Raw genomic sequence first — 288,358 nt, forward strand, 5'->3', positions numbered from 1 at the left:
ACCCTAATCTTAAAAATTTTCACTTTAACATCTGCTTTTTGCTGCATCTTATGGGATGGGATTCCATCCTTTGGAATATTATATTTCCTTTTTCTCTTGTTTTGAGACGTATTTTGATTTACCATTTGATTTCTTATTTGGCCCATTGTTTTTGCAGTAGTATATTGTTTAATATTTACATTGTAGGTTTTCTAGCTTTGTTTTATTGTTTATCTTTAGTTTTGTACCATTGTGGTTGGAAAATATACTTTGTATGTTTTCAGTCTTCTTAAATTTGTCATATTTTCTATGTCTCTTTTTATGTGATTTAACCAGAGGATTCTTCTCTTCTGTGTGTACTTGGAGGAAATATGCATTCTATTTTTCTTGGATAGAATGTTTTACACATATCTTTTAGAACAATGTATTCTGAAGTATGCTTCAAGTAAAAAATATTCTTTTTGAAAAACAAATAACTTTAACCTGAGAGTACTTGTTTAATATTTATTTATTTTTGAGAGAGAGAGAGAGAGAGAGAGAGAGAGAGAGAAAGCGAGCATGAGTCGGGGAAGGGCAGAGAGAGAGGGACACAAAGAATCTGGGAGCAGTCTCCAGATTCCAAGCTGTCAGCACAAAGCTAGACACAGGGCTCAAACCCACAAACCATGAGATTATGACCTGAGCTAAAGTCTGACGCTTAACCGTTTGAACCACCTAGGCACCCCTGAGAGGCCTAGTTGAAAATAAAGCATACTAGAGTGGAGGTGAGAGGGAATGGGTGAAATAGGTGAAGGGAATTAAGAGTACACTTATCATGATGAGCACTAAGTAACGTACAGAATTGTTGAATCACTATATTGAACACCTGAAATGAATATAATGCTATATGTCAACTCTACTGAAATTAAAACAAAAAATCTTAATAAAAAAAGGGAGGAAGAATTATCTAGAAGCATATTCTCAGATGAAAAAATACAAATTCTTAAGATTAATTTAAATTATGAGATCATGTCTATAAGAAATGACCTAAATAAAAAAACCAGAAACTTATTATTACTCATAGCTGTAAATTTTACATCATGTGATAAATGTCAACCATTGTCAATTACTGTGCTGTATTATTATGAGGGAAAACTCTCTATTTTTTTGACTGTTTGACCACGGGAAAATCAATTGTAATATACCTTTAAATAACATTCATAGGTTGTTACATGACAATGTTACTTTTAAGAGCTGCAAGCATCCCATAAAAACAGGACTAATATACATACTATGTGCCATGGGCACCTCCTAACCTTGATGTCATTAAAAAAAATAAATAAGTAAAAAGCTACTGCCATGGTTCCAGAAATACTTTGGTATTTTGCTACAATTACAAGTTTTCTCTTTGGTTTATCTTAAATATAGTTGACAACTTGGATTTTTCTCTAAAGAGAAAGTCTGTTCCTTATAAAGCTGTAAATATATTTTTGAAGCTTGAAAGTAAAACCAGAACATGAGCAAAATGTGAAAATGTACTTAAAAGTTGGTAAAGGTTAAGTGTGCTACTTTGATTACAGCTTGGAATGCTTAGTAAAGCAAGAGAGAAATTACAGATTCTTGACGAGGGCATATTTGAAGGGTATCTTGTTTTGTCAGTTTAAAATTTATTTATTAAAAAAATGAGAGAAAATTCAAATAAAAATGAAATTATAAAACAAAATGATAGGCATCCACAATAATGCCAGTAATAATCATGTTTATAATCTAGAAGTGAATTGTGACAAATAGTTTTGGATCAATATTAAAAGTAGTAGTTGAAAAGGAAAAATATAAATAGTTGATAGGCTCTTTGATTATATGATGTTCAGTTACTGAAATGAATTATAATAATTCATTTGAAAAACTGATAATAAAAATAATATAAAACTTACATTATGCTACTATTGTGAGAGTATGGAATATTTAAAAAATCCATCATGTGTACTATAAGATTATACCTTATAAAGGTAGAAACTTTATAGATGTTTTCCCAATTTGACAGTGATCATAAAAATTTACCAGACAGCAACTAATGTTAAAAGAATCCTTTTCTGCTTTTCATGATGTTGTTAACTCTGTGTAATATAAAAATATGCAAAAACCTTTCTAACCAAAGATTCTAGAATAATGTTGGTTTTTTTCAGGTCAATGTTTTCCAATCTGTTCAGAAATGTTACTGAGATACTGATCAGAATGTTTATTAAGCCAGTAGACACACGCCTCATAGGACCCTTTAAAACTGATTTTATCCTTCCATAGGCAAAGAGTATTATTTTTACATTTCTTATGCCATAAAATGTATTTACAAAACACTAATCTATACAATTGCCCATGTTATATCAAAGAATATATGCTTTCTCTACCTAGATACTAAAAAATGTTTACTTCCAAATGTTTCACAACTACTTTTTTGTGAACATTTGTTGACTACATGTTTTTTATAGATAAAAATACAGGACTAGTTATCTTCTGTATTAGTTTCCTGTTGACATGGCAACAAATTACCAAAAATGTGGTAAAATCTTTAAAAGAGCATCCACATATTATCACTCAATTTCAATGGTTTGAAAGTCCAGGGAACATGTGACTCAGCTGGTTCTTTGTACTGGGTTTCACAAGGTCATAGCAAAGTGTCGGTAAGACTGTGTTCCTTCATGGAAGGTTAAGTAATAAACCCACTTCCGAACTCACTCAGGTTTGGCAGATTCAGTTTCCATTGGTGATGTCATACTTTTTGCCAAAATTCCATAATGTCTGACAGTAGAAAATAGCTGGATTCTCCTCCCTGCTTCTAAAAAACTCTATTATACACTTAGGAACTAACTAGCAAGAAGAGGCAAATAACACATTGATATTATTAATATACTTTTGATCTTATAGATCCCTTGTATGGGGCCCTAGGTTCCCCAAGAGTCCAAAGAAAATACTTTGAGAATCATGATTCTAGTGGGACAATGGGGGGGAAAAAGTTTATTTAATAGAGTGACAAGTAAGGAAGAGGCTCATACAAAGTGTCCACTTTTAACTAAGTACCCAGATTATCATGTTATGGAGGGCATCATTCTCAATATAAAATTGTCCTTCCCAAATCTGGGCAAGAGAAGAAAGGACAATAATAAACTCAGGCACATATTTTAATTTATGCTAGAGTAAACCTAATGAATTCTAATTTCTTAAGTATTTGTATGAGAAAATGTATCAAGGTCTTATTTCCTTGAATTGGTAAGTTATTCTGAGGGGTCTGACTGGTACTTTGGAGATGTTGATCGTCTTAGGCTTTCAAACTTATTTAAAACTCCTGTCTCTCACTAAAATTCATTATGGCAGGAGTGAGATTTTCCATTAGTGGCTGGTGTAAGCTGCCACCTACCTTCTATTTGTAATAAGTTGTCCATGATTTTCTCTGAGGAAGCTTAAGAAAATTTGTCTTCAAAAACAGAGGAAAATTATTGAGCAGCTGGACATGATATTTTAGTGGATGTGTACTTAAAATAATTTTCTTCATGATTACTGATAAACTGTTCCCTGCCTTCAGCTCAATTAGTTAAAGTTATGTTAGAGTATTTAGTTTCTAAATATGGTTACCTAAATCTTGAGTGGGGGGAAACAAATAAAGAATATAATGCCCATATATATTTCTTTCCAATGTTTTTCCATTCATATCACTAGTACTTCACAATTTCTTTTATTTTTACCTATAATAGAGTGTCTTGTGAATTTTTTATTTACCTGACCTACCATCAGTATTCCATGCTCTGTTGAATGCTTTATAAGCTAGAAAATTAGGAACTGCCTAGCATCCTTTGTGAATTATTAAAAAAATTTTTTTGGTCTCATTCAGAGCAGATGGGGAAAAAGCAACTCATTAGGAAATGTGCACAGATATAGCACATGGTGTTGGACAAAATATGTTCCAGAAAGTAAAGACAATCAACTACTCATTTGATGTTACATTGAACTCCTTCTCCATTCATTTTCATTGATTCATCAGTCATTTACTTATTTATTAATAGCTCTTATATCTTAACAGCTCCAGGTCAGGCACTAGGCTGGGCACTGAGATTGTATTTGTGAGGAGACATAACATTAGGTCTTGCTAACTTTCCCTCAAAGAGAGAATTCCAAGCTGGTTGTGTACAACCTAAATCTAGTCTAAAGACCTCCTAAGACAGAGTATTTTATTTTTGTTTATTAGCTTTTTAAATATTTTTTTAAAGCAGTTTTACTTTTATATCAATATTGAGAGAAAGGTCAAGAGATTTCCCATATATCTCCTGCCACGGAACATGCATGGCCTCCACCATTATTACATTTCTCACCAGAGTGACACCTATGCTACAAACGATGAATCTACATCGACACATCATTGCACCCAAAGTCCATAGTTTACATTACTATTAAGTCATAAAATGGTGCATTCTATGGGTTTGGACTAATGTATAATTTCGTATATCCACTGTTACAGTATCATAGAGAGTAGTTTCACTAGTCTAAAGATTCTCTGTGCTCTGCCTATTCATCCCTCCCTCTCTCCACACCCTAATCTTGGCGATCAGTGTTCTTTTTACTGTCCTTTCCAAAATATCATACAGTTGTAATCACATAGCATATATGATTGGCTTCTCAGATTGGTTTCTTTTACTTACTAATATACATTTAGACTTCTCCCATTTTTTTTTTCAGGGCTTGATTGCTCATTTCTATTTAGCACTGAAAAATACTCCATTGTTTGAATACACTTTATTCATTGTTTAAATGAATAAAGCTACCTATTAACATCTATGTACAGGCTTTTGTGTGGACATAAGTCTTCAACTCTTTTAAAATAAATACCAAGTAACACAACTGCTGAATTGTATGGTAGGAGTATGTTAAAACATCACTAAACTGTCTTCCAAAGTGGTTGTGCCATTTTACACTCCCACCAAAAGTAAATAAGAGTCCTGTTGTTCCACATCCGTGCCGTGATCTGGTGTTGTCAGTGTTGCAGATTTTAGCTATTTTAAGAGGAGTGTAGTGGCTTTTCATTATAGTTTTAATTTGATTTTTCCTGATGATACATGATGTACAGCATCTTTTCTTGTTTAGATGCATATGAACATCTCTGTTGCTGAGGTGTGTGTTAAGGCCTTTGGCCTATTATTTAATTGGCTTTTTGATTTTTTATTGTCAAGTTTTTTGAGTTCTTTATATTTGGAGAAAGTCCTTTATCAGATAGATGTCTTTTGCAAATATTTTCTTCCAGTAAGTAGTGTGTCTTTTTATTCTCTTGACATTGTCTTTCCAAAAGCAGAAGCCTTTAATTTTAAGGAATTCTAGCTTATCAGTCTTCTTTCAAGGACTGTACTTTTGCTATTGTATCAAAAGTCATCAAGAAGCCCAAAGTCAAGCAGATACTCTCTTACAGTTTTACATTTAGGTATGTGATCCATTTTAAGTTAATTTTTGTGAAGAGTGTAAGGTTATGTCCAGATAGGTTTTTTTCTTTTCTTTCTTTTTTTTTTTTATGCATTCCATTTGTGTCAGAACCATTTATCAAAAATACTTATCTTTGCTCCATTATACTGCCTTTGCTTTTTTGTCAAAAATAAGCTGATTGTACTTAGATGGGACTACTTTCGGGTCTCTATTCCATTCCATTGATCTATTTGTTTATTTTTCATCAAAACCACATAGTCTTGATTACTGAAACTTCATTGTAGTCTTGAAGTAGGGTAGTTTTAATCTTGCAACTTCATTCTTCTTCAAAATTATGTTGGCTAATCTATGAGAAGCCTTCAGATAACATCATCCTCCACGGGGAAAAACTGAGAGCTTTCCCCCTGAGATCAGGAACACGACAGGGATGTCCACTCTCACCACAGATGTTTAACATAGTGCTGGAAGTCCTAGCATCAGCCATCAGACAACAAAAGGAAATCAAAGGCATCAGAATTGGCAAAGAGGAAGTCAAACTTTCCCTCTTCGCAGATGACATGATACTCTACATCGAAAACCCGACAGACTCCACCAGAAGCCTACTAGAACTGATCCAAGAATTCAGCCAAGTTGCAGGGTACAAAATCAACGTATAGAAATCGGTTGCATTTTTATACACCAACAATGAAGCAACAGAAAGAGAAATCAAGAAACTGATCCCATTCACAAGTGCACAAAAAACCATAAAATACCTCGGAATAAACCTAAACAAGGATACAAGAGATCTGTATGATGAAAACTATAGAAAACTTATGAAGGAAATTGAAGAAGACACAAAGAAATGGAAAAACATTCCATGCTCATGGATAGGAAGAATAAATATAGTTAAGATGTCATTACTACCCAAAGCACTCTACACATTCAATGCAATTCCAATCAAAATTGCACCAGCATACTTCTCAAAACTAGAACAAACTATCCTAAAATGTGTATGGAACCACAAAAGAGCCCGAATAGCCAAAGTAATACTGAAAAATAAAACCAAAACAGGAGGTATCACCATCCCAGACTTTAGCCTCTCCTACAAAGCTGTCATCATCAAGACAGTATGGTATTGGCACAAAAACAGACACATAGACCAATGGAACAGAATTGAGAACTCAGAAGTGGACCCAAAAGTATACAGCCAACTCATCTTTGACAAAGCAGGAAAGACTATCCAATGGAAAAAAGACAGCCTTTTTAACAGATGGTGTTGGGAGAATTGGACAGCAACATGCAGAAGAATGAAACTAGATCATTTTCTCACACCATGCACAAAAATAAACTCAAAATGGATCAAGGACCTGAACGTGAGACAGGAAACTATCAACACCCTAGAGGACAAAGCAGGAAACAACCTCCTTGACCTCCACCGCAGCAACTTCTTACTTGACACATCCCCAAAAGCAAGGGAATCAAGAGCAAAAATAAACTGTTGGGACCTCATCAAGATTAAAAGCTTCTGCACAGCCAAGGAAACAACCCAGAAAATTAATAGGCAACCAACGGAATGGGAAAAGATAGTTGCAAATGACATATCAGATAAAGGGTTAATATCCAGAATCTATAAGGAACTCACCAAACTACACGCCCGAAAAACAAACAACCCAGTGAAGAAATGGGCAGAAGACATGAACAGACACTTCTCCAAAGAGGACATCCAGATGGCCAACAGACACGTGAAACGATGCTCAGCATCCCTCCTCATCAGGGAAATACAAATCAAAACCACACTGAGATACCACCTCACGCCAGTCAGAGTGGCGAAAATGAGCAAATCAGAGAACTCTAGATGCTGGCGAGGATGTGGAGAAACGGGCACCCTCCTGCACTGTTGGTGGGAATGTAAACTGGTACAGCCCCTCTGGAAAACAGTGTGGAGGTTCCTCAGGAAACTAACAATAGAACTCCCCTAGGACCCAGCAATAGCACTGCTAGGAATTTACCCAAGGGATACAGAAATGCTGAGGCATAGGAGCTCATGTACCCCAATGTTCATAGCAGCACTCTCCACAATAGCTAAAACATGGAAAGAGCCTAAGTGTCCATCAACAGATGAATGGATCAAGAAGATGTGGTTTATCTATACCATGGAATACTACATGGCAATGAGAAACAATGAAATCTGGCCATGTGTAGCAACATGGATGGACCTTGAGGGTGTTATGCTGAGCGAAATAAGTCGGGCAGAGAAGGACAAATATCGTATGTTTGTACGTATAAGAGGACTAGGAGGAACTTGACGGAGGCACAAGGGGGAGAAGAAGGGCGGAAATGATGGGGGAAAGGGAGAGAGGCAAACCATGAGAGACTCTTGAATGCTGACAAAAACTGAGGACGGAGGGAGGGGGGGGGGGGGGGGATGGGCATGGAGGAGGGCACTTGTGGGGATGAGCACTGAGTGTTATGTGGAAACTAATTTGACAATAAACTATTTGTAAAAAAAAAAAAGAAAAGAAAAAAAATGAAAAAAATAAAAAATGAAAAAAAAATTATGTTGGCTATTCTGGGTATTCTGCCTCTTCATATAAAATGTAGAATCAGTTTGTTGATATCCAAAACAATACCTTGCTAGGATTTTGGATTCTGATTGAGAATGCATTGACTCTATAGATCAAATAGATCAAAGTAAGGACTAACATCTTGACAATACTTAGTCTTCCCTACCCAGGGTTTTTTGATTTTTGTTTGTTTTGAATAAGTACTTATATATGGGGATACACATTTTCTTTCACTTAAAGTGTGTCCTCTTCAGTTTGTGAGTTCGAGTCCCTCATCAGGCTCTGTGCTGACAACGTGGAGCCTGCTTGGGATTTTCTCTTTTTTCTCTCTCTCTCTCTCTGCCTCTCCTCCTTCTCTCAAAAATACATAAATAAATAAATATTCTTTTAAAAAAGTGTGTTCTCTGGATTAGTGGCATTGGTATCATCTAAGAGCTAGTTAGAAATGCAGAATCTTATACCCCACAACACATCTACTGAATTTCAAGAATCTGAATTTCAAAAAGTTCCCCCAAATCATTTGTATATTAAATTTGAGGGGCCCCTGGGTGGCTCAGTCAGTTAAGCGTCCAACTTTGGCTCAGGTCATGTGGTTCGTGGGTTCGAGCCCTGGGTCGGGCTCTGTGCTGACAGCTAGCTCAAAGCCTGGAGCCTGTTTCAGATTCTGTGTCTCGCTCTCTCCCTCAGACCCTCCCTTGCTCATGCTGTTTCTCTCTCAGAAATAAATAAAACATTAAAAAAATAAATTTGAGAAGCACTAGGTTAAGTTAGCAGAAGTTTATAACCCTTTTGTCACTGGCCCACATATGTTTCTGACTCCCAAACCAGACAGTGCTTTAGTTGGTGAAGTAAGCACCTTTTAGAAAGGGGTCTTTACTGTTTTCATTGTGTGGGGGCAGGTGTGCAAACAAAAAATGCAAAAGGAAAGACTATAATTTTGTGGGAGCATTGTCTAGGGAGACACCAATTCTTTAGTGAGAGAAACAGTTGGAGAAGGTTTCATAGATGTGGCATTTGAGCTAGAATTATAAGAATAGAAAGAAACATAAAAGCATTTTCTGGTCAAGGGCCGAGAAACATGACAGATCATGGTGTATTTGGAGGACACCAGTCACTTTAATAAAAGTGGGTCTTAGCCTAAACAGCAGGCTGAATAGGATGGAGTAGCCAAAAATAAAAGTGAGGCATATAGCTTAGGATCATATCATAGTTCGCTAGGCTAATGAGAATGTTATAGGAAAAGTTTGTAAACAGACCATGAGGATCATAATGGAACTCTCAATCAAATGAACAGAAAGAAGAATGTTAACTTTGTGGGTGATTAATATTATGCAGTGTATAAACCAATATTCTGAATACTTTGACAACACTGAAAACACTTACTTAGAGAAGAGACACAAGAAGGTATAGAGCTTAGTTTAGATTATACGATGTGTTAGTTTACAGCTTCAGCTCCCTAGTACAATACCCTTGCTGTCAGGCATTAAACGTTAGGGAGGACCCAGGACTCTCCACATCCAGTTTCAATACTATAGCATAAATGATCATTTCTCTACATATTTCCTTCTTCTTGAGAAAAGCACACACCCTATTTAGATGTATTTTAAAAAATTTAAAAAAAATTTTTTTTTATTTATTTCTAGGAGAGAGAGAGAGAGAGAGAGAGACAGCATGAGCAGGGGAGGGTCAGAGAGAGAGGGAGTCACAGACTCTGAAACAGGCTCCAGGCTCTGAGCTGGCAGTCAACACAGAGCCCGACGCGGGGCTCGAACCCACGAACCGCGAGATCATGACCTAAGCGAAAGTCGGACGCTTAACCGACTAAGCCACCCAGGTGCCCCATTAGATGTAGTTTTTAAACTACTATCCCATTTTGGCTTGACTTTACTTGTGGAGTTGTCAAGGTCAGGGTCAGTATTCTCCATTAAGCTATGTCTGTAAAATCTACTAAAATTAGAAATGTGATACAACAGAGGGATGACACAATCTTATCAGGTAATATTCCCTACAATTAGTTATGTAGCCATTTAGGAAGGTTTTCAGGGTTTATGATACTCTGGGAATACATATATTTTTAAAAATTCAAAACGTGAGGCACCTGTGTGGCTCAGTTGCCTGAGAGTCCATCTTCGGCTGAGTTTACGATCTCATGGTTCATGAGTTCGAGCCCCCTAGCTGGCTTGCTGCTGCTGTCAGCCAGCTGGTGCAGAGCCTGCTTTGGATCCTCTGTCCCCCTCTGTTTGTCCCTCCCCTACTTGTGTTCTCCCTGCCCCCACCCCCCAAATTCAAAACCTGAGCACCTATTGGAGGCCTAACACTGAGTTAGTCCTTTTTACATAAATTATTTTTATGAACCTTAAAATTCTGTTGCATAAATCAAAACAACAAGGAGATACCACATTATACTGTCAGAATGGCAAAAGTAAAAAAAGACAAGAAATAACAGTGTTGATGAGGATATAAAGAAAAAGGAACACTCATGCACTGTTGGTAGGAATGTAAATGGCACAGACACCGTGAAAAACAGTATGGAGGTCCGTCAAAACGTTAAAAATTGAAATACCATCTGACTCAACAATTTCACTATTGTATATTTACACCCTCCGCCCAGGAAGTACACTATTTCAAAAATATATGTTTACCCCTATGTTTATTGCAGCATTATTTACAATAGGCAAGATATGGAAACAATATAAGGGTCTACTGATAGGTGAATGGAAGATATGGTATGTACACACACACACACACACACACACACACAGACACACATGCACACACAGGAATATTATGCAGTCATTAAAAGGATGAGATTGTGTCATTTGTGACAATATGGATGGACCTAGAGGGTATTATGCTAAAGGAAATACGTCTGACTGAGAAAGACAAATACCATATGATTTCACCCATACTTTTAATCTAAAACCAAAACAAACAAATGAATAAACAAACAAACAGCAGAATCAGACCTGTAAATACAGAGAAACTGATGGGAAGCGTGGGTTAAAAGGATGGGAAAAATGGATAAAGGGGAGTAGAAGATAGGGGCTTCCAGTTATGGAATGAATAAACCATGAGAATAAAAGGCGCAGCACAGGGAAACATAGGCCACGAGATTGTAATAGCATTGTGTGGTGACACAGAGTAGCCTCACCTCTGGGGAGCACGGCATAATTATTGAGGATCCGAATCACTCTGCTGTACACCTGAAACGACTATAACATTGTGTGTCGACTATATTCCAGTCAAACAGTTCTGAAGAAAAAAAGACTTTGCTGTAAAGAAGATTCTGTCAAATCCATTTTCATGTTTCAGGAAAATGAGACTCAGAGCTAGTTTGTTTCTGCTCACAAGTAAACTCATGGCTGATATGTCTGAAATGTTATGACAATGAAGTAGAGCTAGCCTCCAGTCCTATTTCTCTCTCCAACTGGAAGTAATATAGCACTAAATTCCTTAGACTCTATTGCAGTAAAGGGTGTCATATGAACGGCTTCTCATCACCGAATGGCGGTATAAATGACACATATAACCTCTAAAGGCAGCTTTTAAATCCTGGAATCTCCATTTATATTTCCCTTCCACTAGGTGATTTTTGACTCCCAAGTTGACTTTAGACAGCATCAGTTGAAGCTGATCACACTTCCATGACCTGCAACCCTGTTGGACTTGCATGGAAATATACTCTCTCGTCCCTTTCTTCATCAGCAACATCATACTGGATTTTATATGAACGAAAGTAAACACCACACGTTCATAATAGATGACAAGACTTCTCTCTTATGGCAAAGATCATCACCCTGCCTTGAACTACTTCTACGAAGGCCTGAACCATGGAGGTGTGGTTGGGAAACTAAAGTTGTCAGGAAACAATTCGTGAGATTTGTTTCTACAAATGTTACTACAGTGAGAGGAAGGTTCTGAATTACTACAAATTTGTGAATCTCTCTTACTGGTAATATAATGAGTTTCCTCTTACTTCTTTGTTATTTTGCAAAAATGCAAAATCACTATACAAAATTTTAGGTGTTGTGTATGTGAATTAGTATTTCAGGACGTCTGAAGACAATGATTTAGCTCTGAATCCTCTGTCAGATTTAAGATTCTAGTTTCATACACTCACATGTCTCAAATGTTTAAAGCAAAGTAGCAGCAAAACAAAACAAAGCAACCATCCTTAGTCCACAAAATATAAATGAGGAGACTGAAGTTTCCTAGAAATAAAGACGTGAGTAATATTTAATAATTAAGTAAGTTCTCCTTTGCTGTTCTCATTTTCAGAATCCTCTTTGTTCCCCCTGATTTTTTCACTGAATACATGCTATTATTTTCTTTTTAAAATTTGTCTCTCTCCCTAGAATGAACATTGGAAGAGGTTTTGTACTCTGTTTTATTCATAATTGTGTCTGGGGCCTAGCGTAATACCTAATGCTCAGTAGACACTTAACAACTATGGTATTGGGTTTACGGTTTCAAAAAACCCTGCTTATTTTAATAATATTTACCACTAGAGGGCATTTTCCTTCCATCTAAAAATCTTCATCCTTTTTGTTTTTTAAACTGGATGTAATGAGTATACTTCATTAACTTGCAAAGATAAAACATTTTAGATCAATAAGTTAACTCAAATTATGAAGAACATATATTCTTTATGGTACCTATTTTAAGCATCCCGATTCTATAGTTAAACTAGCTAGAATTTAAAACACTGATCCAACAAACTGTTCATGGTTTCCAATTTAGATCATGTATCAGTATATCAATACGCTTGCATACATACACATATAGGGTTTTGTAAATGATTTCAATGATATAAATAAACATAGAGGCCCCAAACTATGCCTCTTATTATATTTTAGTTATCTAAATGTATATTTGAAAAGATTTGTCAAGAGAAAGATGATTTTTAGTTAAGTTAAAAAATAGTCTTTTTCCATCGAAGAGGACAAAGTAAGTGGCCACAGCCAAGCTGTCCTATGGCTTGAGTTACTGTTTGCATTCTTCCTGAAGCCCACTCGGAGCTGGGGTCACCCTGCAAGATGTTCACTAGCGAACGCCATTGCGGTTAACACCCATGGAAGGGAGGGTGAGGAAGCGGGATTGGGCAAAGACTAAATTCAAATCCTTCACAGGATGACAGAAATCAGTCCTGTCTGTTGCTCTGGAGCTGAGAATGGTCTATTAGATTTGCCCAAAGTGAGGCTGAGATGCCTGGCCTTTACATTCCCGTATCTACCAGTCATTGGATGCGGGCCACAGGGGACTGGCGTGGTTAAAGAGTCAGTATGTGCAGCTGAGGTATTCCTAAAGGGATTGAAGTTCAAATATGGGACATGTCCTTCTGGGAGGGGAGCTCTGGGAAGTGCTTGGCTGTGTCTATCGCAGTTTAGTTCTATGGAGAATTCATATTCTGAGTAGGTGGGGGCTCTGGAAACGGTGAGTGTAGCTAGGGACAAAATGCATTTTGTAGACCAGCTAGTACTGTTTCAATGTAGTGATTAAAAAATAATAACATATCAGTGTTTAGAGCATGTTGTTAAAATTACAAGTCAGAAATTGGGAGAAAAATGTAAAGTTCTTTTGCGTACGTGAATGGTGTTTTACTTGGAACAGAGACTTTATTTGAATAATTCAACATTAGGAATGTCTGGGTGCCTCAGTTGGTTAAGCATGTGAGTTCAGCTCGGGTCATGATCTCATGGGTTTGTGAGTTCAAGCCCTGCGTTGGGGTTTGGGATTCTCTCTCTTCTTCCATCTCTGCCCCTCCCCTACTCACACTCTCTTTCTCAAAATAAATAAATAAACTTAAAAAAAGAAACAATTCAACATTAATAAAGCTATTATGCTTGCTTTAATCGAAAATACTGACATTAATGTCCTTGAGTCGAGGAAATAATGTTTGACTTATCAAGAATTTCCAGATTATTTAACAGAGAACTACTTGAAGGCATTTACAAGAAAATACAAATAATAAGTTAGGAAAAGAAAACTTAACTGTAAAATTAGAACTTCTCAGTCAAAAGACATCTCTGCATCCTTTTCCACCTCTTATATACCCTTTACTTTTTAGAGTGCATTTTTCCTTCATTTTATGCATTTGAGACTGGAATGAAATCCTGAGGAAGAAATGATATTTTCACGAATTCTGTAATTCAGCTTCAAATAACTGAATATTCTTTGTTGACTTTCTTTCTTCACCAGGAAAGCCTTGTGTAGGTTCACAATCTCTTCTACCAGAAGATGGCACTCTTGTTCCTCAGCAGCGAACCTGGAGGCTCTGACGCTGTCAGGAGTATCAGTCACCTATCTCTCCATGAAAGAAATATAATAAAGGCGCCTTCGCCCTGTTTATCTGAACGGATTGAGATTCTTTATGTGCAGGTGCAACTAATCCTTTCAAGATGTAATGAAGCTCAATAAATCCTCCTTCTGCAATACCTTCACTAGTCTTTGGGGCTGATTTCGCTTTTTGTGAGAGGCCAAGTGCAGAATGACTTCTCACAATGCCGTGTGTTTAAGCAATAAGGAGACTGCCCCATTGTCTCGTGTCAAGCTGCCTGGGACGCAATTTCCTTTTTCCTGTTCTCAAAATTAGCTGATGAGAGCAAGTTCCCCAGGTGAGCATAAGTTCTCCAGGTTTCTTTCTTTCTTTTTTTTTTTTCTTTTTCCTTCTGAAAAGTAGGTGACCAAAGAATCATGCCTTCACTAGCTGTTATTCTCAACTTTATGTGCTAGCAAATTCACATGGTCACAGTATATGATCCTATATCTCTATCACTGCTTCTTATTATTAGAACAAAGCACTTACCTGCTGTTTATTTTCCTGTTAGTGATTTATAAATACCGAAGCTATACTTTGGAAATGTTCAGAATTATTATAAACATTAGGATCACTAGCATGCAAATGTATACACGTGTATGTATATATATACATACATTTTATACATATGCGTGTATATATAAGTAGTTTCTTTATTTATGTAATACACAATAACTCACCCTTTGGATTTGATAGCCAGTAACTATCATTTCAAGGTAGGATTTTTTTTGGTCATTTTGTAAGAAATTCCAGATTCTCAGGTGTGGTCAGTGAGAAACACTACTGCTATTTAGCTATGTGCTTCTGTGAGAAATGGTATAGATAACAAACAGGATTTTTTTGAGTTATTCCTAGCTTAAGAGAATTACAGTAATATCATCAGATAAGCTATGGGTCTTAGTCCTTCACTCTTGGTTTTGAAAACCAGTAGCTAGCAATTAGAGTTAATAAAAGGCCAATGCAGAGGAGGCCTGCTACTCAGGACAATTATTTCGTGTTGATATTTCCCTCCTTCTGTATTCTCCAGCTTTTCCACTGCCGTTTCACTGCTACTCAGACCTGCTACTGTGACAGGGCTGAGTGAGACATTGGTATGACATGGTGTGCCCACCCCAAGTTCTGCTCGCTATGACCACGTGCCAGTTGTTGAAGAGCTAACCAAACAAAATACATTTCTCCAAAAAAAACAAACAAACAAACAAAAAAACCCAAACAGACAGGTCTTTTAAAATCCTCAGTCAGATTGAGTCAATTTCCTGTTTAAGATTTTTCAACATTTTCAAGTTGCGTTTAAACTTAAAATCCACATAAATCCTTATGTTACCTGCATTTTGAATTCCTCATTAATCGGTCTCCTTCTAGGCTCAGCCCGTTAAACTCCAGGTGCACCAGCCTTATTTTGTTTCCTGGAATACAGCGTGCTTGTTACAGCCTTAGTATCTCTGCCGTCGCCATTTCTTCTATCCGAGCATTCTTAGTGTGCACTTTTTTATCGTTTTGTGGCTACCTCTGTATTTTCATTCAAATCCCAGAATCAATGTCATTCATTGGCTTTCTATCATTCCACCCTTTTTTTAATTCTTTATCACTGCTGTATTAGTCTCTTAGGACCACCATTTTAAACAAATTATTGCAAACTAGATATTCTGCTCTGGAGACCAGAAGCCCAAAGCTGAGCTGCTACGGGGGCTACTTTTCTACAAAGGTTCTGGTGGGAGCCTCCTTCCCTTCCTCTTCTAGCATCTGGTGCTCCTCACATTCTTTGTCTTATGGAAGCATCACCGAATCCTGGCCTCTTTCCATCTTCACCTGGACTTGACCTTGCGTCTCTCTGTATCTCCTCTTCTTGTAGGGATGATAGTCATTTGATTCAGGGCCATCCCAAGCCAGTATGACCTCTGCAAAAATCCAATCCAAACAAGTTCTCATTCTGAGGTTCTGGTTAGACACGAATTTGGAGGGACATTGTTAAACCCACTATGCTTACTGTTTGATACTTTTCTTGATTATGTATTGATTTCTTTATTGTTTTCTTCATCCCACCCACCACTAGAACATCAGCTTCCTGACACAAGAAACATTGTCTATATATGTTTATGTGCTATACTGACACATAATGAGATTTTACTAAATTTTTAATATGGAAATGAAGAAGTGATGCTTCCAATCTTCACAGCTGAGGCTCTCAAACATATGCCATTTGAGGCATATCACTAATTCTTCTCATTCTAACTCCATGCAAAATAAAAAGCCTCCCTCTAAATGCTTTTCTTTCTCATTCACAGTTTCTGATTGTAAATTACTAAGTTGTCCATCTGCTCTCCATATTGTATTTTGCAGTCTGGAGTCAGTATCCCTGAGTATATCAGTTCTTGAAATGTGGCAGATCACGTTTCTGAGTATGTAAGGCCAGACATTGGAACTTGCCAAATACAAGAAGGGAATTCTATTTTATTTGGTCTTTGTTTGGTTAATCTTTAGGATATCCCTAGAGATCCTCTAACCCAACACAGCTTGTCTTTATTCAAACCTCTTTCTCTCCCAATAAAAGTCAGTGGTAACAGAAGAAAACTGGCAGAAGATAAAGATAATATCAGAAATTCTATAAAAAAACCTTTGAATATCAAAATAGGCACCAAAGATGCAATCTGTCCTTTGCCTGTATGAGAGTATATAGGTGTTTTAAATTCCTATTATTATTAATACCCTATCATGGAAGATTTCATTTTTAGGAGCACATTAATAACACATGGGAACTTTTAAAACTCCTGATCCCCAGGTAGACTCCTGGGCCAAATACATGATAATATCTGACACTCAGGTACTGAGGTCTCAACATTCTTTGAAGAGATTCCAGTGCAACAGTGGTTGAAAATGATTGCTCTCTTTGATCTGTTTTCTCTGATTGCTGTTTCTCTTTCATGAAGGTGATTCTTCTAAGGTGTCCTGTGGTCTATCAAAGTGTTCTTATCTGTAGTTCAGCTTCTCTTTCAGGTGTTTGGCTCCTTTAGATTCTGAAGTCTATCTGAGGGAAGAATGCTCAAACTACACCTGGTCTTTTTACTACTCACAGTTTTCAGTGATTCTGGGCGAGGGGCAAAATTAACCTTAGAAAGAGAGGTTTCTGCTCTTTTGTTCTAGGCTTTCTGTCCCCCTCCTCTTTTTCTCTAGCATTGCCAGCCACCTAGAACGTTGTATTTTGTCTCCAACCCTGGAAGTCTACCCTGAGACAAACACCAATACTATAACTTATCTTGGTGGAAAGGGATGTGTCCTGTGGGATGGGACAGAGGGGTGGGAAATGGACTTAGGCTGGCAGACAGACTATTCCTTTTGTGGAACCTCAATTAATCCTACTACTGTTACTAGCTTTTGTCCCAGCATACCAGAGATATATATTTTTATTATATAGCTAACTGAAATGTATAACTGGCTAATTATCAGAGTTGATTTAGTTAGCAGTGAATAAGACACACACTATTTTTAAATGAAACAAGTGTTAAAAGCTTTGGAGAAAAAAAAAATCACTGTATTTAAAGCAGAATTTTGTTGTATCCTAATGGGAAAGTCTTATTTTAAGTTTGATTTTACTTTTAAAATATTAGGTGCTATAATAATAAGTAATTAAGATTAATAGTCTTCTCGTTACAAAAGTAGAGGAATTAAAGTTCTTTTATAAATGTACCTCTCATGTGAAACCACAGTCATTTGGAGAATTTATATAATATCAGCTTTCTCAATTAAGAAAGAATTTAGGAAATCAATCCGAAGAAGAAAATGTAAATATCCAACTCTACCGAGTTTTCAGAGTTAAGAGATAGTGGCAGAAAAGAGTTGCTGTTATGAAAACTTTCCTGAATAAGTAGATTGTCCCCATTTCTCCACATTAAGCTATACCATTTATTCATTGGATTCTATATGACTTCCTTTCCCGCATCCAACAGGGTTTTATTCTCTAATAGCTCATAAGAAAGTTTAGAAAGAAAAGCATACTTTCTCATATTGTAGTTTCTAACAAGTATGACCTTGTATGAGGCTAAAGAAATAGATTTTGGGTGCTGGTTCAATTAATAAGTATTTGCAAGTACACTTACTCACTTGTTTATTTTGGTTCTCCAACGGTTTATTTTGTTCTCCACTACAGGGAAGGATTATAATTCTGTGATTTATGACACCTACCATCTTTTAATAAAATAGGTGAATTTAGTAAATGAACTAAATTCATGTATGGAATCTACACATGTCAAACACTTTGACTCCATGTAATTACAACATGGAATAGCATTAGTTAAGTTCTACCAACTGACACTGATTGAAACTATCACAGATTTACAATGTGTCATTTTCCCCCCTGGAGGATTTTAATTCAGAGAAGAACACATGTTGAGATTCAAACTGAATGGGGCCAGTTCTTCATTAAATGGTTTTCACTTGATTCTATGCTCATTGGAACCAAATTTGTGAGTGAAAGCTCTCACATGGTTGGACAACAGGAATCAATTTAAAAGAAGGATGTGAAGGGTCGGTTAGCTGAGAATTTACATTATGATAGCATATGGTACAGTTTGTCCCATATTAAAGGATTTCTTTGTGATATTCCAGTTTTAAGTATACACATATTTGAGGTACTCAAAAGTTGTTGAATTAATGAATTAGGGTGCATATTATAATCAAAATTTAATTATTAATAATAATAAAAAGTAAGGGATATAGTGCAAAGAGGGGAGCTATCAAATAACGTAACTACCAGTTTTCATATGTGTGATGCATTTTATTCCACCACTTGGTACATCTGCCATTCCCAGTACTTTCACCACCTTAGTCTGTATATTAAAGCCACATGGAAGAGACTAATTTTCAGCCACAGCTGTGGAAGTGCCTGGTTAGCCATTATGGCCTTCATACCAGTACAGACCTATTTTGTATTTTGTGAAGCTATCACCGTCTCTTGTCAGGCTGATTCAAATCATTAGCTGAAATCGCCTTTGCTCCTCTATGTATCTTTGTTTCCAGCTATGAATTGTTCCCATCCTTGAAGATGAAGAAGTAACAAGTTTTTATTTTGTTCTTCATGTGCATTTAGGGCCACCCAATCCCACTTAGCTGTATCTAACCACCAACTTCTTGCCTTCAATTTCCATAACATTTACAATGTATAATGTATCAGTTTGTGCTGACATAAATAAGCACTTTGCATCATTTACAATAGGCAAGGCACTGTTCCTTATATATTAAACACATTACATTTGTAAATCTTTATAAAAACCCAGGAGACACCTATTGTTATTTTCAGTTATCAAAGACGATAAGTAGTTTGCTATTAAATAGCAAAGCCAGGCTGTATCTTTCATTCGGCGAACAGTTAATAAACACTATCTACAAAACACTGCTTGGTGCTAATGAAAATTGTGGGCTACTAGATATTAGTTTTGTACTCGTTTAATGTTTTATTGTCTGTTTCACACACTGAAATGGAAGAATGCTTACTGTAGGAATTCTGTCTTCTTGTTTTATCAACTAAATAATCTGTAGCTAGAACCATGCTTGGTTTGATGAGTAGTGTCCATCAAACCTTTATTGAATAAATGAATGAATGAATGAATGAATGAACGAGTGAATGAAATATGGCCTCCTGGAGTGATGATATATGGAACAGAGGTACAGAAAGAAATATCATCTGCAGAAACAAATCTTTGTCCACCAATGCAAGCCTAATGTAAAAAGGGAAAGTAATAATTACTTGAGAATCTCCTTTTTATGCTCATTATCTAATTTCACCACAGTTTTTTTTAAGTATTAGATTAAATTAAAATTCCTTCAAAGTTTTCCAAACTGCTAGAGGTGGAGTGTAAAAACCAAACAACGAACGGGTTTCACAACTCTCTAACTGTTGGGAATCACTGTAGGATGATCTGTAAAAAGATTTTACTTCATGTAAAGAAATCACACAGGAGTGGGTCTCCGGGGAAGAAGGCAGGTGCAGTTTGGCTAAAATTATGGAGTTTTTGTTACTCATGTGGATTCATGTAATGTTGCATTCTTCAAGATAATGACACATTGAGATGTCTTTGAATTGGAAAATAAAATGTCAAAAACAAAAGTTGCCAAGAAATTCAGACTGAGACATTTTACGATGTGAAAATAGCCTTTGCAAAATCCCTGGATACTCATATCCTGAGAGGCCTTTACTTGCAAAGTTGACAGCCTATTGATGCTTTCCACTAGTACAAACCCATTCTCAAGATTGAACTCTTCCTGAAATAGAGTTTTAAAAGCTGAACACATGCAGCTAAATATAAATTGTGCATGGCATCAGTTATGTGAAGGAAATGAGTAATCTAAACTGCTAGGGTCTGTCTACATAAAAACAAAACAAGTATTAAAGAGGGATTAATAGGTATGAAATCATAAAAGCTACTAGTAGGCAAAGTGAGAAACAGAAAGTTACCAAGCTGAAATATTTATTCCTGCGATTTCAAAAATATTTACACAAACCATTTTATATGAGTGAATTTGTATAAGTATTTCGATTACCATGGAGAAATATTTATATTAACTTCATACATCCTAGAGACAGTGATAATTGGTATGAAAAGCACCCTATAATCAATGGCTTCCACTACTTGTCCATTTTTCTGTGTAATGGGGCTAAGAAGACTGAATCTCCCTGAAAGAAGGGAGTTGTTCCAGAATTACTTTTGAGATTCTTTTTAGACAGTGTGATCTATCAATTGCTATAGTATGTACTCGTGTTCTCTTAAAATGTTCATTGCTTTCTATTACATGTTCAGCATCAATTCCTATCTCAATTTAAAGATTTTAATTGCCTAGAAGTCAGATTTATATCTCTTTCGTCCAGAACAAAGTAGGGAAATGATTAATAATTTCTGAATGAATTAATGAACTGTATCAATCTCTGCTGGTCTTCCTGAATCTAGGGTCAAAATGACTAATTTTTACATATTCTAAGCATGTGATAGATGATTGTCTGTCACACGTATTTGTTTCTGATTGATAAAGCTTAAGTTAACGTAGAGTATGGTGATGGTATGAATGTATTATAGTAGATAGGATGATTATTTTTAAGTGGGTTCAGATTATAACCATAGTACAAGAGCCTGAGAATCCACAATTGTATGCAGAGAAGAAAAGTTCTCTCCTGGAGAGAGTGAAGGTAAAGTGAACTTCACAGACAGGCAAAAGAGGCAGTAATCTGGATGATACAATTTGGAGCAGACCCTTTCAGCCCCCCAGATTCTTCTCATTTAATATTTGATGATATTAATCACTTAGATTTTTAAAATTCTCTCAGTTATAGCAATTATTTTCTTTATGTTCATCTGCACAAACTGGGAGGTCATTAAAGACACATTTTTTCCAGTCTTTTTGGAACAGTCCTATAATATTTGTAGCAGATCCTATGAGACTTACTTGGTTTACCTTCTTTCCTCTGGAATCCCTGTATGAGTTTGAAGAAAGACTTGGAGGCCTATTTTTGTATTCTCCTTTAAAAAATGTACTCTATGAAGTAAATGAGAGTAACGTATTTGAATACTCTCACAGTAGACAGAAGAAAGGCCTTTGCTCACACCTTCACCTTGTTTGAAGCTGTCAGGGTTTAAATGAACTCTTAGAAGGGATTAAGGGAATCTAAAATATCAGTGTAGATGTATTGCTTCCGTTGTTCAGTAATAGTGGAACATACCAGGAACTGGACTATGTCAGGCGTAGCAAGGCAGGGGTACTGGAGAAATTGGGAGGGCAGCACCAGTGGTACCAGGGACCGTTGTGATTTCCTAGAGCACGTGTCTAGTGTTGGAGATGTGAATGTCAGCAGAGGTGGAGTCAAAAGAGTCTAGACAACAGTGTCGCAGGCAGCGTGAAGTGGGTGCAGACGTGTAGTCATCGAGGCCTGGAGGGGGGCTGGATGTGGAAGAGCAGAGGGCCTGGAAATGGATTGCAGCAGGGTCTCTGGACAGAACTCGGAAGGCCAGGCTTTCCAGGAGGACTCTACAACCGGGAGATGCCATACTGCATTTTATGTTTGCAAATTAGTTGCCTGTGACTTTTGTGATAAAGGTACGGCTGCTGGGTTTCTTCCCACTGAACTGTATATTCCTAGTGAAATAAAAGCTATACTCCATTCTATTGGCAAATGATGTATGGAGTGCAAAGATGAGGAAGGTGGTTAGGTGCTTGAGATGTAAAGACTAGACTCTCCACAAGTAGTTTTAGCTTTGAAAATAAAGTTTCTAAATGTTAGTTGCTTTAAAATTTGAATAAATGGAGAGAGGGCTTTCATGTTTGAAATAAAAGACGCACACACACATATACACACAATTACACACAAACACACAAGCACATGCACGCAGCTCTTTAAGAAAGCAGAAAAGACAATCCAAGATTGGAGAAACTGCACTCCCAGCTAAAGAAGAAGCTTCCTGAACCAATCCGTTCATGGTATTTTTGAGATGAACTCAAACAAAAATTCTCTTCCTTCTAGAATTACTGTAACTCTCCGTTTGAAAATACAGATTTCCTAAAGGAAGGAAGGAAGAGTTAGTTGCCCTCCCAGTTTCCTCCCCACTTCTCTCCCGACTTCCACTTTGAGGTATCTCCTCTGACAGCTCTTTTGCTTCGTCCTGGGGAGACATCCTTCCTGTCTGAAAGTCGTCAGAGTTCTCGTCCTCCATGGCCCTCTCTTCAGCCCCAGAATGGAAAGGATGAAGAGCCTAAAGGAAAGTGTCATTCTTCTGCCATGATGAACAATTGTCTCACACTTCTGACTAATTAAAACCTTAGCCACTTTACATAACAAGTATAACTCATAAGCCACTGGCCACTACTCTGGAGGTCGGCACAGGAACTTCCCCGGAAAGAAGTAGGATTCTCCACTGTACCTGGTCACCAAAACAGCTCTCAAAGGCCCGTTGCTACTTAAAGAAACTGTCACAAATATATACCAAGACAACACATTGGTCACTGCAGATCCAAGAATGGAGTGGATTATACACTATCAATAAAGTTTTGGATTTTTAAAATATCTTTAGCACTGGGTTTTGGCTAATGACATGGCTGTTAACTATATGAGCCAGGGTTGCCCTTTTGTGTTAATAATATAAAAATATAACTTGATATTAAGTCATATCAAGAAGCTGACACTCAAATGGCACAAAAGCAATTGTTTTATGACTCAGGACAGTAAACCAGCACCTCTTTGGTAGTGACTTTACTCTGTCCTTACAACTTCTCAGTTAGTGTAGTCTATCTGCTTAGGAAACATTCTTGTACCTCAAATTGCCGCCAGACTCTCATTCCCAGTGCTCCCAATTTATTCTTTTTCCCCAACAAAAATTTAGGAGTCTGTGTTACACATTAGCAAATCAGCAGTATTTTAAAATGATTTACAGAGAGCTTAAGAGAAAACTCACTTTTCAAATGCCATGGCTGGAAACTCCCCTGAGTTTTAATTTAAAGTCCTCGCTTCCTGAAATCTCATTGACAGAAAACATCCAGTATTTCAGTTATAAATGTTTTTTTTGGAAGCGACTTTTAATAGGCCCACATTCTACTGCTAATCAATCAACTATTTGCATAGAGACAATAGCATAGAGACACTTTCTTTCTTTTTATTTTCTTAAGGACACATATTCTGGTTGATAAGAATGTATAGATCTGTGACAATGGGGAGTCTAACAAGAAGTTCATGGGCTGCTTTAAAACAGATAGTATCTGTTGCTTTGACATGCAACAGTGAGCGCAACATAAATAATTCCTATACAGTCAGACTTGAATTTGCCAGGAAAGATTCTTGGGGTGAATTTAACATTATAAAAACATTTGTATTGTACAACTAATGGTAGATACTGGTAATTTTTGCTGGCAGTGAACTGGTAAAGCTGCTGAAACCTTTGTAAATATCATCTGGTACTTAAACAACGCACACGTGGATTTTATTTATGATACTTTTCAATAACCCTGAACTTAGGGATCAGTTGGTTGTAGTGTAAAAAGCAGTAGTAGACCACCCAGGATGAAGTAAAAAATAAATCTTAGAAATATATGGCATGTACACATGAATACATTGTTAATGTTGATTGTGCTTTTAAGTGGTAGCTCTACATATTATTAGGATTTAATGGCACTGAAATATTGCAAGGAAATAGCTTTTGATGACTGTTTTTGCTAAATTGCATGTTTAATTTAAAAAAAGTCTTTCTGTTGGTAATCTGAGTTGTTCTCCTTACAGGACATATTTACATGGCTACCTTCTCTGCATAGAAGTGAAATACTATAAAATTACTGGAAAACAAATGGCTGAGAAATTCAAGCAGTCAGTCTCATACTGCTGCCACACTTCAGGAAGCCTGAATGTTCCAGGAAAATTAGTGCCTTCACTGCCGCAGAAAACTTAGAGGAAATGGGAGGACAATAATACCTACAGAGTATACTCTGTCATTGCACTGGACTCCCTCTCCTAAGAATGTTATCTAAAACTAGAAAAAAACTATACAGTTGATATTTTACGTATTCTTTTTTTATCCAAGAACAAACAAATGAACAGAGGAAGCACCACTTTTTAAAATCTGAATAACAGAAATATCCTCTAAGTGAAATTCTCCCACCACCAATCCAGCCAGTATCATTGTTGGGTACGTGTTACTTAAAACTCAACTTTCAATTTCCATCACAATCATTCTCAAGATACATAAGAGTTTGTCTTCATCAACCAGCTAAGTAATTTTTATCTGATATTTCAAGGCCCACGTGTGTTAGTGTCTCATCTCAACCCCTTGTGCCAACAGACCCTGGAAACAGGTAAGCCTTCTTAGGATTTGGACAGGAGGAAGCCAATGTGAACCAGTGAAGTCTTGAGAAATTAGCCACGAAATACAGTAAGGATGATCAAAAGTTGTGCCCTTAATGAAAATGCGATCCAAATCTTTAGGAACGAGTTACTTAGAGCACTGCTGTTCAGACATTAATGTAGGCACGAATCATCTGGAGACCGAGCTAAAATGCCTGTTCTAATTCCATATGTCTGTGATAGGTCCTAGGGATCTGTAAGCTCCCAGGTGCTGCTGCTCTCAGTAGTCAACCACATATTTTGAGTAGCATGGACTTAGTGCATGGTTGACTAAACCAGAGAAGACAAACAGAGATCAATTGGACACAAAGTTGGGCTCTCCAGAAGGATGAAAAGAGGAAGAAGACAAGGACACAAGCATTTGCACTGTTAATAAAAGATGATCACTGTTTTCCTTTATGCTTCTCCTTCCTTTGAAGATCAAAGCACTTTCTTCCCTTGTCTCTCCCAGCCACTATTATCTTTTTCTTCGTACTCTCACCGTATTTGAGGTTTTTCTGCTCTTGTGTTCTCAAAATTTCTAATTTTTAAGCACTTTCTTCCAATCCCTTCATATGTTCAATATGTCATCAGGTGGCCAAAAAATTAAAATCGTGTACAAGGTGAATTGTGTTGTATTCCGTGAAAGATATTTAAACATAGCAGGACTGAGAAACCCAGAGCCTAGAGGATACCCAGACAACACATTTAGACTTAAGGCATAAAAGAAGGCCCAGTTCAATTTTCTCTGAAAGTTCTTTTAAGGGCTCTCATAAATATATATACTGCTCATTGACTTTGACCTTCACGCTCTTTTCAGTTATGGACAATATAAAATACTTTTGTAGAGTTCTTATTCTTTTTCCTCCTTCCAGCTTGTATGATATATACAGTAGCCTTTGCTGGGGACCCCGCCTAAATGGTCTCTTAAAATTCCTATGAAAGGAATAATTTGACTTCAAAGCTGCATTATTCCATCTCTTTATGCTGCTTTTTATCAATTTCCAAGATAGTTATAGCTGAAAGATGACAATACTTCAAACAAAAAGCAATTATTTAAGAAGAATTACAAAATAATTGAAGCCAATCAGGGTTCACACTTTTGGAAATTTTTTCTTTCCTACTAGACCTTGAAGCCTGTCGGATTCTGCTGCGACCTTCGTATTAGGGAACATCTGGATCATGTCATAGTTTGGTCTTATTTTTGCCTAAGAGTTTCTTTGTGGATTTGCCTCCCACAACACATATGGTTTATTTCTTATGTTTATCCTTAGTTTGGCAGGGTTTTGAGGTGTCATGTCTCTTTTCATCTCTACTTTTTAAAGGGAGTGATTTTGCATAAATTATTATCTTTCTAGGTGTGAATTATGGTAGTGCTCTTTTTCATGTGTTCTTTAGAGACTATGAATAAATTCCTGTTCTTACAGCTTTTTCCTCTAAATTATATCTTACTTTAAGAAATGTACTTTCTTTCCACACTATTTTTAACTTTGATCCTATTTTAGAAAGTTCTTCATCAACACTTGCAATTGCTTAGACTATATCTTGAGATTTTTCATATATAAAAGCACACGTAATGTAATATACTTTATTTGAGATGATATGAGAAGAAATATTTTGTTTTCTGAAGACTGTTTATGAAATAACATAGAGTCTTCTTCTCTTTCTAATTTTTTTAATGTTTATTTATATTAAGAGAGAGAGAGAATGCAAGCAGGGCAAGGGCAGGGAAAGGGAGACATAGAATCCAAAGCAGGCTCCAGGCTCTGAGCTGCCAGCACACAACCCAACACTGGGCTTGAACTCACAAGCCATGAGATCATGCTCTAAGCTGAAGTCAGATGCTTAACTGACTGAGCCAACCCAGGAGCCCCAAGAAATGTCTTGGAAGTTTGGAAAAGATAACTTTGAAAATTGTCTGTTGTACACACACACACACACACACACACACACACACACACACACACGGTTATTTGGTACAGAACAATTGGTTAATTCACTTTTAGGATATATCCTGTGGGGTGATGATGGCAGACAGTAGTTCTAAAAATTAGAAAGTCAAAGTTGACCTAGCTGGAAATTAAGATAAATGTGTTGGCATATTAAATTAATGATGTTTTATGAGAGGATAAAATTCAAGCACATAAGTTCTTTATCTTTAATTGGGAGTCCCATAGCATTTCTTTTGAGAGTTTTTAGGGGAAAAGTCGAGTAGAAAAGTCCTCAAGTGAATGATGTGACTGAGGGAAATTACTGTTATGGTGACAATCACTACTTTAGAATGTAAAAACAGAGGAATTATAGATATAGAAACCAAGACAACAAGTGGAGGGATAAATGTCTAGACAGAGTGCCAGTAGATATAATCAAGAGTGTTTTTTAAACATGAAAGAACATCTTTTTTCGCTTCATTATTAAGACAGAAATGAATAAAAGTGAATATACAGCAGTATCAGTAGTGTTGTATATCAATGTTAATTATTTCCTCACCTCTTTGAAAAAGTTTTCTATCATCTTTCCTAGACAGATGAAAGAACTGAGGTTGTATCTATTCTACATAGAAGTGAAGCCCGGTGGGTAGGAGGTAAGTTCACCAAGTAAAGAAAGGAATAGAAATGGTATTCAAAACAGGTTTGTGTGCCTCTAAGGCCACCTATTTTTTTGCCTTATGAAAGAGGTGTTCCCTCCATCTGAAGTCAACCAATATTCCATTTGCTCCTTCGTCTTCTGAGACTTAAATCATATTTAGAGTAACATCCTATTTTTATTCCGTGAAACTGTGCTCTATTTTCTTTTATCTGTCCAGAGCTAAGGTCACCTACCCTTGAACTTTTATTTCTATGTACCATTAAAACCTACCTGGTCTCTGGTTGATGACTGAAGGTGACTTGGAGAAATAGGTCAATTAACTGTGGAATCAAGATGCTAGCCGGGTCACAGGAGAAGACACTGAATTTTGCAAGATGGATTGTTAATTGGAAGGAGAGATGTGCCAGATACTGTAGAAGGTGGAAGAGAATTGTGGAAATTATTTGTAACAGTATTAATTTTAAATTATATTATCTGGCTATATGCACCAAATAAAAACATAACTTATTTAAAAGATGATATACATTTAAGTTGAATATGTATATACATGGGATGATTATAATTACCACTATTGAAAATTGAGAATCTATATAGGATTTCTTCTGGCATTTACTGACATATGTATTGACAGCTGTTATATACCAAAAAGTAGCCAGTCAATGAACAGGTATTTATAAAGTTGACATAGGTATGTATCTTTATTAAAATGCCAATAATTTTTGAAGTTTGTTTGTGAGATATTATGCTTGACATGTTAAATTATTGTGTAAGGATACTGTTTCTCACAAAGGTATTTATTTAAAATTGTTATTTAAAAATTGAGGTATTGCTAACAAATATTTTTCATTTATAAAAGCAGATTTTATAAATGCCTATGTGATTCCAAAGTTATCTTCCTTCTTCTTTTGGTCACATAGTTAAATATGTGAAGAAAGCTCATCTTGTATCAATTAGAATATTCTCCCATTTTTGTCTCATTTCAAATATTTAAGAAAGATGCATGAAGAATCAGCATTTTTTCTTTGAAGGCTTTTTGTTAGAGAAAGTGAATTACAGGCATAAATTCCAGTGTTTTATAACTGAACATTTGGCCAACTTTTCATTGGTTCTTTCATTTTCCATGTTAATATCTTATGTTACCAAGTACTCAAGTCAATAAATGTTTTCTTCGGGGGTGCCTGGGTGGCTCAGTCGGCTAAGCGTCGGACTTCGACTCAGGTCGTGATCACACGGTTCGTAGGTTCGAGCCCCGCGTCGTGCTCTGTGTTGACAACTAGCTCAGAGCCTGGAGACTGCTTCTGATTCTGTGTCTCCCTCTCTCTCTACCCTCCCCTGCTCATGCTGCCTCTCTCTCTCTCTCTCTCTCTCTCTCAGAAATAAAAATAAAACGTTAAAAAAAATGTTTTCTTGGATGTACTTTGTTTTTGGATGATCTAAACTAACATTTATTTTAGGGACAATTCATTAAAAGTTTAATAGATTACTTGATGCAATGTAGTGATAAAAAGGTTCTGTTTTAATTGGAATAAGACTGTAATCAGAGGTTTACATTTTCTTTTTTTTTAAATATTTTTATTTATTTCTAGAGAGAGAGAGAAAGAGACAGCATGAGCAGGGGAAGATCAGAGAGAGGGAGATACAGACTCTGAAATAGGCTCCAGGCTCCCAGCTATAGCTGTCAGCACAGAACACGACACGGGGCTCGAACCCATGAACCACGAGATGATGACCTAAGCGACAGTCGGACGCTTAACCAACTAAGCCACACAGGCACCCCTGTAATCAGAGGTTTAAAGTTAGCTAAATGTTAAATCTAAGACAAACCACTCATATTTTTCTCTCCTACAAAGTTGGGATAATAAAGTCCTACTTCATATAGTGAGAATTGAATGAGATTACAATACCTTGGACATTATAAAGTGATATAAAAAATGTAATATTACTATCACCAAGCAGTAGCATTAGTAAGGCTTTATAATGCTCTATACTTCTGCTTATATTCATTTCATTAAATATTATATTAAATTATAATACAATTCAATATTTTATAGTCTGTACTCAAATTTAATATGTACTACTATAAATCAGTTAACTATAAAAATGTATAAACATTTCCTTTAAACAAGTTCAAAATGTTACTTACTTCTCAGTAATGAATACAGAGCTATTTGATATGACTAAATTTTAATAAATTTTGTCTGATGACAAAGGGAAGTTTAGGAAGAAACCAGTATGGAAACAATTATAAATTAAATTCCATTCTCCAGTGAGGAGAACAGGGTATGCTACATTTTGAATAATGAGAGATTTTGTAATCCAGGGAATTTGTTGTTGTTTGCTTTGTAAATTCTAGAGTGGTTAACAATAACATAAAAGAGAAACCTTAATCATGGCATGTTTCTCAAATAAATGACTAGACTATTATTTTGGTCAAAATATAATAATCTTGGATATTTACTCAAACTCTTCTGAATATATATTATCTTATAACTTTAAGAATTCAATATACTCTTTGACAATACACTTTTCCAAATGGATGCCAGTTTTTATTTCTGATACTGTATTAGTATTCACCAAGTAATAATTTAACCTGTTTCCTGAACCAAATAAAATATAACTAATTTCAACAACCAACCATTAGGGTCAAAAGTAATGTAAAGAAGAAAATGAGCACTATTTCTGAAATTGGTAGGTGGTAACATGTACATTTGAAACAGAAGATTTTTTTTAACCAGTTTTAGTCAGTGTATAAATTCAAGTAAAATTTATGGAATGGTATAGAGAGACCTATATTTGTTGACATTTATCAGCAATTTAAAACATTGAAAGAAAAAACAAAAATATTTGAGGACTAATGAAAGTGTCATTCTTTTACTGAAACCAAGGATCCAAACCTCCTACAAACTGAGACACAATAAAAATGTTCTGAAATGGAAATGCTCTCTGATTTTAGACACACAACTTTGTCTAAAACAGTGTAAGCCTTTCTGGAATTAGTCATCAACAAAACAATCGAAACATTAAAAACTGAGCTACACAGATGACAGGGATTTTTTTCTAGATGTATTTACTTGGGGTCTAATGCTTTAGTGAGATTTACACAGAGATGAAGTTGAGACTTCAAAACTACTCAAATTGGAAGGACTTAAACACATTTATGAAAACTTGTGCTTAGGTACTGTATAAATAAACCGTGTGTCTACAAGTATGATGTGTAGATTAAGAGAAATAAAATACCTTCTTTTGTTATGTGAGAAAAGACTTGACAGTTTAATATAATGGTGGTGTTCAGTTGACAATTTCAAGATGTAGCTAGGCCTCCTCCATTTTCTTTTCTTTTCACTTTTTTTCTTTTCTTTGTACATAGGAGTCTTTGCATGTCAACTATGCGCACTAATCTCACCTGTATCATTGTTTAGCCATGCAGCCCTCATTTAGGGTATCCATTGAATAAACAAAGACTTTACATTTTAATGCCATCCTCTACGATGTCTTGTCTACGGGCCACCTTGTTAATTCCAAAGCAATGTTGGAACCTGCATCTGAGTGGTCTCACGGTAGTGAATGGGGCTACGCTGAAGGCAGGTGACATACAAGGGAAGATTTCATTTGATCTGTGTTAGACCAGCGTGAGGAAGCTGTCTTCTCCCAGGCACTCATGTGTGGAACTCCAAATTCTACAAAAGCAAAATTGGTTGAACTCGAAAGATTAGTTTGAAAATACTGTGGAAACACTGCCCAGTAAAGACAAAAGAGGTGAACATTAAAGGGGAAGGTAGGGAGGGAGAACAAAAGGGAGGAGGGGTAGAAAGAAGCAGAGTGAATGACATCATGTGCCAGTGATGAGAACGTGGGGTACAAAGAGAGGGCAATAAACCAAAGTCTGGGAAAAAATAAACAAATCCACCATTTTGACTCACAGTAGGGGGGCATTTTATTTTTCTTCATGAACCCTATACTCCAATTTGGAATATCTCTTCCCATAATAAAAGCATTTATTTTCACACCTCTCTTCCATTCTCATTTTTTTCTGCACTTCTTTTGTTTCATTTGGGCAAATTTCTCATATATTTCAATTCCCAGACTGCATGTCACTTATTTTCTGAAGCTCTCCATGCTCTTTTGAAATTAATCCCTTCTTCTGTGATCCCAGACACTGTTACCTTCAGTTAGCATTTGGCACTTATCACATTGTAACCTGTTTCCTTCCAACAATGATTTATTGAGTTTCTTTTCTATGCCAGCCATCAGGATAGGTACTGGAATACTGGAGGCAGAGATAAATTAGATACAAATCCTGTCCTCAAGTAGCTTACAGTCCTGAAAGGGATGGGGGTGTAAACAAACAAATTACACTTTTGTGATAGGTGTGGCATAAAAAGTATACAAAAAGCACAGATTTGGTGCAGAGAAGGTGGCTAGTTTCATCTAGAGATGGAAGGATCAGGAAAGACTTCCAGATAGTATGAATAAGTATGTGCAGTTAAGTTGTAATACTATCCTCATCACCTACCAGTGTCTAGTACATAGTAGATAGAAAAGATCTACCAATATAATTTAATTGGACAATTAAAAATTTCACATCTTAATGCCTTTAGAACCAGGAGTCTGGAAAGTGTCTAGAAGCCTAATTCCTTTAAGTTCAAAATCATCTTTTTGTTTGGTTGGGTTCAATTTGGTCTGTGTGCTTGCATGTTTGAAATTAAAACCAAGCCGTTTTCTTTGGTTGGGTTGACTGTGAAAATGGCCATACCGTTTCTGTGGCTTCATTCGTTATAGGTCCTCTTAGTACATTAACTTTATTTTTTAGGTTAGTTTATTTTTGGGAGAGAGAGAGAGCGAGACAGCGAGAGAGGTAGAGAGAGAGGAAGATGCAGAATCTGAAGCAGGCTCCAGGCTCTGAGTTGTCAGTACAGACTGCAACGCAGGGTTCAAACTCATGAACCACAGGATCGTGACCTGATTTGAAGTTGGACGCTTAACCAACTGAGCCACTCAGGTGACCCAGTACGTTAACTTTACAAAGTATGTGTCTTTAACTAATTAGTGTAAGAAAAATGTTAGGAAGCAGATAAACTAATAGGCTTTTGCAGACTTTGTGAAAAAGAATGTTTTTTTTTTTAAGGAAACATGTATTTTGCAAACATTAACAATGAATTTGAATAATTATTACAACGTTAAAATAAAAAGCACGATGCCTTTGGCATTAGGCTAGTTTATATCTAACACATTATAACACAGTAAGATGATGTTGAATCCCGTTTGTTAAGACTGTCGTTGAAGACATCACACTGGATAATTTCCACTTAAGTTTGAATGCAAATTGTATTTTAAAAATGAACTCACAAAACAAAGCTTTTAAAATGTTATACTAATCACTTCATATTGATGAAATGCTTGCTTATGACCTTAAAGATAGGCAATTTCAGTAACAATTGTTGACCATCCTTGTTGATCCTGAATGAAACCAAACTGAGCACGATAATGACACATTATAGAATTTCATCCCTATATCTCCTCTTTTAGGCATGACATAAAAATAACAATATTTAACTTAAAGGGCATAAAAATGAACATCATCACCATAAATATAGAACTCAGTTTACAGATGACTAGAACGGAGAAATCTGCTAGCTGATTATGTAGCAACCTGACTCTGGTTCTCAGCATTTTCTAAACTTATGTTCCTTGACACCATATGCTACAGGGAAAAGTAAAGACATCTGAATTCAAATATTTTGAAGAAATGTGTATTTAGCAACTGAATACATGCTAAAAGGAATAATTTACAGCAGCAGTTTCATTACATTTTTCTCTCCAGTTTTCTAGTTCCCATCTGAAATGCACTGATAAATACGGATATGGAACATATTTACTACCTGGCAAAAAACATGCTTATTGAATGGGCACACACTCTCTGCCCTTAAAAAGCACATAAACCACCTTGTCGTCTGTGTGGGGAAATCTTGCGTTTTAGGATGATGTTGAACACACTGAAATGGAATCCCTATAGAAAGTTGCAGCTTACTGTCCTTCCTCTTCTTTTCAAAATTATTTACACCTCTTTTGCCTAATGTGTAGGTAGCAAAAATATTAAACACATACCATTGAAAATCACTAAATAATACATAAAAGTTGCATTAAGTGTGCATTTACATGCATTTACATTTTACATTTGATTTCAACTGGGCCATAATTTCTCTGCTGCTATGTACTTTTTTCCAATCCTAAGAGAGCTGTCATAACTTGTCACATGAGTCTTTTAACAAAGTTTCAACTCTGATGATACATGCATATGCCAAAAGTCTATTAAAATTAAGTGGGACGTTAGTTATTTTTCGTGCAAACTGTCCCCTCTCAATACACACTGGCAGACTATGACTTTAATAAGAGTTATCTACCTGCAAGTTAAATCAATAATTTTCTTTGAAAACAGACTTGATGGTTTATAAAGAAAGACATGCCAGTAGGTTTGTTTTGTTTCTTTTTCATTAAAGTCTAAACTTACTTTCTCTGGGTATTTCATAATGCTTACAAAATGCATTTGGATACTGGAAGGCATCCCTTCTATCCCTTTATATCCATTATTGCTGAGGACTACTAAGAAATAAGATACTTCTGTTACTGCAAATGTGTTTCAGCTGCAAACTTAGAAGGAAATGCAACACCAAATTTTAGCACAGTGAAGATACTCCATGGAAATAAAAGAATTACCTATTTTTGGAGCACTCTTTGTTCTTTGATTTGTATTTCAAACATTTATTTTTCTCTACAGAAATATGTCCTTCAAGTAATTTAACATTCAAATACCGTTTACAAATGTATTTCTAAAAGTAACACTGGATTAATCAATGGAGCCTAAAATTTAATGTAGAATATTTTTAGGCTTTCATTTGAAATAGGCATTAACAAATTGTTTATTCAGATCACTAAAACTGAAACATGAGCTTCCATCTGTGAAATATTTCAGCTGAGAATTTTTCTTTTAAAAAGATGCACTGTAGTCTGAGGTGAGAAATTAATGCTGAGTTAATTAGAATCCCAAGACAGCTAGAGTTAGAATTTCAAAGCTGCTTTCATTAATTAGCAAGAAGATGTTTCCTTTGCAGTTTTGTGCATGATGAAGAATCTACGGAAGGATTCCTGGAAAGGCGAGTGCAGTGCAAAACAAACTACCATAATGTGGAAGGTCTTAAACACCTGAAAGTCAATGATTCTCAAGGAATCATGTTAGGACGAGGGAAGAGGCAAGGCCTTTATTGACAGCTTTTACCTTATTTTATAAGTTGTTGCAGGAAACAAAAAGCTTTACATGTTTTAAGTGAGAGTTGTGTCCTGGGAAACAGTTTGTATCAAAGTTGCTCCCATCAACATGAAACGAATCGGAATGATCACTGTAAGACAGATCATTGTTTTAAACAAGGTGAGGTAAGAGACAGCTGATACAAATATAAACAGAGTTGGGAAATTTGCTTTTAAGATGTTCTTCTGAATATTACTGATCTCTCTTTTTCAAGAAAATTAAGTGACACATATGTAATTCCTAAAGGAATAATGAGAGTTTTTATGTCTCAAATATCATGCAGGTTTTCAAGCCCAGAACTGAGATTTTCTGTTAAAGCTATATTAAAACAATGCTTATTATTTTCATGGAATATGCAGTTCCTTTTCTCCTTATTGATCCATTAGATACAACACAATGCATTGAACAAATCGAATTGTTTCTTCTCTTTTTTTTTTGGTTACACGTTCTGGTTTTTCTAAGAACATTATGCAAGTTAAAATTAATTTCGATCATGCTTAAAGAAGGGGGTGTTATTTGTTTGAATTCCTCAGAGAAATAAAGCATAATTTAGGTCCAGGCTTTAGGAATCAACTGTTAATGACGTTTACGTGTTTCTTGAGCAATATCGGCTATCCCTCTTGCAGAACTAAAAACACAATGTCGGGGGAAAAAGCAGCACACAATTGGAATTTGTAAAACAAAAACTATAGAGCACAGTAAGTATAAGACAAAAACCTACTCTAGCTTAGAAAAGAGCTAATTTTTACTGCATATTTGTCATGGTACATTTAAATTATAGTTTTAATAAAATACATCTTTAGATCAAAGCTGAAAGAAGACATCAGTAGTAGATCAGTGTATTCCATTTTTCTTCTGGATGATGGATGGTTTATGTTTTTTATACTTCCACAGACCATTTCATTCAGTCTCATTTTACTCCTCCAGTACATATAAACACAAGTGCTGGTAGACAAAAAATATCCTTGAATCCAACTATATTTTGGAATATTCATCAGCTTCATAAATCCATGCAGTTTATTTTAAACTTTTAGTTCAATAAAATGGCTTTGCTGATGCAGTTTTTCTTCTTTAGATGGCAATATGGCAAATGACATTTTTATTTCTCAGGCAAAGAAGAAAGCGAAACCTGTACAATGAAATCTCATAGGAAACATTAAGTCTGCTAAAGTGAACATCTGCGTTCACCTGACCCCTATTCGGTGTTGGTATTAGGAGGAAAGCCTGTTAGGAAAATTACTCATGGACTTAATTTATAATTGGTGGAACTCAGTTGCAATTCCCACCATTGTAAACATCCACATAATGCCATGAAAAAGGTTCATGTATATTGCATTTTTTTTTCCAGTTATTGTCTAGGCAAGTTTCTATGTGTTTGAGGTTTCTAGAGGTAACGCAGCTCAGACACTCCTGGGTGCCCTCTCAAATTCGTGGGTCCGCCTGTTTCTACCTTTCTTATTTTCCTGCAAGTGCTTCCATTTGTTGCTGTTCCCTTGGGCATGTCCTGGCCTTTGCCGACGTTGTTTTCGGTCCCTTTTCCACACTTGTTCACAGAACTCATCCATTGTGTTCAGGTTGGGGTGGTTGATGAGCTGCATGAAGTCTCTGTACCAGACCTTTTGGCTAGGTGTCATGCTGTTGGACATTTCTTTGGTCTTAGAGCCATCTCCGTCATCATCTTTATGAAGAAGCTCTTCCAAATGCTCTGTGTCGATGACTTCCAGGGTCACTTTAAGAAGAGTTTGCATGAACCCGTGTTCCACGGCATGGCAGAGGTAAGTGCCCGAATCCTTCCGCTGTAGACTACGCAGTAGAAGGCCTTGTTCTGTCCTGATGATGTGATCATCCACTCTGATCTGGCAGAAGAAAACAGTAGTAAAAATATACATATTTAAAAGAAATAGAAGTTCTGAAACGTCTCACTAAAAATTTAGATTATGTGTTAAGGCACATTTTAAAGTTGATAACATTTCTAGCTGAAGAGAGATGATAGCATTTCCCCATCAGAAAAAAAGAGGAATTTCTATAAATTGTTTTTAAGATGCATTGGAAAATACTGGTTGTCTACTGCCTTAACAGAATTTTTCATTATAATAATTTAAAATATTCAAAATAAAAGGACACAGATACACTTTATTTTATAAACTCGAAAGAAGGTATATAAATAGAGGAGAAAGTTAACATTAAATCTTGGAAATACAGAACCATGGTATTAGAAAACAGCACAGCATTAGAATGAACTCAGAAGATTTGAAGACATTTAAGAATCAGCAGTCAAGCTAGCAGAAAAATGCATAGGAGTACATGCTTAATAATTATTTATTCCATTTTCTAAGTCTCAGTTTGACATAAATATGAAGATGTGTTCTTGAATATACCTAACCTTACTTTTATTTTGAATATGGTCTACAACAGACATCTCTGAAAGCCTAACCTGATAGTGTATAAAAACGTATAAAATCAACTTCAATATTTGTAGATGTGATTACATATTCAATGATGCTTCAAATGTCAAAAAAGATACGGGAGGGTTTTAAACTTTAAATTCAGATTATGTTTGTAAAATTATCTGCACAGAATACATTTACAAATCACCTACACATTATGGTTAATTAGCCTTATTTAATACTTTTTAAAAGCTTTTAAGGCTCAGAGGATCCAGATTTTCTGTGTACGATTCTTTAATTTCACACAGGAATAAATGAATCTAGTGATGAGGAAGATCTGTCTGATGCTACATGCATAGTTCATACTGGGATCTGAGACTCTTCATCCTAAATCTCCTAGCCCCGGTCCAAAACCTTCCCTCCTCATTTGAGAAGAAAGTCAAGGCGTGGAGGAGGGCGCTTGTGGGGATGAGCACTGGGTGTTATATGGAAACCAATTTGACAAGAAGCTATTTGTTAACAAAAAAAAAAAAAAAAAAAAAAAAGCCAATAGAGAAAATAAAACGTTTGGATAACAGAATTAACTGAACAAAAGTTAAAATTAGTAGAGGATTTTTTTTTTTTTGGGTACAAAAATACAGATAACATACTTTCTTTGTCGATAACTACATGGAAAAAGAAGACTCTCAAATATATCCCCAAATGGATCTGGGACAAAATTCTTAACAGCTCACCTTTGTTTCTCCAGCTCCTAGCACAAAGCCTGTCATATGATCAGCCTTCAGTGAATGCTTGTTAAATGAATGAACTATTGATGGGTTAAGAAAAAGATAAAGATTCACGGCATTTTTTTCACCCTCAAGTCAACCATGTTGGGGTCACTTAACAGTATATGTTAGATAGAAATAATCCAGTCAATTTCATTCCTATACCTCTTCTTTTCGCTCTTCATTTCTCCTCTGGAATTGCCAATAGACCAGAGCTCGCTGTGATTTTGGACTGCATTCCAGGAACGTGCTACTATTTTCTACTCCATAGATGATTCTTTCTTCAAAGCTGTGGCCATGGTGATTATCTGGCCGGTGATGAGGAAATGAAATGAGTAAATGTTAGAGAAGTAAATTCAACTTTCCAAAGTATTTATCTGGAAATTCAGAAGATAAATTTGTTGCCAAGTTGGAAGTCTTTTCCAAATCGATTTAGGATGGCAGAAATGTCACGGACGTAATGTTTCAGAACCCGAGTGGCTGCTTAAACAGACTAATTATTTTGGTATAGTTTATACAAAGCACATGCAGAGATTTGTCTACCAGAAAATAGCATTACATTAACAAAATCAGTCATGTGTGCAGTATAACTATATATCTTTATATGCCATGATAATACCTTCCAAGAAATTATTTCAACTATAAAACTCTATGCTCTGACTAATGAGGCTAGTTCATATTGTACTATTCGCTAGCAGAAAAGTTATTTGACTGAGGTTTTGGACACAAGAATCTGTTCCTAAGAAATTATTTTGCCTCTCTGTGTTTGCTTTTCATCTGTAAAATTAACTTCACCAGCCATTGATATTTATCTAGTATTTTACAGAAAGTAGAGTTCAGGAAGTTTATACTCCCCACCAATAACCCTTAAATAATCTACATGTTTTTTCTGAAGATCAATGGGTGTGAGATGTTTGGGATGGCTTAGAAAAAAGATGCACAATTATAAAGCAATGTGGTTTCAATTGTCCTTATTTTAAAACGATACATCTTTTATTATTTTCAAGAATGAGGCTAAAGAATATGGCAAGAGTATATAATAAAGTGTAGCAATAAGAAAACCTGTTTCCTGATTAAGTTTCTATTATTTTACCCTTTATGTAACCTCCTTCAATGTGGTAAAAGAAACACAGTTAAGATCAAAAGTGGGACACAGGGAGTCTAGGTAAAACTCATTTAGAGAGAAAAAAAAAAAAAAACCCGCTCCTTATTATCTTGTATAATCCTGTTTCCATTATGACATCCTGTACAATCTGGAACTCATTAAATTAATTCAGAAAATAATAAATATATTTTCACATGCATGGAGGGTTGACAGCATAGACAGATGAAAAATTTTTGCTCTCTACTTCAAACTCAACTAGGTTCTTAATTAAAAAAAATGTTTCCCCCTTTTTCTGGCATCACTTTGACAATTCTACTCTTGTTCTAATCAACTGAGTACTCTGGTTTGTCGCAGACAATATGATTTGCTCTCACTAGATTTACAGCTTTCCAAAATCCTGCTTCCACCCAATCCCTCTACATAGGTTGTATTCTCCATCTCCCATTCTCCCCCTGCCACGGTCGGCATTCTGCCTCTGTTTGCTTTCTCCAGGGAGGTCAATATCAGTGCTTGCTTTTCTATCCCCCTAAATTGTGAAATGAAACTCTTCTACACTTGGGAAGTAACTTCCCCCTTCTTATTTAACAGATCAACACACTGGAAAAAGAAAATGAAAGGAACAACTATATTTAACTGATTCTAAGTCACATTGTTTTTTATATTGGAGATATATCTTTGTATGTCGATATCTATAATGAATATGGCAGTGCTTTTATCCCCCCAAATTATTAGTACATTGCTGAATGAACAGATATGACACATGTTGCTATGCTAGTTTGCACGATATCTGCTTCCCTGGAGAGAGGCGAACTGAATCTATCTGCCTAACAGGGGTGGGCAATCTCTTGTGATGCCATATTTAGAACACCCTGTTACAGAAGTCAATACAGTTTAAGTGGACACATTTTTTTTCCCCTGATAATTGCTGTACAGTTTAACCTTTGATTTAGAAATACTTTCATTTGCAATATTATTCAGCCTTTAAAAAAGAAAGAAATCTGCAATCAGTAACATGGATGGACCTTGAGTGCTAAAAGGCCCATAAGCTAGTCACAGAAGAACAAGTACTGATGTAATGTAATGATGATGTAATGTAAGTAATGATGATCCCACTTATACAAAAGATCTAAAATAGTCAAACTCCTAAAAGCAGATGGTAGAATGGTGGGTGCCAGGGACCACGGCAAAAGGGAAATGGGTAGGTGTTAATCAATGGGTATAAAGTTTCAGTTAATGCAAGATGAGTATGGTCTTGAGATCTGCTGTACAAGTGTGCCTACAGTGAACAATATTGTACTGTGCACTTAAAAACTTCAGAGGGTGAATCGCGTGTTACGTGTTCTTATCCTAATAAAATAAAAAGTTAAAAAAAAGTCTTAAGTAAAAAAATCCTTTTAGATAGAGACTTTTTACTCACAAAATATATGACGGCTTGGTAACAGTAAAAAGTCCATTGTACTGGGGTGCCTGGGTGGCTTAGTCAGTTAAGCATCTTATTCTTGGCTTTGGCTCAGGTCAAGATCTCACAGTTTGTGGGTTCAAGCCCCACGTTGGGCCCTGAGCTGGAGCATGGAGCCTGCATGGGATATTCTTTCTCTTTCTGCCCCTCCTCCACTCATGCTGTCTCTTTTTCTCAAAAATCAATAAACTTAATTTTTTTTAAATCTACTGGATTTAGAAACAAAAAACATAGTGAACCACTAGTACCTTCTGGCTTACCCAGGGCTACTTTTCTTGTAGAACTTTAAGAAATAACTGACTTGTCTGTCACCTAACGCAAGTTACCACAGAGAGCTATAGAAGTCTTATGGAAGAAGTAAGTTCTTGCTTGCAAACATAAAATTCTGTTTAAATCCTTTAGCACATTAGTTGACATATAGTTAAGAAGAGAATGTAACTTATATAATAACAAATAAGAAAGCTTAATATAAGTGTAACATCAATTAGGTATATTTTCAAAATTCACAAAGTTGTCTTCTTCCCAATTAACTTAATCATTTTTATCTGTTCCATAAAGAGTTTTCTGTTAACCTTTCTTCCAACCCTGGGAGACGTGTTCAGTTTTTAGTGTCTCTTCAAGGTCTCCTCTCGTGACAACAAATGCTTCCCAATGAATAAAAGTGAAATGTAATAAGAGTTCTCTCAAGAGTAAAGGTTTCTTTATATTTAAAAAAATCTCATTTCACCTGCTACTTATATATAGTAGCATCTAATATAAGATGGCTTTTGATTTAATCAAGGTTTTATACCGAGTTGTTTGAGTTTAACTTAGCAGTGGTTCATGAACTTCTCTTCAAGAGACATGGCCTTCAGGTACGGAGACAACTTCTCCACTGTTGTAATTGACAAACCACAACCAGTGAACTGGTTCAGTGACTAGGTATCTTTAGTTTGCCTTGATAACTACTCTTGCCAATACCTTTAGGACTCATTCCTCCTTTAAACTGGCCTTCATTTCTTTCCTTTGTCCAAATAAAAAAGCAAAATGAAGTTCTAGTTAGTAAGCAATGAGGTTACAAGTTCTACCACACTAACCACCCAGCATAGTCAGTATGGAGAGACAACACCGTCTTTTTTGGGTTGACATTCTCTTATGTTTTGTTAGGTTCTGCTGCCATCAATAATGATTGCAAAAACTCAATTTCCACTGGGAACAGTTGTTTCTATTAATTTCTCTGCAGTAGAATATTTCTATCATCAGGAACTTATAACTTAGGGCCAGAACTTTTAGATAACGTGGCCTCAGGGGGGTCTTGGGTGGCTCAGTCGGTTGAGGGGCTCTTGATTTCAGCACAGGTCATGGTTTCACTGTGGGATCAAGTCTCACATGGGCTCTGCACTGACAGCATAGAGCCTGAATGGGATTCTCTCCCTCCCTCTCACTCTCTGCCTCTCCCCTACTCTCACTCTCTCAAAATGAATAAACTTAAAAAAAAAAAATACAGTGGCCTTAGGCAAACATTCATATATCTGGGTGCTCAAATGTAACAAGCTGTAAATATCTTTCTCTATTTATTTCCTCACATATGATACCTTATAAACAGATACCCAAGAAGTATTTCAGAATGACTGGAGGGCACCTAATAACTGTCCATTCCCTTTCCTGATCCTTCTACCCCAACTGCTTTTGAGTAAATGTTATACAACATAGGAGACAATAGAATCTCAATAATAATGTAATTCTTTCCTTTCTCCTTCCTTTTTTCCCTCTGTCCCCAATCTCTGTTTGTTTCTGTCTCTTTCTATTAAGAAATGTAAATAGGAAGAATATTTCAATTCTTATTTTTAGCATATTTTCAACTATTTTCTTAGGATGTCAAGTATACTATCATTTTGAGTTTATTAAAGCAAACAGTTCTGCACTGAAATGGTAGCATAATATAGCTGTATTCTAAGTTTTTTCAGAGCATACACTACTGAACTTAAAATTCTCCAATATAAATCCAAAGCTCAGCTGAGAAAACACTGTTGATTAAAGGTTTCCTGAAGGATATGAAATCTTGCATATTCAAGGTATCATCTAAAATCTCCCTCTGGATGAAACTAGTTGATCTGAGAGCAGTTTACATGGAACACATATAATAATATAATTGATTTTACTGAATTGTGTTGGGTTCAGTCCTTCTGACCTATGTTGAGGAATCCCATTGGCAATACTCTGGATTTGCTCACTGTGTTCATGTCACAGTGTTGTCCAGTATGGTGCCCACAGCCTTGCACTATTTTTTTGATGTTCATCTTGGGAGATTTTTTTTTCTGGTGTTAGGCTTCAGGAATTATTAAGATTCTCTTAAAAACTAATTTTTAAAAGTAGGCTCCACACCTAACACGGGGCTTGAACGCACAACCCTGAAATGAAGAGTCATAGTGTCCAGTGACTAAGCCAGCCAGGCATCCCCCCAAATTCATTTTTTTTATAAAGAATTAACTTTGTGACTCATCTGTTGATCATATTTCTCCCTCACCACTGAAAAAAACAGTATTAGACAAATTTATGTTTTATCCTTACAGTATAATGGTAAATATATTCTTCCTACATGCATGGTTTTGTTCTGTCAGTAAACATGTTTTCTCTCTGTGACATATTGCTATCGTTATCTTTGTTTTCAATAAAAAAATTACAAACTGTCTGAAATACATTAGGTAATCTAACAATTTTGGACAACGTGATTTTTTATAATGCTTCTTAAGTATCTTTTTGTTGTTTAAATGTATCTACATAAAAATAATAGTATAATGCCTAGACACAGAAACAGTCATAAAAATATGAGGTGCATTATTGTTACTGCTATTCTTGTGATAGTTTCAACTATTTAGTCAAAACTTAAATCCTTTACCGAGAATCCATAGTAAGACAAGTTATGAACTGCTTCCCAACATCAATCCTACTTCCTGACCACCATCAAATAAAGTATTTCCTCTTCTAGGCTTCCTAAAAATCTTTTTACATATATTTTTAGAGCACATGTAGTCTTGTTATGATTATTTATTAATCTTTTTTTGTTATCGTTATTTATTAATCTAGTTGTCTTGTTTCATACCATATGTGCTATAATCCTGGCACTAGGCAGTCATAAACCTTTAGCTAAAGTTTGCCAAAAGGAAAATCCAAGTAATTATTTACTTTACATTTAAAAGCTGAACCCTCATGCAACTTTGATATCCTCAAAGCACAGAGATATCATAATTACATAAAAGAAATTATTAAGAGACACCTGGGTGACTCAATTGGTTAGGCTTTCAGCTTTGACTCAGGTCATGATCTCATGGTTTGTGGGCTCACGCCCCGTGCTGAGCTCTGTGCAGACAGTGCGGAGCCTGCCTGGGATGCTCTCTCTCTATCTCTCTCTCTGCCCCTCCCCCGCTCATGCTTTCTCTAAATACATACATACATACATACATACTGAAAAAATTGGAAAAATAGAAATGATTAAAAGTTTAATCAGTTAAGAAGGGAATAGAGTTTATAACCCTGAGTTTGAAAGAATATGCTAATGACCATGGCGAATGTAAACATTTTAAATCTTCTCAATTTGTTAGTTTTATAATGTTAACGAGTTGATTTCAGATATGGTGGGGGAAGATGATGACTAATTAAGTATACTCCAAAATCAAAAATTCCAAATATGCAATAATATGAAAAGAAAGAGATTTCAGAAATCATATGATACATTCTCGTATCCCCAGGGGCAGCTGTAAGTCTAAAGGATGTCCGTGCTGATGGGAATCCTATAGATTTCCAGAAAGACAGCAATCATCTCATTTTAATCTATTTTAAAATACATTTTGCACTCAGAAAGCAACTGTTTAGAATATAAACTTTTGCCATGAAAATTACCAGTAGACAAGAAGGGTAGAGTCAGTTGTTGAATTGGCATAATGAATTCTCATGAATTGAATTGAATAGTTAGAGCAAAATAATTGGGAACAACAAACATTAAAATTATTTTAAAAGCATCACAGTATGTTTGAATAACACAATCTTACAATATGTCACAGTTGTTAATGACAAGAAAGAATGTTTTTAAGGAAGCAATCTTCAATTAATCATTTCCTCCTTTAGTAGGATAATTTATGGAAATGAAATGAGGCTAATAAACCAGAAAGAATGGGAGGAAAAAAGAAGTTAAATAAATTGCTTCCTTTTGTAACAACAAAAAGTCATGATATCCATCATTTGGCCAGAAATATCACATTGCTAAAGGCCTTATTTAGTATTTGATTCTCTTCCAATACAGCAGAAACAGAAGGCATCACATTTCAGCTTTCCATTTATTTCACTCTCCATTTTAACCCCATAAATGTCTCCCAGGATTGAAATGTTAATAATGTAAGAATCTTATAAAATCTGATGTCATGTAGAAAAGACAGAGATGAGTGGGGTAGTAAACCATATATTTATCAGTTAATTAACCTCGGTTATCATTTTTGATGTTCTCTCCCTGAAAGTTATTTAAAAGTTGAATTTCATAAATAATGAATATAAAGGTAAAAGTTAATTTAGATGAGCGGGAAATGGTTGCAAGTTGTTTTAACTATTTAACAAATAGTGTCAGTAGGTGAACTATATGAAGAGAAATTTAATACTAGTGGTTTTCATCACATTGTAATTTTAATATTTTACATTGTAAATTTTTTCCTGAATAACATTCAGTGTTAAAGGCCAAATGAAGGAAGAAAGGAAATGCTGCCCACAAGCTCTCAGTGACATAAGAAACTGCAAATATGCATTTCTTAGGTAAAAACATCATTACTTAGATTTTCCTTACTGGATTGTAGATGATTTCTTCCAGAAATACAAAAGGCAATTTGTCAATAGAAAAGAATCTAAATTGACTTCAAATGGAGGAATAATCTCTCCTTAAGTAGCAGTACCTAAAAAGGCATTTTATGAATGAATCAATGTCTTGAGAAGACATAAAATACCTAAATATAACTGAAGACAAAAATTTCATTCATCTCTAATGTTCATGTATATTTCTGGACTTATTAAGATGCCTAACAATTGATTTAATAATTTTATATAGGGGCGCCTGGGTGGCTCAGTTGGTTAAGTGTCCAACCTGTGCTCAGGTCATGATTTCAGTTTGTGGGTTATAGCCCTGCGTCAGGCTCTGCGCTGAACATCAGAGCCTAGAACCTGTTTCTGAGTCTGTGTCTCCCTCTCTCTGCCCCTCCCTGACTTGTGCTCTGTCTCTCTGCCACTCAAAAATAAATAAATGTTAAAAGAAAAAAATATTTTTAAATAAAACAAATCTTCTATATTATAGTAAAATGAAAACAAATTCTACAGTATATTCTATGCTATAGAACAGGGGTCTTGTTTATTGATACAATGCTTAGTACATTATTTCTCTAATGATTGGTATGATGCTTATACCTACAGTTACCAACTAGTTCAATGTGTGTTTTGCATGAATGCATCTACAAATACATGCATATGCATGTATTAAAATTATGTGCTTAATGCATTTGTCAAAAGTACCAAAAAGATTCAATTATGAAACCTTAGAGTAAATTGAAACTTAAAGTTTATCAACATGCTAAAATATTACATTTTAAACTACTTTGCTTTATTTCCTAAAATAAGATCTAACTCTGGTGTTAGTAAATAACTCCTAACCAGAATATAGCATTTAAAAGTTTATAATTCAGGTAGCTTCCTATCTTTCTTGAATCCACAGATTCCTGTGGATGTATCTTTAAAATGTTCTTTTTGGCATATAGATTGGCAGATGGATAAACAAATAGATATGACCAGAGTTTTTTAATACTACTGTTCATAGGTAATTATCAGATTAAAGGCAATCACTGGTATTTTAATTTTTTAGAGATTTATTAATTTAAAATATGAAAATGAGATTGATATGCTATGAAGGTAACAATGAAGCCATTTGAATAGTTATATTTAACAATATACTTGATATCTTTGTGCATGGGAAGCTGCAATGCTTCTTAATATAAGGCAGACTGAAATTCAATTACATAAAAGGCAATACCAATATGAAGATATCTATTACAATATTTATTTAGTCTATATTGAACATCTGATATGTTTCATTTTCATGATTTTATAGCAATGTTTTTAACAAGGAAGCACATATAATCTATATGCCAGAGCAAAATTACCATAGGACTTTTTATACTTAAATATCAGGAAACATGGGCTTTAATGTTTACTTTACTTCTTCCCAAGAGATATGATAGGAGATGATGGAAAACACCCATTTACTGAAGCAGAAACCTTCCATAACCAATAATGAAAATACCATCTTGTATTTTAATATGTTTCCATTATTTTTGGAATTTAAAAAACACAGCATGCTTTAAAAACTTCACCATTTACAATGGTAAAATTATGAGTGTATAAACAGTCAAGTGATCTCTTAATGCCATATTTGAAAACTTTAATAAGGAACAATAATAGCGCAAAATAGTTCAAACCTCTTCTTATTAAGGTATGTGTGTTTGTGTGAGCATGCCTTTGACACATATACTATGAATAAATGGATTTGCACAATCATAGAGAAGAACACTGCAATAATGTCACTGTAGAATGCATACTCTTTGGGGCACCTGGTGGCTCAGTCGGTTGAGCACCCGACTTCAGTTCAGGTCATGATTTTGCAGTCTGTGAGTGTGAGCCCTGCGCTGGGCTCTGGGCTGACAGCTCGGAGCCTGGAACCTGATTCAGATCCTGTGTCTCCCTCTCTCTGTGCCCCTCCCCTGCTCAAGCTCTCTCTCTCTCTGTCTCTCAAAAATAAATAAATGTTAAAAACAATGCATACTTTGTATATTTTAATATCTATGATAAAAGAATGTCTTACAGTTGTTCTTGACCTGAGTTGAAGTTCCTTTCTTCTAGAAAGAGTTTATTTTTACTTTTTGCCAGACACATGCAGCTCTCCTAACCTGACACCTCTTTAAATTAAAGTCTTGTCTGAAGGTTTTCTTCCACAATGTTGGTGAGACTCAGAAAGTAAACCATGAATACCATACTGGGGTTCAAAAAATGGTTTTCCCCCTTTTCTACTACCTGTGATTAGAGCTGAAACAGGCAAATGTCCTTGCAGTCTTCTGCATGGAAGTTTATTTCTCCTTTGCACTAATACTGAAACAGTGCAAACGGGCTTGATGCTGGCACCACTATCAGATTCTCCAAGTTGGGCAGTTTTTCTTTCTTAGCAGTCCTTAAAAAATGGTGCCTCAACATTCAGTGACATCTGAGACTTGATATAATTTGGTAATTTATTAAAGTCAGGTTTTTTTTTTCTCTCTCTCTCTCTCTTTTTTAAGGGCGGACATCATGTTCATCTATCAAATCTTGAGGCCTCTCTTGGGCCTAAATGCTCAGATTCAGTTGGAATTTCTATTCTATGTGTATAAAATAGGCTAATATTTCTATATTCTATGTGTATAAAATAGGCTAATATACAGACAAGATTAGCTTTGCTATGAAATACATTTATAGCAGTGTGGACCCTAAAGATGACACTAGCAAGAGCAGTGAAATGAAATTATGGAACAATGAAATTTATGAACACTTTATGAAATTTTGGAACAATGCTGATGCCAACCAAGACACAAGTTGAGATGAACCAGTTGCAGAGATAATTAAGAAGACTGAATTCTGTGGACATTGTACCACAGGATTGTAGAAGGGAAGTGAATGTGTGTAGTACGCCCCAGAGAACTATCACAAAGTGAAATTCAATGATGGCACTGAACTAAAGTTAGGATGTAAAGTATTTCAAAGATTCAAAAATCTAAGGTGAGAATAATTTTTTTTAAATGTTACTTATGGCTTGTTCCTTTCTGGCCATGTAGGTCACAGTATGGCTTATTCTTGTTTAGTAAACAAGGTGGAAAGATAAATTGACTCAGCCACTCATCTCACTCATGCTCTCGGATGTAAAGTCAGACAGCTCCAATTTTGTGCACAAGTTATTTTAGGGAAGGGAGCATACTAGAAACAACCTGCAGTTTCTCTTTAGCCTTCTGTATGAGGTGTGAGTGAGAAGACAAGATCTGACAGCATACTATGTTTAGGGTTTTATACTAAAAGTTCCCTAGATGAACAGCCACCAGTGATGGAAAAGAGTATACTAGATTACGGGGAAACGGAGCTGGATTTTTCTATGTTACACCTAGGCCAGCTCACGACTAGTGCTGACTTTACACAAGAGAGAGCAAAGAGCTGAGTGAGTGTTAAAGGTTTCATTGAGAGCAAAATTTCTTTCACCTTAATGTAGAGTTATTTTATACAGTCTCTCTATTAAAACCTCAGGATATGTAAAATATAGAGTGTTACAGAATGTTTACCATTACAGCTGGAACTGATTGTCCTGAAGTGTATAATTTGGCTTCAAGTTGCTTAGCAGCTTTCTGGGAAAACATCTCCTATCTTTATATGTTTCCATATGAGCACATATATTTTATTCAATGTGAGATGTGACACTAGCAAGACAACATACATGATTTAACAGGGCTGGGCTCTGGGTTTTCCCCATTTTACTTTCAAATGTTGACATCACCTATTCTAAGATAATGAATTGGTTTCTAATGGTCAGACTTGGTTTGGCCATATGGGAATGCCTGACTTAGTTTTCAAACATTTGAAATTTACTGTAATCTATGGTGTATAATTTTTATGTTTGGTTAATTAGTAATACAAGCAGACAAGAAATACAGAGGCCTTCAAAAAGGGAATGTTTTATTTCTGCAGAGCTTCTTGGACTATTTTACCATTTCCTCCCATATATCACAAACATCTACATAGTACTGTTTTTACACACACACACAAACACACACACACACACACACACACACACACACACACTAATACTGGTAACACTGAACGACAGTAATTCCCCTTCTTCCCTATGGTACTGATTTTGATTGAAGTATCAAGAGGGAAAAATGATTCACATTCACTTTACTTTCTATAGCTAAGCAACTCTATATTCCCAATTTTTATAAGCTTTCATCATTCTAATATCATCAAAACACAACTTTAAAATCAAAAGCACTTTCCAAAAGCCCATTCATTCAATAGTCAAGATTTATTTATTCACAGTATCACTTTTTAAAAAAAAAGTAAATATTCCTTTGGTCAGCTTTTCTTTATGTGTGTGTGTGTGTGTGTGTGTATGCTCATGACTCTGGCATATATTTTATTTTGAAGAAATATCAACTGGGTCTATGAAGAAATTGGATTATTAAACAAGTGGATGCATCAGTAATTCTCCAGCAAACTTCAAAACATAGCATACTATCCTACATGTAGTAGTGTATACTTATTATTTATTAGTTAATTGATAGGTTGATTATGGTTTCTAAAGAGAGATCTATTTTTAAGTATTATGTTGTTAAGAGCAATGTATACTAACAGCAATGTATTGTTAAGTCATATTAATGATAAACAACAGATGCAATTTAGTTCAAATCTTTACTGAAAACCAGAAACAGTAACTTTGCTATTGCTTCCAACATTTAGTTTAATTATTCAACAAGTTTATTAAATATCTACAACATTCATGAAATTGCATCTTCTTATAACCTTAGAAATCTAAGAATGAGCAAAATAACAAAGTCCATATTGATGTGGAGATTAAAGTCTGATTAGAAATGAACTCTATTACGTCGTCTTGTTTCTTTTACGTGCAGTTATCATTAGCTTCTCCATATCTAAGCAAAAAGATTCTTTAATGAATTAGTATTTTATAATACTTCATTACTTAAATGCTAATGACTATAATACAATATTTGTGCAAGAAATAGATTAATGGAAGACTAGTGAATGTTTTATTGCCCAACTGAAAAATGCTGTTTGAAAAATTTAAAAATATGTCAATAATGTACTCTAGCTGTATAAAGACAAAAAAAATTTTGCAACATTTTGTCCAATGCAGTGGCGTCTTTTTTCTTTATAATGAGAATAATAACAGATAGTAATATCCTTGGCAAGAAATTGTAAGCAAGCAAAATGGACCTTAAATATAGGCTCATTTTGTGGCTACTTGTCTCCTATTATTGGCATCCCCTAAAACCTTGTGAGCATTCATGAATCAGATACTAGCACATATAGGATACACAAAAGGGGATCTGACTTTCAGAAGGTATCTAGGTCTGAGAATGTCAGTTGGGGTGTTATTTGTGCAGTACGTTTTCTTTCTTAACATTCATGGAACATGAATATTGTATACACAGAATTAGTGGATCAAATCCAAGTTAACTGATAAAAATATGAGATCTTCCTTTAAGTTCTGTGTAAAATGGCAACAAAAAGGTGAACAGAATAATTATATTTAATTACATGTAAAATATTTCCATTTTACATTTCAGCTATTTGTAACTATGAACTATTTGTTAGCAGTGATGTCATGGATAAGTCTTCCCAGCAGAGGGAAGCACAGGCTCATTATTGTTTTTGTAAAGAGCTGAAGTTGGGGAAGTGAGGCATACTACAATTCTGCTGCATTTTAAAGGAAGTCTGGTTGATATTCCAGCATTAAATAAGCAACTTAACATTAAATTGGACTTGACGTGTTTTAGGAAGCATAAAATGAAACAGTCCAAAATCTCCAGTTCAAGGAAATATTCTATTGGTAAATTAGTATGAATGTACCTGAATTACCTTCTACTTGACTAGGATACCCAGTAACAATATAATGGATCTTTACCATCAGCATATTAATGAATGATTTTCATGGCTTATTTTAAGACTCTACTTTTTTCTTCAATATACTTAAATGAGTATATTTGTTACCTATTGCTCTCACGTTGCTATTATTATGAAAGCATGTACTTAAACCTGGCTTCTTTTTGCTAATATCAGAACATTGATATTTAATTTTTGTAAGGGTTTCAAACTTGAATTTGTCATAACTGCAATAATAAAATATAATTCACTACTTAGTATTCTTTAGAATTTTCTTTCTTCTGGATTTCCTTTCTCTTCAGTTGCATTTCCTGAATGCACAGGTATGTGGCCTGCATGCCCACGTGTGGGTATGCACTCTTGCTTATGATTTTAGCCTAATGTTAGCAGGTTGAAAAATAAAGTGTTGTAACTTACCATGGTGTTGTAGGTCTGAACAATGAGTCAACGGGTCTCCGTTTCTTATATCTTGTCGTCTTGTGCGTCTAAAACAATTACATTTAAAAGGTATTATGGCATTCTTATTCCTTCTTGGGAATTTGTCACAGGGATTAAAAAGAATCAAAACTCAAAGACTCCTGGAGTTTATAGGAAGAGATGAATCTATATCTGACTAAAGAGTTTTTTAAAAGCAAGTCATTACACCTGTAGGAGTAGGCCCCAAGGTGATCAAAATGGGAAACAGTACCCAAACGTGCTAACAATGCAGTAAAGACTTTCAAAGTAATAACAGAAGATTCATGGTTTTGTGCTACTGGGTGTCAGTCAATAAGAATCTAATATCTAGAAGCCCCAAAATTCTTAGCATCTTAAATTCTGAGGAAAATTGAATAGCAACCCATTTCTTCAATAACCTGGATTAACCTTTTTTTTTCTGATCACTAGAGAGTGAGCCTAAAAATTAAAATTCCCATGAGTGTTTTCTTTCTCTTAATACTTATATGTAATTCCTTAAATATGCTTTTGTTAAATTTGAAAGCATCAACTCTATGAATTCTATTTTTAAGTCAGTTTTCAATTTTCCTTTTTGGTTGGTTGTATCAATCATTTTTTATAAAACATTTCTTTTATGATCATAGGGCTATGACTGCAAGCCAATTTACCTGTGAAGTGAATAAAAGGAGAAGCACAGTAACAAATATGGTGGAGGAAGGCCATCTTTTGTCAGAGGAAGGTAAGAGGATGGACTCACTCTAAGATAAAAGCCAAATTTCCTATAAAAATCTAAATAAATTTCTCCTAATTACTGATGTTCAGATCATATTAGTTGCTACACATTCTAGGGGTCCTCTTTATCCTTTGCTAGTGGTTGACTGGGAAGAAGGAAGTTGTCTCCAGCCATTGTGGTGCACGCAGGATGTACAGTTCTGGAAAGAGGCTAATCATGGAGAGTGGCTACACACAGATAATGAAAAAGATTTGGGACACCTGCTCAACTGTTTTCTGTGTCGATTTTAATGATAATTATCCTGCTGCAAAGTTAGTTAGCATCCCTTAAAAGACTTCTCACAAAGGCCATTGAGAATTGCAAACATGGAAATTGTTACTGTATTCATAAATTTAGAAGACTAAAGTATTTATAGATTTCTATTTGTAGAATTGGTGAGACTATCAAACAGATGTTGTACATTTCAAAATTGAGCCAACAAGGGAACTTGTGAAATATGAACCACAAAGCATTTGGAAAGGCATTTTTTACTGCCATTTAAGTTTTTGAAAAATGCCATCACAAAGAATATATAAATTGTGAGGCCTCTAAACATCCTTTTCAAAGACACATGAAATTGGATTAAGTAAAATCTTCAAGGCACAACAAAAATGTGTTAATGATAATTCCTTCAATCTGGATTTGTAGGTATGCAGTAAACATATTTCAAATATATAATTTATATTTATTTATATTAATTTATAATATATATATAATATATATTTGTAACTTATTATAGATGTAGTTTTCTTATTTTTAACTTCTTTCTCATTAAAAAAGCTTAAAATTTGAATGAATTGTTACTAAATTAGGCAATGTTATATACACTTCCACATGGAGAGGAAATGATACTCATTTTTAATTAAATATGAATTCTTATGTTTTTCAACACTAAAAACATCTAGAGCTAACTGATTTTAAGAACCATAAAAGTTCAACTTTAAATATAATTTTAGTGCTATTAAAACTGAAAATTGCTACTTATTAATCTATCCATGGTTTCTTTATTTGATAACACAACATCTCCACATGACACTCTTGTTTTAAATTTCTAACAAAATCATTTGCTATATGCAAGAATGCAAACATGTTATTTCAATTCTGAATGTTGAAGGCTTGAGAAAATTGTATTTATTAAATGGCATAAGCTATTACCACATTTACATATAATATTAACAAGATAACGTTTAAATCTATATGGACTGATTATAGGACAGAATTAAACTGTAGATGATTTAATACTACAGCCAATGTTATTTGAAGTGTGTAATCAAAAGATTTAGGTAGGGGCACCTGGGAGGCTCAGTCAGTTACATGCCTGACTCTTAATTTTAGCTCATGTCATGATATCAAGGTTTGTGAGTTCAAAGCCCAAGCCGGGCTCCACTTTGACAGCATGGAGCCTGCTTCGGATTCTCTCTCTGCCTCTCCCCTGCTTGCATACACACACACACACTCTCTCTCTAAAAATAAATCAATAAACATTAAAAAAAAAAAAGATTTAGGTATGCATTAGGACTCTTCCTTTCCCCTAAAATTTTTTCAAAACATTGTAAAAGATGCAGATGCTGAGGAACACAGCTTACCAGCAGTGAAAACAATCCACGTCACAGCTTCTTGTAAAATCAGAACCATTGCAAAAAATTCAAACAAATTGTTTTGCTCCTAAAACGCACTGGCTTGGTAACTCTGACTTCTATTTTATGTTTCAATAGGTTGATGCATATACTGTTAAACTCTCACCTTTCATTGCTTGTTTCTTAAATACTGGTAAATATTAACAGAGAAAGGTATCCATGTGTGAGTAGTAGAGAATATGCTGAGAAAAATATTTTCTCAAATTAAGTAAGTGTTTTTATTTTTTCAAGCAGAAGTCAGTCAACTTTGTACAACATTTAGGATGTGTCTAAGAGTTTCCTGAGGGTTAACAGTGTTCCTATATGGTACTAGATCACACACCCTCAATGTCCTAGACAGCAACTTACATCTACATTTTTTCTAAACATATATTTTTAAATAAATTCTAGGCATGTCTTAGCAACTTCGATTTAAGCCAAAAAATGCTTTTAAGTATTAAGAGCATGTTTAAGATATTTGTGCAATACATGTACAAATATTAAGAAATAGCTACTTTATTATGTTGTTTTATACTTCAAGTTCAAACACTACAAATACAAGATGATACTATGATAATACAGTGGCCTTTAAATTTGGGGGGAGCCAAATAAAGATACAATTTGATGCTAATTAATCATCATTCTATAAAAATGTTATATCTTTAAAAGTTGGAAAATCTTCTCTTGGCTTTTTATAGTTGAGTCCCTGGGTACTAGGAATCTAAAAGTAAAAAATTATTTTCTTTGTAAATTTTCCATTCACTCAAGGACAAATATTGCCTTTTTAAAATTTAAAACCAGGATACAATATTGCTAGATAAAAAAAAGAAGAGCATTTTTGGAGAAAAGATCATTTTGGTCAAAAGGCACAAGGCCCAGTGTAGATTGTGATTCTGACTTTCTCTGTGGTTTTGGCCATCACTTTTCTTCTGTATAAAAGGAAGTTGCAAAACTTTCTCATTTCCAAGTGTCAACATTCAAGGATAGTATTGTAATGTTTTAGATTTCCCTCAGTAATTTATTAAAACCATTTGTTCCCTTACATTTAGTACTCAGCTATAATTATACACATTCTCCTGGTTGTTTTAACTATTTAAGGGAAAGAAACCCCCAAAACCCCTCTAAAATACTCTTCATTCATCAGAAAAATGTGATGTACTTATAAGCAGAAAGCTGTTAAAAATGGAATCAGGTAAAATAAATAACAAACATTTATATTTGTTTCTAATATTTCTCACCTCTTTGCAGTGGGAAAATAGCGAGAGCATGAAGAGCCATCCCAGGCACAGTAAGGGTCTCGGGCAAGGCAGCACTCCGCACATGCTTTCCCATAAATATCGCATCGGTGTAGAGGGAGCTGGGCAACCCCGGTGGTGGAACCAATATAAAGTTGTTGCTGTGGAAAGAGTTTATGGTGATGACAAAACTATCCTGTGTTTTTTTTAATTCTTTTTTTTTTAAATTTTAATGTTTTATTTATTTCTGAAGAGAGAGAGCGAGCAAGCGAGCGTGAGCGAGCAGGGGGAGGGTCAGAGAGAGAGGGAGACAGAATCTGAAGCAGGCTCCAGGCTCTGAGCCTTCAGCACAGAGCCCGACCGCGGGGCTCAAACCCACGAACTCTGAGATCATGACCTGGGCCGAAATCAGACACCCAACCGACTGAGCCACCCAGGCGTCCCAATACTATCCTGTTTTTAAAAATCTTCTTTCTTAAAAGAAAGCTTACTTATACATATCAAAAATAATTTTTTACTAGTGGGGTTTAAAAAATCCTATTATTGGCATTTTTGTCATTATTGGCCTAGCAGATAATTTTAAAAAGATTAGGACCAAAATCGTAATACTTGACTCAAACAGGTATATTTTAAAGTATAAAGCCAATGGAAGACAGTAATGGTTACATATCAATTATATCTCAATAAAAATAAAAATTTAAATAAAAGAAGACACTGAGTAATATAATTTTCAAACACTCAAGGTTTTTTCCTTAGAAAGTTGTTTTTATTTCTACTGTTTCTAATTTTGATTAATCAGTATATCTCTACTGACATGTGTTCTGGTTGGTGTTGACCAGGGATTGTTTGCTTTTCACTCCTGGATGCTCTATTCCATTGCTTGTGATGTAGTCTGCCCTCCTATAAGAAGGGGCAAGGCAAAGTTTTGGTGCTTGCATTTGTGAAGATTTTCACTGGTCAACTGTCTTGTCCTTGCACTATCTCCAGAAAGATTCTTTAAACAAAACTACTAAATTGCATCTCAGTGGAAAGACCATCATATGTGGAATATCAAGTACAAGCTGGCTGGTGCAGTAAACTTCCAACAGAAAGCTCAGGTGCAGTGGGAAAAAGTGCTATATTGGGCATCAAGGTACTTAGATTCTAGATCTTGTCCTATAATAATTCTCTGTGTAAATCTTGAGCCATTCCTTTAATTTATCTAAGACTTCCTTATTCACAAAATGGTAACTTTAACTAGATCTTTAAAGTATACATTCAGATTATTCTACAATGTCATTATACCCAGTGAATTTACAATTACTAAATGAAGTAAAATATGCAGAAAAATTTTCTAGTAGCAACTAATTCAGGATTTCAATACAATTTTAAAAATGCCTTTAACAAAGTTTAGCCGATGTAGCATTGAAATGATGTTGTAATATACGTAAATGCAAAATAAGATACAAATAAAATTGTTTTGTGATTTCTCCACATTTTACTGAAATTAGTATCATAGCTCCCTTTTCTTGTACTAAAGGACTGAATGATCGTAAGCCTTAAATGAAAGTGGTATAAATACTAAATCATGTATCAGAGAAAAGACTTCAAAAGTGTATTTTAATTTCCCCACTACATAAATGAAAAAGATGTTATAGAAAAGCTGGTCTCTGAAACATGGTGTGCTTTATTAATATTACAAATTTCCTGACAGTAATGGATATAATTAAAGTTGCATTTATAAATGATGTTTAACTATATATATATATATATATAAATTGAATAAGGATTGATGTATCTATTAAAATCTATGAAATTGTTGAAGTTATAAAAGTGCTTATATAGAAAATAATTCTGTGCTTAAAAGTAACTTATATTTTAATAAAAGAAAGGGGAATAAGTGGGGAAAATAATACAATTCCCTTCCAGGAGTGAAGACTATTTGTATCAATATTCTAGTACAGATAGCATATAGAATACAGTTTACACTATGGATGTTTGACTTCTTACTATATTTTTTATTATTGCACCAAGATCTTACACACCATGGCTAATTAAGAAGCAGTAGTTCAATTTCTTGGGAAGAAAAATGAAGTGATACATGGTAACAGTTGACCATGATTTGAAAAATATGAACAAAGAACTTAACTAATGTAAGGAATTTCTTTTCCCCTCCAGTCCTTTGTATCTCTCTTCCAAAATGATTTAAATACAAAACAAAACTTAGATTGTATTGAAGGCAAGTAATCTCAAATCAATAAAGAAATGAAATAAACTTGTCACGTTTCTGCAATTAGTTAAAATGGAGTGGCAATATCCACAAGCATGGTTGGCATTGGTGAGTATGGACTTGCTGACCCCTGTATTGTGATCAGAACTATTTGAAAAGCTACTGATTAAGCTGGGCATATGAAATCAAATGATCTCTATGTTTGGTCAATAACTCTTAAGAAGCATAAGCAAATTCATACTTGTAAAATTTTAAGAATATGACATTTGATTTGGAAAGGAGTTATTACCTAAATAAATAGTATCTAAATATGTCATATCCCTTTAGGAGAAAACCAGAGAAATAACACATGGGAAGAAGAGAACCAAAAATTACTGTAATGAAAACTTCAAGTGTGGTAAAATGCCCAAAATTAAATACAACTCAAGTTTAGTTTTCATTTTACAATTATTCTGCAGTACTATTAAAGAACTGTAAAATTAATCATGCTATCTAAGTGAAATATAGGGAAAGCCTGCAGGCACCACTGAGCATAATCCAGTCACTCGCAAGTAACCTGATGTGCTTTTTCTGCCCAATTTAACATCACCACAGGCTTTCTCACTATCCTCCTTAACAAGTTTCGGGTCAGAAGCAGGCGATGAATCCATTTATCCAGAAAATTAGTTGCAACACTGCTTGCCCCTCTTGAAACCATTGCCTCACTTTGAAAGTTTCTGTGAGCATGAGTAAAACTGATTCACATCTGAATGTAATCAAACTTCCACTAATCAAAAATCGAGGCTAGGAATACTCTTCTTGTATCATTGTATTTTAAACATGGTATTTTTGATGTTTTGGGTGTGTGTAGGTGTGTGTGTGAAATGTGTTGCATTTAATTGGCAATTCTTAAAGTACTTAAAAATATTTAAACAAAAATTATTTTATAAAACTATAAGCAATGTAATGAAGATTGGCAAGGAAGCCAAATAGAGAATAAATAAATAATTGAAAAAATCATTAAAGGAAAGAATATCCCAATCGCTTCCATTCTGGGAGTCCCCAGATTTCCTTGCCAACATTTGACAGTTTTTAGATTGCAAGAACAGGTGAACACATACTTATGAAGTGTAAGATAACAGGATCAGGTCAATAATATCTGCACTCTGAGTTTCTCTAAATATCTCAGAGATTATCAATCTATTTTGATATGTAAGTGTAGAAAGGATATACACTGAGTTTTAATGGCACAGTATTTTCGTCTTGTACAAGGGATAATGCACAGAGATAAAACATGTAAACAATTCAGGACTAAGATTAGCCGAATGATTTTCATATTTAACAATTTTGTACATAGGTATTCAGAACAATCAGTGAAGAACTTCCTACTCCAAGTTTTTTCTGCTAGGTTATTTAATAATTAATTTCAACTCAGTGTCCAACTCTCTCTTTGTTTTTTGTTTTTGTTTGTCTGTGTGTGTGTGTGTGTGTGTGTGTGTGTTTGAAGTTACCACTGATATACTGAGTAGAAAGACTATGCAACATCTATGGGGGAAAGATAATTTATTAGAAGTTAAAATTATATTTGTTTTGTACATATAATTTAGCATTAGAAGTCATTTGTGTTTCTGAAGTGTCTTGCCAAAGCATTAATTCAATGTGAATGCAAAGACTATTAACATGCTACCCTTAACTTCCGAATTCATGGAGTTTAATAACATCATTTGGCAGTGACTGTTTTGTTGTTTTCCTTTTATATGTAGCCAAACTAAATGTTTTCTCTAGCATACAATACTACTGAAAAAATAAAATGAAGTTTTGAGTTAAGATTCTACAAACATATACAGCCCAGTGCATAATTTTATTAGCTTATAAAATGTATTTGTTTATACATGCAGGTTTAATTATAAACTTGTTTACATCCTGAAATATCCACCAGTGCTTTTTTCAAGGAGAGATTAAAATAATTATGAAGCAAATTATATTACAATCACCCAAAAGTAAATGCTATATATGAACATTTGCAATGAATAATGATCCAAAGAAATATATTTATAGGAATGTTAAGATTGGTCAAAAACATGAGTCAATGAAAATTACCTTTAATTTTCACTCTACTAGCTTATTGTAAGCTTTCTTTTCTCTTTTTTGGAACTATTGTTAATAAATCTGTGAAATTTGATGAATCATGAATATGTTTATCTATTTGAAACACAAAATTAACAAAACATGGAATATTGATTGTAATACATAATGATCGATAGTACCTGCTTAGTGGAAAGCTCCATTGCTGAAATAGTAGTTGGCTCCTAAAGAAGAGAAAGAAAATGTGAACTACTTGGTCAATGAGAATAGTCATTCATTAATATTAATTAACATAGAACACCAACATAAGCTTTCAGAGAATTCACTTCAGTGCCTACAAGAAGCAATATAGTTGGGAAATAAGACACAAGAAGGGAACTGCAGAGATGAGTATTAAATGTGTGCAGCAGACAATATGGGCATCTTAATGTCCTGCAGTCAAAGAGCAGCAGGAACATACTCATAGTTGATCAAGCTGGGTTACTGCTCACTGCAGTCAGGGAAACTACAGGATAGCCCAGCAAGAGTGTTGGAAAGGACACCTATGTTTTGGGTATTTGTTAGTTGACTTGAGGGAGGGTTCAAGGAAGTGAGGTTTGCTCTGCACGGGATGCTGCAAAGAACACAGGTAACTGTATGACTAGGTCTCTTTGTGTATCGTATTTAGGAGGAAGGAAGAACAGAATGAGGCTAAAGCAGTACTTAATGAAGAAGTAGCAACTACTCATATAGGTAGGATAGGGGGATATTTGGTCATTTTTTGTGGTTTGGGCAATGTCTCCATTCTTATCTGTTTTCAGGCATGATTACAGAATAGTCTTGCTTTGTTCTTGATTCATATATGGTTTCAGCCCTGTATGTGCTGGTGCTCTGTGGGAATTTATATGCTCAAATGGAGAACACTGGCCTGTAGTGACAGGCCAGCTCCTAATAACACCACTGTATTTGGCATTTCTAGCTGTCAAGGACTTTGAGAGCTCAGGTACAATGAGATTATTTTATTATTATCAAAATGACCGCTTCTTGTGCAAGGACCTACACTACACATTTTTGTCAGAGAACAAGATCTCTTCAATTTCTATCAAAAGGCTCATCTAGAAAAATAATAACTAGGGAAGTATTAACCACTAATATATTTTGTTAAGTATTCTACTGAACCCAATCATAGAACACATATAGTTGCTATTAATAACTACCTGTTTTTGGTTAACTGAGACCACCAATGGGCTATTCACCTGAACATATTAGCTTATATTCTCTCAGATTTACTTTGGCTGAAGTGTACTCCATCATATCTTACATCAGTGACAAACTACACACTAAGAAGGATATTGCTTAGGGGTTTCAGAGGTGGCTGATGAAAAAGAGGCTTAGTAGGAAGGAAGAATAATCTTAAAAGGCCTCACTGTGTATGACCTTCAACAAAATGTAGAGTTAGATTCTGATACCAAACTGAATAGACTCAAATAGTAACGCATACCTGGTCAGAAGTGTAATAGTAGGGGAGGTATGTAACCTCTTTGTAATTCAGCTTTCTAATCTGAAAAATGAATATGATAGTATCTTTCTTGTAGGATTGATAGAAATGTTAAATGAGTTAATAATAAATGTAAAGGATTTTACAAATGTGCTTGACGCATGGTGTTTACTTAAATTTCTCTCTCACCCACGCCGCTTTTACACACGCTTTCCCCACTATATTCTGTTCCTTCCACTTAATTTGTCTGAAATAAAGGCAGCCATCTTTAAAAAAAGATCTTTCCTTAATCTTTTAAGTTAAGCTGAAAATCTTTGAAAATAATGTATTGTTTTGTTCATGTTCAATTCAGTGTTATTCATTTTTCAGCACACTAGGCTCTCCCCTCTCCTAGAGAAGAGCCCTATGAGTCTCAGAAGCAGAAATCACTAATGAACTGTATTGGTGAATGAACACTTTGAGTCTATATTATTATTACTGGACTCTTTTTGTTTTATATGGCACTACTGACCACTCATTTCTTTTTGACGGCTTCCTCTGTTAAATCTCATTATGCATTGGAAGTCTTTCTTTTTCTTTCTTTCTTTCTTTCTTTCTTTCTTTCTTTCAGAGAGAGAAAGAGACAGAGAGAGCAATGAGCACAAGCAGGGGGAGAGGGGCAGAGGGAAAGAGAAAGAATCTTAAGCAGGTTCCAGGCTCAGCCCAGAGCTGGATGGATGCAGGGCCTGACCACACTGACCTGGGATCATGACCTGAGATGAAATCCAGAGTTGGACATCCAACCCACTGAGCCGCCCAGGAGCCCAGAGCCTTGAATTCTTTACTATTTATTCTTAGCCCTTTTCAGAGTCTTCTCTTCCTTCAGCCATTCCTCATCTGTTTGCCTTCCCTTGCCTACTCCTTTCCACTCTCCTTTGGATGCTACATTCTTTTCCTGGTGAGCTCATTCACTCTTGTGGTTTTAATTACCCACTATATGCTGCAGAATTGCAGATTTTTACTTCAAACTCAGTTATCTAAGCTGAGTACAGGATATTCTTAACAAATTTAAGACAACTTGCCTGAGACACAAATGAAACAAATGACTTAGGATGTAAATCAATAAGATAATTTAGAGATTTCCCATTATTTCCCATTTTCATAGCATAAATTAATGAAATTAAAAATAAGAACTTTCTATAGGATTATCAATCAGAAAGGCAGTTATGATGAAGGCATACCTACCAATTTCCTTTTTGCAGAAATATCTTTAAAATTTAGTACCGTCAAATCACAAAAATCAAGGGGACAATTCATCACAGATTTTCAGCTTTAAAAGACAAAGCTGCCTATTGTGTTTAGGTTTGTCTAATATTGGAATCAATGAATCCAAACAGACAGTTTGAAGGAGTTAGAAAAATTTTCCACAGCAGCTTTTTCCATTCCGACAGCTTCACATGAGAAATGGTTATGTAGTTATGTAAGCAGCTAACTTCATATAGACTTTCATGAAATAAGTTTTATAGCCAATGTGTAAGGAAAGTGCTTTTTGGATAGAGAATCAATGCTAGTATAATTGAAGTGAAAGTTTGCTATGTCTAGTTTCTTTTAAAATCTAAGTGCAACTATGTAACAGTGAAGCTGATTAATATTTATACATTTCATGATCACTGACAATTCAAAAAATTAAATGTCTATGAAGTAGATGAAAATTATTATTTCATACATAAACTGTAAAACAAAACAAACACCAATACACAACCAAACTCCATTGTACCATATTATAATTTCAACATTCTTAAATTAAGATCCGAGAATTCCTTAATTAAAAGAACTTTATTTAGTTTTTAGACCAAGAAATTAATAACAGTTTGGAATAGAATGTGTTATTTGCTGTATGCAGTTGAGTTTTAATAGAGAATATATTAAGATGACATCCATTTAAATAAGTTATATTTCTTTTTCTGAGAAAGAGCTGGTGGTGAATATGACTTCCATTTAAAACAGATGTAGCCTCATAAGCATTTTTTCATGAAACTGGTCTCAATTGCAAAGTTAATTGGTGTTCAAGTAAAAATGAAATTAAAAACTTAGCATCTTTTCAAGATTTTCTATGACTCTAATTTACTGTATTTTTTTTTTTTTTTTTGCAGATATTTTAATCCAGTCCTTATTAAACTTTCGCACTTGCAGAGCTTTTCAACCTGCTGATCCCAGGAGAATCTGACATGACTCCCTGGATGCTAAGCATGCAAACACTCCTTTAGAATGAGTTAATAGATGAGGTTTTGGAAAGCATCAATTATGTTTTACATTTGAATGAAAATTTCATTTGTTAGCTCAGCTGTTCATGGAATATTGCATAAATTGAGTTTAAAATGCATGCACTATCAATGTAACTGCCTTGAAATCCTTTGCAGTCAATAAGACTATAAATAAAACCCCTTGTACTAAATGCACTGTCCCTTGATTTAACACTCCTTTGTCAAAAAGTAAATCCTTCCTTGGACAGGAAAGAAGATCCCACACTGAGTAAGTGAAAATCAGCATATATCTTGGTTGACAACTTTGAATATTTTTAAATGTTATAGATGTGGGCTTTTCAAGAATTTTAAAAGAGATTTTCATTTGTATAATTAGTTAACAATAGCTATTGTTAACATCTTACTAGTAATATTAACTTGGCAGTAAACTTAATTTTTAAAAAACTTTAAAAATTTAAGAACTTGAGGCTTGCTTGACTTTAATCAACTTGTTCAGAATCACATAGTAAATATGGTCCAAATACAGATTTGTGATTCTAAGTAATATGCGGAATTAAGTTTAGGTCTTAGTACTTTAATAACATTTTGAATATGTAATGGTAATTTAAAGTCATTTCTAGAGTCTTACACCAATGCCAATTTTATTTCACCTCTTATTACCTATTAAAATTTTATTCCAAAATGGAATTTTTTATTACTGAGGGATATTTTTCTTTCTATACTCTGATTGGGATTTGATTTCACCCTCAATAAAAAAAAGTATCTTGGATATAATTGAAACCACTGGAATGTTCTGTGATTAGCCAGGGTGTTTTCCTAAAAACCGACCTCAAGATGGCAAAGGACATAGTACTGGCTTTAATTCAGGCTTTTATATGACGTTTGGTTATTCAGCCTAGCAAGAGCACATAATGAACATGGTCTCCTGGAGATGATATTTTGGTAAAATTAACTTGTTGGTTGACATTAAAATCCAAGAGTATCAGATACTACCATGAGTCTAAATTTGTTCCTTGTCTATTTACTTTGTCAAAATACTGTTATGCTCAGGTTAACACTTTTAAATTTTATTTTATGTTAAATGGAATGACATGCCAGGCTTAAATAGAAATAAAGAAACTGTAACATATCTCTGCTTGCTTCACTGTATATAGCAATTGCTTTAATGTGTTGTGTTTTTTTTCCCTCCCACTACAAAATTAAACAAAGTTTGACAGTGAAATATTCCAATTGCTAGACCACAATATATATATGAACTCTGCCTGATAGAATAGAATGTTAAAAGTAAATATTTCTCTAAACTCTGCCCAAATATGTTTTGTCTACTTGAGTGCCAAAGAAATAATAATGACAATAATGCATAGCAGAGAATATGGGAGAGAACTGGAGCATTTATCTATGGAAGGAGATGTGTCCCAGGTTGCAAAGAATCTTTTTACAAAATCGTAAATTCAAAAAATCACTTGTGTACCAGCATAACATTACAAACTTATATGTGACAGTGACTGATCAATGATATCTTAAAAACCACAAAAATGTCATTCAATAGTTATCACAGGTTTAATTCAGTTGAGTATTTCTCTGGAAACTACAAAATATTAACAAAATCTAGTAGATATTAAATATTTGTGCTCGCAACACTGGTGGCTTTCAACCAGTCAAGATTTTGTTAAATCATTTAATAGATTAGCTTAAATTAATATCTTTTAAACTAGAATTTTAAAATAGAGCATAGCTGAGATATGAAATATAGCCTTAAGATCATAGAGACATGGGGAATAAACTATACAACAAATGAAGGGAAATTCACAAAGGAACCATGACAAATACAAAAGTAAGAGATTCTAGAAATAATAAACATATTTTAAGTTAACATAATATTTCAATATCTCCTGTAACTTCACTTGTAATATAAATTTCTAAATATATAGAGTTGGTACATTTTTTTTCTTTCCACTAAAGAATACTATGGGATATAACCAGTAGGATAACTTGTTGCTGTTCCCAGTTTCTTTTCCACATATTTGGGCACCTCACTTTAAGAATGGTCTCCCTGAGGAAGACCACTAACTCTTTACTTTCTCATATTGCATTTTTTCAACAATACTGATTACCGGAATATTACTCAGTGATCAAAAAGAATGAAATTCTGACATTTGCAACATGGATGGACCTAGAGGTATTATGCTAAGCAAAATAAGTCAGAGAAAGATAAATATCATATTATTTCATTCATAAGTGGAATTTAAGAAACAAAACAGATGAACAAGGGGAAGGGAAGAAAAATTAAGATAAAAACAGAGAGGGAGGCAAACCATTTAGAGGCTCTTAAATACAGAGAGCAAACTGAGGATTGCTGGAGGGGTATTGGGTGGGGTAATGGGCTAAATGGGTGATTGGCATTGAGGAGGGCACTTGTTGGGGTGAGCACTGGGTGCTATATATAAGTGATGAATCATTAAATTCTACTCTTGAAACCATTATTACACTATATGTTAACTAACTTGGATTTAAGTTAAAAAATATTGATTCCTTCATTCCTTTAATAGATGCTAGATGAAAACATATTTTAGGCACTGGAGACACAACAATGAACACAAGACAACACTTTCCTTATTCACCCCTTAGTGCCTTAGCAATTTGCTAAATCTAGATGGACTCTATATTATTAACACAGTCCATTTGGATAATTGTATTTTTGAATTCACAGACTAGTGAATCAATATATAAATACTGAAACTGAAATGGCACTTAGTGAACAAGAGTTATTATATTATTATAATTAATTAATTATATTATATTATATACAATTATATTATAATTAGTATAATTAATTATTACTCTATAAGAGACACAAAATAAGGCCAAAGTTTAAGACTTTAAAAGTCAGAATAGAATTATGATGATTTTTATTATTTTGAAAACTTAAACCAAAAATTAATAGCAAAGTGTACTGGAATGTGGCTTACTCTCAGTGCAGCTAAGCTAAAACAATTCAATTGTATGAATGAAATTCTGAGCATGGTACCTGGCACTATCCGGCATGCTTTATGTAAGTGTCTTTAATTCTTCTAGCTTACTTGTTTTATTTTGTTTTGTTGTTTGACAAAGAGAGACGGCACAAGTGAGTGAGGAGCAGAGACAGGGGGAGAGAAAGAGAGAATCTCACAAGGAACAAAGAGAGAAAGAGAGAAGTGGGCTCATCCGAAGCAGGCACACACTCACCTGAAAGAGGGCATGACCTCACCCTAAGTGATGCTCATGTTCACATGAAGCAGGCTCGAGCTCAACCAATAAGGGTCTTGAACTCACAAATCCAGAGATCATGATCTAAGCCAAAGGCAGATTCCTAGCTTCCTTGTGAAGTAGGTATTACACCTGCTGTTTCGCTGATGGGGAAGCTCAAAGAGACCATATAAGTGTTCCCCCAAAATGCTAAGGAGATATGACTGAAGCGCCTAAAGTCCTTCCACCAGAACACCGTTTAGTTGTTATTACAAGGTATCCATGTCATGATTTACCAGTTATTTGTTTCAGTGCTGATCATAATTTTAATTGTGTGAGTGTATATTAAGAACTTGCCATATTCTACTTTTTCTTCAAAATATTGCTGAATAGTGACCAAGAGCACTACTGGGTTAAACAAAATGATCTAGAACTATGGGGCTAAGAAAAGTCTTAGTAAGTCTTTGCTCACAATTAAAATATTTAATCAACTGAAAAACTTAAAGTATGTGGGACACCTGGAGACTAAATGAGATCATTTTAAGTTGTGAGACCAGAGTCAATGTTTTCTCATTTTTTGTCTTCTAATTCTAGTTCATTTTGCAGTTATGAGTGTCTTAAATGTTTGCATTATTCTTTTATTTAAAAATTGAAGTAATGCCTTTTATGAGCATTTATTTCCCTGTCATAGCTCATTAATAATTTATATCAAGGTATACTGTGATTTAAACTCTCCCCATTAGCAAGTTATCTGAAAGAAACAACAGACATTATGGTGTATGTTATTCTCTTCAGTTCTTGGCTCTCATTTCAACCCATATTCTACTGCCTCTACCCCGAATCCTATATAAATTTACCCAGGCCATCCATGATTCTGGACAAAGGAACAAATATCTATATATTCCTTAAGTGTGTAGACTAGGAACCCATAACAAATTTGACACCAGTGATTTAAAATCTCAAACATTTTTTTGCTAACAAATTATTTCTTTAAGAAAATATTATAAAACAATTCATGAATAAGCTAGACAAAATGAGAAATCTTCATTCTCCTGTCATTCTGAATGTATTTTTCTCTTAATACACTCATGGAAGTTACCTATCATTCTTTATATCATAAAGCATGAAAGAAGAGATGGGGGGAAGCAACATGAGTTTATTCATTGAGGTAAATTACATAAATAGTATAAAATGTAAATCATATACTTTGTTATTGAGAAAACAAAATATGAGCCAAGAATATATTTCCATACATTTTTAGATTTAACTAGCATTGAAAGTTTCAAGGTTTATTTTGACTAGTGTCTGGCTTTCTAATTGACAAGCTAATTAGAAGGGTATGCTAGACTACTTGTCCATACCAAGTTCAGTGTGCAGCTGTCCTGGGGGAAAGACATACAAGTGAACTTGTTGACACTTGAAATTAAGCAGCACTCACCCGAAAAACTGTCATTTCTTCCAGCAGAACTTCTTCTAAATCATGCCAAGTCTCCTTAGGAATTGAAACTACTTTAAGAACGGTCCCAACATCTTTGAAAGAAAGTGGAGGGGGAGAACACAGTTTAAATAGATCTGAACAAAAGTTAATGTCAATGAATGGAAACAGTATTTGACCAGAAATTACATTTTGACCTCAGTCTTGCTTTTATTTTTATTTTTTTGTTACAGCATTGGTAAAATATATATTCAAATGCATTTCATGAAACTAGATGAAGTATGAACATAGCTGTGCAATGAAAATAACTGAACTTTTAGAAATACATGAAGCTTTGAAAATGGTGTTATCCTGAACTTGAAAAATTATCAAAATATCTATATATATAGTAATAACTAGGTTGAATTATGTTTTTTTTTTAAATTTTTAACCTTTATTGTCAGGTGTCTCTGGAAAAATATAATAATGCCAGTTGATTTGGCAGGTTTTTCCACTTCTGTTGTGAAACTAGGACTACCTGTGAAGATTTAATGTAGATGGAAAATGCAAGGAATGCTGTCAAGCGACAGGAGTGGTCTGAGCCTGCTGCTCATCCTCTAGGCACCTGGAAGCCTGCAGTCCTCACAGGCCCCTAAGGACAGCTCAATGACCATTACGTGATGAATGACAATAACTTGATTTCTCAAAATGAACACCTAGGATTACCTGTTCCGGTAGTTTCTCAATATTGATTAATCAACTTTGGTTAACAAAATGGTTTGATTAACGTCTTCAATAATCAATTTTAGAGTACTCAAGGAATTTAAATTCCAGAGCATATATCATAAAAACTATTAAACTGAATACATGGTATAGAGATTTAAAGCACTGTTTATTCTAATTTTCGTTATGAAAAGAGACAAATTGTTTTAAGGAAAAGAGCTGTTGCTTTTACTCTAAATTGTGTTTAGAAGATTTTTTTTTCCGGTATGGACTCTTCAACATTCCAATTCTGATCAGTTGATCAATTATTTTTAGCCTCAGTTGGCTCATTTTAATCAAGTTCAACTGACTCATTATTTGTAAAGAGAACCATACCAGTAACGAATAAGTTACACCAGAAAAATAATTCACTGTATTCACTGAATAACCCATTGATAACCATTTTCCAGGCATCAATGTAATGTGCTATATGAGACAAGAAAAGTTGCTAGTGAGAAAAAAAAAAAAAAAACAAGAAAGAAAAGTTGATAGTGTATATCTTGTAAAGTGAAAAAAAAGTGCCCTTTGTTAAGAGGTTACTTCTCTGTTTATAGGATTTTAGACTACTCATAACACCAAAGATTAAAGGTAAATTAGGTTAATCTATTCAGTGCCTCTGATGGGTTTCTAGTATCCAAATAGAACTTTATCTGTGTTCCAGATCTAGTTTTACTGAGTAGTATTTCAAACAATTTCACACAAATTGAATCAAATTACTCAAGTAGGATCAATACACTATGATGTGCAACTCAGTTAAAAGATAAAATTACTGTAATCAATTTACTTTGCTGACAGATGACCCTGGTCTGTGCTGACCGATAGCCATCCGCATCTTCAGACATTCAACATGCTCATGAAATTGGTCCCTTTAAAGACAGCTTGGGTCCAAAATGAATTAAAAACTCATGATCGGATTTCTATGGTCAAATAGCCGGAAGCAAGCTTCTGTTTCATCGACAATGAGTGAGGGACTTCTCAACAGTTTAGGCCAGAGTGAAGAAAAACATTATTGAATAAACTACTCTGTAGATAGATCTAATTATACTTTGATATTAAATTGATAAACTAATATTTACTGAAGACAAACCCTATCATCTTACAGGTTCTAAAGATTTACATAACCAGAAGTTGATACTTGGAATTCACTGACTTTTATCAAGCTCGGAGTCTCTTTGGGACTCTTTGATTTGGTAAACGCTCTCACTCATAAAAGCAGACTGCACTCTTGCTCAGAACCTGACACTGTTCCACCCAATAACATATGCAGCTCACAATTTCATTACAAAACTTTACGTCTTTAAAGTTAAAGTTACCACACAGTTGCCATCCCACTGTATTAATTCAGCTTTTTTATCTCTGTTCCTCACCCAGGGAAAAGACATGCTATTACACAAAGTTTCAGTGGAGCGGTCACTCTGCTTCGCATTGATTTATGTCAGTTAACAATGCTAATGGAGATGAGGAATTTATTGCCTTGGAATCTGACCCTAAATAGCAAGTTTCGGGTTTGTAACTGGTGCTTTCAAAACAGTATTAATAAAGAGACTGGGGGAAAATATGTCATAATACAATGGGATTCATTCTGAAAATATATGTGCAAAAAGTTTGTTTCTAACCATGGAGTTAGTAAAAATATATTGTTAAATTTCTGTAGAAATGAACCTAAAATGTCCCTGATGATTCTTTAGGTCCATTTTGTTCTTCCACTGATGAAAGTCTTGTTTTGTTTTGTTTTCTCTCATTGTATGGCAAAAACACTAAACAAATTGTATTGCCAAAGTTGATTTGCTAGAAGATTTGCACACTATGATAATTTTAAAGTTAGCTAATTTTGCACCAATATAGCCCAGAAGCATTATCGAATGTCTTGGGAGTTTTAGGCATGGTTTAAGCAATATATCCTCATCTAAAAAGTCAATGGACAGAAAAGAGTTAGGATTTACTTCTAGACACTGAGTGTTTACTGAATAATTAGCCTTACCTAATTGCATGAAGCAACTTTGATTGTAAAGGAGATTTTGTTTAAATATACCTCAACTTATTACTTTTTAATAACACACTGTCATGGTAGATGTTCAGGTTTTTTGGTCATGTATTAGAGGTTAACTCTATGTGTCAGTGACTAGCAAAACTTCCTTCAGTTCTTTGTATACTCAGTAGGTTAAACAAAGGTCTGGAAGGAAATCCAGAGCTAAAATTAAAAACAATTACCTGTTCCAATAAACATAACATCATATTGGCCATCTTCTGCATCCACTCGATCTACCACAATTTGTGTAAATTGATAATTGACATCTGTTTTGATCATTATTGGCCGGTTATTAATAGGAAACACTGGATTGTACATAGCAGGATGACTTCTTGCAAATGTTATCACATCATCAGGAAGGTCTTTTGTAGAGTCAAACCCACCAAACGTTTTACTGGGACACTATTAAGATAAAGAGAAGAAGAGCTTTTGATTAAAATATAGTGAATAGAACTATAAATTATATAATAATTTATAACCTCAATAATCATAAACTAAATCTAACATGTCATTATTACTCTAAAGTTAAGTAACTGAAAAACTAAAAAATATTACTTAAATTAATAGATGTAATATAGAGTATATATTTCCTAAGCATAAAAGTCTCAATGGGATTTAGTTATGTCTCCATTTCTTACCTAAAATTACAAAGGCAGCTAATGAATGCAGTGTACAGGAGTCTGACGTTCTATCAGTGGCAACACAATACATTTTACTGATATGAGACAATATTTGAAATGAGAAATGGAATATGTTACAACTAAATTCAATTAATAATCAGATGAGAGAATCTCAGAATAACTCTCTTGGGTAAATTTATCCCCCCAGGGCATCATGCTTAAATGATTATATTTATAATCACTTATAATTCTTGATAAGCTAAGAGACAACATAAACTACTCTTTCTTTTTTGTAAGTTTATTTTTAGAGAGAGAGGGAGCATTTGCATGCATTGAGGAGGAGTGAGAGAAAGGGAGAGAGACAATCTCAAGCAGGCTCCACATTGTCACCACAGAGCCCAATGCAGAACTTGAACCCACAAGTCGTGAGATCATGACTTGAGCTGAAATCAAGAGTCAGACGCTTAAGTGACTGACCCACCCAGTCACCCCTCTAACATAATCCTGAAAAATAATCACAGAAAATATCAACAGTACCCTTTTTCATTAAAAATTTTCATTAAAAATTAATTTTAAGGAAAAGGAAATGTGTTATGTAAAGTGTTTAGCAATCTGGAGGTGTCTGAGTGGCTCAGTCAGTTAAATGTCCAACTCTTGTTTTGGCTCTGGTCATTATCTCCCGTTTCTTGAGTTTGAGTCGCACACAGGGCTCTGTGCTGACAGTGTGGAGCCTGGTTGGAATATCTCCCTCTTGCTCTTTCTCCTCCCCTCCCATGTTCATGGTCTCCCTCTCTCTCTCAAAATAAATAAATAAACTTAAAAAAGCATTTAACGATCTGCATGGCAGTGAAACTGACCAATTCGAGTAGACCGAGCTGAACAGATGATGGCTACAGAGAACCAGAAAGGAAACACTGTGGTACACTGGCATAACATCACCTCTGAATTATAAACACTCCATATAAGGCAATAAAACAAAAATGAAAAAAATTCAGATTTCACCATGTGTCTTTTCACTGCAGTTAATTATGTGATAGAAGCATTCAAAGTACAACATCTCCAGTCTCTGGCTTTTTGTCTTATACCTAAGTAATTTTTTCCATTTAATGTAAGAGCTTGAGAGCTGAACTTTAATTAAGAGAAGTTTTTGATCTTACAAGAGGCTTAGGAGAAATCAATGTTCTTTGCCATTACCTTGATACAGAACATAAATAATTCATGATAAGTGAAATAAATAAACTTGCTTTGAAATGGGAAGAGTATCTATCTCTGAATATATATGCATGTATATATATGTTGTATATATAGACACACACACTTAATATATTAATATAACAGTTAAAGGATTTAAGCGATTACTTTTTAAGTAAATTATAAAGCTACTTATTTAATGTAATATGTTTCACTTAGTATGTTTTTCTCCACTAGTGTTTGCAAAATGGTTATTCTCAGCTGCCACTTTTTAGAATTAATGAACTCATTCAAGTGAATTTTAGTCACAGAGTTAGAGTTTTGTCCTTCTGCTTGGCCACTTCCTAATTCCTAGATTTGGCAATGCTTTCTGCTTCTGTCTTTAACAGCTGATGCATACTGCTGACTTTTTATCTCACGTTTTAACAACTCTCTGTGAATGAGTGAGAACACAGCTCTAGAATCAAACTGCCTGAACTGAATCCTGGTTCCTCTCATTGCCTCAGAGTCCTCATCTGTGAAATGGGAGCAAGAGTTGCACTACTGAATATAATATATATAAACAAAAATTTCTTAGAAGAGGGTCTGGCACACAATAATTTCCAATGGCTATCCTTAATCACAAATATGTGGAGTACAAATTCAGATCAAAACCCTTGTATCTCCAAATAGTAGTACACTATCTAGCATGCTGAAGGAATTCCACCAAGGCTGCTGAAGTGAAACCTAGAGTCAGGTTATGTTTAGAATACACTGGCATTAATGAGCCATAGGGATATTAAACTCATCACTAACCAAGAAAAAGCAGTTTGCCATTAAGAAATGGAGTAAATATCTTGTGCTTTTTTATAAAACCCATTTGACTTTATATAGTCAATATTTCATCTTATTAGTTCATTATTCTAAAAGCCTCTGCAGGTATTTTATCCACAAGTACCATCAGCTAGAAGTAATATTTATAAAATTGGAACTTTTCAATTTGCTCATAAGGAAGTTTATAAATAGAAGAATATGAGATTACAATCCTCATATTTAATAAAATATATAAAACATAATTTACTTGAATTTAACAGAAGAAACAAAACTGAAGTAAAATTACAGCAGTGGCTAAACTTCAAATCTAAGTTTTTGCATCACGTGAAATCATTTCCTTAAAGACTCTGAGGATGAGAGCTGCACATCGGTGCAGGTACTAGGACACCACTTCTAAGGTCACTCACTTCCTACCATGTTTTCTTCTTCTTTTTTTTTTTTTTTTGCCCTACTTTAAATTGCAGATTCAAAGTTGGTTTTATTTTGACTTTTCTCCAATTTTCTTTAGGCCTGAATGTGCCCCGGGGTTGCTGGAGGGAAAAAAGAGGTCAGCGAGAGCAGACAGTGTCTGTTAAAGTATCTCAGCCCTGCTCTATGAGACTTGCCTGTATATTTCCTTTACCTATTTGAGGGGTGTGTCCCATTCCCATGGGAAAATAATACCAATTTAAAACATATCATCCTCCTATTTAATGGTCAATCCTTGAAGCTCTCATTCTAATTAGGGGCAACAAGTTGAGATGAATCCCAATTGTTTCAGTTCTCCATGAAACCTGCTTTTGGAAAAGAAAATAAATAAGTCTATCCGTTTAGTTTCTATTTCTCAAATTTTATGGTTATTAGTAACTGGTAAGCTCTGAGTTTAACCACTAATGTTGCTAAAGAACATGCTTTTAAATGTAGAATTCCACAATATCATAGAATATCCTTGCTTTCTGTTGTTTATAGTCTTGTCACCTTTGTTTTACATTATCTGTAGTTAATACGTTTGTACCAACATTTTTTAAACCTTTAGGAGAAATTTATACATCTGGTATTTTAAAAACCTAGACCACTTACAGTTCCTGGTCGTGGGTAAGGGACTCTTCCTTGGTAAGGCACCCACTGATAGTTGGGACCATCCCTGTGAGCATATGGACCAAGGAACACCCTTCTCACATCACTCATGCTATACATACACACAGCGGACCCCTTGAAGATGTTACTAAAAAAGAGAGACAGAAAAAAACAACAACAGATTTTCATCTTCATACAATGGCAAGACAAATGTTAAGTTGTTCTAGGTTCTTAAATATTAGATATCAATTATTAAAACTTGAACATAGATTCAATCTCAAATAGTGGTTGCAATATTTTTTAGTCATGCATATATATTTTGCCAATACACGAGAACAAATTATGACTGCTCAAAAATAGAAGACACAGATAAAACCATTATTAACACTCATAGTACACATATTTATATAATATATAGACAATATATGATATGAAGATGCACACATTAATATACATAAACGTCAGTGGGAAAACATGTAGACCTTTTAAAAAGCAATATTTAATTTTGATATCAAATAGAAATAAAGATATAAACTTTGGTAATATGTTAAACCTCCAGCATGAATACTGAAACCAGAGAATTTTTAAGCAAGCAAGAATGTTTAAGCTGAAACATTTGTGGAGCTGAAACTGCTGTAGAAAATGAATAGTTAATGTCAAATGATGTTTCACATTATATTATTTTTAACTCCCAAATGACCAAAAGCATTAGAGCAAGCAACAGAGTCTGATTTGTGTGAAGGCACTTAAAATAATCTCTTTTTAACTCAGAAAATTGTTTTAAGTTAGTAGCTGTTACATCCTACTCAAAGTGGAATATTAGAGCAATTATCCCCATCATTTTGCTTGACAAAAATCAGGTACTTGAAACAAACTGGAAGTTTGCCATGTGCTGCCACAATTTTCCATTTTATTGTACTTCTATAAATACAGCCTGAAAGATGTATTTATACAAAGATATACAACAGTTGTGCACACTTAAAATATGGAATGCTTATCTTTTAACCAATCTCTCACTATAGAAAATTATATATAAATCATATCAAGTGAAAAACATGCGCTTTTAACAGTCTATTACTGGAAACTGCTCCACATAGACAATGTCTGGTAGAACGCAAGCTTCATGAGGGAAGAAAGATGCCCTGCTGCTTTTCTGTAACATCAGTTACATACTTCATGGTACCTGACACACAGGAAATCTCAGTAAATATTTATAGAATTTATAACAGCATTTTCATAATAGAATAGAAAGTACTTAGGCCCCATTCTAATCTTAATGATTCAGAAACTGGCTGATTCTCATGGATGCTCAGAGGCTGTTTGAGAACCACTGACCTAAGTAATGAGAAAGCAGAAGAAATGGATTAATGTCTGTTTAAATTTAACAACTCCAGGTAATATAAATTTTATACTGAATATGACAGCCAAGAGATAATTACTGCTCGATTGACAGCAAGAGCCTTGGGAAGATGGGGAATGGAGAAGGGAGGAGAGTGAGGAAAAGGGGAAGGAGGAAGCGAGGGAGGGAGGGAGAGAATGAGGGAGGAAAAAGGGGAAGAGAAAGGAGAGGAAAGAGTGTTGCACTTGTAATTTATAGCACTACAAAGTCTGATCAGATTTCAGCTTTTTAGAATAGTCTACATTTCATTCAAATTTTAAAGTCAAAGCTATACTGAGGATATGATACATTTTTCATCATTCTATTTATAGTGATGATATTCTTTGCTAAAATTTATTTTTCTAAAAAAACTATTTTAGGTCATAACTTATATCAGCCATCTAAGAATCTACAACAGCTCAAAGGTTAAGCCAATGTTCTTTCAAAAATATATTTTCCAAACTACGGATACTTGAAAAGCACCTAAAGGACATGAGGTTTCTTTGATAGTAAGATAGTAAAAAGCTGTTTACCTGGAAGTTGTAAACACCCCATAGACAATTGGATTCTTAGGATCTTTAGAATTCATAAGGAATACATCCTCTGTTTAAAAACAAAATTAGGAAAAGTTGCACTTTGGTGGTTATGACAAAGTCCGAATAAATATCTGTCCCATATCATCAGCTACTTACGCAATTCATCAAAATGAGTGTCAATGCCATTTGGTCCTGGCACTGAGCAAATAAGTCGGGCTTTGAGGAATGTTGTCCACTTGTTCACCAGACTTCTGTGACCCCCAAAGTCATTCTGAAAGGAGACAACATTGATTTTAGGAAAGGTGCATGTGAATGATAATTTCAAATATTTCTCTTATCTTTGTATCTTGAAACAGAGATACAATTTCCTCATTTTTTCAAAATACAAACAATTATACCACAGATAAAAGTAACTATGCTTTATTATTATATTGTAGGGCAAGTCTATTCACTCAAACTTTTTTCACGGAATAACTTAAAACACTACATACTGACACATAATAGGCTCTTAATGAGTATTTATTGTAGGAAGAATAAATGCACACCTTATAACACATACTGCAGAGATTCCAAAGAAAAGCAAATCAGCATCGAATATTTTATAAGCTTAAACAGCTACAACAATTTCTAATTTACAAAAAGAAGAGTGAAAAAATATTTGCATAAACCTTAATAAAGAAAATTCATTCTAGAGAAAATATTTTTAAAAAATACCTCCTCACTGAAAAGGAAACTAAATTTTAACTTAAGTTAAATTTAGCAATAAGTTCTATTATGATCGTATGTATTTACTGGTAACTTAGGGTCTTTTAAAATAATATTTATGTGCATAAATTTGAAGGAACATATGTGTTCCTTCAAAAACATAACAATGATTTATATTTTGTTGATATAATTCTATATACTATAAAGATGTTTTTAACCCTATAAATAAGGCTTTTAAATGTGATTTATACTTTGTGGAGAACAGATTCTCATATATTGCTCATATTTTTGTATGTCTCCACATTGTTAAAACCTTTGATTTTTCCAGTAACTTAATATACTAGAGATAAATAATTACATTATGATTGAAGTAGAAAAGATGCTGACCAATCCCCCCAGTAGCGATTTTCAAAAATTTCATATTTTCTTAAAAAGAGAAAAGGCCACTGAAGATAATTATTGAATCTAGCTTTGTGATTTTCTTGAGATGAAAGGTGCGTGAATATATAATAGCAGTTAGTTTTATTCATACTGCATATATACTGCACTATACTCTGTAGAGGGAAAGAAGGGTACTGTTATCATATCTTCAGACTAATACTAATTAATCCATAAACATTAATTTTATTCTATATATCTGATATTATAATGTAATACCATATCCAATTTTTTGCTACACAGTAAATGAATTGTTCAAAGTTCAGAGCCTCAAAACTATATGTATGTGTTCCAAAAATGTATATAGGATGTTATAATTGATAAAATTAAGCTTTAACACTTTTCTCTCTTATATCAATGTTTTAGCTAATTCCAACAGCAAATATCCATTCACTCTTACATACTGTAGGAAACTGTGCTATGTGTGAAAATACAAAAAATATGTTCTCCTAGGTAACGTGAAAAAATTGTATTTCTTGGGGCACCTTGGTGGTTTAGTCAGTGAAGGATCTGAATTCTGCTCAGGTCATGATCTCTCTGTTCAAGAGTTCAAGCCCTGCCTTGGGCTATGTGTTGACAGCTCAGAGCCTAGGGCCTGCTCGGGATTCTGCATCTCCCTCTCTCTCTCTGGCCCTCCTCCACTGGAGGGCTCTCTCTCTTTCTCTCTCTCTCTCTCTCAAAGATAAATATTTAAAAAACTGTATTTCTTTAAAATTTCAAAGGAAGACTGTTTAACATAAATGTGAAATAATGTATCACAATTTCTACCTGTTTGTTTACCTGTGAAGAGTTACCAATTAACAAGTATGTTTTCAATCATTCATTACCATTTAAATATTTATAATGATCAGTCAAAATTTGCAGCTATAGTTTTCAGTATACTTGCATATAGGAAGAGAAGAAAAAGAAAACCATGATTAGACAATGATATCCTCCTTGAGTGTTTTTTTTTTTTTTTTACCTCACCTTGCATATCTGACCTATTCTAGCATGAGTGGCTTTTCCAGTGTGTTCTCCATCTATCGCATTTTCACGGAAGAAAAAATATACTTTGTCGTCTTCAGGGTTGTCACTTTCTGGGATGAGGTGGGCACTAATGAACCTTGGATCTGAGAGACAAATTACAGCATATATATTAATTCACAGATAAAATACCATTCATTACAGTTCACTTTCACTTTCTCTTCTCTTGCATTTGATGTATTTCAAGAACTAATTTTTCCTTAGGTCACAGTTTTCAGTACATATAAATTATTCTTTATGTACTTTGAAGTAAGTTACAAATCACCTTATATCTCAAAAAAAATCTTTATTTTTTCTCTTTTGGGAAGTTAGAAGTCAGTGTAGAAATCCTCAGTGTGACCACATAGTTAAAATGCATTACAGGATATTAAAATATTTTGCAAATTGGAAATGCTATCAAATATTGCTTATTGCCATCATCATTGTTATTCTTCCTTTGAAGCATAAGATACTTTTAAATCAAAGTACAAAATGGTCTGTTCTAGTGTCCAGCAAAGATTGGATGGGAGGAGAGAGATGTGATCCAAATAAAACAACAAAACACCACATCTGCTCATGTTCTTCTCCATCTCAGTAAATAGCAACATTATTTACCAGGTCCTCAAGTCACCTAGGTATTCTGGAGCCACCCTTGAGTCCTCTCTCTCACAGCCAACATTCTATCAGCACATCCATCATCTTTTCTTACCACATCCTCCATGACCAGCCTCTCCCATATCACCATGGCCAGCGATGGATTCCTAGCAGACTCCCTGTTTCTACCTTACCATCAAGTGTGTTCTATTTCTCCATGCTAGTCAGAGTGATCCTGTGGCATGTCACTTCCTTCTCTAACCCCTCATATATCTTTCCAAATTATTCACAATAAAATATACACTCTTCCCTGTGACCGGATGTCATTTATGATCCGGTCCCTACTACCTCACAAGTCTTTCTTCTACCTATTCTCCTTACCTAACTTGTTCCTAGCCTGCCATACCATCCCCATATCAGCCCCTTCCTGGTTTTCAAATAAGTCAAGTACTCTCATTCCTGCCTCAGATCTTCCTCCCTGTGTACTTTCTGAGCTCATGTATTATAATGAATCACTAAATTCCTACTTTTACTTAGGTCTTTGTTCAAATATTGCATTATCAGAGAGATCTCTGTTGACTACCTAATTTAAAGCACTTGAAATCCTCACTTTTAAGTTATTAATTTTCATGAATTATTTTTCTTCCTAACATTATTAAACACCTGTGATCTCTCAGTCTTTCTCTGTTTCTAATCTTCATTTGTTTATTGTCTGTTTCTCTCCCCACCCGAATGGAATATGAGTTCCAAGGACTTGGCATGTTTTGTTTGGTGCTATGATCCTAAAGGTTAAAACACAGCTGGCATTCAGTGAATATTTGTGTAAGAAGGGAAAGAGAGAAAAAAAGGGGGGCAGGGAGGAGAGACTGCCTAGATTACTCAGAACATATATTAGCAATGTTTAGAGCCTCATTAAAAAAAAACTTTTGTAAATACCTGGGATGATATGGTTGTGACTCATACAGACACATAAAAGTATGTAGCAGCCTCACTGATTTTAAGATGTAATATACTAAGAAGCTGAATTTATCTTACTGAAAGCACTGAGGACATTGCTGAGGTATTTAAATTCTCACGATAATCTACTTTTACTCCCATTGTGTATTATGTTATCAAGTCAGCAATGAAATATGCGCACATAGGTCAGTCAGTACCATACTTGAGATATCAGGGAAGAGGTCAGAACCCTGAAACTAGTTTTATCCATGTTATTGAGTCCTAATCATTACACCTGTGCATAATCATCATTATCATGTATTCTATGCTTGTACCCTTTGTTTAACATTTGCTCTCAGACCATGCACTTAGGGCTATACTCCACTATCCTTCTCAGGCAAATTATACAGACTCTGTAAGTAATGTTAATTGTACAATTTATTACCTATTCATATTTCAAGTTCAGTGTGCCACTGGAATAAGAGTAGGGAAATAACTTTTAAAAGTTGGACTCAGCACCAGAACTTTATAAGATACATAAAATAACACATTATTTTAATCTTAATACTTGCTACAAAACTTGTTTTTCTTCACGAATTTTTACCTGTTCATATATATGGGTATGTTTGTATTTTTTGTTTGTGTCTCATGAGGATTGGTGAGCAGAATAAGTAGTGTGACACAGTAGGAATTGGTATGTTAGAAATCAGAGAATTACTATCCTACTGATGAAGTTGGGCTCCTAGAAATGCAGTGTTCCGTGTGTGTGTTTGTGTGTGCACACACAGAACACAAACTTACATGTCAAACAATTCAGCTCAGTCACACTTGCACTTTTTGTGACTTTTTGGTAAGGCTCTTAATTACCAAATCTCAGATGACTAATTTTTACACTGGGTTTATTTCAAACTGTATTCTATTCACTTTTTCCATCATAAATAGTTCATAGAAAAACAAATACTTTAAATGTGAATAGTGCATTGAAGCAACTTAGCAAAATGCTAACAAATGAATTATATTATCATCATTATGATAATAGTTAAAGGGAGCCTCAATCACAGACTACATTTGGAGATCTCATTATAATCCAGCTACAGAATTAGAATGAAAAACCATACATTCTTCTGCTTTAAACTAGAGTAATGGAGAGAAGTTGTTCTAATATTACCTCCCAAATTAGAGTAATTGTTCACAGAAACACTTGTATAACTTAAAGAATTTCAGGTAATTAAATCCAGCTATTGTAATTGCTCACAAATACATGTAAGACACTATGTAGAAATCAAAATGAATAATATATATCCCTTGTTCTCAGAAAGCTATAATCAGGCAAAACTCATGTTAGAAGCACAAAATGACAATAAAGCAAACGATATCACAGATACTCTCTTAGCTTGATAGCACAACTGAAGGTGCTATCAAGAACATGTTTCCCTCTCTAAAATATGTCAAGAAAATTATCATTTCCAAATGTGGACTCTAGTGTGAAATTATTCAAGTAAGTTATCAAGCCCATTCATTCTTGAAAGAGCCTTCAATAATAATCTCTCCTCCAATATCTGATATTACAGGCACAGAGGCTTTGTAGGTGAGTAACAGTCTGACATAGCTTCAGATATAGTCAAGTATAAGCCACACATAGAAAATGAAGAGACAAATTTATTATAATAAAAAAGGTTCTCAAAGAAAAACAATGTCAGTATAATGTAGCTTGCCTCTAAGACCTTTAGGATACACTCAACTTGGAAAAACATTCATTTCTACTTCAAAATAAAATAGGTCTCCAGTTAAACTGTTAAATCAAAAATCAGTTAAATCAAAAAATTTAAAAGGAGTCATTCTCTTCTACTATGAAATTTAGAAAATCTTGTCTATGGTCAAAACCTTTTGTCATGATACATTCTCTACTTCTTCAATTGCTCAAATTTTGCCTTGCCCTTCCTTACTGCATTTGGCCCTTACTACTCCTCTTATTCTCTCAATCTAGTCCTCTCTTCCCTGGTGAGTTCCCCTCTTCAATCCAAACATTCTAATCAATCATTCTAATTGTCTTCCCTGCTATCTTAGAAACTCTTGGCCTCCTGAATCTCTACTGCACCTGCCTTACATAACCCCAGAACTTATTTCCTGTGCCCCTGTATCTAAGCAAGGATGATGAAAATAATAGAATCATAGTAAATAGAAGTGCTATTTATTAACTCAGGCTGTTTATCCTTAAAAAAAGAATCTTAGTGTTGCTATGGACATATTTTATTTACTTTTGGTGGCTTAGTATCGATTTATTAACAGAAAGTCTTTAAAATCATCTAATTATCTTCAAATCAACTAATGTAGCATGTCTCATTTTACTCCTTCAAAGATGGAATTATTTGCTATACTGATACAACCAAAACCATTTAATGTGAATTCCCTCTTTTTCCGTCCTCCACTCCCCCAATCTTTCTTTTCTTTCTTTCTGTGGAAAAGTGATCTCTCCTTATTTGTAAGTCTTAAGCTTCTATCTCTTTGCTTTCAATCCAATAATCTACAAAATATTTCTCTAATAGTAATCTCTATTCTTCATGCAATCACTTACCATCTATATTTTCCATTCATCATATCTTTCCTAGACATTTACTCTTTGCTCTGGATCGTGGAAAACTAGGGGATGTTATGATGAAATGTATTCTATCTGTGAGGGAATACCAACAATTAAACAGAAAAATTATTACACCACACAAAAAGAACAAAAGTAAGAGTTTGGGGGAAAATGCAGTTGGAAATAGAAGAAAAAATTAAGCTCGACTTAAAGGAATTAGGGAAAGTTTTTCTCAGAAGATATGACCTATAACAAGACCTAAAGAATAACCAGGAATGTCCCAAGTAGAAGTAACACTTGCAAGGTAAGAGAAATGACAATGTTGTTCACACAGAGAGGAGTCAATGAAGAGACAGATGGTCGAAGATGATGACAAGAAAGTTAAGCAGAGGTCAGAATAAGACGAAAGTGTAGTTTAGGAACACACTGTCCTAATGGAGATGAGGGAAACCAATCAAGTATTTTAAAATTAGTAATGACATTATCAGATTTCTGTCTTAAGATCACTGTGACTGTTATAGAAAAAAAAAACATATAATAAGGCAAGAATGATGGCAGGAAGACTACTCTGGAGGCTGGTGGGAAGTGCTTCTGATTTGGGCCAGTATGAAAGAGAAGGTGGGATATGCAAGGATTATGTGAAAGCAGAACTGCTAGATTATGTTCACTGATGAGATGTTGAAGGTAGGGAGTAGTGAGAAAAATCATGGAAATATTAAGGAAATGTCTGCTTTAAAATTGATTGGCAAGGAATTATTTACTGAGATAGGAACACTTGAGGAAGGATAGATATGGGAGTGGGGAGAGGCAGATGAGCTCAGTTTAGTGCATCTTTGAAGTGAGATGCTTGTGAATTTGACCCACAGGTCCAGGAATACACAAGCTGAGTAAAGAAATGGGGGCTGGAGTTGAAGTTATTTGAAACTGACAGTGGGGTATAGAGAACAAGGAGAAAAGGAGACAGAATCTAATACAAGGAGAAAAGTGATGAAACACAGGAAGAAATCTAGCAATTGGAGAGTTGCAAAATGAAGGGAAGAAGTCAATTCTTCCTTTGGTTCTTAGTCTTTCTTTTTACAATGATTCTGTATCAAATATTTATTTTTAAAATATTTTTATCCTACAAAAGAAAACAAAATGATTTCCACTGACACTCTACACTCTAGAATCTCCTGTATTTCTTGCACCCATTTAGCCATAGGACTTTTTGAGAGAGTGGGAGAGGACTCAGACTCAGACTCTCTGCCCTATTTACCAGTCATTTCCCAACTCTGTTACTACCTAGCTTTTGGTGTTTCACCTCAGAGAGTGTTCTTCTGATAAGCAACAGAAACTATCAAATCAACAGACAGATTTTGATGCTTGTGCTCTTTCAGTTGTCCGCTGTCACTGGCACAGTAAAATCTTCATGCCCTTCCTGTACTTCATTGTTTCTCTGGCATGTATCTTCTGTGACTCTGAACCTTAACTGTTAAGTATAGAGCCTTCACTACTTCCTTTATGACTTCCCTTTCCTAAATCCCTAAGTATAGATGCTTCCTAAATTTTCTTTTTGAGCACCTTTTATTTCCTCCCACACCTATAAATGAAGGCATCTCCTAACACTTCTTCCACGATTTCAGCATTCTAAACTTTTGTTATATTTTCAGAATTTTTTCTTTGGGAATTGATTCACTTTTAGACCGTCAGGTATTTCCAAACTATATTGCCTTTATTTTCCTTTTAGATCCAATCCTGCATTTTACACTTCTGGCTCAGATTTTCTACCCAAGTATCTCAATTAAATTTTAATTCATCATGACTAGAAAGCACCTCATCTACTTTTCTTCCAAAACTCTTTCTGCTCCTATCTTCCACTTTGGCTAAAGTCAATATCAACACCCTACCATAAACTGCTTCCATTTCCTGCAGGACTTCTGCTTTGCCCCCTAAATTTATTATCAATCTTATTCCTGCTATCCACTATCATTTCACCTCTTTCTCTGTCTTCTAGTCTTAATGTTGCTTGCACAATTCATGTTTTTTTTTACTTTACAGTTATATTTTCGAATCATCTAATTGGTCTTCTACATATATTATCTATTTCTTCTAAGCCACCCATACAGTGCTACAGAAAAAAGTGCTAATGCGTTTATGCCATATAATTTCCAGACCAGATTCCAGGTGTCATAAGATATGATAAAGTAGCATAAACCAAGATGTGGCATGCAGAAAGGACAGTAAGGCTGATGTCACTCTGAGCCAGTAACAACTCTAAAAGTAGATACTACATTCATCAACACATATACTTGAGATGAGCCATGGTTTTGGCTGGAAGCTTTCTAGTATAAGAGGAAAATGGGAAATCTTGTCAATTACACTATTTATAGTGGCCCTAATACCCCAAATAAATTCAGGGCAATCAGTGTCATCCACAAACTATGACTTACATTTCCAGCAGAACTGACCACTGTTCCTCTTCTTTAATCCCTTAGTAAATCTGCTTATCATTCAAGAAAACGCCCTATCTACTATCTTCAAACACATTTAGTTCACATAGCATGAAAGAAAGCTTGCTTTTATCTCTTTGTAACATTTAACCTTTTTCCTATTATCTTCATTTTCATATTTGTTATGACAGGCATTTGTCCTGTATCTCCCTCTCTCTTGCCTTCAGTTTCTATATATAACAAAGTATTTCCCTAAGCATATCTTGAATTTGTTTCACTGCAACTACGAAAATGTAGACTCTTATCTCTTCTCTCCTGGCAGCCACATTCAATCTGTTTTCCCTGCCTCTGGCCTCACCTTTTCCAAACCATCTTGTGCTGTCTATCGCCTTTTTAACACACAAACTATTCCCTGGCACCTGGTGCATATTTCTCAATTAGAATCCAGAAAACTCTACTTTTAATCACTTGTTTTCTTTCCCCTCTTTTCTGATAATCTGATTTCCCCATTTTTTCCCAATTATTTCTTCCAGGCTAAGCATAATTTCTGAAACAGAACATGGTTCCTAACTGGGTGAATAGATTAATAAGTGAATGAATTTCCTGAACTAAAATATGTAAGTTGGTGGGGTTTTTTCTCACAAGAGTCACATTTTATAGCTTTCTGACAGTTTGTTAAAGCTAATTGGATGAAGAGAACTCATCATAGCCCTGACAGTGTTTAGGTTCTCAGTTAAAGAAATGCTTAGACATGTTTCTTTAAATTGCAACTATTTCTAGGGGTTATCACAAAATAATGAGTTTTCAAAATGTTCTCCTAAAGTTTCATGAATGTTATTTTAATATGGAAAAAAATTCTTTTTTTGATCATATCCTTTTGTGTTAGATAATTAATAAAGTAAAATTAATGATCTGTTTGTAATTTTTAAAAATTAGATTCTATCAATAGGATTAAAATAACAGAAAACATGTCTCTCTACTTTATGAAGCTAAAAACAATGCATATGTTGGAGGTCAGAGATTACCACTATCCTGAAAAACTACAAGCAATTCAATAACTTTCCTTGTCATCAAAAATTCCCCGTGGAAAACTTTTACCCAAATTCATTCATATTGACCTACTTTATTACTTCTCCTTGATAACCAAAGAAAGTTCATGGTATTCACAAAGGAAGCTTTTCTAGTTCCAGTTACTACCATCGCATGGCAAACAAATGAAAAAACTGAAATCCACTAGTTAGTTTTGCTTTTTAAATTTGTGCTCTGTAACCCATTAAAGTAGAGGATGTCTATTTCTAGTCTCCAGATATAAATTTCTGATTTCAATGTGGCCAAGTTCATTGAACTAACAGACACACATATACAGATCTTTTAATAATGTCAACAATTACAATGTCCCTAGATACTTTTCCACATTGCAACGTTCTCTACAATGTAACGTTCACAGAATCCCAACTGACCATGATTTAACAAAATCTTTGAGCTTATACAAATGAAAATATTTCATACAATATGAAGCGGGAAATCAGTGTGGATGTGTATTAAAAGCTGAACATCAAAAGAAAGTGGTAAAATCCATTTAAGCAGGATCAAAGTGCATTAGTCTTGCCAGCACAGAGCTGCAATGTAAACACTATGAAAGGTAAATAGAGTTGGAAAGGATTCTCTCATCTGGAGAGTTCAAATGGTATGCCTTTGGGGAAGAAACTTTGTCTTTACAGGTACTGTGGTACTTTTGTGATGTCCTGTGCACATGGTAGAAGCTGAACAAATAATCATATTTAGTAATCTTGGGACAATGCTATCATGTGAAGCATGGAATCTTTAGTCACGATAATAGCAATAAATGCTGAGTAAATACACCTCTCTTTTCTTTCCCCCTTTATCTCCTTTACCACCCCCATGACATTCTTCCACACCTCATCCCACAGATGGCATTTCTTGCAAAATTCACGTTTGGGCACCACCTGCCACTTGTAACAGTATCACTCTGTCGAAATATTTTTAGCAGCTGCAAATTAAACTGTCCTTCAGGTGCAATCTCACACTTAATGAAAATGACACCTTGGCACAGGACACCGGCTGCCTTTATGATTCATTTGGCAGCTTGAGCTTATTTAAATAATGAACACATTTTGCTGCTCTCAGCATTAGGATCAATCTAAATCTCTAGTAGAGAAACATTTTGACCAGCCTTTGGCTGGACCTATCCTCTCCACCAATAACCCACCAAAGAACAAGAACACACAACTAAAATTGTAGAAATATATATATTTTTAAAAAGGAATTAAATTAATGGACTGACTAATTAAGATTTTGGGTTTTCTATAAATCTAAAAGTTATAACATATATAGGCTTTTTAGAACATAAATTACATATAGTTCATTTGGATGGAAGACAGAATAAATGACTACAAGCTTTCTCATGCAGGTGCCCCAAGGACTAGTTTCACACCATGATATAGTCAGTCTTCTGGTAAAGCATGATAGGAAGCTCCAGAGCAGAACAGGAGCATACACCCACCGTAGGAAGACAACCCATATTACCGCTCTCTCTCTCTCCGAATCAACTGTGACACCATCGATGAGAGGAAAAGGAAGACTTAAAAATTTACATATTTCACAAAATATACATACACACTCATATTTTCTTCATCCTTGAAAGGTAGTTCCACTGACACTCTGACTATTCATGAAAGAAAATCCTTGCTAAATACATACCTTTAATTACCAACATAAGAAGAAACAAAATCTCCCTTTACTTCATATATAAAAACTATTCTGTGACAGGGGTCAAAAAAGAAAACTGGGTAGGAGCCCGGCTTCTCCCACTCATTAGATTTGTACTTTCAAAACATTAATTAATGTCAACTAGCCTCAGTTTCCTTATCTGTTAAAAAGCACCTGTCTCTTACGTGCTACCTACATTCTTGCTACCTACCTACCTACCTACCTACCTACATTAGCATATCATAGGCCTTCTATATTGCTAGCTGTTATTGTTTTATAACACCATTTATAAAACTTTGTGAAATGTCCTATAAAAATGCATGTTTAAAAGCTAATGGTGGGGCGCCTGGGTGGCCCAGGTCACTATCTCAGGGTTTGTGGGTTCATGCCTTGCGGTGGGGCTGTGGGCTAACGTCTCAGAGCCTGGAGCTTGCTTCAGAATCGGTGTCTCCCTCCTTCTCTCCCTCCCTCCCTCCCTCCCTCTCTCTGTCTCTTTCTGTCCCTCCCATGCTGTGCTCTCTCTCTCAAAAGTAAATAAACATTAAAAAAAAAAAGCTAATGGTAACAAAAACTTAGATTGCTAATGAAAGCAAGCTGAATCAGAAGTCACCTGATAAACAAGCTATAAACCTGTTAAAGACCACTGAGAAGAACAAAGACAAACTGGAAATTATGTAAACTTTAAAACTGTATCTTTACAATTTAAAAAATATTTCCAAAGTCACAGCTTCAGGCTTCAAAATACTTACAAGCTAACTAGCAGGGCAAATGCTGATGGGGAAAAATCATCACCAGATGACAGCCAACACAGCCAGGTGGCAGTCACAGTGACTGGTTTCTTCCCACTTCAGCTTTGCTGCAACATAAAGGAGGAAAAAAGCCCCAAAGAATCAAAAGACTGTGAATGGGAACTTCCAGCACATCGGGAATGCAGGGAATGCAGCCTAAGGTCATCTCACATTCTTCACTAACAACCTAAGCAGAATGGATATATCATTTTTGGCTGTGGAATAGAAAAACCTCTAGCTGCCAAGGAACAGGCCTGGAAAAACTTTGATGCTTAGCTGGCTGGGAAACTCTGAACAGCCCTGGGGGGAGTTTAACTCGAAGAAAGGTTCAAGATGAGTCACGTGAAGATGGAGAGAAGGGCTGATGAGGATAGAAGATGAGCATGGGTAAGGGAAAATATGAATACTAATCACTGTGCCTTTCTTTGTGCTTTTTATACATTACTCTGATCCACACCCATCTCAGAAAGAAACCCTGGCATTAAGACTCAGCAACTGCCCAAAGTGCATACGTACTAGTAACTGGGAAAGGCAGGGCATGAACAAGATCTAAGTTCTTCCTAGTGCATCATGTGGCCACAAGCATTTACACCTGTGTATTTTGTAGTATGTCTCTAAGCTGATTATATCTATACACGAGTTAGTTATTTTCCTATTTGAATACAGAGATCAGCATTTTAATATCAATAAAAATTGGTGGAAAAGTGTGCTCTTTACCACTATAAAATAAGGCTAGTTAAACTAAATGGTCATACCCAAACAAACTCCACAATTTTTCTTAACTGAAACCAAATTAATGAAGACGAAGTAGAAATAATTTAGGAGACTGGACCTAGCAGAAGAAACCCATGAAGTGATCACAATCAGCACTGTGGAGCCTGGTACCTCTAGTCTGTATACTGAACCAAGTTAATTAATTTACAGTTTCCCTTATTCAGTCCTGCAAGGAGAATATATTTTTCATCTTTTCAGCTTCATCTCCTTTGTTTACTATGTTGGCATTTCTTTTCTTTTTTAAATTTTATTTTAGGGATACAGAGAGAGAGACAGAGTGGGTAGATGGGCAGAGGGAGAGAGAATCTTTTTAATTTCTTTTAAACATTTATTTATGGTTGAGAGACAGAAAGAGACAGAGGATGAGCAAGGGGAGGACAGAGAGAGAAGGAGACACAGAATCTGAAGCAGGTTCCAGGCTCTGAGCTGTCAACATAGAGCCCAATGAGGGGCTTGAACCCATGAACAACAAGATCATGACTTGTGCTGAAGCCATATGCTTAACTGACTGAGCCACCCAGATAGATGCCCCAAGGGTAAGAGAATCTTAAGCAGACTCCACATTTAGCGTAGAGCCTGGCACAGAGCTCAACCCCTCAACCATGGGATCATGACCTGTGGTGAAATCAAGAGTAAGTCACTCAACCAGTTTTGAGTGTATTTTTCCCTTACTTCTTTTGTCTTAATTTAAGCTCTCTCATCTCCCCCCTAAAGTGTTGCTCTTTCTTCTTAACAGACCCTCTGCTTCAAATCATTCTTTTCAATCAACACTTCACCTGCTCAATTTTATTGATGATTTCCCATTAACTAAACAATTAAATTCAGAATCCTTTAAAAGGCATTCAAGGTCTTTGCAACCTATCCCCCATATATAATTCTAGGCTCCTCCTGCACCCTCACTGCATTGTCCCCTGTACCTTTCTATCTCACTACTCTGGATTTCCAGAACATTTGTTTCTTTTTTTTTTTTTTTTTTAAGTTTATTGATTTATTTTTGAGAGACAGAGAGAACACAAGCAGGGGAAGGGCAGAAAGGGGAGGCATCTGGGTGGTTCAGTTGGTGGGCGTCTGACTTTGGGTCAGGTCATGATCTCATGGTTTGTGGGTTGGAGCCTTGCATCAGGCACAGTGCTGACAGCTCAGAACTTGAAGCCTGCTACTAACTTTGTCTCCTGCTGTCTCTGCCCCTCACCCACTTATACTCTTTCTCTCTCTCTCAAAAATAAATCAATAAACTTAAAAGAGAGAGAGAGAGAGAGAGAGAGAGAGAGAATTCCAATTCCTGACATGGGGCTCAAACATAAGAAGCAGAGATTACAACCTGAGCAGAAATCAAGAATCAGACACTTAACTGACTGAGCCACCCAGGCGTGCCAATCCAGAACTTTCATTATTAAATGACTTCACTTACACGAATTCTTCATGAGGAATCATGCCGATTTTTCAAGACTTTTTTCAAATACCTTCCAAAAATACTTTATTTAATTTTTTCAGGTGGAAATTTGTCTTCTGGGCTTCCATAATTTCTTGTTTAAATTTCAATTACAGTAGTTACACCTTCCCACCTGCTCTAGATTATTCCTTAGAGTGATACACCATTTTCTTCAGTAGGTTCTTTTTAGACAGGATTTTGTCATTCATCTTCAAATCCCCTCATGGGGTAGTGTATTACACTTTAAGATACTAACTTGAATTCAGCTGAACACTATTCTACTTATATAACTGTCCTGAAGTTTGTAACCTGCCTTCAAATGGAAGATGGCTCTGAAACTGTATAGCAGTGAAAGCGCTGTCAATATTGAACTTAGCTCTACTACTCACTCTCTGACTGTAAGAAAACTATTTGATACATCTGTGTCTCAAGTTTTCATCATAAGGTAAGAATACAGAGCTGTCAGAAAGACCAGTGACTTCAGAGAGTTAAGACACATACAAGCAGAACAACATGCCACTGTAAAATAGGAACGGTCCTTATTGTTACCCCAAGGTTGGCCACCTTTCCTTCACTGTTTAGCCATGTGCTGTTCACCAGAAAAAAGCGTATCATTGAAGTCAACAAAGAACAAGTCACTTAAAAAAAAATAGGAGCGGAAGCTACAGGGAAGAAACAAAGAGTAAATCAAGAATTCCCTTTTTCTCATTGGCCATAATGAAAGAGAAGATCAAAATCAGCCAGAAACTAACAAGAGCAGCAGTGACATTCTTGTCTATACTGACTTAGATAAAGACATATGGTTTTAAACAAAAGAAAGTTATACTCTCAATGCTGGGGCCTGAAGAGCTATACTTGAAACTACGCAAAGCTTGTGCTGTGGTATTTACTGGTGTTTCACTGTATTGTGTGTCAACAAATTAGTTTAGATCATGATGTATACTCATCATCTTTGCAAGAGTTAAATGATGACTGTTTTCAATTACAGTAAGTATAAATAAGAATATAGGGTTGTGTATAACCATTATGAGATCACTAAACATTATTTTGGCTATTAAATGAAATAACATTAAAAAAGTAAAAAAAAAATATTGAAAAATATACCAGTCGGTGGCTGTCTCTTACCCTTTCCCATAATTTTTTCGTTATCTTATTAATCAATTTGACTCCTCAAATCATAGATATTCTCTTGTGCCTGAACAACACTTTTTGGCTGACTTTTGATCAACTTTATATAGCATCGCTTATTTAGCTCTTCAAAATAACTATCTTCAACATTGCCACATTTTCTCCTCTTGGAACTTAATCTTCCTCAATGGTACCTTATTTGTTAGAGTCACTCAATCTAGAAGCCTGGGGTTAGTCCTGACTTCTTCCCCTACATTAGCATTTATCAATCATCAAGTTTTATTTCCATCTCTCTTTTAAATTTCTGTAATATCTATCTTTATCCTTCATATCTTAATTTACATCTTTAATTTATTTCCACCCTTTAAAATAGTTTTGAGTTTCTTGTTATTAGTCTTACTTTCTAACAATTGTTTCTTTCACATAATGCCAAGAGTGAGTTCACCAATATTCAATCTGTTTACACCAATCTATTGTTTAAAATCCTCCTTTCTACAGTTTTTGATGAGAGTTTAAAATGATCTGTAAAATGGCTATATACCATTTAACCATTTCATTTCATTCCTAGTTATAATTAAATTATTAATTAAATTAAATTAATTACAAATAAATTATAAAGTTATTAAAATATATCTAATTTTATAAAATCATAAAATAAATCAAAATTTCCCTCAATTAAGAGAGAAATGAAGGCATATATCCACAACAAAACTTAAACAAGAATGTCTATAGTAGCTTCATTAAGTCCAGGTGTCTATCACTAAGAAAACAAATACTGATCCACATAGGGACATGAACGGATTTTAAAAACATTACAATAAAAGAGTGCATACTGTATACTTTCACTTAGAAGAGTTTCTATTCTACTTTATTCTGGTTAAAAATAATCTGCTGTGGAAGATTCACAACAGTGGTTTTTCTGGGGGCAAAGGTATGGGACTCACTGGGAAAGTACATGAGAAAACTTTTGGAGTGTTCCCAAATGTTTTTGGGTTATAGACATTTATCATTTCTCAAAGTGTCACTGAATAGTACACTAAAGATTAGTGTACTTCAATGTGTGTAAGTTTATCTATGATGTATATCCTACAATTATTTCCTGATTTGGTGAATTTCTCAAATTATAGGAACATAGCACTGAGTACAAAGTAGGTTTAAAAAGTGATTAAATATGAATCTAAATTTACTTATGGATAAATATCCATTCATAATGGATATATCACAAGTCCATATGACTATTTTCTTATTATTTAACCAAAATATGGTCATGTTTCTACCCTGTTATTTTATAAGTATCTGGTATTCTTATTGATTAGTTGGTTATAAAAGGAGTAATTAATATTTCAATGTTTAAAGGATATAATCATCTACCTTATTCACTATATATTATAGTGACTTTTTCCACTGCAGATTTTGGGAGTTGCATATGGTGTTCTGTTATTTACAAGTACAAATTATACAATGATTTAGAGGTCTATGTTTTATCATGGTAAATATGGCTTAGAAATATTTTGATGTCTCTAAGATATAATCTAGTTACCTCAACTATAATGTTTTTAGGCATTTCTATAATTTTTGACTACTAAGTCCCTTTTAATGACAGGAAGTTGCAATATTTAGAGATGCTTTCTTTTATTAGATCCTAAATAAATAAATTCATACTATGAATGTACTCATCCATCATCATAAAATATCCTTTGAACATTTACATTTATTATGTTTTTAAATTATGTTAACTATAAATTACTGTATGATTAGATCAGATCACTTGTTATTTGAGAAGGTCAGATTTTCAAGGAGGAAATAAACTCCAGAAATTTCTTTTATTACCTCATAATGGCTATGCACACAAACACACACACACAAACACACACACACAATACATGTTCTTGCACATACATGTTCTTGCAGGTAATAATTTGGATATGAATTTTCACTACATTTAAAGACAGAATTAATGCAGATTTTTTTCTTTTTCTTGAATGTTTATTTATTTTGAGGGAGAGAGAGAAGAGCAAGGAAAGGGAAGAGAGAGAGGGAGAAACAGAATCCAAAGAAGGCTCCAGACTCCTAGCTGTCAGCATACCGCCTGATGCTGGGCCTGAACCCACGAACTGCAAGATCATGACCTGAGCTGAAGTCGGACGCTTAACTAACTGAGCAACCAAAGCACCTCCAGATATTTTTCCTAATACATTTCTATGAAAGTGAAAAGGTGTGGAAAAAAGACAATTATCCTTAAATATTTTTAAATTACAGGAGCTATCAGCATGAAGGGAGATTAAATGGAATATGCATTAATAAACTCTCTTATCTAAAAACAAAAACATGTTATCAATGGAGTCCATGTTCATAAAGCAATTACAATATTTTGCATATATTACGAATTAAAAATAAGTTTTGAACTCAGTTGAAGAAAATCCAGGCAGCAAACTTTCATTTTCTACATCCAAAGAAAAGAGAACTTTCTATTTAGAGAAGTCATTGCTCCATGATAGCAAGTAATTTATATGATCTTACTTAATAATGACTTCACACTAAAACTTTCTTAGAGAAAATTGGTAGCTGTTCAAGAAATGGTATTCCTGACTCACCTCATTCTAAATTAGAGCACGTTTCTCTTCTCTTTGCCAGAAAGTTCATCAAATTTTTTAGACAGTGTGCTTACTCTGCTTTATTAAATGAGATGAAACAAGTACATTTATGTGTATATGATTTATTTTTTTTAAATTTCAGTGCTCAAGCAAGAAACTAAAAAATATCACCACACTAAAGTGATACAGTACAGGCATGATATAAATCTCTCTGAGAAAGAAGAAAAACATAGTAGTATCTCCTTTCAGCTCTTTCTCCAATCCAGTCATATCTCACTCATTGGTAACATTTAAAATGAAATAAACCATAAACATTTAAGATGCATTTTACAGAAATAAATACACTTTCAAAAAACAATTACAGACAGGATGAGAACAGTCTCAGCCTATGAAAAAAATATTTGCAAAAGACCTATCTCATAAAGGACTGTTATACAGAATACATAAAGGACTCTTAAAACTCAATACTAAGAAAACCAACAACTCAATTTAAAAATGGACCAACGACCTTAACAGACATCTCACCAAAAGAGATAGGCAGATAGTAAATAAGCACAGAAAAAGATGCTCCACATCATCAGGAAACAATAAATGAAAACAACAAGATATCAGTATGTCCCTATTAGAATGTCCAAAATTCAGAATGCGGACAATACAAAAGGCTGACAAGGATGTAAAGCAACAGGATCTCTCGTTTGTCACTGGGAGGAATTCCAAATGGTACAGCCACCTCGGAGGATACTTTGGTAGTTTTTATTTTATTATTACTATTATTTTATAAAACTGAGCACACTATTACCATATGGCCTAGCAATCTTGCTCTTTCATATTTACATAAAGGAGCTGAAAAGTTACACCAACCCTAAAACCTCCATTTAGTAGTTTACAGCAGCTGTATTCAAAGTTGCCGAAACAATTGGTAGTCACCAAGATATGCTTCAGTAGACGAGTGGATAAACTCTGCTGCCTTCAGACAATGTAATATTATTCAAAGTTACAGAGAAATAAGGTGTAAAACCATTTCGAGACACAGAGGAAACTTCAATGCATATTAGCAAGGAAGGAAGCAAACCTGAGAATGCTGCATAGTGTATGGCTCCAACACCTTGACATTTTGGAAGGAACAAATCTGTGAGGACAGTAAGATCAGTGGCTGCCAGGACGTAGGGAATAGAGAGAACAAACAGGTTGAGTACAGAGGCTTTTCAAGTCAGTGAAACTGCTCTGTATGGTACTATGAGGATGGATGCATGTCATTACTTATTTCTCCAAATCCACAGAATGTATAATACCCAGAGTGAACCTAATGGAAACCGTAGACTTTGGGTGATAATGATGTGTCAGTGTAGGTTTACCAAGTGTTAACATATGTACCACTCTGGTAGGGGAAGGTGGATATCAACGGAGGCTGTGCATGTGTGGAAGTAGGGTTAAATGGGAATCTCTGTACCTCCCACTCAATTTTCCTGTGAACCTAACTAAAACTGCTCTAAAAATAAAGTCTATTATTAAAAAATTATTATAATAACATAGTATCTAAATTAACAGTGTTTCTCTGCATTAAGAACTTTAATTGGGGTCCAACCCTTTCTTATTTATTATTTTAAGAACATTTTCTTTTACTCCTAGCTAATATATTTTAATTCATCAGAAAAAGTCATTTGATTTACCTTATTTTTCAACATTAAACAAGATAAGGCATATATTTTATTATTAAAATATTAAGGTGGGGGCACCTGGGTGGCTTAGTTGCTTAAGTGTCCACCTCTTGATTTTGGTTCAGGTCATGATCTCACAGTTGTGGGATTGAGTCCCTTGTCAGGCTCCACACTGACAACAGCATGGAGTCTACTTGAGATGCTCTCTCTCTCTGACACTTCCTAGCTATTCCCTCTCTATCTCAAAATAAATAAATAAACTTAAAAAAATTAAGGTAATGACTTAAGAAATTTCCTATTATTAAATCATCCTTATAATACTAGAATTGATTTCTTGCATTTATTTGGACACTCATAACTGTATTTATTCATAGTTTTCCTTTTTGTTCAATATTGCTATTAGCAACACTATAGGTGGAATATGACTTGAATGACTTGAATATCTTTGTCTATGTTCTGAGACATTTTAAAGGTTTTATACTTTCCCACCCACATATTTTATACATGATTCAACTGACACATTGAAATTTAGGTCCAAAAGAAACAAAACCTCTAAGCAATACATAAAATCCCACAAATCTATAATACCCAATTTAATGTTTTCTAGTAAATTACCTTTATCTTTCAGTGTATACTCAAATTCTGCTTTTTTTCCCTGAAAAGTACCTCAGAAGCTACAGATGATAGAAGTGGAATTTTTGAATTCAGTAATAGTTTTATTCAGAAAAAAAGCCAATTTTCATATAATCATACAAATACTTTGTCAAAATGTTTCTTAATAATTGATCTCACAAAAACATTTTTTTTACTCTCTGAAATAAAAAGTTCATTTTATAAGTGAAACGGAAAATGTCCTTTTTGATATCCTGCCCATTTCCTGGGACATGGTAATAATTCAAGCCCTCATTCAAGAAATGCATTGACAAGGGGACTTTTGCGGGAAGTTGCCTCTGATTAGGCCCATGGGGTTTAGGGAAAAAAAATTCTATAAGAATGTGGCCTCATTCTTGAAATAAAATAATGATTTAGGGACCAAGGAAGATTTAGGTCAATTTTTATTTGACACAGACCTTCACAACTTTTTAATAACATGAATGCTATTATAGACAGAAACTAATTATCCTGTTTCCAACACTAGCAGACCTTCACATCTCTATCATCCACTGGTCAGAAACTGTTCTCAAAAAAACGCCAGAAATTCAGGATCTCTGAATTCAAAGAAGAAAAACATGTTCAACTGTTATATAATTAGCAGTTTCTATGGCTTTTGTTCTTAAGAGACAATGATAGTTTTGATTCTTGAAAATGTCTAATTATATGGGAAAGGAATTCAAGGCAGAAAAGAAGATAATTTATAGTATATTTCAAAGTAATCAGAATTCGAAAAAACAATTCTTACTACACACCCGGTTTAATCTACAAGATCTTATCCCTTAAGAAATAACAATTCAAATTTTATATTAGCTACTATTTTTTTGTAAGCTCCTAATCATACGCTATTGAAAACAATTACTGTTATTTTAACAAAACAATTTCCATTATTTTTAGTTTTAGTTTTGTTTTTATGATTGCGTCTATGTGAACTAAACCAGTGAGAAAGTTGTCAGTTATATTTACATGAAATTTAGAAGGTTGTTTTTTAATCAGAAAAGTTCTATAATATATATTTAAAATCATATATTTTATGATAAATCATATGTAATATAATCATATCACACACCTATAACTTAAAATTTAAGATTATAATACAAAATTTAAAGTTGTAACAAAATATATAATTTTTGGTTTTACAGTTGGGTTTTGTTTCTTTGCATAAAAATCTACCTAGTTTTTTGATTAACTGGATGTTTTTGGCAAAAAGGTGTTTAGAATAAAATAACCCTGATTACATATTTTAAATTCCACATTGCTATTTTCCCATCAAATTTATTATTTAAAATATTATTAGTACCAGTCTAACTGTAGTGAAAGACAGTTAATTTATAATGTGTTTTGAAAACTTATTTTTTTAGTGCTGAGGCTTCTTTGAACTCCACAAGTCTCCACCTCTACCACAATTTTTTTTTTTTTTGTAATTCTTAACATTTAGCACGACATGTAGTGGTGGGAGATTTTATGGGCTATCATAAACATGCTAGTAGCTGTATTAATTTGACACTGTCTCAGCAGAATGGATTCAATCAAGCAGGATAAGGTAGGCTAGCTAAACACAGGGGTTTTATCAGTGACCATTGCTTGAAATTCTAACCAACCTGTTCAAGGAACACACTTGGCTAGTGCTTATATCTCCCCAGTTTAAACGGAAGCAAAAGCCACTAATATAAAAAGACTGATTAGAAGAATTGGAGAGTTTGGATTAGACCACATCAGGAGCAGTAATTTAATGTAACTAATGAACACACACACACACACACACACACACACACACACGTGTGCGCGCGCACACACACACTTGTGTGCTATTAATTTCAGCTGAGATGTAAGATAATCTACACAGGGTAGACTGGAACATACCTATTATGTCTCTATGTCTCTTCTTAAACTATCACAGATATAATATATATTTTTAATATATTTCAGTCTAGTCCTCAAATTTTAATGTAGGATCTCAATTGAATGCAGATTCTGATTTAATAGGTCTAGGTAGACTCTGAGATTCTGCATTTCTAACATGCTCCCAGAGATGTACATGCTGTTCATCCAAGGAGCAAACTCTTAGCAGGAAAGGTTTATATCAAGTTTTCAGTAATTTAAGCTATGCATATACAGCACAATTCTGTGAACCATTTCAGGATAAAATCCTTTAACTTTGGCAAATCATCTTTTTTAAACAAATGCACATGTATTTTCCAAATCTCTAACTTGATAAACATTTTCTATGTGTTAAATCTTCAGCAAAGTCCAGAAATACACAAATTTTAAAAATGGCAAATACTATAATGAACATGTTAAAAGTTACGAAGACACGGGTTTAGTCTCAGTTTTCACTCAACAACAGGTAGTTACTATCCTCTTAAAAGTTGCTCAAATTTTATTACTGCAGTTTTCTATTTTATAGGGATTTTGTGAGGATGAAGTGATCTTACAGGAAGCAGTATGAACAGTATAAAATCCTATACAAGCATAGGATTTCAATTGTAAATGATTACATCAATTATTTCCTTAGGTAAGGACATCAATTTTCCAAACCATTGCTTTATTTATTATTAAACCTTCCAATATACAGTATAATAACCTCACAGCATTTACAGTATGGTTGATCCAATTTAAAATGACTTCTGATGTTTAAATCAATTTTCAATTTTTGTTCAGTGTAGGCAATCCATTAACACTATTATCCTTTTTTTCTTTGTCAACTCTTTTCAATTGTTTCTGCTTTAAGAATGATCATGTATTTTGAGTGTTATTATAAGGTTGTTTCCATAGATACCTAATCAAGACTATTAAAGGGACTTTCTAAATCAATTTGAGACTCCAAACCTAGTTTTTAAAAGTACAGGGTTTGTCATAACACTAAGAAATGGTTTCAATGTCTTCAATATGGATTAAATTTAAGTCAGTTCTACTTTCTAGTGGAACTACTATTTTTACATTTTATATTTCTACATGAAATAACTATTAAAATATACATAGAACCACACTCAGCATGGAGCCTGATGCGAGCTTGATCCCACGACCCTGGGACCATGACCTGAGCCCAAATCAAGAGTCAGATGCTCAACCCACTGAGCCACCCAGGCACTCCCCTATTTTTAACTTTTTGTGGAACCTCCATACTGTTTTTCAGAGTAGCTGCACCAGTTTGCATTCCCATCAGCAGCGCAAGAGGGTTCCCCTTTCTCCACATCCTCATCAACACCTGTTGTTTCTTGTGTTGATTTTAGCCATTTTGACAGGTGTGGATGATATCTCACTGTAGTTTTGATTTGTATTTCCCAAATGATCAGTGATGTTGAGCACCTTTTCATGTATCTGTTGGCCATCTGGATGTCTTTTATAATTAGGAATATGACATTATGACTTTACATTAGCACTCAAAAAATACATAATCATTTTTAAAGCAGAAACAGTTGGAAAGAGTTGCCAAAGGGGAAAAAAAAAGATAATAGTGTTAATGGACTGCCTATGTTATACATGACATTAAAATAACAGGGTATAAAAACCAATGCTGTATTATCTACATTTTTTCTGATTTCAACAGATTTGCATTTTTTCCTTAAAACTCAAAAGGGTTTCTGATTTCTTATTTTTTTAACTCTCTTACACACACATTCTCTAAGAAAAGACTAGATGTACCGACAAAAGATAATATTCTTAATTGTTCCACCATGCTATCATTTCATAGTAAAAGTTTCAGTCAGTGGTTCTGATACTGAATCAAAGTCTGAAAATCAACTGAATAAAACATTTCACGTTTCATTAAAATAAAAATGGGAAGTGGGGCGCCTGAGTGGCTCAGTCGGTTGAGCGTCCGACTTCGGCTCAGGTAATGATCTCACGGTTCGTGGGTTCGAGCCCCGCACTGGGCTCTGTGCGGACAGCTAGCTCAGAGCCTGGAGCCTGTTTCGGATTCTGTGCCTCCCTCTCTCTCTGATCCTCCCCTGCTCATGCTGTCTCTATCTCTCTCTCAAAAATAAATAAAATATTAAAAAAATAAAAATAAAAAAATAAAAATGGGAAGCATCTCCTCCACTTAAACAATGGTTTTAAGATATTTAAGACATCTTGGAAATACATACATATGAACCAATAGATATGCTATGACTTTTATGGTTTTTCACTTATAAAAAGTTCTGTAAGTATTAGCCCGAGGGCAGGGATTGCTCTTACTCAGCTCTATTTCTTATAATAGCTCTTGGTACCCAGAGAGTGCTTAATGCATGTAGAAAATGGAAGTTGCCCAGAGAAATATGTTGGTAGCTAGCAATTCACTGTGCTATTAGCAGTAATCTAGGAGGACTTACAAGAGAACTGCAGGGGAAAAGGAGAGAATGGCATTCTATGTTAGTAACTGAGGTGAGTGATAAACTTTTAATTTACGTGCAGAGAAAGAGAAATATTGTTGAATGAGATGAAAAGGACTAGACTTAGGGAAACTAAAAATACTCATTAAAAAACAAAATGAATACACTGACAAACAGCAATTAAATCAGACAGTTTAATCTCTGCCTAAAAGTGATCTGTTCTTAACTTTCCATTAAAATGTAACTTTTTTAACTCTTGTATTACATAGCATCTTAGTTGTTTTTGCTGACAATTATATATAAGATATGAAATGGCAATCTGAGTATTTTCAGGAATATATGTTCCAATAACATAATGTAATTCTATGAAAATGTAAAAAGGATCCTTAATATGTATCACATCTTAGACTACAAACTTTGGGGTTAGGCCTTGGTTAGATAGAAGACATTATGGTGTAGTTTGGAGACTTTTATTTTGGTTTCTGTATTATAAATTTTATTATCATGATAGATGTGTTTATTATGGTTGGAGGATGAAAACACAATCTAATCGGGAAGTTATTATTTACTAACTGAATTACTCTTTTCTTTTCTCCCTTTATTCCTCCTTCCCTTTTAGCTTTCTTTGAAGACGCTTTCCAATTGACAGATTTGCTTTTAAAAAATGTATTTCTCTTCTTTATTATGACCTATGATTTTCTTATCCTAGAAAATATGCAATAGTTCCAAGTAATCAATTATGATAGCAATGGTTGGCTCAGCTTCCTCAGTTATATTAAAGTATATAAGAGGAGGTTTTACTTTGCTATTATCACGAGGGCATTCTATACTAAAATACCAGTATCATCTATTGATAACTTTGATCCCTGTGAGGATGAAGAGTTTGGGAATTCGTGAGTAGGTTAAGGCAATATTGCTAAGTGGAGCTGCAGCACATTTTTTACAAAAACAACATGGCAAAATTAATCAAAATTATAATGATTTTAGTAAAGATTCTGCAAATCTTCATTCCACGGCTACATTTTTCTTTGGTGCTGTCTCTGCGGTATCACTACCAAATGACTTGTGCATTGCACAGCAACAAAGTTGGACCTATTAACTGTTTGCCATTGTTTTTCTACTTCATGCTACCATGTTCCTAGCTCCAGTGTCTTTTCAATTGCTTTCTACAAGTTGCTCTCATTCAGGAATTAGAAACGAAGGAGGAATGAAATAAAAATAGTTTCAGCTCAGAAAAAAAAAGAAACATGGAAAATTAGTTCACAATTTAAGATTCATTAGCACACAATTATCTCAAGGTCTTTCAAAGGCAATTTCACTATAATTTTCTTAATTTGAGCACTGAGTTATAACTATAAAGGAATGTGCTTTTTCTCCCTTTTTTTATTTAAAGGAAACCAATAGCAATAACATAACAGGAAGGACAGTCATTAGTTTTCTTATGGCAAACAGCATTATCCCACTACTTCAATAATTTCTCTTCAAAATATTTAATATGACTACTGCAAACACATGAAAAGGTAATTGATCAAAGGTATCCTATACCCTGTCTGCTCCACCTAGCTCTATAAGCCCAAATTCGCTGTGAATTGTTAGTATAACTTGGTTTCTTTCCCCTGAATTCATCCAAAAATGTTACGTTTTATGATAATCCACGTATTATTCTTTCCTACCTTCAGAATTCATTATTTTCATTTGACTTACAAGATTGTTTTCTCGTTCTGCAAAACATCTGTATAATCCATTCATTTATTTTTGAATGTGTTTAGAAAACATATTTGATAAAACAGTGACTCTAGGATACTAAGCAATTAAGTGGTAAGTCAGCCCTCTGATATCAGCCTTGGCATGGCTCAGCTTTAAGGATCAGAGATATTAAAGTTCACTAAATTATAAGTGGGTCATAAGACAATGTATAAACTGAAAACACAATTCTGTACTAGCTAGAAGTTAAATTCCATTGTATGCTAACCAGAAAAGGCAGTGTGGATCCCAAAGGAAAAGCTCAATCGGCTGTCACCTATTTCCATAAATATTCCTGTTAGGATTTCATAAATTTACAACTGGTTTTGCTCTCTTTGATACTGAAACCCTGATAGCTTTTTTTTTTTATCAGCAATTAAATGAACAAAAGAGATTATTTGGACTTATAAGAATTTAGACAATTTATAAACATATTGAAGAGACACATTTTTGATGAGTCTCTTACGCTATCAGCTTATATTAAATCCAAAAACAGTTTTTATTTAGCAAATCATCAAGCAAAATACTAAAAACTACACTTCTAACAAATAAAACTTTTATACTTACATTAATAAATTACTATTACTAGCAAATTGTAATTGGTTTTCAAGTATGTATCTTTGTGTATTTTTATTTATTTATTTATTTATTTATTTATGTATTTTTGTTTATTGTTTTTCTTTTTTTTTTGAGAGAGAGAGAGAGAGAGTGCCCACAAACAGAACAGAGGCAGAGAAAGGGGGATGGAGGATCCAAAGCAGGCCGTGCACTGACAGCAGTAAGCCCGATGTGGGACTCTAACTCTGGAACTGCGAAGATTATTTACCTGAGTTGAAGTCAGGCGCTCAACTGACTAAGCCACCAAGATGCCCCTGTATCTTTAGTTTTGAATCAAAATTTATATAGTACCTTATGTACAGTGGTATACAGTTAAAAATATAGAATTTACGGGATGATCCAAAGTGCTATAGGAAACTGAGAGACTGATTAGTGCAGGGTGTGGGAGGTAGGGACGGAAGGAGAAGGGGCTTTGATTTTCCCGTTTCATTTCTTAAATCATATAGTGACACAAACAATTCTAACTTGAAATGTTCTTTTAAACGGTAAAAAACATACTTAAATCTTCTTACTAATGTTATTGGGAAAATATTTTTAAGATCCTTTTACTGGATAACATTTTGTAATTTTTATTTAGTTGATATGTGAAATTTAGACCATTTTAATGACTCTTTGTCATGTGTAAGTAACTATGTGTGATTAAGCTTAAAAAATACTTTTTTCCATGGAAGCAAAGGAGTGGTAGATATATTTTCATCAAAATGTACACACATTATTAGGTAAGAAATAGTGCATGTATAGACTCCATCTAATGAAGGGATTGTATCACCCTCACTTCACCTCGTCGCTTCATTCTCATCTTGTAGTCACTTTCACTGCTTTCCTAGAAAAATACTGGCTGCTCAGTTAAGTGAGATTGTGCACTCTACTACGTTTTTAGTGACGTGGCATAATTAGGTATTTTATGGTTCCCTTCCTTAAAATTCCTGCATAACATCAACTGTTTTGTTTTGATAGGAGTAGTCACTTTTGCAAATGCTTTATATGAACTTACTCATATGTAATCTTCTTAACAGAAAGGGGAGGAAATATTATTATTTACACTAGAAAAAAGGAGACATGAAGCACAGAAATCTTGTATCTGCCATCTACAGTTGCTCAGCTCATGCCCAACTCAAGGAGTCAGGCTCCACAGTCTCCACACTTTCAACCGCTATCCCAAAGGTTAACAACAATGTCTGTCCACACATAAAAAACAAAAACAAAAACAAAAACAAAAACACAAAACAAAACAAAACGAAACAAAAAACCTAAAGCTGAGCTGTGACAGAGCAGAATAAATGATTTTCCTAGAGTCCTGAAAGCGATGTCTTCTTAATACTGGTAAAACTGTTAACAAAGAATTAACTTAATGATTTCTTTTCATAAGTGACAAATACTGTACTTGCTAGAGCTAAATTAACACTTGGAAAAACTGGGTTCATCATTTCATTATTTCTTCTGCTAATTTTGTTACACTTAATTTGGTTAAAATTTTATTTGCTATCTTAATACTAAAGCTAAATATTTTATATATTCTTGATGCACTAAGTGCCCCATGTCAATGATCAACTAAAACAAAACAGCCTGAGAACAGTTTAAAAACAGGCAAGCATAACCTTCAGACAGGTTTAGGGTATTAATCTGCTAAATGTGCATTAGGTGCTATGTTGGGAGCCTCTGTGCAAATGACAGCAGAAGCAACTGCAGCTGTCGTGAGCATTTACCGTATTATCAGATACTATTCTTATTAACCTGTGTGGACTCTCATGCATTCTCAGCACAATGGTATATTAATATTAACCCTGTTTTACAAATCATAACTGGGTGATGGAAATAAGTAAACTGCCTCCAATTCCATACAGGTGGAGTACTTGGGATTCAAACACAGTCAATTCAACTCCAGAGCCTTCAAAGCAGATTCATTCAAGAATTTCTTACTTGGTATTTCTTAGAGTGTAAGGCAAAGTGGTAGTTCCCATGATAAATACAAGTGAGCACCTATGTGCTCTTGAGAGTTAAAGCTGGAAAGATTAAAATCGATCAGTAGAGTGGTGTGGTTAAATAAAAGAGAATAAATTTGAGGACAACCAACTCTATTTGATTTGAGTATGTTAGTGTTTAATACTGGAAAAGTCATTTAGGATGAGAAGATAAAGGACTTGACAGGCAGCAAAATCTGGATTCAATTCACTTGTAAACTGAGACATAAATGATTTTCAAACGGGAAAGTATTGTGATACGCATCAGAGCTGTTATTAGGTAGCCATCTGACAATGGTATCTAAAAAGAAAAAGTATACAAGGCTTAATGTGTTAGGTAATCTTACAAAATTAAGTGTAAACAATAATTTATTGACTAAGCAAATTTTAATCATCAAGAACTACATGCAGAATTGCTTTTTGTCCTAAGCTTGAGGACTTCCTTTCTTGGCATGTTTATGTGATTTGGTACTTATAAAAATAAACAGCATAATACCTATTCTCAGGAGTCAACATTACCTCTTAATTCAGGATTAATTTTATTGAGCATGTGAAGATAACACCTCATAAGATAGAGTATATAAACAAGTAAATATTTCACCTACATGAAAAGACAGTTACTTTATAATTTTTTACCAATTTGATATTTTTTGAGGCATTATAATTAAAAACTGAGAGTCTGAAAGCCTCTGAAATCTATCACTAGGGAAGTATTTGTGTCAAGCTGACATCTAATAATATGGCAACTTACTCTTCCCACTCAGAGTGATTAGAAGGTAACAAGTGTTTTGTGTTTTTTCCCCCTCAAAACTATCCATGCCATTAAAATTCAATGGCATCACTTGCTGTCATTCAGCTTTATCTGGCTAAAATCCTTTAATTCCCCAGCCCCTGCTGTTGGGGAGCTCTAGGCTCATCACACTTAACCTCTGCCTAGGCTTCTCAGAAAAGAATTTGTTTCAGTCCATTCATAGTTTCAATGGTTGAGCAAGCCACACGCAACTGCACACTGGTCTTTTACCCTGAGCACACTAATCTGATTGTTTTTCCACTCTACAAACTCTGGGTCAACAATCAAGCTGCCGCCAGAAACTAATTAATTTGCAAACAGGCTTCTGTTTTCACAGAGGGAAAGCTTTTGAGAGCCATGTCAGAGAGGCCGGTCACACCATGGTTACACGCATTGTCATGGCATCCACTTCTTTGGGTAAATCTCTTGCTTGATGTCACTGCACACATGAACCCAGATTACCCAGTCAGCAGTAAATCCCTATTGAAGCCCACTGAGCTCTGAATGTAGTGAGTCTAGAAGAGGAAATTGGTATAGACAGGCTCTGTATTCATTAAACTGATGGTAAGACTAGAGAGAATAATGTTGAAAACCAAGAAAAACTTGGAGCTGCCTTCAATTTAAAGAATTTTCCAAGATATTGTCTCCTTTTTCTACATTTTCATCGATTCTAATTTAAAAAGTAGGATTCCCTTAAATAAATGTAATGATACCTTGAAATGTTACTTTTCTACTCTCATCAATAAATGATAAATTCTGAAATAAGTGGTTCAAAGTGTGTGTCTAATATACCCTACTGGAGAGTTGTACCAGTTTAAAGTGATTATGTTCTTTAGACAAAATGTGACAGAGAAATGGGTCCTCAGAAAAGGAGACCAAATAAAGTAATATTTGCTAACTTTTGCTCTTTATGAAAAGAAAAATTTAGTGAGTTTATTAAATTTATCATCATCTGGAGAGTAGAACAGTTTCATGCTGTGTATTTATTTTTTAAAAAGATTATACTTCTGGGAGGTATGCATTATGTATCAGGATTAAAAATTTCCTTGGTAGCAGATTCAGGAGACAAAACCTCAGGCGACTACTATGTTGTATTTAGGTACAGACTGTTTTGAAATATTATGTTTCTATACTTCAGCATAATTTCAGCAAAAATAACCAATAATATTATAATTTTGACTTGTGACTCCTTACATTGATACCTGAGAATGTTTAATAAATACAGAACAGAATTCATAGGATATGTGATTCAGAAGTTAAAAAAAAGACCATAACCCTGTTGCTTTTTTACAGGCTATGAAAACCAAGAGGACATTGTGGTTGTTTTAACTGAATGGTCACTCAACTTCTATGAAACTCATCTGACCATATAACCATAAAATAAGGCATCCAGAGGGCTTTTTCCTCCAAGGCCAGTCAAATAATACTGACTTACATAAGCCAGAGAAATAATTCAGAATGGCATCATTAAGAAGTCTGACATTATGCAGAGCTAGAGAATTCGCTTTATTATAAAAAAAAATCCAATTGGATACTTTGACAGTTTATGCCTTTGAAAGCGGTAGAATTAAAACAGAGCATTGAAATAGTTGTACAAGTGATTTGAGAGTAGGTATCTGGTACTATGTAATATTAATTTGTCTTCTCATAGTTTATTTGCGGTCACATTTCTTGGTTCTATTTTCACAAAAATGTCTTGTGGAGAAACTTGAATCTTGAGAGAACACGAAAAATCCTAGTACACGACCGCAGAGGAAGCTATGCTGATTCCAATAAGGGCAGACCATCCTGGTACAAGTGTTACAAGTGAAAGGAAGTGGAATGATGACTTGCATACCATTTCAATTACAGAAAAAAGCAAGTGGGTTTGTCTATCCACAGGCACGATCCTTTTAGGAAATTCCACTAAAAGAAAACAGGTCTTCCTGAAATGAGTGGGAAGGCCTCACACTCTGGGCACTGTAATTAGGTCTGTTTGTGTTCACTGGGCCTTGGCTCTCTCAAGGATGCATGTGGTTTCATATATTAAACCTCACTCGGACTGCCCTTTCACCCTGACTCAAATATAATCACTCACAGAATGGGTCTGACGAAGCTTCTTAAGTATGCTCCACCCAATGGAAGTGGGGTAAAGGATACAGAGAAAACTCACATTTATTGAGTGCTTACTATACGCCAGTTGTTTGCTTAGTACTTTTTACACATTATCATATCATCAGTTTTTTACAACTGTAAGAGGTAAGTAGTATTATAATCCCATTAAAAGTAAAGACAAGGTGAAGCTCACTTTAAGTGACTATAGTCTAAAGTCTAAAGACAATAGTCTTTCCCCCATTTCATATTGCATCCTACCATCAGTCCAAGACAAAAACAATATTGGAAACAGTGTCCATCAAAAAGAAAAATAAATGTGGGCTAGCAACCATTTGCTCTAATGAATGGTTAATACATGTAAGAAGTAGGCAGTAGAATTTACATACCATATGGTTAAGAAGTTATGACTCTAACATCACCATAAACTTAGTTTCTTTACTATGAAAATGTAAAGAACAACTGTACCTAATTTTCACATTCTTAGCTGAAATTGGAAGTGAAGTTTAAATGAAGTTAAAATGATATAAGATGGAGAGAGTTTATAATGTACAAGGAAAAACAGTGAATTTACGCACATCACGTCAAACTAAAACCAATACATTTTCTGAAATCAAAAGTTGTTCTAACATCTAGTAACCTAAACTAGGGGCTAATTTAAAAGATAGTTTTTAAAACACAGTTATATAAAAATCAATAGATTCCTTCTCTCATGTTTCTTCATCAAAAATTGTTACTCATTCCTAATTTTTCCTATTAAAAGAAAGTAGTATCTAAACCTTCATTGATGCTATAATAGAAGAGTAAATTTTAGTTATCAAAATAGTGGAATTACATTAAAAATAGCAAGATATTTTAAGATCTAACTGTAGGCAACCATTTTTGTTTATTATTTTTCTTCGGCAGGAGTAAAAATTAAAAGTCACCTAAAATAGGCCAACTGGTACGTCCAAAATAATCGAACAGGCCTGGATTGATGTGAGAAAAGAAAAGTAAATCCTGTGCCAAAATTAATTTTAATAGCTCCAAAGAACTTCCAAAAAGTACCTTGCAAGTATTTATTACTTCTGGCAGCACAAATGATTGTGTAGTCTACGCTGATGCCTCAAACTCATTTATTTTATGCATGAATATGTAAACATTATGTTTCCAATTTTATTCTGGAATGGCATTTAATTTCACAAGGCTTGTGATTCACACAGTCCCTTGGTTCTATCTCAAATGTGTCCGCATCCTCCATCTTGCAGCAGTTCTGGTTTCTGCACCCTGTCAAGTGTAACCTTTGTGCTAATATGGTAAAATCAGTTCTCACGTTTAGTGCTGAGAGACTGATAACCGAATTCTCAAATGAACTACACATTTGCAAGATGAAGTACAGAGCTGTGGACAATGACTGCTTTCCCACAGTGTAAATTCTTCAGACTCAGCTGTCAACATGTAAGTGTACAACACAAAAGCAGCTTTAACTTGATGACTTTTTTCCTGCAAAGCCATAAAAATGAAATGGATACTATAGTCTCCTTTATGTTATTCCATCTTCTTGGATTTTCTTTCACATGGACAGTGAAAGCCTGTATACCCTTTAGAGTTCTTAGTAGATCAAAGACTCCTTGCTGAATAAAAAACAAACATTTTTCCCCTCCTACATAACTATTTCAATTTGAGAACAGAGCAGATAGCAATGTTGAAAGAGGTTTTTTTTTTTTTTTTCACCCACTAATTTTGCCTCCATACAAAGGCCAGGCATAATAATTGACAGTGAATACTTCAAAATTATTCCCTGGGATTTTAGAGTTTGGTTCTTTTATAGTTTTACACAGATAGTTTTATGGTGATCTTAGCATCTTTTCCTTTCCTTGGGGAGGCTACTAATTTCTCATGTGGTCACCCACTATTTCTCCTGTACCCCTGCCCCAGGGTAAATATTTGACTATATGTCCAAACCCTTTTGAACACCACAGTGTTTGCACTCAGTTATGAATGTTCAATTATGAACGATATGAGGCATCATCTTCATTGAAGAGAACAAACAAAGGGGAAGTGATGTCAAACTTAACTGGAAACTTGGGAGAGCAGGAAACAAGGGAAGCTAAGAGAACTGACTTTTTAAAGAGAAAGGGCTACTTAACAATAAGAAATACTACAAAAGATATTGTCCAAATGAAGAGACTGGTTTAAAGAAAGGGTATATAAAGTTATCAGTTACTTTTAGAGAAGCAGTTTCATGGGCTCAAACTCAGGTTTAAAGTTGGCTAAAGGCAACTCCGTAAATGGACTTAGATGCATAGGGACTTCATTTTACACCATGATTAAAGGAAGGGTTTGGATAGAAGAGACAAGTCTTCAGGTCAGGGGAGGAAATCAGGGATAGAGAGATAAAAACAACAAAAGAAATGGACACTGGGTAAAGTTATGAAAAAATATCAATACAATTTAGTGGAAAGGCAGAGAGGTCAAACATGGAAGAGGCACACCATTTACTTTAACACATAAAAAAATAATAGGATAATCAGAAATGTTGCAAGAAGGCAAAGATGCTCACTGAAGTAATAAGAGGTGTGTTTTATGTTTTCAGTAGTCACTTTAAAATATGAGATATTTCAGGACAGATTATCACACACAACTCAGGGTCTCTGGAAGCTTCAGTGAAGCTCAAAAGCAGAACTGTGATTTTCTTCTAACAAACCAATGAAAGAAGTGATAAATGGAATTTTGGGTTCCAGGAAGGGCAGGAAAAATGTGAAGAATGAGATATTCAAGCATCTTACTGAGAACTTAGATAGACTATAAACCATGAGCTCCATCCTTATTATGAGGAAGTAAAACCAGGAAAATTGTATTTATTTACTTTAGGCATATAAATTTTGCACATTTTCTCCTATACTAAATTTATTTATATACTGAAAAGAGAAAGAGAGTAAAAAAGGAAGGGATCTCCTTGATCAAAGTGAAGCCAGTGCCTGAAGTTCATGAAACTGGGTTCTTCTTCCAAAAATTCTACTACTGAATTAGACAGGATCTTAGATAAAATAGTAGTCTTAATATCCTCACCTATAAAAACTCAAAGAGGATTTAAGGAAGATGAAAAGAGAATAAAATGAAATAATATAAAAGTCTTTTGAGATTTTGAAAGTGTTTTCAATGTAATGTTATTAGCATTACAATTTTTTAATACGTTCAGTAATATATGATACTCTCAGGGCACCATGAGAGACGCGGAGGAAAAATGTACTACATGACGATTATGTGTTGTGGTATCCATGTGAGACAAGACTGGTAAGTCCTCTTATCTTTTTCCATTGCCTCCCTTCCGCAGCTCCAGCCCAGATCTATTTCTCTCCACAGTTAACTGCTGAGAAACTTCAATTTTGGCATGAAGCAAAGATTTCCCTCAATCTTTTAATCTCGTTTTGCTCTTTTTCCCCTATTTTCTCACACCCACAGTCATGAGGTCACCACCACAAGTTCAATGGCATACAAAATCTCAAGTCACTCCACTGATACTGTACAAGGCAAGCTCTCTACTGACTACTCCAGTTAACACGTGTTACGTAACATGCTTGTGTTTTTGCACACACAACCTACCGTTGAGCCACCTGGAATCATGCTGCTCCGTTCTGATTGGGTGGTGGTGTCCAAGAGTTCTGAAGATAGCAAAATCTCGCCCCATAAAGTCAGCTGCAGTCCCAGAGTATAGTTCTCCATCTGCGTTGTGACAGAATGAAACCACATACACATACTTTAATTCAATTAAGGAAAGAAAAACAAAACAAATCAAACAGAAGATAAGTTACATGTTCTGACCCTACTAGAAAGTACACAGATATGCTATCTGCATCATTATACAGTTACTCGTTTTTATCCTTTCTCTTTGTTGAAAAGAGTATTTTATTATGCAATCACTCACTGATTAAGAATCTACTCCGTAAGTGCCAACTTCAAATAACTGACTAAAATACAGTTTGGTGGACAGTACTAAGACCTAACATTTATTCTTTTCTATTATAACATGAGACAAAGTGCAAAATACCTAGTATACTCATCACATTTTTAAAGGTGCAAAGCTACTGTAGTTCTAATATCCTTATTTATTAGGTTAAGATATCACTGTAAAATCTTCTGTAGTTTTTATTTTAATGGAAATTAATTTTCAATATATTTCCTTTTTAGTGGTACCTGAATTAGTAAGATTCTGGAATACTTTAGAAAGAAAAGTCATTTTCCTCACCAAAATTTTTTTCTTGCTTTTTAATTTTTGAATGTAGGAGGTGGGAGAAGTGCTCTTAGTAAAAGTTATTAACATAGTCTAAAGCAAGTCCATCATGTAGTTTCAGCTATAAAAGAAATGTGTCTTATTCACATGGTTTCAGATATAAAAGAAATGGGACAAATACAGGTCATAAGCTCCACAGTTTAAGATTATACTGTGTTTTTTACTCATTTTTACTTAAATTAACTCTAGGTCAGAGTTATAATGGAGGAATCATAATCACAAGGTTAAAAGAAAAAGGAAAAGGTAAAAGGGAGGAGAAAGAGCAGTTAATATTTACTGAATACCATTCTGTGTTTGCTGGGCAGTCAGGCACTGGTTTGACACTCAAATTATCTCATTTAGTTCTGTCAACAACAGCATGATGTAAATGGTATCCCTGCTTAACAGTTCAAGAAACCCAAGGTTGCTCAGCTGATGACTAGTAGAGTAAGGGTAAAAGTTCAAACTCAGGCCTGTTTAATCCCTAGCCTCTTGCACTAAATTGTACAAGCTTTTAATAAGCTGAAGGTTGTACAAATTACTTTTTCTTTCCTTTAAACAAAAAATACCTCATGTTATTTCATCCAGGAAACACATAATTGCTTACTAACTTATAATGAATTATCAGCAAAATGAAAAACAAAAAAGTGTGAAATCGTCTTGAAGTAAAATTACCAGTAAACTCAGTATTATCTTGTTGATCATTCGGGTAAGTTCATGTTTCTGAATTCAGTGACTTGAAAAATAATCAGAAAATAAAATAGGCATAGATAAATTATAAATTAAACATTTGTATAACACTATTATTTCCAAAGGATTTTCATATTTATATTGAATTTCATATTTATATTGAATATTTGTTAGATAAAGCAGAAACCTTCTGTGTATCTTTAATTATAAATGCCTTTGGGAAAGTCTTACGGATCTGATTTCTCCTGTGATATTCTTTGGTCACACACTCAATTCTCACCTATACATGAAGCCTTTATAATGAAAATAGACAGTCTCAGTGGTCTAACTCAAATCAGTTCCTTTGGTAGAGCCTATGGTTCTCTGAAGTGTCTCGATGCACCAAATTTTAGATGATGTCCAAGGCGGTGGAGAAGAGTGAAGCAGAACAATGGATAACTCCAGGTTATAACTTGAAATATTAATAAAAAGATACCTTATCTTACAGACTTTAAGGATACTGATCAGTATTTTGGACTGTTGTGAATCAAAACAAAATGATGATTTGATAATATATTCAAATGAATGGTACTCATAGAACATCCTAAGTTGTCATAATATGGTATCTTTGGAATTTAAAGGCATCTTGTGCTCTCTTCCCTTAATTAAATATCAAGTTCAAATCTGCCCTCTTCTCACTGTAGTAGCTGCAATAATATTTTACCTACACACAAGGTAAAAAAAAAAAAAAAACCTTTTTTTAAAGTTTACTTATTTATTTTGAGAAGACCGGGGGGGGGGGGGGAGAGGGAGAAAGAGACTCCCAAGTAGGCTCCATGCTCTCAGGACAGTCTGATATGGGGCTCAGTCCCACAAGCTGTGAGATCATGACCTCACCTGAAATCAAGAGTTGGACGATTAACTGAGTCACCTGTGTGCCCCCAAAATAAACCTTTCCTAAGCAAAATTCTATGAAAGAGCTACCTATGAGTTTCAAAGATAAGTGCTTACTGTCTCCTTAATTGTAACTTACATTTAATCACTAAAATACTTTCATTAGGGTTACTATTTTATCTTTTTACAAATAATTGATAAATGGATGTAACAGATTTTTAAACTTCAGGCGTATTATTCTTCTTGATCTGTGTGAATAAGAAAGTATTACTTAAAAATGTGTTATAATAGCAACCTAAAATGTTCATGTTAATTTCAAATTTTCATGTTGCAACAGCTGTCATAGGATGCCTTGTGTCTTCTTTACCTTGAAAAATCAAAAGTATTAAATTATTAGTTGAACCTCATTGCCCTCTCAAACACGTGCTACGTGATAAAAATCAGGAAAGGTGAAAACAGAATCACCAAAAGTGAAAACTGAACAATTTCATATCAGAGTATAGTCAGACACAACATGTCCAACAGAAGGTTTAATCATAAATGGAAGAGTAAAGAATGTCAGTAATTATTCTTTTTAAGTATCTCTGTGACTTATTTTATTATATAACTGGAAATCAGTAGATTTAATTCCTTTCCTTTAATCTTTTTTTTTGGCCTGTATTAGTGTAAGTAAAATCAGTGTGAGTTGCTATTATGTGTAAACTCCATGCACAGTAGAAGTGAAAAAACACCATCAAAAGTGGTAGATATATAGAAGTATTTGTTTCTCTTACTAATTTATGTACTTGTTTTATAACTTACACTTTTATTTATGGAAAGCAAAAATCAATACAAATGAAGGCAAAGGCAGAAAGACTGATTTTGTTTCCCTTTTGACAAGAGGTAAGTAGGTTATTTAGAGAAAGCAGAGAATTCTTCAGTAGGAGAGCTACTGATCAATTTAATATTAAAAGCAGAGTTAAAGAGTGGACTCAGAAACCAAAGGAAGTTTGCAGTTTAGGCACCAGTTGCCTCCAGTCATAGGAAATGCCCTCCCACCTGAATACTATTTTTAGCAAGAGTCAATGTGATTTCTGTGAGCTATAGGGCACCAGGTGATTTAGTGGCCATGAAGGATACATTCTCATATTCCCAATGCTAAATATCAGTAGCTTTTTAAAATAATATATATTTTTTAAAATGTTGGTTTATTTTATTTTTTTGTTATTATTTTGAATGTTTATTTATTTTTGAGAGAGAGACAGAGTACGAGCAGGGACAGAATCCAAAGCAGGCTCCAGGCTCCGAGCTGCCAGCACAAAGCCTGACACGGGGCTTGAACTCATGAACTGTGAGATCATGCCATGAGCGGAAGTCTGATGCTTAACTGACTGAGCCACCCAGGTGCCCCAAAATAATACATATCTTTAACAATGTATTTTTTTTTGAGGTCAAGGAGGTTGTTTCCTGCTTTCTCCTCTAGGGTTTTGATGGTTTCCAGTCTCACATTCAGGTCCTTTATCCATTTTGAGTTTATTTTTGTGTATGGTGTGAGAAAATGATCTAGTTTCATTCTTCTGCATGTTGCTGTCCAATTCTCCCAGCACCATCTGTTAAAGAGGCTGTCTTTTTTCCATTGGATACTCTTTCCTGCTTTGTCAAAGATTAGTTGTCAGGATTAGGAAAAACTTAACGGAGGACCATGGGGGAGAAACAGAGGGGAAATGGTGGGGGAAAGGGAGAGAGGCAAACCATGAGAGACTCTTGAATGCTGAGAACAAACCGAGGACTGATGGGTGTTGGGGGGAGGGAGGAGATGGGCATGGAGGAGGGTACTTGTGGGGATGAGCACTGGGTGTTATATGGAAACCAACTTGACAATAAACTATTTGTAAAAAATAAAATAAAAATAAATTAAAAACAACAATGTATTTTTTTTTTTATTTTTAGAGAGAGAGTGCACAAGTGGGGGAGAGGGGCAGAGGGAAGGAGGGAGAGAGAGAGAGAGAGAGAAAATCGGCAGGGTCCTATGCAGGATTCTATCCCACAACCCTGGGATCATAACCCAAGACGCTATCAAGAGTCAGATATTTAACCGACTGAGCCACCCAGGCACCCCAATATCAGTAACTGTTTTTTATATCAGGCCTTAATGCAGAATTTCTGCTGAGATGCTGATTCTTAGCAGGGATGACTATTCCAAAGAAACTGTATTTCATATTTATTATCTGGTCCAAATGTATAAGTCTTAGAATATATACTACTTTTGCATTTTCATAAGCAAATAAATAATAACTTAGAATATATTTTATTTAATATATGTGTGCATTTCCACCATGGATTAAAGACTTAGTACATTTTGTGGCTCTATAAAATGATGTAATGAAAACTGAGTATAAGAAATTTACTATACTTCAGTTGGCTTATTTTTGAACAAACATGTTTTTTGAACAAACATAATTTGCCAAACTTCTTTTGTAGTTTCTAGGCCTTTTATAAAGTTCTCAAGTTACATGCTGATCCTTGGACAGATCGCTAATTTTCCAGTTTTCTGACCCTTAATATAAGTCTTCTTGAAAATCTGAAGTAATATATAGGTAAATGTTATCCTACAATGATTCAAATAGCATTATGGTTAAGACACATTTTTTCCATATATACTAAGTTAGTGGTGAAAGAAAATATGACATTTACTCAATTTTATTAAATTGCTGGTATAATAATATACCTAAGGAATTGTTATATATATCAAAGTAATTGTAGATATTCAATTAGTTTTCAGTCTCTACAAAAAAACACCAGATAGCAAGTTTGATATCTCAAAAATAATACATCAGACTGAGAAAAACTAGTACTGACATATGTAACTAACAACCTAAAAACTGTCAACTATGAAAGTTGCTATTTGAGTACACTGCGTTCTTTCTCAACCATAAGTTTTTTAACTGTCTCTAAGGAAAGCATTCTTTACTGAGATGAACAAAAAGTTTAGTGAAAGCTGCATGAAATGAAAGTTGCATTTCCACCATGGCAGAGGTTACCTGAGAAGCATGTGTTAAAAACAAAAAGTTCATATGTACTCTGCACTTTATGTTCACAGCTCAATATGAAGTAAAAACGTGGCTTAGATCAATTAACGTATTGGGTTACAATTCCTAAGAAGGGTGTGGTGAGAAGTAGATGTGAAAAAAACATTTCCTGATGAAACTGCAGCATTACTAACACAGGTGTAACGTGTGACATGGATGTTGAGCAAAAATCAAACAAACCTAAAGACAAGCCATTATGCTGTTAACACCTTAAGTAAATTCACTCACACAATAACATAGTAATTACAAACAGAGGAAAAATAAACTTATGTCTCTTTCTTTTTCACAGATACACACACACAAACACAGAACATGGATGTAATCCATTTCTTGAGAGTGGAAAGGTTTGGGAATAATTTTACATTTTTACATTTATTGAGCATTTTCTCTGCATGATAAATATAATGTGCTGCGTTTGTTACTTTTATCATCCTTTTAGAACTAACATTTTGAAGTAGTTAATATGTGCATGTGGTACAAAATCTGAAATATAAAATTTATAAGGTATCAAATCTGTCTTTCAGGCTCTCAGTCTCATTTACAGCAATGATTATTACTTTTTTTCTTGGTTTCCACTTCTACATATATTCCAGAAATATGTAGGCACTCAAATGTGAAATGCCAATAAGTGTCTTATTTACTTCTCACAACAAACTAGTGGAATTAGAGTGTCTATGCCATTTTACATATGAACAAAGTGAGGCTCAGAGAGGTTCAAATAATACTTTCAATTATAGTTAATTAATTTAGGGACTACCTCATTTGATCTAATACCAAGTGAGAGCATATTCTAATGTCAAATTACATTCTCTCTGAGGCAAGGCAGAATTCTAGCTTGGAGAAACAGACCATAACTAAAAGTCTTAGATCTTTGCCACAGATTTCAATAACAAGATTTACTGATGGATTCTTTCTAAATTATTAGCATTACAATGACTGGAGAAGACTTCAATGAGGAAATAAAACTGCTTTCAAATTGACTATTCCTTTTATGTCATGAAAATGTGAGATGACACTTAATTAGTGAGGAAAATACAAGATTTTATTCTTGTAGCCACACCTGGCATTTATTCTGAGCAGGGGAGAAACTGCTATTTTTAATTTAAAAAATTAAACAAAGTCATTAAAATATTTACAGGTAGATGAAATAAGAAATACTTAAAAGTAAATACTGGAGCTATTTTGTATTGACAAAATGATTTTTATTAAAGGAGATTTGAAAAATTAACATTACTAAGGACATTTAAAAACTTAGGACATGTTATAGGATTTGGAGACTTAATTTAGTAGCTAGCTATGCCTGGCTCAGGAGAGAATCCATATTTTCTGTGGTGAATGGCTTAAAAACCTATGGCATTTTGAGAAGAAGGTATAGTAAACCTTGATAAATTTCATAAACTAATTTTTAAGCTGTCATCTAGTTTTAAAGCTTATTAATGGTTGACCCTGCTTACTAGGGGGACTGGTGATATGAAAAGTATCTGCTGTCTAGATTCAGTTAGCCAGTTTATAGGTGGTTTGAGCCACACATAAAATTTTATTTTCCAGTACTGGGGATGGAAATAGCCAACAACTAAATTTGAAATTTGAAAAATTCTCTTATGTGCTGAAATAAAGAGAATATATTCAAAATCTCTGGGGCAGATAGACTTTCCCAGTAGCCAATCTCTAATACACAATGTAGTATCTGTATGTTTCAGAAGACAGTTGTCATTGTTGTATGTAAAAGTCTGGGGAGATATTCATGTTGAAAAACCTCCATTAAATTAGCAAGTACTCTTTCTAAAGAAGCACAAGAAAAAAATGCCAAGAAAATCTACCAAGGGGAATTAAGTGCACTGTGAGAAGAAGAATTTATAGCATAGTCATAAAGAAATCAAGTAACAAAGTCACTGCTCTTGAATGAAAATGATGTTTTCATTCCGATATTTTGAGGGAATTTCATTTTTCTGTACCTTGCTATTCAGCGGATTCAGATATTAATTTATGTTAGCTTGAATACTTTTCCTTGTCAATAAGCACTAAATACCTCTAAAAGTTACTCAACTATGTGACCATATCGGATAAATGAGGTCTGGATTTCCATTTAAAAGCTGCTTTTTTAGCCATACATCCTCTTCTTGACTCATGAAACTTCCATCATTCTCTTTCCCTTTTCCCAAACCTAAACAGCTTTTTCAAAGAAGTTCTAATATAAAACCAAAACTATGGAATTTCATATTCTTTGTGGACTCGTGTGGCTGCATACCATATGAACTATGTAATACTTACCTGTCATCATCCTTTCTCAATGGAATATTAAAATAAATAATCAAGCAAATCCCCACTGAGAAACATACCACAAATTAAAGCTGCTTTAGGCACGAGTTAACATACTTCTTTTTGAAGAATATCTGTCTCTTTTTTTTTCAGTATGCAATTTAAATAAGTATAGGCTGCAAGTTTGAGCAGGGTAGAACTCCCCTTTGTTTAGCACAACTTTCAAATTTCTGTGTGTGCACTTAAGGAAGTCATCTACATGTAATCGCTAGGCCATCTGTGAAGAGGAAAATTGTAAGTGTGCCACGTTTGCTGCATTCTTCCAGGTCTTAAACTTTTGTTAAAATGCTCCATAAATGGATCAAATGGACTAGAATTGTCTACATTTGAAAAGCAATAGAGGAGATAATTCATGTTGTAATGTTCTTATTCTTAATAGAAAAGAGATCAGAGATCAGTGGAACATATTAGTAAAGTAAACACTAGAGAATAGTGGTAAAAATATATCTTCATAGTTAATGCTGGAGTCAGTATGACAAGTTTATTTTTTTAAGTAGAAAAAAGTTACTTTTTAAAAACAAAAGACTGGCAAAATTGAACCTTATGACATATCAAATAATGATGTAAGTTTACTTTTTAAAAATCTAGATTTCTTATTCAAAATTCAATTAGAAATGTTATGCTTGGAAAGTTTCACTACCATTTTTGTTATGTTATCAAATAATTACTTTCTATATTTTATAGAAAAGGAAATCAAAAAAAGAAAAGCAAATGAAAGTTATATAATTTACATGATTAGATAGAAAAATTATTCAGGAAAAGAGTAATGATTCAGAATATTTTTGTTTGTTTGTTTGCTGGCATTCCTAAAAGTTTGAAAAAAAAAGAAGAAAAGAAAAATTGTTTAATGACATATCACTTTTTGTTCATGTGTTTATTTAGCGATAGTCTAAAGATGATTGAAAATATGTGGAAAGAATTTTTTATTTTTCAATATAGATTAAAGTTTTCTCCCTCTTTTGCTTACTCTGATCTTCCTATCTCTATCCTTTGAACTATGACTAAGGATTCCCCACCCATCTGCATTGTTGAAGGAAAAGAAGAAAGAAGACAACCAGAAAAGATGGTTAGAGGAAAGTGTAGAGGAAATACATTAAATGTTTGTTAGATTTTTTAAAAATGGCATAAAGTAAAAAAGAAACAAAAAAGATGAATACAAAAGCCCTTCATTTATTCAAGGTGACACAATAGGGTCTCTGCCAATTGTCTGACCATTAAAACCGATTGTACTGATTAAGTTATCCAAATGTTGAGAGCCTGACAAATCTTGTAATTACAATGAACAAAGATAATCTCGTTCTTTCCTTCTGACTTGACAAAATTCTCGGGGTGCCTGGGTGGCTCAGTCAGTTGAGCATCCGACTTTGGCTCAGGTCATGATCTCATGGTTTGTGGGTTGGAGTCCCGCATCAGGCTCTGTGCTGACAGCTCAGAGCCTGGAGCCTGCTTCAGATTCTGTGTCTCCCTCTCTCTCTGACCCTCCCCTGCTCATGCTCTCTCTCTCTCTCTCTCTCTCTCTCTCAGAAATAAATAAAAATTAAAAATTAAAAAAATTCTCCCTTGAAACTCCCCTTTTATATAAAATGAAAACCAAAACCATTTACTCACAGAATAAGAATTTTAGTCTTAGTGCGGATACATAGTGATAGAGCAGGAAATTTTAAGGACACATATTAAACCATTTTGATTAAAAAAAATCACAGACTAGACAGTATAATAATCAAAGCAGCATTTAGTATTTTTTTCTTCGTTTTCAAAATATTTGAAAATATCTCAACTGACATCCTCCTAAAATAGTTTGTGATTAATAACGGAAAATCTTGGTATAGAGAAAGGAACAATCTGGTTGTTATCTACAGAAAATTAACTGTTTAACTGTGGACTACGCACCTATTAAAAGAGATGCCGTCAGCAGTTTAGGGTCATATGGACTCTTCCCACGGCCATTTTCAAAATGTGAGTCCTCCAGCTTAAAAGTGTTATCCTGTAGGAAAGAAAAAGAAGTGTTGAATTTATTTAAAAGAAGAACTAAGTTAACATACCTATTAGAGAGAGCCTGGGCATTCATATCTACCATCAAGAGGTAAACTTTAGAGATGTATTTGTGTAAACTTTAGAGATGGCAAAATAATTTAAGTGGGTTAAAGCCAACTATTAGTAGCCAAGTATCTACTTAGCTTAGTGATTACTAGTACCATTTAACATGTTATAAGTGAATTCTCAGGGATGAGACCTGTCATGGTAAGAACAGAGTGATCATTTTATCACATCAGTATGCCAACCATGACCCTAATGGCTCTTGAAGAAAAGAATTTTAAATTTAAATGATTCCTTTTCTTCCTTCACATAGGGGAAAACATAGCAATCCTGTATATTAGATATCTACAACAAGATATGCTATCTTTTCCATATGTACTTTTCAGAAGGAAATGCTAATTAACCATAGCAGTCACTTCACCTACCTCTATTGTTCCTTCAACTTTTCTGTTTAAAAGTTTCTCTGGAGCACACCAGAAGGTGGGAGATACCTGAAACTGTCTTTCTTAATTTCTCTAAGTGTGAAAAGTCACATTGTATGTTAGGAGAGGTGTTGCCTAAAGGTAGTGTCATCAGAACACTAGCACAGAGGTGACATATTTTTATCACAGGGAAATCTGCTCAGCTGAGGCTCAGGCACCCAGAACTGGAGTGAACATTTCACTACATACAGAAATATGCACAGGTACCAAGGTAGAAAGTATTCTAGAAAGCACTGCAACAAAAGCCTTAATAAGGAAGGAAGTAACTCATGACTGAGACCCGGTTCTCAGAATGTGTCTAGCCACTGAAATGTCTACGTGACAATGGAGTAAATTGAGGAGAGGGGTAATTTCTAAACACTCTTTTTTAGAACCAAGTGCTCTGGGAATGAGTTAGGTCAGAATATACATGCTTTTTCCAGTAGCACATTAACTTGTCCACAAGCTGAAATAAAATAGCTTTTTTGGCAATTTCTCTACTCTTCACATATAGTATTTTCTACCTCCTTAGAATAATAAAGGGTATTCATTTTATGGCCAATAAGGATCACTTTAATATTTCTGATGGAACTAATGGCAGAGTTTCAAATTTTGACTCTTTAAATTCATTTGAGGTAGGGAAGAAGAGTGAAAAAGGAAGCCAACCAACAATGTTTGCTATCTTTATTACTGTGAGTGAGAATTACTGACTTTAGCCTTTCTTTGCAGTAATTCAGTATTTGGTAATTAGCTACCCCTAGCAATGATGGTCATTTAGCTGAGTTCTGAAACTTACAGAGCACAGAAATTTATGGGGTTTCTCAGAATTGTGCTAAGCTTTAATGGGAAGGTCAGTGAGTCAAAAGTCAGGCCCCCCTTGGCTCAATGATTACCTCTGTTTTTTTCTTTCAACTATTAATATCTCTGAGTTTAGGTCTCTCAAAGCCAATGGTGATAGGATATCTAACCTCACGTTTATTGTGAGGATTAAAGAACTGAAATAAAGGAGCAAAATAGAAAACCAAACACAATTTTCTTTTACTTTAATACTGTTCACATAACCACTATAACCAAAGAATATTCAAATTTAGCACATATTGTTATCATTATTGTAAACTTTCCTAGTATAATTTGAAAAAAATATTACTTTAGGACAGTTGCCAAATTATAAACTTATTTACAAATACAAATTTATCATAGGCACTTGAATGTTAAAATTATAACATGAAACTTGACACATGCCAAGAAAAAGCACAGAAGAATCTCTTGAGTATTATTTAGAAATATTTTGATAAAAATTAAGTAATAGCCCAAAAGATATGCTCAGTAAAAGATACATACTCTATTGCCACAAATCACAGAATATGTTATTAAAATTTGTATGTATGATTATTTCTCACAATAAGGAAGCAGCAGGAAATGATGGTGCAGCTAAAAATACTGTTATAAATATTACTATAAATTTCTTGTCTTCATAAGACAGTTTATGATACTGACAAAGATAAAGGAGATAATCCATCAAAGTACGAGACACTGAATGTCTGGGATCATGTGTCCAAGTTAGTAAGACAATGCCAAGGTAGATAAGAAGTACTTCCAACCTTACGTTTGATATTTGACTTACAAGGTAACGGATTAAACTTCATAGAACAGAGGTTAAGCATGTCAGTTATGGTTCAAGAGAAGATAAAAAATTACCCTTTGCCATGGTGTCAGATAATGTGCTTTGAGCTGGCCTTTTCCTTTTCCCTTTTTCCTTTAAATGTAACTCTCACCCAAATTTCTGTGTATCCATCATGTAATTCTATATTCTTATACAGGTTTACTAAAGGGTAAAACAATGAATTTCCTTTCCAGCTTACTGACAGGTAGTCTGAATAAGTATAATTTGATTTCTGAATAGGAAGGTAAAAGACATTTCTTATATACAAATGTTTATAGTGTAAAATTCATACCATTACGTACAATAATGGGGTGCAAAAGTGTTGATATCAGACAGAACTGAGTATTATTCTGGATCTGTGTTTTATTAATTCTGGGCCTCAGGCAATTCCTACATCCTTCTGAAACTCAAATTAGTATGCTCTCTAAAAATAGTCATTAATTTCATTTTTCCACTGTCTATTGTTGCCACAATAAAATAATTCTTTCCTATATTGATCGATACCTCTTGTGCCACACTGGGAATGCCTGCCTATATATGCATCAGTGAAAATTGGGAGAGCTATTTAAAATATATGTAAATGCCTTGGATTCCCAAGATGTGATGAAAATTTTTCTTACTTATAGCTAGATCACAGTCTAGTTCAAAAGCTTACCTGAAAAAATATCACAAATTATAATAGGTATAAAATTTCTCAACTAACTTACTATCCTTTTAATATGCCTGATGTGATTGGTAAGAAAAAACAACTATAATGCTGTTTTTTGTCTTGTAAGCAAGACCTATTAGATGTGTGAAGACTAAACCCATTGTAAAAAAAGAAAGAAAAAAAAAAGCTCTGTGTGTTAATATAACGGGAGAATAACATCCTATGTTGTCATATGTAACATATCACACAGACAACCCGTCTGGCTGGGCTTAAAAGGGCTTTTGAAATCTGATTGCTACTCAATGATTTTCTGTTTTAAGAGTGTTAGATAGATCACATGTGTAAGTAATAAGACCAGGAATTCTAAGACCAATGTACATAATTAAACTTCATAGCTTATGTGTCTTATTTGGGCTGAAGTGATTTTCATTTTTAGAAATACACAAACAAAAATCTAGCTGCGTGGATTCTAATTGCTTTAGCAGATACTATGAGCATATCATATAAGTTATTGGGCTATATTTTATTACATGATTGCATCAGTTTTCAGCAACTATTTTTAGCTTTCAAGACCACTCTTTCCCCTTTGTCTTTTGGATTTCCTGAATGTTATTAGACTGTGGTGAGGTAAGGCATTAGAGGAAATAATAACTGTGCTAATGTCTAATCCAAAGTCTTATAAATTATAAACCGTTGGTGACATCATGGCAATAAATTTTCTAAATCTCAATCTTCCCCAAGTAATAAATTTAGGGAACAAAGTTTAATTTTAGTTGTTTTATTTAATGATTAAAACATAAATGATGTTTGTAAAAAAAAAAAAAAGAAAAAAAAGAAAATCCTACATATATATGATAGAATGACCATTTGGAGTGGAAAATTAAATAAAATTAAGTCAAACCAATACTTGGACAGTATTTAAAAACATATATTATTCTGTTTTCTTTCAAATTCCTTTCTCCTCTCCTGCTCTTGGTAATGACACCTTGTTTGAAAGTTATATTGAATTATCAAATATTCTCTGGTCACGCTATTCTTTTTCTCATCTCTGCCTAAGACCTCTTTCTTCTTCCCTCACTTACACTCAGCCCTCAACCCCAGGGTGAACTTCCTTTCCTTTAAGAGTAAATTAAAAAGTCTCTTCCTAGGAGAAGTCTTCAGAGATTCCTGCAGATATAATTTATTAGCTCCCTTTGTGTATATCCTAATTAACAATACTATGAAGGCAATGACTATATTGGCTTCAGTAAAGACGGGATGTAACAGGATCTCACAGGAAATATTGTGGCATACTGCATTTTGCCCAAAGGAGATGCTTTTGTGGATCAAATTCATATGGAATTTACTTTTCCTAAAAGGTGACTAGATCTATGTTGTGCAATATTATAGCCATGAGCCACATGTGGCTGTTTAATTAATTAAAACTAAAAATTCCATTCTTCAGTCACACTAGCTACATTTCAAGTGCTCAATGGTCACATGAGGTTTGTAAATACAGTACTGCATAGATGCAAACATTTCCACTGTCACAGTTCTACTAGACATGGAGCTCTAGATCCAGAATCCCATTCCCTTAACAGCAAAGAAGAAAAGTGGAAATCAGAAGGCCTCCACAGAAAGATGACTTGTCATCACACCAGAGTCATGGTTAAAAAAAAAAAAAAAAAAAAAAAAAGTCCGTAAAATCTACAAGGAGGAATTATACTAAAAACACTACTTTTCTATTTTTTATTAACCAGGGTTATATTAAGTAACATTTAATGAAAGTACAGATGAATTCTTGTGTGTCATTCTTCCATTTGAACCACTTTTCTTTAATCTACGCAGGTATACATTTTACTCATTACTTAAAGTTCAGGTCATACTACACAATCCATTAAATGTTTATTGATTTTCCATAGCAGAAAAAATATTTTCTCCCTGGAACTTGCAAGCAATCTATTCATACCCTCTTAGTGTCATTTGTTACTTTTAGCCTTGATATTCCATGATGCATGTGTTCTTTTTTTTTTCCTACCAAATCATTTTGAGTAGAGAAAAAGATGTTATTTTTATTATTTTTTCTCAAATACTATAACAGAACTTTGCACTGAGTTAAAGCTCAGTAGAAGAATGAGTGAATGAATGAGACTCTGTAGAAAAACTATAGCTCAGGGATAGAAAGAACAAAAGCCCTGGCCTCTAGTGGCTAATAAATTAAGGATATGACCCAGTGAACACAAATGTGTGGTAGAGGCATACCACAAAATTCACATATTAAAGCAAGTTTCAAAGTGAGTTTGAGGAAATACAAGTTAACTTTTTCAAGTTATTGTGTTACTATTAATATATTATTGACACTTATTGTATACTTCAAATATGAGTTTACTCTTACTCTAAAGGATAAGAACAAAACCTAGTGACAAAGAGGATAACCATACAGTCCTTTTGTTATTACATCCCTATTCCTCTTTAATTTTCATTGGGCCTTATTAATAAATATTACTCCTTTTACTAGAGACATCTTCATTGAGGGTAAAATGACCAGAATGTTCCTCTGCAAAACTTACAAAAATTTTTTTGAACATTTATTTATTTTTGTAAAACAGAGAGAGACAGAGCATGAGCAGGGGAGGGGCAGAGAGAAAGGGAGACACAGAATCTGAAGCTGATCCAGGCTCTGAGCTGTCAGCACAGAGCCTGACATGGCGCTTAAACTCATTAGCTGTGAGATCATGACCTGAGCTGAAGTCAGACACTTAACCAACTGAGCCACCCAGGCACCACCCTTTGCAAAATTTTCAAAACCTTTTCACCAACATACTATTTCTCCTGCGTATCCTGTCGTTCTGGTATAACCTCACCATTTTGTACTTAACAGAAATTACTTCAAGGATCTCTTGGATATAAGCAAATGGAATAGCATACTAGAGGAGCTGTGTGCACTTGCTAAATGTAATTTTGTACTTCTAAAAATACATAATTTCTTACTGGCATTTTCATCTTTAGATCTATTATGGAAACTTCTTAACTTACATAAGCTTTATGGAACACTAATATAAATAACCATTAATATGGTGAATACATATTGATCTGTGACTAAGAATTATGTTTGAAATGTGAAAGTAAAATGTCTATTTATATCAATGGAATGTACAAGAAATTACAACAAAAATTATATAGCGATAGCACATTATATATAATATATAACATATATAATAGCACCTTATATATAAACACATATATATACACACACACAATATTACAATGCTTATAAAGCTATTTGGTAGCTATTTCACTTAACAATAAACACAGTAAATGTAAACAATATCCTGGAATTTCAAGTATATTATTTCAGTTTCATCTTCAAATAAGCCAATTATTATTATACTAGCTTTGTAGATGAGAAGCTGAGACATTTTACATATAATAATCAAAATCATAAAGCTTATAAGTAACCAAATTTGATAACAGAACTCTTTCAAATCTTTGTTTTTAACCACTACATTAAAAATGGATGTACCGTACATATTATGTAATATACCCTAAAATAGTAGAAATTGGAAACCATAGGAGTTCAAAATGGACAAAATTTTCTGTTTCAGCACATGAGGAAAGGCTCTGTTTGATTTTATCCTTAAAAGATGTATTTTGGTGGGAGACAAGTGTATCTGTGAGTATGCATGTGTGTATATGTGTGTGCATTAGTTGTGGGTGCAGAGGGCTAGAGGAGCTCATAGAGAAAGGGCAGACGAAGCAGATTATTCTATCTAGGGGAAACAGCATGAAAAAATTCCCTCAAAAATAAGGTCCTATTTGATAAATAACAAAGTCGAGTTTAGATAACGAAGAATATATACATACATTAAGAGATAAGGCTGAAAAATACATTTGGAATCCAACTGTGGAATGTTTTCTGTGCCAAAGTAAGCACTTTAGTGTGTACTCAGAAGGTGTCAGTGACACAGTGATAATTTTAGCTAGAGAACAATAGCATCAAAGAGGTGTAATATTATGATGAATCTGACAGTGATGTGCAGGATGATTTAGAGACATGCATGCCTGCTGGAAGGAAAAGAACCATTAGTCTGGGGAAGGGAGAACCAGGTCTTGTTACACACTGCAGCAATTTAAAGGAATTTTGTATGCTGTATGTTGTGTCTTGGTCAAGCTATTTGGTCAAGCTCCTGTGTCGCTCACGTTTCTTAACTCTGTTACATGAGAATCATCTTTCCTCAAGAAAACTAAAGCTGAGCATATACATGTTTTGTAAGCAGTCTTTAGGGTTTATTGATTCTATGTAGTTATGATAAGAGTTTCCAAATTAGTTATTCTCTAAAGGCTTCCTTGTTTCTAATATGGTGTGATTCTATTATCCTATCACTCTGAACGTGGACATTTGCTTCTAGTTCTTTGTCCCCTCTATCCTTGAGCATAACGCAGGGATTATCCAGATTTTAAAACCCATTTCCTTTGCATCCTCTATACACTGTTACTTAGAATTCGCTTATTTTTATGAACTCAGCTTCTAAATTTGTCTCAATCCTTCTGCTATTCTAATGACTCTAACTTAATTTCTTGGCCTGTTTGGATCACCTTATTCTCCATAGTTATTTCAAAGCTGAGAACTTCTGAAAGTCCTTGGCTCTTCAGGAAAGCACAAGACCACTAACAAATACTAAACTTCATAAAAACTAGTCTGTCAGAAAAAGTTATTAGCTTTATACATTATAGGAAGGTACAAAAGAAATGTAGGCCTGGTCGCTGTTACTGTATGCTATATAAAATAAAGCCAATGTATTTGCTGCAATGATTATAATGTATGAATCTGCCTTATATTTAATTATGACTGTAGCCATTTCAGATCATATCATATTAGAATTTTATCTTTCTCTGCAATATAAGAAACAAAACATCACTGCAATTATATGACTGTTAGCTGGAAATAAAAAACCCAGACAAACCTTGGTGAAAGATTGAAAGAGAGATTTAAAAAAAGGATTTATACCTGTAAGGATTTTTAAGTCTGAGTATACTAACAATACCGTCTTTTCTTATTAACTAATATTTTGAGTAGTTTTAGAGATACCATAACAGTAATATTTGGCTTTACGTCCAAAATGCAGTAATTTGATGCTAAAATATTTAGTCAATTATTATATTTATTCAAAAATTGCCACTATTTTTTAAATATGTTTGCCTTGGAAAAGGGAATTTTCCTCAGTAAGTCCAGCTGCAAAACCCACTATATAACTGTTTTAACAAAAATGAATTTTATCTATTAAAAATAAAAATATACCAGTTATATATAGTTTAGTTTAATATTCATGACCCATGATCACTTTCTAGATACATTCATGCAGACTTTATTGAATATAATTTCCGTTCCTGATAGTCTTAAGATCCAAAATAAAGGAAGGATAACTTCATTAGGGTAGACAACATTCTCACTAAGCTCATCTGTAGGTTAAACCTAAGCAGGGATGGCTGGGCCCTGGGCTCACTGATTTTAATGTCTATGGTTTGTCCAAGCATTGCTTTTGTATGGCAGAAATCTTACTTCTGAAATTGGTCTCCAGAGGACATGCTGCTTTTTTGTGATCAAGAATACTGCTGTTATTTGTACTCTGGTAGATGTGACACAATATTACTGTTCACGGATTATGAAATCTAGATTTTATGACTCATTGTGCCACTGACAGATTATTTTTGAAGTGCCAATATTGTTATCTATGAAATGGAAATAATCCATAGATTTGCTTCAAGGATTAAATAAAATATATACTAATATAAAGAAGCATATTTAAGCAATATAGAAATCTAATTATCTTGATTATTATACACTATGAACACAACATCTTGTTATGCAAGCATGTTGATAACTCATTTTCAATGAAAATAATAGCTAATACCTGTTGAATAACTCTTGGCAAAACAGTCTCCTAAGTGCTTTGTAGGTATTGCTTTTTAACTTCACAATACACCTTAAAATACATAAGGTGATTATCCTAGTTTTGTAGATCAAGTAGCAAAGAGAAAATATAAAATATGACTTGCCTAAGGTCACATAGCTAGTATATAACAGAGCCAGGTAATCAATTTCTAGAAACAGTGATAATTGGAGGAATTATAACAACTTATTTTTTGTGCTTGATTTGTACAACAATGTGACTTCAGTAACACACATCAAACATAAAATGCTGCTATAATAGTATCTCTTTAACTCAATTTTGTATTTCCTGTAGGTCATGCATATATTAGCCCTTGAATCGATCTTCACTAAATTGATCAAGAGAGATAACACTGCATTTAATATAGTCCTTGCGTTATACTATTAATATAACAAAAAGAAGTAAAAGGAATGAACATATTTCTAACCTTATTTGAAGAAAAGATACATGAAACTACTTTGTTTCCAAGTTTATGGAAAATTAGTACGACTTTATTCATTGTCTTCCTAGTAACAATATACAGTCCTTACAGCTGGATTAAATAGGATTTGCCCTCTAAATTCAAGGAACCTGAATTTATCTGGGTTCCTCAAACAAACAGTGACATAATTCATCTGCTTTTTGTCATCATTAAAATTAATGGTATAAACCAAGGAAAACGGAAAGCATATGTGTTCGTACTTCATGTAGGTTATGGTTTTAATAGGAGCTTAATTTGAGTTTATGCAGATATCACATACCTGTCATAGTATAATTATTCAGCTACGAATGCTTGTTAACTCCCAAGGTATGTAACAATGAAAAGAAAAATTCTATCTTGGCTACAATGAAGAATACAGAATATGAACAATTTATTCTACAGTGTTTTTGCCTTAGTGAGACATGGTAAAGTAAGTTGAACCATAGAGCAAATCAATGGCTCACCAAAAATAAAATAATGGAACAATTCACTTGATCTTTCCTTCCATGTGCCTTTTAAGTCTTCTATGTTCAAAGTATAGTTACTTTTGCACTAGCCATCTTACCATTTCAAAAAGCATCAGAGGCTTTTTTATCCTAAACTGTGAAAGTATAGCTATTATTTTTTGCTAGTTCTTTTTATAAATGTGCTTGTCACATCCATGATTGGAAACCACAGGGAACTTTATCAATTTAAATGTATATCCTTTTAATAGAAAGAAGCATATGTACGATAGGGAGTATTAAAATCTATTCATATGGGTTCTTTACATTTCAAGATTTTTAATAGATACTATCTGAGAAATGATGAGGCCAATAGAATTAACATTTTATTTATACCTGGGTATGCTTAACTGAAGCCTGGTCATTCAAGTACTGTCGTAATCATTTGTAAATATATGGTTTTCTTTCAGCAAATTAGAAAATATTTAAATACTAATTATTTTGGCAGTTATTGTAGGAGAGAATCCTATAAGTTCTTTGTGATAATACAAATTCTAGAGAATAATTTGGGAATTATTTTAGTTTTGGAAATAGACACAAATGCAAAAAAAGGAAAAAATAATACTAAAACAAAATAAAGTTCACCATGAAATTTAGAATATTGAAAAAAATTAAATACAAATAAGAAGGGGGTGATAAATTATGTCATACCTACATGATTGATTATAATGCAGGCATACATTAGATGCATCTATTAAATATGTTATTTACCTACTAAATATGTTATTAATATCTATTATCATATTGCCAAGGCAAAAATGCAACAATGTAAGATGTATGAAAAAAACTGAAGGATATTCATCATGATACCAAATCTCTAGCTTATGTTATTTGGCTATTTTTTCTACTTATATCATTTTGATCTCTCTTAACACTATACTATTATCATACAGCTCACACATTAAAAAAAACGACAACAGCTGGGTTTCTGCATCCTACTATGTAAGTAAATATTCAAACTGACAGAGTACGGACTGAATCTGACCTGGAGACATGCTTTATTTGTTGGGCACAGGTTTTGAAATCTTGAATTTGAATATCTTTTCACAAGACTTAGAGGATTTTTCATGGGATAACCCATTTCCACTGTTCCCCACTGTTTTGAGTTTCCTTCTACATCTTTTTATGTCACCTGCATTGTGACCATAGGCATTTGTGTTTGCAACGCCTATAAAGCACTGTAACTTAACTTAATCACCAACAAATACACTGCATTTATATTTAATAATCTCCATTTTTCAGATTTACATCATATAACAAAGTCCTCAGAAGTAATGTGGTCATGCTCATATATCTCATGTTAGAAATACTATAAGGTTTAGCAATTAATCATGGTTAAACACAGAAGTTAATGGGGACTTCAAAGTGATTCGAAACTCTAATTGCCACAGTATCATAAATCTCCATAGCTTTTCACTCATTGTTTTCATATAATTAAGTTGATCTATATACATACTGTTAACAATGTCTCTTTTATTAAAAAAATGATGCTTCCGATATTTATATCTAAATTAATTATCCAGAATCCTTAAGAGTTGAGCTTTAAAGGTGTATAGTTAACTACTGAAAAATACAGGCAAAGCAGTCCTTACAGATGTACCCAGATGTTGAGTGGCTTCTTTTGCTGTCAAATTAATGACCATAGAGACATTCTATATCATACAGTGAGTTGACTTTTGGGTCATTTTTATTCTAATCTATTACAGCAAAAATGTGAATTATTTATAAATGAATCTCTCTCACTGGGAGAAGTCAGTTTCTGGCTATAAAGCAAGATTTCTTTGTTATCAGATAAACAATTATAATTAAATAATCGAGAGTAAATCAAGTGTTTTTACTTAGTTTATTAAGTAGAATGTCTGATGTTGAAAATTAAACTATACATCTAAAATTACCATTCACATGGTTTGGAAATTTATATCATGCTAAATGACATTTTCAATTAGAGAAAACAATGAATCTTTATTATAAATTATTTTAAGAGTAGTTGAAAGCTCAATTAATATCTTTCTCAGCTTATTCATGACCATTTACTCTTCTTAAAAAATATACTTTAACCCCTGTCTTTAAGAAATTTATAGTTTTAGATGTAGGGACAACATTAACACATAAAAATTGAGGGTAGTAAAAATTACTTTGAATTATGACATATATTCCTACATACTTTGTGTTATACAAATTCAAAGTGAAGACATAGTTTAAATGAGTTGAATCAAGAATGCAGATGATGTATTTGTGGCATACTTAAACGAATGCTTCAGTTTGAACAACAGATGATGTAGGATGAAAGAAAAGAAAAATTTAGCAAAATTATTTTCTGTCTAGGCACTGCTGAATTAAAAAGAAAACTGTCAATATTTGCCCAAGTCTATGTTTGACTATGGGTAATAAACATAATTACAATCATAGATCCCCTAAATAAAAATGTATCCTAATGGAAAAACTGGAAGAAAATATGTAAATAATAAAAGTTATGTTTGACTACTAATTATGTCTATGTATGCATTATAGTTAGGCATACACATATATACATATACACACATATCCATGTATCCTATATATCTGAACTAATATATGTTACATGTAAACATACTGAACATAATACAACTTAATATTATATATTTTAAAATCTTAAGATGATTGGGGCTTTACAAGTATTTTCACATATAGATAGGGACAGACTATAATATATACTTTAAAGTTTAAGAAAACAGATGCTTTTTAAGAATTATATTGACTAACGATTCCCTATTCCACCCTTCTCCTTTTTATAATTTTTTTTTTCTTGAAGAAGACTGAGGATGGCTTGCCTCATGGTGGAAGAAGAAAAACTACTTAAAGACTCTCTCTTTGGAGTAGCATTTCGGGTTGCCTTGTAGTTTTGCCTTAATTCTGGTCCCTTTACTAATATATTATCATCAGCTTCATTATCCATGCTACTGTTGTGTGCTAGCACAAACAGAGAAATATATATATTCTGGAAAGAGTAGAATATATTATATATGTTTCATTCATTTTCAAATAGTGAATTATTTATTAGAGCTGCACTCTAGCTGCAAAGCTAAATATCAATGAAAAGTGTCAGGGAGTAGGAAGTGGAAGAGCCCAAGATGATAACCAAAGAATGGGAAAAGTAATAAAAAGGCAGTGAGCATACTGTGGAATAGTAAATCCTGAGGAATTTAGGTAATTTCTAATATTGTTATCATTACTGAAGAATCCCATAATGCTAAATAAGGCAAAGACTATTTGCAAAAGAAATGTTTTCTTTCAGTCATCTTATGATCTTGCATAAAAATGGTATTCCTTAATTTAAGAAGAAAAGGTAATATTACCTTGGAAAAATTTAGGCCTGGGGTCCTTTTCAAAGAATGGCCAAAGAAAACCTAAAAGCATCTTGAATATAGAAAATTTAGGCAAATGTTTATAATGCTATTAGTTTTTGAGCTCAAGGAATTCCTGCACGAATCAGTTATTAATTCTAACTCACAAAAAATCCAGTCATCTAAAATCTGCACATGGATAGAAAAACTAAATCTTGATTTTGTGGCATTATTAAAACATTGCAAGTGTCATACTCTCAGAGGAATATTCTATATCTACAAAGTACACAGTTAAATTTTATCCGAATTTTACAGGATCTTTTAAACAACATATAATAGCAATTGCTACTGCTATTCATTACTGTGCCATCACAGTTATAATGAAAATTAGGGTTTTCATGCTCAAATTTAATGTTAGAATTGAACGATTGGATATTTCTCTTCAAAGAAACACAAAAAATCATGGGGTGCCTGTGTGGCACAGTCGGTTAAGCATCCGACTTTGGCTCAGGTCATGATCTCACTGTTCGTGGGTTCAAGCCCTGCATCGGGCTCTGTGCTGACAGCCAGCCCAGGGCCTGGAGCCTGTTTCCGATTCTGCGTCTCCCTCTTTCTCTGACCCTCCACTGCTCACGCTGTCACTGTCTTTCTCTCTCTCAGAAATAGATAAAAATTAAAAAAAAAAAGAAACATAAAAAATCATTTTAAAACATAGATCATCAGAATGCAAAGGAGGCCCAAATTTGATTGAAAACTGATCACTTATTTTGGCACAGAAATCAATTTCTGGTAAATAATATTTTCTCACTTTAAATTTATATTGAAGGGCATTAAATTATGAGCAACTTACAAGAGATGATTTGCAATATATACTCACAATATAAAATATATAATTACTAATATAATTAACTAAATACAATTAACTAAATAATATTTTTAAACCATATATCTTTAAAAATGTGAGTATTTTCTAAACCGCGTATAATAAATGTAAATAAAACCAAACTGATAACTGACTCAAATAAAGGATAAACATGACTTCCAGGAAGTTTAAATTGATTAATACTGCTATTTTACACAGTCCATCAAAATGGATAAAAATAGTAAAATTCAGAGAGAATAAGTAATTACTTGCTATCTCAGGTTTAGAATCTTTTCCAGAAAATAATCCTGCCTCTTTCCACGGTAACCTTTGTGGATTACTGTTAAAACATTTATTCCTAAATCCACAGTTAATTCAGTAAAGACATTATTCTATAAACAATATAGGCTACATCTCAAGTGCCATTATAATTATGCTTAATTTTGTTGACCGGCTTTAAGTCTGGATTTCTGCTTCACTGAGCATCAGTGATCATACAAGTGCTGACTGTGTGGTAGGTTTGGAAGCACCAACCATTTCGATCAAATTGCAGCTGTTATATATGTTCAATATCTTGATTGAATCTGTTAATTTCATAAAATCACTTACAGTTTTGTTACAATTCTCTATGTCTCTATCTCTTTCAAATCTATAAGTGTTATTTATTTATTTTCATAATAATGCTTAAAAAAATTGACTGCAAAAACCAGAAGAATGACTACCTGGCTGTTGTCTCTGAAATTACTGCTCATATTCTGAATAAATAACCAAGTAATTATCAGCTGAAATTATTTGAAAGCAATTTTAAATTAAGATAAAATGACACAGCAGGAAAATCAGGTCTAACTAATGAGTTGTAATTCTGCAAGTGTTGCTTTATAAATTTTCACACAAAAAACATTTGAAAATAAGATCAATCAGTTCTCTGGATAGCTGGATTTAGGGAGCTGAGAATAAATGTATAAAGATGTAGGTGAAACCACTTATGGCATGATCTGGTTATTCCAATTTTCCATAAACCATAAAATAATCCCTAAACCTGTTTTGTTTAGAATGCTTCAAAACTAATTCGAAATAGTAAGGATTGGGGACAAAATTCATTTAGATCATTAAACGGTTAGTAATAAAAACACTGCTTCTCTATGTGTTATTATAACAAGTCCTCCCAAAAGAGGCATGACACTTTCTTTGGTGAGCTACTTAATGCTGTGGTCTTTAAAAAAAAAAAAAAAATCAGGAATTCAAGCGTAGCCTACTATCATTTAAATTTATGCTCCTAGATATGGTATGTATTAGAAATCTACCTCTCTCTACTTGGAGACACTCAAATTTTGCTAAAGTCAAGGTAGTACACATAAGGCAAAATGAAAAATCAGGCAGCTCTCCAGTTGATTAATAAAAAGCCACAACACCTATTTACCTCAAATTTCCTTTTTTTTTAAGTTTATTTATTTTGAAAGAGAGAGAGCACGGATGGGGGAGAGACGAGGGAGGGACGGAGGTGAGGGGGAGAGGGAGGGGAGAAAATGAATCCCAAGCAGGCTCAACACTGTCAGTCAGAGCCAGATGCAAGGCTCGAACTCACTAACCACAAGATCATGACCTAGGTCAAAATCAAGAGTCAGATGCTTAGCTGACTGGGCCACCCAGGCACCCCTATCTGAAATATCCTGCTATTTAAAACTATATTTCTGAACATGAACAAAATAAGGTAGGGATTTTTTTCTCAACAGTAAGTGAATGATTTTTGTCTTTATAGATAATATTCTATCCAATATTTTGAAAAGTTACTTGCAAACTGTTATTCACAGCCATTGTACGTTGTCAAAAATAATTCTTTACAGGAAAAGTAAAGTTACAGTATGACGAAACCTGAAAATTCCTATGTAATGTGATGCCTAACAATTGTGCGTTTCTCAAGGGATATTAAGAATAGAGGATAAGGATATGCTTATATTAGTAGGGGAGGATGCAACATTTGGAATGAGATATTTTTTTGGCTAACTCAATTAATGGACAGTATTTGAAGTTTAGGAGGAGCGAAGGGAGGATGAGAGGGGGTGTTGTAGGAAATGAGAACAGAGATGTAGGAGGAGATTGTATTACACGGAGCTTTGAACCTAACCATAAAATCTTAGATGCTCTTCTGGGGGAAAAGAGTAACTGGTGGGCTGGGGAGAGGACAGTGAGTAAACACAGATGGAAATTGAAAACGGTCGCAACATTAAGAAAGGAGAAAATATGGTAGGAACGAAGTTGAGGCATATCCTGCATCATGTGGTAAAGTTTTGACATTTTGTAATTCTGAAATCTTCCTGCAGATACAGTCAAGGAATATTTAACAGAGGACAATTACAAAACATGGAATACATTTGTTGAACTATTTAGATGACAAAACTAATTTCATCTTAAGCACTAATTTTTTGTATCTTTTTACCCTATTTAAATAAATGAAATTTCATTGTCCTCTAGCATCCCCCCCACTTGCAGTTTAGAAAACAAATGGGGCAAAATGGAAAATATGAATGTGAATGGGTTAACAAGAAGGCAAGCTCGTTGCTAGAAGGTTTGACACTTCCAGTGTTTTGGAATAGAAAAGTAGAACTAAATCTCAAATGTATAGTTAACCTAGACTTCTTGACTTCCACATGATCTTTGTATTTGTTTGGCACATTTTAAGTGCTCCGATTTCCAAAGACAGGTGCCAGGCAAGATCAGGGAAGAGGACAGAGTAATGCTGTCTTTCCTGTTTTCCTACCCCTATGGCTATTCTAAATTCTCCATGGTGACCTGTGTGATCACTTCACAGGACCAGAGGGTCAGCAGCAATGGTATAAAGTCTGCAGCTGTTGCTGCGGTGCTAGTACCACACTCTTCTTGCCAGCCCTCGCTCTGGTCCTAGCATTTCATCGCAGCAGCACCAGCTAGGAACAAAGGAAGACTCTAGGTCCTGTGCTGGGCAGTTCCATAATCTGTGGAATTAGAGCACCTGGGTTCGAGTCCAGGCTCTGCTGCTGCATAGGTTGTGTGACTCTGACCTTCCCCTCCCTAAGCCTGTTTTCTCATATGTGACAGTAAGACAGAAACTCTGCTATTATTTTTATTGTTATTTTCATATTATATTTATATCCCTCACAAATGTGCTATGTGGTAGATATCAATGTATTCATCTGAAAGTCAAGGACATTGCTTATGCTCTAGGGGTATAACTGATCATTAACAGAGCTGGAATTTACAATAATTATATCCATGGCCAAGGCATTATAATAGAAGATAGCAGGTTTAGCTGTTCAAGCTGTTGTTACATGAAATGTTATGATTTTAGAAATCCACAGCAAAAAAGATGTGGTTTGTGTACTGAGAAAATACTCTGGAAACAAGGAACAATTATTTCTAATCATGCTCTACCAGAAGCTGTCTTAACTTGTTTCTTCATATGCTCAAAATGATAACCAGGGGCCTGTGTAGCTAACGACAGACCTGAGAAACAAAGATAAGTCTTGGGGTTTTTTCAAAGGATTAATTGGGAAATATATTTTAAACACATAAAGATAAATTTAGTCAGTTGCACAATTCTCTTTTCCTCCTGACCTACACTCCCTTGAATTAGGTTCCTTTCAGACACAAATTTCACATACACTTGTTTAATTATCCCTTTTCCTCAAGTATTCCTTCAACACCAACACTTTTCCTGAATTCCATTCCCACTCTTCCACTGGAAGGTCCATATTGGAAAACATCAATGACTTTCTTGTTCTAACTGCCTTGGAGTTTTCCCAAGGCTTTTTTACTTTATTATTTTATTTTTTTTATTTTTGGGTCATATCGGATGTTCCTTGTATTTTCATTGAACATGGAGATTCTGAGTGCCTATTTCAAAGTATGATTTTCTGTTTTAACTTGATTCTGTGTTTGTTCTACCCCTATCTCCGTTTCCTGTTCTTTCATCACTTCTCCCTGGTTTCACCAAAAGTGACTTTGCTAAGGTGTGGTCCTGGGCTTTTTTGTATTTCATTTCACCTTAGTTATTATTCAAAACTTCTAACTCATGACCTCTTTGACTACACTTTGACTACACTTTTTTTTTTTTTCCTTCAGCTCAATACTTGCCTAAGTGACACACTGCTTGGATGACTCTTCCAAATCATAACCTCGACACAGTGGAAAACAAGCACTGCACTCTCTTCTCAACACCAGGATCTTATGATCAAGTCAATTCTAAATGATGCTCCAAATCTCATCAATGAACTCATCGATATTTGTCACACACGTTCAAAGCCCAGGATATATCCTTGGCTTATCGGTTTCATTTATTGTTTATTATCTATCAATTATTAAATCTTTTCTATCCTTTGACCAAAGAACGTCATATATTTTTTCTTCTACCGTCACTGTTCAAGTATTGGCTGTGATTACATCAATACCAGACTTCTGCTTAGCTTTCCAGCTCTTTCCTGTTTTACCCATCATTTCAGTACATACTCCACTAGCAGTTTAAAATTCTATAAAACCTGCTTTCATTATATTAACTTTCTACTCAACAATCCTCAGTAGCTTTCTTTTTCATATATATAACTTTCTCTCAAAATTCCTTAGAATGTGGCCTAAGGCTAATGCCCAACTTCATTGTTTTTCTACTTTCTAATTTAGCAAAATGGTCTACTGAGCATATTCTCTTCACTATCTGACAAAAATAGTACATTTGGCATTAGTTTCATGTCTTTGTGGTTTTCTTTTTTAGTAAAAATATTTATTTTGTTCTGTGCATTTATCAAAACCCTTTCAGGTCATTATCAGGATTTACTTTCAAATAGCTTAATATAATTACTGTATTAAGAGGTTAGTAGTTATATAATAGACCTGAGTTCAAACTGTGACCCTGGGATTCTCTAGGTGTGTGATTTTCATTGGTTATTGGACCTAATTCCCAGTTTTCTCATCTATAATATGCAAAAAAAAAAAATACAATCTGCCTATTTAGACTACTATAGCAATGAAATAAGATAAGTAGTTGGCATAGTGTTTGAAAATGTACTCAATAATTTTTACAACATTCTTAAATTTCCTTTTTATGTTGAATTTATTATTGAGCCAAAAACAAACAGAGCATGAGCAGGGGAGGGTTAGAGAGAGAGAGATACACAGAATCTGAAGCAGGATCCAGGCTCTTAGCTGTCAGCACAGAGCCCCACGCAGGGCTCTAACTCACAAACCGTGGGATCATGACCTGAGCCGAAGTCAGACACTTAACTGACTGAGCCACCCAGGAGCCCCAATTTTTACAATATCCCACATATGATCCCACATCATGCTAGGGGTTAAAGTTGCAGAATTGAATAAGATACATATACTATCAAGTTCTCTGTCACTTACAGTTGTGTAGGGAAGACAGACATTAAACAAATACATATACAATGCTCATGTAACTGCCATGTATATTGCTGAAGAATACTATTATACGAGAAAAATGACAGTGATTTAACCTAAGTTGGTAGTGGGAATGAGGTGGCCAGACAAGGCTTCTCTGACAGAAAATCTAAGTGGAGTTCTGAGGTATAATCAGAAGTTATACATAAAAGTGTTCAAAAATAACTCAAAAATAGCTTATTGTTGTCATTTTATTGTTACTGCTATTATTACTGTCCTCTTGAAACCTTTCCTGAACACTTATTTCCCAGTGACTTCTGTTCTCTGAAAACCTATGGCATTTTTACATTATTTTACTGTCATTGCGCTTCCTCTATATTTCTGCATCATGTTTCACTTTTATTACTCTGTGTACCTCCCATTTGTAGAAATGATCCTATTCCTGTCTGGACCTGCTTTGGAACTAGTTTAAATACTCTTAGGTAAATTGAGTATTCCAAAATTGAGGCCTCTGTGGTACTTTCCACACAACTGTATGATAATTGACCACTGCTTTATGTTACGTATCAATTTCTTCCCCAAATGCTCATGCAGGTTTTGAGAGCAGAAAAGAGGTCAAATTTATCTTTCAGATATAAATCCATAATGTTGATATCATAAAGTGAGCACAAAAAGAAGTATTTGTTGAAAATATGTTTGCTGACTTTGGCAGATTTACATCTCTAAGTAAATTCTACGTTCCTTAAGGCAAGATTCCTTCGTTCATTTTATTTACTCCTGGCATAAATATAGGACAAATGGTACTCTGTGTGGAGAGTACCATTTCTGTACATTGACTGATCACAGAAACACATTTAACATTTTAAAGATAACAGAATATTTTATTATTGACTACAAAATTTGACATATTTTTAAAAATGGTATGATATACATGATCCTATTGTTTTCAACTTCCTGCCCAACAAAATGAAAACAACTATAATATGAAATGCCAGTTTGTGAATTCAAAAATAAATAAGGCATAATCATTCCTTTCTTAGCGAGAAGTCTTTCTGAATGATGTTCTGAGTGTTCTTGCATGGTATTTTTTTTTCAGAATTTGAAACAATGAAGTGGGTTTTAAAGTTATCTGCTTAACTGTTTTGAGCTTATACTAAGAGTACAATTGTCATTGAAGTAATAATTCTCCTAAGACCCAATGATGAGTCAGTTTAGAGCTATTAGGAAAAAAAGGCCATTTGGTAAAAAAAATTATATGTAAACACTCATCTGTATTTTCAGAGTAGTGTTAAACACTTCCCCTTCAATAGTAACAAAAATGTCAAGATCTCAGTTCATCTCAGTTGGGTACTCCACTTGTGGAAGAATATGTGTTACATATATTGCCACTGGTATGACTGGTACAAATTTTGCCATTTTAAAATGAATAAATCTATATTGACAGCAAATTCTTTGTACGTACACATCTACAAAAAACTGTCAACTATTATTATTAAAACAAACACCATACTGTAAATATTGTTTCATAGATAGAACATGTTAAAAAATTACTGATTTTAGTTCAAGTGCAGTTTTGAAGATAGGCATTTAACATTCTGTTACCTTCAGTTACTTGGTTGCAATGATACGTATTTAAACCATGTACAGTTATACTACAATTTCAAATTCCCAAAACATCTAATAAAAACATAGCCATGCCTTCAAAGTAATTATTAGCATTTTTTTATGGTAAATTCATTGCAAGGTTCATTAGAAATGGTGTGCTTCTTTTATAATTATGCAGCTCTCAAGGATGGTGTGTATATAATATATATTATTAATTTATATAATATATATGTATTTCATATATACATAAAACTATTATATATATTAACATATAGAAACAAATAATGGTTTAAGTATACTGTATATTACTTTAAGCAGCTACATTTCTTACCTAGAAAGGAAGCCTTTTGTGCTATGAAACTCAATTTTAAAAGTTATGAAATATATAATTCAAAATTGATTTTTAAATTTTAAATATCTAACATAAGACTAAATACTATGACATTTAAAATAGTTGAAGGACAATGTATTTGAAAATCTCAATATTATTATTATATTATAAAAAATTTGAAATTAGGTCTTTCCTATTATAGAAAATAAAGAAATTGTGTTTGTGAATATTTGAAAGATTTGAAGTTTGGTTCCATATATTATCTGAATAAAAAAATAATACAAATATTGTATAAGATCCTTTTTATTTTTTAAGTTCCAGTGGAGGTGTATGTGCCTATAGTTCTTGCTAAGAAGTTTGTAGGTAAAACTATTTATGTAGCTATAAAGTCTGAGTATTTCTTAGGAAAAAATCAACATGTATGTTTAATAAAAATCTAGGAATTTGACAGAGTGCTAATGGCTGCTGAATCATGAGATGCCCTCCTTTTCATTACTGAAAATGTATTTTTTTAATGTTTGCTCCTTAAACAACAGGCCAGTAACACAATGTTTGCAGATAACTTGCCTAACTATGTGCAGAAGAGCTTACCACATAGTGAGGAGCCTGAAATTAAGTCCTCCATTAAGAGCAACGTCGGCTGCATGTAGCCCAGTTCCAGGAAAAGCTTCAGCTGAAACCACCCTCAGGCCCACCCTCGGATCAGCCAATCAAAAGAAATGTGTAACATTCCTGTGTCTGAGTCAGGGCTGGGAACTGCAGGTAGTTACTCTGTATAAACTAGCCAATCATTACTCAAGCTTGCCTAAACCCCACGTAGGCCCTTTGAGCTCACCTTATAATTGGTCATTTTCAAAGGATTCTCAAAGGTCATGATTGGGTCCCGCCAAAAGTAACGGACGCCTCACAGATACTGAATGGTCAAAACTATAACCATGGGTGCTGTACAATTATGATTGGTGCTTATGTGATGATGCTATATGTACAACGCATGCACTGTAACACCCCGTCCCTTACCCCATAAAAACCCTGCTTGCTATTGTTCGGGGCTTCTCCTTGCTGCCGCTGTGCCGGTTGACGGGTGAGCCCCTGCTCGAGCTTGTAATAAAGACCCTTATGTACTTGCATCGGTGCCGGCTCCTCGGGGGTCTCAGGGGACTCGCGATTCGGGCACAACAATAGTAATAGTATGTTTTCTCCACAAGGAGAAAACATTCAACTCAAATGCAATGAAAAGGAAGCACATAACAGAGTTGAACCAACAAAAATAAAATGGCATTTACATTTTTTGGAAGCCAAGAAAATCAAAATGGGACAAAATAGTGATTACGTGCTTTTTCTATTAAAAATGAGAATATTTAAAATTGGTACTTTTAAAGTCATAATAACTAGGCTGACACCGGTGGTTACTGATTTACTCAAATTAACAAATATTATCTAGTGTCCAACAAGCATCAGATGGCTTGCTGTAGAAAACTGTGTAAACTGATAAAAAGAATATACTCTTACACAAAACACAGTATATTTCACATCTCATCATAAGAGAAAAACTCCAAACTAAAAGCATTCACCTTATCATCCAGAGAGCTAGGGGCAAGAGGTGGGAAAGAATCAGAATAAGGAGTATTTAGCATCACAACTCAGAATCTATTCAGCAGAGCGTTTTACTAGGTTAAATACATTTGATCACAGTATCTCTTTGAGGTAAAACGGCAGAATTAAACCTTTTTCTAGCTAACACTGTGGTTAATACAAAATGGTTTCTAAACAGTCAGGCTAAAGGACTTTACTCTGACTCCATGTTTCAGGAAATATATTTATACTTTTCTCACAATGAATATCCAGAAATTTATTAACTTACTAATAAGTCATAAGAGCTAACTTGAGTTATTTTCAGTCAAAAACATGCAGTGATTTTGATTATGATACGCTTTTCCTAACCTGTCAAGCAATACAGAAAACAAAATGCTTTAAATATCTAGAATCAAAATCAGTAAGCTATGAACAAATATAATGCCATATTACAATGTTGTATTTTTTTCAATCACAGACATGAGTGTTGTATTTTTACTTAACTCTATATTCTGCCAAATTCCAAGGTCTGAATTCTAGTTAATCCATGGGTCTACTCTCTGACAGTATTAGTGGATTAATGCTTTATGCATGCCAAATACATGGTGTTCACACAGAGTGGGGAAAAAGGCATTTAAAGGAAGCCCAGGGAAACCTGCTCCCTGTCAAGCTGCTCAACCTCTGAAATACCTGATTGTTAAGCAGGCTGTGTCATCTCCTGCCAATTAAATCCTGATGGGGGAAGATGAAAGGCAATTCTTTTACCAAAATAAAATTTTCCTTTATCCTCAGAGAGCTTTAATTCGAGACTGAAAGAAAGGAGCATAGTTTTCTTGTGATGCTACCTTCAGTTATTATCTTTTGAATGTTAGTGTGTACGTATTTCTGCCTTTGCCTTCTACTTGTCTCCTTGCCCTCTCACCTTAAAACTCCCACTTCCCTACACTGTCAGGAAGAGAAGCCGCTGCTCAACATCACATTGCTTATTGTATTTATTGCTTCCTGTGTTAGTCTCCAGGAGTGAAATGTGGACTTTAACACAGACATTAGGTTAGAAGTGAGAGCACCCAAAGAATCTCCATCAATACTTAGAGTACTGAAGAGAACAGAATTTCTACTCTATTTTGAACAAAGGGCCCAAAAAATAAATTAATAGAGCATTGTTGCTGCTGTTGTTACTATTATTGTGCAGTAAATTAGCCCCACCTGTTTTATCAAAGTGGCTTTTGAGGTATATTTTTTTCCTTCCTTCCTTCCTTTTCTTCTTCCCTCCTTCTTTCCTTCTTTGACACTCCCTTCCTTTCTTCATCTTTCCTTTAAGTTTGGCCATATATATCCTTCAACTACTTTACTGACTTGTGCATAAAGGCTCCCTAACAGCAAACAACTTTCAATTGCAGATGTGTGTAAATGTTATTGTGAAAATTTAATTTAATCTGTACTAAGACTTTATGCATGTGAGGGATAAAACAATTATACCAATAAAAAATCAAAAATATAAAATTTCTGCATGCTTTTATGTTAAGGAGTATGGGTTATTCCTGACATAAAGGTAGCAATATACATCAAATGTATAAAATGACTCATATTGAAATATGGAGTACCCATGATTTTTTTAAAGAGACTATCTGGTGTTATTCAAAGGTTCAAACCAGCTGAGGATATGTATTTCTCATTCCTATTTGTACACTGTGACGTTTTGCCCAGGAAAATTACAAGAATAATTAATCCTTAAGAGATATAGACATGATCCCTAACAGTTCAGAGTTTATGATATATATCCTGTTTCAGGCTAATTCTCTAATCATTATTATAGAACTTAACACAAGTTGCTTGGGCTGCTATGAGAGTATGTATTAGTTTAACTATAATACAAGAAAAATGAGGGAAACTAAGGAAGTAATGCATGGATTGAGATCAGAAATATCAGATGGATCTATTAAAGTAAATATCAGGAGAAAGATCCTGGAAATAGAAAAAAAAAAAAAATAGCTACCAAGACTCAAAAGAAGAGAGACTAGAAATGAAAAAGAAGTGAAAGAAGAAAAGAAACTCCAGAGTTTCAGGAGAGGAAAAGGGAAGAGTACCCCTCCCCCCCCCCAAAAAAAAAGATGCAAAGGTAGGAAGGACTAAGACCAAAAAGGAGATTACCCTAACTGCTAGGATTAAAAGAAAGCAAGAGAATGTCCTCAAACCAGGGAAATAGGCCACCAATTGCTTTCTAAGAAGCGTGCTCTGGCTTCAGTGTGGAAATCTGATTGGACGGGCCAAGTGGTGGAAGACAAGAAGTAATGATGGAAGAGTATTACTTTAACAAATGGAACCATATATCAATGGTGATCTTTACATCTGCGGTCTAGTGTCTAAGAGAAAAGTCGACTTAGTCTATTACATACAGGCATAATCTGTAAGCAGCAAATATCTTTTTGTATTTCCTACATCCTTTCTCACTACATTTAAGATTATGGTTTCTTGCCATTTTTTGCTTTTGATTCACTTTCTCTGACTTCAGTATGGCTTGCTTCCATGAACTTAAATTATGTACATTTTCAATAGTTTTTATTTTGTTACTATATTTTAACAATTTATATCCAATTAAGGTTAAGGCTCTAACGTCATTATTTTACCTACTTGTATTCCAAAATATTCTTATGCATATATGAGAAAAATATTGTGCATGTCATCCACTAGATAGAAGACTGGGAACAGCTGTTGTAACATCCAGAATCCCTGAAAATACCAAATTACATGACAGTGGAATCTATACTTATAACAGCATAATATGATACCAATTCAAAAAAAGAAAAAACACCAGGAACACCACCATCCTTTGGGATACAAAAACTCATAAAACTGAAAGTCCCATAAATTTATAAAACACTGATAAAATGCCTTTGCTGTGGATATCTGCAATAACAGTTGAATGATGGACAATGCCCAGGCAAATTTCACCTGTACATGAAACTGATCTGTTTTAAAACAATCACTTTTCCCACAACAGACATTTATTTCTTTAAGTTAAATAGAAAATAAACTAAGGCCTATATTTACAAATGTATGTTCAGGCAGTCCAAATTGACTTATATTCTTCATATTACACCTTCATAATTTTGTCTAATATACTGCCATAACATATGGATATAAATATACACACACATACAATATATGATATACAGTTTTATGTACGAAAGTCATATATATAGACATACAATATTATATATATATATACACTTCCTATTGATAATAATTACAGGAAAAAACAAAGAGTATTCACAATAGGAATTATACATATTTTAAATATAAATCAAACTGCATTAACTTTAATATCTTTTTTGTGAATCTGACTTTATCTCTTTGGATCCACTGAGGTCTGTGACCATAAATAACGTTGTTTCTGAATTTTTCTTTTCTCATATTTTATGTCAGCACTCAACTAGCCTCCACCCTGTTCATTAAACTTTTTTTCCTAACAGATGTTGCTTTCTTCCCTTTTTCTCTTTCATGTGATCCAGGAAAGATCAAAGCATTTAGTCATTCTTGTCCATTGTATACAGAGGTGTGTGGGTGAAATTTTGCATGATTCTTGTGTTCTGGTTGCTTCCCTAATGTTTTCAATTATTTTCTTTGATAATATTTGATATGTGTTGACTGCTTCAACTAATAGAAATCTCTTAAATCGAGCTACTTTTTTAGAATAAAGGGAAACAGTGTAAAGTACTGAAACAATGTTCAAATTTTGTTTTGAGGAGGCAACTGACTCATTTTCAATAAAGAAATATTACTTTTGTTAAATAAGTCATACAATTCTCTGAAATTAGTTGCTAATGTTTATAATCAGACCATGAACCCCTAAAGAAAGTAAAAGATAACTATATTTTTAAAAATAAATATCTAAGGTTACTTATTCACTTTAATTTTGGAAAAAAATACTCTACAAAGCTTGGCATCCATGGAAAATCCCTTCATGGTTTTTTTTACATGTTTGGCAGTGAGAGTGAAGTCAATGTAGTGAACTAGAAAGGACTCTGAATCAGCTGTCAGGAGAACTGAGTTTCAGTTCAGCTTTTGCCACCAAGTAGCCATCAGGTTTTAGAAGCAATCTGAGTTTAAATTTCCTGTATTAAAAATGAAGAACAGAAATTAGATGAGCTTCATGCTAACACTAAGCTTTGGTATTTCATAAATATATATATTTGAACAAGACTTTTATGGAATTGTGGTCACAATGTAACTATGGATATATTTTTTCGTAAGTTGTTTTTTTTTTTTTTTTTAAGTGAGATATGATAGTTTGAGCTCTGTGTTCAGCATAGTACTGGCCTGAAGCAGTTACACAGACATCAAATTTTCCAACTTAATTTTTGGTACTAAAATCTTTCCAGATCAAATATTTTTCTTAGCAGCATAGTTGAAATATATTTCTCATTTCTGTTTTAGGAGATTATTAGAGCTTTTGGACTTGATAAGTGCAAAGTAGAAAAGTAAATGTGATTAAAGTTTTTGTCATTCATCCAGCAAACTTTTTTTTTTTTGGTACCTCAAGTTGCTTTTAATCAAGACATTGGGAACTACCGATTGCCTCTGATGTACTTTATAAGCAACGGTATGTCAGTTCACTTCTAATTTTCTGAATGTTTGCATTGTAAAAATGGTTATATTTTGCTTACTGTTTACATAATCTTTTCCTATTCATCAGATGAGTTATTATACCTTATTCTAGGGGAAAACGATTTTTACTTATATCCAAGAGACTATGGAATTTTAGCATGAACTTTAAAAAATGCCATATTGCTGTTAGCAAAAATTTGATGCAGTGTCAAGGCATTATCTAGAATTGCTATCTAGAATGAGATAATACAAAGAAAAGGTATTCCTTAGGGCAAATCTTACATTTGCCTCCAGGATTTTGGCCAGCAAAGGTCAAGAAATGTGGGGCACTAAATATTCATCATTTCCAGGTTAAGTAATTTAAATATGAGGTAAGACAGCTATTAAATGCCAACAAAATGTAAATCAAAAGAAAAAATGTTTGCCAGGATAGAAGCACTTAAAAGGAGCTTGAACCCTGGCATGTATACAAAACCCCATTTGCAACATTAGAGAGATTCAGACTTTCAGCCTCTGTGTAAAGCTTTGTAATCATCTCAAGTGAGGTAACCTGCTGAAATAGAAGCTTGTTCTGTACTTAATGATCAACCTATTTTCTTAAGTGAATATGCATAATGCATTTTAGGTAACTATTTTTTTTATCACAGTAGAAATCTTGAGGTGTGAAAATTTTGAGGAGACCAATTTAATGTCATTTCAGTGGCAGCAAAAGTCACACAATGAATCAGTGACAGACCTGTGAATTGATTTTAGATCCCATTAGACTCCCTTTTTAACCACTCAGCAATTCTTGAGATTGCTTTCAGTGACCAAAGATGCAAAATTGAATTAAAATGTCAGACTGGAAAATAAAAATAAAATAAAAATGGAAAGCAGTCATTCTATACACTTTGATTTCTAACAATTTGAAACTATATTGCCTGCATGTAAATGTATAAATCTCAAAGCTGTACTTGGGCACTGATACCAAATTTTCTAAAACTTTTAAAGAAATAGATTTAAATCAATAAAGTATAAGAGCAAAATATGTAAAGACAGAAGCAACTGTGTTAAATAAAATTTCAAGGTTAATGCCACCTAAGTTTTTAGGCAATGATTAAAGGATGTCCTTTCATGTAAATTTACATTTCTCTAAATGCCTTTGTTTTGGCTGAAATTTTTAAAGACTCTTAAGTACAAAATTAAATTTCAGTAAAAAATGTAGCATTTTTCAAAGACATTAATATTTCAATATCTTCAGAGGCATAAGTAGATTGAAAAAGACCATTTATATTAAGAAATACTGAATAATTACTATCAATTTTCTGTTACTCGATAATTTGTATACCATATAAAATTACATATTTTCCGTTTATTAGAAAATCTATAATCTTATATAGATCAGTATCCAGACTTTTCTATATTTTTGAAATAGTACATAAACAAAATATTAAGAAAAAGTTAGAGGACATGTTTCACTGCTAACTTTACTTTAAATGAGGGTTGGAAAACTAATTTTTATTTTTCTTGTTTCAAGTGTTCTATTTAAAATATATTTGTATTAATGCTATGGATTCTGCGTTTCCCTTTGGAACAAAAAGGAATTACAATTCTCCTTGATTATAAAACATATTAACACTCTCCTGTGTGTCTGAGTAGAACTATAAGTAGGTACACTCTGTTTATCTTTGCTCAACATCAAGGTTATACAGAGAGAATTAGTAGAAACAGAAAGTATGTTTCTGTGAGGTATCCTAGCACTGCTTTTACTGAAACATGACTCCCTGATTACATTATTATCATGTCCTTTAAAAGACTCCATGAATTTGTTGCTGCCATGAAATTTTACCAAGCTGACAGGCACTGTCACAGTTTTAACACAAAGAACTTAATGTTTCTTTTTTTTCTTTTTTTTATTGTGATAATTTTTTTTCAAATAGTTTATTATCAAATTAGTTTCCACATAACACTCAGTGCTCATCCCCACAAGTGCCCTCCTCCATGCCCTTCCCCCCTCCCCCCCACATCCATCAGTCCTCAGTTTTTGTCAGCATTCAAGAGTCTCTCATGGTTTGCCTCTCTCCCTTTCCCCCACCATTTCCGCCCTTCTTCTCCCCCTTGTTCCTCCGTCAAGTCCCTCCTAATTCTCCTATACGTGCAAACATATGATATTTGTCCTTCTCTGCCTGACTTATTTCGCTCAGCATAACACCCTCAAGAACTTAATGTTTCTTTTAAGAAGTTTCCTAATAATGCAAGCTGTAATTCATTTCGCTTGAAATTCGTTGTTTTGAGAGTTGTATTATTGAATAATGGGCTTTTTTTTTCTTTTTTAAGGCTTAATAATATTCCATTTTATGTATCTACCACATTTTCTTTATCTATCCGTCTGTTGATGGATACTTAGGTTGTTACTTTATCTTAGCTACTGCAAATAATACTGGAATGAATCTGAAGGATATTGTACTAAATAAAATGAAGCCATCACAGAAGAACAAATGCTCTATGATTCAACTTACATGAAGAATCTAAAATAGTCAAAGTCACAGAAATAGAGAGTAGTATGGTGGTTGTCAGGGGTTGTAGGTAGTGGAAATGGGGATTTGCTTCTCAGCAAGTACAAAGTTTCAGTTATGCAAAATGACTAAATTCCAGAGGCTGTCTGTGCAGCATTGTGCCTAGAGTTAATAATATTGAATTGTGCATTTAAAATGTACTAAGAGAGTAGATCTTGTGTTAAGTGTTCTTACCACAATAAAAAAAAAAAAGAAAAAACTAATAAAGAAAACATGATGCAGCATCATTCCAATAAGGTAAAAGTGGTACAATATCAGACATAAGATTTCTGTCACCAGAAAAGCGATATGTTAGAACGGTTATGACAACAGATTGACGAGTTGTGTCATATAAGTATGTTGTTGAAACATGCGAAAATTCAGTTTCCCAAACTGAAAAATAGAGATAACACTTTCATCACAAAGTTATGAAAATAAAAGACTATAATACTGATAAAGTCATCAAGTATTCCAACAATGACAGCCATTAATAGTAATAAAAATAATGAAAAATCATGGGGAAAAGTTGTAGGAGAGAAACTGAACATGCTAACAATGGATAAATCAGATATATCATTTTCATAAAAATATCACAGAATCAGTATAAGCTATAATGTAAAAATGAAATTAAAAATAAAGCCCAGATTTTTCATTAAAATCACTGTTTCTAAGTACTATATATTTTATTTCTTTCTGTTGTTTTTTGTTTTTATTTTTATTTTTTAAACAATGTGTTTGAATTGCTTTCACATATGTATTACAGAAAATAGCACTCTCTGGATTTACAAGCTTGGAGAAATCATGCTTTTGTGAGATACAGTACAGGTGAGAAATTCACCTAACGTTGCATATGATAGCTTAATGTTTTATGCACACATAAATTCAGCTCATTTGTAGACTCAGAAGTGAAAACTGAGTGTGCATGAACCACAATATGCTACAAAAGACGTTTGTCTAATGATCACAAAGGAAGTGGGAAAGTATTTTTTACTGGAGAATGTAAACAGTGTCCTCTTCTCAGTTGTATTTCACCTAGCGGCTTAGGAGATTTGGATATTATTTTTATTTTTGTTTTCATGTAAGGATTTTAAATATACTTAATATCTTTCACTCAATATTAGTTTAAGCTCTCATCATGTCACTGCTCAAATGTTTGCCACACTTTCAAAATGGATGTAGCTATATGTCCATCCATTACCCTGTATGCCCACCCATTTACATTTACACCAAAAATGTGTTTACATGAAAATGTGTTTTAAAGCCAATCATGGGAATAATAGTAGTATTTTTAAAAAAATTTATATTGCTCTTGACTGGCTTCCCCAAATTCATGTTGATCCTAATTTTCCAGCCTCCTTTTTTGAAATCACTATACTCTCTGCACACTGGGATATTTTCCATTTCCTCATTTATGATTCTATCCTTTTATTCTGCCCTTCTAGTCTTGACTATCTTTCACAATTATCAACACTTCACTCATTTTTCTAAATATAGGTTAAATGTGAATGCCTTTGCTCATTTCATGAATTCCCCTTATTTACAGTCATCACCTGTACAAACCAGGCACAGATGGAGTATTTTCAAAATATAAAAGAAACCCAACACCAAAATCCCTAACTTAATCCCCTAAATTAGAATGAATGACTCATTCCTAGTCTTCCACTGCATGCTGCTAGTACTTCCTTCGAAAGAAGCAAGTTGTGGACTCAGAGACAAACCACCGAACAGGATGCTTGCCTCAGGTACATTACACAATATTCATGAAAACCTTACCTTCTCAAGAGTCCAATGAGAATATAAGAGTACCTAGCTCATCAGATTTTGTGAAGACTGAATGAAGTAACACATTCAAAGCAACCATATTTATTCCTCAGTAAGTGTTAGTTGTTGGGAGTATAACTGTTATTATTACTGATGTTTTCACCTATGTTGAAGTTAGAGATTTACATACATGTTAGCTCTTTGGGGGCACACATTTGTATTTATACTTCTCACCATTATTATTAGGAACTGGGTTAGGAAAAATGTTTCCTATATTTTTAGGAAAGTCAATTGTATCTCTACTGATTCAGTCCTCTGAATACAAATTGTTTCCAAGGTCACTTGGGCATTGATTGTAGCAAGTGAGCAAAGTGTAGCTACAAATCTAAAGAACTCAAGATATAAATGTTAAGCCTCCATTATTTCTAGTATCCACTCAAATCTATTTAATAAATAAAACTTCTATGCCAGAAGTCCTGGTTTTCTCATTATGTCCTTCCTTTTCACCTTAGTGCTATTCTCATCACCTCACACTGATTCTCATCACCAGCCTTTGTCATTTCTATTTCTCCAGCTCTCATCCTGTCCAGATTAACCACATGCGTTAAGTCTGGAGCAGCTGAGAGCCATGAGGAGCCCATGACCAGGGAACATTACACTAGGGCAAAGAGAGCACTCTCAGATGTGAACACAGAGAACAGGGGACACTATCTGCTTAAAAACTACCACAAGGTATCTTCTTAGTGTGCTGTCAGATTTACCTTCCATCATATATTTTCTAATAGTAACTAAATTTGTGGAATTAAATATTCTTTGTAATTAAAATTAAGCACCAACAAAACTAGAAAACAAATAAAATTAAAATTAGCAATAATAATAATGCAGGTGATATGATACCCTTATGTATTGTAAAGAGTAAATACCTTCTTGCAACATGAACATGGTTCTAACATCCAGAAGCTACAGTCTTTGGGTCTAGTAGACCAACCCTCCCCTGTGCTCTGGAGTGACTTAATTTTCTAACCACTTTTCTCTCTTTCAACCTCAATAAAATTTTCCTTCATACAGTCGACTCTGACCTTACTTTGGCTTATTTTTGGCAAGAATATATCATTTGCATATCAAGTCAACCTTTGTTTCTTTCTCATTAGCCCAAGAAAATGAAAGGAGTATTTTTGGCACCCACATGATCATAATTCCCAAGCAAACAAAGAAATAGACATCTTAAATGATCATGAGGTAGTTATTCAAATAATTTAGAATGAAATTATATTATTTTCTTCCAGATTATCATCAAACTGAACCATCTGCAACAAATCTGCAACATAACTTGCTGATGCCCATTTGAAACACTGCAAGAGAAGGCAAATCTATTCTGATCTGTGGAAATTCTGTTTAAGTCTACTCTGCTATTTTTCTCCTAAGTTTCAAATATACCAAGATAACACCTTCTTTCTCACCTGCATATCCAACCTGTATTTCTACTATCTTAAAGTTTGGTTCCAAAGGAAATAACTTAGGCAAGGAGACAAAGAGATAAAGGAAGGAAAACACAGAACAGGAGTTCAAGGGCAACAAAAGGGTCATAACGGAGGAAGAAGAATGGAATAAAATATGAAAACAGATCAAGCAGGTGAGGAGGCAACGGGGTTTAGTACTACTCTTTGTGTTTTCTGTAAGATGTAATATTGGTAACAGATTAAAGGCTTTATGGGTATAAATTTCTTCTTAAAATAGATCATATGAGGAATGAGTGCAGAGGAATCAATCAAAAAGACAGATAGAAGAAAGAGTAACTTGGGCAGATTACACCTACAGTGACAGGCTAGATGCAGTAAAGGGAAGGTCTTTGGTCCAAACTAGCTGATTAGAGTTCAGGAGAAGAAAACATATTTTGATTAACATGGTATATATGAGTCAGTCTTTATACCTACGTTGTTGATGATGAATAAAGATGCTATTCAGAAACTGAGTACTTTATAAAATAAAGACTTTTAATAAGTAGCTGGTAATGATGCCATTGAACCAATATGGATGGCCTTTAGAAAACTGTTTATTTTGGTACCAATTATTTTTCTGGCAGTAGGTGAAACAGATCTGATAAAACATGAAGCTAAATACCCTAAAAATTGAATGCTAGCTAACATTTTCTTTTTTTCTGGCATTGTTCTTAGGAATAAAACACAGTGAAATACTGTGAGGAGAAAATTTTTTTTCATTTTTTTACAAATGAATCAAATCATGTAGTAGAAGGTAAAAGAATATTAATGTCATAACTATGGTGTTTTCATATCAAATATTCAGAGCAAACAAGTCAAAAAATAAAATGGTGATTTGAAACACTTTAAATAGGGTGAGAGGGATTTCTGGCTCTCTCTCACCATTTTTTTTTTTTTTTTTTTTTTATCATTTGTGAACTTTGTTTCTTTTCGAGCCTTGTTTCTAATCAGAACTTAGGTCCCCTACTAGCTCATTTAACTGGCAGTTCTATTAATTTTGAGAATCTGTCTTATGGATAATATTTAGAGTTTAGAATGTTAATAGCTAATGAAAAATACATTGCTGAGCTGTTAAGTTCCCTCAGAATTTATGAACTATGATTCTATTTCTCAAATACAAATATCAGAGTGTTTTAAAATTTAATTTGCAAAAGGGCACCTGGGTGGCTCAGTTGGTAAAGCATCTAACTTCGGCTCAGGTCATGATCTCATGGTTCATAAGGTGTGGCCCTACACTGGACTCTGTGCTGACAGCTCAGAGGCTGGAGCCTGCCTCAGATTCTGTGTCTCCCTCTCTCTCTGTTCCTCCCCATCTCGTGCTCAGTCTCTCTCTCTCTTAAAAATAAACATTAAAGAAATAATAAAATATTATAATAAACTTAATTTGCAATATAAATGGTGGTATTATTTATTCAGCATGGTAATTTGTACAACTCCACCTTCCAACATGATTCAAGCATTGAAATGTTAGGAAAGAAAAACCTAGAAACTGTTATGACATAATCTAACAACATTTTGCTCAGTCAGCAGTGCAAATGAGGATATGTGGAACACACTGCCTCTGGTGGAAATAATGAGTAGCCAAGAAGAAATCTCCAAGGAATCCTGACTTTTCCCACCTAGGTTAGTCTACTCCAACGTAAATTCAGACTCCATTGTGTAATCCAAGGAAGACGGAAAGAAGTTGCCTGCCCCAAAGTAACTCAAAGTCTTACCAATATATCTAAATTTCTCAGCTTTAGTACATTTCCTCTTAGAAATAAACCTGTGCTCTATTGGGATAAATAGCATAATATATTGAGACAGACAAATCAATAAGAAGAGGTTAGATTAGATGTATAAATTAGTCAAAAAAAGCACTAACTACCACTTAAGTAGCATTTTGGCCTTGAAGACTGTTACTAAGAGCATTTTGATTCAAAGTTTTGCATAAAAGCAAAGTCTTATTCTTCATGAAAGGGAAGAACCAGACAAAACATTTTATTTTATGTCTAGATATAGTGGTTGTCATAGAAATGACCTTGGAGATAGCCATTAAGCTTCATTGCATTTCTTAATGTTCCTTTGGTTCTATCATAAATTGAGATCATGACATTATGAGAGTATTTATAGAGTTAATATTTTCCAGCTCTCATCTGGGTCCTTCTTGCTTTAGATTTCCTGCCCAGTATATAGAAAAGGCTCGTTTGGAATTTGAGAAAACATCCAGAGACTTTTTGGAAAAGCTATACTCCTCCTAAATTCATACACTTTTTTTTTTTTATTAACAGATGTAAATTTGAAGGGGAAATACCATATACTATAAGCCATTTGGGAATATTCCGTCTCATAAGGATGACTTACACTTTTCATTTGAATGGCGTGGACGCTGAGAGTTTAAACTCAAAACTCATCTTTACTCTAACTCTGAATCATTCTTTCTGTGAACAATGCATGCATTTTATGATAAACATACACATGTGTATAAAGTATGTGACATCACTGGCAGTTATCTGCAGTGTCAAAAACCACTGGCAGATACCCAAGAATTGACTGACATACATCCTATAGAACTGGAGTTAATTAATAGAGATACCAATTCCCAACTGTACTACAGGAAACAGAAAATCTGTTTAACACAGTAATCAATGACATACTGTGTGTGGTCAGAAGACATTCACTACACAGTAAGAGTAAATTTTGGAATATAGTACTCAGGAGTGTGAATATTGCCATTAAGATGGCAATAAGTGTAAAATAAGGTCTATTTTCATAACTGGAAGACAAAGCAAGGGTTTTCTCTCTCTCTCTCTCTGCAAACTATTTATCATTATTTTTTTAATCATCGTAATTTTTTATTTGATGATGTTTGATACTTGTGAATTTAATTAGTAACCTGCTGTGATTTTTAATTCCAAATAAATATCTAAATAAATACCTAAGTTGTGTATTATTTTCTTTTTTTTTTTTTTTACAAATAGTTTATTGTCAAATCAGTTTCCACATAACACCCAGTGCTCATCCCTACAAGTGTCCACCTCCATGCCCATCCCCCCTCCCCCCTACATCCATCAGTCCTCAGTTTTTGTCAGCATTCAAGAGTCTCTCATGGTTTGCCTCTCTCCCTTTCCCCCACCATTTCCCCCCTTCTTCTCTCCCTTGTTCCTCAGTTAGGTTCCTCCTAATCCTCCTATACGTGCAAACATATGATATTTGTCCTTATCTGCCTGACTTATTTTGCTCAGCCTAACACCCTCAAGGCCCATCCATGTTGCTACACATGGCCAGATTTCATTGTTTCTCATTGCCATGTAGTATTCCATGGTATAGATAAACCACATCTTCTTGATCCATTCGTCCGTGGATGGACACTTAGGCTCTTTCCATGTTTTAGCTATTGTGGAGAGTGCTGCTATGAACATTGGGGTAGATGTGCTCCTATGCATCAGCATTTCTGTATCCCTTGGGTAAATTCTTAGCAGTGCTATTGCTGGGTCATAGGGGAGTTCAAGGATACAAGAGATCTGTATGATGAAAACTATAGAAAACTTTTGAAGGAAATTGAAGAAGACACAAAGAAATGGAAAAACATTCCATGCTCATGGATAGGAAGAATAAATATAGTTAAGATGTCATTACTACCCAAAGCACTCTACACATTCAATGCAATTCCAATCAAAATTGCACCAGCATACTTCTCAAAACTAGAACAAACTATCCTAAAATTTGTATGGAACCACAAAAGACCCCGAATAGCCAAAGTAATACTGAAAAATAAAACCAAAACGGGAGGGATCACCATCCCAAACTTTAGCCTCTCCTACAAAGCTGTCATCCTCAAGACATTATAGTATTGGCACAAAAACAGACACATAGACCAATGGAACAGAATTGAGAACTCAGAAGTGGACCCAAAACTATACAGCCAACTGATCTTTGACAAAGCAGGAAAGAATATCCAATGAAAAAAAGACAGCCTTATTAACAGATGGTGTTGGGAGAACTGGACAGCAACATGCCGAAGAATGAAACTAGATCATTTTCTCACACCATGCACAAAAATAAACTCAAAAAGGATAAAGGACCTGAACGTGAGACAGGAAACTATCAACACCCTAGAGGAGAAAGCAGGAAACAACCTCCTTGACCTCCACCGCAGCAACTTCTTACTTGACACATCCCCAAAAGCAAGGGAATCAAGAGCAAAAATGAACTATCAGGACCTCATCAAGATTAAAAGCTTGTGCACAGCAAAGGAAACAACCCACAAAACTAATAGGCAACCAACGGAATGGGAAAAGATAGTTGCAAATGACATATCAGATAAAGGGTTAATATCCAGAATCTATAAGGAACTCACCAAACTCCACACCCGAAAAACAGAAAACCCAGTGAAGAAATGGGCAGAAGATATGAACAGACACTTCTCCAAAGAGGACATCCAGATGGCCAACAGACACATGAAACGATGCTCAGCATCCCTCCTCATCAGGGAAATACAAATCAAAACCACACTGAGATACCACCTCACGCCAGTCACAGTGGCTAAAATGAGCAAATCAGAGAACTCTAGATGGTGGCGAGGATGTGGAGAAACGGGCACCCTCCTACACTGTTGGTGGGAATGTAAACTGGTACAGCCCCTCTGGAAAACAGTGTGGAGGTTCCTCAGGAAACTTATCATTACTTAAAGCAATTGCTAACTTCTTCTTGCAAGATCTGAGGCTATTAAATCACAAAGGGAGTCCTGTATTGCTTCAAAATAATGTCTTTACTTCTGTGACATGAGTCCTCTGAAAATCTAAGTCCACAGCATCATTTTCTAACAGTGGGTTTCAACAATTTGGAGAGCTCAATGTAAGATAATGAGTTATTTTAAAGGAAGAGCACTACAAAGGAAAAAAACTGAATATCAAAATGTCCACAAGCCCATACTAAAAATGAAAAGCAAAATGCTTCTTTTTTTTTTTTTTTGATATGATAAAATTATCTGTAATATGTAAACTCTCTGCAGGACAGAAGTTTAAAACGGATACTATTTCATTATTTTATGTAGTGTGGGGCAGGTAACAGCAAAGTATTCATGCTACTCATAAACTAAAATATAAGACAAAGACGTCCTGTTTCTATATGAAAAGCCATCCTTGTAAATAAAGTTACTAATTTCAAACTTCATGAGAGCTAATCCCACAATCAGTGATCTGTTCTGATCACTATATTATATCTTCTTACAATCTTTCCATTATTCTCATTCTTTTCCTAAAGGTATGAAGCACACGTTCTCTCTTCTTCTCAACTTCACAACTGATTAACTGTTTAAATTCAAGGGTTGGATTTTAAGTACCATACAGATCAACTTAAAGCAGACTCTCTCTTAAGGCAGCTTAAGCATTTGAAAATTAAATTTCATATTGTCTAGACAAGCTATCTTGATAATATAGTTTTCCAGAATTTCCTAGATTGACTGTCTAGACTGCCCCAATTCCTCCAGATGACTGCATAATCATCTTCCTTCTGACCACTTAAAGAGTCTGGAAAAATATTTCCCAATATATAGCTGCCATGCAAATCAAGGTCATTGGGCTTCTGAAGGAGGACCTCTCTTCAAATCTCTGAGTTTCAGAATCTCAGGAAAATACTCGCATCCCAATCTTCTACCTCAAAGGAGATTAGAAGGGATGCTTTATTTCAGGGGTGGAAATGGTTTCCTCCACTTTCTTGGGTAAATACTTGGGTCCTGAACCTGTACCTTTCATTTCCCTTGCCTACCCATAAGAGAACAATGAATAGTTAATGAGTTATAAAGGAAACATGCTGTGAACTCTACTAAACAGCAACTTCAAGAAGAAAAAATAATCAATACTTTTGGGAAAATGATAAAAATATGAGAACAAATGGCATTTTTAATTTAAATGGCCATCAAGATCATCTAAGTTTAAAATTTTTAAATGGAAGAATTGAAGATAAAGTGAAGAATCACCTAGTAACAAAGAGAGCTCAGCGCAGTAATTTATAACATCTGTTCAAGTGAGGTACAAGGTGACAATTACTAACATAAAAGACAACAGTCTGAGATGCAGATTTATATTTTAAAAATGATAACATTTTTTTCAGTACCTACTACCTATTGGACAATGTTAAACTCTCACAACAGCCATTTATAAAACAAGATAAACAAAGAAAATAAGTAGCTTATTCCGGATCAAGCATCTAGTACCAAGTGAGGTCAGACAAAAGCCCTCCACTCTGTGACATAGGACGCTTGTTTAACAATGATGGGATTAGAAATCCTTAAGTGTCTAGAACAAAAAATGTCAGTGGGTCATGCCCTTACTAGGAGGGTTGGAAGGCAGTTGGAGATAACAAGTCAACCTCTCATTTCCAATATATGGACACTGAGGATCAAAGGGGTTTTGTTCAGTTTTGTTTGACGTAGTATAAGACAGAGTCTGAGAGGTTAAACAATGTTTCGAGTACTCCAAGGCTAATAAGTTGTAGAACAAGAAAAGAAGGCAGATGTGACTTCTCAGCCCATGTCTCTTCTATTAACCTGTGCTAGGAGCTCAGCTCTCCTGATTCCTGCTCTCTACAGCATGATCCCTCACACGCTGAAAAAGTGCAATATAATGTGGAAGGAGTTCTCTAGAGCTTTCTCCAGAATGCAGAATAGTGGGACAATTACCACAGGCTTAATTTGGGGGGTGCATGATGATAGGAATAGATGAGAAGGAAGCAAAGAGGGAGAGATTTCTCCTGGAAGTCAAGCATACAAAGTCTCCTGGATCACGTGCGGGGAATTATTCCTCATGTCATCAATATAAAGCAAGTAATTTAAGTAGTAAAGTTAGTTTTGACTTAAAACTCTTGGGTATGTCAGCAAGTATACTCTACATGCTTGTATGGGATAGAAGGAGGAAGGATGCACAGGGGGAATTGGCTGATGAGGAGCAAATGCCTGAGCTGGTGAGACCTTGGGAAAGTGTTTTCATCGTTCCAGGATCATCAGTAAAGTAATAATAATTGTGTTTAATCTAGAAACCACCTAGTCTCTAAGGCATCTACAAAGATGTTATATCACAGACTGTTTTGACTTTTAAACCTTTGGGTTGAAAGAACACTTTTGTATCACTTTAGGACACCTTAAGAAAATTTAGAGAGAGATAGTATAGTTACAGAGAAGTGGCTCACATGTGAATCATATTTTATCTTTAGGATTTCAAAAATATTAGAGGAACAAATCCTTTATTTGTTGAATATCTCTGAATTCCAATTTGGAAGAAAATTCTGTCACAAATGATTTTCTCACCACATGAATGCTTTTGTTCTTTTTGGCATTCTGTGCCAAAAAACTGTAAAAGGGCTTATCGTTGAAGGCTACTGGTAAGCCCAATTCATGGAACTGCTTTCAATATCTCTAACTTTTCCTTTCGGTATTTCCCTCCTTTCCAGTTTTACTTAAATTTACCTAACTTTAATTTCCTCACTGAAACACCTTTTATATTAAATAGCCGAATTAAACAAATAGTTTTTTTCCCTCTTCCATACTGCCAATATTGTAGCTCAAAATACAGAAAGAAAGCTTAGTTGAGTAAGAACACAAATGTGAATAATTTAGGTCAAACATGAGATCAGATCATGGTGCACATGTACGGCATCCTTCCTTAATCCCTAGGCAGAAGAAAACAACTGGGGTGGCAGACACTTCCGGCTGAGGATGGAAATGGAGGAGAAAGCTGGCAATATACAAATGAAGGAGAAAACAGTACACATTCAGCCTGCGGACATCTGCTGCACATGCAAAACGGACTGGACTCTGCAATCTAAGGCAAAAGCAAATGCTTCCTTCCTTCCTTCCTCCTGTTCCATAGTTATTGTGGAGTGACGGTCTCATTCTTTTTGCATTCACAGATTAAATTAATAACAGCATCTGAATTTGAAGTAGGTCCCACTGAATAGCAAACCAGAAGCTAAATGAACTGGAGAAATTAGTAATGAAGCATTTGAATTAGAAGGGGTCATGGACAAATACCATTTTCTAAAAGCCAGCTTTAGCTTACCTCAGGATGATGTCCAATTTCAATGTAGGTGCAAATTGGATGAAAAGCCCCAGTTCCACAGGCGTACAAGTGAGTCTGATTATAAGCCTTAAGCACCTTGATGAAATTAGCACATTCTTTCTGTAAAACAAAAGGAAAACCAGTGAGTTCTAGCAGTCAGCATGGCTGAGGTATCCTCTAGGGTGCTAGGCATGCTTGAACAGATTTCTTTTCCTTTGTGTCTTTTTCACAACATTTTTAAGGCTTATTTTTCTATTACTTGTTCATATTATCAAATGAAATAAAGTATAAAAGTTATTATTCTTTGGGGGATAATAAATGATTCTCTTCCATAATTGTTCATTAAAACTATCTGTAATTTATTTATACAAAAATGGAATAAAGGAATAGATAATTATTAATCACAGGTGACTTTTCAAGAGATGAGGGGAACAGGAAATGATATGATTAATTACAGAATTACTTAAAGCACACACAGAAATTTCTTTGCAAAAATAAGCTGTAAGTTTAATTTTAAAAAAAGATAATACCACTTTTTTATTAAACATGAATTTTAAAGATCAGTAATAACCAATAATGATGCCACCTTGACTTTGAACTTCAGTTTTGCTTGTTAGTAACCTCTATGGAGCCTAAGAAAGTAACGCTGCTTTCTCTCCAAAATGTCATTTCAGCCTCAAAGGCAACACAGAGTATATTTCTATAAGATAGGGAACATGTTAGAGTATTGAAGGTCTGTAGGTGGAAAGATCTTTTATAGAGTGGCTATAATTAATATTTTCAGGAAGTTCGTGGACATCGTGAACCCATGAACCCATACATGGATCCCCTGCCAAATGAGCCACAGATCCCACAGGTAAGAACTCTTAGTTCTTAGGGGATATTCTAGTTATATCTTATTATTTATAGTTTAGACATTTCTGCCATTGTATTTTCTGAAACAAAAGATCACTTAAAAATAAAATGGACAGAGAAATTTATATTCTTTCTATATATTCTATCTACAGGTGCTTGAAAGAAGTTGTTTTTCTACAAACAAACAGGAATCTCAGCCTTTCGTCCCTGTTGATGAAAGATTTGAGGGGGGTGTGGAATGAGATAATCAAGACTATAAACTGATAATTTTATTGCCCAAAAAATCCAGAGCAGAAAAGACTTCATTTTTGCAAAATATTTTTATTAGTTTTTAAATGTTCATTTATGTATTTGAGAGAGAGCATGTGTGCACACACAGATGGGGGAGGGGCAGAGAAGGAGGGAGAGGGAGAATACCTAGCAGGCTCCATGCTGTTAGCTCAGAGCCTGATGCAGGGATTGATCTCGGAAACCAAGAAATCGTGACCTGAGCCAAAATCAAGAATTGGACCCTTGCCTGACTGAGCCGGCCAGGTGCCCCATAAAATTATTTTTAAAAAGATGGATCTATACCAATATTAAAAAGAAAAAAAGTAAAGAAAAAACCAAACTGAAAATAGCTTCAAATAAAATCTTTATGGGCTGTTAACCATATAATTAAACACAAATAAGTAAAAAATACGAGTTCACCATGGAATACATCATATCCGCTTTGAAAACAGCCACATGAATATGCATATGCTAACTAATAAAAACTTCATTAAAACTATTTTGTTATTGATTACAGACTATCCTAAGTTTGTGTTTTTCCCTTAAACATTTGGAAATAAGAACCAAATATGTAACTAGAGACACAGATAAAAATGAAAAGCAGACCCTAATGGGAGCAAGGCTGGCAATCACAATAGAAGACTGTGTTGATCCCTGCACCTTAAAGTGTGTACCACTTCCAAATTCACCCTTGGTAACATATGGCTTTTCAAGTGAAAGCTCAGAATGCATTTGGATTTTATGTGGTCAGTCGGAGTTTATAACCGAGGTGTTACACTGATGTAGGTACATTTCGGCATAATGTTTATATTCTGTGTTTGCAGCTGATAATTTTGGTCTTAATTTTATTGCCCCTATAAAATAAGAAGCAGACAACCAAACTTAAGCAGAATGATTGTAATTGCTTTCCATCACCACTGATATTTTTAGGGGATGAAACCTAAGGGTATCCTGTTAATATACTGCCCCCAAAGATAAATGAGACCTACTTAGGGAAAAATATGTAACTTCCAAGTTATGACTCCTCATACTTTCTTAACATATGCTGAGGAGTTTAGGGAAGTAACTAAAATAAACATCTAATTTCTCCCACTGTTTTGTCACTTAAATCCTGACTCTTGTGTCTGGTAAAGCATTATAGCATATAAAATTAAGCTCTGAAATCAATTAATTTTGAAAGTTGCTGCGAAGAAAAACTTCCTAACTTAAAGAGTATATGGATCTTACCCATATTTAAAGGTACATCTTAGATGAAACAGACAGAACCTAACTTCCAAGTCTCTCAACAACAAACTGCCCATTCTGCAACAATCTCTCTCCTCCCAAGAGGTTAGGGTATGAATGTCTAGGCAAGGGAAAGAGGTTGTGGAGAGGGAAACATCTGATAAACTCATTTATAAATGAGGCATTCATGAGTCTTACCCAAAGGACTTATTTGTACCTTAAAGAATATTTAGTCATTTGCAAAAAAAGCCATTTTCAGAAAAATGTTTCATAGTACCCCTTTTTTTGAAACATGTAGGTGGCCACATACTCTTCTTTTACATAAAGACAGCCATCCCTAATTGTGGACTCAATATTATAGCGTTCATGATTATAAATAAACAGTTCCGGCACCATATGTTGAAATTGAGAAACTGGCTGTGTATATATTGGTAAGCAAACGAATATTCTAATAAATAATGGTGGCAGAACCAGATGGACATCTTGTTCATTTTAGAAAAGAACAGGCTTTCAGTCTGCCTGCCATGCCTTGAAAGACATGCATGCAATTTTGAAAACAAATCCAAATTCTCTAATCCCATTAGTAATACCTGAGTGCATCCTACAAGTCTGAGAATAGACCCTAGTTCTCCACAACAGCAATAAAAGGAAACATTTTATGAGCATGGGTACCTGTAAAGACAAATGGAGACTCATGTCATCTCTGCAACTATTATGAATCCTAAAATCAATACACGTGTGGGTTTATTTCTCTTATAACTGGGTAACTGAAAAGCAAAAATTAGTAATTGAAACACTCAGGGTTCTTAAAACTAGAAAATTGAGCCACGCTGGATATCATAATTTTAGTTTGTTTTCTATTAACTATCAAAGAAGTATCACTATAATATGACAGCTATCCCTCTACAGAGCTGCTGGAAAAAAAATCAGTCACAGGACTGTAGCTGTGAAACCTGGCAAAGGGTTCTACTGAGAATACTGATAACAGAGTCTATCTGTGCTACAAAGGGACTCGACCCACCCTATTGGCCTAAGGCCTGGAATGATCCCCTTCATTTCCCCAGTATCTCTTCTAGTTGGCAGCAGGTTGTAATGCTGCCATGCCCCAGGGCTAGCTCAATATTATTTTGAAACGAAGCTTTATGCAAATAGAATGGAGAGAAATTTCTTGGGTTTATAGAATAGGTTAAGACATTTGAAATGAAACAAAGAAGCTGAATGAAGTACTTTCAAAGTCAGCTAAAAATACCTGCAAGGAAACAGTGAATTAAAAGTACTGGACAGAGAAAAACCAAAAATTTGAAAGAGACATTGTCAGTAAGGATTGTTCTTTAAAAAGAAAACCTACATAAAAGACTATCAATTCTGTCATTCATTTGCCTTCACTCTCTAGCTTGGTGCTGCCAAGGATTTTTGTTTTTGTTTTTGTTTTTTGAATGTTCCAAAACAGGATATTCATTTTATTTGGAAGCAGCCTGGACATTCCTCTAAAAAAGAAGGAAGCATGGCAGAAAAAGGAAACACACTTCACACATTTCTGTTCTAAGGAGACAGAAGAAGAGTGATTCTGACCTTTTCTTGAACCATGACGATTCTTAAAACTTCGAATGTAATGTACTTTTTGGCATTAAACTACTGCACTGCTTTGCTCAGCACCGGCGGATTTACAGCGTAATAAAGAAAATGTAATCAGTTCAAAATGAATTCATTTTTCAAACCTTGATCCTTTTTGGAGTTTAAGTTGATATACACAGACAAGTTTAGCAACAAGTTGGCTTCCCAAGAGTCAGGCAACCATACTGACCTCTTATTTTACTGAAATGTACTCCAGACCAACAGCATTATGAATTGTTAACTTTGCCTAGAAGTAAAAATAAAGGCAGTAATAAACCAGTAACCCCCACGGCCGCACCTGAGGAACAATGATTCATCATCCTTAGTGACAAACCATTCACACTTGTTTTGTGAAGGTTTCGAGTGCTTTCAGGTTAAATTGATAGACGTATTACACAAAAGAGATATAAGCCTGGAAAAATAAATCAGAAAGAAAATGCCTACCCCCAGAAAAAAAGATATAGGAGCCAAATGCACTGTGATTCAAAAACAAACATTACAAATATGTAGCACTGATTAGACTATGTTACGCAGACTTTTCCCGGACGGTTACAAAAATAAAGTCCATCCATCTGTCAAAACAACTGCTCCATGCATGAAAATTAAAACAGAATTGAGGTGTTTTTAACTAACTTCCGATAATTATACTTTCTACAAAAGAAAGTAATTTACCTCCAATTCCAATTACCTCCTTGCATGTTCTTAAATTATGGATGGAGCAGTGAAATGTTACTCTAAATAAGAGATGAACAATTTCTATTCAAATATATTCAGTTCATGATTAAATCTAACAACTTGTTCTGGTTCAAATAAAAATCCGCCCCAAATGAATGGTTATACTGTAGCATTGCCTCAGGTCAGTGAATGTTCATTTAAAAGAAAAAAGTCTCTGTCCCCTCAGTAGTTTACGTAGAAATATTTTAATGTTTAATCTATCATCTGGGAAAGCAAAAGAATCCTTTTTCTATCATGATGGGTGGATACATTTCTGCAAGAAAATCCATTAATAAGCTTAATTCCTGAAGTTAATCTGTTGACTTTCTTTTTCTCTGGTCAATTTATTTGGCAAGCTGGCTGAATACTAGAATCTTCGTGCCAAAGCAGTAATCCGTGAGATTGTTCCTGTCACTTGCTTCATCCCTCTATGTAAGCTGTTCCATACTTATCTAGCAATAATGTTTTGTCTTTTTTTCTTTTAACACTGTGCTATTACAGCTGTGACCCAATCATCCATAATCATGTCTTCCTAATACCTCAGCATTCATTAAAGGATGTTAGATATGTCTTCTTCAAAGAGGCACAGGTAATAAAACCAAGACTTAGCTGTGTTCTCATTATAATATGTTGAATTTGTGACCTGGAATTGCTTAACATGCACGTTGTAATATGGTGAGTAGGCTGTTCTATCCATTTTGGGAGACATTTTCACCTTCATTATCAAGAAATATTATAGAATAACAAAACCAACTAACCTGTCCACCTGAATGCTGTTTTGTTGTGCTTCAATTTCAGAAAATTTTTTAAAATAATGATTCAACTAGGACAACAAAATTGGTGTCAGTCATTTCATGGCTAATTATTTAAAATGTAAGCCTATTTATATTAATTGAACTATAACATCTTAAACCTGTAACAGGTGAAAATTACATTTCAAAGTGGCCTGAATGATGTGATCGACTAAATGAAGACTCCTACACGAGACTACCAAATCATTTTAAATACTCACCTGTGTTAAGATGCCCTATTTGACTGATGTTTTGACTCAGATTGAGTGTTCTGAAGTTCTAGAAATACTAATTAAATTCTATAAACATCTTCCTTTCAAATTACTTGAAACCTTCAAACTCAGTCAAAATGATTATATACTTAGACACTATAGACCATGGTATCAGCAAAACTCAACCAATGAGATTCTCTTCTACGACTTAAAGGACTTTTAAGCAATTTCACTTTGAAATTCCATATGGACCAGAGAAACCAGTAATATCTATATTTTAGCTTATATTTTCTTTCATATTGTGATATCAATCTAATTATCACATTTGTACCATTCACTGGAGTTATTTGATTGTGGGTGGTCCATAAAAAGTACCTAGCATAAACTTTCTTCATCTTACATTCAAATAGAAACATACCATTATAAAATATTATGTGAAACCAACCTAAAATTTTTCCTGCCAAACCAGGAGAACTATTTAAGTAGTCAAAAATCTCCACTCTAATTTCAACCATAGTATGTGGTTTGCAATTTTATGCAAAGTGCTCATGCCTTAAAGCAGCTAAGTCCATGATTTACATCAAATAGAGTGACAATCTAAAAAGACTTATTGGGGCACCTGGGTGGCTTAACGTCAGTTAAGTGAAAAGTCCAACTTTGGCTCAGGTCATGATCTTGCAGTTCACGAGTTTGAGCCCCGCATCAGGCTCTGTGCTGACAGCTCAGCGCCTGGAGCCTGCTTCAGATTCTGTGTCTACCTCTCTCTTTGCCCTCTGCCCACTTGCACTGTCTCTCTCTCTCTCTCTCTTTCTCTCTCAAAAATAAAATAAACATAAAAAAATTAAAGACTCTTACTGTGGCTAGAATTAGTTGGCATATTTAATCCTAATATATATGCTTTCTCATAAGAGAATCTAATACTCAAATAAGGGAGACAATCTGTACCTTTAATTACATATGAGATATAGCCATGAGGAAGGAGAAATAAAAATGAAATCCACATTTTAGAGGAATGGCTGATTTCATTCACATATACCTCTCTTTTACCCTCTGCCTTATCTAATATAAAAAGTGAAAATATTTTTGGTTGGAGTCTTAATGTCCAAAGTATTAAATGCTATTATTTAAATAGTAATATAAAGTGTTCTTTTAACATATTTTCTAATAAATAGAGATTAATCTTTAACCACTTAGAATAATCCACATATAATTTGTAATTTATATATACTATCTATAAATACATACATATACAGATGTATGTGTGCATATATATTACATATATTAATTTTAGAAATAACTTCTGAATACAGTGAAAATTTGGACCTTAAGAATTTTATTTTGATTATATTAATATTTAATAAAGATGTTAGGTTTTCTAAGATAGATACTTAAACTTGAAAAGGTATTCTCAGAGAATTTAAGAAAAACATATAGGGGCATATGGCTGGCTCAGTAAGAAAAGTTACGTGACTCTTGATTGTGGGGTCATAATCTCAAGTCCATTGTTGGGTACAGAGATCACTTAAATAAATAAACTTAAAAAAACATATAAAGGAAAAGTAATAAATTAATAACAAAAGAGAAATAGCATGGGGTTTTAATATGATGCTTTAAAAGTCAGTCAGACATGGCTTAGAATTATCCAGGCAACATTTTTCATTTGCTGTGTGGCTATCAGAAAGTTACTTAGGATCTCTGAGTCAGTCTCAACTATGAGATTAAGGATATACTATGTAAAGTACTTAGCATAATATTTTAATATTTACTAATCAACCAATAGCTGGTTATCTTATTCTTTTTTTTAAAAAAATTAATGTTTATTTACTTTTGTGAGACAGACAAAAACAGACCATGAATGAGGAAGGGGCAGAGATAGAGGGAGGAAGACACAGAATCCAAAGAAGGCTCTAGGGTCTGAGCTGTCAGCACAGAGCTGGACATGAGGCTTGAACCCATGAGTGATGAGATCATGACCTGAGCTGAAGTCAGATACTTAACCAACTGAGCCACTCAGGTGCCCCTATCTTATTCATAAAATAGGAAATCACATGTTTATTTGGTTTATTTCCACACATGCTTACCTCTTACACCATTCATATACTGTGCAATATCTTGGGAAGGAACTATTATGAATTGTTCCCTCCTTTTAAGGACAGATAAGGGGGTTTAAGCCCATGCTTGGTGCTCAGGAGACATGGGGACTTAATAAAATTGGTATGAAATATCAATCTGTGCCCATTTTTGTTATAAAGGCAAATTACTTGTTTTTCATTAGAATTTTCATGAAATTCTAGTTTTCCATGAGTGGATGACTATACATTATAATCACTCTTTTCATCAAAGTGGTAGATGGCATGAATCACTGTCAGTCAAGTAGCAAATGCAGCAATTGTTAAAAAGTTGTGACAGAATTGTACCATGTCAACTTAGATAAGCTGCAACTACAGTGTAGAATTCCCTTTTCCATAAATTGGTTAAGACTGGCCATAAAATATCTTGCATGAGATGTGCAAGGCACAACTTGAACTGCAACCATTAAATTCTCAAAGCTGTTCTGATCTGCTGGCCACTGTGTTAACACTGGGCCTGCCCCTCCTCCACCCCCTACCAGATCTTATTTATTAGCTTCTATAAGACCTGGTGCTGGTACCTGTGAAGCTCCATAGCAAAAAGCACCAGCTTCTTCCCTAAGTCACTCAAGTCATCAAAGTTGGAGGTGGTGAAAGAGATATTGATTCTAGTTTGTCCTTGTGGGTCACAGTTTATCCTTACAAGTTTCAATCTGTCCTTCCTCTTCCCACTTAATGTCAGCTTTTCTTCCCTAACGCCAATCCTGGTGACTTACAACAATGTCAAGCCCATGACCTGACTGAGAGGCAACAGATTCCAGAAATCCATACATTTCTTCATCATCTTCCACAACTGTATAAACTCAAGTCCCTGTTACAAAATCCTTTTCAACATCACTCATACAAAGTTCTGGTGTCTGATCAAACCCTAGTTTATAAAAGGCTGTAACTTACTGCCATAAAACAACTCATTGTAATATAATATAAGGGGAACATGGATTTGGTCCATTTAAAAAGAAAAAATATGAATTATTAGTTGATTATTCTAGTTGTTTCCAAATGCAAATGGTTCTTCTTTTTAAATTTTTTTAATGTTTTATTTATTTCTGAGAGAGAGAGAGAGAGAGAGAGAGAGAGACAGCGTGAGCAGAGGAGGGTGAGAGAGAGAGGGAGACACAGAATCTGAAACAGGCTCCAGGCTCTGAGCTGGCTGTCAGCACAGAGTCCGATGCGGGGCTGGAGCCCACAAACTGTGAGATCATGACCTGAGCCGAAGTTGGACGCTTAACTGACTGAGCCATCTAGGCGACCCTGGTTCTTCTTTTTAAAATGCATATTAACATTTAGAATCAACAGTTATACTAAATTTGGTATCACTTCAAACGCAATACTAAAAAAATATTTTGATTCACACACATGCACACATGTACATATAAACACACACGCAGACTATATTTAATACATTGTATAGCATATAGGATAGAGTATAATATAATTAGTGTGCTAAGCACTCAATTTGAATATGATTATGGCAATCTCCAAGAGTGCTCTGTTCTGAATGCATAAAAGCTAAAAACAAAGTTTAAGATTCTCAGTCTCCTGAAATAGTGTCAATTTTTTAGATACTATAATTTTGCATCGTGTTTTCCTTACCACCCCTAAAAATGTGTTAAAGAAAACTATATGAAAATTAATTGATATAAATAGAACTTTAGGAAAGTTCTGTGATGTCCTATGGACATAGGGTGATTTTTATTGCTACATGAACAAATCAAAGAAAAATAGTCAAAAAGTTTATCATAACCTTGAGACAGAGCATATCCAAAAAATTTATTTCCAGAGTTCATTTTAAATCTATGATATGGTGGTCAGCATATCCACTGAAAATGAGTAGAAATCCAAACCTGAATATTAAGAGCATAAACAAACAATACCAATGACTATTAGATGCTACATGTCAGTTTGACCTACAACACCTGCTATGTAGTTATAAGTCATTGGCCAAAACACCAAAGGAACAGTCCAAATCATTCTAATGAACCTTAGAAATTATAAAATGTTTACCACACTCTAAAAGTATGTATACTGATACCTGGGTGAAATATAGTTTTGAATTAAATCTATCTAGATAATAGTTTGTCAACAAATGCCAAATGTATGAATTTCACTTCAACCACTGAGGGTACAATTACAATTTCCAATTTAAAAAAATCTAAAATATGTAAAATCTCCAAAAGTTTCATATACTGTTGCTATTTCAAGTGCTGGCCTTACTGTGCAAGTCATTTAAATTTTAATCCAAAATTGAAAAGATTACCAAAAACAAAACAAAACCAAACCTAAATTTGTATATATGAGACTCAGTCCAAAGCAATTCAAACACAATAATTACTATCTCATTTTGCCCTATTTGAAAATATATTAATTCAAAATATAAATAAAATCTAGTTTCTAAAATATCTTTTATGGCAAACTTCATTTTCCATGTATCTTCTACCTAAGATACAAAACTGATTCTTCCAGTTGCTTTGAAAGGAAATGCATATCTTTTTTTAAGCCTATTTATTTATTTTGAGAGTGAGAATGCGTGTGCATATGCATGCAAGCAGGAGAGAGGCAGAGAGAGTTCCAAGCAGCCTCCATGCTGTCAGTACAGAGTCTGACATGGGCTCGAACCCACAAACTGTGAGATCATGATCTGTGCTTAACCAACTAAGCTACCCAGGTGCACCAGGAAATATGTATCCATAACCAAATTACAAGTTACATAAGTTAGTTAATAAAAGCAGTGCATTTAGAACAGCTAGTGTTTACTAAGCTCCTATTAAATGTTAGCTTAGTCCACTTGTGTGGATATTTTTTCCTTTTTATTGAAGCAGAGGAGACATACAATGTTATATTAGTTTCAGGTGTATAATGTAGTAACTTGACAACTCTGCATGTTATACTATGCTCACTTCAAGTGATCATTGTAATTATTACTATATACATATAATACTCAGTAAGCTCCCATTAAGTGTTAGCTTAGTCTACTTATGAGGATACGTTTTTTACTTTTTTTATTGAAGCATAGGAGACACATCATGTTACATTAGTTTCAGATATATAACATAGTAATTTCATAACTCCATGTTATACTAAACTCATTTCAGGTGATCCTTATTATTATTATTATTACTTCTGAATGCTGAATTTAAACTGTAGTCACTTTGCTCACTCTACCTGATATTGACCTCCACGCAGAAGTAAACATACATTTGAGCATATGCATGAAAATTATGCTCATTTCTGTGGCTTTTGCAAGACAAGATTTTCACTGCCTTTCATCAAAAATCAGTGGTCTGAGGCCACCTGGGTGGCTCAGTCGGTTAAGTGTCTGACTTCGGCTCACGTCATGATCTCACAGTTCATGAGTTAGAGCTTCGCTTCAGGCCCTATGCTGCCAGCTGGGAGCCTGGAACCTGCTTCAGATTCTGTGTCTCCTCTCTCACTCTCTGCTCCTCCCCTGTTCATGTTCTGACTGTCTGTCTGTCTCTCTCTCTCAAAAATAAATAAACATTAAAAAAAAAAAGTCAGTGGTCTCTACACCCAAAGTGACATCAAATTTCATCATGGGAATCACATTTAAAAATGAACACAGTGAACATCATCTTTCATCATCTAAAACGCTCACAGAAAATTATAACCAATATTGTCAGGAACTGTAAAGGGTCTGTGATTTTTTTCTAACTTAGAAGATAAGTTATTCAAATACAGTTTCATGCATTCTGGCAGAAGATATATGGATCTTACATCAGAGATAAACGACATTATCACCCACAAAAATAATAACAGTCACTGTATCAGCATTCTCACGCCAGTTTCCCCAGCTCCAATTCCTAGTGCACATATGGAGAGGATCTGGTGACAACTGCACATGCAGTGAGCTGCACTGTAGCAGAGAAGCCTTGGGTTAAGGGACCCTGAATATTTTATAACAGTCACAAGCATGCTGGCCATTATATATTGAGAAGATGTCAGTTTATTGTACTGGACAGTAAGCATACCTGCCCTTAACCCCAAGGGAGACACAATCTCTATGGCTCAAGGCTTGCAAACCAGCCTTTTGTTTAAGAGGGAAACACTATCTTCCAAGTCTCTTCACTGCATAAATATCCTTCACCTATCCATTAAAATTTTCTGTAAAATAGGCAGTCAGGTCCTCTATTCATCAGACAGGGACAATTGTGTGAAAGGCCCATGAAAAATTATCTCCCTTGATTATACATCAAGGTTTTGAGACTTAATAAAGCCATACGATTTCTGTAGAATTAGGAAATAATTCAACTCTCCATTACAACAAAATAACATGCCTTGAAGTCCTTAGAACAAAATTAAAAAAAAATAAAGTTTATGTCAACTTCGACCTTTAAAAAAAAGGTCAGATATATCCTTAAAAAAGTAAATTAAATTCTCTTTAAAAAAGTAAATGAATTTCAATGACTAATGTGCATTTTGGACTGTGCTGAAACTTAAGATTCATGTGTGGCTTCAAATTCTCAATTGCATTTACTTGGCAAAAAATAGTGTTGCTAAGGAAGGTCTTGTAATTTGAGCCATGATAAATTTGATAGACATGCTATCATAGCATTAAAACTTCATAGCATTAAAAAATAACAACTAAGGACACAAATATAAAAATAAATCCCTCAAGAATTGCAAAAATGCCCCCAAAATTCAGGTGTATGACAATACGCTTTGAAATGTTTCCAACAATAGCGATGTTATGAGAATCTGCTTTTTTTGTTCATCTCAGATGGTTGAAATTTTGATTTCCAATGATGTTCAAAATATTTCTAACAGTCATACGGTTGCCATTTGGTTTTATTGAAACTTAGTGCAAAGAGAGATGGTTCAGTAGGATAAACAAAGAAGATACAGAGAGCTATTGATTTGAAACAGATTCTTTTACCAGCTTAGCATGTATTCAGTTTTCATTTGCAAAACAGGGTCAAGGAAGTTAATCCCTCAATAGAAATGTTATTGTGAATAACAAAGTGGATTTTAAGCACCAGGAAAAATATCAAAAATGAAAGTAAAGGTGAATAATAGCAGTCAGAATAGAGTTATCTGGATTGCATTTATCTTCTTATTCAGGGACTCTGTCCAATAATATTATATATAATTTTTTTTTCAAATTACAACTCTCAAGTTACAACAATGGAAAAGTTCATAAGCATTTCACTCCCTTAATATATACCTGTCCCAGCAATGGAAAAGTGTAGAGCCTGCTACCCCAAGAAAGCATATTAGGAATATATCTGGTATATTCACTTCCACCAAAGGAAAAAAAATAAATTTAGAGTAATGTTGTTGTCAGAAATGTCATTACTAGCAGTCTAAGACCCATTTATATTCTCTTTCTCCCTTGATCTACACATATACGTAGAAAGAAAGGAAATATAAATGTCTCTAAGGATGCAGATTCCTTCTTTACCACAAAGTCCATCTTTGTGGATAGCTGCTTGAATTTCAGCTGCTGATTTAACATATGTGTTTGATACAAAACTGAGCCATGAGAAATGATGGTGTGTATCTTTCCAGCTGCCTGGGAGGATGGGCAGGGGTTCAATTTTCTGTATGATGCTACACTCAGCGAACTATGTAGTTTCAGGAACTATGGATGTACAGGAACTATGAAGATTCAATCTAGTGGCATATATTGACCTCCCAGGTGACTGTGTTGTCTTAACCATCTCAATCAGACTCTTAAGAATGACCCACTTTGAAAATGTGTGTGTGTGTGTGTGTGTGTGTGTGTGTGTGTATCCAATACTGAAAAGACAACACTTTCTCCAGGATAGTCTGTTTAAAGGAGCTTTATTTCTAGAGGACTTCTTAAGGAAGCCCTAAAACCAGAGGAAAACCGTAAACTCAGATTCTAGAAACCATGGAGAGCATTCAAGCAGGTCATTAGTTTACTTTTCTATAAATGTTCAGGTCAGTTCCTATTTTGGTTACAATTCTATCTTGGAGTCCTGATGGCTGCAAAACCTACTAAACCTCATTCCTGTGGCTTTCAGCCTCATAAGAACCCTTTGAAAGGAATTATTGTCCATATGTCACAGCTGACTACTATTTACTCAAGATATAGTGCAGAATTCCTATCAAACCATCCACGTCACCTCAAAACTCGGGTATTGGATGTAAAATCTTAAAAACCCTTTACCCTTAATATTTCTTGCTAAGTGATTAAGAAATTATTGGTAAAAATACCGAAGCTGTTTTTTATGTTTATTATCAGGAAAGAAATGTTCCAAATCCAGGAAGCCAACTAATTGCTATTTTCTAAAATCATATATTAAGAAAGAAATGGGAAAAATGTGTCTATATATTAAAGTCCAAACTAACGAACAAATGCCATGTATCTTATTTAAATGAAATGTACATATGTAAATTATGGTACATAAATGAAGTTATCTAAAAAGAAAATAAATTTTAATAAAATGCATTTGAAATGTACAAAATATATTTTGAATGATAGGTCAATGAAAAGCATTATTAAAGGAATAAGATGGGTTATCAGAAAAATAGTAAGAAATCTATTTTCCTATTTGAATATATCGTATAGTGTTTGGTATTTAGTATTTACAGCTAGAGGAAAAATATATTTTTAACCAAAATATATGAAAACTTTTGCATTTTTCTTTTAGAGAATAAGTGCTAACAAAGAGAAAACAAAATATACAGCAATTGAATTGATATAATTCAATAGAATGCAAAGTAATAACCAAAACACAAACATTTTATCATGTTAGATTAATTAGTTGACTTTTGAAAAGATTAGTAAGGCTAATACTTCCATATCATTAAATCTTCAGAAATTTAAATAACTCAATGCACACCTATCTCTACCATAATGTATGGGGTATGATTTGTAAGTCTTCAAAATATTACAAGGTGATAGGAAATAATCAGGTGACATTAATACCTTGTATCAGACTTAGCAAACTGTATGTCTTAGTTCCTTTCAATTTAGTTCCCTGAAACCTGTAAGAATTTTCAATAAGCCTGGAACATAAAATAAAGTTGTCCTTCTTAGAGAGTAAACCTCTGAGATCGTAATTAGGGTTACCCTTACAGCACTATGCAGATCATGACTTTATAGCAGCTGCTAAACTAACTGCATCTGTGTGTTAACACCAGAATCCCTTGGTGTTTAGTGCTGATACCAGAGGGGAGGAGAAGGGAGGTCAGAGAGGAAGAGGAGAAGAGAGCCATATAAGATAAAGGAAATGCACTGAGGTGAATTTTGGAAACCACAAACATTAAAGATTATCTGCATCTTAGTAAATGAATAAGCTGATTCAATCACTATATCAAATATGCTCAGTACTTGGCTACATTATAAAATCCAGATAATTTGTCAGATAAGTATCATATTATCTTCAACTTCCAAACTGAACTGAATTCAGAATAGTGTAACACTATAGTGGTCATGATCTTTAAAGAGGATCAAATTAATTTCATGAATGATCTTTAAACTTAGAAATTGCCTAAGCAACCCCAGTACATGGATCACTAATACTAATAGCAGGTAATATTTGTACCATGCATTATAGTGTATGTGATAATTTCATTTATGATTGAGTCTTACAGGAATACTGTGAGACTGTGAGCTGGTTGTTATTACACTCACACCCTTGATGTGACCAGAATAGGTGAAGTATTTATTAGAACTTTAGTGTTCATTTTCTGTGTGTTAACAGATGAATTCAAATGCATGTATGCCAAATAACCAAAAATTTCATGAGAGGCACAGAAATTCTTATTTCAACTTCTAGCATAGTACTCAAAATGTTCTAAAATTATGGATGAAAAGACTTTGAATGAATATTCTAAATCATTGTATTTCCTGATCAAGAAAATAGTAGTGATACCCACCTCATAAAGTTATCATTAAAATTACATTTACACAATAGCATTTAAATTATCATAGTACTTGACATGAAAAAGATTCTCTATAATTACACATATTCATGTCTTCACCTGTTAAACTTTAACAGAAATGGAGACAGTCTGTTTTTAAAAGTCACAGGTGCATGCCAGTAAAATCTCTATTTCTATCCATCCGTAGTTATGATCACATTGAAATCTTTCAAAATAGTCTGTTAATGATAAACATGGCATTTTGATGTTAATAATTTTTTTAATATATTCAGTTATGGGTGTTTTTTTTGCCTTACACTTATGAAGTATTTTCTTCTTTCAAATAATTTTCATAAAAACTCTTAAACTTGTATCTCACAATTGTAAAATACGTTATGTCTCATTTAATGGATAAAATAATAAAGCACTCCAGAAATTAAAGCACTTGCATAAGTATAGTTAATGACTCATTGAGGGTATCAACATAACATTTCTGAGTTCTCTGGACTCCTACTTCATTGTTTTTTCTCTTTATTCCTGTCCAAGTATCAACTTGGGACACTTTAATATTTGACAGAACACAGTTTTTTTTTTTTTTTAAGGCTCACTTATTTTTGAGAGAGAGAGAGAGAGAGAGAGAGAGAACCCGCGCCCATGAGCAGAGGGAAGGGCAGAGAGAGAGGGAGACACAGAATGTGAAGCAGACTCCGGGCTCTGAGCTGTCAGCAAAGAGCCCAACGTGGGGCTCAAACTCATGAATGGTGACAACATAACCTAAGTTGAAATCAGACACTTAACCAACTGAGCTACCTAGGTGCCCCTTGACGGAACATTTTTTTGGTCCACTTTCACATAGTCAGAAAAACGTTTACTGTACTATGAAAGTGCAACGTAACTTATCACCACTATATTTAAAATGAAATTTTCAAGGATGAAATTTGCCATGTTTGCTAATATGTAATTAATCAAAGCCTGTGCTTTGTAGTCTTTATCTACTTTCCTTCACCAATAGCCAACACGGTTACCAGACTGATGTGTTCTTTCCCCATCAACTCAGATTCCACCTCTACATCATACACACACACACACACACACACACACACACACACACACACACACACACACATACACAGACAAGTTAATGTGTGCCTTTAAGCATCTAAGATAAATTTCTTCTAAATGCCAATATATACAAAACATCTAGATTTTTTCTTGCATTTTAGACATCCAACAAGATCTAAGACATAAAATAATATCTACTATGTATATTTTATATTAGAAATTTTTAATGGTTTGTTTTTTTGTTTTTTTTTTTTTGAGAGCCAGATTGTGAGCAGCGGAGGGGCAGAACCCGAAGCAGGCTCTAGGCTGTGAGTGGTAGCACAGAATTTCACATGGGGCTTGAACTGTGGGATCATGACCTGAGCCAAAGTAGGACACTTAACCAACTGAGCCACCCAGGTGCCCCTAAATTATATGTTTTAAATCCTGAAATTCATCTTACTTTATTGATTTAAATGATTATAACTGCTTTTTATGATCTGTGCAAATACTTGGCTGTATTTCAAAATAGTGACCCACTTAATTTTACTGACAACGTTTACCTCAGGAAAAATGACTCTACCTTTTGATAAAGGTAAAACCATTGTTGGATTGCTTACCAGTCCTCTTTTTTCGACAGCACCCAAGACAATGCTTATTACCTAGTCATTACTCAATCCATACTTAAGAAATCAGAGGAAAATAGGAAGGTACGAAGGTAGGAAGGAAGGAAGAGAAGGAAGGAGGGAGGGAGGAAAGAAGGGAAGAGGAAAGAAAAAAAGGAGGAAAAGAGAAAAAGAATAGAATGCAAAGAAGGAAGAGGGGTAATTTAATCATGACTCAGAAGTAGAACAATTTCATATCATTAAAAGGAATTCAAGAATAATTAACACATGAAAACAAATTTGTACAAAAAAGTTGACATGCTGAATACAAGTATATATGCTGCAAAATTGCATTTTGTTATCTTTTGTGTATATGTAAATCTTTAGGCATATTGTTGCCTTTACCCACTTTCTTTATATAAAAATGTCAATATCCAAAATTAAGTATTATTGTGTTTCTATAAAGTGATTTAGTCCACAAGTAAAGCATGGTGTTTATTTAATATAACACTAAACAAAAATGATGACAGAGTAATAAATTATGTAATTACAAAGATAATTTTGTAGATTGATACTTACCAGGATATCTTTTCCAGCCCACTTGCATTCATCCCTTCTGGTATAAGATACTGGCCACACAATCTAAGCGCAAAGCAAAACATAATTTTATGCCAATCAAGTTCCAGGAGTGAGCCAACATTATAGTCTGTTAGACTAAGTTGGGGCAACTTAGATAAAGACAGTTTCACAAAGCATTGTGTGGTAGAAACTTTTCAGCCTAGACTTTGCAGTGGCATCTGTTAATCAGTATGAATTAAATGATTCAATCTCTGCCTACCCGTTGGACTTTGCTGTTTATGAAAGTTGAGCAACACAGAATTTATGTAGTCAATAACTCTAAGCAGCGTGCAGAGAAGAGAACTGTCCAGTTGGGAGAGGAAGATCATTTTGAGAGGATTGAAAATCTAGTGAAGGGATATAGAAAAAAACATAAAAAGTGGCTAACATTCTTCTAAAAGAATCTGTCTTTATTATAAAATAATCATTTTAAATTTAAACACTGGGTGCTCTGAGTCCTTTTCCCTAATTCAAATTTCAGCATGACATGCTAGAATAAGCAACTGATAGGGTCATCTTAGAAAGGAATTGTGTGTGTGTGGGGGGGTGGGTGTGGGTGTGCACGCGCGCGTTTGCGCGCGTGTGTGCGTGCACAGCACAGTAGGGAAGAGTAGCATTATATACTTTCTGGAGATAAAGAAGGAAATGAAAAAGCAAATAGATAGCTCTAAAAACTCTGCCACTGTGGGAAAAACTCAGACTAATTGAAAAATAATTGTTTCATCCCTAAAATTTCCCCTTCATTCTTTGATAACATTTATGTTAAATTCCAAAGGTTTCTATATTGTATGATTACAATGACAGGCAGTAATCATTGGTGGTAGGCATGCCAAGACATTATTGGTGGTGTAGAGGACAGTGGATATATTTTTCTTCATAATATTAATGCAAATACTCTCATCTAAATTTTAATATAAATTTTTTCAGTTCCCCAGGGCAATATAATGTCTCCTATCTGTATTGGGGCAGAACAATTTAATGTGCAATTTTTTTTAATTCATCTTTCTCTTCTGGTAACAGTTAATTGCAGAAAAAAGTGTCATGTAAAAAAAAATTCCAGACATAGTGTAGTCACTCATTCATGTCTGCTGTCAGTCTCAAAATGACTGATCATCTTTTATTTGGGAGCCTCTAGATAATTCAGTATAAATAGTCATAAACTTGTGCAAGGGCTGTGATATTCAATCTAGGGAATCAAATAACAAAATAAAACACATTTATAAGCAAGACTTTAGGACATACTGAAATAACCTATGATAGCATAACAAATGCTTTTCAGGTCCGTGTTACTATTAAAAAAGCCCTAAAACTTTTTGGTTATACATTCATTTTTACTCTCTGAAGCTTTTAAGTTATGTATTCTTTTTTATGTGCTTTTCTTTTCCTGTTTATCTGTGTATAGAAATTAAAACTATCATCTGACTTGTTCCACAAGGTTCCTACAAAGTAATCCAGTAATAAAAAAAAAAAATCTAAGCATAATAAATGCACATCCTTAAAATTTACATTACCCTGACTTCTGAATTCCTAGAGCGGGTGCTGGGTAGTATGTTCCATACATTCCACATCTCTTTCCTCACCATGGCTATGGAAAGCTCAAGTGATCTATTCCTATTTAAAGCTTATGATGGGAGGGTAAAATACAAATTTCATTTAAGACATACAACAATAATACATAGCAGGTCTAAGATTTATTGACTTTCATACTAGGCTTGCCAGTTGCAATCTATAAAACTCACAGATTATTAAAACATACGATTTTTAATTGAAAAGGGCAAGTCGTTTTCTCAAACTTTCCTTGCTCTTGACTGCTGGGGGTGAGATAGCATGGGTCTCATTTTCTCATTTTTCTCCTATGTAAAATGTTGATAGAAAATAATTTTGATAACACAGGCTCAATTCTCTCAAACTTAGAGGAGTGTGTACTCTAAACTTTTCTAGAGTTCCCAATAAATAAATAAAGCTTAAAAATTTGAGACGAATAAAATAAATTTTGGTATATAATATGCTATTTTGGAAAGCGGTTAATGGGCATAATTATAAGTCAGTGGAATATATTTATTTACTTTATATAAAAAATATAAATGTATTTGTAATTTCCAATAGTATCCACTTTCATAAAGAATAATTCCTGACTATTTGGTTATATTTGTTTACCTGTTGATATTTTTTCTTTTTAGCCCCAAAATTTCTCAATTAACTAGCAATGCCTAAATTTCTTACTCAGAAACTTCTTCAAAGTGTTTTATGATCTATATTACACTTTCCTTTCTTCATGTTTGTATGGTTTTATTCATGAAAGCCCCTCTCACTCATTATTTTATAAGCAAGCATTTATGACTTAAAGAAACATCACCCTTTCATGACGGCCTAGACTCTTTTCATGGTCCTTCCAGATCTGAGAATGTGTTACCTCTAATAAGGATTGGCTTAATATGTACCTTTACGTTCATAATCTTATCTTTAATATTATCTTGTAAGTCCCTCAAGAATTATTTATATCGTATACAAACCCTTATAAAGTTTATTACAAGAGTAGATGCTTTAGAAAATGCTGAGTAACATCATACATAGGTTAAAAACAACATTAATAGACGAATGGATGTGAATTCTTAGGTAAACTGAATTTACTCCCCTTGACAGTGTGGTATAATTAAATAGTATGTTTGGAGTGAATGTTTTAGAATTAGAAATATGTCTTCCATTACAATAATCATTTTTAAACTCAAGACCAGGACCTATAACAACAACACTATGATATTGGGCAAGTCACCTAAATTGAATTAATCCATTACTTCAGTGTGTGTGTGTGTGTGTGTATAATGAATATATATATATATATTTATTACTTCAGTATATATATTATAGGTCTAGATGGTAGAAGATACGGTGATTATATCCTGGGCAAACAAACAGCTCTGGAATTTTTTTCATTGATAAAACAGTTGGTTGTGTCATACAATAATTAAGTCTTTTCGATTTTAGAACAAAGTAAGTATATAAATTAAGAATCCTTATTACTTCCTTATTCAGAGAAAAATGCCAAATACATTAAATATATATTCTGAGACGTGATGTTGCTCATATATTGTCTATGAACAAAATAATATAGTATGTATATATTTTATATAATATAAATATGTTTATATTCATACATATGAGTTTTACAAAATGATAAAATTATTATAAACATGAAAACTTGAACTGATATAATCTAATATTAAACTGTCAATTTTTCCTTAATCTTAGATTTTTCACTCATTATATAAAAAGGATGACTTCTGTTCACTAAACAAAACAAAACTGCTTATTTTATGACCTTTAGAAAAGACTCTAAATATTTTTGTCATTTCAGTAAAACAAATGGATAGTTTTCTTAGACAATAGATAATCTTAGGGATATTACTATCATCTGAGAAGACTTAGAAAACAGATTGAAATATTCAGAATAAGAAATATCAAAGGTGATTTTAAATCTCGTATATTAATCTCTAACTATATCATTGCTATTTTGTATGCTACACATAATGAATCAAATCTTTATGTGCAGTCAGAATCTTAGAGTTTAGATAATAGGAAAGTAAAAGTCTTGGGTCCAGTGGCATACTCTGTTAGTGACATGAATCAGCTTTGAATTTAATCTTCATTTGATATTCAAAGCAATATTCTCCAACCAGGACAAAAGCTTTTAATACAATTCTTTACTTTTTAAAATTTATTGTCCAATCTGTTAGAGTTTATCAGAAGTTTAGGAAACGCCACTCTAAAAGTCCTAAATGTTGAGCAGCAAAACTAATGTACAATAAAAACTGATGTATATGTACTCTAAAAAAAACTGTTATACTAGCACTCTTGCAAAAGCTGCTACATAAAAGATCTTTGTTCCTCAGAGAATTATGACTGGAAATACTGACTATGAAAAAATCACTGACTTTGAGTGCAGCATATGGACTCAGTAGCATAATTTCCACTAATTTTTCAATCCATGTTTATTTTCCAAACTGTAGAACTTATTAATCATATAAGCCAAAAACACTGTAAAGAGTAAGGATAAAACTGATAGACTACTAGTATCTAAACGACCACATTTGTAAAGATTTGACACTGAAAACTGATCTTCTAGATGAGGGTTTGGCAAGCTTTTTGTTTAAAAGGCCAGATAGTAAATATTTTAGGCTCTGTGAGCCAGATGATCTCTATCAAAACTATTCAATTCTGCATTGTTGAATGAAAGCAAGCTTAGACAATACGTAAATGTATGAGTGTCTGGGTTCCAATAATCATCATTTACAAAAACAGGTGACACACCAGATTAGGCATGTGTAAAATGATTGATAAACTCTGCATTTGCTGACAGTATAGTGATATATACATACACATACATATACACACACAGAGAGTAAATGACATCAATTATGATATAAAATATAATGGTTCAGATGTTAAATATTATGGAGGAAAAATGATATAACTATGGAAGGATAAACTTAAGTCAGTATTTCTTATAATGATCATTTAACATACTATGGTTTCTTCCTTGATGCTTTTTATGGTTTACTGCATTCATTGATCTGTGATACTCAAATCAATGCATTGTTTTTATTTGCATCTGAAAAGATAAAATATGAATTTAAACATTTTTTTCAGCTATCACACTATTAAATAGCTAGAGAATTCACTGTTAAATAGCTCGAGATGTTTTAAAGGAACTACAGGGTATACATTAGAATAAAGATACCTTTTGAAAATCCTTGATATTAACCAGGTTGAATGAAAATATGTGATCCTTTGCTCCAACATACAGCCTACTCCGTTCCTCATCCAAAAGGAAGGTATGATAACTGGAGCTGTTGGCCAAGCCATTGAAAGTGATCACATTGTTGGATTCCAACATTTCTGCAAGGTAACAAAGCAAGACATTGGGAGTTAATGTGAGGTCCTACATGAGCATGGACTATTGGTACATGGCAATCTAACTACTGTCTGCTGTGGTTGTTCTTACTGGTACTAAGAAACATAATAGAGTAGCCATTTCTTTTCTTTTTACATTTCATTGAAATGGATGTCATACTCATTTGTTTGCTGATTTCATACTCAAGACCACACACTCCTTCAGAAAAAGGGGATAGAAATACCTTAACCAGACAATGATCCAATGAGAAATTTCTTTGCATGTAATGATAAAATGCTCAGTATTGTATAAAAATGTCTTTAGTTTTACAAAGCCTTTTTAAAATGGGTTCATTTGTTCCAACTCACTACCTAAAAGGAAAAGCACAGAGGCCAACAGAGCAGAGGAAGTATGGGGGAAACACTTTAACCTCCTACATTGTTTGAGCCTTCTTTTTATTGAGGAGTTTTGACATTTCTTTTTGACCATTAATTCATTAACTCCACCATCTAAATCTTTTGTAATATTTTGTGACTGACATATATAGAGAAGCCAAGTTAGGTTTTCATGAAAACAAAAGTTATATGAATTTTACTACCTAACTTCAATTTTTCAGTTTATTATCATTCTTCTATTTGCTTTTGCTAAGAAGGTCCACATACTTAACTTCTAGACCTATAGCTAAGTGAAGAATTATTTTCAAATAAAAACGTTAATTGTAAGTCCACCTTTGCACTAGAAAGACAACTGTTTTTAATCGCCAAAGAGGTTTTTTGTTTTTGTTTTTACATATCAGCTTCAGTCAAAATTATACACATATACCACCACAAACCCCCTCCCATGGGATAGGAATGTTGAAGATTCTCCAAAATTGTGTCTTGAATCAATGATTCAGACTTTTCCAGGACATACATAGCTGAACCCTTTCATCAACACCCACAAAATGTAGAATGTCTTTTTCAGGGAGAGAAAGCAGCAATATAGACCCTTCCTCTATCCCAGTCCTGACCCCAGGACATTAGCCTTATGATAAATTTCCTTGCTTTATCTATTTCTCCTACTGCCTTCTCCATATAACTAAAAACATTATTTCAGTGGAGAATAAAGTTCAAACTCCTTAACTTAGCATTAGAGACCATCTAAGTTTAGGCCGCAACCCAGTATTCCTCCCTCACGTCCTACATCCCTCAGGAACACATACCTGCACTTGTCCACATTTTAGCCTTTGCTGCCATTGTTCTTGACGTCTACCACCATATACCACCTTGACAAAAGAGTATCCATTCTTTTTTTTTTTAATGTTCATTTATTTTTGAGAGAGACAGAGCACGAGCAGGGGAGAGGCAGAGAGAGAAGGAGACACAGCGAGGCAGGCTCCACCCTCTGAGTTGTCAGCACAGAGGCCTACAAGGGGCTTGAGCCCACAAACTGTGAGATCATGACCTGGGCTGAAGTCAGACACTTAGCCAACTGAGCCACCCAGGCACCATAAAGAGGATCCATTCTTAACGGTTAGTTCAAATGCAAGCCCCAAGAAATTCTTATAATTTCTTTTTAACCTTGTGCTTAAATTACTCTTGTAATTTGTATCACACTGTCGATCATTCATATAAAAGACTTATCTACCAGAATTAACATCCCTCAGGTCAGAAAATCTATAATTGATAGCTCACTATCCACAACTCACATGGTTTCTTTTCCATATTACCAGGCCATTAAATATTAAATTGAATGTACACTTTTATCTATGGATTTATCTATCCATCCACCTAATGTGAAAAATTATAACAATTGTTAAAAATTATTAATTTTTTATTTTCTAATTAATTAATCAAAACAGTTTAATACTGGGCTAGCCTGTTTCACTCTCCACCCCTACAAAAAAAAAAAAAAAAGGAAGAAGGAAATAATAGGAAGGGAGGGAGGAAGGAAGGAAGGGGAGAAGGAGGGAGGGAAGGAAGGAATCACTTTGAGAATTTCATTCACATAAGTTATGTCTGAAATAAATGAGAGCTATTAGTTTCCAGAGAGTAAAAAAAAAACATAATTCACTACACAGTATCTGAATTTAAATGCCATCCTGTTACCAGTTTCCAAATTATTGAAATAATCAATGCTATAGAGAATCATTATAAGACTGAAATTTCAGGCATCCTGAGCTGTGTGAGGATGGAAAGGGCTACTATAAAAGGCAGGGGTACATTACTGGATATGTTGGACCTTAGTTTTTGGAAGATGGGGTTAATAATATATCTTCTAAGAGCGACCAGAGCTACCACGAAGGTGAAATTAGGTAATTCATGTAAAATACTTAGAATAGTTTGCATAGTAAAGCACACAATCACCTTTGTGTGTAAAGAGAAGTAAAATGGTAGTATGTTCAATCTTTTTAACCACAAATAGGAAATTAAGGTCCAGATGTAGCAGACTGAAAAAATATTTTTCTACCTATCTTACTAAATATGCTAATTCATTAACATTATAATTTTGTATGGTAAAGGGATAAAGAAGACCAATAAACTTTTCTATTTACATTAGTATTAAATATAGAGGTCATTTTAAGAATAGTGAAATATTCTTTTTGTTTGCCAATTTCTATAACCTAAATTTTAAATAATAAATGTAATGCTAATTATATTATAACTCCCAAGAATAAAAATATTCACCCAATTGAAAAATACGTTACAGGATGAATTTTGTAAATTCGTTCAGGGAAAATCATTGGTTGCTCGGTACACACAACTTAGAGAAAAGCCTTTAGTGGTTTATGTATGACATCACTATGGAAACAAACCACACCAGCACCATGCTAGTGCTGGATCATTTCATTAAATAAAGAGACAATATTTTCCTGGAGTTTGGGTTAGCAGCTGTGTTTTCACTTTCAAATATACTTGATTTTGCCCAATCATTTCTTTTTGCCCCAATTTCTTAAGATGTTCCTCCCCACCAAGGACTTCTTATATTTCATTACAACTGAGAAAAGAGTCTGTCGGAGACCTTCATGACAGAGTCATGGCAAATTCTAGATTGCTTAGGTTATCTCAGCACTTTCCACAGCAAAAATACCTAGGTTAAAATCAGAGACGTTTTCTCTAAATCTAGATATATCTTATATTCTTTAACAGTCTGTTTTCATAATTTAAATATATTATGTTTTTCCTCTCTATTTAGATATTCACCTATACCTGATATTAAATAACTTTAACTTTGACTCTACTCCTTCAGAATTTTAGGAGTTTCTTTTCACCTTCTATTTTATAATTCTTACTGTGACATAAATTGGAATTGTAACTAAAATATTCAGAAATGTGAGTTGTTTAATATTCTACCACCTTTTCACATCTTGCCTATGTTCATATCGAAGCAAATAGCAAGAAACATTACAGAACAATCTAAATTTCTACAGAATCAATTTGACTATAGTGAATCCTACTAGACCAGAGCATGTAAAGACACTAATTCTTTCTGGGTATAATTCAGCTTTTTTTCTGGTTGAGACATCACCTAAACCTCTACATTCTGTGGTAAGCATAAAGAGAAGTCAAGGTGCAACCGTAATCAAAAGTGCCATTTCAGACAAGCACTCTTTACTTTACGGAACTTTTTATTCTGAAGTTTGAAAGGTGATTAAATAAGCATTCTGTTTATTTCAGCTTCCCAAAATGATTTAGCATCTATAATTTGTTTAATGACAAAATGAAAGATATACAGATCAAAGAGTAAATCATTTTTGCTCAATAGTTATAGCTATTATCACCATTATAAGACAATGTAGCATTAAGTGTATATAGATGTTCTGAATGGGAATCATTGCCTATGATTTCAAGCAGCAGAGTGGTCAATTATAAGTAGATTACACTCTCTTGTGATATAGTTTCAAAAAATAGTGTTTTGATATTCAAGACACTTATATATAAAGTCCATATATAATTTTTAATCTAATAAGATGAGCAAAAGAAATGAAACTATAATTAATGTCCTTTAATTAGAACATCCCACCAACTATTATGGGAGAAGAACCATGATCTATTCTAATGAATCAATTCTTTATTTCTTTAAAAGTTTATTTAGATAGACAGCACACATGCAACTGGGGGAGGGGCAGAGAGAGGGAGAAAGGGAATCCAAGGCAGGCTTGGGCTGTCACTGCAGAGCCCGACACAGGGTTCCATCTCACAAATTGTGAGATCATAATCTGAGCTGAAATCAAGCTGGACACTCAACCTACTGAGCCATACTGGTGCCCCTCATGAGTCAATTCTAATTTTCATTCCACTTTATTTATAAATGTTGAGATCTGCCTTAAAGAAAAAAAGACATTGTTTATAATCATTATCAGCAGATTAAGATATGGAAAAAATATTTTGTTAATGTTTTATTTATTTCTGAGAGAGAGAGACAGTGCAAGCAAGGGAGGGTCAGAGAGAGAGGGAGACACAGGATCTGAAGCAGGCTCCAGGCTCTGAGCTGGCTGTCAGCACAGAGCCCGATGTGGGGCTCAAAACTGTGAACCAGGGCATCATGACCTGAGCCAAAGTGGATGCTTAACCAACTGAGCCACCCAGGTGCCCCTGAAAAATTATTGTATGAGCTGATGTTCTTCTCATATGTTTATTTCAATATATGAAAAGAAAAAAACTATGAGAGAATTTATATCAAAATCGTACATGACTACTGATCTCTACACAATAAAACTCAATCGTTCCTGTGGTGTTTCGATTATTGTTAGAATAAAAACAGATTTCTACAGATGATTATATTACAATAACCGAGTCAGATTCTTAAAAGGCAATGAAATGAATACAAATTTCTAGAATACAAGACCGCCCAGAACTAGATGTTTTTATAGGATTAATAACTGCTTGACCTTCAAATCCAAACAACAGCCACTCTGTTCTTTATATTTCTGACTTCCATTACTATTCTCATTCTCGTGCTCTTCCTTTCTCTTTTTCTCTCTCCTTTCTTTACCACCCCCTCTAAGTTTTATAGCATGAAAGGTAATAGGACTCTCCCAGTTACTGGATTCAAATTAATCACCCATATTCATTCATGGCTTTAGCCTCATGTCCTTTTTCCATGACTTGAGCTTTGTCCTTTCATAGAACAAAGATCCCATTTAAAGTACTCAAAGGCTGGATCTAAAGGAGGCCAAATATTTTGACTAAATGATGACTATATCCAGATATTTGTAAATACTAGAAAGGTCACTGAGGTCCAAAGTTTTAGATCCTATACTCCAGTGCTTCCTAGATTATTTTTTAAATTTCATACACCAAAGTTATTCCTAAAGCACAAAAGGAGCTAAACTAAAAGTTGGCAACTTTATGTTCCATTATAAAAATAACAAAAACAAGTGCTATTGACATACCATTTAGTACCAAAAAAAAAGCAGGAAGAAACACACACATACACACACAAAGGATAATCCTTAGATAGGAATACATTTATACTATAGAAAAATTCACCTTAGTTTTACTACTTTATTTCACCAAGGACTTGTTTTTAAAGACTGTTACACAGAAGGAAGTACCTTTCCACAGACACATTTGGCAACTACTCCTCTAAGATAAATTGTGTGAATGGTGAATTCTACTCACAGCATTTCTAGCCAGATATTTTTTTTGCTATTACATAGATAGAGCTAATATTAGTGGGTGTCTACATGCTTTTATTTATTTAGTGATGCTGACTATATTCTCTGACTTCATGAAGTTTGGTATGTATTGCTCAAATATACTTAGAAAAATCTATCTTCTAATTTCATTATCAGTAAACACTTGAAATGTATATCCAATTTTTCTATCTTGGTCTGATAGTAACTTTTCCGTTTACTACTTTCTCCAGTCTATGCCAGATGTCACAACACTCTATAAAACATAATCCCCCCACCTCTGCCCAGATCATTTCTCTAAGTCCATCCAACTTGTTTATATTTGCTAAGGTTTTGATATCTAACTTCTCCTAACACACGGAATTTATGGTGGGACTTTTCTCTTCTCAGGTGCTTCTTATTTGTAGTTGACTTGGACAGAATCCCTAATCAAGGTATGAGGTGCCCACATTTGATTTTAGACAGGTAAAGGTCCATTACCACCCGAAACCCAGTTTCCAAGCTTCTAGATGCCGCACAATGAACTATACTGTCAGGGAGAGACGATATATTTTCCTCAAAAATGCTTGTAAAACTCAAGACCAGGCCTATCTGTGATATCAATCTGTTTTCTACTTTTTATAATGTGAAAAATATGTGTGGAAAGTTACTTCCTACAGACTAATCTAGTTGAACAAGCACATACCCGGTCTTTATTATGTATAACACATAGGCACTGGCTAAATAGTATGTGTAATATAAAGAGTAATAAAACCTTGATGGAAAGCTAGACAAATGCCCTCAAAAAAGCGAAAACTAAATGAACGAGAATAATAAAAGCTAAGAAAATTAACATGAGGGAGAAACTAATGTCTCATGGAAAAATGGATAATCATTGGAGAAAGAGCTTGGTAATTAATCCCGGCCTTAAAAAAAAAAAAAAAAATGTGTAATATATGACTTGACCAGCAGGATGAAGTGTGGCAGAGCATTCCATGCAAAGGTCATGATAATGATCAGAATAGAGAAATAAGAGAAAATATGAGGTAAAGTTTTAATTGCCTACCATGTGCCAAAAACTGTTAAATGATTTATAGGTGTGTCTATTCATTAAAAGTCTCACAACACAACTTGGAGGTGACAGTTTTCATTTTCATTTTTTCTCATGAGGAAATTTACTCAAACAGATATTGGAAATATGTAGGTCATAGAGATAATGTGAAAGTCAAGATATCCACTCCCTTCTGACACCAGAGGCCAGGTTTTTTTGGTCTTACCCTATTCTACCTCTAAGAAGGTATATAATCTTTGAGAATACTAAGAACAGATTATTAAGGAAAAAACATTAAAAAGTTTGACTATTCTGTAACTCACCTTAGTTGGTAGGCTCTTAAATCTTTACATTATTTTACTTGCTCTGTACTTGGTCTTTTTTTACACAGTAATAATTCCATGGGTAATCTTTTCTACAAGTATTTCTTTGTCACTAGCAAGATTTTGACATGTCTTAAATGTGTATCTTCCAAGAGAGATTTCCCTATGAAGGCCAAACAAGGGCTTACCCGAAATTTTCTGTAGTTACGGTACAAACATGTCAGAGTTTGCAGGAGTTGAACAAAACTCACTCCCTTTTCTTCATTCCATCACTGGCATCATCACCGTTTTGTATGATTAAAATTGTATGCAGGTATCACTCATCCAAAGAATCATGTAACCTAGGGTCTTTTCATCATCCACTGGTCCAATCTATCACTCAGTTTGTTTAACACAACAATAATTTCCTGTATATTTTCTTTCGCTTATATCCTCACTGTCACTGTCATAATTCATTTCCTAATAGTTTCTTCCTTTGCTTATTAAAATTATACTCTAACAGAATTTCCTCTATAGGTTTACACCAACAAACCATGTTAGTACGACCTCCAGAATAATCTTCTACAAAACTACTAAGACTTTCTTGCATTAATGTTGAGAAAAAGGCATTTTACTCTATCCCTTTCCTTTAAATCTCATGTGGAAAAAAAGAATAAGAAAACAGAGAAAAATATCTATCTTAAATGAAGAAAGAAGTAATGCCAATGAAATATCAAACACTACTTATTAAGAAAATATGTCCAATATAGCAAAAGCATGAAGTGTTTTGAGACAGAATGCTGAAATCTGGCACATACCTTTATATTTTCCAGGTAGGATTGAATTAGTAATCAAAGGGTGAACAAATCATAAAATGTGTATCCTCAAATGCTTAATTACAGAAACAAACTCTAAAAATCTAAATGGCTATTAAGTTATAGGAAAATGTCATTCAGAGTGAAAGTACAGATAAAGTACAAAGGTGGCATTACCACCACCATCACCCCACCATCATCATCATCACAAGTAACACCTGAATGCAAGTTACTAGTCTTACCACATACATACAGAGGATTATTAGATATAAAGTTAGCACAGTGCTATATGAGTCTAATTATCCGTGAAAAAATGATTAACGATATAGTTAATTAAGTACTGAATAGGAGATCTAAAAAAAATCTTTATACTATAATGTCTGATTACTTCCATTTATAAAAAAGCATAAATTACTTTACAATGAATAGTTGCAGAAGCCAGGTTTATATTAAATTCTCCTGGATCTCAGTATAATGTTCTTTCTAAATAAATTTCTAGAAAAATCAAAACTTTAATTTTTTTCCTGATTTTTTGCTGCATGACCTTTGGTAAGTTTTTGTACAAGTATATGCTCAAAAATAAAAGCTGCTAATGGTTTAAAAAAAAAAACTAATGCAAGACACTGATTTTTACTTCTCCTTGGAAAAATAAAAATTAATTTAAATACCATTATTACATAAAGCAACTAAATGTTTTAATGTGAAAAGAAGTGTTTAATACAACTATGCATTGCAGTTGATCACTTATTTCTGTGAAAGATGATTAGTCGGTAAGAATCTCCAATTAAAGTATTTATCTTTCTTTTATAATTCACACTAGTTTCATTCGGGGCTTTGAGTGATAGGCTAGTAATACAGAGATCGATCGAAACTGTTTTTGATTCTGTATTTATGTCTTAATTATTTATAAGGCTCCTTACGAGGCAGGTTTCTATTACCAGTAAATGTTCATTAAATGCCTATGAGCAGTAAAGATTGTATTATCATTAGCAAAGTTAAAGTAAACAAACAAACAAAAAAGACGCTTATCTAATGAATAAAATTTGTCAGGCAGTTCTGGTCAATCATTTATACATATCATAGCATATATTTCAGTGTGTTCTTCAAATAACTATCATATTCCACATGACTATAAGAAAGCAAATGTTTTATAAACTATATACTTTAATTTTCCAGTAATAAAACTGTGGAAAATATTCATATATGGCGAATTAAATATCTATAAACCACATGTAATCTGCTGCATATGCCCACTGTTAAGAATTTTTAAAAACTGCTAAAGTATAATTTATTTGAATTTTTATAATGCTGAGCAAATCAGCTTTTACTTGAGAAAGAAAAGAGTATTTCATCAGTATTTTTCCATCATTTCCACTCTATGATATACTTATGGGAGGAAAGAAGACTTTGTTATTCACTGACAAAAACTGATACATTGGAGTGTGACCATTCTGGAGAACGTATTTATTTCAGTGTTCATGAGTGTCCCTTTTTGATTAAGAGAAGAATCTATTTCTTAGAGTTGGAAGAGAGAGAAGGTCTCAAGGAAGTCCAAGAGATCATATGGACATTCTCAAGGGTCAATCAAGTAACCAAATCAGAGGAGTCAGTTTGTGGGGCTGGGTATAGGAATCACCAAAATCCTAGATTTTGTTGACAAAAGATATTTATTATATGTTTATCAAATGAATGAGTAGATGAATAACTGATTAGGTGGAAAAAATGAACATGCTTATGAGCGTACAACAGTGCATGCGGGTTAGATTACCCATATCTTATTCTACTCCTCTTATTCCTCTAGTCATTCTCTAAATTGCATGGTGTCTGGGTGTCACAAACAAAAACAATTTGAGTTTGTCAGTTAAAGAAGTAAAAATTGCTCACCTGAGAGCTAATTTTATTGTCTTTTGAGGGGGGTATGGAAAATAGGGACGGCATTCATATGGCATACCTAGGCATGTCCCACTGCTTTAACCAGAATAAATACATTTTGATTATGAAGACTTCTGGCTTGCCCATAAAAGGATTCTGTTTGAATCAGATTTCCCAGAAAGGAGTGGAGGAGAGATGGAAGAGGAAGGTGTTTGTTGAAAACCAATGAACTCAAAAGATCTCTAGATGAAACCATACAATATGCTCTGAGTCTATTCTAATCTTAGTGACAATAATGACACTGTTTATGATGACACATTATAAATATGTTTCCCATAATAATGTGTTTAATTTTGGGGTGGGCACATTTCAGAAATTATTAATCAAAGGAAGTCAGATGCTTTAATGAAGCAGGTTCATAAGATCTCATTGACATTCTGTAATTTTTCTATCTATACATATAAAAGGGGGATTATTATATAGATAATTTGAGCAAATTAAGTTTTCCTATCTTCTTCTTTGCCCAAATATTTTCTTTATTTTTTACAAAAATTATCTTACGATATTGTTCTAAAATTTTCTTTGTACAGAAATATTAATTTAAAATTTTTATCATATAGAAAATGAGACAAGTTAAAATTGTTCAATTTTCTTTTCCGAACACATTCTGCAATAAGTATATTCAACTGGGTCATAGTTTGAAACATTCTGGGATTAAATTAAAGATAATGTGAGCCTGGATTGGTTTAAGAACCCTAAGGACAATTCAGTGATTCCCTAGAATGAAACTAAGAATCCAGCAGGTTTGTTGAAAATCCTTGCTTTCTGGTGCGTGGATGGCTCAGTTGGTTAGACCTCCAACTTCAGCTCAGGTCATGATCTTGGGGACTGTGGATTGTGGGTTCAAGCCCCGCATTGGGCTCTGTGCTGGGAGCTCAGAGCCTGGAGTCAGCTTCAGAATTGGTGTCTCCCTCTCTCCCTCTGCCACTCCCCTGCTCATGCTATGTCCATGTCTCTCTCAAAAATAAATAATACACAGAAGGGGAGGGGAGGGGAGGGGAGGGAGAGAAGGAAGAAGGAAGGAAGGAAGGAAGGAAGGAAGGAAGAAAAAGAAAGAGAGAGAGAGAGAGAGAGAGAAAGAAAGAAAGAAAGAAAGAAAGAAAGAAAGAAAGAAAGAAAGAAAGAAAGAAAGAAAATCTTGCTTTCTCAGGGCCCATTAAATCAGCATATCTCTGCGCTGAACAGGACAACAGACATTCAACATTCTCTGGACTGATGCAGGACACACAGACATTTATCGCCACAAGAACAAAAGTCTAATTCAAAACCAGATTTATCTCTTCTAGTATGGGCAAAAAAAAGCAGCATAAGTCAATTTCTTATTAAACTTCCTTCTATACTTCATCAAAAATGCTACCTTTTCCCTTTTATAAAACAATCAAAAACCAAACCAAAACACTAATAGAATGTTAGAATGAATGACAAATAATAAACGTTTAGAGCCACATATGTTCTCTTTTAATCCCTGCCTTAACAAACTCAAAATGAGACTCCTCCATTAGTTTGAATACAGAGAATAATAGGAAAATTTGCCTCTAGACACAGGAAGAAAAAGTGCTAGTGCTATTAAGTTCTAATGAAACCCGGAGAGCAGCTGTATGGGACCATGAAACAGTCATATGACATTATCTAAGGTCCGCAATTTCTGAGTTCTTTCATTTTCCTGATACTTTTTATTTTGCATGTAAATACCTAAAAGATTACCTCTGTCAATCATTTCTTTATAATATTACTATTATTACTGAGTGTTGGATTAAATAATTAACAATAATTTTCTAACTTTAAACTTAGAAAACTTCTTCAAATATAGGTATTTATTTTTTTATTTTATCTTCAAATTAATAAGTTGTTATGAAAGTAGTGACCTATGTACTCTCACCTCACAAAATCACAAAACATTTTTTTTTGACAAGATTTCCAAGATTTTAAGTATTTATTTTAATTTTGTATTTTCTTTTAAGGCAATTATCTAACACAGGCATTTGTTTCTTGTTAGGTTAAATGCCACTCCTAATAAGACTCAAAATGTGGTAGAAACTAGAATTACAAAATCAAGTACAAAAGTTCTGGTTTTCTCAATTATAATTGTTGTTTTATCATTTCTAAGCACTCAAGGGGAAGAAATTACTTCTATTTTAAAAACTCAAGAAATTAGTTTAAAAGTTCATAGCTGAGTTTGTTTGATGAACTTAATGACTTCCACCTCATTTAGTAAATCAGAATTTAAAAAATGTTACACTCAACTCTCCTGATAGGCTCTGGAGTTTATCAGCCTTGCTTTGCCACTTCATTAGCTGTCAAGAACCAGTAAGTGATATTGCTATGAAAGTTTTGATTCAGGTAGTTGAAAATGCTCTTGTTGCAAAAGTACCAATTATCAACAGAAGTGAAGTCAAAAGACGGTCTATCAGGAAAGGCACAACATCCACGTACATACAGTTGGTTATCATCTTTGTAGACATCAAAGAAAGGCAGAGCTTTTGAACTATCAGTAGTTGATTTGTAACATTCAGAAAAAATACACATATTGATTTAATATACACTGCAGCAGAATTATCACTGACCTTGGAACTCTTACCTTATAATCATGAGGGCAGCAAAATAGGGATACAAATGAGTAGTTTCTTACCAAATGCATAAAAGATAAAACTATGCACTTTTTAATCTCTATGCTTAAATGGATTCTTATACTTGGTCTTACACTACTTTTGTGGCCAATCTTTTACTAAATGCATTTCTGTTTTGTTAATTAAGCAATTCTACCATGAGCTTCCTCTTTAATGTATATCTACTATTTGAGGTTCAAAATACTACCTTAGTGAAATTTAATTTTAATTATAGAGCCTTTTATTTCCTCCCTACCTTCTACAGTGTTTCTTACAGTTGACAAACAGAAACCTGGAAAAGCACATAAAATCTGGAATTTTCCAAACAAAAGCTAGAAAATATTTTCTGTGACATTTACAGGCCATTCACTATATATTAAGAATTGCTGAAGTTCTCTCTTTGCTCAATGGCAGCAACCATACATAAGAATGAATGAATGATCCTATACTGGTGTGTTCCATAAAATAGTCATTTCCTCTGATACTCCATGGAATAAAGTATTCCACAAAAAGTGTGGGAGAATACTGCATATTTCACCATATTACACTTCAAATTAAGACCTTAACGACTGCTGGAGGTCTAGTTGTGGGGAAATTTGCATAAGAAAACTTTATGAAACTTGATGTTTCCCAATCTTGTATGATAGTCTTTTTTTTTTTTTAATATAAAAGCACTCCTATTTTCAAGACATATTAAGGGAGATACTATCATATCAATGGCAGACTCAGATTACTAAAAATGCTACTTCTTAATAGATATTGGGACATGAAGCAGATAAAGTAGTTTGGTCGCAATTATTTTAAAATGACAGACATCTTCCAGGCTAATTATTCAGAAAAGTGAATGCAGACCCTGTCCTTTTTTTGTGGTCTAGTATTGCTTTTAAGTCCTTTATATCTCTGGAGGGTAACAGTATTGTAAAAATGAGGTCCCATGGTTTTGGTAGAATCCTTAATCCGATTTTAACTTATTTTTAATATAAATTTCCAAATTAGAGAAAAATAATCTATATAAGGTAAGTAGAAACCAAAAAAGGTGGGGCGCCTGGGTGGCTCAGTCCGTTGAGCTTCCGATTTCAGCTCAGGTCACGATTTAGCGGTTCGTAGGTTCGAGCCCCGCGTGGGGCACTATGCTGACAGCTAGCTCAGGGCCTGTGTTTCAGATTCTGTGTCTCCCTCTCTCTCTGACCCTCCGCTGCTCACGCTGTCTCTCTCAAAAAAAAAAAATTAAAAACAAAAACCAAAAAAGGTTATGAAATTGGTGTAAGAAGTGTATAATATCTAATTCAGTTAGTGATTATTAGGCATTGTCTGAATAAAAAAAATTGGACAGTTTCCTAGAATTGCAATCATTTGTCTAGAACTGAAAAATAAAACAGAAGTCACTTTATGTTTTCTCTAAGTTTCAAAAAAGTGCTTGTTTTTTTCCTCTCTCTCTCCTTGGTTTTAAAATACGTTTCAAAACATTTTTGGCCAAGACTTTCTTGCGAAGTATCTACATTTCTGGCCAGTGAGCGAGGGCACCTGGGCCTGTGCGCGCAGTCAGGCCTAGAACTCACCTCTCGGGCGCTATTCACTGCCCTGCGCTCGGAATCGCCCCTTGGAGACCTGGACCAAATTCTAGAACTCCTGTGCTCCCTCATCACGCATCTGGGAGTGCAGGCTGGCTGCCTTCAAAGGAGTCTTTAAACCCAGCGCTGCCCCTGGCACGGGGAGGATTCGGTGTGGAAAAACCTCCAGCAAAAGCCACGTCCAAATCCCGAGCTGCTTTCTGAGCACCTGCTCTACGCCCCACGCTGGTCTATCTACAGCCGGGCCTCCGGGCAGCCTGTCCGCCGCCGGCAGCTCTGCAGCGGCTTGGCCGCTCCCGCGACTGCGGTGAGTCCAGGAGGCCGCTCGCGGCACGGCGGGGGCGGGGAACCGGGCACCCGCGCCCACGCCCCTCCCCCCAGCCCACGGGTCTGCGCGGGGGGCGTGGCTTACCTGCCCGCAAACAGCCGGCGCCCGTGAGTGGGCCTGCGCGCCGGGGCAGACACCCGTCACGCAGCTAGTATTGGGGGATGGGCGGCGTTTGGGGTTTTAAAACAATTCCGTGTAGGGGCGCCTGGGTGGCTCAGTCGGTTAAGCGTCCGACTTTCGCTTAGGTCATGACCTCGCGGTTCGTGGGTTCGAGCCCCGCATCGGGCTCTGTGCTGACTGCCAGCTCAGAGCCTGGAGCTTGCTTCAGTCTGTGACTCCCTCTCTCTCTGACCCTCCCCTGCTCACGCTGTCTCTCTCTCCTAGAAATAAATATTTTAAAAAAGAAATAAAAAATAATAAAAAAATTAAAAATTAAAAAAATTAAAAAAAACCAATTCCTTGTTAAAGCGATAAAATAATATGTCTTTACAACCATATGAAAATAATAAGGCAGACCAGCATTTAAAAAAGTCGTGGAGGGCAGGGTGAGATAGGTGGACGTAACTGAACGCCATTAAGCCTTCGAACTCCTCTCAGAACAGAGGAATCAAGCCCAACAGCGCCAGAGCCGGAATACTCTTTCCGGAGGAAGCCAGATCTCGCGAGAATTCCGCAGTTCCAGGCGGGCGGACGGGCCAAAAACCTTAGTGTTTTTCTTTAAGTGAACGTACCAGTCGGAAATGTCTCTTCACCTAATGAAAAGGCCTCAAGGTACATAGCTAAAAACTGATGGAACTACACAGAGAGATAGGTAAATCTACCTTTATTTTCAGAGATATCAACAATTCTCTTCAAATAATTGATAGACCACCCTTGCAAATATGCATGCATTCACTAAAGCTACAGAAAGGATACAGATTTTCCACTTTCTTGACTTAGTTGACATTTGTAAAATACCTGCAATAAACAAGAATACAGCATACAGGCATTTCAAGCAAACATGGAGCCCAGATAGCTTATATTCTAGGCCATAAAGTAAGTCTCAATAAATGTAAATAATTCAAGTCATAAAGTATGGACTCCGACTGCGATGTATTTTTTTCCGTTATTGATTTATGTCAAGGAAAATTATATTTTCATGCTGAAACAGCATGTCTGAAATGCTTGAGTCCAAATGTCTACCTCTCTTTGAGACTTGTGGAATCCTTAAAATGACAGTAGCTAGTTTAATTCCATTTGTGTGCAAGACATTACATTTTACTAAAGCAGCTGTTTTTCATGGACTATGTCCAGGTTTTCTCCTCAGGATATAAACCAGTGACCTCATACTTCCAACTCAAGACCTATCTATCAACACTCTTTCCCATGCAAGATTTTCATTATGCAGGATTCCTCCTATGGTTGGATCAGCATATCCAGGACTACATAAAATAGTGTCTCTTTTAATTAGACTCAAATGTGCTCAAGTCCCATTAGGTTTTCATAGATTTTTTTTTTTAAAGTTACTCCAAAGTTTTTGGGAGAATTTGAATGTATTTTGGCTTTCATCAACTCTCTACCTTCCTCGTCTACAGCTTCTATATTTTAAGAAGGTGATGTGATTTGGGCAGGTGTGCTTCATTCTTCCCAAATAACTTGACAAAAACACTTGACCTCAAATAGACCCTCTTTTCCACTTGGGGAATTTCTCTTCCGTAGATGAGAAATTGTGTCAACTTGTATCAAATATGCCCTTACAGAGCTACCAGATGCAGTTCTAGGCTTTAACACTTGCTTCTTCTTTATGCTCATTAGCTTATTTTAATTATCTAAGGGAGGATGAAAATGAGTTAATTCAAAATGTTTTAAATATATTTCTATCTAAAATACCCAAGAAAAGTTTTAAAAGTAGGCATTCTGTATGCTGATGAGATCTGAGATTTAGTTAAAGTTATATTGGTAATATTTGTCTTACATTTAAACAACATAACATAATTACTTTCAAATATCTCCAGATTAACTATAGGGTTAAGGAAGATTCTGAAAGCTCAGGTTTTGTTCTGCATACCATAGTAAGTCTACATCTGATTTATGATGGAGCTACTGGCAAGAGTCTATGACTTTTTTTTTTTTTTTTTGCCTCTGTAACACCACATGTAAGATACCTGCTCCTAAATATTTCTCAGACTAACTCAAAAAGAATGATGTAATGTCTAAATATCTTTAATGTCTTTTCTTTCTGAAGATGTTACAATGATTCCAACTTTTTAAGGTTTCTAGACAATTGTTTCCAAATAGAATTTTGTAAATGATAACAAGACCTTTTATTGTGCTTTTCTTTTTCACTTTTTTCATATAATCCTCTGGAATTAATGGTTCCCAGTATTTATAGGATATATTGGGGGAAAAAAGAAATAATGGGGTTTATACTTCCTGTCATGACCAAAATATCATGACTCCTTAATTATTGGATTCATTTCAGTTTTAAAGTCTCCATCTATAAGCCTTATAGCAGAAAAGTGCTCTTTCCAAACTTTCCCTCCTATAGGTAATCACAAATCCCTTAAAATGTGACTCTTAACATGCTATTGTTCAAAAAAAAAAGAAAGAAATGCTGTTGTTAGAGCTATGATAGCACCCTTGGGTCATTCTATGACTTAAAAGTATTTACAAAATAATCTATTAGAAAAAAAGTATTTAGATCAATGTTGCATAACTGAGCAAGACACAGGAAAAGATAGTTTTATTACTTCGCTTAGTATTTATTGCCTGAATTGTCTGTGAAGGGATTATTTGTAAAATACACATTCCAATTCTACGTATGTGGCATGTTTCTGTGGGAAAGTTTGTATGCATATAAGTCTGTATACAGTGAAGATACACATGTCAAAAAGACATGAAATGTATGTGGGAATATTATGTTTTTCACCAGCTGTGTGTTCTAGCCATAGAATTTCTTCCTTATATATTTATTTGAATGAAAGTCATAGTCCTCCATCCTGACCCATAAAATGTTAATCCTTTCAAGAACGTCTCAATTTCTTTTGTTAAAGGACTCTGTATAACAATATCAAGGCCAAATCCGTACTTGAAACTAACCTTTTCACCTAAAGGTGGATAACCAGACTTGAAATGTTCAATCTGTATGCCAGCACTGACTTAAAGTCCATGTATAGAATCCTTTGTTTAAATTCTTCCCAAATTAGCAATAAGCATTGTAACTTTCAAGCTTGGTATTTACTGAGTAAGTGAGTGAAGGTTCTGTGCAATTTTAACATTATCTGGAATATTTGCACAGGCAAAAGTGTACTCTTTTGAATGGCATAAGAAAGGCTGCTAATCATTAACAATCCTTTGAGTATGAAAATCTATTTTTCTTCACACTGCTATCACTACTTCTCCAAAACCCTTATAACAATATTTTACAATTTGTATGTTTACTTACAGAAATGAAGGTATAACTATTAGCTGTTAACTGCTTTCCTTACTGAAAAATGTCTACATCCCATGAAATATCATACTCTATCATCGAAAGATGAGTAACATCTGCAGGGATCTCAAAAGCCCTTGAGTTCAGAACCTGTTGAATGCTAATTTGAGACTTCATGTACAAAGTTTGCTGATGACCACACACTGACTAATATCTAACAAAGGTAAGGGGACTCTGTAGAGTGGATCTACAAGGAAAAAGTCAAAAGAATTTTACATGCTGACGTGCTTTAATGGAATTTGTACCTGTGCATGCTTGTGTGTGTGTGTGTGTGTGTGTGTGTGTGTGTGTGTGTGTGTGAAAGTAGCACTAGCTGTCTTTTCTGAAGAACCGGAGCACATAGCTCGTTCAAGCAATTTTAATATTCTGCCTGAGAGAATCTTTAAGATTTTTAACTATAGGAAAATTGATAGAAAAGTGCACACTTGCTGCAATTAACCAAATTCAGTAAATCCCAGTCAATGGTACCCTTCAACTACATCTCAAACTCATAGACATCTTTCAATTGCTACCACTAACAATCCAGTTTGAGACACTATTCTCTTACTTGGACTAATTCAACCTAATTCTAAACAAATTCATCTACACCATTCAATGTGTTGGACACAAAAGAGTCAGGGGAATCTTCTTAAAATATTATCATATTATGCAACTCCTCTGCTTGAGGTGCTACCAAGATAGGACCAGCATCTTATTAATCCCTATTATCTTCAGCATACTTAGATCTATAGTTCTATCTTGGGTCACTTGAAAAGTTTATGGTCTAATTTTCAAAGGCCTCTGTAAGAGTTTATAACTTCATAAACAAGCCTCATTAAACTTGCTAGATCTGGTAGACAATGACATTTTGCATTATTATTAACTAAACATATTTTGCTTTTTTCAAATTGTTTTTCCAAGGGACAAGACTGTATCTTTTGTTCAATTTCTTCTCTTTACAAAAACCCATTAGAAAAATCTGCCACCCACGGAGCATAATGAATAGCCACTTGAAATTGTTTACCAAGGTTTTAAAGGTACAAGAGTCAGAGAATTCTAACTGATCTTTTAGTGCTTGCTACAGTTATAGGAATATTAAAGAATTGGTTCTAGGGGCGCCTGGGTGGCTAAGTCGGCTAAGCATCCGACTTCAGCTCAGGTCATGATCTCACGGTTCCTGGGTTCGAGCCCCGTGTCGGGCTCTGTGCTGACAGCTATAGCTCAGAGCCTGGAGCCTGCTTCAGATTCTGTATCTCCCTCTCTCTCTGACTCTCCCCTGCTCACGCTGTCTCTCTCTCTCAAAAATAAATAAAACATTTTAAAAAAAGAATTGTTTCTACACCCACGGAAGTACTCAGTTTTTTCAAAATTGCTAAACCTTACAAGAACAGCAAATCAAAAAAATTTTTTAAATAAATAAATAATAAAAACAACCTCCCCAAAAACCTTACCTCCTTTACACTACTTTTTTTTTTTCATTTTACAGTAATTTAAAAGAAATAGGGTGATTTTTTTTTTGAAGCACTCATCTTTACAAATGTGTTTTTCCTAGGAAATACTGCACATAAATCCTATTAAATAGCAAAACATTTTAGATGCACAACTCCTACATAAAGCTCTATCAGTCTATCCTTGCTGTCTTTCTAAGGGAGCTGACATAGTAATTGTGGGGAAATAAAATTAGAACACCACCTCTTCACACCAGTTAGAGAAAAGCATTCAACATTAAGGCAATTTGCAGTTTGAGAGGTGTGTTACTTAGTGATACTATAATTCAACCACAGAATAAACTGTCAAAAAATACGCTAGGCTTTTTTTTTAGCTCTTGATGCACTCTAAGCATTTATGGTTCTAGTAACTTGAGGACTGAAAATACCCTTTTTTACCACTAGCTTTAGGTAATTACTTCTAATACAAGCTGGGTGCAGACAACTGTGTTTTAATGGGCTTAATATTTTGAGCTTCATATTTTGGACATTTTGCTGTTAGGAAGCCAGAAAAGAAATACTGAAATAAAGGGAACAAAAGTCTCAGAATAGAAAGCATCAATTTTCACACTAGAAGGGATAAAAAGAGGCATAAAGATCCTAAGTTGATCCCAAAATATGATTGATTCTTGATCTATATTTGTTTCTGAAATAATATATGGCTTTTGAAACCACAAAAGATAGCTGTGAGATCTTAATAAAATCTGAGGTACTGTAACCTTATAGTAAAAGTATATTCTTAATGAGTATAGCGATTCCACATTTACTGTCGCTAACAAAACTGCACCAAATATTGGCATTGAAACATTTTTACTGTAGACCATTTTGTGGCATAAAAGAAAAATGAATATTTGTTTAGTTCTACCCTATGCCAGGTCCCCTACACCTTTTATATATGTTATCCTTACAAGGACTTTACGAGGTAGGTAGAGTTACTCCAATTTACAGATCGGAAGAGCAGCACTCAAAGACGTAAAGAAACATGGGTAGGACCTCAGAGCTAGCAAGTGTCAAGGCTGAGTGTCAAGTCACAACAGGCCCATTCTGTTAGCTCCAACAGAACTATTTACCAAATTTAAGACAAAAGGCTGTTCTTTGGCATGAGTAGAAGAAGAGAATGCTTTTTATCGATGTACTTTTAAAATCAATTCAGAGGAGCGCCTGGGTGGCTCAGTCGGTTAAATGTCTGACTTCGGGCTCAGATCATGATCTCACGGTTCTTGCGTTCCAGCCCCGCATCACGCTCTATGCTGACAGCTAGCTCAGAGCCTGGAGCCTGTCCTCAGATTTTGTATCTCCCTCTCTCTGACCCTCCCCTTCTCATTCTCTCTCTCTCAAAAATAAATAACACATTAAAAAGTTTTAAAATCAATCCAGAGATTAAAATGTGAGCACACAACCTTTACACTACAAACATCGCCTGTAGCACAAATGAGCCCAAGCACACTCATGGGACACCAGGAGGTCTGGCTCCTCTATGTAAGGAAAACCAATGTTAGAAGGTTTTTACTCTGCTAAACTATAAAAGTATCTGGAAAGTGCAGCAAATAGGTGGTTTGAAGTGATGTATGAAATGATTTCATTGTATACTGTATTTTTTTTTTTTTCTGCTTTGGAGATCATAGAGATACCTTGATTTGTGGGGAAAACGGCTAGATCTCTATCCTCTGACTCTGGAACTAGAACAGAAAAAAGTGCAGGACAAGTGTGTTCATTCATATGTAAAATACTTTTGCATATTGACTTAAGAGCGAAAGCAAATAGAAACTTAAAATATTGACAAACCAATTGTCAGGGAAGAGGATATGAACATAGTCTATTTCCTAAATATCCGGGAAGAATTAATATTTTACATTTACTTAATGCTTTTGATACTTCATTTTCAAGCACACCGATAGAAGCTTATCATTAAAAATAACAACAATGTACTCAAAAACTACTTGGCTCTGTAGTAATTTTAATCCTGACCATAATTTCATCTGGAGAGTGTAGCCTGCTTAAGTATACAGTATTTAACATAAGGTCTTATTGGATTTACTTGGAATAAAATGTTTATATGTTGAGTTTCAGGTTACTGAAAGAGCAGGAATATTCAGCTTCACGTAATTCCTACTAAATACTATACATATAATATTTTAATGACCTTTTTCTATATTATGGTGAAGAAGCTCTTGTGTACATAAAGTTTGCTCTAAAATATCGTTAAATAAGTCCATTTCTTTCTAATAAAAAGAGTCAAAAGAGAAACAATTAGATGCTTACTATCTATGAATGACTAGTAGAGTTAATTCCATATGTACATACTAATAGGGTTTTACAAATGTAGATGTGGGGAGGGAAGTAAAGCATAGTACCCAGCTGGAGCCAAATAGGAGATCCAGGTGTGGCTCAATTTCAGGAATTGGGGGCTCCTCATTTGTTTTAGGACCTGGGAAGATGGGGACAAGAAAGAAATTTCGTAACAAATTCAGGGATAAAAATTGGGGGATGCTTCTAAATATAGCAAGTTGTCATTCCATTTGTCTTTTGGCCCATATGCTTCTGGACTTGCTTGACTTTTGTTTTTGTTTTTGTTTTTGTTTTTTTTGTTCTTAAAGGGATGTTTAAGGAAAATTTGAGAAATGCATTTCATTTGAATCACTTTTCAAATTACAGGTAGAAGCTTTACTCCTTCCATAGCAGATCCTTAGACTGGGAGGGAACCATTACTTCAGTTCACCAACAAACAGCCAATGAGCTTGGTACGTCTCAAGATCTTAGAGGTAATGCCTTGGTGAAGAGTTCCAGGAAAGGTTTCACTAGTTAGTGGCTTAACAAAGCTGTGGCCGTGTTACCTAGTGCTGTAAGGCCCAAGGAGAATGGAGGTATAGAGCCAAGGTATAACATTATTTGGTTGATAGTTCATGCTAGCTGAATTAGATTTGTTATCGAAAATGCAATGAGACAGCCTCTGGGAATTCCCATAAATATTTAGGAACAGGATTGCTACACACAGTCTGAGACCTTGCACTAGGAGTTGTATACCAAAGAAAATCCAAGTATACCAAGAAAACACAAGTGAATCATTCATGTAATTCCTGGTAACTCCTTTAGGAACTCAAGTTCCAAGTACTCTGCAAGGACCATTAAAATCTATTCTCTAGGTAAGCAAAGAAGGAATATTGGTGACAAAGTAACTTGTCAAAGACCACACAAGTTGTTGGAGCTGCATTTTAATTCTTAATTGTTGATTTCAAAATCCAAGCTTTTTTCCAGCATTCATATGCTTTGTACATAATTATTTTCATCCTATAAATTATACTTACTTATAGGAATAAACTTAAAGTTTCAAGTTTCATATGTCTATGTGTGTTTTCTATATGTATATAAATTATATATGCATATTTATATATAAGTTAAATTTATGTTATATATGTATACCTTTTTTTTAAGGCTCAGTTAAAGAAGCAATACAGGGAGTAGTTGGTGAGAGAGCAGGTATATATCAAAAGCTAAAAAAATCTTACTGTCCTTAATCTATGTAAGTGAGTATTTTGGGATTAGCCTATAATTTTCAGAAGAGCAAAGTTAAAATGATGAACAGTGGTGACACCAACCTCAGTTTAAATCGTGTTGAACATTCAAGTATCAAAGATACTTTGAAATACTTTGAACAAAATATTTTCATAAAGTGAGATGGGAAAACAGCATCATCCTTCAATTAACATATTATTTTAGATGCAATTTTAAATAAGTAAAGTAATTCATTCAATTAATACTATAAATAGATATTTTTCTACATCCTAAATTTTATGCATTCATGTTGGTCGATGTTTGGGAGAAATCTTACTTGTAAATTATTGATCACTTTCTAACTGAGTCATCTTTTCCAGTGGCCTACATTTATGCTTTTGAGGGGAAAAGCATTTCTATGGGGAAAATGACAATTAATTTCATATAGTACTATTTGAATAGAGATGCTAAATCATAAAACCAAAGGTAAATACTTGTAAGAGATAACTGGATGAAGTTTAAGAACCATTTCTCGTTATTCTGCTTAGACCCTAATTCACTGATCAATTCATTACTATGATCTATTCTGAATTATTAGTAAAATAGAAAGATTTTTTGCAACAAAATTCCTGGAATAAATCTGATATTTTACCTCCAGAACTTCTTGTACAATTATGAAAATTAGCATTATATTTAGATAATAATCTTATGGCTGAATAAACATTGCTCTTTTCTGCTTGGGCTATACCCAAGAAAGGATACTCTTATCGATTTGCTGAAAACAAATCTAAATTACTTTTGCAGTATGCGTTTATTCAGCAAATAGGTATTGACTGTGCACTATATGATAAGCATTGTTCTCTGCATTGGGGAGAATGCATTTAAATCCTGGAAAACAGCTTGGATTTTGGAATCAACAGTTTAGGATTAAAATGCAGCTCTAACAACTTGTGTGGTCTTTGAAAAGTTACTTTATCACTAATGAAATAGAGAATGCCTGATAACTACAACTGCTTCAATTTATGTCATTTTTATATTAGACCAAGCACTCTTATATTAGCTTAGCTGGTCCTAGTAATAAACCCTAAGAGGTAGATTCTATTATTACTATTCCTAATTTACGGTGAGAAAATTTATTAAGAAATCTATGCATGGTAAATAGCTCAAGAACAGAATATGGGCAGCTTGGCTTTAACAATCTTTGCTCATGATTATTATGTAGCACTTCCCTTTATGCTTTGAAACAATAATTCCAGTAAACAGCTCTCAACATTTAAAACATTTCTTATTCCCATGATATTAGGCCCAAGATAGAATCTTCGTTTTAATATATGTTCAGTACATATTTGTATCAAGTGTCTGGTTTAGACTTTATTTATTTAGGACTATATAGTAAGCATGAGCATTTGTGATATTAGATTGTATAAAATACAGAAAGTAAAGATGGGTAAGATAAGATAGATAAGTAACAGCAAAGTTGAGTTTGTTGTACATACTGGACAATGTATTTTGTGATCTTTTTTCTATTTTGTTTATTCCTGCATCCTCAATGCAGAGAACAATGCTTATCATATAGTGCATCATCAGTAAATATTTGCCAAATAAATACTGCAAAAGTAATTTATATTTTCTGGATTGTGGCTGTGACTGGCAGAGCAGAATGATGGGATGAACAAAGGCGGGCAGGTTTAAAAATGTAAGACATCTTGTAAGATGTGGTAGGAAGATAGGAAATTATTGACTGGGGGGAAACAAAGAAGGAGAGGAGACATATTCAGGATTTTGCCCCAACAGTGACATATATGGTCCTCAAGATACCTATGGGTCATGTGGTAGGGTGTCCAGGTGGCAGCTGAATATGGATTGAAGTCATCAAAACTCTGAGTGTCCAACACATCCATGGCATCCCTCTGCCTAACAGAAACAGTAGTTGGCTGCCATGTTTTATATCATGCAACCACAATGTAATGGATCAGAGATGTCTGCCTGAGCCAAAGTCTACACTCTGCATGTCTCTGACATGGTCTGGCACAATAACTTTTCAGTAGAAATGTTTTGTTATGGAATCCTAACTGAAAAGATTCAATTTACTCTCAAAGGGATTTGGGATACCAGAGACGTGGAGAATTGAATATGGCAAGCAACCAGACACAGAGGGAAGGCTGAAAGAAGAACCCAAGACAATATAAAAGTCATGAAAAAAGCAGAAACTATGAGGTAGAGAGTAGAATACAGACAAATTGTAAGCAGTGTTAATAGAACAAGACAGGGAGAAATGACAATCTTCTGGCACAAATTTTTCTACATCATTTAGATAGACAGTTTGAGAATTCCCAACGTCTCCATTTCCTAGTTCAAGCTTCACATCACTCCAAGAGATTAACAGAAAAGTTACTCTAATATCCATTTCTAAATGCAAATGGAAGAAACAAATAAAATAGAACTTTCAATACTGAGACTATTTGTTGAAATGGCTTGATTTTGAAAAACATCTCAGAAATGATTGCAATGTTCTGAAGCAGAAAATGAAATAGAGAAGTGAGCCGTACGCTAAATGAATAACTGATTGCTATGAATTATTAGAAAAAAATAGGTGACAGGGCCCAGCTGTTTTTGTTTGACCTTATTTACTGTTTTAATTCTCATAGATAATACAACCATGCCTCACTCAATAAGTGAGATATTACCTAATAGAAATAAAGGCACCATGGCTTAAAGTCAAGGGTAATTCTATGTAAGTGTAAAAAACAAAATCCTGGAATTCTGTGTTCCAGCCTGATGTTTGATTAGAAAACACTGCTTCTGAAAAAGAGAATGAAATATAAACAAAGAAGTAGTAAGTCCAAATAATGTGTCTCCTGGATTGTTTTTCCTTACAGTCAAATTACTTTTGCAAAAAATTAAACTAAATTAATGTGCATATCCACTCTCTTTTTACTAACTTAGTGTATGTGTATTTACAAAATCACTTGTTCCGTTTGCAGCCCACACGCTGGCACAGAGATCTACGTTCTATTGCTTTCATTTCTAATGTTTTAAGACAGCAAAGCTTTTGTAGTATCTGCTGCTTTCATTAATAAAGATGATAACATTCCAAATACACAAAGAAGTATTAAAACAAAGAGACTTTCTATAAGTGTATCTGGCAGAAGAAGTAAATGTATGCTTCAAATAAGGGCATCACATTTTTGTAAACCTGGAAGAAAATGAGTGATGGCTATCTAATTATGGAAATAATGTAAATTTATACCATTTCATATACAAATTAGATGATTAATAAAGTGGAATCTTTAAAAAAAATTTCTTAATGTTTCATTTAGTTCTGAGAGAGAGACAGCGTGAGCAGGGGAGGGTCAGAAAGAGAAGGAGATACAGAATCCAAAGCAGGCTCCAGGCTCTGAGCTGGCTGTCAGCACAGAGCCCAACGCAGGGCTTGATCCCACAAACCATGAGATCATGACCTGAGCTGAAGTCGGAAGCTTAACCAACTGAGCCACCCAGACACCACAATAAAGTGGAATCTCATCTCAGAATTTGTTGGAACCAATTGGGATACTAACATAATACCTACACCTTTACAACATGCGTCTTTCTGCCATGAGTTAATGTTTTGATATGCATTTTTAGGATTATCTTCATTATGTAACTTTATCAGATAATGATTTAGACATACTTTCTATTTGCCAAAATATATAACTTTCTTTTCCTGAGAGTTCAAGTTCGTATTCGACTATATACCACTAGAGCAGCGATCTCAAACCTGACAAGTTTTAAAAAAAGGTTGATGCTAATATAATTAATCCTGAGTAGAAACCAGGTGTCACTATTTTATTTTTCCCTCCATCTCGCCAGCTGATTTTAATATATACTTAGTGTTGAGCACCCTACATTGTCCCCCAATACATTAAGTATTATGATGAAAATAACACATATTGTAAATTTTAAGGAACATTCCTATTATATAAAAACACTTCTCAGTGTGAAGAAGATAATCGGGGCATTAACTTTCTTCATTACTTAAGTTATCTGTGAAAACAATGGAGCATCATGAAATGTTCAAAAAACTTTATGTGGAAGAAAGCCCTGGGCCCTATCTCTGCCACAAGTCCTCAAGAATGAAAGCAATGAATTATCTAGGGCTTCAATTTTATAATTAATAAAATTAATGAGCTGGCCTACAGGATATGTAATATCACTGGTCTATCATTTTAAAATTTAAGCATTACAGGGGTGCCTAGGTGGCTCAGTCAGTTAGCATTCGGCTCTTGATTTCAGCTCAGGTCATGATCTCACGGTTCGTGGGGTTGAGAATTGCATTGGACTCCACACGGACAATGTGGGGCCTGTTTGGGATTTTTCTCTCTCCCTCTCTCTGCCCCTCACCTGGTCATTATCTCTCTCTCTCTCTCTCTCTCTCTCCAAAAATAAATAAACATGAAAAAGCATTTTAAAATTTGGGCATTATAGATAGTCATTATAATTTATGTATCTATATAATTGTTCTTTATTATAATCCTTGCTTACTGAATAAAATGTAAGTGGTAGTGAAGGATTTTAAAATTAATTTAAATCAGTTTATTTCTTTTTAAATAGGAAATTATTCTAATTTTATTTATTAGGAATTATAACTAAAATTCATTAGTAAAATCTTTTTTCAGGATTTTTTTCTTAGCTCTAAAAAAAATTCTACCCTTTTATTGTTAGGTCACAATAAATAGCCTATAATCAATCAATCACAGGAAAAAAGACACTTTCTTGGGTAGTAACATAAAATGATGTGATCACAGATTGCAGTGTTGTTATTAATGCATATAATAAAGATGAAATCAATTTTAAAAATGAAATGCTATTCGTTAAAACTGACCACGACTGGTAACAATTCCTTTGTATGAACCTGTAAAGCTTTTTTGTAGAGAAGATATCACTTATCTTATTAAATAGCTTCATGTTTAACAGATATTAAGACCTTAAGACTGTTTTTTTCTTTCCGGCTACTTTTTTTTAAAAAGGAAATGCCTTCTCATAATGAGAGTTCTAGCAGGAAAAGAAAAAAAATGTTTTAAAAAGAAAAATGGAAAGAAAGAAAATGACAAATATAAGTGTCAGCAAGCACACTGCAATTTCAGTCTTCAAATCGTGAAGATGAACGAGACATCAGGTGCAAACAGCTTTGTTAGCACAGCCCTGACATAAGTTATGGAAGGCGAACACATTTTTGTACAATAACTCACTCTCTTATGATGATAAGGCATTTTTTTATGCATTGTTTTACATTTGGCCCATCTTCCCAATTATAAAAGCCTACCATTTCATTTAAAAAATGGAAATGACATTCTGTAATATAAGAAAATTAAGGCCTATAAACATTGCAACTACTATAATTTCTTAAGGTGCCTAACATTGCAGTGAATTTTTAAATGGAATTTACTGGGTTTTTGCAGTGGTATGTTTTTTATGCTAATAAGACAGCACAATAGCAAATACTGTGACAATTTTGGATTGTAAGAAAATGCCATTACACTTTTTTTTTCTGCTATTTGCTGTGCTTATATTTGTGACAGTCATGCGACAGATTTGATATGCAAAAACTTTATACAGTGTTCAAATGGAACAGAGCAACTGAAAATTACTCTAGGATTTTGTGAATATTGTGATAGACTTGTCTTTAGAATGTACATATATATGTAAAATCTCTGATAATATTTTCAGACTTCCTTGCATTTAAAAATTTAATTATTGAATCTCATTGGATGTGTACAATCGATTCTCATGAAGAGCTCTTGCTGCATAAAGAGAGTTCCAAGCTGAAAACAGACAGTGTGTGGCGTAATGTTTGCCAAGTGTTGCCATCTTCAAATCTTGACTGTTGAAACAATAACATTTTGGCTGCTTTTATAACACTCATTTAATGTTTACAGTTTAGTAAATGCATTTTTATCAACAGAGGGCTCACCTAATTAAACTGGACCAGTGTAAGAAATAGGTCAATGTATTGTGAACAAAATAATCCCAATATGGTTGGGTTACAGAACAGCTCAATTTTGCTCATTGAGTTCTATCGATTTTTGGCAGAGAGGAAAGAAAGTAAGAACAGATGGTTGGAGAAAGAAATTGAGCTGTCGGGTGAGGGAATACACTATCACACTGAATTCTAAAGAATGGTGCTCTAATCTCCTGAATAGTTATTTCAATTAGGGTACAAAATCAACACATACCACTTACTCTGAAACAACACAAATTTTTCAACAAAAATGAGCAGAAAGTTCAGTTTCCAGTTGTGACCGTCCGGTATTAACATATGACATCACATGAAAGGGAAAGGTTGCTTTCTGCTGTTGGTTTAGTGAAATATAAATTGTATTTCTTGTTTGGACTGGAGACGAAAGAGATTAGCACTTACTCCTTGACAATGCTAAGTGTTCAGATATGAGGGATTTATACTACCTTAAAATTGGTCTAGCTTTTTTCTGTATGTAAATTGAATGTAAATATGTAAGTTAACACCTTTGCTCTGACAAAGATTTGAGAATATCTACATTCAAACAGACAAAACTGCTAGAAAACTTCATTCTTTTCAAAATAGTAACAGAAACCTATCAATTTACCATAATATGGCAAATTAATTTCATGTTGATATCAGCATTCCTTTCAACTGCTTTTTATTCTCCATAATTTAATTCTAGATAAATAGCATCTTTACCAGCTAAATAACTAGTTCAATGTAAGATTTGTAAAAAAATAAAATGAAACAAAAGTAAATAAAGCTATTAATGATGAAAATAGAATCCTTATACTTTAAATGAACTGTTTTTCTTTGAAAATTATATCCTATTAAGAGAGTACCAAATAACGTATTGCTAAATATTTTAAAGTTGTTTTTTTTTTTACTAAATATTATAGTATATTATATCCTGTTTACATGGGAGCATAATCATCTTGAGTTTTTTGCATTTGCTGTACCATGAGGATAACAATGTAAGCCATCAGGGTGCTTCAAACAGGCAAAGAGACAAAGAGCAGCTGTTAACTTATAAGTTCAGTCATAGAGGAAGGAAGCTTGATGATCAAAAGCAAGATTTTGCTATGCTTTTAAGTTTCAAATCTTAAATACACTCTTTTTAAGTTTTGCATCAGGGGCGCCTAGGAAGGTTGGTTAAGCATCAGACTTTGGTTCAGGTCATGATCTGACAGTTTGTAGGTTTGAGCATCAGGCTCTGTGCTGATAGCTCAGAGCCTGGAGCCTGCTTCAGATTCTCCCCCTCTCTCGACCCCTCTACTACTCTGTGTCTCCCTCTCTTTCTCTCTCTTCCCCTCCCGTGCTCACACTGTGTGTGTGTGTGTGTGTGTGTGTGTGTGTGTGTGTGTCTCAAAAATAAATAAACTTAAAAAAATAAAGTTTTGCCACAGAATTTGACTGTATTTTATGAGTAAACCAACCAATATATTAATTTTGTAAATTTCCATACTGTCAGTCATTGGTATCATATTGGCTTTGGACCTCTACAAGGCAAAAATAGTTTGGACAGGGTCGTACAGTAAATTTCTTTTGCACTGCAGACCAAGAGGCAACACTGAGGACATTGTGTGGGTACTTCTGGAACAAGAGAGAACAACATGTTTCCACCAATTTTTCATTGATAAAAACTCAAAACTTGTTTTATGGAATTGAACTTTGAAATTTATATAATTTTCACATTATAAATATTATTCTTGTTTTGACTTTGCTTCCAATCCTTTAAATATATAAAACTTTTCCTAGCTTACAAGCTACACAAAAACAGGCAGCAGGCTGGATTTAGCCCACAGGTTATAATTTCTTGACTTCAGATTCAATCTGAAGTGTGTAAGTTATAAAGAGAAACATACGTTCATTTATCTGAAAAAGTTTACGTCTCTTAACCTGAGATACACTAATATACCAATTTAACGCCTAAATTCTGAATTCTTATCCCTATCACAAAGGAAAGGGTAAGCTTTTGTTTTTCCAAACACTTCATTTATGGCTATAGTTCAGAGGAAAAGTATAGTGAAAAGCAATTATTCTTTGAAGTATAGTTATTATTTAATATCTTAATTACCCACGTGCTGAGTTTCTCCATTTAAGGCATTTGGGTTATTTTTGTCATATAATCTTTTAAGGTATCATTACTAACTACAAAAAAAGTAAGGGACTTCCATTAAACCATCTGAATTATTTTTTAAAACACTTATAAAAATGTTATTTATTTATTAGAAAAAGGATATCAAAAACATTTAATAAAAGGGAGAAACTGAGAATGGACAATTCTCTACTAAGCTACGTATCTGATGGTACTGTACACTGAGTGGTAGAGGTCAGGAGAAGGAGTCTGAGAGGAGAAGGTGAGGAACTCAAGTTGACATGAATTCAAGCTATATATGAAGTGAAGTTGGTACATCCAATGGGAGACACCCAGCCTGCTAAGAAATAAATGTATCTAAAATTCACAAGCGGAAATATGAAACATAAATCAAACCCTAAGGTCCAGAAATATGAGATAATGCACAGTTTGTGACCGTTAAGGCAAGCGCTTTACTGTTTATAATGGAGTATTCCAATTGCTCATCTGGGCACTTCTCAAAACATGTTTTAAGTGAATGAGTTGAATTAAAAGCTAAAATATAACCTGGGACGTCCATAGTTGCCAAATTGTTCTTATCCCTGAACAGAAGAACTCCTCACTTACTGTAAAACTAGAGCAGCCACATTATCTAAACACAGTTTTTCTCTTACTTCTTGAAAGATTGATGAGCCTCTTAACATTTCATAAAGACTGCCCATTTCATTTATGCTGAGAAGTAATGCCTCCAATAAAGCATCTGCAATAGAATGTGACAATTGACTCCAGTCTCTGATTTCATTCATTTGTCAAAAAGTTTGCCAGAACTTAAAAACCTTTCTATGAACCGGGACCAATTTGCCACTGATGCTGGGGTACTATTTGGATGTTCGGATGGGATTTATGGTTTAGAGAGTAAATCCTGTGGAACACAGAGGTTTTGCATTATTTCAGCCTCAACCAGCCATATTATAGAAGTTTTACTTGAGTGTTGCATAAAATTTTCTTCAAATCCATAATAATGGTTTGTATGCTAAAATATTTTAAGCATCAACTAAAAACAGAGGCTGAAATAGTTTGCTTTTGCAAAAATTACTTTGATATATTACTTTTTTTACTTCAGTAAACTTAACTGTGTAATAGCATATGATTAGCTATGCATTGCTGGTAAACCACACATAATGATTCACTTCAAAAAAACAGTGAAAGATTTTATGAAGAGCCACATCATTTTCTAAATAAAGGTATAGAATAAATAAAGATCTAATATTAGACTTAATACTGTAATCCTAATTGTTCATTTTCTTATGTGGACCATCTACTTAAACGGGAAAATTGTTTTCACAAAGATTTTAGATATTAGTATGTGTCTTCAGCTAAGAAAAGAACAATAATTTCTGTTTCACTTCTTGGAAATTCAATAGTCTCTGAATGTTTAGCGTCTCAAACCCCATAGCAAGAATAATATCAAGAATTTTAGAACTCTGTGATTTTATAATTAATTTTAAAGGCCATCTTTTTCTCCTGTAACAAGTATGTAGAATTGCACAGTTGCAGCCTTTAAACAGTGATTTCTTCCGCTCATTTGGAATGAGATCTTTTTCAATGGAGAGCAGCGATGACAAGTGATGATTTCACTCACATGAAGTATTTAAAATACACAAGTTCATAGAATCAAGAGTGTGGAATGGTGGTTACCAGGGGTGAAGGGTAGGAGTGGGGGATTCAGAGGTTACAAACCATCATGCATAATATTTCAGTTAAGCAAGATGAATAAGCTGTAGATATATCTACTGTATAACACTATCTATAGTGAATGGTAATGTACTGTGCATTTAAAAATTAAGAGGATAGATATCATGTTAAGTGTTTTTACAATTAAAAAATAATAAATGTTTAGTGTTAAACAGACATGAAATCCTAAAACTTCTTTTTCCCTACAACTTGTTCGACTTATTCTACTTTGGCCTTCGGTTTCTTCATCCATAAAAGGATGGGAATTGTCTACTGCCTAGAACGGTTGTAATGATTACATGAGACAGTTTACACAAAAATCTTAGCACTATTTCTGTTCATATTAGTTTTTATCATCTCCATTATTTACTGTAACAGAAATATGGGCGTTGTTTCATGTAACTTTAAAAACAATTGTTTTATTGCTAACCTTATTCAAACATCAAGATACACCAACACTGGGGAATATCAACCATTCTCAGTAGAAAGGAAACAGCAAGCCAGCACCTTACTGTTTAACCTACGTCAGATGATTATCCCGAGTACCTCTTTCCCTTGCTTTTGAGTCATGAGGGCTCACCAGTCAGAGGAGGTATACATGCAAGCTAAGAGTCAGCATTGGGTGTTCTTAGGGCTGGATCTAGGGCTGAAGACGAGTTTCTTGAGAACAAATTCTATTCCCTTCTTTTGGAGCTATCTGGATGACTTAAGGGCAGAGCATGATATAAAGAGAGAAATGGTTGTGGTTATTTAAATGATAGCCAGCAAATGTTTTGATTAAAAGACTACAGCAGTCTTTTTACTTTTCTTCTCTATAATATCATTGTTTTAAATAAACCTATCAGATAAACACTTTATCAGGTGGATGCATGTCCTATTGAAAGCTTGATCTAGGAATCTTACATGTCTGGAAGTAGGCAAAGGAACAGACTCTACGTGAACCTTGCTTGCCCCCCTAAAGAATGCTCTGAAGTTTTATAGCAGTTTTTATTTATGGTCACAGTGATTCACCAACACTAACAAGCATTAAATTTTCACAGCACTCCTATCACTGTATTTGGCATGGGAAATGGTAAATCTGTGACAGCCTAAATATGGAATTCTGATTAAAAATCCAAGTATTTTTTTGTAAGAATAATTCTTTCTGTTTACTTGCTCCCTTTTTAATATATGCAGTATCTTATTTCCTTGAATTTATAAATTGTTTAGGATGCAGTTCTTAAATTTCAGCAGATACAAATCTTGGTACAAAGTGCAGATTAAGAGGTTATTCTGTGGTATGTTGTAAATTGCTGAAGCAATTTAAATAAAGGACCCAATTAGTGTGACTGGTAAGAACTTTGAAAAAAGGAGCAGCCAAGTCAAAAAATTATTATCCAGACTGGAATAGAGATCAGAGGGGTGTAAATATGTTTTCTATTGGGATTTCTACCACAAATGGTTCTCTCTTCCTGTGTTTAATGGAAAACATGCCATGAGTTTGATGTATACCTATCAAAAAGAAAAAAAAGAAAACACTTCTATTATCTTCTAAGTTGTATGAGGTTATTTATTTATGAAAGATGGCACAGAAAACCACTAGAGTGCCAGATTCATGCCCATAAGAGTCTGGAACAGTGGCTTAAAAATGAGCCTTCTCCAAGGACAATAGAAAATCAGTACTTGTAAACCAACTGAAAAGCTGATCTTCCTATGCTTAATCTCTAAAACTCAAGAGTGGTGTTTCAGAAAGTTGAAGTATTTCTTTAAGTGTTTAACAGGACTTTCAAATCTGACAGAGAGCATACTAGTATGCCACAGTCATTCCCATTTCCTAGCCACTCTGACAACTTGAATTTGGGAACGAAAAGCAATGCCTGATTAACCTTAGTAAAGAATTTGGACAGTTCAGTCTGGAACCATCTCTCCTAGCAGAATGCATTAATTTTAGAGTATGCAATGCTCAAGTTCAGTAGTGAAGATAAGTGACTCTGGAAATTTTTTTTTAAATGACACCATGTAAGCCTTCTTTCACTGTTGCATAATAATGTCTAGGCTTGAGCCATAAAATTGGACCACTTCGGTGATGCTATTAAGTTTCTTGAAACTATTCTTGGAATAGTCTCCTATGGTTATGAATACCCAGGGAAAAAGTTAGGAAAATGCTACCTCTAAAAGTTTAAAAGACATGATGAAGCATGTTCATTCAAATAAAGCTTATTGTTCCGTATGAGTCATTCAAGAGAAAAGAGTTAAAAGAATATAGCTATAATCCAGTGGAATGCCTTAGAATTGTGATAGAAGATGAGAGAACTATAGGGCATATATAATAGGGAGTTTATTGTATGTAGCTGTTTTGGTTCATATAGCATATGTTGACCCATGATGTATCAGAAAGCACATTATAATAAACAACCTACATACAGATTACCTTTATTTGAACATCCATACGAAACCATGTATTTTATTCTAAATGACTATGATATTGTATTTTAGTCCTTTACATATAGCATCTGCCCTTAATGTCCACAGAAGGTAAAAATCTCTTTCTGTCCTTTTCCTGAGCTAAAATGAACTACATATTTTGAGGCACAATATCAATTTAATAACAAGTGAAATATAATGAGATTATGGGAGCATGTCATCATTTGGTAATAACAATTTTTATGCCTTTGATATATGATATCTACTTTGTTCATTTTTTATAAAGGGCATTCAGAAAACACCCCCATTTAGTTAATATTGTTATACAACTCAGAATCAGTTTTAAGCTTAAATAATTTTATGATACAGTGGTTTCCTGTCTCGAATGAGAGATATAAGAAAAAGTGTCAACCAGTATATTTTAAAGTTAAGTTGCTATCTCCTTATCCTGCCTCATAGCATTTGTATCCTCTCTTAGACTCCACTCTTCTGATCTGATTCACTCCAATACCATTAATTGTCTTGATAACCTTCTTGGTAGGTCATATATCAACAATTCTATTGTTAGCTATACCTACTGGAATATCTAGTCATCTTGGCTCTTTTAACTCTCTCTTGCTTTATACATCTTGGCCTAATCACTACTTATCAACCTTCTCAGAATAGAGGGAGAATAATAGAAAGTCAAACACAATAATTACTATATCTACATCACCAAGTAGAGCCACATTGACTGAAATGATTTATTCAAACTCATGGTTAACACAACAGAGGGAAAGGCAGTCAAACAAACTTGTCTTTTTTCCTAAAAATATAGCTTATGTACTTACTTAAATGCTCCCACCATTATCTCAACTCTTAACTTATCTCACTTGCCCACTTCCTTCAATCCTTTCTTATCTTACTCCTTTGTGAAGAATATCTTTTTTCTTTCCATTACACTAATCACCTATTCTGAACTTTTACCACTTGGCCTGATATCTAATATGGTGAACCACTCTTATGTTTTCTATTAATGTCTAATACTTACTAGACATTCACCCTGCCAAACACTTTGCTTAGTGTTCCATATGTATCATCCATGATACTTTTTTTTTTTTTTTTTTTTTAATTTTAGAGGGGGAGAGAGAGCATGAGTGAGGGCAAAGGGAGAAGGAAGGAATCTTTAGCCGGCTCCGTGCTCAGTGCAGAGCCCTATATGGGGCTCGATTCCACAATGCTGGGATCATGGCCTGAGCTGAAATCAAGGATCAGACGCTCAACTTAGTCATTCAGGCACCACCCCCCCCCCCATGCCAATACATTTTAGAAAGGTAACTTTGGGGGCACCTGGGTGGCTCAGTTGGTTAAGCATCCAACTTTGGCTCAGGTCATGATCTCATGGTTCGTGGGTTCGAGCCCCACATCGGGTTCTGTGCTAACAGCTCAGAGCCTGGAACCTGCTTCGGATTCTGTATCTCCCTCTCTCGCTGACCCTCCCCTGCTCATGCTACTCTCTCTCTCAGAAATAAATAAAACATTTTTTTTAAAAAAGGTAACTTCCAAGCCTCGTGTAATCTTCACAACCATCTAAAAGGGTAGATCTTTTATTATCCCCATCTTACAGATAATCACTGAGTTTTAGTGAGGTATATTTCCAAGATCACACACACAATATGTCAGATTTGAGCTGAAATCTGATTACTGAAGCCATGCTCTTCATTACAATGTTCTACTGATTCCTACTAGAGTGTGGTTCTGGACTTGGTGCCATGCACCTAGAATGCAGTCAAATACATCAATTAAAAATAATGATGATGACAGTTTTTATGAATTATTTAATCATTTTCTTTGGAAACTGAAGAATAAAAGATAAAACAGTTATTCAATATTTCTTCTGTTATATGCATTGCATGCTCAGGGAAACCAAGTTAATTGTCCATGGTTATTCAATTAGTACCTGAACATATCTCATATGATTTTCTTAAATATGCCTAGACAAACTAAAATACTAAATATTTCATGAAATTCCCTTGACACTTTCTCTTTTGTTTGTTTACTCCCAATACATAGAATGTTCTCCATTCTTCCTCTCCCCTCCATGCATGCCAAAAGGCTTTTTGATGGTCACCTCAAATGTTTTTTCTCACATAAAGATTTTTCTAGTCCCTTGCATCTCTGTGATATTTTAATTTTCTGAATATTCACTGTTCTTTGCTGGAATACATTACTCTTTGCCCCATAATGTGTGTTTTGACATACTTGCTTACTTTCTTCACTAAATATGAGCCCCTTAGGGGCAGTATGTGTACCATCTTTATTTGTACATTTCCCATAAATTATAGTGTATGTTATTGGATATTATGTTAGTAGTAACTATGATAATGATCAAATACTATAAAGAATCATTGATCACTGACAGATTTTTTGAATTGGCTCTCATTGCCTCATGGTCTGCCATTCCTTTCCATAGAAGATTAATTCATTTTGCTATATCATAAATAAATTTTACACATTAATGTCTCATGTGTACAAACTGTACTTCTACCAGAAAGACCTTCCCTGCTCTTCCTCGCAAAAATTTTTATACTCTTATAATCCAGTTTAATTCTTACTCCCTGTAAAACACATCTTTCTCATTTTCAATAGCAAACCACAGCATAATTAACAAAGCACTGTCCCCTCTAAACATCATAGTATTTGTTTTATATCTAAATGATGGACCAAACTGCCTTATCATTGAGTAGTATAATTTCTCAAACTCTATGTTGTGATGTTCTTTTTTTTTTTTTAATTTTTTTTAATGTTTTTTATTTATTTCTAGGAGAGAGAGAGACAGCGTGAGCAGGGGAGGGTCAGAGAGAGAGGGAGTCACAGACTGAAACCAGGCTCCAGGCTCTGAGCTGGGAGTCAGCACAGAGCCCGACATGGGGCTCGAACCCACGAACCGCGAGATCATGACCTAAGCGAAAGTCGGACGCTTTACCGACTAAGCCACCCAGACGCCCCTGTTGTGATGTTCTTAAGGGAGTAATCCTATGTGTTTTTCTATTCTTATTCATCATTACAGTGGTTGACATATAGTTATTAACTTTCAGTTCAGTTGAAATGAATTTAAAAGTTTTAAAAGAACAATTCTTGGATGAGAAAGAGAGTAATATTTAAAGAGACAAGAACATAGTAATATGGAAGTGTTTACCAAAGGAAATCAGAGTTATACTTGAATCCTTGCCCAAATCACAGCAACAACAAAACGCGCACGCGCGCGCACACACACACACACACACACACACACACAGGAAAAATTTGTCTCCTAATACTTTTCACATCCAACACATTTAGGGCTTCTCTGCTTAGTTCCCCCTTTAGGGGTCATTCTTTCTCTCCTTAGACTCTCCTAATATTGCTGTATGCAATTAACTCCAAATGGCAACTGGCATTTATGTAGCACCATGTAGAATTAATTCTAATAGTGAATTTTTTATATTTAAAAAAAATTAGCCCAATGGCATGCTATACCCTAATTAGTTTGGATTGATAAGGGAGGGTAAGATCCTTCTGCACAGGGATTGTTTTTATCTCTGTCCTAGTTTCTCATAGGCCCTGGCACAGAACATACCTATTGAATGAAGGATGGCATGTTGAGCCAAGTTTGGGAGACTTTCATTGTTCTAAAGATGGCTGCATTTTACTCGGATGCTTCATGTAATGATTTGCTTCTTGGTTTCCTCAAGTAAATATTTTAGAACGAGTGAAATTTTGTTTGTTTTATTTTTGTTTGTTTTCTTATGAGCAAATTGGAAGTATAAAAGAGCTGATTTCAGTCTAACAAAATATAACCTTTTATTTTTCTTCTATTACAAAGATAATGAGAACATGCTTCAATATTGATCTTTGGTTTATTTCAGTTTGCCTTACTTTCTTTCCCACCACTAGTTTCTGTGTGTGTGTATGTGTGTCTAGTAACATGACTTTGAATTTGTATTATCTTAATATGTGACTTTATAGAGAGCAAATGATAGAAAGACTTGAAAAGAGGCACAACACGAACATATTGAGACTAAGAGTTTTGTTGCTTTGAATTTATAGAAAAGTAAATATTTATTTTTATAGTATCTATTTCTTTGTCAAAGATATTTGATTCAGGTTTATATGTTCAAAATATGTGAAATGTTTTGAAGCATATGTATACATACATACATAGACATATATATGTATAAAGAATATATTATAGGAAAAAAGCAAATCGATATCACACTCATTGAATAAAAGAGGGGAGACATTAATTTTAATAAAGAATAACTGTAGTCAACTGTAACATACACATAGCGACTATAGTTAATAAACCCATAGTGTACATCTGAAAATTGCTGAGTAGATCTTAAAAGTTCTCCTCATAAGAAAAAAAAAGTCCTGTGCTTATGCATGGTGACAAATGTTTACTAGGCTTTTTGTGGCGATCATCTTGTAACATATACAAATACTGAATCATTATGTTGTACACCTGAAACTAATATAATGTTGTAGGTCAATTATACCTCAATAAAAAAGTAAAAAAATAAATAAATGAAATGCAAGCCTTGGCAAAAGTTTCTCAGAGACAGACTGACCTAATTATGTCTTACTACAGCTACTTACATATTAACAATTACTTAAGGTAAAAAATATTTGCCTTTCAATACTGTGTTCCTAGAAATAATATAACAGCATAAAGTAGTGCTGTTTTTTACATTTACTATACTTTACTAAGAGAACACTGGCAGTTTTAAGAATTCATCACTGATTATTTTTACATTTAAGTTACTATTAAAAGGCAAGCTGCTCTTTGTGATGTGGTTATAATTTATAACCACAGACAGTCTAAGTTTTTAAGCTAAGACTATACCTCACCTTCACATATCATTTACATATACTGATTGCTTCCACATGTCTGGCATAAGGTAAAATAGTTTATGAGCATTGTAATATGGCTAAAGCCACAATGAAATAAAATTCATCTTTGTCTAGAGTACCACAGAAATTTATTCATACTGGTGTATAAAATGTTTTCCAAAGGAATTCTGCCTTCCAGAAAAATCCTTTAAAAGCCAACTATGGTGAGTGTCACCTCCCTTCTTAAGGACGTCTGGCTTTCCTAGTCTGGCTTCCAAGTGTCTTCTGTTAGACAAAAGCCCCTTCAAGTCACTCTTGACATGTTCTTCATTCTATTTACCAGCCTCAGACAGCAAGTTTATTTTCTTGATGACCAAATGTCCTCTTTCCTGCAAATGGGTTATTTGCAATCACAGGTCGTTCATAGAACTGGTCAGAAAGCCCCAGACTTTATATCTATAGTGTTTCATTCAGACTCAGGGACATATTAAATAGAAATATTGTGTTAATTCCTATGCGAATTCAATACTCTTTAAGTTGTCATGAAGAATGTTGTGTCTTCATGGACCAAGTCATAACAAAATAATACTCAAGGCAACCATTATACCACTTAAGAGGATATGCTGTGAGTACAGGAGCAAATAAAACTAGTCATTTCCTGCTTATTTGTACTGAATATTAGATGACTGACTTTGGTTCATGTTGAAAACATGAATTGGAACTTACAGTCTGTGAGATGCAGGCTACCCGTTCCTCAAGAAACAGGTGGTTCCTTGCTTAGGCTGGCTCAATAAGTATTCATGGCCAAGGACCTAAAAATCAGGCCTGCCTGCATCCCCACAACTAGCTTTATGGATACATTCATACAGATTCCATCAAAATTACACTGAAAACTTGGTGAAGCAATAGGTAAACACCAAGATGTTCAGGTTCACCTAGCAGGACTGAAAGGCCTGTTTGGTATTGTTTCATCAATTGTTTTCTTTCAACACCAGCTTTTTACAAAGCCTCTTCATAGGTTCACTGACCAGTTGATATTGACGAGCTTCATATTTTTTAACATTTACACTATTATTTTACAAGTCTTTGAAATAATTGCACTACAAATATAATAATTGTGCTTTTCTTTGTATTATTATTATTATTATTATTACTCTAATTGACAAAATAAGTAACAGAGAATATGTGCATGCACACCCACACCAAATGAACCAAATAGTGATCTAGAACCTTCTATGTACCAAGTAGTGATTGCATATCTTACAATGTATTGTTATTATCCTGATAAGAGCTACCAGCTACCATGAAGTAGCTATCCTCCCATATTAGAGAGGAACAACCTGAGGCTAATAAAGTTAATGACACGTTCATATCCTAACATAAAAAAATGCCAGAGTCGATTCAACATGTTCTTTTCTATGTTAAGATACCTCTAGTCCTGGTGAAATTTTTGTTCCAGTAGCTAAATTGGAAAAAAGACACTAATTTTCAATAGGCCACCAAACGAAGGGTCGAGCACTATAAGCACAGCATGACTTCCTATTCAATAAAAACTAAATGAAGATTATAAATATTATTGGATATATTTATTTTGCACATTCCAAGAATGGAATGTTGGAATTCATTTCAGACATTCCAAGAATGTGCTGTTTTATTCTTCTGAAAATATGAAAAGGCAATACATCTGGCTGCTTGGTGTGAGGGGGCACTAGAGACATCCACCTATTATCTCTATCTTTAGTTTCTCTAAGGAAACTAAATTGTATGGAAAAAGATGGTATAACATACAATAGGGAATCCATCTGAGAGAATTAAGTCCACAGGGTTTGTTACATCTGGTACCCTCAGTATTAGAGACTGAGATCTGCGCTAAAGAAACAAATCACTATAGCATCACTAATTTCACTTCCCTATACAGCATCTGCTTAAAATAGTCTAAACATATTCTTTCAAAACAAATGTGCTAATGTTTATAAAGCTGTGGTCAGAACTACTGTCACAAAGTAGACAGTCTTCTCTAACTTGACAGGTAAAGAGCAATGCCAACGAGACAAGTATTAATCTTATTTCTGATGAAACACCACTAGACAAAACAGACACTGACTCTTCTGCCTTGCTAAGTGATTTCAGGCGTGCAAGAAAAACTTTTTTCTAGTCACTTGGTCCCATCTCGCTATTACGCTAGAAACCTTTCTCAGGACGCTGTCTGGATTAGGAGGTTGAATGATGGAGACAGGATGTGTGTTCTGTTAGAAAGTGCCAAGGGAACCTTAATTCTGTTCTGAATAGGCACCTCAGGAAGCAAAAGAAGGCTGAGAGTCTATTGAACATGAAGACGCACAGTGAAAGTAAGAAGCTCCGTGGCTCTGGGCCAGTGTGTAAGAGCCTAACAGGGAATTAGAGTCTTAGGAGTAGTTGCTTTGTTTGAGTAGAGCTTCCAATTCTGTCTAGTTAGAAGCGAGTGTGAAGGACTGAATCCCTGCACACCAGCCCAGGAGAAAAGAAAAAATCTACTAAAGAAGGATGATCTCACATAACATAGTAACCTGAAAACAAGGTCACACTTGATATTTTGCTTTTGCTCAAACAGTGAAATTGTGACAGAAAGACGTGTCTATGATACTTCATCAGAGGTCTTAAATGTGTGCCCTGCCATAAACCTAAGAAAAGTTAAAGGAATTAATATATAATTGAATATTTTAGATGGGCAGCTATGCCCTAAATGATGCTAGCTTGTTGGATTTCAAACAAATATCTGCAGTTTTTCTTGGATAGAACTTGCATCTTTCTGGAAGTGTGAAAACATATTGCTCTACGTAGCAAAGGAAGTGCTCTGTGCCTACATGTGCAGTCTCTGTAACCCAGGAGAGCAAGGTCATTGTATGAGGTCCAATCTGAAATGTAGCCATTTGTTTCAATATCGTGCTTCAGCATCTCAGATGATGACCCAGTCCCTCAGAACCGAGGGCCAGCTCTCAGGTTTCTAGATTCCTAAAGCACTGCTTGGCACATACCACTCATTTGCAAACTTTTAACAGTTTCATTATCCACGGTTCAATCTAAGATTTGAAACTTATAACCTGTTTCACCATTTTCTACCATTGATCCTTATTTAAAGTGCTTCTGCAGCCCTACGTGATTTTTCTCCCAGTCAGAGATTTCACTTCCCAGAATGGGCTATGTTTTATACTCAGATCTGTTTTATATATGGTCTCATCTCTGCTCCTTAGGGCTCCCACATGGAACGATTATCTCTCATCTCCTCACTTATTTCTTCAACCACTGCTTCAAATTAATGAGGCACTATCGTGGGTAAGACTCTACACATTTGGGTCTTCTCCCCTGCCAAGTCATAAGTTTCTTCAGGATAGTTGCCACATGATACTTTATACTTCTCTGCCTTTTAAAAAGCCTTTTAAAAAATAAAAGGAGATATTCAAGTCAATGTTGTAGAGAACAGCATTAGTAAACAACTAAGGGTGGGCAGATGTGGACCCAGGAAGGAAAGCTCACAACTGAGATGTGGAGAGGGAGGGTCTGGGTGGGGGCGTGGTTGGGGCTGCAAGGTGAAGAGAGTTTCACTTTCCAGTTACTACCAATTGTTGTATCACACTTCGAGTTGCAGAAATTTAAAAACGTACTGTTCTTGAATTCTCCAGATCCTCCTCCCACACAAGCATTTACCAAATCTAAAGTTTCTATACATATGTTTCATCTTCCGCCTTCCCCTCTCATTTCCATTATCATGATCCTTATGCAGGGATTAATTTCTTCATATCTGAACACCTCCAAGAACTCCAATTAGTTCCCTCTATGCCCTAGACTCCTTTAAGTTAATCATTCTTTTAGGTCAAGCTAAGGAGTTTGGACTTTAATCAGTAAAATTTTAAAATAAAGGAAAGACATAATTAGATTTGAATTTCAGAAAGAATTATAGCCACTAATGATGCAAAGAAGAAACTGTAACTAAAGATGGCTGTTGCCATAGCAGGCAAGTAATGATACGGTTCTCATTTAACCTGGAAGAGAGAACAGGACAGATTTGAGTGACTCAAGAGACAGAATCCACAGGGCATCTAGGTAGATATGGGATGGGCCAGCGAGGGAAGAGGCAAAGATGTTACTGGCCTGGACCACTGGGACAAAGTGACAACACTCTGCACAACTGGGAATGAGGAGGACAAATACGCTTGCAGAGAGGTCAGTGGGCACGGTTTTGAACAAGTAGAGCTGGAGTTCTCTGTGAGACACCGAGTGCAGATAGTCTATAGTGTTTCACATGTAGAAGAGACAAATGCAAAAAACCTCAACTGGCTCAGCAACTCCCCAGAATTTGTAGTGTCTGGGAAAGTAGGCAGGGGTATGGTCAGATGCAGAAGAGATCCCTGGGTGACACTGGCACACAATTTCTGGTTGTGTGAGCTTTCTGTTTCTGAGTCACCACTTGGGCAACATACCTATATCCCAAGGGTCAAGGAGGCTATTTTGTCCTTTAATCACCATATTTAATATGTGTAAAGCTGACCCAACTGAACTAAAATTATGGGACCCACGCTCTCTGTACTAGGCCCAATGTCTAGTTGAGATTATTAGGTATGTGCATGTAGAATGGGGAAATTCACTGAAAATTTAAAGTGGCAAGATTACCTAATTAAGAAATTGCCTTTTTTTTATTCTTCTGTGGATCCATCTGATAAAAATGAAGGTCTACACTTCTTTCAGAGAGAGACCATAAGCGTTTTTAAGTTTTGAGGATTTTGTTTTCAAAAGGAGGGTCTTCACTTAGATTTATTTGGATAGCACAAGAAGGTACAGGACGAAGACTATTTCTAGGTCAAAGACAGGTGCAGAGGATGGGCGGGAAGAGTGTCCATAATCAGATGTTATAAATATTATGTTTAATATATTCTATATTATTAAATGTGTCAAGTCTGGAAAGATGGAGGGCTCTTGTGTTGGGCAGCAGGGGGATCTGTGTCTTGCTCACACCCTTCACTCTGCAGGTGGAAAGACTTGAGAGTGGAAACACGTGTGCATTCAAGTGGAAGCAAGACACTAAACACTATGTCCTGGAGCCAACATGCTGAGAAGGCTCAATGGAAGGGCCATGGAAAGAGGCAGGTTAGCAACTTGCTAGAGTGGTGACACTTTAGGGAGAACAGAGAAATCCAGACAACAGCGTTGTACTATAGAGGTTGCGCTGGGAAGATCAAACTTAAAGGACAGAAGATGATAGCCATTTCTGAAGTGCCCAAGACCTAACCTCAAGCAAAGGGAGAAATCTCCCTACTATTTCTCAGCATTCCGCTTTCCACAATTCCCAATTAAACATGATACGATTTAGAAAAACAACGACTTGAATGTAACTTTTCTTACATTTGTTATAAACACATTGATTTACGTAGTACTTCATCTCTATATAATCTGGAAGTACAATTACACTGGGGGTAGGGAGGGGCAGAGAGACAGGGAGAGAATCTTAAGCAGGCTCCAAGCTCAGCACTGAACCCAATGCAGAGCTCAGTCTCACAACTATGAGATCATGACCTCAGCCAAAATCAAGAGTCGGATACTTAACTGACTGAGCCACCCATGCATTCCTAAACTTATTCTAAAGGATTATCACCGAAGAGCAGAGTTTATTTTCTTGAAACTTCAAATTTGAATATAAAAAATTAAAATTTCTAACACATCTGATGAAGTTTCACAAGTCCTTGTCTACTTTGGAGTTGACCTCAGGTGTAAACAACCTTGTCTGGTTTTCCCCAAATGGATTCATCAATGGTTGGAATTCAACCTTAATTATTTTTTAATGTCAATTAATAGCTATGATTTGTACATACAGCACTCCTGGTAGTCAAGCTACTGTCCTTTCCTGTTACTACTTCTACTGTGTCACAATCCTAACATATTTTATAAGAATTTAACATCCAGCACTATAAACTAATTTATATTCTAAACATCAATTGCTTATTTGTATTCTAAACATCAACTTCACCTATAAGAGGACTAAGAAATGTAGTGGAGTCAAAGATAAGAGGAAGCAAGAAAGCCTGTGCAATAATAATCTTAGCAAGTTGTCAGATAGCAAAGCCAGTCTTCTCTCAAAAGTATGGACAGCAGAATACAATCCATTCAAACTTTTAAGTGATTGTGCTTTCAGCTTCGTTTGGTAGAATGGATTTGTTCTACAAAAGGTTCAGATACAATGAGCCTGAGGATGAGGTCTCTTATTTTTAGCCATTATGGGGTTTTAGAGCTGCCTTACTCACTTTCTTTTCTGGCTATGTGTATTGAGACATGATTATGAGAAAAATCAGGGTGTTCCTCCAAAGGAATGAAACAACTCCTTGACCTGGTTCCTAGGAGCTTACAAGATGTGTGTATTGTTACTGTATATTCTTCATGTCTTACTTGCCTGCAAGTAAGGATGACCCAGAAACTTTGTGATTCAGTCCTGCCTGAAATAGGCTTGGTTCAGAGGAGATACTGCCTGTGGAAGAGACACTCTTGACATACCCTTAGTGCTTTTATTTTTATTTGCATTGTATTATATTGTACTGTATTGTATTGTATTGTATTGTATTGTATTGTATCGTATTGAAAGTGAACACAAGAGTATGAAGGGGCAGAGGGTGAGAGAGAGAGAGAGAGAGAGAGAGAGAGAGAAACTCAAGCAGGCTCTACGCTCAGCAGGGAGCCCCATGCATGGGGCTCAATCTCATGACCCTCAGATCATGATCTGAGCCGAAATCAAGAGCTGGATGCTCACCTGACTGAGCCACCCAGATAACCTTCTTGGTGCGTTTCTAAGTGCATCAACTGTGCTGGGAAGTGTTTAGCACAAGCTTACTTCACATTACAATGCACAATTCACTTGTGAGGAATTGATTATTACACCTGTGCATTCTCTCTGTGCTCACTAATAAGGCTTTAAAAAAACAAAGTGTGTCAAAGGAAGCACCGAATTGCTCAACAAGTGACTGTGCCAGCTGTCTAGAGCTTAAGGATGAAAAAGAATAGATCTGGCCTTGAAGACCTCACAGCCTGTCACAAGAGAGACGACCCACAATCCACTGAAGTCATTTTATGGACTAAAGAAGTCATTTGACATCTTCAACAGAACTAAGCCCCGTTTAGTTTGCTGATGAAGACTCAAGCGGCTGATGCTATATTTTATCAAAAGACACGTTTATGATTTTGGCAACAAAATGAGTTACTATGAGGTTTGGTCACCACTTTTTCCCACTTCATTTCTCTCCAAGCAAAGGAAACCTGGAGGTGCAGGTTTAATGACTCATTTAGGAGCTGACAAGATTCCCTAAATTTGTGGTCTCCGTAAGTTTTACGCTAAGCTTCTAGGAAGTACTAAGATCGAATTATTCTTCCTATTTATCAACAGAATTTTATTTTTGCTTATCTTCATTCTCTAATTGAAGTGTAAATTGTATATTTTCTTATCCTGGGTTTGACAGAGTCCAGCTTTGTTACTGTTTGGAAATAGTGTGTGAATTCCCTATTTATACTGATGTTTATATCTTGGCAATAGAAGGAGATAGTAACTGGAGACATTCAGGCTTGCTTGTGTCAGATAAAATTTATTGATTCTTCCATATGTTTAATTATGATAATAATTTAAAACAACCTACAAATCGCAAGGAGTCACTTTTAAAAATATACTGAATGTGATTTCCTAAACTTTATTTTACCGTCTCAAGTAGCTACTCTCCAATTATGAACGATGGCAATAATGTGCCACAGGCAGTCTGCATCATTTCTGTTTTGAATGTTTTTTGAGTCAGACTTAAATTCATATATATACATATATATATATATATGAATGTATATATAGGGATATAGATAAAATACTTAATATGCACGGAGACACATGAAGCTATCCTCTCATCATTCTGATTGTTACTTCTATTTCACTCATTTTGTTTCACATTTTACAGGCCAATTTCACATGTAAAGTCTTAAGTTAAAAATCTATATATTTACTTATAACCACTTACTTTTCTAGAGTCAAAATATACCAATAAATGTATGCAAAGAGCACATCAAAATCTTCCGCAAAGTGCATTTTAACCGAGGCTTCTGTTTTGTGCATGTTACATCTCCTGACTCGTGTGCCAGTATTTCCAGGCTTGGCCTCCACACATTACTCTGTGTATATTTATCCTAGCAGCCTGCCCATTTCCAAACTAATGAAAGAGCTGTCACACATTGCTAGTGCCACCTATTAGTGGAAGCACAGAACTGCAAATCATGATAATTCCTTTAAATAGCACCTTAGAAGTCATGAGGGGTAAAATCCATCCCAAGACTCACACTTGTTCTAATTTATGTTTACAGCTGCTGGTCTTTTTAAAATAAGCTTTCACTGCATGCACTAAACTTAGATACTGCCACGAGTTGTGGAGGTTTTACCTATGACTTTGTACTAATAAATCATCTTATCATAGATTTTTTTCATAAAGGTGTGATAAGTGCAATGTCTTAATCAATCAATATGTAACTCTCCATGATATCATATCATGACTTTGGAAGTGAATGCTATTAGATAATGATTGATTAAAAATGTACTTGAGTACTGTTTTATCTGGACGGTTTTAGAACAATGGTAATATAAATTCTATTTAGCACAGTCCTGACTTTAAACACAAAATTCTCCAAAGCATGAGAAGGTGTGATATTTTGACCTTTTGACTAGTGACATGCAGGTGTGTCACTGAAGTTTGAATGAGAAAAATTGGGATAAGATGTTAAACCACACAATTTCTTACTGCTGATAACACTGTACGTTATTTAACCTACATTTTTGAACTACAATTAGATATTCACACTAAGCATAAGTAGATTATGCTCAGCAAGCAAAAGTTTTATTTCCTTACTAGGAACATACGTGAGCATATTAATTAATTTTAGTTAAATTTGTTCTTGATAGATCATTCATTTGCATAGATGTTTGAATATAAAATTTAAATATAACTGGCCCCAAATCCCCGCATATGTGTTAATTAAGTTCTTTGATTTATATATGAATGAAAAGTAAGAAAACAAAAAAATTAGTTATGACAGATTTATACATCTATTTAGTTGCCTAAATATCCAGGTATTTTATATCACTGTCAGTAATGGAGTCTTGTAAATAATTTATATGAAGAGAAGTACCAACATAAAAAAGTTATAACTGGAAAAATTTTCTCTTCAGTATTCATGTTTATTTGAGCTAATAATGATTGAATATCATTATCAAGATTTGGTGGGCTAGAATTTTACATGGCATGGTTTTGTGGTATCAGTTAGTTTTCTGCCAGCTAAATGCTACACTGTATAAATTATTATTTCAAAGGCCAGTCTCCTTGGTGGCTTTCAACAGAGAAGCCCCAAATTGGAGACTTTCACTAGCCCTCATGTGATCTGACCAGCACTGGATCACAAGATGTGTAACTGAGCATCTTGTTTTATTTTATTTTTTATTATTTTTCCAGAGTATATTTTTTCTGAGTGGTGAATACAAATTTCTAGTTTTCAGTATGCTGAAATTGAAGATTTCAGAATTAAAATATGATTTTTAAAGTTAATAGAAATTTGAGAAGAAAAGGCCATGTGAAATAAGAATCAGCAAGTCAAAGACCTGATGTTAAATATGCAGTGACTATAAGAGAAAAGATACTGCAAAGAATTTATAACTTCTTTGCATTGTGTGTGAATATATATTAAACATATAATATATAAATATATCATATTGTATATAATATATAAATACACACTATATAATATATATATTTTCCTCTACCTTTAATTGATACTTATCATTTTATCTGCAAGGAAATTATCAGGATAAGACATTTTACATCCTATACAAGCATGTAAATTCTTGATATATCCACGGGGACTTTTCATGGGACCCAAAAGATCACACCCACTCTAAAATAAATACATACATACATAATATAAAATAGGAATGTCATTGTTAACTGGTAACAATTGTATTGTAGCTTGTCAAGATTGCTTTTCTCCCCTATCAGGTATTAACATAAAGTTTTGTCATTCATATATATACATATATTCATATGCATACACATCTATCTATATCTATATCTATATCTATATATATATGGATGTGTTTCTTTGTACTCTGGTAAAAGTGAAGAAAAATCTCTAAAAAGTCAACAAGTTTAATTGGTAAATAATTCATACTAATTAAATTTGAAGCAATCATAAAGCATTGAGCAATGGCAAATAAAAAGGCTTTTGCAAATTGTATTTTATAAATTTTTAATTAAATATTTTCCTCCAATATCAGGAAGACACGTGTGAGAATTTTGATTGAACTGATAATCTCACTGTAACAATAATTAAACAACTCTGGGGGCAAAAATCTACAAACTCTGAAAAGAAAGTCTTTCAAACATTTTTTTAAATGCTATTTACTAAGTCCTCCCTATGAAAGTAAAGTTAAAGACATTGATTTAACCTTTGGATTCACATGATAACCATCACATTCAGACTTGCATGTGTCTTTGATTTCTACTAAAACTGGAGCACACAATGTCCTGGAAAAGCTCATTGAGTGATGGAACATTTGTCAGTTGTTTAAAACCCCAAACCTAATTTATTTCCTTGTGATTTCCATAGGTTTTGCTGAAGTCTTCATTGCACCACACATTCCAAAAGGAAGATTATATGATAGTCTGGTATTTCATGAGAAAAGTGAAATCTGACTAGTTTTGCAGGAGAAATAAACAGTTCCACATCAACTTTAAAAAAGAAGCATTTTAACACTTAACTATATTACATACATTTAAGGAAGGCAAAAGTATCTCCGAGTGAATGTTTCTTGAGGATAATTTGTATGTGACTGCTGAGATTTACAGAGTTCTCACATTTGCTTCCCCCACAAGGATTCTAAATCAGATTGGTTCAGAGGAAAAGCCAGCATACCCCATTTTTCTAATATTATCACTTCTCCAGATGGTCCTGAACACATCTATTCAATCCCTTTTTCCTAGAAAGTAAAGAGGTACCTTATTAGATATATATGTGCATCCACTATCAAGGCTGCCTTCTTGTTCTTCTTTTTCTTTCTCATTTAACGTATCAAATCTCTTTCGTTTCCTACTAGGCAAGATGACAAGTAGGAAGTGAGCACAGTGATTGCCTGAAACTTTGTCTTGGCAACCTGAGCAATGAGAGAGTTAATGGTGGATCTTTGAAAACAAGTGACCATGGGAAATTAGGGTTGGCAGGGATTTAACTCTTCATGAATCATGCTGGAATATTTTTAAGGGCAAAGCAGTGGATGTTTTAACCGTGTTTGACATCTAATTAAGGAGAAAAAAGAAGGAGCTAAAAAAAAATCTCTATCATAGTTTAGAAACAAAGTACTGACAATTGGCTACCAGGCATTTGCTTTGGCAAAACAAGTGTACATATAGGGGTAAAAAGGTAATGACAGACCAATAAAATGACAGAAGAAAAATTGCTTGGGCCATTCCTTTTCTTCTTGTTGTTGTTGTTCATTTCACAGTTTATTTTACCAAATTGCCAAGCCCTACGTATATCAATAGAATTCTTAGGTAGGTGTAGAGCAGTTTTTGATGAAAAGAAAAGCGGAATAATTCTAATGGATGCCACTTCTAAAAAGGGTTTATAAAGATAGTGTCATATAGCTGCATATTGTCAGTTTATACAACTTACTTCCTCAGACAAGTTTAAAGCCTACACACATATCAAAGGACTGTTCTGATTAAATGTTATCTGTTTGTATATAGAAAGACCTGGTACGTCTTCTATAATGGAGAGTATTCAACCACCATGGAAATAAAATTCTTGTAAAATATATATAATTCCCAACTCTTCTTTATTTTACAACTTATTTAGCATTTAGGCCAGTATCTCCAGTAGATTTTTAAAGTGTGTTGCATGTTTCAACTTTGTTACTCTACCGTTATAGCATATAGCCATTTACATCTTCAAGAATTAAACTTGCATGTGAAACTTACTCATAGGCATATAAACTTAGATAAAATTGACCATCAACCTAAAAATTATTTATGCCATCCTCCCAAAGAATGGAAATAGAAAGCAAAGACTGAGGAAAATGCACATGCCATAATATCATATTCTATAAAAATAACTTAAAGACAGTTGCTAGAGATAGATAGAATAGAGAATTAATTAAATATTTCATGGCTATATGATAATGTTTTAGAATCTTGCATGACGAGTACAATTGCAATTCTGTTTGCTAATATCTTAAATCCATTCCCATCTTAATAACCAAGAAACTATGATGCCAAAAATAAATGTATCTTTCAATCCAATGTATTTTATCTAGCAAGTATTAATTCCAAATAAACACATTTAATAGGTGTTGAATTTTCTAATCCAAAGTGTGAAAATTACATCTCTCTTTCCTATTTGTGATCCTCATTCACACTAGAGCATTCAGAAAGAGATGTTCCCCATCATGTGAGAATTAAAGAATATGTTTCTGGCATAAGAACAATGTGCAGCAGACAGACATCTCTACAGATTGATTCAATGATTTTCTTTCACATTATAGGCTAAAAACAGAATATAATTGAAGCCTCCCACTGCCCCACCCCCAATTCCCGAAATCTGAGAATCCTAAGAAAGCAACACCTTAGGGAGTAGAAGTACTGGAGTTAAAACATTTTAATCTCCAACTCCATTTTACTAACACCTCAGTTATAGAAACATTCTTTTTCATTTAAAGTTTTTTATATATATTATTTTCAATCTATGTTAGCATGTTTTATACAACTATTTATAAAATCTATGTGAACAAATGCAGAACAAATATTTCTTTAAAATCCTCATTAAAAACCAAGCATTTGCATTAAGCTGTAACCAAATAAAGTACTAGCAATCATGTGCTGAAGCTTTTATTCTTTCTTAAATTTAAACTCTTTTTGAAGGGAAGTTCACACAACTAGCTCTACAACCAGAAAGTAATGTTCCTTCAGTTCTCACTGAAGTACATATGGAATTAAACAACATTATATTTCAAAGGCTTTAGCTTTACACCAATTAGCCAAATACACAGCCTTTTGTACAATCATAACACACTGTGGAAAAACTAGTCTGTTCCCTCCAGTTTATATTCTCTTGGCAAACCATGATCTACTGCTTATGTTAAGCATCTGATTGTCAGATTTGAACAAACTGAATATTCATGATGACGATTAACCATTTAGTGCCTCAAACTAAGAAAATACAATTTATCACAACAATTACTATAGGTGAGGCATTCTACAAAGAGACTATTTTTGCCACAGCGCTTTTAAAAGATATTTTAATAGAAGTAGAGTCAGAAAAATTAACAGAACATATGATCGCATACACAGATCAGCATTTACCCAGGCATTCAGCTCTTCTCTGCAAATGTGATTAAATGTTCTTTGTTTGCATTTAAATTGTCATATATCAAACAGGAGACATGCTTTTATAAAAAAGTGTTTAAATCATCTCAGGAAGACACACAGGATCACATAGGTTTCCCAGGTTAAACTAAAGGGTTTCATGATTTGGCTTGGGAGGGAGTTCAAGGAATGAAACGGCAGGGGTGGGGGGGGTGGGGGGGCATTATAGAGCTAGCCGAAATAAAAGAAAAATAAAGATTTACCTTTGTAGGATAATTTCAGCCTTGGCACATTGTTCTTCCCATTTTGATAGTTTGCTCTTGCTGTAAGTACTACTCCCCAGAAAAGACAGACAATCCTGGCAAACCAGCCCATGCTGCAGACGCTGGAGGTGCCTGGGCTGCTTCTGCCTTCCCTCCTGTATTGTGTGGCCAGAGAAGTTCAAACAATCTGGAAACTGGAGGTAACAGGTGATTTAGGTCAGTTTCATTCATAAATGCAGACAATCAAGACCTCACGGCAACACTAACACCTCTTCTTCTGTAACAGTCACTGAAGCACAGAAACTTCAAACCCTCCAAAAAAAAAAAAAAAAAAAAAATCGAGCCAGGCACCGGATAATGAGGCACAACTGTTGTGTAGAAAGAAAAAAAAATGAACAAGGCTGCTGCAGTGGTGCTTAAGAAGCAGTTCCTTTTATCTGGGCTCTTCTGATAGCCAGTGGCGGACTCTAATCCTGCTCTCTGCTTCATTCGGCTCCGGGGAAGCAGAATGAAAGGGAAACAGAGAGAGAGAGAGAGAGAGAGAGAGAGAGAGAGGAACCCTGAGCAGCGCGGACTTTTCCTGTACACATGTAGGGAGAGATGACACAAGATCCCACAGACAGGTTTTCCCAACACTCACTAGACTGGCTGACAATGGGAGACCAGGCAAGCTCAACCCACTCCCCTTCCCTTCCCCTCCTGTCACACAACACATGCAAAAAACATCTCCTAGAGATTAGAGCCGGGAGCAGAACCCTCCAGCGTGCCTGTGAAAGGCATGTAGCTATAAATTTACTTCCCAAGGCACGCGTTGTTTTATAGCCATTTTTAGGTGCAATTTTGATTAAAAAAATCTGAATTCTGCTACCTACATAATTTATAACTCATTATATAATTCCTTTGAACTTGTACCTTATATGCATGTATGCATGCGTATATATATACATATGATTACATACACATATGCATATGTACATATATGTATATCTTTTCACCATTATAACTTTAACCACTGAAGGTTTTAAAGCCTTGTTAGAGAGCATTCCCTCTTCCCAAGAAACCCCCTTGGCTCAACTACCCCCTTCCCCCGCCCCGCAGCAATTTCACTGAAGAAATTCCTAGTAAAGCCCATTTCAACAATCAGGTCAAGACAAATATAGGTCCACTGAGAATTATAAATTACAACTCAAAAGGATACTCAGAATTTAAAAACATCCATGGTTTTCCAGCTTCTGGAATGCTCTGGCTAACATTGTTAATGCATCACATCTCATTAATTAAAACCACTTCCTTAGTTTTGGTTTAAAGGGCAGAGGAAGACGACAAAGTTCACAAAAGTCCCTGCTGAGTGTCAAGGACCAACATAAAGATGATATCTCTGTGTCTTCGTGAGCTGGTGGAGGGTTACTAAATTTTCTGCGCACACAAATGCATGTGTTCAGGCAGTCATACCCACGCCACTACTTCTTTCCTAAATAGACATTTTGTCTGAGGTGTTTCAATTTCCTCTTCTGTTTTTCTTTCCATTTTCCCCAAAGCTGATATCCTTATAGGATTTTGGGCTTTGGGATATATAAAAGTTAGTAGGACAGAACTTTCCCTTCCTTACTCCTCAACTCTCCCTGCTCTACCTACCACCCATAGGACACAAACAATTGAAACACAGAATAGAGAACCTACTTCAATAGTATGGAAATTTCTCCACTGAAAGAAGAGGGTGAGTCTCCTGCAATCAAAAACATAAACACTTACTGAAAGTGGCTTAGTGTTCCTGTGAAAAATGATCTAAGCATTGCCACTACAGCTTTAATGACTTAATGTCTACATACCAATAGGGGTAAAGCATCTCTCTCTTTCCCTCTCTCCTTCTGTCTGTCCCTCCATCTCTGTCTCTGTGTGTGTATTGGGGGGTGGGAAAAGTGAGGGGTGGATGGGTGGAGGAGGAGGAAGAGGGTGAAGAGGATTTAAAGGAGGGAGAATGGGGGAAGGGGTGGATGGATTCTCTCCACTTCACTAGATTGATTCATCAAACAGACCGTATTGTATTTGTCAGTTTCCGCAAGCCTATTGATCAGTCAGTATTGTTAAGAAAATAAAATCCAAAAATAATGTTGATTTTACTGATTCCCACAGTTGTTATCCTGAGCACTTTTCATGCTCTAGGCAATGGATTAAGGCTACAAATGACAAGAGGCTTGTCTGTCTTCCGTGGATTACTCTCTATAGACATTTATTCTACAGAGGAATTCCTGTTACTTTGGGATTATTTAGAGGATTGGACTAATGAATTATCCTTTTGAAATATCACATATAATTAGTTTAAAAACTTTAAATAGTAGCTCCATTTTCATTAATATATCTTAAATGTCTTTAAATATTTTTCTCTAGCTCTTGTTCCCTAGAGCAGGGGAACAAGTTTATATTTGTCAAAACTAAACAGGATAAGCAAATTTAGAAATGTATCCATTTCACTTGCGTAATGTCTAATTCTGAAACATTTTGATGTGTTCCAGGAAAAATGAAAGGTTGTAGGTAAGATTCAGATAAAAGAGGATCAGAATTGACTCCATGGGGAAGAAAGACATTCAATCTGGATTTCGAACCACAAAATCAGGACAGAGTTATTTAATTTTGTAAAACAAGTAATTTAAATTAATGTTGAAGTCTGGAATTTGGTAGCACAGATACTCCATGTTTAGATATACACACATCATTTTAAAAAACACTTTTCTATGTTTGTTTATATTTGACATTTCTCTTACCCTCTAAATTTTATATGATCTTTGTGCCTCTTCAAATGTTTAAAAGCTTAATAAATTCACATTCACATTTGCTTATCTCTAGATTTTTAAAATTTAAAATGTGTGAACACAGTAAATTCTTTGGATAAGTATAACTGTGCTAGACTCATTAAATTATAAAATAATAGAAAAGTGTAGTCATGCATAGATATTTTAACTGTAATTTTGAAAAAAAAGAAAAGAAACTACATGTGTGAAAAATACAAAAGCGTCTAGAGTCTTATACTTCTACCTGTTTCAAAGTCTTTGACTTAGAGTTGTTTTCAACTTTTTTTCTTTTATTCTCAAACACGTGAAGGATAATCAAAGTTAAGCTTATTTCTCACATGAGGTAGAAACAAGGTAAGGGGTCGACCTGGGTGGCTGTTTTTCAGAACTTTTCAAAATCTGACTATATGTGTGAAACGTGAATTTTGATTCACCTCCCCCCTCCCCACCAAGGAACATGATTCCCTATTCTTGCAATCAGGGGCTGAAGGCCTGCATGATTAAGCCTGCTGCATTTGTCTCCTTAGCCACTGATGTTAGTGCATCACTTACTACTCTTTAAAAGGCAGACATGTTATACTGACCTTTTAACGTTAAATTTTATTTAAGGCTTAAGGGAAGAACCCTATTTTGCTTTTTTCTGAAAGTTGTCTCTATTTTCGATGACTTTCTAACCTGCAATCTATAAGCATGCACCATAATTAACTTCACTTGCAACTGAATCCCTACTACGTTTTTAAATTTCAAATTCTCAGATGTGATGAATTCTTATTAGAGTAAGATTTCTGCAGGCGTTCAATATGATGATCATGCTGTTGTATAGATTTCTGTCAAATCAGTTAGTAGTTTTTAACCCCACTCCATAATGAGATGGATCACAAAGACTTTCAAGGAAGAGTTATAGTTTCAAGGGTGGTGTGCTTGATTTTCTAGAGAAACAGCACTTCTGGCTTTCCAACAGGTTGGTTACATTATGTTTTTCACACAAGACCTGTATAGTCATGGAAAATCCATATCAAAGCATTTCTCCATTGGAAATATATTTTTGATCTTTTCATGCACTAGATAAAACCAATGCGATATTTTTTAAAGGCCCACTTTCCATATTTTATTTATGATGAAATAAATTGGGATAACAACAAACATTGTGATTTAAGGGCAGAAATGATTTTTCTAATTTGTGAGGTGGCATTCCAAGTACTTCCCCAGGTTATAGATACCCTGGGTCTCTTTGGGAGCTGTAGGTAAAAACTCTTCCTACGTTTGTGCATTAAAGAAGAGAAGGAGAAATATAATTCAGGTGTATTTAAAAATTTAGTGCATTAAGTGTACTTGAAGTTATGGTACTCTTTAGCAAACACGCTTGCCTCTCCCTGTATCCCTGTAATTCCACTCTACCCCCTGTTTTATTGTGGTTAGATAGAGTACTGCCCCCAAGTTTGAGCCACTGGCAAAAGTAGATGACCTCTTTAAAAGAAATAACTGAGTTAAGAAGTTTTGAATGAGTTGGTTAATCAGTTCCCCGAAGAAACCCCACCAAGAAGGAAACCAATACTAAAAACAAATTTTCAGTACTCTTCCCAAGGTGTTATTCAACTGAGTCATGTAAAAAAATGATATTAGTTTCCATATAACATCTGCTTTTTCTTTTTTTTTTCTGCTTCAAGGGATCCTTCCTTGCTCTATGAGAAAGGCTTGTGATCAACAGAATTATAGCAAATGTCAGAGTCGAGCATTTGTCCGTGCTCTGACATCTCATGCTGGAAATTCATTTTTAATGAGGGTTTTTCTGGTACAGGGAATTTGAAACCTCTTCTTTTTCTAAAAAAAATTGTGTGGGTGAAAACATTCTTCAGAAGATCAGAAGACATCTTATTAATTGGGCAAACTAAATAGTTGATGCATTATTTGTTCTAGCTGAAAATGATAGTTCTTCGAGAACTACTGCAGTAGTCACTGGGAGCTGGGGGTGGCAGGTTAAAAGCAGTATTTAAGAAATTAAGTTAAACTTTTCATAATCTGACCCTTGTGAATGCTTTTAGTATAAGCAAAATGTGAATGCAGGAGTTGAGCAGAGGAATTGGTAAAAGGCAAGGGGAATTCACTCTCTAGGGAAGCATTAACTCTTCCCTCACTCTTTAGGCCCCTCCCCCCTCCCCTCCCTCATGAATAGAGATTTGAGGAAAATAAGCTCATCCCTCTTCTGGAATGATTTTGTAACAGTTTGAGGGAAAAAATAAGTTTCGTGTCTTCCCTTGTGACATCAGTGGTCATGATACTTTGAGGTAAATAGGGACTCAAAAAAAAAAAAAAAAAAACCAAAAAACCCAACACCTCCTTGTTTTTCAAATGAATTGAAATGATAAATGTTAGATCAATGCAGGAGACCAGAAACCAGCCAGTCACATTATTTGTGGCTGTAGATTTCAAGAAGAGTTCAGACAATTAAGGGTATCAGAAATTATAGAAGAAGTTCTTTAATGGTAAAGTGAGGTGGTAGTTCTCTTTCCTTGAGAATCTGATTTCATGCAGCTGGTAGGTGAGTTTTACTGGGTTATCAGGTTTGAGTGGGGGATGGAAAAGAGTGACCAAAAAAAGGGAGGCATGAAATTTTGTTTATGGTTATTATCAGAGTTGCTAAAAGTGGCTAAACTCCAGTTATTAGAAACATGAATTATCATTTTTTCCGGTCTCTTTTCTTTTGATTTCTTAAATGCATCATGTTTTTAAATCCATCAATATTTTAAAATGTTTTAACCAGGGGAGTTTTCCTTCACCATCTATTTAAGAAGCCTGTCGTCACTTACAGCTTCTTTATCAGGTTAGCTGAGAAGGGAATGCAGTGTCCCTGAATATTAACATACTGAAATCACAAAACAATGACAATAGCAAAATACCTGCTTTTTCCTTCCTTCCTTCCTTCCTTTTTTTTTTTTTTTGTAAGTGAGGGTGTCTCCACCTCAACTCAAATGAAACAAGAAAGTTTTCAAGTGAGACAAAAATCCCATTGTTAATACTGATCAGTACAGGCTAGGCAGTGAGGAGGAAAAAATGAGGCATCCATGGAATACAAATGAAATGAGCAGGTTGGCTGTGGAGTGCTTCGGAATATGGAGTTATTAATTATTTGCTTTCAGTAAATGCATATCACACAACTTCCCACTGAATAAATAAATGAGCAGATCTGTATTAAGTAAAAAAGAAGAAGAAACTAGGCTGTAGCGTTTCAAAGATTACTTTACATCTGACTCAGGCAAAGTCCATGCATATAGTCTCCCTTTGTTACCCACTGAAAAGACTGTTTCACCTCAGATGTTAAGTTTCCTAAAATCTCTCTACTCTAGGAAGAGACCTTTTCCTTTAAAAAAAAAAGTTTTTAAAGAGTTTGTAACTGATAACGATAGAGAACAGAAATGCTGTAACCTGGAATTAAAGTTCTTTAAAAGGGTTTATTATAATGGCAAACCCAACTGTTAGGCGGATGGTGACTCAAAATCTACAGTGCATTCTGGTTTTTCAAGGACACAGATTTCTCTAAACTGCAAAAGTTAAGAAGAGAAGACTTCAATAATTTTCTTCCTTATTCTGTATTACCTCAAGAGTTAAATACCATTTGTCCAGTCTATGCATCCCCCATTTTCTGTTTTGCGGCGTGGGGGCGGGGTTAGAATTATATGCCAGGTTTCATTTCACTGTGTTGGCTACAGGAGCAGCTGTCACCTTATGAGGGAGATTAAGAAATGCCTTGTTTATTAGCTAACAATTTATTATTATTATTAATCTATGATTTATGAAGAAAATTCAAATCTTCCCCCATTTTCCCGCAGGGCACATCCATAGGATACATTTCTTTGAAAATCAGTCAACATAAATTCATTTGCTCATGCCTGCTGTATCAATGAGAAGAGAAATAGCATCCAAAATGCCCAGCCTTGACTCTTCTTAAATTACAGATCTAAGTTGAAAATGGTTTGACTGGACGACTTAAATGACAATGTGATTAGTCCCTTACTTGTTTTTCAAAAGTGCTTTCTGTAAAGCACTTTAAAGGCCCCCAAACATCTAACAGAGTTAATTTTATAAAGTTCCTTTTGAGACATAAAAATAATGTCCACTATATAAAATTGCATTCTCACCAATTTTTTAACTCTTATTATCTCAACTAAAGCTTTATTAGCAAGTCACTGCAATAATGTGCTGATTATACATAAGAAGAAAAAAACCACTGTTTTCTTCAACTTACAGTTTTTAATAAGTGAGTGTGTTTCTCATTGCGTAAATTTGTAGAAATGACATTTGATTTTTTTTTTTTTTATAGAATCAGTCTGGTGATCTCATTTTGACATATTAAATAATTACTGCAAATTTAATTATGCTGTGAAACCTATTTCAATTTTGGGAAGCCAGAATAAAAATGCTTCGAGAAATTGGAAAACTGAATTTGAATGACTCGATCTTAACATGCGTATCTATTTATTTCTCAGACGGTCAGCATGAGTTTATACGTGACTGCGGCTGCGTGTAACCCAGCCAACCCACCACGGCTCCCAAGATGCGATTTGAAATATATTCCCTCTTTACCCTCAACTCCAGTCACCTTTGAAAACATTTTACTTACTGTGTTTCTTGCATTCTTTATTTTGTATTTATCCACCTATTCAACAGAATTTTGAGAAGCACATAGATGTCAATCCTCGTGACTTAAAAAACAAATTGCAAGTTGTTTCTGAGACTAGTGATATGTGTTCCAAGTAACCAATGGCAATTTGTCTTTTACTTTTTGTTAACTTTCAATCACCAAGCATAAAAACTGTCTACAAAGCTTTCTGTACCTATTTTGGCATAGGGTGCTTTTATTTATTTATTTATTTATTTATTTGAAATATAGTTCTACTCCTATTTTCTTTTTGTCAAATCCTGTATCTGTTTTTATGCCTTGTATACTATCTTCCTTGTTACTGTGGAAGACTCTGGCTGATGACAGATTGTCTACATATTTGGTTGGATTACTTATGATTATAGGCTATTGTATTCCTCTAAAGTTAATCTGCCTATATCAGGATTTTGCATTTGGGACTCAGGATATAAGATTGCTTTAAAAAAAGAAACAAAGGAAAGGCCTTGCATGATTTTCACAATGTTTTATGAGTATTATGGGAGCTGTCACTTCTATGAATCTATGGTGTGTGCTTATATCTATTATACCTCTTACTACCTTATATTCTAATGTTTCTTCAGTACACTCTCATCTCAAAATGAACAGAAACGTTAGTTATATTTTCAGTGCTCAGCATAACATTTGGCACAGAACAAAGATTAACCTATTAATTAATGGATTAATTCACTAATTAATGTGTCAGGGGAAATATATGCTAGATAGTTAAAATACCGTGGCCCCCAAATCTCACAACTTTAATAAATAGTTTGGTAGAAATAATTTATTTGCACTAGTTTTCCATGCTATTTTATTAATAATGTATCGGAGTGTAGACTTTAGCATTACAGAGAGATCTAGTTTGCTCATTTAAAATGCTGCTAATGTAACCAATACTACATTACATGTTAACTAACTGAAATTTTAAGTAACAATTTGGAACAAAAAATAAATATAAAATGCTGCTAATATAATATTACAGGTCATGAATTAGAATATTTCTGGCTTCTCCTTCAAAGCATAGAAAATACCACAGTTTTGTTGTTGTTGTTGTTATAATTATTATACAAGTATGTGTTTCTTTTCAGATTAAAGATCTCTCTTCAGATTTCCTTAGCCTGCAAGCAATTACAGTACGTTGCTAATATAGATGCTAATTGAAATGGCATTCTAATGGGGTTTTCAAATGTATAGTGTTTTCAAATGGCAGGCAGTAAGTACTCATTTTTTTTATTTTAAAATTAAGAATGGTGGTTATAAAACTCTCAGAAAGTCACCACAATTGTGAAAACGTGTGTATTATACAAGACACGATACGTGTGTTTAAAGCCCAAGACCACAAGTGGTAGCAATACAATTGAAAATTTTGTTTCTTTGTCTGGAAGTGAAGTTGATCATCCCCCTCTTCCCAATGCCTGTTAGGATTGAATCAGATATAACATCTGGCTTTGCCCCACATAAGAACCTCCAGGAAGCCAGAGTTCCAAGGCCAAGTTTCTGCGTCGGCACCCCACGGAGTCAGGCTCTGCACTCTCAAGAGCTGGGCCAAACGTCTGGGCATCAGAATTAAAGAAAGAAGAGCAGCCAGAGCACCATGTCAATATTGTTCAGAAACACACCAGTGATTCTAAAACGCCATCTTGGAGAGAGAAAAGACCACGAGAGACTCTTGAATGCTGAGAACAAACTCAAGGCTGATGGGGGTGGGGGAGAGTGGGAGGGGGGTGATGGGCATGGGAGAGGGCCCTTGTTGGATAAGCACTGGGTGTTATATGGAAACCAACTTGACAATAAACTCTTTAAGGAAAAGAAAGAAAGAAAGAGAGAAAGAGAGAAAGAAAGAAAGAAAGAAAGAAAGAAAGAAAGAAAGAAAGAAAGAAAGAAAGAAAGAAAGAAAGAAAGAAAGAAAAGACAGCCCCTTGAGAATCTGCACAGAAAAGATGAAGGTCAATGATAAAGAAGAAAGAAGGATCTAGGCTGCTATTAATTTTATGGGTTGAAAAGTTGTCCTTTAAGTATCTCAGGTTAGATTTTAAATGCACCAAATTTACATACCAAGTGCCCAGGTTAGATGGGGGGGAGAAAAAGATATCTAAATGACAATGGGAGGCATAGAGAAGGCAGTAGGAAGAAACCTTGACTTAGACTAACATGCCTGAGGTCCCATTTGCTAATCAGCCCTGCAACTGTGGGCAGCTGCAGACTTTAGGAGAAAAGCATTTCGCTTCTTAACAAATTGCTGCTGACTCACTTGGCCAGATGCTTATTTGAGATCCTCCACCTTTCACAGTTTGCACAACACAGAAAGAATTGTATCTCTTATGGTAAATTGAGCCTTAAATGGAAAAAAAAAAAAAAAAAGACCCACTACAAGCAATAATCCTCAATATGCAAGTGAGTTTTAATAACCTAAGTTGCAAACTTCAAGCGTTACAGAGTATTTATGTTTCAGAGCAAATTATTTTCCCAGATAAGTGTCATACTTAACTTTGGGAAGCAGAGAAGTTTAGGTCAACAGGTGAAACACCTGTATAACTATTATGGGAATATCTCCCGCTACTATTTCTATTTTAAGTCATTACCTCTCAGGTCAACAGCGGGTCTTTTGTATTTTTACTGTTCAGGAGTTTTCTTTCACACTGTTTTCTGAACACAAGGGAATCTTGATTGGCTGGTAAAGAAGTTAATTTTCCATTCAAATGGAATGTTTTACTATAATAGTTTCAACAGGAACATTTCCCCTTTACTTTTATTAGCATTGTTAAAATACATTGGCAGAGACATGACAATGATTCATATTATACGACTATCTTTGAATGGTTTCTCAAATCTACAAATGGATACCCACCAAGTATCGTTTAGATTCAGAGATAAATTGTGGATATCTTAATTTACAAAATAAGCATATTTTCATATTTATTTTTTCACAATAAGTGCCAGAGGTTAAAACATAATGAAATACAAAAATATAATCACCACAATCTGAATATAGTTACAATTTCTATTTTGGCATAAGTATCAGTCTAAGGCAAACCTTTCTAGATGTATTTGGTCATCAGCAGTGGGATATGTGAAGCATATTTTTGAAAGAGAAGGATGTTGTATAAACCTATGCTGAAATCTGAAGGTCCCCGAAAAATCCTGTGTTTCAAATGTTTTAAGCAGCATTTTCAAACGTGAATTCAATAAATGTGGAAAGCCACTTAGTCTCCCGCTAAATTGAGTCTATCAGAAAGTGGTTCAAATGTCACTAATTATTTTATAGGAATAATCATGTTGTAGCTTTAAACAAACTTAAGCTTTAGTCTACTTTAAGAGTGGAGTGCCAGGATGAAAATAAAGACCCTTCTGCTGAAATAGACTGGATTGAGTTACATTTAACAAGATCCAGGATGTGGCACTTGAGCTATCTAACAGTGGCGGGCTGTTTGCCACCCCAGCAGCTAGATCACGTTTCCTTTGCCTCAGACAATTTCAGAATAATTTCATAAAAATTACATGATTGACACGATAGCTTTCTTCCCATTCTGATTCATTGAAATGTTAATATCTCCACAATGCATTTATGCTTCAAAAGTAGTAGAAAAGAAAAATAAGCCGGCAATTTTACATTGTGAATTTCAAAAACTTACTTGATTGTACAAACTAAGATGAACTTTTACTTAAGCTTTGGTTTTTCTCGATTGCTATTGTTTTTCTTCCTTCCTTCCTTCCTTCCTTCCTTCCTTCCTTCCTTCCTTCCTTCCTTCCTTCCTTCCCTTTTGTATTCATTAATGCACCTTGCGAATCTTTCTATAGTCCTTTCCACTGTGAAAATGAGTTGACTGGATACTGTAAAAAATGGGTAAGATATCTTTTTTTCATGTATAATATTAGAGTAAACATAGTGTTATAGTAAGTCCTCCCTTCCCTAGTTTATTCTATCTGTAATTTGGTTAGTGCCCTCTTTATAGCGAATTCTCTACAAAGTCATGCAAAATAATATAACTGTAGTCACCATGGGGTCCATTGTGCTACATTATGAACAAAATCTTTAGATGCATGTGTTGTGTTTATAAATATGTGCATATTTATATGTATTCATTCTGTCAGTAAAGTGACATGTATCACATATATCATGAATATATTTGTCTTTAATACCACTGTGATTATAGGAATTTCAATGGTGAGGCTCATATGGATTGTTTCCTGTTAAGTTCTTAGTGCAATTCCTTTCACACAATGGGTCCTCCATAAATGTAAGTGAATGACTTCCTGACTATTGTCATGGAGATGTAGGATGGGGTTGGTAGCAGAGACAAAGCTGGCTGTCAAAACCACTATTTTCAGATGAACAGCAAAAATAGGCGCTGAAAGAAATCTGAAGGTCTTCAGAAGAACTCTGCCCATTCTGTCAAAAATGGATCCAAGGAATTTCATGTACTCCAGAGCCCATGAAGACTGATTTGAAAAACAAATCCCAGAAAAAACAAAAAACAAAAAACCCAAAAACTGATCCATGACCATTTGCTTATTTAAAAAAGGGAAAAAAAAAAGAGCAAAAGTTACTAAGTTTCAAAACTATATTTAACTGAAGAAATTACTGTGTTCTCATTTGGGATATATAGAAAAGTATTTTGTAGTAGGGTGATGAAATATCCTTAAATAATAGAATTTCATTAGGGTTAGGTTTGACAGGAATGGCTTTCGTTTTGCCCAGTTCTCTGACCTATAAGCTAAATATCAGGTGTTACAACATTTAAGAGGTATGTCTTCTTCCTGTGTAAGTAGGTGTGGGAAAAATGTGTCACCCTTTTCCCAGAAGGGTGGTGGGGCTGTTGGTGAGGGAGGCAGGTTTCCCTTCAAATGCTCTAAGGTGAAGGAATGTTGCTATGAGACAGTAAGACTGTATAAGCAACAGGGACCTTAAAACAGTGAGATAGTGTGGGATTTGAATTAAGGGGATATTTTACTCTGTAGATTAGAAAACATTGTAGTCTTATGTATTTTTTCTATGCATGCATGTATAGATGTATCTCTGTATATATGTGTATATGTATATACATATATACATATAGATCTATGTATACATGAACACACACACGCGTATATATATATATATGTATATATATATACACACACACACACACACACTAAATGTAATTCAATTAACATTTACTGAATTTCTGTGCCAGGCACTGTGCAAAGACTATAAAAACTCAAAACCAAATGAACATATTTCCTCCCACAAATATCTGCAGTTGAGTTGAAGCAGTAGTGTTAAGACTAGCCTTATATATATATATATAAGAAATATATACCACCAATCTCCTAGATGCCATTTAATTATAAACCTTAAAACATAGGTAAAAGATAATTACTCTTGTCATTTAAAAGCATTTGGCTAATCTGAGGTAGTTTTCAAAGATAAGTAACAAAATATTTTTCTTCTTGCTTGAATAATACAAACTCGTGAGATTTCTGGCATCATCTTAAAAAAAGTGGAACAGCTGGCTTTGACCCACTTCCTTATTCTGAAGAATTACTCTCAGATTTCAGCCTTGGAAAAAGTGATAAAGGCTATTTTCAGAAATCAGACTCTTGGGTTATAGAAAACTGCAGGCTTCTGATTAGTGCATTGTAAATGGATCTAAAGGTAAATACTGTCACCTGAGTCTTACTGTAGGAAATGGAAACTGTGTATATTCAAAAATAATGTTCAACGTCTAAATAGTATGTTGTTTTACAAATGATGGGCTAGTGACTGACACACCTTGATTAAATTTTAAATACCAAGAAAATTATTTTCTTTGTTACGAATATTTGCACTTTAAATTTCTTTTTTTTCTGAGTGTTATATTTCATGTTTCCTGGAAATGAAATGCCACTTTTCAGACCTCCATTTTGTTACATATAGCTGGAAAAAAATCTGTAATAAAATGGGGAAGCAGAAATGAATGTTCTGTGACAGCTCATTAATTCTATTAATTTCAGAGATGAGCCATTCATGTTCCTCACTGGTCCAAGTAAGAGTGAAAACAACAAAAAAGGCTCCAATATTTAGGATGTCTGGGTAGCTCAGTCGGTTAAGCGTCATTTTGGGCTCAGGTCATGATATCAGGGTCCATGAATTCAAGTCCCGCATCGGTCTCTGTGCTGACAGCTCAGAGCCTGGAGCCTGCTTCGGATTCTGTGTTTCTCTCTGTCTCTCTGTCTCTCTGTCTCTCTGTCTCTCTCTCTCTCTCTCTCTCTGCCTCTCTCCTGCTTGTGCTCTCTCTCTCTCAAATAAATAAATAAACATTTTAAAAAATTCCATTATTTAACCATTCCACGTAGGGAGGTGTGTATGTTGGAAGCATGTATGTGTATGATCCAAATACATGGACTATATTTCTAAATAACAAGTAAGGTGGCAGGCAGTACAAGTGATGAGCGAAACTCAACAGGAGTCCTATCTTCCGGTTGGGCACTAATTTCTTGGGGTCTCAATATCATTCTCCATAAATGAGTTAGCTGGACTAGAAATACTCCACCTTTGGTTCCCTCTACTGCTGAAAGTACTATGCGCTAAGGTGTATTTCCAAACCATCGTATGAAATTTATCATTTAAAATACTAAAAATATTTCATTATTTTAGTTAGAAGTAAGAATTTAATGATTCATATTGCTCCATTTAAAACTGTAATTTCATTTGGGGAGTAGAATGTAGTATCTATTATATACTTCTGTTCTTAAAATATTTGAAATATTTAAAATAGCCCCAATATCAAAATATTAATTTATTAAATAAAATATATTTACAATATACCCCATACTAGTCTCTGAAGGAGAAATTTGGGATGAAAGTCAATCACATGGTTCTGATGTTAAATATAGTTAGCATGATGCAGGAAAGTTTGGCTGAAGTTGAAGTTTTGAGAGAATGTTTATTACTCCCACCATTTTGGAGGAAAAAGTTAAATTTCATCCTCCAAAGGGTTAATAGAGACCAAAATACACATGTTCAATTTACCTTCCTCTCATTTGGTTATACTGGGATATGAATTTGATATGAAGGAAAAACAACACTATTGATGACAACTTTTATTCAACTGAGTTCAATTCCCATTTATCAATCACTTCTGGGTACTGAACTAGTTGCTACAGGAAAGACAAAAATTGTGATTTCTGCCTTCGAAGAGGTCTCATTCTAGTAAAGGGAAGTGACAGGAAAAGAAAATACATGCTAATTGTTCATATAGCACAGATGACAGGCATTTAGCCCAACTGGGACTTTCCGGAGGCTTTCTCTGGGAGAGGGTGCCTGAGCTGGGTCTGAAATGATGAGTGAGAGCAGGTGAAGAAAGATGAGGAGGTCATGCCAGGGCTTCCACCAAAGGACAAAGTCACATAATAGGAGAGAGCATGTGTGAGTGCAGGAAATGGGAGCAATTTTGCCATTAATGGGGTGCAAATTGCAAAGAGGAGAGGAAGGAGTAATCAGCAGGGGCCAAATCAAAAGGTGTCCATATAGTCACACTTGCAATTCTAATAAAGGTGATGAAGAGACATAGAAGGACCTTAAAGAGGAGAAATCCATAGATAGGTCTGTGTTTAGATAAATGAGTCTGGTTGCAGTATGAGGACGTGATTACTAGCAACAAGCAGTAGGGTAGAAAGGCCAGGTAGTGTCTATTGTAAAAGTCTAGACCAGAGATGACAAGGCACCAAATCATGGTAGTAGATTATGAATGGAAGAGAGAAGTCAGTCAGGTAAATATAAAGGAGGCATGCTAGTCCTAGGGGAAGGTTTGATAAAGAGAAGAATGGAGGGGCTGCCTGGGTGACTTAGTCGGTTGAACTTTGGCTCAGGCCATGATCTCATGGTTCGTGGGTTTGAGCCCCACGTCGGGCTCTGTGCTGACAGCTTAGAGCCTGGAGCCTGCTTTGTGTTCTGTGTCTCCCACTCTTTCTGCCCCTCCCCACTCTCCTTCTGTCTCTCCTTCAAGGATAAGTAAACATTAAAAAAATAAATTAAAAAAAAAAAAAGAGGAATGGAGACATGGGCTTCACGACATTCTCTATGCTGTTATTACAATATTATGAATAATGTTACTATTCACAATAGTTGCCATGATCATGGCACAGATGGATAGAGCTATTACCCGTGCATACCAACAAGAGAAGAGGAACAGACCTGCCTGAAGAAAGACAAGGGAGCTCACTTGGGAACCTGTCAGTTTCAAGAAGATTATTTTAGGTACACACAAGCCGTTTGGTAAACTAGTATAAGACGCCAATGCTAGACACAAGATGGGGATATCTGTGGAAGTCAGGATGAATGTAGAGAGCAAAAGTAGGCTGCAGACAGAACTTAGATAGCGTAAGGAACAGGCACGAGAGGAGAATCCCTAACAGGAGAATGAGACAAATGACGAGGGAAGAACATCAGGTATAAACCTTTAAGAAGGTCAGCCAGATGTGGCAGATGTGGCAGAAGGATGTGGAAACTGGGTAATGAAAGTCCTATGTGACGTGGTCGGAGGAAAATGAGCCCTACCCTGCGTGAGAACAGAGCTGGTGGTAAGAGCAGAATGCAAGTGCAGGGGGTTTGGGGAAGACCCAGTGCGAGAGAAATACTTAACTAGTAATGAGCTCATTCTGGCTAACCAGCTCTCTCTCTTTCTCAAAGATGAAATGAGACTTAAAAATTATTTATCATCCTAGAAGTTTGAATTCACAACAAATATTGAAACATCTACTACAAGGAAGGAAACGATTTAGAACACACGATTTTCATTTACCGTCACCACAGTACGGACATTAAATCTCTTTTCTTCCAAATGATTTAATTTCTTTCTGCATTTTTCCCCCAAGTGTAAAAATAGGCTTCAAAAGCAGGTTTCTCATAGAAGTTGAGTCGCCGATCCGCAATGTAATATTATGCCCTTAGCTTTTACTGTAGGCTGATAAAGCAGACAATCTTAACAAACAATGCTCTCCCAGCGTCTGCAAAACCGCTATTCATTATACTAGCTAATGTAGCAAAAATAATATACGTGATAAATACCTCCCAGAATTTATTGCCAGAAAAAGATTTTGCCTAATAAGGAACGAATATACCCTTTTTTATCAGTCAATAGAAAGATATTTCCCTTTAACCTTTGCTGTTGGGAAGTTCAAAATGACATTTAAAGCTCCCACGAAGAAACCAGCTCTTTGTACCTTCTGGTTTCTAGTTTCTGGAGAGTACCTTTGCCTTTCTTTTCTATGTATTCTCATTCTGTACTACTATAAACATGGATGTATGTCCATGTGTAAACGTTAACTAAAGTTCTCTTTATATGCTTTTAAATTAAGAAGTGCAACTGATCACATAAATAGTAGGAGTAAGGTATGTGGTCAGCATTTTATTTCTCTTTTTCTTCACATACTCATAATTTTGGGGTGGTATTATTTTAGTTAAAGATACATTCTCTATGAGTTTTTCTTTTATGATTTCCTTTTCTGCCATACACTTAATTCTAAGGAAAGAGATATAATATAATTTAATTCTGGTCGGAAAAGCATTATTATTATCTTTATTTTTTATCTTTATTTTTTCATTATATAATCCCGATCCTGCTACAATTAATACAAATATCAGCGGTGATTTTCTTACAGGACATTCAGCTGCACTTAGAACCACTTGAGATTATGTAACCTAATTCGAGCTGATTTTATGGCATTCTCTTCTCATATTCCAATAGCCCGCTTTTATGTATATGTGTGCCGCCCTTCTGCCTGCTCCTCCCTATACAGAATATCCTAAGAATACTGTTAAGAGGGGCAGGTGCAAGTAAAAAAAATGCAAATTGTATCCAAAGTTGTGGAAAGCTTACAGTTTGGGTAGAGGTGTGAGAATTGTAGGGGGATTGATTTAAGAACTGGAAAAACCTGCTTCTTTCTGTAAGAAATCCCAAGGCATTCTAGTGATTAAATCCCTTCCCGCCATTCATGGCCCATCTCAAATATCATCTTGGTTTTGAACCCTTCTCTAAAACTTTACATAGTTGTGTGTGTCCATTTCTGGGTTCCTGACACTCTCTGTTCTTAGTGATCATCGTGGAATCTCAAAATATATTATAATGATTTATGTAAGGGTCGTCTTCCTTCCTTTCTTCTAGGGAGAAATTATACCTATTGTACCTTATAAACTAAGCAGTAAGCATACAGTAGGTACTCAACAAAGGCTTTTTTTTTTTTTTTTAAAGCTGAAATGTATGAATGAAGGATGGGATGAGTCAGACATTTTGGTGAAAACTGCTGAATAATGGGGATAATGAGGAATCACTCTGGATTTTAAATATTTCTCTTGCTGTACATTCAGAGTCATTATGGAATTGGTGGTAATAATTTTTACTGATGGCGTGAGGCGTCAGGAATAAAGGTTCCAGCAAGAATTTGAAAAGTTGGGAAATGAAACGGAGTCCTACGAAGCCAACATTAAATTCACACAGTGCTCTGGAGTCGCGATGCAAAATCACCTATAAATATCACATAATTCCCAGAATACAAGAAGATTGAATGAATATGTCTGAATGTATTAGCATGAGCAGAAAAATGTGCAAATCACCAGGAGAGAAAACACCCATGGAGCCACGAAGAAGAAGGATGCAAAGCCCACTTGTGGCAGTGCACAGCACATAAATCTCCCCTGGACTTTCATCTTCTGAAAAGGGAAGGTGGTCCCAACACAGGAAAATTATGAAAATAGATGCATTAGGCTATGCCCCAACGTGATGCCCTTGAATGTTGAAGTATGTTACCAGCTACTCTTGTGGCTACAAGTGTTCTATTTATACGGAATGTGATTGTCATGAAAATGCAAACAATACATGTTTTGTGACAGTTAAGTGTTTTTAAATAAATTTAAATTTTTTTTTTTTATTTTTGAGACAGAGAGACACACACAGAGCGCGAGTGGGGGGGGGGGGGGCAGAGAGAGAGGGAGACGCAGAATCCGAAGCAGGCTCCAGGCTCCAAGCTGTCAGCACAGAGACCCATGCAGGGCTCAAACCCACGAACTGTGAGATCATGACCTGAGCAGAATTTGGTGCTTATCCAACTGAGCCACCAGCGACAGTTAAGTTTCTTAATGTACTTTAATAATAAACATTATGATTTTTTCCACTGTAAAACAAGCATCAGGTTTTGACTGCCCACAATAAGCCAGACACTAACCTAGACATACTCATTTATGATACCTTGAATCTGTGAGACGAAAATTTTTCCCATTTTACTGATGAGCCCTGGGCAAATTAAATGATTTGGTATGTGACAAAGAGTTCACATTGCACTTGATGTAGTTACAGTTCAATTGGACTTATACTGGTATCTGTAGTCAGATAACAAGTAGTGTGTTAGATATATACAAGACTAAACAACTTTCAATTGGATTGCAAAACTGGACAAACATGCTGCCAGCACTGACGCCCCTTCAAAACCATTTGTTAAGATGATAGAACGTTACAGGACAAAACTGGAATGGTAATGAGAGAATATTTTGCTCTGGCATTATGCACGCAAGGGAATTGCTGAATTATACAGAGTTCAGCTTCTCATTTCATAGGAGTTCCTTGAAGCTTCACATCCTTGAACATCGATAACCAGAAGCCCAAGAGTTGCTCTTCCCTGAGCCTGGAATGCTCTTTTTCCAGATAGTTCGCTGCTTCTCTCAGCTTCTTCAGGGATCCACTCCCAGGTTATATTCTCACTGAGGATACATTTGCCCTGAGCACCCAATGTATGTATGTACTTTTCTAAAGTAAATACTTTTATTTATTTTGAAAGAGAGGGAGAAAGAGCATGAGCAGGGGAGGGGCAGAGAGAGTGAGAGACAGAGAATCCCAAACAAGGCTCTGTACTGTCAGCACAGAGGATCGGATTCTGTGTCTCCTCTCTCTCTGTCCCTCTCCCTTGCTCGCGCTCTGTCCCTCTCTGTCTCTTAAAAAATAAAATATGAAATATATATATATATACATATATAAAATCTGTAGCCCTCATTTCTGTTCCCTAACTCTGATCTATTTAAATTTATAACTCTTAGTTCCATCTGACAAATTATACTTATATAGATTCTGTCTGTCTGCTCCCTTTAGAAAGCATTCCCCATGACCAGTCTGTTTTATTCTCTATCGTCAGCACCTGAGATACTGCCTGATACATGGTAAGTACCACTAAGTATCTCCTGAATGAATAAATTCTTAACATGTCCAGGAGTATAACTGTGGAAAATGAAATGATTTATTTTTCATTCATTCTAAAACAGATATGTTTTTCTGTGCTGTATAGAAAATATGCAGGGGCGCCTGGGTGGCTTAGTCGGTTAAGCGTTAGACTTTTGCTTAGGTCATGATCTCGCAGTTCGTGGGTTCGAGCCCCGTGTCGGGCTCTGTGCTGACTGCCAGCTCAGAGCCTGGAGCCTATTTCAGAGTCTGTATCTCCCTGTCTCTCTGACCCTCCCCTGCTCATGCTGTCTCTCTCTCTCTCCTAGAAGCAAATAAAAACTAAAAAAAAAAAAAAGAAAAAGAAAATATGCAATCCTTTACAATAGGGCTAAGAGAAGACTGTAGCATCAGCTGTTAAAATGTATTATTATTGTTACCTTAAATCTGTAGATGAACTACTAAACACTACTACACGTTCATTGAACAAATACTGATGATGATCCTTTTTAGCTTATACTTAAAAGAGACACCTCTGGGAGTATAAAACCATCTACCTTTCAGATTGTCTCATAAGAGAACAGAGCAGTTGGAAATGTAACTGTTTTTACTAAGATATTAAGAATCTACGGTAACTATATTTTTAAAGTATTGTTTTCCAAACCTGACCCCTTCTCACGTTTAAATCACACTGACATGTTTGGTCAGATTAAAACAGCACAGCAGAAGGCTAAATTCAAGTAATGCCACTGAGAATAAGAAAGAAATTGTGTAACAGTCATTGCCTCTGAGTCACGTTAGGCAGAATGACAAATGGACGATAATATACATAATGACATGGCAGTCTTTGGCTTTGCGCAGAGGTCCATAAATATTTTGCACATGCTTGGAATACATGGACGTCCAGTTGACAGGCTCTCCAAGAAAATTCTAAAATTAGATACCAGATCTAATTTGGTATCAGGAATTTAATAAAAAGGGATGTCCTCAGTGGCTTTTCAGTCATCACACAAGTGGGCTTCATTGTGTTTTGTTTAGCATTGTCTTGCAAGCCAGTTTTAGAAAAAAGAGACTACAAAGAAATGAACATTAAGGCAGTGATTCTCGCTCCCCCCATATTGCAATCAGTTTGAATAGCAGCGGATATGCGACTCATGTTAATTGTGCCAAAACAGCAGCAGCATGAATGCTAAATTATTCACCATGTTCACAAACTGTCAAATGGGGCAAATAGCCAACTATTCCAAATAATTGCAAAAAGACTGGCACAGCTGTAATGTGTTTTCAGTGTGTATTGCATATTCTCCTGAAACCAATACTCAATTCAATAAAACGAACGCCTCTGTTTGATAGACGAGAATTTAAATCTCATTCATAAGTATTTCAAGCAAAAATTAATTAACACATTTGTACTATAATTTCCTCCTCTCTCATCATTTAAAAATACCAAAATATTTCCAGATTAGGAGAAATTAGCGATAAAAACTGAACTCTCCAATATACATTATTGATGCGTTGAGATGTGCTGTCTCCTATCATTAAAAGGGAACAAAGTTATTATTTCTAAACTGCAGGCCTGTCAATTTTTATGGTAATGAACATTCGTGTAAAAATTCAAGTGTGTAAAAAATTCAGCTTCCATTCTAAATTTGTGCTTTTTAGGCACTCATTGCTTGCTAGCTGTACCATGTGCTACGGTGTTGAAATGGGATACATTTAGAGAGAGAGAGGGAGGAGAAGATGAAGAGTGAGCCAGAGAAGGGAAGGACCGAGGGAATAAGGAAGAAATCAAACAACCCCAGGTTTAAAAATCTCTTTTTAAAAATATCTTCCCCACCCACCCAGCCACCCCTGGAATTAGATATATCCTTTATCCTTTTTAGGCGCTCATTCCTTTTGCAAGAAACAACAGAGATATGAATAAATTCACACCTAATTTTGCAATTTGAATGGAGCTTCTAACTTCCTTAATTACCAAAAGCCAGTTCCTACTATAGAAATGACTTTGAAATATTTCCCATTAATATGTGCTGTACAAATAACTTAAAATTAAAAACACTAAAATATTTTAAAAGGTATTTTTATAAAGAACTTTTGAAATTTGCTGAAGATTTTATAAAGAACACTGTAGTGGTTAATAATAAAGGAATATTTAAATGATGATAAATATGTTTTTTTCATTTAAAACTTTTTTTTAATGTTTATTTATTTTTGAGACAGAGAGACACAGAGCATGAGGAGGGAGGAACAGAGAGAGGGAGACACAGAATCTGAAGCAGACTCCAGGCTCTGAGCTGTCAGCACAGAGCCCAACATGGGGCTTGAACTCACAGACTGCTAGATCATGACCTGAGCCGAAGTCACTCAACCGACTGAGCCCCCAAGGCGCCCCTATGATGATGAATATGTTATTTAATGATAATGGAAAATGAAGGAAATATGATTTTTATACAGTAAAGTTTCTTGCTGGAAAGATCTCAAAAAGGAATTTAAATTTAGTCTTAGAGAAATGTGAATGATGAAAAATATGATGCTTTTCTATAAATTGATATGAAACAATTTTGGTTTTATCTCTAAAACAGGAAAATGATCTTTATAGGCAAATATATGCTAATCCCAAATCTGAAATATTTATATATTTTAATTGAAGTTATTGCCTCTATTTACTCATGTTGTCATTATTGTTGTTCTTAAGGATATTTGTGTAATGCTATAAACATAAGCATACATTTTAGAAGAGCAATAAAAGCAGATTTCTGCTTTTATACTAAAGTGTTAATAAATTAAGATAGGGGAGCCTGGTGGCTCAGTCAGTTAAGCGTCTGACTTCGGCTCTGGTTATGATCTCGTGGTTCGTAGGTTCTAGCCCCACATAGGGTTCTGTGCTGACAGCCAGCTCAGAGCCTGAAGCCTGCTTCGGATTCCGTGTCTCCCTCTCTCTCTCTTCCCCTCCCCTGCTTACGCTGTCTCTCTCTCTCTCTCTCTCTCTCAGAAATAAATAAAATATTTAAAATATTAAAAAAATAAATTAAGATAAAAGCGGTTCATCATTAAAATCAGTTCAGGCAGGTGTATATTTGTTTGTGAAGTTGTTAAATATAACAAAGCTTTTTTTCCTGCATCTGACTAGGAAAAAAAACTACACTTTTTTCACATAATGTTAATTGTCATACACACACATACACACACACATATACATATGTATATATGTATATATATATATTCCTTTTGTTTTTATTTATATGAGGAGAGGGAAAGGGAGAGGGAGAATCCCACACAGGCTCCACACTGTAAGCACAGAGTCTGATGTGAGGTTCCATCTCACAAACTGTGATATCATGACCTGAGCCAAAATCAAGTTGGATGCTTAACGACTGAGCCACCCAGATGCCCCAGTGACTTTTATATTTATATGAAAATGCCCAGGCATCACTTTATATATAATTTAATATAATTTTTATTTGGAAATACTTTTTTCTTAAATGTTGCATTTTTATGACAGATTTTTAGATAAACTTGTTTATATCATTCAGGACACCCTCAGGAAAAAGTATTTTCATAAAAGTAAACTGAAGTATGGTTCCTCACGATTTGCTACCTCTTCGTATGGGAAAATCATAATTCACTACCCAGTGACATTTGACTTAGTCCTCTGATTTGTTTTGGCCAATGAAGAATGAGCGCAACTGCTGCAACCTCTGAATAGAAGCTGTGAGAACCAGCTTCTCAACCATGTCTCAGATAAGTTTACTCCTTCAAGTTGTAAATCAAGTGAAGAAAACTTGGAACAGAGATAGACAGAGCTCACAAAAAGGTATGAAGTGAACAAGAAAGAAATCTTTTGAGATTTTTTATTACAGCATCATTTGTAAGCCTAAAATGATTGATATACCGTTATTGGCTCATCTTAGCCTACATGTGAATCATTTTATAGTTTTTTTTTTTAAGTTAATGTACTTAAATCATTTTTTTAATTTGTTTGTTTATTTGGGGAGAGAGAGAGAGAGAAATCATGAGCAGGGGAGGAGCAGAGAGAGAAGAGAATCCCAAGCAGACTGCAAGCTGTCAGCTCAGAGCCTGACATGGGGATCCATCCGAGAGACTGTGAGATCATGATCTGAGAGGAAATTAAGAATCTGATGCTTAACTGACTGACTGAGCCACCCAGGTGGTCCTCATTTTATAGTTCTTAAGTAAAGCCTATTTTAAAATTCTTTTCACTCAAAATTGCCATAATTTGGAACACTCCTATACGTGCATTTGAAGAAATGAGTAAAAATTTAAACATGCTTCATCATAAAAAAAAATGTTGGGTCCCAATAACTAAGTTGTAGTATAAGTATACAAGATGATGTACACCAGAGAGAAAATAGTCTGGGAAAAAATTGCTTAACTTCAAGGAGAAAGTCATTGAACACTTTATAAATTTGAAACAATACTTTTTAGCTTCTAGATATTTTTAGAAATATCAAATTGAGTACTAAAAACTCTAAAACTCTTCATTATTTTGTGGCCTTCATGAACTGAATTTGAGTTTACACTGTTTGGTTAGCCATCATTAAATAATGGAAATGAATTTAATTTCTTAATTTAATGTAATTTCTAGAAAGAGAAATAAGGCAAAAAGAAATGAGGCATTAATGGTATTTGGAGATTTAAACAGTATAGTAATATAATTGTGACATTTCCTATGAGTTGTGCCTATAATTTTTTGTAACTTGAAGGAAACAACTCTACTCTCAGTGGTGAAGTAATGTTATATTTTTTAAATTAATATCCCTATCACATTACTCTGAACTCACCTATCTTCATTTATGCTCATGTCATGGCTTCCTGTCTTAGGATCCCAACAGCAAATTGATGATGCATGCAAAATAAGATATTTTGAATAGGGTTTACTTACAAGGAATTATTTATAAAAATATTGGTACAGAGGACACAGAAAGCACTCCATGCCCCACTCAGAATGCTGAATGTACATAATTCTTTGCCTTTGGCTTCTAGTAACAGCTCCACATCACTAAAAGAAGGCTGATAAACCAGCGATGGTGATGTCTGATTAAGATTATCTTCAATGAAAAGTAAAAGGATTTTTGGTAAAGGTATTAAAATATTTATTTTTTGTTGCTCTAAGAATTCTATATTTGCACCTCACTCCTTAATAAAATTAACTGATTATGTAGGGCCTAGAAAGGGAATAGGAAGTAAAGATAGGTAATAGCAGAAGGTCCTGAAAACTAGCCCTCGGTACAGTATAAAGAGTATGAACTTTCCTGAATGGATGTTGAAATGTATAGAGATCTTAGGAAACTTCCAAGCATGACAACAGTAGTTTTCCCAAAAGTACTTGAGGAAGTAACCATGGCACTTTGTCAGGAAGCTTGACTTTATCACATATATCAATACCATTAAGCTCTATCATGATGATATGAGTCTCTATAGTATTAGTTACTCTACAATCTAGTCATTCCTGTCAAAATTTAAGATAACAAGATCTATATTAAAAAAAAAAAACCCAAGTTGTCATTGATTCTGATATTTAGGATCAATGCTATTCAATGATAAGATGATCAAACAGATATTAAACTGAGCTATGTAAAGGAAGTTTCATTTCAAGTTGTATACCTGAAACAATAACCATAGCCTCTAAACTATGAACACCACATATTTCCACCTCCTTACGCTTTATAGATAGAGTAGAAGGACATATCACCAAAGACAAATACTTAGGTACAAACCAGGTCACAAGACTGTTCTTACACACAACAAAATCAAATACAGAGGACTGGACACATAAGACTAGATCCAAGCAAGACAATCCATCACTTGTAATATAACGAGCAGATAAGATAGGATGGCGGAATAAAAACAAGAACAATTAAAATCTCATATTGCCTTTAGCGATTTGGCACAACTGAGAGGTTTGGAAATGACAGCTGCTGACAAAGCAATCTACAAGGAATTAGTTTTTATTTTTGTTGCAAAACTTAATATTAACTGTGATCACAGGATAGATTTTCCCAAAGAATATATATGTACAAATTTCACATAGTCGTTTTTTTTTTTTTTTTTACAAATGCATTATATTTAGTTTCAGTATAGAAAGGTTTATTGGTTCTAAATTAATATTTTTTTAGCCTTATTCGTTGACCCATTAAATCATTCTTTAAGCATCTAATACCTACCATGTGTGACACCTGTGTTAGGGCCATGGTTCTCACAACTGACTGTGCACTGGCGAGTCTGGGGAAGCTGTTCAACATAGGGATAGATAGAAGTCACTTCACACTTTCTGATTCAAGGTCCAAAGGTGTAAGGCATAATCATCTGTTACCTGGGGTTTTTTTTTTTTTTCCAATGTCTCAGACGGCTCTGATGCTGGAGACCCATATTAAATTAGTTGAACATGGTTTTGAATATAACATCTTATCCTAACAGAATCTTGACACATCATGCACAAAATATTTTACAGTAGACTCCCTCAGCCTGACAACCGAGGAAGTAGGTGTAGACTGATTACAGATTTGCACCTTCATTAAAAGGTGGTTCACTGAAGACGGGAAAGAACAGAAGGAATACAGACAGTAAGAAAACTGCCATGATCACAGCAAGCTTCACTGATTGTTTTCGGAAGTGGGAGAGGAAGGAAATACATTACAGTATTAACACTGGTTTGTCACCTTTCTGTGCTCAGGAATATGTGTGTCTGGGTGTGTATACATGTGTCCAACGTCGTCTGTAAACTCTTTCTGATTAATATAGAAGTTAACTCTGATGGAGCTCAAATCTTATCAATAATGTTTCCAATATCATGACTCATATTTTAGAGGAAAGTGAACTTATTTGATGGGATTACATATAATTGCATCATCAACACAATGAAATTTAAGTTACTTGGGTTACAAAATTTAACACAACATATAGTGTGCTTTGATATGCAAGGGTTAGTCAGTAAAATGGGGACTTTAAAAAGCACAAAATATGGGTGCTGAAGGGTAATACTTTATATCTATGTGAAATGCTAAGGCTTCAACATATGAAACCAATACGAGGAATAAAGATAATAAAATTAACATGACATCTAGAGAATTTCAGCTATCATGAACTTTAGGAAAGATAAGATGATATCATAGTTCAGAAATAAAATAGAAATCTTATCTTAACTGAACCCAGTTGCTGGGTTCACCAGTAAGAAACCTTGAGACTTGTATTACATACTCCTATTGAAATAAATATCCAGGTATATATAAGGTTAATTACAGAATGAAATCTTGCCAAAAATGAGAACCGATATGTGAATAAAAGTGCACGGCCAAGCAATATCTTAAAAGGCTTCTATAGAAATATGTCAAAAATTAAAAGGGGGATAATAGAAAAATTTACCACAACTACATTTTTCAAATGATAAGCATAAACAAAACAGCTTATAATTTTCTCTTGTGCTACCCCCATCTTTAACCCAATCATTCATTTGAAGACCACTTTTACTTTTCTGCTCTTCATGTTCTATTCAACATTAATTTAAAGGTGGCTAATTTAGACTGAAGGTTGGAAAATATAAAAGTGACCTATGTGATAGGTGATTCCCCTAAATCAGTTATTCATGGTTTTTTCTAGCTGGAGGTTTGACTCAAAAGACACGAGTTCTACAAACAATCAAAGATTGCTACTTTGTAAATTATAGAAAAATGAAGAAAAAAATCAACTACTGCCATACTAATTGTGTGTTCTGTCTGACAGAAAGGAATTTTAGGTGTTTTTTACAACCCCTCAAATTCTCCAGATTTAATTATTTATAAGAAATCGTATGGTAAATATCTTAGAGAGTAAAAGGTCACTTAATCTTTTGCTCTATTTAGGTTTTAAAAAACAAACAACATCATGATGAATGAGCATTGACACAAAGCTAAAACATTCCCATGAAAATATATGTTATGAACCATACACAATCCATTAAACAAGACAGAGTCCATTCCATTTCAGTTTTTTCTTAGCCTGTGTGAGTACTGAGAGAGGGAGAAAGAGAAAGAGATTTAGGACACCTTGAGCACTCTTTCAAGTACCACTAATGAAATAAATAATATTTGTTGTCACATCACTCCCTGGGAGGTGGATGTGACTTCATGCTTATTCATTTGTCACTCTCGAAATGAATGGTGCCTCCCTTAGTACACAGACCTTTTCCCAACAGCTGGTAACTACTCAAGTAGAAGTTAATTGAGTCATTGGTTTCCCCTTGAATCTGTGAATGTTTGGGGATTGTGAGCCATCAATACGGAATGTAATAAGGTAATAGTCCAATTCCTATTATGAAAATAAGTTGAGCCTGCTTTATATTCTGCTCAGGTATATGTACTGAAGTCTAAGTCATTAGAAGGAAGAAAAATGGAGAAGAAAAGAATCAGGAAGTATAGAATGAGAACAACATTCCTGCCGGGCAAAGAGGAAATACTTAAAAATAGTAATTACTGTGCCTTAAAAATTCTAATTCATTTTTCTGATTTACGGTCAATCCACAACTCATACATTTTGTCATTCTCAGTTTCAGACTGAATAGAATTCTAGAAAAGCATCATGCATACTCTAAAGAGATATGAAACATGATCAGGAGATCTGGTTGTGGTCCCAGCTCTGTACAATAAGAACAGCACTTAATTAAACATTTCAGCATATCTCACGCATTATGCTTCATCTTGATAGGCCACATGTTTTTATTCCGGGAAACAAGAACAGCACATCCAGAGTTGTGGTAAGAAATCAAAATTCTTTGATTTTAATGTTTATTTTTGAGAGAGGGAGAGAGAGAGAGGGAGAGAGAGAGAGAGACGAAGAGAGAGAGAGGGAGAGGGAAAGGAAGGGGCAGAGAGAGACGGAGACAGAGGATTGCAAGCAGGCTCTGCGCTGACAGCAGAGAGCCAGATGGGGACTCAAACTCATGAAACATGAGATCATGCCCTGAGCCAAAGTCAGACGCTTATCAGACTGAGAGAAATTATCAGGAGCCTCGAGAAATTAAAAATTCTTAAACAAACTTATCTGTTTGGAAATGCAAGTTTATTCTTTTTGAGCTCCATAAGTCAGTAATGAAGCAGATCCTAAAGGTCTTTTCTACCATTAGTGGACTATCCCCTTTACAATCAGCAAAGAATGAATACAGAAGAGGTGCCAGGGTTTCCATTAGGAGAAGTGAGGCCCTGTTTATAAACCAGAGAGACTAGTTTCAATGACTCAGCTCATGCAAATACTCAGTGCCGTTGCATGCACCAATCACTTGTTTCACCATTGAAACAGAACTCTGAGGGTTGGTATGAACTCCCCAGGCCCTCACACGAAAGGGAGCATAGGGACACGCAAGCCCTGTGTGTTGTACTCTTCAGAGAAACATGTAAGAAACCTGCCTGTCAGGACGTGGGCACAAGAGTATAGAATTCTAGGCCAATGGATAGAAGAGAGTGGGAAGAATAAGACAACTCGCTGTCTACTTTATAAGCAGCCACATGAAGATTAATGAGCTAATTTCTGAGAAGCACTTAAACAGTCCTGGATGCCAAGTTTAAACATTATTATTTATTAGTTGGCTATGTGGTAAATTTCCCCTGAGAGCATGACTGAAAGCCATACAGAAATGTATCTTCTTATTCAATTTCAGTATACATACTGTATATAAGATAGATTTTAATTGTGCAAGAGCATTTAGAAGGATAGTAAATCACACTGAAGTGAGTCTAAGGGTGAAATGATAGCTCTCCAAACATTTGAGGGTATTCAGTATTCAAGGGGTGGCAAATCAGAAATTAACTATTAAATGAGACAGTTTGTTGTCTCTGTCCCTAGAGAACAGGATTCAGGATGGGGAACATAAATTCAGAATGGTGCCGTTGGGAACAGGAAAGGTGTCAGAAATCACACATTTTGCCATGTACTTCCCTATAAGAAAGCCTTTAAAGGCAATGTCTTTAAATGTACAAGCTGAGCCCATAAAGCTTTACAAAAAAACCAAGGGCTGGGAGGACCCAGGCTTACAAATGTTCCAGAGAATTTTCGAACCACTTCAAAAATTCATCTGTAATAAAGTTACATGGCATATCTCACAAGAACAAATATTTCTGCAGTAAAAACCACATCGATAACATTTTCGGTGGAGCCTGTTGCCTACCACAGTGACCCAGATTGAAATATTATTATTACTTAAAATAACTACAATTCGGGGCGCCTGGGTGGCTCAGTAGGTTAAGTGTCCGACTTTGGCTCAGGTCACGATCTCACGGTTCGCGGGTTCGAGCCCCGCGTCGGACTCTATGCTGACAGCTAGTTCAGAGCCTGGAGACTGTTTCGGATTCTATATCTCCCTCTCCCCCTGACCCTCCCCTGCTCATGCTGCCTCTCTCTCTTTCTCTCTCTCAGAAAAAAAAATAAAACATTAAAATATATTTTTTTAGGGGCGCCTGGGTGGCTTAGTCGGTTAAGCGTCCGACTTTCGCTTAGGTCATGATCTCGCGGTTCGTGGGTTCGAGCCCCGCGTCAGGGTCTGTGCTGACTGCCAGCTCAGAGCCTGGAGCCTGTTTCAGTCTGTGACTCCCTCCCTCTCTGACCCTCCCGCGCTCACGCTGTCTCTCTCTCTCCTAGAAATAAATTAAAAAAAAAAAAACATTTAAAAAATATTTTTTTTTTAAATAAATGAACTTTTTCAAATGCTGTCCAACAGTTGGGCAAAGATTTACAGCCAGTACCATGGTCGTATATCATATTCTAATTAAAAAGTAAAAAAAACCACAAACATTTAAAGTAATCCTGCATAGTATTTCATAGCTCTGTTCTATAATAGACAACTGATTCCCACTCCCCCAAAACCAATATTGAAGCTAAAAGAAACGAAGATGATTTTGGCATAAGATTCTTAAAAACATCTAGTACAAATGATCATTCTATTCCTGATAACTGTGGCATTTGGGAAATGAAGATTTATAGCCAGTTTTTAATAACAATAATTATAGAGATGCCATTAAAAATCCTCTTTGTATTAAATACGCCTCCCAGATTCAACTCTTGGTATTTGTTTAATACTTGAGTTTTATTTTTCATAGGACAGAAAGGCAATGGAAATGAGAGGAGCTCTCCCGCACAAGGTTAATTCGTGGATGATAAATGAGTGCTTTAAAATGAACTGCATAGGTTACCATTTAGACAAGCTTTGGCAGAAAACCAGTTTTCTCTGTTCAGTTGGGGGAGATATCAAAGATTTGACAGAACAGACAAATAGACAAGCAGTTACTCTATGAAATCCTTCTCAAGAAAGATAAGAGAGTTCATTGGGATATTTTCAATTGCAGAGCAGGCAGGGTTTGTGATCCTAACTTGGATGCAACAAGCATTTTGTGGTATCTTCTTTTTTGAAGCAACAGCAAAATGTAAAAAAAAAAAAAAAAAAAAAAAAATATGTGTACTTTTAAGTAAGTGTGTCTATGAGAAAGTTCAAACAACAAAAGGGCTGTAAATGAAATAGCTGACCGGAAAAGTCATTCAACCCATCGGCTCAATTTATTTGATTGAACTCTAGTAAATCAAAGCTACTTTATTATTAGATTAATCTTACTCTTGAAAACAGGACTCCTATAGTCATGAATGTTTTTCCAATAACTCTCGAGTAAGCATCCTCATATGCATTCTATTTAAAAGTATTAGTCCCAATGCCTAGGGACGTGGATTATTTCTTTACTGACTGGGACCACCTGTGTGATATGAATTCTATGGAATCAAAAACCCTGCTTAGGCAAAGTAATGGCACTACCAGACTGTAGAAATTTGCTCTTCTGCCCAATTTATCATTGAGTAATTTCCTCTTTCTTAGCTACTGGAGGCACAGGTGATATGTACGTGTTTGTGTGTCTGGGTGGAATGGGGTAGGTGAAAGCTTGCAGTAAATTGATAACAAAAGTGAACAGGCAATGAGACAGAGGAAAACTCAATTAAAACAGAAAAAGGCCACTCTAATTGTAAGGCTTTGGTTAGAACTGCTCTACTTGTTGGCGTCCGGTGGCTCGGTCGGTTAAGCATCTGACTTCAGCTTTGGTCATGAGTTCGCAGTGTGTGAGTTAGAGGCCCACATTAGGCTTGCTGCTGTCAGTGCAGGGCTTTCTTCAGATCCTATGTACCTCCCCTCCTCAAAAATAAATGAATATTTTAAAAAATGCCCTACTTGTATAGAAAGCAAGATATGGCTGGCATTGGTGGAATGCAGAGATATGGCATCACAGATGTGCTCTAAAACAAGGTGATGGAGAAGCCAGGGTACAACTGGTATGAGTTAGTTAAATCAAGAGTAAATGGAGGTCTGAGTCATGTGAATTGGGAACTGTGAAGTGCAGTGAACATCTCACTACAGAGAAAACAGAAATAATTTTAACCAATGCTAGACCGATATTTGGGAACCTTAGAAAGGCTGCAAGCGTACCCCCATTGACCTGATATTTTCTTTCTATATTTTAGTATTAATCAAAGTTAGTAAGAAACTTTCTTTTAATAAAATGCTAGATCATTGTTCATGTTAAAAATAAACTATACATGTGCTAGGCATTTTTTATTTCCCCCTCTCAATCCTCTTTCTTATCTTCTGGTGTGTGTGTGTGTGTGTGTGTGTGTGTGTGTGCGTGCGCACGTGTGCCCAAGGACTTTAACAGTACATGTATAAACATAAACTCAGCCAACGGGCTTTTGTATCTTCTGGTTTTCATTTGGTATTTGCCAGCAGAGATTATCAGCATGAGAATAGAATGAGGAATGAGTGAAGAAAGGGATAGAGAAGAAGGTTCCATGTTTATTTCCCTTGCTTTCTCCTTCAAGGATTTCATTTGCTGGCCACATCTATACTGTGTCTTTTTCCACATTCTATAAACACTTCCACCTTCTCCTCTCCCACCCTTAGTCCTTTGGTTGGTAATACCATCTTCTGTACACACACTACCCTTTGTGATTTCCCTACACCACCCTGCCATACCTTTGTAAATTGTCCTTTTATTAAACTTTTCTCAAGTTACCCATTTTGAACATGCTGGCTGTTTCTTCCAGACTCTGACTCTTAGAATATACTACATGTGCTATATGTAACTTACTTTCATGCTTACTTGGGATTATCTTTCATGAAAATCACTTTTGGGGGCTTTATTTTAATCTTCAGTATAGGAACTTATACTAAAACATCGCTAGGTGAAACATGGAGATTGTTATATATTTGCTTTAAAATTCTGTATTAAATTTGGCCAAAAAAGTTTTATATTTCTCAAGTTTCCTTGTGAGCAATAGCATTTCCTTTCCCTCTCTTTTTTTTTTATTTAAGTTTATTTATTTATTTTGAGAGAGGGAGGGAGAGAGAGAGAGGCAGAGAGGGAGAGGAAGAAAGGGAGAGAGATAATCCCAAGCAGGCTCTGCACTAACAGAGCCCCTGATGTGGAGCTCAAATCGTGAACTGTGAGGTCATGACCTGAGCCAAAATCAAGAGTCAGACATTTAACTGAATCAGCCACCCAGGTGCTCTATATAGTAGCATTTTCAATGGATAGTAAAACCAAATAAGTCAGCTATTTTTTGGTCACGGAGAATAGTAGAGCATTTTTAAACTATTACTAATCATAAATGGAACACAACAAAGTGCTCCCTATGACCCTATGAGTAGCTCTCCTTTTGAACATTGAGTTAGTGAAATGGCAGTCACTAGAATGTCATAAGCATACTATTTTCTTCTTCCAGTTTCCTTATCAATCCATTTTAATCTTGGTTTACTGATTAAGTAAAGTATGTCAATCAGCAGAATTTGATTTCTCAGGTAAATTCCCTTTAAAATATTTTTTGCTTTCTGCTGACCATCATAATGAGACCTGTGGCCTCTATAATTTTTATTGTATTCACATTGTACAGTTCTAGGATTATATCAATAATAGTACTTAATTAGGTTTCCAATAGCATGGAGAGAAAATCAAAATTTTACCTTGAATTTTGCAATATAAAACTCTTGGCCTCTGGGTCCCTAAAGTATACCCATAAAATGAACTCACATCACCTCTTTTCTCTGTTATGTCTCTAAATTCCTTTGTCTTACTTTTCTTTCATTCCTTTCTTCCCAGTCAACAAACATGCTCAATTTTATGATTTTATAAGAGAAAAAGAAAAAAAAGGGAGTGAAAAACAACTTCCTCATTGTCCTATGTTCCCTCTTGCTATGCACCAATCTCCATTTTTCCTCATAGCCAACTTTCTCAGAAGAGGAGTCAACTGACAGTATCTTCAATCTTTCCTTCGCTCATTACTCAATTCTCTATAGTGAATAGAATGGCCTAAGTAGGACATTAAGATCACCTAACTCTCTAATTATTATCCTATTTCAAATTTCTGATATTTCACAGTCTTTTGAAAAAATTATTAAAGTATAGTTGGCATACAATGCTATGTTAATTTCAGGTGTACAACATGGTTCCACAAATTTATACATTACTCATTGTTCAGTTACCATTATATTGTAAAGTGTAGTTACCATACAATGTTATTACAATTATATTGACTATATCCCCTATGCTGTTCTTTTCATCTCTGTGACTTATTTCTTTTATAGCTGGATATTTGTATCTTTTAATCCCCTTAACTTCTTTCACCCAGGATCCAATCCCCTGTCCTCTGGAAACCACCACTTTGTTCTGTTTGTTTATTCATTTTTTTTAATTCCACATACAAGTGAAATTGTATGGCATTTGTCTTTCTCTGTTGACTTACTTTCCTTAGCATACCTTCTATATCCAACCATGTTATCACAATGGCAATATTTCATTTTTTTAACAGCTGAGTAATGCTCTGTTGTCTGTGTGTATGAGATGAATACATATTTTATATGTATTCTATATAAATCTATAAATCTATATATTTATATGTATTTTATATTTATACACACACGTGTGTACACACACACACACACACACACGATCTTTTCTTTATCCCTGACACTCTTAATCATTTGGAATTCCTACTTAAATTTCCCCTCCTTTGTTTTCTACCTTAAAGCTCTCCCTGAACTCTTACTTCAGAGGTCTACGATCAACAATCCCCTCCCCCATCATCTCTTTTGACTAAATCACTGTTTGTATCCTCATTTCTTATCAAAGTTCTATCCTTGGTCTCTTCTCTTTTCAGGGTAACCATTTTTTAAAATAATATTTCACCTCATTATCATACTTTCAACTATTTGTATATCCTGTTATTTTCCAAATCAGTGTCTCTGACCAATAACTCTCTTTTAAGCTGCTAAATTCATATTTCTATTTGCTTTGAAGACATCCTCTATGGAACTAAACTTCAACAAGGGCAATTTAAATTCACTATAGTCCCAAATAAATCACTTCTCTTTCATTTATACTTTTCTCCAACGTACATAATAATCTTGAGCTGCCAAAGTCCATCGTATCCCTTCATTTATCTTGGCTCTTGCCTCTCCTAGTATTTTTTACCTAATCAATCATCATTTTTTTCTGATTTTACTACCTAGCCATGTCTTGTCTGGTTCTGCTCCTTTCCCTACTGTCGCTGGCTTGGTTTGGTGTCTCAACGTCTTTTGATCACATTTTTACAGTAACCTCAAAGTTATTGTAATCTTTATTACATGCATTTAAAAGTAAACTATAATATTATTACCTTACATAAAGTCTTTCAATGTTTTCTTTTTTTTTATTGTTCTATAAAAGGCTTTTAATAATCTGGCTTTTTTCAGTATTTCTAATTTTATCTTCTAATGTCTCTCTGCTAGCAGCCTGATCCAGTTATTCCAGTGTACTTACAATTTATCCATAATCTTAGCAAATCTCAGGGAAGTATATATACATAATTGAATCATTGTGGCCAGATTGCTTTGCTGCTCTAACTGGGAAGCCCTGATAATACTTTAAAACTCTCTTCACTCGGGGTGCCTGGATGGCTCAGTTGGTTAAGCATCCAACTCCTGATTTCAGCTCATGTCAATGATCTCATGGTTCATGAGTTTGAGTCCTTCACTGAGCTCTGCACTAACAATGCAGAGCCTTCTTGGAATTCTCTCTCTGCACCTCCCCTGCTCAAGTTCTATCTCTCTCTCAAATAAATAAATAAACATTTTTAAAAATTATCTTCACCTGATACTTTTTCTGTTCCTGATCTCACAGAGAATGAATCACACCAACCTTGGTGCATCCACATATATTTACTTGCATGCATCTTACTGTATTGGAATGGTTCATTGTTCAGATAGTATTTCCCCCAAATATCCTTTTGCCTTGACTACAGGAAATACATCTTAGTTTCCTTAACACCTCAGTTCTAAGCACAGTGCCTGTATCATAGTAAATAGTTAATAAAGTACGTGTCTAGCTACAGAGTATGAATATAGGAAGGAGAAGGAAATAGATGGCAACCTTGTAATAGTATACAGCGCAGACAAGAAAAAAGAATCCATGTAGTTAGATAGAAAGAGAGACACTATGAGTCCCCATCAAATAGAGGGTAAGCAGAAGGAAGAGAAACTCTTAGATGAGAAATTTTCTGGGAGTAGAAATTATAAACAAGCTGATAATAGCATCCTAAAACTCTAAAAGAGAATGAGACTGTAAACTTCCCAATTTTTTAAATTTTTAAACATTTATTTATTTATTTTGAGAGAGAGAGAGACAGAGAGAGAGAGAGAGAGAAAGAGCAAGCAGACAGCAGGGGAAGGGGGAGAGCGGGGAGACAGAATACCAAACAGGCTCTGTGCCATCAATGCAGAGCCTGATGCAAAGCTCAAACTCAGGAACTGTGAGATCATGACTAGAGCTGAGATCGAGTTGGGTACTTAATTGACCCTTCCCCATTTAACTTTTAAGGAGAGACTTATTATCTTATATAAATGCTAATTAAAATGGCATACAAGATATCTGTAGGAAAGTTTCCAATGTGGCACAGCTACAAAAAAAAAAAAAAAAAAAAATCATGGGAAAAATGACAAACTTTTGAGTCCAGAAAGGACTGCAAAGTTTGACTCCTGTGAGATGAACTAGCACCCTAGGGACATCAGCCTACACTTGCTAATCAGAAATATACATTTTAAATGGGCTGGGTGTAGAAGACAAGAGATAAGGTCAAGGCTAAAGTGGGTAGGAAAATACTCCCTTACAGTGGGTATCATGAAATTCTTAGCCTTGGTTTTTAGACTTGGTTCTTAGTAGAGAAGAAAAACAATAACAGTGGGAGGGAGACAGACAGAAAGGTGCTGGGGAAAAAAAGGATGTAAAGATATGTATATATACGTGCATGTGTGTGTGTGTGTGTGTGTATAATAAGATGATCATTGAGTTAAATACTAAATTAAAAGAAAGCTGATATGCCTTTATTAATATCTGACAAAACATCAATAGCATTACTTAAAGAGGTTCACCAAATATGACAAAATTTTCAGTTCAATGGAGAAAATATTCTAATATTCACCTGCGATTAGAAGCAAAGTTTCAAAATATGGATAGCAAAATATGACATCTTCCAATGACAAATGCAAAAGTCCATGTTCAGAGGAAAAGATTTGAACACATCTCTCAGTGACCTATTGTTCATTTAGACGCACACACCCACCAATCAGTAAAGGATACAGATGTGAACAACAAAAGTGGCACTTGTGCCCAACCACCATCCCTTTTTAAGTATGGGCCATGCTAGCCCTTTCTTAACTAGACTCTGATGTGTTATTCTCTTCATTTTAACCCCAACATGTAGGACAACACTGAATTCAATCTCCCAGAACTTGTCTGAGACAAGTTTGCCTCCCCTTTTTTTCTTCTAATTTTCTTACAAAACTTACTTGTTTGTATTTTCATTCATTTTCTTGAAATGCCTCCAAGTTTTGTTTAAATGCAAAAGAATGCTTTAGGCAAACAGACATTTAATCATCTTTGCTGTTCTAGGTGCTTTCCTGTCTCAGCACCACCTCAGATTATTTCCAGGAGTCTGAGCTAAGGGTCAATTGTTTCCTTAGAAGAGCTTCTGTGGCTTTTGATTTTATCAAGTCCCTTCTCAGTATGTACTAAGTAACCAAGAAGTAATTAAGTGAAGAATATTGTTTTAGACAGGAAACTGACAAGCGATTCAGATGAAACTACTCTAGGAGATATTCGACTCTTTTTTCAAGTGATTTCAATAACTTTGTGTACTTTCCATATCTCGTTTGCTGATATACAGACTTGGTCTGACCAAAAGATAAAATTCAGGTTAACATGGAATACCGTATTTTCTTCAGTTTATTCTCTTTTGTGTTAATACATTTCATGGTAAAGAATAAAACTTTTCTTGCAAACATGTACTCTCTTGGGTAAAACTTAGGTTTCTGGTGAGTACTCCAGCCAAGCAGAAATACTTTTAAACCTGTTTTAAACCTCAGCCCTACGTCTGTGATGGGTGTGACATTTTTGCTACTTATTTGTGACTTCTTTTTTTTTTTCTCATAAAACTAAAAAGAAAAAAACAACTCAAGGAAGATAGTATTTACTTCATCAGGTTTGCTGTGAGGGTGACATGTGTATAGGGTACCTACTACACATTATTCTGGGTGGTAAAATTACAAAGGCAAATTCACAAGTATGCAATTATTGCACTTGCCAAAAATGAAAACTTCCTTTTTTGTCAATGAATATGATTTAAATTAATGGGGTGCTGGGTATCTAAATGATAAGAAAACAGTGATTCCAAAACATCTACAAACCTTAAGAAGACATCAAGCCCATAGGGATACATTCAGTGATGTCAGAATGTTGTCTCATTCTTTAAACGCTTGTCATAAGTAGATTCTTCTTTCTATTTTCTTTCAGAATCACTTATACTGAATCAGGAAGTTAACTATTTTAAAAGGAATACTTCTGCTATATTTTCTAAGTAATTTCTTGCAAATTATGCCATGCAAAGACACAACAGTGCATTTAAAGAAGCTGAGAGCCTTGGTAGGAACTCAGCATTTAGTGTCTGTTCAAGTGCATGACATATTTAATTAATAATACATTTAAAATATTATAGCTATCATGTGAATCTGTTAGATTCTCTGTACTAAAATTAAACAACTATCTCATTTTTATAAATTATTACAGAACCATCGTTATTCTTCTTCTTTGTTCATTTGTTTGTTTTAATGGTGACCTCATAGCCATAATGCAGCACAGGAAATCAATAAAAAGCCAGACAAAAATAAATACATTGATTTTGGGGGGTTGTGGTAGCAATCAGACCATAGCGTTTTTATTCTCTGGATCCTTCTAAATTGGATTTGCTTCTGCCCACATTCTAGATCATTTAGAAAACTAAAAGAAAATCCTACTACCTCTAAATTTTTTCTAGAATACTGTCTCCATTTCCTCACTCCAACCAAAACCTGACCAAAATTTCATAATGCTCCCTATCCTGAATCCCACCCTCCCACTCATACTCATGAGTGAAGAAAGCATGCCCGTGGTTTCCTTACTCCTCTCTGTACTGAAATCATTGCCCTGTTACTTATCAAAAAGCATTATTTATTTGATGCCCATGCCATTCAACGGTGATGTTTTCTTCCCATTTGTCTTTATCTCTCCAACTTTATTGGCTCTTTTCTTTTCTCTGTTGACTAAGCCTACTTGGATCACAACATTCTTTGAATACCCTTCCCTAGTCTGGTTCTTAATATTCAAGTTACTATGCCTGTAAGCATCCCCTTCTAGGACCTACACCTTTTCAATTCCAAAGACTTCCATTTTTATCGTACACATGCATTTCTTTATAAAAACATTTTCTATTCTTATGAGCTGAGTTCCCTCCAGCTCGTCCTCTGCTCTCACTGCCTTCCTACCCCTTTTGGATCGGTTATCTGGCAGTTTCATCATTATTTCACATACCTATAGACGTGCTACTTACTCACTCTGACCTTCTGTCTGCCATGTGTGCCATTTCAGTTTTCAAATCAAGGATAATCTTTTGCATTTTGGTTCTTTATTTGTTTTAAGTTTATTTATTTTTGAGAGAGAGAGGCAGAGAAAGAGTTCCAAAGCAGGCTCCGTGGTCATCAGCATGGCGCCTGATGTGTGGCTTGAACTCACGGAAATCAAGAGTTGAACACTCAACTGAATGGGCCACCTGGGCACCCTGCTTTTAACATTTCTGTTCTTAACTGCTGAGCATTGCTGAAGAGGGTCAAGTAACAGGGGTAATTGTATCAATTATGAACAAATGCTAATTAATATCAGTTTAAATCCTAACATTGTTTTCTCTTTTTAGTTTTTATTTGGCATACGAGAAAATTTTTACTTCAACTTGCCTAGATTTCAACTTGATGGAAATATTTTGGAGGGGCATTTGGTAATATGTATAAAAATGATTTAAAAATTATGTTCATAAAACATTAGCACTATTCAAAGACAATTATCAGATGAGTGCACAAATTCATATATTGTATTTGCATATAATGAATTTAATAAATTATTTTATGTATCTATAGTAGAATACATACAGCCATGAAGTACATTTTATATTAATTTTTATTAATTAACATAAAAGATCTTTACAATATTACTGAGTGAAATGAAATATTATGAACTGGAATATTACATACTATTACATAGATGTGAGTATATAACTATTACTGTATGCAATTATACATATGTGTTTCTTGTGTTGCACGTAATTACACACAAATGTGGGAAAATGTGTGCTAAATAATTAATGATTCACTTGTTGAAATTTTGCATGATTTTGATACATTCTTATCTTTATGAATTTGTTTCTTTATGCTTTTGAGTATTACTTAAAATTCCTGCATGAATATATATTATTGTAATAAGAAAAATTTCACAATTAAACTATGTTAATTTTGAGGAAAATAGTTAGATGTAACTGTTTTGATTCCTCATTTCCCTTTAGTTTCTAAACAAAATGGAATTTAAGTTTTACTCCCAACTATTCTACTAAGAGGGTTCTTGTGAAGCTCAATTACCATTGAACCATAAAACCCACCGATGCTTTATTCTTTGACAACTCTCAGGAGAATCTGACAAGGCTGAGTATGTTGCCTTTTTTTCAGCATCCAACTTTGGCTTAGGTCATGATCTCCTGGTTCCTGAGTACGAGCCCTGCATTGGGCTCTGTGCTGACAGCTCAGAACCTATAGACTGACTGGGTTTCTGTACCTCCTTCCCTCTCTGCTCCTTCCCCATGCATTCTCTCTCTCTCAAAGATAGGCATTAAAAAAAAAAGAAAAAGAGTTGGACGGCTTAACCAACTAAGCCACCCAGGCTCAGTATCCTCAGGCCCAAATACACTGCCTTTATTAGTAGCATGGCTTCTTTATTTATTTTTCCTTCTTTCTTTTTAAAAAAGATTTTAATTTTATGTAATCTGTACACTCAACGTGGGGCTTGAACTCACAACCTTGAGATCAAGAGTCATATGCTCTTCCAACGGCATGGCTATTTTATCTTATTAATATTTGTTTGTTTGTTCATTTTTCAGCATGGCTACTTTAAACTACATTGAATATCACTACATCTTAAGTTCTTTTACCAGTTTATTCTACTTGTTCCCTAAGTAAGACATTTTCTAGTTCCCATGTTCAGAGTGCATTTCTTTCAGCCTACATATTTTTCACCAATCCACTTTCCTCCAACTTCAAATATCATCCTTACTGGGTGATTCTCAAATTATTATCTAAATATCAAAGTCACACACCTAACAACCTGCTGTTCACTCCATAAAATAAGCCTGAAGTTATCTCAAACTCCATAGGGGTAGATGAGAATTCATTAATTTCCCTTCCAAATTTTTATTCTTTCATGTCTTTGATTTTAAATGCATTACCACCTTCTCCTTTGGTTGGAGTTAAAACTCCAGACTTGTACTTCCTCTCTGGTGCCTCACAGCTGGTCACCATATCATCACTGATTACATGCCTATCACATATTTGTTAATGGGTGAATGAAGTACAGTTTTAGATGAGGTGCTATTTCCTTTACACCTCCAGTTACACCGGCCTATTTTGGACATTAATCACTTCTCTCCTAGATATCCAAAATAGCCTCTAAGAGAGATTGCTAATTCTCTTTTCGTTTAGTCATACAGACATCAGTGTTAAGTTGCTAACATTCTGATTATGATGGTCTCCCTTTGCAAGAGAGAAAGGATATTACCATTATATTAGCTTGACATTCCAGACCCTTCCTCCAGGATGTCCTTTCAAACTTCCCTGGAAACTTTATTTCTATTGACAATTACACTCATCTTCCCAATAGTCTACTAGCCATAAATGAATAGCCACATTCTAAAATGCCTGCTTTTTTAAAAATCTCTAACATGAATGCAACCAAGACAAGGAGTTCAGCATTCACCTAGAACACAGGTTGCTATTAGTTTTGCACTATTCCATGGATTGTCATGCTCTGAAGTTTACTCCTTTAGTCACTATGGTGTGACACAGTTAAACTGCAAAAGACCCACATACAATCACTTTACAGCATGCTTCAGGAATGCTTTTTAAAAAAGTTCTATAATAATGCATAGGAGAGTGGGAATCATAATCGTTGTTTATTCAAGAACTATTGGACAACTCATCCATAAAAAAGAAGGTAGTACAGGTCTCAAGATGGACAAATAGCAAGGTTGTGTTGGAAGTACTGACGAAGCCAGATTTTGTGAAGCATGGGTTATTTTTCAGGTATAGGAGATGAGAATTCCTCAGACGGACGTTGACTACATTTTCAACTAAACTTAAGACAGGACAGTGGTTAACCTATAGTAGCCACAGTAAAGGTCCAAACCATTGGTGACAGGTAACAGTGTGAACTAGACCTCTTGAAGAAAATGAGAAGGAATTAAATCACCAGATATCAGTGATCACTGTTTTTCTGAAACCTAATTATTGAGAAAAGGGGTACCAATTTTACAGACATCTATATTATCTAAATTAAAAGTATCTTATACAAAATTATGAAATTATCAATTTATATGCTATTTATATGTCTACAGTGTGATTAAAGAAAATGAAATGCTAATTAAAAAATACAGGCCAAATTAGGGTCTTGTGTCAAAATTTGCATATTTGAATGAGTTTCAATGAACTTTAAAAACATCCGTCTAGATTTAGGAGATCTGGAAACCCTCTGCCTTCTGGCAATCAAAGTTTCAACAAGTTCTAATAAAAAGAATGTATCAGGGACTAAATGGTCTAATTTTCAAGCCAAGTAATATGAGTTTTAAAACTGGACTACTATTTGCTAACTGTGTGACCCAAAAGGCAAGAAATGAGGGCTCCGGCTTTCTATCACCGAGACAAGTCAATTATTATCATTCCATCTGATTTTCTCATCGGTTTAACAGGTATAAACTGAGTAACTCAACTCTGGGGAAGAATAAGCATCATTTTCCTCTTTAATGACATTACATTGGGGAAAATTAACAAATATAAAATATATTGTTCTTGGTTAAAAATATCATATTGGGTCAGATAACAGCAGTAAGTATACTTTCCATTTTGGCTTATATATCAGTAGTTATTGATATATATCAGTGTATCAGTTTCTTGATATACAGATCTATATCTTTCTATGTACTGTTTATATATTTGCCAATCCATATATGTGTATCAGTACTTGTTAGTATTCCAGTTAATTTTAGCATCTTGTGATTTTTAGGCTGGTTGTCTTTGTAATAATTTCTCCATTTGCTAAATTGTCTATTTCTGCATACTATTCAAAGCAAAGAACTGTGGAATCAAATACATATTACTAACTAATTCAAACTTAAATATTTTTGTACTTCTTTCCATTTCATTGTATTTATGTATTTTAATCAGCTGCCGCAAATCTTTTGGCTTAAAGAAAGAGGGGAATTGCAGTTTATGAATAGATTACTGGTAATCGCTCATACACAATGTTAAATAATTTACTTAATTTTTTATGAGTAAAAATAAGGATTTTTTTTTAAAATAAAGATTTTTCTATGCTGGTTCTATTTTCCAAAAGAATTTTAAGTGCTTCACTCCATATATAAACTTATTTGGAAAAGTGTATATATGAACATCTTTCCTCTTTAATTGTATCTGTGAAAACTACAGTGATTTAAAGTTATGTTTCAAATCCAAGAACTTTAAGATGTAGACCAAGAAAAGTACATTATAATGGTAATACTAAAATAAGACTTTTTTCAATTTAAAGATAGTTTAAATTTGAGAGTGGTCTGCAAGATTCCATGATTGTGTAACTATGCATAATTAGGCAAAACAACAACATATTAATGGCTTATTAGGTATCTACTTTGTCAACAGTTTAGTTTTCAGAAAATTCATTTCAAATTATGAAACATTAGATATTTTATCTTAGAAAATGGGGCAAAGGTTCTTTGTAAAGAAGTCCTTTCCCTATGGGCAATTTCATCCATAAAATACTTTTTAAGTAACCCATTTTGTGTAGCCATCTTGTGTTCTCATTTTATACTGAAATATCAAAGAAAAATAAAAGACATACTTAATAAATTATATGTTTTAATTATTCAAACTGTTATTTGATAAAATAAGTTTTGAAAATCTTGTTTAATGAATTCATTTTTTAAAGCATCTGGTTATCTTTCTGACTAAATATGCAATACCAATTATTTTATAGGTAGCAATTTCTTTTTATACGTGAAGAATTGGATAATAAAAGAAAATAACTGCGGTTAGAATATTCTTTTACATATATTGGGGAATATAATGAGATCTGAGGTACTAAATCTGAGGAGTTAAAATTAAAGACAATATCATGTTACTGACTTTAATCATTTTTGGAGGCCATGTTTTGATAAAGTTGCTTCCATGCATGATAAACATTCTTAGACAATCACTACTTCTATCATTAGGAGTCTAGGTAAAGACAATTCTGAATTCAAAAAAAAATAATAAGAGGGGCGCCTGGGTGGCTTAGTCGGTTAAGCGTCCGACTTTCGCTTAGGTCATGATCTCGCGGTTCGTGGGTTCGAGCCCCGCGTCGGGCTATGTGCTGACTGCCAGCTCAGAGCCTGGAGCCTGTTTCAGTCTATGACTCCCTCTCTCTCTGACCCTCCCCTGCTCACGCTGTCTCTCTCTCTCTCCTAGAAATAAATAAAACATTAAAAAAAAATAAAAAAAAAACCTATAAAAAAAATAAGAGGTTCTAAAAAAAAAGTATTATCTTCAAGTAAATACTTTTTTAGATTTTTTAAAACTTTATTTATTTTTGAAAGAGAGACACGGAGTGAGCAGGGGAGGGGCAGAAAGGAAGGAACAGAGAGAGACTCCCAAGCAGGCTCCACACTGTCAGCACAGAGCCCAGGGCAGGGCTTGAACTCACAAACTGTGAGATCATGAGCTGAGCCGGCACCAAGAGCTGGACGCTTAACCGACTGAGCCACCCAGACACCACCCGAAGTAAATTTTAAGGTTTGATACAACACGGTAGAAAAGTTAATTTCCTAAAAATTACAACAGAGGGGCAGGAGGCAATTAGATACACACTCAGAAGGTAGAAGGTCAATGTGAAGATGGAAGCAGAGAGATTGGACAATGGAGCACCATAGCCTTTGAAGGAGGCATGGGCCAAAGATGGAGAAGACTCCAAAATTGGAAGAGGCAAGGAATGGATTCTCTCTTAAAACCTCTGGAAGGACATTTGGACTGCTGATCTTGATTTTGACCTAGTGATACACATGCTGTACTCCTGGCTTTCAGAATCATGAGAGAATAAATTCTTATTATTTTAAGATACCAAGTCTGTGGTAATTAATGGATTACTCCAATCATAGAAAACTAATAGGACTTTCCAAAAAGTCAAAAAGTTAGTCAGAGAAAGACAGATATGATGTTTTCACTCATATGTGGAACTTGAGATACTTAACAGAAGGCCATGGGGGAAGGAAAGGGGAAAAAACAGTTACAAACAGAGAGGGAGGGAGGCAAACCATAAGAGACTTTTAAATACAGAGAATAAACTGAGGGTTGATGGGGGGGTGAGGGAGAGGAGAAAATGGGTGATGGGTATTGAGGAGCACATTCTTTGAGATGAGCACTGGGTGAACCATGGGAATCTTCTCCAAAATCCAAGAGCACACTGTACATACTGTATGTTAGCCAATTTGACAATAAATTATATTAAAACAAATAAAATAAATGTTTACAGTTGATTAAAAAATAAAATGGAAAAATGGCAAAAAAAAAACCCTAGCAAGCAAAATACTTGACTGCATAAAATCTTAAACTTATGTATGCCAAACCTAAAATACAAGCTAGTAGTATTATTTCATTCCATATATAACACAAGATTGATCATTCTAATATATATGTATAAAAAATCAAATTACTAAACCCTGATTATAACAACACTAAAATTAGAACTTCAAGGAACCATGTAATTCACATATAATTTAATGGTTAACCTGAAAGGCAATCAAATAAATGCAAATAAAAGTGAACTAATATATTGTTGCCCATGAATGACAAAAATCCCAATCCTTAATTTGTTTGTTTTCTCACTTTAGAGGAGGGTGTCAAAAATTAAATGCTAACATATTCATCTCAGAAGAGAAATTATACTTTCCCAGAAAAGTTTGATGTGTATATATGTGTAAGTGCTATAAGTATTATATTTGACCCTGTAATTTAATTTCCTTTTTAAAGATTTTTTAGTATTTATTTATTTTGAGAGAGAGAAAACAGGGAGGGGCAGAAAGAAGAGGAGCCACAGAATCCGAAGCTGGGTTCAGGCTCTGAACTGTCAGCACAGAGCCTGATGCGGGGCTCAAACTCATAAACTGGGAGATCATGACCTGAGCCAAAGCTGGATGCTCAATTGACTGAGCCACCCAGGCACCACTGTAATTTAAGTTTTAAAAACTAGTCTTTTAAAAAAATTTTTTAAATGTTTTATTTGTTTTTGAGGGAGAGATAGAGACAGCATGAGCAGGTGAGGGTCAGAGAGAGAGGGAGACACAGATTCCAAAGCAGACTTCAGGCTCTGAACTAGCTGTCAGCATAGAGCCTGATGCGGGGCTCAAACCCACGAACCATGAGATCATGACCTGAGCTGAAGTCGGACGCTTAACCGACTGAGCCACCCAGGTGCCCTATCTAAAAACTAGTCTTAAGGAAGTCATCAAAATGATTTACACAAGGTTATTTATCACAGTACTATTTTCAGCGGAAAATGATTAAAAACAATGCAAGTCTACTAATAGGAGACAGCTCTATAATGATTGCAAAACGACCCAAAGCAACATGATGATATGATTATAAATCATGATTTTAAGTATAATTAATGATATCAGAAATTCTGTGGGTGGCAGAATTTGGTGAAATATGAATATTTAGAAAACCTAAAATGTCAAATTGTACACAGGATGAAAAGATTTTGTAGAAAGTCAAACAAACAAGGGGTGCCTGGGTGGCTAAGTCAGTTAAGTGCTGACTTTGGCTCAGGTCATGATCTAGCAGTTCATGGGTTCGAGCTCCTTCTCCACTTGTTCTCTCTCTCTCTCTCTCTCTCTCTCAAAAGTAAAATGAACATTAAAAAATTTTTAGAGTAAAATACACCAAGATTTATGAGAATGTAGATTATAAAAGCAAGCCTAAAAAGACCCATTCCCAAGTTTTTAAAGTAAGCAATTCTGAGTAATAGCTATGCAGTTGAGTTAGATTTCTTATTTCTAACCTCTGGTGGCTCCACAGAGAACTTTTTTTTGCCTTTAAAATTTTTTAAATATCTAACTACAGAATAGAATATATATAACATGCATTTAGATCTCACTACCAAGATTAAGCCAACCTTGACATCTTGACATATTTGTTTCTGATCTATCATTTTACATTTTAGGAAAAAATGAAAAAAAATAATAATATCAAAATGTAGCAATCCTTTCTCTTTCTTTCTGATCCCTGAATTTAAGGATATCTTAAAGTTGGTCTGTAACATTTATAATTGGGAAAGAAGTTATCCACTTTGTAAACAAAGTAAGTGTCAAAAACAAGAACTTTTTGGTTAAGAAGAGCTAAATCAATAAAGAATGAAAAAAATTACTAATCCATAACAAACATTTTACTGGCCAGTTAACAGAGACAGAGGACAAGGGAAATACCTACACGATATTGAATAAATAGCTGTTCTTCCTCAAAAATTCTTTGAGTAAACTTGATGAGCTACCAAACTGAGGACCCCGGCATCAACCACCTTCACTACTACCACGAGGGAGCTGTCCAGAGGACAATATGGCTGCTCAGGAAGTGTGACTCTTAGAAGACCTTAAAAATGACAGATGGTGATCCCCTCAGTGTTTAGAAGTAAAGTATGTGCTGAGTGTAAATTATTTCTTCACAATCTTTTAGTCCTGATTTATCTTCTGGATTACATCTACACAAATTGACTAAGTTGGCTCTTCGTGTCTAGAAAATGAGACACATTGAATTACTATTTTCTTTGTGTTGGACGGTATAAAGTAGGCTTTCTTGTCATGATCCTGTAAGTAGATAAATAACCATACATTTTACCCACCTTTATCACCTCAAAGTAGAAACTTAAATTTGTGGTCCCTTTTCCAGTAAAAGCAGACATCACTAGCACTGAATAAATATAATTAATCCTAACTTTCTCCTGTCCATTTTTTTAAAAAAAAGGTATCTAATACTTTGCTTTCTCTTCAAGTAATTTCTAGCCTACCCTTTAAGAAAGTAGTTAATAATTTTGGAAGGAAAATTATTGATATGGAATGCAAAACTACTTCACATTGTTGACCACACCATTTTGGCAAAGTAAGAAGTAGAAACCCTTTCTGCATCACTTAGGTTTCTGGGTTGCATGCTCCAGCAAGCAAACACTTCACAACAACGAAAGGGATCCATGAGATGTGTCACCTTTTGCTGGCAGATTGTGGCATGTGGTCAAATAACCATTTTACCATAAACCAACCACTCATTTGTCTTTTCTTGAGAGTCAGCAGATAGACATTTAGGTTCCTGTAGAATTTGTCTCTCCTTATTCTGCTTGAAGATAACAGCCGCATTCTTTAGCCCAGTTATCTACGGAGTTAACATATTTTTTCAGACGCATGTTTCAATAAACAGCATGTCAATGAAGTTTATAGTGCTAAAAAGTTTTCTTGAAGTATACCGCCTAAAAAAAACCCTCTTTGATGTCTTTTTTTTTTAAATACACAGTGTATGTTGGGACAATTTCTACCTAGAAGACACTATAAAAGGGTTCCTTAAGACCTTTAGTAGCCCAATGACTCCTTATGAGGAGGTAGGGCTTCAAAGAACAAAAAAAGAAATGCTCCTTAGAGTGACTGTTCTCTCCCTCGTGACACGATCTGGGTCAGAGCAAGGCCACCTTTAGCTGGACATCTGTGATCCAAGCTCTAACCTCATGTGGAATAGGAAACCTGGGTGTGTCGATACTTGGCAAGTAATGTGTGATATTTTATGCCACTCAGTTTTTTCCCTTTCCTGTTTCAGAGGAATGAAGTGCTTCTCTCTATCTTGTTGGATGTCAGTGCTCTGTTTCCTCAAGGGAGCCCTGTCCCCATTAGCTACTGGATCTGCAGCTTGTCCACTATCTAGAGGGCCTCTGAAGGGGTCACTTTCCACATCTACCCTTCTCCTTTTATTAACCCCTCCACCTGAAACTCTTTCAGATTAATTTAAGGTAGGGGGGTATTTGTTCTTAGAATAGCAATTAAGA

At 34.7% G+C, this 288,358-nt stretch overlaps 1 protein-coding gene across 1 annotated transcript; it reads right to left on the minus strand.

Moving 5' to 3' along the window:
• Positions 1-34,937: 34,937 nt before the first annotated feature.
• On the minus strand, positions 34,938-239,140 carry SEMA3A (semaphorin 3A). The gene is made up of 17 exons (XM_039219925.1): positions 239,029-239,140; positions 185,525-185,682; positions 180,748-180,810; positions 162,866-162,985; positions 121,555-121,648; positions 112,048-112,167; positions 78,619-78,761; positions 76,666-76,780; positions 76,507-76,576; positions 74,599-74,743; positions 71,098-71,317; positions 68,149-68,240; positions 59,948-59,989; positions 55,496-55,653; positions 51,852-51,919; positions 38,335-38,477; positions 34,938-36,871 (listed from the first exon to the last, which is right to left on the minus strand). The coding sequence occupies exons 1-17, from the start codon at positions 239,138-239,140 to the stop codon at positions 36,416-36,418; spliced, it is 2,319 nt and encodes a 772-aa protein (XP_039075856.1). The 3' UTR covers positions 34,938-36,415.
• Between the last annotated feature and the right edge of the window lie 49,218 nt (positions 239,141-288,358).

The sequence above is a fragment of the Hyaena hyaena genome, unplaced genomic scaffold, assembly GCF_003009895.1.
Source record: "Hyaena hyaena isolate Hyena2069 unplaced genomic scaffold, ASM300989v1 scaffold_847, whole genome shotgun sequence".
NCBI lineage: Eukaryota > Metazoa > Chordata > Mammalia > Carnivora > Hyaenidae > Hyaena > Hyaena hyaena.

What these genes read in the sequence shown, in the direction of transcription:
- SEMA3A (XM_039219925.1), bottom strand. Translation starts at nt 239,140, where the DNA reads ATGGGCTGGTTTGCCAGGATTGTCTGTCTTTTCTGGGGAGTAGTACTT. An exon ending in AAATTGGACATCATCCTGAG is followed by an intron (nt 121,649 to 162,865) that starts GTAAGCTAAAGC and finishes TCTTTCCTACAG; the next exon opens with GATAACACTTTTAAGCTGGA. An exon ending in GGGGTGTTTACAACTTCCAG is followed by an intron (nt 74,744 to 76,506) that starts GTAAACAGCTTT and finishes TCTCTTTTTTAG; the next exon opens with TAACATCTTCAAGGGGTCCG.